General features: G+C 43.7%; 2 protein-coding genes across 6 annotated transcripts; one reads left to right on the plus strand and one right to left on the minus strand.

The window, feature by feature from the left end:
• Positions 1–45,830: 45,830 nt before the first annotated feature.
• WIPF3 (WAS/WASL interacting protein family member 3) lies at positions 45,831–171,477 on the plus strand. Of its 4 annotated transcripts, none has more exons than XM_073630171.1 (8): positions 45,831–46,231; positions 105,273–105,390; positions 143,139–143,268; positions 146,123–146,239; positions 146,842–147,603; positions 151,009–151,149; positions 160,488–160,589; positions 167,663–171,477. In XM_073630171.1, exons 2-8 carry the CDS (start codon positions 105,301–105,303, stop codon positions 167,701–167,703), a joined length of 1,383 nt encoding a protein of 460 aa, XP_073486272.1. In that variant the 5' UTR covers positions 45,831–46,231; positions 105,273–105,300; the 3' UTR covers positions 167,704–171,477. The 4 variants fall into 4 exon arrangements, with proteins under 4 accessions (XP_073486272.1, XP_073486273.1, XP_073486274.1 ...); XM_073630172.1 differs by having other exon boundaries at positions 45,831–46,219; XM_073630173.1 differs by having other exon boundaries at positions 45,831–46,049.
• A 376-nt stretch (positions 171,478–171,853) lies between these two features.
• On the minus strand, positions 171,854–225,564 carry SCRN1 (secernin 1). Of its 2 annotated transcripts, none has more exons than XM_073630177.1 (9): positions 225,413–225,564; positions 200,198–200,357; positions 192,259–192,440; positions 187,674–187,870; positions 184,644–184,835; positions 181,928–182,084; positions 180,287–180,443; positions 177,087–177,246; positions 171,854–172,416 (listed from the first exon to the last, which is right to left on the minus strand). In XM_073630177.1, the coding sequence occupies exons 1-8, from the start codon at positions 225,430–225,432 to the stop codon at positions 177,088–177,090; spliced, it is 1,224 nt and encodes a 407-aa protein (XP_073486278.1). In that variant the 5' UTR covers positions 225,433–225,564; the 3' UTR covers positions 171,854–172,416; position 177,087. The 2 variants fall into 2 exon arrangements, with proteins under 2 accessions (XP_073486278.1, XP_073486277.1); XM_073630176.1 differs by having other exon boundaries at positions 200,192–200,357.
• Positions 225,565–236,868: the final 11,304 nt, after the last annotated feature.

Consider the following 236,868-nt stretch of genomic DNA (forward strand, 5'->3'; position numbering starts at 1 on the left):
AACGCATCAAAAAATGCAGCATGGCTGTGGGAGTGGAATCTGCGGGGCTTTTGCTTTTCTCGACTGCTGTGTTTTCCAAATTGTGCAGGAAGCTTTTTCCTGCATGAAACGCAGGCACAGCAGCCCATTCACATTAATGGACTGCCGTGCCCATGCGGTCACCACACCCACGATAATGTGAACCAGGCCTAAGTCCTGCCAGAACTGTCTTTTTTTGGGGGGGGGCTAGGGGGGGAAAGATAAAAACTTCCCATCTTCCTGTCCTGATAGCAAATTTTTTACTAGACAGGAATCAAGAGGAAATCTCCAATAGCAACAAAGGCAGAATTTATTTTTTTCATAAGGGCAGGGGAAGGCTAGAACCCCTGTCAGCTTTTTATTGTTGTCCATGTCTCTGTTGCACTCCATCCAAAAAAAAAAAAAAAAAAAAAAAAGGAAAAATGAAAGTTTTGCCCATCTTGCACTTTAAACTGTCCAGCTGTTAAGGGAAGCCATGAAAGGGTTTGACCTCTAATGCCGCGTACACACGAGTGGACTTTCCGGAGGACTAGGTCTGACGGGATTAGTCTGGCGGACAATCAGATAGTGTGTGGGCTAGTCTGATAGCTTTTCGGGATAAAAATCCGACGGACCTAGAAATCGAACATGTTTCAAATCTGTCCGACGGACTCAAATTGGGAAAACTGTTCGTCTGTGTGCTAGTCCGACGGACCAAATACGACGCAAGGGAAGCTATTGGCTACTGGCTATTGAACTTCCTTTTTTAGTCCCGTTTACATCATCACGTTCAAACCGAACGGACTTAATCCTATCGTGTGTGGCCAAGTCCGTTGGTTCGGAAAGTCCGTCGGACCTAGTCAGAAGGTCCGTCGGAAAGACCGTCGGACCTAGTCCGCCGGAAAGTCCGCTTGTGTGTACGCGGCATAAGAATATGGGAATCAGTTCTCTAGTCAATCCGTTATTGTCTTACAGATCGGGTACCTAAGTGGCTAGAGCACAAGGCAGTGAATTAAGATCTCAGAATAGGTCACAGGATTTTCCGATATCCCACCTAATCTTTACATCTTCCCTTCCTATTACTGCTCTATAAAATTCCAATATTGAGTCCCGGATCTCAGATTATTTTTGCAGCGACCCAAAGGCACCCATGATTCACTGACATGAAATAAGATACTCTGGGGATGTTTATCAAGAATATGAGTGACAAAATTAGATGTAAATCAAACTGCTTTTAATTTAGCAATGTTCATGCAAATGCTTTATGTGTATTTGAGACCCCTGCTCCTGTAATCCTGGGATGGCAACTGAAACAGATTTGCAACAATTACCATTACAGATGAAACAGATTTGCATCAAAATGAAATCCATTTTCACCTAAAATAAAAGCACAGTTAACATACACTATATTACTAAAAGTATTGGGACGCCTGCCTTTACACGCACATGAACTTTAACCGCAAAGTGGTTGTTTTATCCTGACTGGACGTCGTACGACGTCCAGCAGGATAAGCCACTAGCGTGCGCCCACAGGGGTGCGCAGTGTGGCAACCGGTGGTGTGGTGTGTCAGTCTGACACACAGCATCTTCGACCTAGGTAAAGAGCCTATGATGTAGGCTCTTTACCATGTGATCAGCTGTGTTCAATCACAGCTGGTCACAGTGTAAACAGAAAGAACCATTTATCGGCTTTTCCTTCACTCGCACTGACAGACACGAGTAGAGGAGAACCGATCGGCTGCTCTCTTGACAGGGGGAGTCTGCGCTGATAATCAGCACATTGATTATCAGTGCAGACCCATCGAGGATGCCCACTTCCGACCACCAGGTGAGCCCAACAGTGGTGCCAATCGGTGCCCATTAGGATGGCACTCAGTGCCCATCAGTGATGCCTGTCAGTGCCTCCTGATCAGTGCTACCGATCAGTGCCATTTATCAGTGCCGCATATGAGTGCCACCCATCAGTGACACCTATCAGTGCAACCTATGATTTCCCATCAGTGCCACCTATGAGTGTCCATCAGTTCCGATCAGTGCCCATTAGTGCTGCATATCAGTGCCACCCATCAGAGCCACCTATAAGTGCCCACCAGTGACACCTATCAGTGCCCATTAGTGCTGCATATCAGTGCCACCTATTAGTGCCCGACAGTGCTGCTTATCAGTACCGTCTATCAGTGCTGCATATAAGTGCCTCATCATCAGTGCCACCTCAGTGCCAATCAGTACTGCCTCATCAGTGCTCAACAGTGAAGGAGAAAGCTTCACTTAATTCACTGCCTTGTACTTAGGTACTCCATCTGTAAGACAATAACGGATTGACTAGAAAACTGATTCCCATATTCTTAGAGGTCAAACCCTTTCATGGCTTCCCTTAATAGCTGGACAGTTTAAAGTGCAAGATGGGCAAAACTTTTATTTTTTCTCTTTTTTCTCCTTTCTTTTTTTTGGATGGAGTGCAACAGAGACATGGACAACAAGAAAAGCTAAATAAAAAATAAATAATAAAAAAAAGTCTGCCTTTATTGCTGTTGTAGATTTCCTCTTGATTCCTGTCTAGTAAAAATGTTGCCATCAGGAAAGGAAGGTGGGGAGTTCTTATCCTTCCCCCCACCCCCCCCCCCCCAAAAAAAAAGACAGTTCAGGTAAGGACTTAAGCCTGGTTCACATTATCGTGGGTGTGGTGGCCGCGTGGGCATGGCAACCCATTAACGTGAATGGGCTGCTGTGCCTGCATTTCATACAGGAAAAAGCTTCCTGCACATTTTTAAAAACACAGCAGTCGGGAAAAGCAAAAGCACCATGTGATCTCCCCACAGATCCCACACCCGCAGCCATGCTGCATTTTTTGACGCGTTGGGATGCCATTAAGAGTGAATGGCATTCCTGCGTATTTTTAAATAGCAATGAGTAGTTGCAGGTGCAGGAACAGGTGCAATTCCCACACCTGCAATAGTGTGAAGAAATACGCATAAGGGAGCCCACTTGCCAAAGGATTTGTATTTCTGTCCTGCCAATCCTTCACCGTGGCGTCAGAGGGGGTGGGGTCATCCGTTTATGTCACCGGGTGGCCCCGCCCTCAGCTATATAACAGCTGTCACCCAGAAGAAGTGTCACTCGGCGGGAGCCTCCCATGGAGGAGGAACTGTTGTGGCTTTTTTTTTTCGGTCCATCGGGCGGCGTGGATTTACATCTCAGGACATTTTAATTTTTTTATCTTTTATTAAAGGACTTGTCCCAAGCTGTCTCTTGCCTTTTTTACAATTTTTACACTTTTTTTGTGAAATGGTAAGTTACCAATTCACACGGGGAATTCCCAGTGGCTTTCCCCGTGTTGTCAGAGGGGGGCGGGGTCACCCGGTTATGTAAACCCCATTACCAATTGAAACGGGGGGGCGGGATCTTGGGATCCCCTTGTTAAAGGGGGCTACCAGATTCTGATAAGCCCCCCGCCCGCATACCCCCACAATCATCAGGCAAGAGTTGTGTTATGAGGCCCTTGTCCCCATCAACATGGGGACAAGGTGCATTTGGGGTCAGACCCCAAAGCACCCTCCCCACGTTGAGGGCATGTGGCCTGGTATGGTTCAGGAGGGGGGGACGCTCTCTCATCCCCCCTCTTTTCCTGCGTCCTACCAGGTTGCGTGCTCGGATAAGGGTCTGGTATGGATTTTGGGGAGGACCCCTACGCCATTTTTTTTAAAATTTGGCTCAGGGTTCCCCTTAATTTCCATACCAGACCTGAAGGGCCTGGTATGGGTTTTGGGGGGACCCCCACGCAATTTTAAAAAAAAAATGTTGGTTCAGGGTTCCCCTTAATATTCATACCAGAACTAAAGGGCCTGTTAATGGACTGGGGGGGGGAGGGGAACCCATGCCGTTTTTTTCAATGAGTTTTATCTATATTGCCGAGACACGAAAATTCATTACAGCCGCGATCAGTTTTAAGTGACAATTTTACGCCACTTTACAGGCATACTATAGACACCCCCCAGGCATTCATATTTAAAGGAATATTTCATTTTTGTTGTTTCACTTTAAGCTTTAAAAAAAAATCACTGTTCCCGAAAAAACGGACGTTTTAAAAAACAATGTTTGCATTGATACATGTCCCCTGGGGCAGGACCCAGGTCCCCAAACACTTTTTATGACAATAACTTGCATATAAGCCTATAAAATGAGCAATTTTGATTTTTCATGTTAATGTCCCATAGACTTTAACGGTGTTCTGGCGGCTTCCGAATATGCCCCGAATACCGCATATTCATCGGTGTTCGCCGAACATCCGAACAACCAAAGTTCGGCCCGAACCGCTCACCCATCCCTACTCATGACTTTAATCTCCTGTTTTAACGGGTACAAGTCATCCTCTACTAAACTTATGCTGACCATACACTATACGAAAGATAGGCCGAAATTCGGTCATTTAGACCGCTCATTCTCGGCCAGTTAATGGGCACAAAATCTATAATCTCTGGGACATTTTTGAGCCGAAAAAACGAAGGACAAGTTTGGAAATTTTCTGCCGAACGAACGACAAATTGAAAGGTTAATGTGTTTCCCGTCCGAACTGTCTGCACTAAGTATATGCAAAAAAATGAACAAAAAATGCACTCATTTATGTCCACTGAACGATTTATCGGTCATTACATGATGGCACTATCGTTTGCGCTCACGGCCGAATGTTCGTTTTTTGAAAATGGGTTTGGCCGATTTTTCGTATAGTTTATGGCAGTGGTTCTCAACCTGGGGGTCAGGACCCCCTCAGGGGTCGAATGATGATTTGCCAGGGGTCACCGAATCCTGGGCTGTTTCATTATCCCCCCACCAAGGAGTAAGAGAAGGAATAAAAATAGAGAATACATGGAAGGGAGAGGAAAAGAGGGGGAGGAACAAAGAAAAATGGAGAGAAAGAATAAGAGAACAAGAAACACGGCTAGAGAGAGGGATGGGGAAAAAAAAAAACAAGAAATTAGGATAGAGAGAGCTAAAAGGGAAAGAAAGGAGAACAAAGAGAAAGAGTGGTACATCCTAAAATGTACCATAAGGAGTTTTAATACTGTACGAGTGGAAGGGAGCGCTAAATGTCCATGGGTTAGGGGCGCAAATTACTTGTCTTGCCTTGGGTGACAACCCACGCTACGAAAATAATTTTACTGTTAGGTGTTTTTACTGTTAGTTACTGTCCCCACAACTTAGGAAATTTTATCAAGGGGTCACGGCACTAGCAGGTTGAGAACCACTGGTTTATGGCCAGCATTAGCCTACCCTCTAGAGCTGTTGTCCTTTCAGATGTCTTTTGCAAATCGTGACTCACCAATGATAGTTTTTCCTTGATACCCTTTAATTGATCACATAATTCACCCAATGAAAACTTACATGTGTTGACTGCTTGCAAGACGTCTTTCAATGTCAGTTCTTCCTCTAGTGGTGAGCCAGGATCAGGGGTTGGCACAGACTCAGGTTCAGGGATTTCTCCTTCCAACCTCCTGCTACTTACAGTTTTGTCCCTAATGCTGCTGTCATTTGTCCTTGGCTCTTTTCATCCTAAGGAGCTCTGGCTTGTGTCTGCTGTCCCCCTTTTGTTGGTGTCTGAGCAGGGGTATGAGCAAACCACTCCAGCTTAGCCACTGCTGCCGTCTGGTTCACTTTACCTTTTGCAGTGCGCAGTGATTGTGTCCCCGCATTCTCCTGATGGAGTTGCTCCTCTCCTCTTTTTCTTGTCATGGCCGAACTCCTAATAGTGCCAAGCCTGGCCTGTGCCTTATTCGCTGGGTCTCTCCCTCAGCGGACCGTTCTTCTCTTGTATTTTTGAAAGCCACACCAGCAAGCCGCCACCTGCTGTATAGGTCGTCCTGCACGTGTCTCGCAAACTCTCGCAAGACTTCACACCGATACACTCGGGTTTTTTCGACTAAGGCTTCGTCTCCCCCTGCACTGAGCCAAAAGACCGGTGACTTCACCTGTTAGCAGCGACTGCCTCTGCTCTCATCATAGGACGCAGCAAACAGATGTCTCTGGGATGGAGCAGAGAGTAAGACCACACACGTCCTCTCACTCCAGCATCCGGTCACGCCCCCCGAAGACCTATATTTTTAGTTGAAAATGATGTGGAGTATGGTTAGATACACCTGTTAGGATTTTTTTGTTATACTAAAAGCTAAGTTGTCCTTTAACCACTTGCCTACTGGGCATTTTTACCCCCTTCCTGCCCAGGCCAATATTCAGCTTTTAGCGCTGTCGCACTTTGAATGACAATTGCGCGGTCATGTAACACTGTACCCAAATGACATTTTTTCACACAAATAGAGCTTTCTTTTGGTGGCATTTAATCACCACTGGGTTTTTTGTCCACTGACGAGGCTGTACTGAAGGGCACTGATGAGGCGGCACTGGTGGGCACTGATGGGCTCTGATAGGTGGCACTGATAGGCACTGGTACTGTAGGTGGCACTGATGGGCTCTGATAGGTTGCAATGATGGGCACTGGTAGGCGGCACTGATGGGCAGCACTGGTAGATGACATTGATGAAGAGGCAATTGTCAGCACAGGAAGTGCCCTGATTATCAGTGTCGATGTTTCTTTAACACAAGCTGGTTATCAGCTCTCTTCTTCTCTCCACACGCTGTCAGAATGAGGAAAGAAAGGCTGATAACTGGCTTGTGTTGACATCCATGATTTGCTGTCATTGAGGAGTGAGTTAGTGAGGAGCGAGTGTGTGTGTTCACCTCACTCCCACCCTATGGACATGATTCTCCACGCGTAATAATGCTTGGAACCAGCCGGCGTTACTCCCAGTGCCGTGTACCTGTCTACTGTCTGCCCTCCGCTGTGAGTACCCCTCAGAGCTGAAGCGGTGCATTCTCCTTCCTTTCTCGGTCACCTCCGGGAGCTTCCGGAGGTGCTCGGATTCGATACAGTCCCCGCAAACTACGCCGCGGTACGCTCTCGCGGGAACACGAGGAGGAAGAAGGACAGTCACTACAGGAGCTGACGTCAAGGTGTCAGCAGTGGAGGTTCCCTGAGCGCAGCCTCTGCAGCACAAGAAAGCCGAGCGGAGACCCTCGAGCAACTGAGGATACTCTGAAGTGGTGTCCGAAACATACTCCGGGTGGGTGAGTCAAATAAAGGGGGAAAAGGATAACTGAACTGTATGAGCCGACAGAACGGAGGTACTATCTTTTTCCCTAAATTTTTATACCCCATATTGTAAGAGGAATCATAGCAGGGGATTAGAACTTCTGGAAACCTAATATGGGACTATGCTATACTGTGAGGTCTGCTATGTAATGTCGTTAGCCGGCGGCACTTGTTGAAAATTTAATATCTAAAGTCGCCCCCTCCTTTCCTGATCCTCAGCTTATTTTGCATACTGTTTTTGTACGATAAGTAACCTTTACAGTAGTAAGCAGTAAGAAACATGTCAGCAAGGAGGAAAGGAGACGAGCATGCTAACCAAGAGAATATGGGGACTCAATCACTACGCTCGGCTAAAGATAGGGAAAAAGACAAGGATAAGGGGACGCCGTCTACAGTGGCAGGTGTAACAGCAGCAGCAGTCGCAGCAACCGCTTAACTGGAGAGAATGGTTTATGCAACTGACCACACTCCAACGAAAGGGGGGCAGCAGGCACAAAGTAAGACAGCGACAGACAGAAAGAGCCAGGGACACTCAAGTATGCCTGTAATCGGTACTACAATAAAGAACTTTCCGACTAAAGGAGCAGGAATGGTGGGGAAAGTAATGGAAACAGTTGTCACTCAGATTCATACAACAGAAGGGGAGCCATCCCTTAAAGATATCCTTTCAGCAATTAACGCTTGTAAACAATCCTTGGGTGAAATGTCAGATCAAATGAAAGATATCAAAGAAGAATTATCCCTCGTACACCATGATCTCAAGGGAACAGCAGAAAGAGTGACAGAAATGGAAGGGAGAATAAGCTTGATAGAAGATGACCTGCACCCTATGAAGCAAGAGGCTAAGATCTGGAAAGAACAGATAAATAGACTCACGGAAAAATTTGACGAAATGGAAAATAGGCTTCGTAGAGACAATGTGAGGATAGTGGGGTTACCCGAGAAGAGTGAGGGTTCAGATCCGTTAGGATTTTTGGAAAAATGGCTGATTGAAACCTTTGAAAGAGAGACATTCTCGCAGCAGTTCTCTATTGAAAGAGCACATAGAGTTCCGTTCAGACCCCCCCCCTCAAGGAAGCCCTCCAAGAGTCTTGCTGTTGAAATTTCTAAATTATAAAGATAAAGTAATTCCTCTTCGTAGGGCCAGAGAGAGAGGGAACATATCCTTTAATGGAGCTAGGATATCAATGTATCCGATTTCTCGCCTGAATTGCAGAAACGTAGAGCTGAATTTTTAGGAATTAAGCGTAGCCTCCAAATGTTTGATGTTACATATGCTCTCCTTTATCCTGCCAGGCTCCGAGTAAATGCACTTGGAGGAAGTCAGATTTTTGATTCCCCGGCGAGGGCGCTGGCATGGCTAGAGGATAAGAGAGATCAGTTGTCAACTAAAAAAATGGGGACCTAGTTAGAGATGACACATATAGATGGGGAATAAATGTAAAATAAAACTGATATATTTTGTGTAGAGTGGGGTGGGGAACTCACATGGTTAGGTTGAATTAGGAATGGGTTTGTGTTTGAACTCAGGGAGGGGGGGGGGAATGAAGGTATGGGAGTAGGTGGAATAAGTTTTGTAATGGTAAGGGGGTATGAGACGGTCATTAAAAAAGCCTTCAAGGGTAACCTAGAATGGTTTGGGGGGGGGGGGGGGAGGGTTTTGAGTTGGGAGGGGGTGGGAAAAGGTTATAGAAGTAAGAGGACACAGAATATGGGAACATATGAATCACAGGATCGTAAGGAGATGTTTTGCACACTATATTACACATTACTTTGCAGGGTAACTCATTGGACACAGGAAAATTAAAATAAAGTTATAATAATTATATCAGTAGTGTGAAATATGAGTAAAGTTAAAGAGATTGAAGACACTAATTTAAAATATTTTGTTAAACTGGGAAATTCTTCTTTATTAATAGGGATAAGTATTTTAGTAATTTGGGACACTAAGCGCCGGTTCACATCGCCCCCAAAGTAGTACAGGAACCTTTCTTCTAAGTCGGAGCGACTTGCGTCGCTCCGATTAGAACGGTTCCATTGTACAGAACGGGAGGCGACTTGTCAGGCGGCTAGGTCGCCTGACAAGTCGCCCCCGTGTGAACCGGCTCTTAAGCACAAGGGGTAATGGTGTTTTTAGATTAATGGGTTTAAATAAATCCCTGTTATTTTTTTGTATCTCTCTTCTTGACACTAGTAGATCTTAATACCCCCCTTCCTGTATGGTCCATTGACCATAACTACCAGACTAATCAATGGTTTTGAATATTGGGTCATGGAATGTCCGGGGGCTGGGTTCCCCTGCCAAAAGAGCAGCAGTATTTGATGTTTTGGATACATTTAAAGTTGGAATTGCCTGTCTGCAGGAGACACACCTAACAAAAGACACTAAAATTCATGTGAGGAATAGAAGATATCAGCACCAGTTTCACTCCATGCACACCTCTTATTCTAGGGGGGGTATCGGTGTTAATTGGTAGTGGGGTAGTGTTCTCTTGCAGACAGTGTAAGCTGGATGAAGAAGGTCGATATATTTTCCTGCATTGTACACTAGAGAATCGGGAATATGTGCTAGCTAATATATATCCCCCCTCCCCTTAAACTGGATGCTATGTACAGCCTATTGGAATTTACAATAGCTAAACCTGAGTTACCAGTTATAGTAGTTGGGGACTTTAATGTAATCATAGATAAAAAAGTAGATAGGCTCCCCCCAGGGAAACAAGGTCAAGGGATACAGGAAAACCGGATGAGCCAATTCCTTCAAGAAGCTGGGTTGTCTGACATCTGGAGAATACGGAACCCGAGGGCATTACAGTATTCATGCTATTCGAGCTCCTATACTACATTATCAAGGATAGACCTTGTACTGGGCAACGAGCTGGCATCCCAAGTAATAAAAGATATAGTTTATCAACCTAGAGGGGTCTCGGACCACTCTCTGCTGACAGTCTCAGTAAATCCAGGTAATAAGAAATCATGTAGAGTATGGAAGATGAACCCAGCTTGGTTGGAAATAATAGAAGATCAGAAAGAGGTAGTAACTGAGCTGAATGAATTTATAATATTTAACTCAGATACTACAACGAGGGGGGTGATGTGGGATGCATTGAAGGCATTGAGGGGATTACTCATTCAGAAAGTGTCCAAAATCAAAAAATCATCACGGGATTGGGAGGATAAGACCAGGAAAGAGTTAATTGAGGCAGAAAGGGAGTATGCGAAAGAACCTTCCCTCGATAAACAAAGAGTGTGGGAGAATAAACAACAAAGATATAAAGATATAATATCTAGGAAGGTAGAAAACAAAAGGCTGTTCCAGAAACAAATTATATACGGGGAAGGGGAAAAAGTAGGGAAGATGCTGGCTAATATTGTCAAGACCAGCTCCCCGCCCTCCATGGTCCCAGCTATTAGGACCTCGAGAGGTGAGATTTCATCTCAGATAGAGGTAATCACTGATACATTTAAAGAATATTATAAGGGACTGTATAAATCCCGAGGGACCATGGGAGGAGAGGAAATGGATTACTTTTTTAGTAACATCGACATGCCGTCACTCGAGGGGACAGAGATAGAGGAATTGGAGAGCCCGATTACATTGGAGGAAATTAAAATGGCAGTAACAGAAATGGCCAACCATAAATCCCCTGGTCCTGATGGCCTTCCAGTTGAGATCTATAAATACTATGGGGAAGTGCTACTCCCGGAACTCCTCAAGGTATTTAACTGGGCGAAGGAAAAGGGTAAAAAATTACCTATATCAATGACTGAAGCCACGATTATTGTTTTACATAAAGAGGGGAAAGACCCCTTGGAACCTGGGTCCTATAGACCTATCTCTTTACTCTGCTCAGATGTTAAGATCTTAGCAAAGGTCCTAGCTGCCAGACTAAGGAAAGAAATTCATAAAGTAGTTCACCCGGACCACATAGATCAACCAGTATGAATATCAGGAGAGTTTTTTTGAACTTACAGATTCCAACAGAGAATATGGGCTCCAGGGCAGTTATGCTGTTAGATGTGGTAAAAGCATTTGACAGCGTAGATCAGGAGTACATCTGGCGGGTACTAAAGGAGTTTGGTTTTGGCCCCTCCTTTATTAACTGGGTTAAAATACTTTATAATGACCCAAATGCAAAAGTAAGAATCAACAATGACTATTCGGCCGGGTTTCAATTAGAAAGAGGCTCAAGGCAGGGGTGCCCTTTATCTCCCCTGATTTTTGCTTTAGCAATGGAGCCATTAGCCATAACAGTAAGGCAAAATAGGATAATGGAAGGGTTCCGGAGGAAAGATGGAGAAGAGCGGATCGCATTATATGCGGACGATGTCCTCATATTTTTGGGTGATATGGAGCGATCCCTTAGACAAGTGATGGATATCTTCTCGAGTTTTGGAAAACTTTCGGGTTTGTCCATAAACTGGGAGAAATCAGTCTTACTACCAATAGATCCCATTAGAGAGAGCACTCCTTTAAATAGTATCCAGATGGAAATAGTAGAGATAACAAAATACTTGGGTATAAAAATAACGAAGGATCCAGAGAATTATATAAACAATAACTCAGTCCCCTTGTGAACAAAATTTAAAAGTAAGATTTAAATATGGAGGGGTTTACCATTATCAGTGGCTGGGAGGTACAACCTGATTAAAATGCTGTGGCTCCCCCAACTACTGTATGTGATGCATAATTCACCAATATGGATAAGTAGGAAATGGTTTAAAAAAATTGATATACTACTAAGAGATCTTATATGGAAAGGGGGACCACCCAGGATAAGCCTACAAACCTTACAACTCTCATCACGAGAAGGGGGCCTAGCAGTACCTCACCCACGGAGCTATTTTTTAGCAGCCCAACTACAGCATTTAGGGATGAGAACTGTCCTCGAGGGATATAACAACGGGGGACTGCTGATTATGGGAGCGCCTCATAGGACAGTGGCGGAGGCACTGGAAGCAAACTCTTTTGTTCATAGAACCCCTATGGTCAAATTAATAATAAAAGTTTGGAACGCTATCAAGGCCATAAAGGGAATGGGAGGTATGATTAAGTGCACCCCCCTGTGGAATAATAAGAATTTACAAGAATTAAAAACAATAGGGAAAATAAAAGCGTGGGAAATAAAAGGAAAAGATAGCCTAGCTCAGTTATATATTCAGAAAATCTTAAAAACATTCCTCTCACTGAAGGAGAAATTTGATATTCCGGACCATTCATTCTATAATTTTTTACAAATTAAACATGCTCTAAACATACAGTTTGGGGGTCAGGGACCGACGTGGAATAATTCCCCAATACTTCAAAGACTAGGTGACCCAGGTGGCTACAGTGGGTCTATAGCTGAAATTTAACCACATATATGTAGAAGTAATATAGAGACCCCAGAAAAGCTTAAATGTAGAAGTAAATGGGAAGGGGACCTGGGTACAGTATCGGACGAACAGTGGGGAAGGATACTGGTGGGAGGACATCAGGTCTCGGTCTCACCTGCTCAGAAGGTTTCACACTTAATGTTATTACACAGGACATATTATACCCCTAAAAGGTTGTTTGAATTTGGACGGAGGACAGATGCTAAATGCCCTAGATGTCAGAACACTGGAGATTTGATGCATATGATATGGAAATGCCCAAAATTTTTCCGCTACTGGTCTGAGATACTGGATACTCTAAATAGGATCCTCTTTTTAGAACTTAAAATGGATCCGAAATTATGTAATCTGGGAGTAGGGGAGAATATAGGCAGAGGTAACTTCAAAATTAAAATAGTACGGAGATGTCTCTTCCAAGCAAGGAAGTTAATAGCGCAGAGATGGCAGGCAAGGACTCCCCCCTCGAAGGATGATTGGATTAAAACTGTATCTGAAACAATGTGAAAGGAAAAGGTAGTATATACAAGGAGAAGGAACTTGAGTGAGTTTAAAAAACTTTGGGGACCTGGGTTAGAAGAAATGGGATACCCAATGTAAGGAGATGATAAGGGAAGTGGCCTTACGGTCTTAGAAGTTAACATGTGATGGAGATGTAAGGAGTTTGGATAAGGTAGGGGGGGAGGGTATAAGTAAGGGGGGGTTGGGGTCAATAGGGAAAATGGATGGAGGAAAGAATTTTTTCTTTTTTTTGTTTCTTTTCCTTTTTGTTCCTCTTTGTTATATATGTTTTTTATATAGGTGGTATATTTAAAACTTGGTATTTTGCAAATTTGTATATTGTGATGAATTGAATAAAGATTATTTAAATAAAAAAAAAATGATTAGCTGTCATTGGACACAGCTGATCATATGGTAAAGGCCTGCTGTGATTGACCTTTACCCTGATCTGTGATCGCCGAGTCCGATGGACTCGGCGATCACAGAGTGTGGTGCTGCAGAGGGCACACAGAAAGCGCGATTAAGGGAGGGCATCAATAGACGCCCTCCCCTCCCAGCTTATTGAGCCCACTTTGTAGAGATCATTGGGCTATAGCATGGGCGGGAAGGGGTTAAAGCATGTATACCCAAACAGTTTTTCTAGTTTTGGATAGAGTGATGAGGGGTTACAACCTATATTAGGTTTGTAATGCTGTCTGTGTCCCTGCTAGAAACATCTGCCTTCTCTATAGGGGCCTATTAAAAAAAAGACATTTCTGTACAACTATGACACACACTTGCATAGCTACAATAAAAAGAAATGCTATATTTTTTTCTAATGTTTATTTTCTAAGATCACCAATGCCATCTAGTGGCCATAACCTTGTATTTTTTATGACTGAAGTATTTCAGGTTAAAACTGGGACTCATTATGTGCTGCCCAACCACTGTGGTTGCTGTGTTCTCCAACTCCTCCCAAGAGCTCGGGAACACAAGAAATCACATCATTACGGCAAGCTAGAGGAACCCGGGGAAAATCCATTCTCTGATCTCAACTTCTGTGTGAACCCAGAAGCTCTCTTCCTGGGTTCAGAACTGTCAAAATTCTGGCTGAAAAGCCAGGTGCACAGTGGATCAAGCACAGTCTGTGCTTCATCAGGAGGAGCAGAGGGAAAGGAGACATCAGGGGTTCTAACAGACCCCTGATGTCTCCATAAAGAGTACCTATCACCTGTCCAGTGCTATTAGATAGGAGTGAGAGCAATAAAGTTAAATGCAAAAATATTTAGAGAAATTAAAGTTAAAAAAAAAAAAAAAAAGAATTAAAGGCACCTCAATTTCTCTGCAAGTTAGAAAAAGACTTGCTTGCTAGACTTTCCAGGCTTCACAAGTTTGTTGCACGAATTGCAGCAAGTCCACATTGCATGACTCCAGATCAACTTTCTTAGCAAACATTCTGCAAGCTGCAAGTTCTGGTTCAGTTATGTTGTGCAGTAGTCATCCCACAACAGGGGTCACTGGGGCTGAATTTACATGCCACCACTGCAACTTTGCTCTTGCTAGAGACTTGCCACGCAAACTTATTCCAAGTTGGGAAAATAGAACTTGTGGTTCAAGTGCTCTGCAAGTGTACAACTTGCCAGTGAAAATGTGCAGCAAGTTAACAAGACTTACAATTCAACACTGCCACAAATATGTGGCAAGTTCTCCTTGCCATCTGGGTAACTGTATACTGATGTGCATGGCACGTCAGAAAATAGTAGTTATAGGTCCTTCATTTTCTGTTACCTCTAAACTAATGAGCTGTAAAGGCAGTAAAGCGCCACCTATTGAAACTTTTGAGTATTGTAATTTCCCGTCGCATCATGGCAGCATACATTTGGGTTGTGACTCCGCCCCCACAACCTGATAGGGCTGAATAGCTATAAATTGTAAAAGAGGACCCACCGTAGCATTCTCCTTTTTTTCCTCACCTGGTCAAGACTGATGATCAGCTCAGCACCCCTTACTGCTCTCGCCCCAGCCAGGTTCAGGCTCTCCTGGATGGAAGTCCTACAATCGCTAAACAAGCTAGATGGAAGGAACCCCGCTCTGGTGGTCTCAGGGGTATGTTGCCTGGCACTTTACAAGCCTTAAACTGGCTTAAATTATACGCAGCGGTCTCCATTTTCCCTTCTCTTGCACTCGCAGGGTTTCTCTAGGCTCTATAGTCCCACAAAGCCAGCCTGCCATTCCCCAGATAGCGCCCGAGCGTCTGATCGCTTCTGAGCATGCGCGAGCAGAAGTGATGCCATTGGGAGTCTGTTTTGCCAGTTTCTAATATGGCGATCGGCTCCTCAGCGCGCAAATGCGCATGCGCAAACGTGTCATCACTTCTGCCGCGATGGTGCCGATTTTAAAAAGCCTCCAGCACTTCCCTTTCCTCCTGTCACCGCAGGACACTTGGGATTTCTCCTGGACCTGTTTCCTGCTAACTCTGCTTGCTAACTTCTTTATGCCTGTTCCTCCACCAAGGTAAGAGTAATCTTTTTCTCTACTATGGGTGACTGAACCTGTTTTCTCCTATGTACCCTTAATCTCACTGTATACTCTAGGTGGAAGCTTCTGTTCACTCCTCATGGAGACCACTGCCCAAGCAGACCATCCACGGCCTAATAGGTAAGGGGACGAATTGGTAAGAAGTGAAAATTGAGAAAAAGAGAGCCTTGCCACTATTGCTGTCTTATTGGACAGCCCTATCAGGTCCATAAGAAGTTGCTCAATTCACCGAAGGAGCCGCTCAGGTCACCGAAGAAGTCACTCAAGTCAAATAAGTCGCTCAAAGTCACCCTCACAACAACGTCACTCATAACATAGAGGATCTTACTCACACAGATCATCATCGGCCATACATCGCTCCCACCTGACCGCAAACGCTTGGTGGGTCTGTGGCGCCATAGCTCTTCCAGACAAATTGGCCTGTCGTGCGTGATTCGACTAAGCTACTAGAGAAAAAGAGACGGGTGCCAGGGAAGTGACTAACATCATTAGAGAATTGGTCAGAGAATCGATCCAGCAAATATCAACACCTGAATCAGATAAAACTGCTCAGTGTTCCTCAGCGGAACAACTGTCACATTAAAAACAGGGGATAACTCATCTGACAGTGAAGAATTGGAGGTCTCAACAGGATTCAACAGAGATGTGTTAGATCAGAAAATCGATCTCGATTTAAAAAGTGCCTATTCAGCAGCAGGCGGTGCTTGTAGGAAAGCCATTGCCTTAGTTGGTGTAGGAAGAGTCATCTCCAGCTGGACATCTAACGTTGAGAAGCTGATTTTGGAAGGGGCAGAACATGAGAGAGTGATCACAGCTCTTCAGGAACTTAGTCTCGCAGGAGATTTTGTTTGCAGAGGCTTCGGTGGACACAATCAGATCCTCCTCAAGGGCAATGCTGGCTTCTGTGATCGCCAGAAGAGCCCTATGGCTAAAACCTTGGACAGCAGATGCCGCTTCAATGATTTACTGGTGTAAGATTCCATACAACGGAACAAACCTTTCCGGAGAAAAGCTAGACACAGCCATATCTAAAGTTACCGGGTGGAAAATCGGGTCTTATTTCCTCAGACAGGAGACCAAAACAACAGAAACCACCACAATTCAGATGTAATCTCCCAGAAAGGTATAGAGAGGCCAAATCATACAGACCCGGAAAAGAATATAGGAGAAACTGGAGAAATCCCCAAACCTCCTTTCTAAAATTCCAAAAAACAAAACCCTCCGCCACAGGAGACCAGCAAAAGTCTTTTTGATGGTGTGCCCGTCCAGCCTGCTGTGGTAGGAGCCAGGCTCAGGAAGTTCCTGAAGGCTTGGGCGTAGAACATAAGAGATCCTTGGACAGTGGCCACCGTTCAGTTTGGTCACAGGTGGAAAGTCAAAAATCTAATTCCCAAGGACCAGTTTTATGCAACCAGGCTACCAGCATCATGAGAAAAGAGAATGCTGTTAGTCAAGTACATTCGGGACTTGCTTCAGAAACGGGCGAAAGTGGAAGTACCGTTGCACCAGAGAGGGAAAGGTTTCTACTCTCCACTATTTCAAGTAAAGAAAAAGATGGGAGACCTACGCCCAGTGTTAGACCTAAAGAATCTCAACAAGAAAATCATGGCTGAGTCATTCAAGATGGAACGTCTTCAGTCAATCCTTTGCGTGATAAATCTGGAAGACTGGATGCTATTCATCGATTTATCAGACGCATATCTTCACGTCCCCATACATGTTATATTCCAAAGATTCCTTTGGTTTTTGGTAAAACATAGCACTTTCAGTTCCATAGTCTACCCTTTGGAATTTCCACCGCTCCCAGGACTTTCACAAAGGTCCTGTTACCGGTGATAGCCCTCCTAAGGGAGAGGGGTCTAAGAGTCCATCATTACCTGGACGACATCCACCTCCTATCAGACAGATGGTAATCTCTTATTTTCCATCGGGAAACACCGATTTGCACACTACAATGTTTCGGCTGGTTGATAAATTAGGAAAAGAGCAACCTCCAACCCACACAGAAAATGGTCTTCCTAGGAGCAGAATTAGACACCCGGTTAGACAGAGTACAACTTCCCCAAGAGAAGACAACTCTTCTAATTAAAAAAATGAGAAAATTTCTAGCAGCAGTATCGCTTCTGGATAGAGCATGTCTCAGCGCTCTAGGCTCAATGTCAACAACCATCCCAATGGTTCAGTGGGCCCAATGGCACACAAGGACATTTCAGAACTCATTTCTGAGGTAGTGGGACGGAGTGTCGATGTCTCAACCAATCTTTATTTCCAAACAGGTCAAACAGTCCATATGGTGGTGGACTCGTATACACAAACTCAAGGGGTTCAGGAACTTAGTTTCCCCTCCACAAGAAGTGGTCACATCAGATGCCAGCATGGAGCCCTCTTTCGGGACCAGGCAGTTCAGGGTCTCTGGCCATTCCTATATCAGGATATCGTTTCAAACATACTGGAAATGAGAGCTGCCTTTCAAGCCCTTTTAGCATTCGGCCCCCTCTTGAGAGGAAGGGAGTGTTACTATGTATGGACAACAAAGTGGCAGTAACCTACATCAACAGACAGGGGGGCACCAGGAGTCGTTCTCTTATGGAAGAAGTTTGTCCCATCCTCGAATTGGCACAAACGAATCTGGCAGACCTGGGGGCAATGTACGTCCCCAGAGCCCAGAATCAACAAGCCGCCGATCTAAGCAGAAACTTTCTATCCAACAACGAGTGGTCTCTGAGCCATCAGGCCTTCTCTCTCATAACTCAGACCTGGAGTATTCTGGACATAGATCTGGCAGCAACTCCAGCGAACACAAAATTCCAGAGATATCTTTCAATGGCCGGAAGGGATAGACTGCCTGCAAAATCTCTGGAACTTCCAGTTAGGCTACATATTTCCAACACCTCTGATAGCAAGGTTTTTGCTCCGACTCAAAAGATCAACATCAACGGTGATAGCAGTGATTCCCTTCTGGCCAAGAAGGCCATGGTTCACAACGCTCATACAGCTGAACACGGAGAATCCATTACCCCTCCCAATAACACCAGACTTACTCTCCCAGGGCCAATTTCTTCACCCGTTGCCAGAGAAACTACTGTACATCTGATGGCATGGAGGCTGAAAGGTTTGGGTTCTTAGATCAGGGATGTTCTCAAAGAGTGGTAGAGACTCTACTCCAAGCCAGAAAGGCCACTACCAACAACACCTACAAGAGAATCTGGAAAAACTTCATCTCATTTTCACAACAACAATCTTGGGACACATCATCACTAGATAAAGTCCAAAGTGGAAAATGAATTTGAGATAAAATACATAAAAAGTTTTTGGTGAATAATTGAAAGAAAGTCCCAATTAATAGACAGATGAATAATTGATAGAAAGTCCCAATTATTGGACCGATGATGCAGATAAATATTCGCCAGTAAATGGGTCACGTAGAAATAAAATCACCATGTGAAATGCATGCGTACCAGATTGTAAGCCAAAACGTGCAGTTGGCCGTAACCCCAGCCTGGGTTGCAGATCTTGTGAGATGAACCAAGACGTTTGGAATCCTCTCAAAGCAGGTATGCATAGGTTCCACAGATATCGGTATATATTAAACAATAGAGATTCATCCTAGCGTGATACTGTAAAAATTATGAATTTGTACACAATAGATACAAGAGCCCCAACATTGTGACCAACCCAAGAAAGGACAAACGCCACCTTGTGAAAAGAAAAACTGTAAGTGTCCCGTCACCATGCAGAGGGCCTGCTTACCAGATGCTGGAAAAAAACAGGCAGATGTCTCCTTTAAGAAGGCAAGATGTCGGCTGAACCCAAACAGTCACTTGAATAATGGACGTTATATGGAGCACCCAGCATGGGACCCAAAGGACTTTTAATTTATTGATTTAATAAATTAATAAATAATAAATTAAGAAGTACACTTACAAAAAGTGATAACATTCATGCATAAAATCGTAAGCCGGCCGGCAATATTCCAAAAGCTCCCGTCCTTCTCGACGAGACAAGCGCGGTGACACCAGCACGTACCTCCTCAGACGCGTTTCGTCATAGCTAACATTATTAATGGGGAACGGGCAGCGTGCTGAGTCACCACCTCTTATAGAACCACACATTGGTCTGAGTCACGGATGTGAGTCAATAGCCGCCATCTTAATCATGGGCAGCCCTTACTACTACACCGAATTTAAAAACAGGACCACAAGCCGTTCAAAAAGAACGGAAATTAAACAAAACACGAAATTAAAGGTTAAATCCCCTTTATATATAAATATATTAGGAGAATCTATAAAACCTAAAAAATAACTAGATGAAGTGAGTATAAAAAACGTGAATCTAATATTATCACATATCACCTATAAGCGCAAAAGGTAATGAGTATAATTTATAAAAAACATATAAAAAATTAATTATTTTTACAAATTAAATTATATTATATAGAAAAATCTCCTAAGAATAAATAAATCGAATATATATATATATATATATATATATATATATATACCTAAAACATTTTGAAAAATAATAATGATCCATATGAAAAATAATAATAAAAAATAAAATATAAAAAATATAAAATATATTTGAATTTAATAACCCAATCATGCATGTATGCATAGATACCTAGCATTAACATTATTTGCACATAGACATAGATTGAGGAGCATATGTGCAGAACCCCACATAAGTGTCTCAGGCAAAGTTTACAATAAATCTAACCTAGGAATCTTTCCTCAGATTCTTGATAGATAGGAAAACCATCAAATTAACTAAATTAGACACTGAAATCAAATCTATTAAAGATAAACTTATCCCTATGAAAGATAGTGAAGAGTACAGGGAGAAAACCCAGAATCTTTTGAAAATTTTGGAGAAGGAGGACAAAGACCAAAGAATTAAAAAAAAGAAAGAATATAATCGAGATTTATTAGACTAGTCAGAATAGTATCGTGTTTGAATGGCAAAAGAAATTGATAAATGAACAGTCCACTCAGAACAATGTAGAGATGGACGTAGCATTACCAGGAGGGGTGGGTAATGTGGGGAACATACCATATCCTATTAAGCCCCAGGTGTTCAATCCAAATAAAAAAATGGGGGGAATACCAAACCCCAAAGGGACGGCAGACGGAACTCATATCAGTCTCCTCATAGACCTAATATGAATAGGGTGGGCTCCATCCAACAAGGACCACAACAACCATTGGGCCATATTAAATCGCACTATGCTCAAAATAATGGGCCCCAATATCAGTATCCTCTATTTTGGCAAAAGGGCCCTCATCCATACAGGGGACGTGGCTTTTCTAACCATAATCGAGGACGTGATTATAAAAATGGTGGCTCTGACTGGTGGAGAAATACTACCAATTATGAGTCTAACCAATTCCCCCCCTATAGGGAACATCATGATTCCAATTGGGGATCGAATGTTCCGATTTATAACAGTTTTTCTCCTCTTAGCGATAGAGATACGTTCGAAGATGATCATGGCTAAAATAATATACCATACACCCAAGTGAGAGAAGGTCCTTCATGTTCATCTTATGTGCCCCCTCAGCTTGACACACCTAATCGAGGATGCCCAGCTATGGGGGGTTCAGCTAGTTGGGGTTTTTCCAGACCAAATCAGGGTATAAAAAGACCTGTTGAAAGAAGCGAGGAGTCAGAGGGGGGAGGCGCCTACGAACAGCAGAAAAGGCCAAAAACATAATTGGAAATGGTATCTTTAATTTAAGCACTAAAATTCTTACAAATTCTGAAAAAACGGTTTTGGACAAAGGATAAAAGTTCGTACCGCCAAGAAGCCTGGATAAATTCCAGACTTACATGGATATACATAAATTTGTGAGAAAATTAAATATTAAGAGATATCTGACGGTCAACCCCATTACTGACAATAGTAATCAGCCAAACAGTGATTATCCCCACTCTGGTTTGGCTAACGCCTCGTTATTCAACCCCCAGGAGCTTTGGCTCCATCTCTAAAAGTTTTTAGAGATGTGATGTTAAGGGATCTTGAATCTTTGGAGGTAAAAAAAAGCTAAGAACTCAAAAATTATGCAGGAGGGTCTTGATTCCTTGTGTCATAAAAAGGATCTTGTAATTAGACCAGCAGATAAGGGGGGGGGTATTGTGTTCCTTGACAAAAAGGATTACATGGCGGAAATGCATAGGATACTTGGTGACACCAATACCTATACCCCCCTATCTTCAGATCCTAAATCTAATCGTGATCCTAAGGTATCCTATGCAAAAAGGAAAGTTTATTTTTGATACCCAAAGCACCTAGGACCCCAACAATTTATTATTTCCCAAGATCCACAAGGATCCTATCTGCCCCCCGGGGCGTCCTATTGTAAGTGGAATTGATTCACTGACGTCCCGGGTGGGTAGATACATTGACTTTTATCTACAGCTCCTTGTCTGCCAAATGCCCTCGTTCGTCAAAGATTCTAGGCATGTGATAAATATTCTGTCTGGTATAAATATGAAATCAGGGATACTGCTGGCAACAGCTGATGTTACTTCCCTCTATACTGTAATACCACAAGATTTGGGTTTAGATGCTGTGTCTGGTTTTCTTGTCCGTGACTCCGGTTTACGTTCAGATCAGATCTCCTTCCTGATGGATTTATTAGAATTTGCAGCAACCCATAATTATTTTTGGTTTGATAATCAGTTCTACAAACAGAGTAGGGGGGTTGCTATGGGGGCCAAATATGCCCCCAGCCTGGCCAATTTATTTATGGCCAGGTGGGAGGAGGATATCATCTATGCCCGTGACATACCCCAATTGGTCTTGTGGATTCATTACATAGATGACATCCTCCTACTATGGGATGGGGATGCTTTGTCTCTTCAGTCATTCATGGCCTTCCTTAATAACAACCAGAGAGGCATTGAGTTAAAGTACGAAATGAGCCCAACTAAAATAAACTTTTTGGACTTGAAAATTAGAGTGGAGGGAGACAAACTCAATTCTTCGACCTATTTCAAGCCTATGGACAGGAACTCATTCATCCCCACTAATAGTTTTAACCATAGGCCTTGGCTCGGATCAGTTCCGAAAAGCCAATACACGAGGCTCAAGAGGAACTGTTCTAGGGAGGATGTCTTTTTGGAACAAGCCGAAGTTCTGACCCAGAGATTTTTAGAGAAGGGCTATACCAAGGATAATCTAATGACTGCTCTAGACTCTGTAAAAAAACTAAACAGAGCCGATCTCCTTGTAGAAAAGTCACCGCAGAATTTGGATAGGTCTTCACCAGCAGTTCCCTTCCTGACTACCTATTCACTGCAACATAGAAATATTAAACAAATAGTGTCCAGACATTGGCACATTGTTTGCAACGATCGTGTGCTTGGTAATATTTTACCAGAAAAACCTCAGGTGGTTTTCAGAGGAGCACCCTCGTTGAGGAATAGGGTGGCTCCTAATATTCTTGACCCACCCATCAAAAATGTTAGTTTTTTTGACCAATTAAAAGGTTACTATCAATGTCGTAAGTGCAGAGTATGCTCACTTAATAGTTGCACCCATTGGAGAACTACCAGTTTTTTGTCCACTAGTACTCAAATACGTTTTGATATTAAACCTTTCATTACCCATTCCTCAGCTGGTGTGGTATATCTACTCCAGTGTCTGTGTGGATTACAGTATATAAGGAGGACCAAACGCCCCCTACAGGTCAGATTAAATGAACACATTACGAATATTAAATCAGGCTTTAAGAACCATTCAGTATCCAAACACTACCTGCTAGTACATAAGAAGGACCCTTTAATACCCTTTTCATGGGTATTGATAAATTTAGCCCGAATTGGCGCGGTAGTTCTCTTGTAAGAGAGATTTCTAAACTTGAAATGTCATGGATACATAAAGCTAGAACTTATGCGCCCTATGGGCCTAATATTGATGTGGACGTGAATGCCTTCATTGATAATTCCTAGGTTATACTTATTGTAAACTTGGTCTGAGACACTTATGTGGGGTTCTGCACATATGCGCCTCAATCTATGTCTACGTGCAAATAATGTTAATGCTAGGTGTATATGCATACATGCATGATTGGATTATTAAATTCAAATATATTTTATATTTTTTATATTTTATTTTGTATTATTATTTTTCATATGGACCATTATTATTTTTCATATATATATATATATATATATATATATATATATATATATATATATATATATATATATATATATATATATATATCAATGTGAGTAAGCACAACAGTGAATAAACACGCATAAAAATAATCAAACAAATCCAAATGTGCTGGTGACACACATGATCTTCATAAGTGAAAAGTTCATATTGTTCTCTTCTTAAAAGCAAAATTCCTATATGGCTGTAGCTGGGATCAGGTATGGGGGACAATGAAGGCAGTCTATAAATGGGGGGTCCGGTATATCCGGGCTCTCTAACCTCTCACCTTAAAACAGGGGAATAAAGGCATCAGGTGTCTGCTGCAGTAGGTCCTGTAAAGTGCAGTGCATAAGGTAATCCGGGTGATGTGCCTCTAATGATAGGATAATCTTCCTAGCTGCACCTTTGTAGGTTGTTATACTGTCACCTTTTTATGTGATAGATTTGAAGCGCGAAGTCCTTCCACAGGTTTTAGTTTGCTGAAGTGTAGTGTGAACACTTTTGACTTTGCTGCAGTCCTGAGAGACATCATCACATAATATTCACGCCCACTTACCTTTATCGTTTTATTTCACTTATTTATTATTTTGATTGAGACACATTCCTTTATTCTTTATAGCGCGAGGGACACTACCACACACACATATATATATATATATATATATATCCGATTTATTTATTCTTAGGAGATTTTTCTATATAATATAATTTAATTTGTAAAAATAATTAATTTTTTATATATAATTTTTTATATGTTTTTTTATAAATTATACTCTTCCTTTTTTCTCACAATAATAATTATTAACTAATTATTAATATATAAAATGTTTTTTCACTAATTGTTGTTTACATACATCTTCTGGTAATTAAGATTGTTATGGAGATGTACTATTAATTTCACATATACTAACACATACAGGGGTTCATTACCTTTGCGCTTATAGGTGATATGTGATAATATTAGATTCACGTTTTTTTATACTCACTTCATCTAGTTATTTTTTAGGTTTTATAGATTCTCCTAATATATTTATTTATAAAGGGGATTTAACCTTTAATTCTATGTTTTGTTTAATTTCCATTCTTTTTGAACGGCTTGTGGTCCTGTTTTTAAATTTGGTGTAGTAGTAAGGGCTGCCCATGATTAAGATGGCGGCTATTGACTCACATCCCTGACTCAGACCAAGGTGTGGTTCTATAAGAGGTGGTGACTCAGCACGCTGCCCGTTCCCCATTGATAATGTTAGCTATGACGAAACGCGTCTGAGGAGGTACGTGCTGACATCACCACGCTTTTCTCGTCGAGGAGTACGGGAGCTTTTGGAATATTGCCGGCCGGCTTACGATTTTATGCATGAATTTTATCGCTTTTTGTAAGTGTACTTCCTAATTTATTAAATCAGTGTTGATGATATTACGCTATGGTGTGTTGTATCTTCCCTTGGGTCACTAATCATTGACATCTATGGTCTGACGGTCCTTTGGGTCCCATGCTGGGAGCGCCATATAGCGTCCATCATTCAAGTGATTGTTTGTCACTAGTCTTCTATCCAGACAGAGTGGTCCTAAGACCTTCGGACCGATTCATTCCAAAGGTCGCCTCTTCATTTCATTTTAACCAAGAGATAAGTCTCCCAGCACTTCTTACAGTTCAAGGTGATCCGCATCCACTGAATGTAAAAGGTAACATCTCGGCATACCTTACAGCAACTAGTATATTTAGGAAAACAGATAACATTCTAGTCATTCCTCAGGGCTTCAAAAGGGGACAGGCAACCTCCTCTCAGACCATTGCCTGGTGGTTGGTGAAGATCATCAAAAAAGCCTATGCCTTACAGCAGATTCAAATACCTGAGGGCCTAAAAGCTCACTCCACCAGGGCAGTGGCAACTTCATGAGCAGTGTACTGCAAAGACAATATGTAAAGCTGCAACTTGGTCATCCAAAAACACCTTTATGACCCACTACATAGTAGATTCCGTACAGTTGTTGACTGTGGATTTCGGAAGGTCAATCATTCAAGCCAATGCCTCAATTGCTTGTTAAATAAACTTTTTTTTGTTTTTTTCTTGTACTCATCCATTTGGCGAGTTATTTCCCAAATGTATGCTGCTATGATGCGACAGGATGACATCACATTGTAAACTCCCCTTTCTGTAATTCTCCTTTCATGTGGTATCTTCATGGCAGCATACAGATACCCTGCCTTCTGAAGTGATAGATACAGAGAATACTACGGTGGGTCCTCTCTTACAATGTATAGCTTTTCAGTCCTATCAGGTTGGGGGGGCGGAGTCATAATCCAAATGTATACTGCCATGAAGATGCGACAGGAAAGAAAAATTACGGAAAGGCGAGTATACAATTTTCAGTTTTTTCGCCATGTTACAGACACACGACATTTTGAAAACTAACATACTTGGTATTTATTTACTTAGCACTACCTCATCTTTTATTTTGTACGTAAAAATTGTGTTTATGTGCGCTAAAGTTCACTTTAGTGTATTTTTTTTCCTGAAAATATACATTTGCTAAACAATTGCGCAAATATCATGCAACATAAAAAAATTAACTATTGCTGGTGATTAACTGCTTGCCGACCGTATACTGTATATATACGGTGGCAAAGCGGCTCTTCTGTTCAGGATCTTGTACCTGTATGTAATTCCACACATCTGGGTCTGAGGTGCGCACATGCCGCCGGTGACCTGCTTCCGCTATGATTGGACACAGCGGGAGCCAATCAGCGGGTCCGGCGGACCCGATATCCACGGGGACCCAGCGATCATTACTGAGAGAAGAAGAACGGGGGGGCTGCCTATGTAAACAAGACAGATGGCCGTTCTGTGAGAAGGGGAGGTAGTGATCCTCTAGATCTCTGCCTTCTCACAGTACAAGCACCTCCCCCACAGTTAGTAATCACTCCCTAGGAACACATTAAACTCTTTGATCGCCCCTGATGTTAACCCCTTCCATGCCAGTGTCATTAGTACAGTGACAGTGCATATTTTTAGCACTGATCACTGTATTCATGTCACTAGTCCCTAAAAAAGTGTCACTTAGTGTCCAATTTGTCCGCCACAATGTCACAGTACTGCTATAAGTCGCTGATCACCGCCATTACTAGTAAAAAAAATAAACAAAGATTCCGTAAATCTATTCTGTAGTTTGTAGATGCTATATATCTTTTGCGCAAACCAATCAATATACGCTTATTGGGATTTTTTTTTAACCAAAAATAGGTAGCAGAATACATATTGGCCTAAGTTGATGAAGAAATTGGATTTTTCAAATTTTTTTTATTGGATTTGTTTTATAGCAGAAAGTAAGAAATATTGTTTTTTTTTTTAATTGTTTTTGTTTATAGCGCAAAAAATATAAAAATGCAGAGGTGATCAAATACCACCAAAAGTAAGCTCTATTTGGGTACAGGGTCGCACAACCGTGCAATTGTCTGTTATAGTGGTTGTAAACCCTTACAGACCACTTTTACCTACAGGTAAGCCTAGATTAAGGCTTACCTGTAGGTGCAAGAAATATCTCCTAAACCTACACGTTTAGGAGACATTTGCAAAAGACAGGCACTGATGTCTACGCGTATGCGCCGTAGACAACGGCGCGCAGGCGCACTGAGTGAGCCATTTCTAACGGCGATCGTGCCATTAGTGGCGGCTCCCGCGTGCGTGCGCAGGAGTGACGTCATTGGGGCTCCGGCCAATCACAGCGCCAGAGCCGCGATACCCGGAAGGAAGATGGACGCTTCGTGGAAGAGGGGACAGCGGTGACATCGCAGGCTCCTGTGTCAGGTAAGTGACACATAATGGGCTACAATGCGATGCACAGTAGCCCATTATGCTTTACCTTTGCAGGGAAACAAAGAGGAAGTAAAACCTATCAGGGTTTACTTCCTCTTTAAAGCAATGCAGTGCCGTATCGCAAAATATGGCCTGGTCATTAAGGGGGGTAAACCTTCCAGAGCTCAAGTGGTTAAAAAAGCAGCTGAGGTTGCTTCTTTTGACTGTTTGCTGTACTGTTTGCCTTTTGCCACTAGAGGGTGCTCACACTCTATTTTCTCTAAATAGAAGTATAATTTAGGTGCTATATGAGAATTTAACCATGTTAGAAGAGTATTTCTTAAAAGAGAATTCCAAACAAAGAAAGAAAGAACAAAAAAAAAGTCATGAACCTATACTGCAAAAAGAAAGCATTGCACCTGTAATCAGAATATTAGCTCAGGCTCCAGCAGACTTTTCCTCCTACTCAGGTTTGTACTGAGTTATAAAGTCAATGAACCGCAGCGCTCACTCTGATGCTCAATAATGTTTCTAGTGATGCTGCTCTCCTTGAGCGGGGACTCTCCAAATCATATAAAGACAAATATAAAGACAAAAAGGAGGGGGCAAACATGCATTATCTTCAACACCAATTAGTATTTATTGAAAAAAGCCAAAGACATGCTCTCAAACATGAGATGATTAAAAGCATATCATTCAAAACTCCAGTATCGGGGATAACAAATCTTTGCAATTGGAAACTGACGCGTTTCGGGAGACAATCTCCCTTCCTCAGAGCTGATCCAACTTGTTGGGGCCACCATTTAAAGCGGAGTTCCATTCCTGTGCCACATCTGGCACCTTTCGGGGGCACCCTTTCAGGCACCCTTCCCCACTTCCGGGAGACCTGGCTGCAGTGAGGTCCCCTAGAAGTTCCGCTCCCCTCCTCCTTCCTCCGCTGCCAGGCCAGTTAGAAAGCACAACGTGCTACACGCATGCGCAGTAGGGAACCGGCCGTGAAGGCTTCACAGCCAGTTTCCCTTACCATGAATGGCGGTGGCAGTACCCCAGAGCTGATCGGAAAATTGGCTGGGGTGCCGACATTGCAGGCCAACACATTCAAATGCATCAAAGGCATCAAAAATATAAACAACATCAAAGGACCGTCTACAATTGCCCCTGTGCTACATACAGTGCCCTGGGAGCTTTGACAGGGGGGATAGATATATGCATGGTTGTCTTTTCTTTAATATATTGAGGGGGTGATGATCTTATGCAGTTTACAATATCTGAAAAAAATGCATTACAAATATCTCATATAAGTCCTTCTCTCCTGCTCAGCGCCCACTTTCTGGGGAGACATACTTAGGCTGCATAATACATATGGGCGCATGCAGGGCTTTTTTTCTCAAACAATAGGAGCTGGAACTCAACCACGACCCCCCAAAACCCCTCCCCCTCCAAATCACATCAAATAGTGGGTGTGGTCATATTTCACAAACAGTAGAAGGGTCTTAATGGGGCATTAAATATCAGGATTGCATTACATACAGAGTGCAGAGTTCATGGGGGTTACACACAGAGTGCAGGGCTGTCACTTGTAAACACAGAAACCAGACTTCTGTGTTTACAAGTGATTGTGGTGAGCAGGCACCAAAGGGTCTGAGCCAGAGGTGGTGGAACTGAGTTCCACCAAGTTCCCCCTGAAAAAAAGCCCTGGGTGCATGCAGTCCCTGAAACAAACACCATTTATCTTCTGCCTAACATGCTTCTTGTGCCTGTTTGCTGTATTTCTTGTCTTTTGCCACTAGAGGGTGCTCACACTCTATTTTCTCTGAATAGAAGTATAATTTAGGCGCTATATAAGAATTAACCATGCTAGATGAGTACTGTATTTCTTAAATAAGAATTCCAAAGAAAGGAAGAACAAAAAAAAAAAACATGAACCTATGCTGCAAAAATAATTTTTTGCCGCCTGCAAAGCATTGCAACTGCAATCAAAATATTAACTCAGACTCCAGCAGGCTTTTTTTCCTACTCAGGTTTGTACTGCGCTTGAGTTATGAAGCTAGAGAAAGTATCAATGGACTCCAAGTGCGCATTTGTACTCCACTCAGAGCTAAAAGTCCCTTCACAGATCTTAACTATAAGGCCTCTTTCACACGGGGCAGATCAGTCATGATCCGCCCCGTGAACACACGCTGGCTCCGCCGATCCCCGCTGAGCAGGAAGATGACAGGTGCATCGCTGCACGCTGTGCAGCGACGGACCTGTCAGAGCGCCGCTCTCCCCTATGGGGGGATCGGATGATGACGGTCCGTAGTGTCCGTCGTCATCCGATCCGATCCGAAAACGGAGGGAAAAGTAGGTTTTTCCTCCGTTACACTTTTCGGATCGGAGCGGGGTCGGATGTCAGCGGACATGTCACCGCTGACATCCGACGCTCCATAGGGATGACTGTATGTCCGTTTTTCATCCGAAAACGGATGGATGAAAAACGGACATACGGATCATCCGTGTGAAAGAGGCCTTACAGGAACCAGCAGGGAGAAGAACCTCAGGATTCTGTAAGTGAGGAGAGCAGTTTGAGGGTGGAGGGACATGAACTCTGACCATGGTTCATATTACATCTAAAATGTGGGTGTACATAAAACATGGGTCAGACAAAACTATACAATATAGATAAGGCTAATACACCCACATCCTCTAATGAGGACTGCCAAACTAAAATTGAAAAGTTCCTAGAACAGCACTGCCCCAAAAGGATTTCTCCAGAATCCTCCAACATACTAGAATGCCCGATTACTCAACAGGAACTTAAAGACGCAATTAAAAGCCTGAAGGCCGGCAAAAGTCCAGGCCCTGATAGTCTATCCGCTGTCTACTTCAAAACATTATTTGACACGCTTAGCGCTCCCTTCTTAAAAGCTTTTAACTCTCTATCAGCATACAGACCACTCACTCCAGGAATGCTACAAGCACACATTATAGTCATACCCAAGGACAACAAAGATCCATCACAACCGGCAAACTATAGGCCCATCTCATTACTGAATGTGGATATTAAGATCCTCTCCAAAATTTTAGCCAATAGACTTCTTCCACTATTCCCATTAATCATCTCCCGAGACCAAGTAAGTTTTGTCCCTGGAAGGGAGGCCAGGGACAACACTATAAAAGCGATCAACCTGCACCACCTCATGACATCCTCAAAACAAGCAGGTTTTTTCCTCGCTTTAGATGCGGAGAAGGCATTTGACAGGGTGTCTTGGGACTATATGGCCGCTGTCCTAACGGCCCTGGGAATAGGCCCGCACATGTTCAATCTTATATTTTCCTTATATGCCCAACCTTCAGCCACAATTAGACTAAATAACACCCTGTCGAATGCCTTCCCCATCCGCAACGGAATGAGGCAGGGGTGTCCCCTTTCCCCCATTATATTTGTCCTCACACTTGAACCTCTCCTGTGTTCCATACGGCAAAACCCAGACATAAGAGGGGTATCCACTGGCCAAAGAGAATACAAATTAGCAGCTTACGCAGACGATATACTCCTATCTCTCACACGTCTGGAGATCACACTCCCAGTCCTACTCGAAGAATTTCGAAAATTTGGCCTGATATCCAACCACAAAATTAACTTTACTAAATCCTTTGCCCTTAATGTCTCCTTGCCCTCACCCATAGTTGATCAATGCAAAACAAACTTCCAGTGGCAGCCAGAGGCGATCACCTATCTAGGCATACAACTACCCGCAAAACTATCCAACTTATATATAAAAAATTATTTACCAATACTAAAACTTACAGAAGACCTAAAAAATTGGAATAGGCCGGTGTTCTCGTGGTTCGGGAGAGCTACAACTCTAAAAATGAATGCTCTTCCACGAATCCTATATATAATGCAGACTGTCCCGATCAACTTGCCACCGACCTTCTTCAAATCCTACAAACACATCAGCTCCACCTTCCTTTGGGGGGGCCGCAAACCTAGAATTAAATATGCACAGTTAGCCTTACCCAAACATCTAGGAGGCATAGGTTTGCCAGACCCTACCATACAAAGCTTACATATGACCAGAATACTAGATTGGAATCTTCACGAAACCACAAAAGATTGGGTTAGATTGGAGGATTCTTTCACGAACCTCTCCCTAGCATCATTACCTTGGATTCTAGAACATCACTTTCCCACCGAACTGAGGCTTCATCCTCTAATCAGATCAACAATTCAAAGCTTTCACATGACTTGCAAACGCTCCTCCATCTCAACAATCCAAGGCCAAATGACCCCACTCAAACTGAACCCGGATTTTCCGAACCCGTGGTTCGGGAGAGCTACAACTCTAAAAATGAATGCTCTTCCACGAATCCTATATATAATGCAGACTGTCCCGATCAACGTGCCACCGACCTTCTTCAAATCCTACAAACACATCAGCTCCACCTTCCTTTGGGGGGGCCGCAAACCTAGAATTAAATATGCACAGTTAGCCTTACCCAAACATCTAGGAGGCATAGGTTTGCCAGACCCTACCATACAAAGCTTACATATGACCAGAATACTAGATTGGAATCTTCACGAAACCACAAAAGATTGGGTTAGATTGGAGGATTCTTTCACGAACCTCTCCCTAGCATCATTACCTTGGATTCTAGAACATCACTTTCCCACCGAACTGAGGCTTCATCCTCTAATCAGATCAACAATTCAAAGCTTTCACATGACTTGCAAACGCTCCTCCATCTCAACAATCCAAGGCCAAATGACCCCACTCAAACTGAACCCAGATTTTCCCCCATGCATGCACACTAACTTCTTAACGCAACACTTGACTGATGGAAAGATCCTAGCCCATGACTTTTACAACCAAGAGAAAATCCTTTCAGCATCTCAACTCTCTTCTAGGTTTGACAAACCCCAGATACCAGACTGGACATATCTCATGATAACTCATTTCTTGAGAAACCAAGATAGGAAATGTTCCTGTTCTAGACAACTGACTCCCTTTGAACGCCTATGCTCCCAGAAAACACCTCAAACACACATGATATTAACTGCACACTCCCTTCTCTTCATAGACTGTACGCCTAATAATTCGACAATTTTCACTGCTTGGGAAAGAGACCTGTCTATATCTCTTTCGCCGGAAGAATGGCAAAGAATTTATCTCAACGTCCACAAGGGATCTATCAATGTGATTACTCAAGAGAATGGATTCAAAATCCAAACTCGCTGGTACTGCACACCCGCCTTACTGCATAAAATTAATCCTGCAATCCCAGAGGAATGTTGGAGATGTACTGATCAACCAGGAACTCTACTTCACTTATGGTGGGATTGTCCCTCTATCCAAACGTTCTGGACAGAAGTACACAAGATAATCACACGTGTCACCACCTACACTTTGGCATAATGATTTGGTGCTATCTTGACTACAAGCTTTTAATGTGATTTAACGAAGCATTGTAACAACTATCTCATCATTCAATATTATGTAAGTGTTTTATTTCTACACCCCAAGCATGTATTTCTGTGCCTCTACATTTGATGGTAATTTACTGACTATATATTTTAATTACATCTTAGATGAACCCCTCTCTTTTCTGCACCCCTGAAGAAGGACTAAACTATATCTCGAAATGCGTCGGCTTGAGGAGGTTTTTGTTTTTTTGTGTTTTTTTTTTCTCACGTATTCATTTTGCATGGTGATAGAAACGAACTGTTCAGATATACCAATGTTTCGTTATAATTTTTTAACTCTGTTTATTCATAAATAAAAATTGTTTACTACTACATTATTTTTGTATATTTTGGTACATTTTTATACAAGACATTACTAAGTGCCTTAAAAGTCCATTCAGGGGAACTCCTCTTATCTGTGTCTTGAATATTGGAAATGGCACTGTCTTAAACCTAGGCTTGCCTCTTGCTCTCTCTTTTCCACCACCTACACTTTGGATAGAACCCCCGCTCAATTTCTACTACATCACTCAAGCTTACCACACAGAACATACCATAAATCGCTTGCGATGCACATAATTAATGCAGAAAAACAGTGCATTCCCACACACTGGAAATCCCAAACAATCCCCTCCATCAAAGAATGGCTCAACAAAATTAACAGAATCACTGAAATGGAAGAATTAATACATATAGCGAGAGACACAAATTTAATAACAAATTTAATAACAAATGGGCATTTTGGACACACTTCAGATCAACGTCAGACTACGCCCTCCTCTTCTCTCCAAACTAGTAAAGATTTGACACAAACTGTCCTACCATTCCACAGTGTAAATATACTACCTTTTTTCCCACAATCCCAAACGACTATGTGATTAGGCTCGACAGATACCCATGACATTGATCAGCTGGTATGGATCTAATGCAAACCCCCTTCTGAGGAGGGAGGCAAGAGAAACGCACAGCTACCTTCATGTCACTGAATACTCCCCAAATCTTAATCATTCTGATATCTTTCTCCCCCGCTTACTTCTCACCCCTTTACCATACTCTCCACTTTCATAAACTCATGTCATCAGTTCCCCCATCCTCGGATACACCCAAGTCATACTCACCCCCCACACCTTCTCCACTTCCTACCCACCCACCATTCCCCAGAAGTTAATATATAACTTAAGATTAATGACCTGAACAGGATGCCACCGACAACACAACCCACTTATATCCTATCCTGAGCAAACTTAGACCGAACGTCGCAGCACTATAATATTGAGAGGAGAGACAAATGATGATACCTCCGGGGTAATACATAGATACATAACTCCATCCACTCCTACTAAACCCCCAATTAAGGATTTTCCCATGAGACGAATCTAACACGGGAACCCTTACTGACATTCAGTCTCAATAAGCCTCTAACTGAATATAAACATACTGTCGGTTAAAGTTACACAATATTATTACAGTTACATGTGTGAACAATGTACTACTGTATGCCTGACTGCTTGTTTTCCCTGTTCGTGTTCATACTGTTTATGTGAAATATGTATGTTCACAACCGGTTTGTAACCTTACTTATGTGAAAACAATAAAAGCCTTTTGAGAAAAAAAAACATGTGTCAGAAAGATGGACTAAGCTTTTAAGTGTATTAGGCGTCACGCACAAAAGTGCTGACCCTGCACTCTGCATTACTGACTCTTGACTTTGCTCCCTGCATTACTGACTTCTAAACCCTTCACCCTGCATTACTGACTCTGATCCCTGCATTACTGACTCCTGAAACCTTCACCCTGCATTACTGACTCTGATCCCTGCATTACTGACTCCTGAACCCTTCACCCTGCATTACTGACTCTGCTCCCTACATTACTGACTCCTGAACCCTTCACCCTGCATTACTGACTCTGATCCCTGCATTACTGACTCCTGAAACCTTCACCCTGCATTACTGACTCTGATCCTTGCATTACTGACTCCTGAACCCTTCACCCTGCATTACTGACTCTGCTCCCTACATTACTGACTCCTGAACCCTTCACCCTGCATTACTGACTCTGATCCCTGCATTACTGACTCCTGAACCCTTCACCCTGCATTTCTGACTCCTGAACCCTTCACCCTGCATTACTGACTCTGCTCCCTGCATTACTGACTCCTGAGCCCTTCACCCTGCATTACTGACTCTGCTCCCTGCATTACTGACTCCTGAGCCCTTCACCCTGCATTACTGACTCTACTCCCTGCATTACTGACTCCTGAACCCTTCACCCTGCATTACTGACTCTGCTCCGTGCATTACTGACTCCTGAACCCTTCACCCTGCATTACTGACTCCTGAGCCCTTCACCCTGCATTACTGACTATACTCCCTGCATTACTGACTCCTGAGCCCTTCACCCTGCATTACTGACTCTGCTCCCGGCATTACTGACTCCTGAACCCTTCACCCTGCATTACTGACTCCTGAACCCTCACCCTGCATTACTGATTCACCCTGCTATTACTGACTCTGCTCCCTGCATTACTGACTCCTTAGCCCTGGACACTGCATTACTGAGTCCTGACTCTGCATTACTGACTCTTGACCCTGCTCCCTGCATTACTAGTTCCTAAGCCTTGCATCCTGCATTATGACCCTGCACTGTGCATTATAGACTCCTGACCTTGTATTACTGACTCCTGACCCTGTACCCCACATTCCTGACTCCTGACTCTGCCTCACTAGCTTCAGAGCTCTGCACCCTGCATTGTTGACTTCTAACCCTGCAATGCTAACTCCTGAGCCCTGCACTCTGCATTCTCCTGTACCCTACATTACTGACTTCTGAACTCTGCATTACCAACTCGCAGTTCACGGCAGTTCATCAAGCAAACTGAACATAGGTAAAGGCAGACTGGAACAGTCCATGGTTAATGGCTGGATCGCGTTGGGGCTCAAGTAAGTATTAGGGAGGCTGAGGGGGGAGCTGCACAGAGAAGGTTTTTTACCTTACTGCATAGAACGCATAAAGGTAAAAAAACCTTCTGCCTTTACAGCCACTTTAACCACTTGCCGCCAGCCATATAGCAATATGACGTCAGCAAAGTGGACGTTCTCAGGATATCAAGCCTGGGGGCGCGCATCACGGCGATCGTTGTTGTGGTGTGTCAGTCTGACACACCACAACTCCGATCTAGGTAAAGAGTCTCTGATAAAGACTCTTTACCACGTGATCAGCCGTGTCCAATCACGGCTGATCACGATATAAACAGGAAGAGCCGTTGATCGGCTTTTCCTCACTCGCATCTGACAGACGACAGTAGAGGAGAGCCGATCGGCTGCTCTCCTGACAGGGGGGGTCTGTGCTGTCCAATTATCAGCGCAGCCCCCCCTCGGATGCCCGCCCAGAACCACCAGGATGCCGCCAGGACCACCAGGGATGCCACCCTAGACCACCAGGGAAATGCCAATCAGTGTCCAGGCAGCTGCCAATCAGTGCCAGGGAAGATTGCCTACCAGTGCCAGTGCCACCAATGATGCCTATCAGTGAAATCCAATGCCAGTGCCAGCCATCAGTGCTCATCAACGTCCATTAGTGCCGCCTTTCAGTGCCCGCCACTGCCACCTATGAGTGCCCATCAGTGCCGCCTATCAATGCCCATCAGTGCCATCTCATTGGTCCACCTCATCGGTGCCACCTTATCAGTGCCCATCAATGCAGCTTATCAGTGCCCATCAGTGAAGGAGAAAACTTACTTACAAAATTTTATAACAAAAACAAAGAAAAAGGTTTTTTTTTTTTTAAATTCGGTCTTTTATTATTCATTTATCAAAACATAAAAACCGCAGAGTTGATCAAATACCACCAAAAGAAAGCTCTACTTGTGGGAACAAAATGATAAAAATTTAGTTTGGGTACAGTGATGGATGACCACGAAATTGTCATTTAAAAAGTGACAGCGCTGAAAGCTGAAAATTGGTCTGGGCAGGAAGGTGTGAAACTGCCCTGTACTGAAGTGGTTAAAGGAATTCCTTGGGGACACCCAGGTCACCAGAACGGGTGTCTTCATTAGAAGATTTCCCCTCTATTACTTTTCTGGGGACAACCCAAAATTTGGGATTTTCTTTTGTGTTCACTTTCAATAATAATGGTAAACAGGACAAACAGAGAGGGTAAATCTGCCTAACGGGGACACAGACAGCCATAAAAATTGACAGGGGTTTTAATCCCTCTCCACTTTACCCAAAACAAAAAAAAGTTTTATCTTTAAAGTATAACTAAAGGTAAAACTTTCTTGTTTAGTTTGTACAGAGTGGAGAGGGATTAGAACCCCTGTCAGGTTTGTAGCACTGCCTGTGCCCCGTTTTAACCCCCCCCCCAACTGTTTGTCCTGCTAATCATTAACAGAGAGTGAAAGGGAAAGAAATTCCCAAATTGTGGGTTGTCACCAGAACAGGAAGAGAAATGTGGGGATAGATTTTGTCTCATTTCCTGATTTGTCTATGGGACAGGAAGTGAAGGCAAATCTCCCCAATGGGACACAGATGGCATAAAATCTGACAGGGTTTAAAACCCTCCCTTGCTCTATCCCAAATGACAAAAGCACATTGCTCCTTATTTGTACTGTGATATTAGGAGCGCATGTGCTCCCCCCATGCAGTGTCTCTATGGATGATGTATGTACATCTCAGTGTTCCAGAATAAATGACCTCTGCCGGGTTAGCCCCCCCATATCAAAATTTTTGAAAAAATCTTATGCAGTTTGTTAGATCTTTGTTAGATCAGGTTAGATCAACCGTTGTTTGCGTTAGATCTCACACAGAAGAAGCAATATTAACAGTTATTTGCTGGGGGGGCTAACCCGTCATCAGCCCCCCCTTATCAAAAAATTGACCAAACAGTTAGCTATTTTGGAAGCAATTTGTTAGATCCGGTATGATCAAGTGTTTTTAACGTTAGATCTCACATAATTAGAGACTTATTAAGTGATTAATGAGGGGGGGCTGGCCCCCCCTTATCAAATTTTGGGGCCAAAAATCATTCAGGCTAATAGATATTCGTTAGATCCGGTAAGATCAAATGGTTTTAACGTTAGATCTCACATCATTTCAGAGATATTCCACATCAAAATAGAGATATTAGGTGGTACATATGGACGGGTTAGCCCCCCCTTATCAAATTTTCGGGCCAAAAATCATTCAGGCTAATAGATATTCGATAGAGCCGGTAAGATCAAGTGGTTTTAACGTTAGATCTCACATAATTTCAGAGATATTCCACATCAAAATAGAGATATTAGGTGGTACATATGGACGGGTTAGCCCCCCCCCTTATCAAATTTTCGGGCCAAAAATCATTCAGGCTAATAGATATTCGTTAGATCCGGTAAGATCAAGTGGTTTAACATTAGATCTCACATCATTTCAGAGATATTCCACATTAAATTAGAGGTAATAGGTGGTACATATGGACGGGCTGGCCCCCCCTTATATTCAGCGCAATGAAAATCACACCCAACTTTTGCTGCGGCGCAAAAACTTTTCCTCAGCTGCGGGGGGGCCCAACTTATGATCCTGCACACAGGCCCGCTGCTTTCAGAAAATGCCCCTGACCTGAGCTCATCATTGCACATCCATTCCAGATGCTCGTATGTGACATCACATACATCCCACACATCACATACATCACATACAAGCACGTGGGCTGGATGCGAGAGGTGAATCAGCAGGATGAGTGTGCCAGGACAAGTAGATGTGTCTCATCTCTGCTTCCTTTTACCACTCTGCATATCACACATATCATAGATGAGAAGAGGGTACAGTGGTGGGAAAAATGAGCAGGAGGGGTTTAGATGTGGGACAGAAGAACAGGAAGGTACAGCCGTGGGGCAGATGTGCAGGGGGGGTTCAGTTTTGGTGCAGATGAGAAGGAGGTTCAGTGGTGGGACAGAAAAGCAGGGGGGTAGAACAGTGGGGCAAATGTGAAAGGAGGTGTATTGGTGGGACAGATGTGCAGGAGGTACATTAGTAAGACAGATGAAAAAAGCGGGTTACAGTGGTAGGGCAGATGAGAAGGTGATTCAGTAGTAGACAGAAGAGCATGGGAATATGGCGGTGGAGCAAATGTGCAGAGAGGTACAGTGGTGGGGCAGATGAGAAAAATGGTACATTGATGGGGTAGATGAGCAGGGGGGTTACAGTGGTGGGGCAGAAGAGCAAGGGGGTACAGTGGTGGTGCAGATGTGCAGAAGGTGCAGTGGCAGGAGGGATGTGAAGGGGGTTCAGCAGTGGGACAGAAAAGCAGGGGGGTACAGTGATGGGGCAGATGAGCGGGGGGGTTTAGTGTTGGGCCAGATGAGAAGGGAGTTACAGTGGTGGGAAAATGAGCAGGAGGGGTTCAGTGTTGGGGCAGATGAGAAGGGGGTTTAGCGGTGGGACAGAAGAGCAGGGGGGTACAGCGGTGGGGCAGATGTGAAAGGAGGTGCATTGGTGGACAGATGAGCAGGGGGTTACAGTGGTTGGGCAGAAGAGCAGGGGGAACAGAGGTGGGGCAGATGTACAGGGGGGTACAGTGGCGGGGCAGAGGAGAAAGGAGGTACATTAGTGGTACAGATGAGCAGGGGATTACAGCGGTGGGGCAGAAGAGCAGGGGGAACAGAGGTGAGACAGATGTGCAGGAGGTACAGTGATGGGGCAGAAGAGAAAGGGGGTTACAGTGGTGGGGCAGATGAGAAAGGGGGTTACAGAGGTGGGGCAGATGAGAAAGGGGGTTACAGTGGTGGGGCAGATGAGAAAGGGGGTTACAGAGGTGGGGAAGATGAGCAGGGGGAACAGAGGTGGGACAGATGTGCGGGAGGTACAGTGGTGGGGCAGATGAGAAAGGGGTTTACAGTGGTGGGGCAGATGAGAAAGGGGTTTACAGTGGTGGGGCAGATGAGAAAGGGGGTTAGAGAGGTGGGACAGATGAGCAGATAAGTTCAGTGTTAGGACAGATGAGAAGATGGTTCAGCAGTGAGACAGAAGAGCAAGGGGGTACGGTGGTGGGGCAGATGTGCAGGGGGTTACAGTGGTGGGGCAGATGTGCAGGGGGGTACATTGGTGGGGCAGATTTGCAGGTGATACAGTGATCTGAGTGAAGGTGTATGAATTGGGGTTGATCTGAGGCGTGAGAGTGCAGGATGTTAATTTCTCACTACTAAAGTACTTTACAGCATTTACTTTATAAAAAATCCTTTTCGTGATTGAGATTGTGAAATTGACTTTTTTTGTTATAAAATCGGCACGCTCAATTTCTTTGAAAACATTTTTCGGCACACTGCTCAAAAGGCTGCTTACCTCCTGGCTTATCAGTTTTTATTAAAGATGGAAAATGGGCTGTGGAGCAAGACCCGCTGTCGCCCAAAACTATTTTCTCATTTTCAATAATCAAAGAAGATAAGGAAAAAAGGATGGAAAAGGTAAGAGGAGAGAAGGGGGGGGAGTAAGGCTGGGGGGGTGTGTGAAATGGCATTGGTTCAGGATAACTATGGTGAACGGGCTCCGGAACTTATCTGTGACATTAAGTCCCAAGAAGGGCAGTACCCTCTGCGGAAACGACAAACTGGTTCCATAGTCCCCAAGTTTTAGAGTATTTTTCCTGTTGGTGTTGTGCAGTGAGTACTAGATATTCCATCTCATTTGGAATGGAGTTTTTATAGAGTTTGGCTCAGATGGAGGAGACATGTAGCAGGAAAAAGCTGGATCACCAGGAACCTTGTATTCCGTAAATTTTTGTGTGGTTTATCTGTCTCCCAGAAGTGGATCAATTTAGGGCACGACCAAAATATGTGAAGTAGTGTTCCTCCATCCCCCTGGCATCTCCAACATTGGTCAGTAGTTGCAGGGTGAGGTACCACCTTGTTCACAGTTTATAGTTGGTCTCTTTAATTTTCGTACAAATCGATGATTTCAACGAAAATCTGAGGACATGTTGTATCTGAGCAGATGTAAATGTACGCCCCAGCTTACTTTCCCATTTGTTCAAGAACGGTAAGTGTGGTTGTTCAGCCGGACAGTTCAAGAGGGCGTATGTTTTGGATAGAGCCTGTGGAAGGGAACCCTCTTTGGAACAGTATGCTTCAAAGGACGTCAGGGGACGATTAAATCCCTGTGGATTAGGCAAAGTATTGAGAAAGTGTTGTAATTGTAGCGCTGTCCACAAGGAAAGTTTGAAGGGCTCATTAGCACTACTGTGGAAGGCCATTGGCCTCCCGTTAGGAAGTGGGATGCCTGGACCTTACCTGTTTGGCTTAGGGTCCGAAACATTTGGGGTTCCAGACCAGGGAGGAACCACGGTTTTTCTATGATAGGGAGCAATGGGGAATCAGGGAAGAAAGCCGGTTCTGTGTGCTGACCTGGGAGCATATGCGGAGTGTCGTACCCATTATGGGGTGTGACTTCAGCACAGGCGGTAGTTGGTCATAGCACCACAGAGCCCCTGGCAGCAGAATGTCAGTCTGGGCCTGTTCCAGTTGTGCCCACAATTTAGAGCAGCGATGCCAAAATTTATTCATTTTAAGCTACTGCCACAGGGGCCTAACTTCTCATATAAAATAACGAACTGTTATGTATTTATCATGGATTAACCACTTGACCACTGGGCACTTAAACCCCCTTAATAACCAGACCAATTTTCAGCTTTTGGTGCTCTCACATTTTGAATGACAATTACTCAGTCATGCAACACTGTATCTATATGAAATTTTTGTCCTTTTTTCACACAAATAGAGCTTTCTTTTGGTGGTATTTAATCACCGCTGGGTTCTTTATTTTTTGCGCTATAAAAGAAAAAAGACCGAAAAATTGGTAAAAAAATAAATTTTTCTTAGTTTCTGTTATAAAATTTTGAAAATTAGTATTTTTCTTCATATATTTTGGCCAAAATTTATACCGCTACATATCTTTGGTAAAAATAACCCAAATTAGTGTATATTATTTGGTTTTTGTGAAAGTTATAGCGTCCACAAGCTATGGTGCCAATATCTGAAAATTGATCACACTGAAGTACTGATGGCCTATCTCATTTCTTGAGACCCTAACATGCCAGAAAAGTACAAATACCCCCCAAATGACCCCTTTTTGGAAAGAAGACATTCCAAGGTATTTAGAAAGATGCATGGTGAGTTTTTTGAAGTTGTCATTTTTTCCCACAATTCTTAGCAAAATCAAGTTTTTTTTTTTTCGTTTTTTTTTTTTCACAAAATTGTCATATTAGCAGGTTATTTCTCACACACAGCATATGCATACCACAAATTACACCCCAAAACACATTCTACTATTACTCCTGAGTATGGCGATACCACATGTGTGAGACTTTTACACAGCGTGGCCACATACAGAGGCCCAACATGCAGGGGAGCACCTTCAGGCGTTCTGGAGCACCCAGGCCAATTCAATTTCTCTCCTACATGTAAAAATCATCATTTATTTGCTAGAAAATTACATAGAACCCCAAAACATTATATATGTTTTTTTAGCAAAGACCCTAGAGAATACAATAGCGGTCATTGCAACTTTTTATCTTGCACGATATTTGCGCAGCAATTTTTCGAACGCGTTTTTTTTGGAAAAAAAACTGTTATTTGCTTAAAAAAAACCCAAAACAGTAAGGTTAGCCCAATGTTTTTGCATAATATGAAAGATGAAGTAACACCAAGTAAATAGATACCTAACATGTCACCTTTCAAAATTGCACACGCTTGTGGAATGGCGCCAAACTTCGCTATTTAAAAATCCCCATAGGTGACGCTTTAAAATTTTTTGCTGGTTTCAAATTTTGAGTTACAGAGGAGGTCTAGAGCCAAAATTATTGCTCTCGCTCTACCGATCGCAGCGATACCTCACATGTGTGGTTTGAACACCGTTTTCATATGTGGGCGGGACTTACGTATGCGTTCGCTTGTGCATGCGAGCACACGGACAGGGGCATTTTAAAATCTTTTTTTTTTTTTTTATTGTTCATTTTACTTTATTTATTTTAGTTTGACACTTTTTTCCCCCAAAAAATTTTTTTGATCACTTTTATTCCTATTACAAGGAATGTAAACATCCCTTGTAATAGGAATATGGCATGACAGGTCCTCTTTACAGTGAGATATGGGGTCAATAAGACCCCACATCTCACCTCTAGGCTGTGCCTGAAATAAAAGAAAAAAAAAAAAAAAGATCCTGGCTTCGATCGTAGCGGTGAGTCGGTAGAAGCACCGGAGGGCGGCGGGAGGGGGGGACGTCCCCTCTCGCCTCCCGTAAGATTGATCAAGCAGTGTAACAGCCGCTATGATCATTCTTATGGTGTAGGGAATCGCCGGCTGAAAAAGCTGATATCTGAATGATGCCTGTAGCTGCACCCATCATTCAGATATCCCCGCACAAAGTCAAGGACGTCGTATGACGGAAGGCGGGAAGTGGTTAAAACAAAGTTGTCCATTTATACAATATTTCTAACACATAGCATGTACATACCAAAAATGACACCCCAAAATAGATTCTCCTACTCTTCTTGAGTACGGCGATACCCCATGTGTGAGACTTCCACAGCCTGGCCACATACAGAGGCTGGGTATGGCTGAGCATGGCAGGGTATGGCTGAGCATGGCTGGGTATGGCTGAGCATGGCCGAGTATGGCTGAGCATGGCCGAGTATGGCTGAGCATGGCCGAGTATGGCTGAGCATGGCTGGGTATTGCAGAGTATTGCCAAGTATGACTGGGTATGGCTGGGTATCACCGAGTATTGCAGAGTATGGCTGGGTATTGCGGGGTATTGCAGAGTATGGCTGGGTATGGCAGAGTATTGCGGGTTATGGCAGAGTATTGCAGATTTTTGCGGGGTATTGCAGAGCATGGCTGGGTATTACTGAGTATTGCAGAGTATGGCTGGGTATTGCGGGGTATAGCAGAGTATTGCGGGATATTTCGGGGTATTGCAGGGTATGGCAGAGTATTGCGGGGTATTTGGGGGTATTGCAGAGTATTGCGGGGGATATTGCAGGGTATGGCAGAGTATTGCGGGGTATTTCGGGGTATTGCAGAGTATTGTGGGGTATTGCAGAGTATTGAGGGGTATTGCAGGGTATGGCAGAGTATTGGGGGGTATTTCGGGGCATTGCAGGGTATGGCAGAGTATTGCGGGGTATTTCGGGGTATTGCAGGGTATGGCAGAGTATTGCGGGGTATTTCGGGGCATTGCGGGGTATGGCAGAGTATTGCGGGGTATTTCGGGGTATGGCAGAGTATTGCAGGGTATTTTAGGGTATTGCAGGGTATGGCAGAGTATTTTGGGGTATTGCAGGGTATGGCAGAGTATTGCGGGGTATTTCGGGGCATTGCAGGGTATGGCAGAGTATTGCGGGGTATTTCGGGGCATTGCAGGGTATGGCAGAGTATTACGGGGTATTTCGGGGCATTGCGGGGTATGGCGGAGTATTGTGGGGTATTTCGGGGTATTGCAGGGTATGGCAGAGTATTGCGGGGTATTTCAGGGTATGGCAGAGTATTGCAGTGTATTTCGGGGTATTGCAGGGTATGGCAGAGTATTTCAGGGTGTTGCAGGGTATGGCAGAGTATTGCGGGGTATTTCGGGGCATTGCAGGGTATGGCAGAGTATTGCGGGGTATTTCGGGGCATTGCAGGGTATGGCAGAGTATTGCGGGGTATTTCGGGGCATTGCAGGGTATGGCAGAGTATTGCGGGGTATTTCGGGGCATTGCAGGGTATGGCAGAGTATTGTGGAGTATTTCGGGGCATTGCAGGGTATGGCAGAGTATTGTGGGGCATTGCAGAGCAGTGAGGGATGGCTGAGCATGGATGGATGGATAGCTGGATGTCTCTGTGCAGCGCTGTGGGCACTACAGATGCAGTCCACAACGCTGCAGCCATCCATCCATCCCCCTCTCCGCTCACAGTGTACCGATCGGTACACAGGAGGGGAGGAGAGGAACCGTCGTCATTAGATGACGCCGGTTTGTTTACATGTGATCGCGCCGTCATTGGACGGCGCGATCACATGGTAAACGGCCACGATCAGCGGCCATTTACCGGGATCCGTGATGCGCCGGGTCCTCTGGACCCGGCGGTCACGGATGCTCTCGAGTGCGCGCCCCAGGGGGCGCGCGAGAGCCAAATTCTGGGAGGACGTCCCTGGACGCCCTCCCAGAGTTAAACAACCGCCCTGTAGCCGTCATTTGGCTATGGGCCGGTTGTTAAGTGGTTAAATAAAACATCTCACTGATCAAACTGCAACAAGCTTTTATCCCTACTTACATTGCGATTATTACTGATTTCTGCCATGTGCATGCTAGGTTTAATGCAATAATAACTTCATCTAACAATTATCTACTAACTTGGATGTTGTTATTGGCAAAGAATATGAAATCTCTGAAATGATGTGAGATCTAACGTTAAAACCACTTGATCTTACCGGATCTAACGAATATCTATTAGCCTGAATGATTTTTGGGCCGAAAATTTGATAAGGTATTAATCACTTAATAAGTCTCTAATTATGTGAGATCTAACGTTAAAAACACTTGATCATACCGGATCTAACAAATTGCTTCCAAAATAGCTAACTGTTTGGTCAATTTTTTGATAAGGGGGGCTGATGACGGGTTAGCCCCCCCAGCAAATAACTGTTAATATTGCTTCTTCTGTGTGAGATCTAACGCAAACAACGGTTGATCTAACCTGATCTAACAAAGATCTAACAAACTGCATAAGATTTTTTCAAAAATTTTGATATGGGGGGGCTAACCCGGCAGAGGTGAATAAATGATGAATTATGATTGGATGTTCTCCCACACTCCCGTCCAATCACTACACCGCCGGCCACTTTACTGAGCAGCTCATGGTTAATGTTGTTATGTCATCAGGAAAGTGCTGAATGATTACAGTGAGAGCGGACATTCCGGTTAGGGAGGAGGCTGGGAGTGATCGCCGTACACTGCCATACAACAGGTGTCACTGACACCCAGCCATGGAGATCCGCCCTCCCTCCCACTACTCTCCGCCCACTTCTCACTGCCAGCCCCGCCCACAGACCACACAACTCTACTGACCGGAGGGGACACGGAGATCAGAGATCAGCGCTGTATGTACAGGTCTGTGTGTGTGTGCTGTGTACATAGTGCAGTGCAGGGGGAGACCACAGGGGGCACACTACTACAAGAGACACTACCGGGGAGAGAATACCGGGGACTGTCACCTGCCCCGGACACAGGCCACCGACTTCTGTACACGGACTGCACCCGCCCGCCTGCTGCCTGCCAAGGTCTGTCCTCCGGTATGTTCCCTGAGAATGGCCCCGATCTCCTACAATGTACAATCTGTTCTGTGTGTGTCACCGTCTGTCACCTGTCACTTCTATGTGTGTCTATAGAGGAGCTCCAAAGTGTATCTACACTCTATAGAAGGCATAGAACTCTCTGCATTACTATGGAGACTCCTACACATCACACATTTATTATTACATTGTTATTATTATATTATTGCTATGGCTGCTTCATAATCAGCAGAACTGAGGTCCTGGAATTATTATTCATATTATTATGATGATTAATATTATTAATATTTTATTGTTACGGCTACTTCAGATACAGCAGAACTAAGATTCTAGAATATATATATATAGATATATATATTTATATATATATATATCTATATATATACACACACACACACAACGTGGAATTATTTTTAATGTGTATTATTATTTATTTTATATTTATTTTCTAAAGCTACTTCAAGTATAGAATTGTGATTCTAGAATTAATATTATTATTGTATTGCTATGGCTATTGTATTATTCATCCTTCTCTTTTTTTATTGCAATGACTATTTCAGACACAGCAGAACTGATATCCTAGAGATCTATCATTGTAGCTCCTTTTATTTTTTGTTACTGCTATGGCTGCTTCATAAGCAGCAGAACTGGGATCCTGGAATTATTATTTATATTATTTTCAGACACAGCGGAACTAAGATCCTAGAATATATATATATATATATATATATATATATATATATATATATATATATATATATATATATATATATATATATCCTGGAATTATTATTTATTATTATTATTATTATTATTATTAATTATTTTTTTTATATTTTTTTTATAAGGCTATTGTAGGTATAGAACCGTGATTCTAAAATTATTATTTAATAATTATTTAATATTTATTTTCTAAAGCTACTTTAAGTATAGAACTGTGATTCTAGAATCAATATTATTATTGTATTGCTATGGCTTTTATATTATTCATTATTCGTCTTTTTTTTTTTTTTTTTATTGTAATGACTATTTCAGACACAGCAGAGCTGAGATCCCAGATTGTTGCTCTTTTTATTTCTTATTGCTATGGCTGCTTCATAAATATCATGGAATTATTATTCATATTATTATGATGATTAATATTATTAATATCTTATTGCTAGGGCTACTTCAGACACAGCATAACTAAGATCCTAGTTTAAAAAAATAAAAATACATATATATATTATAAAACATTCTGAAATTATTATTATTATTATTTATTATTATTTCTTTTATATATTTTATCTAAAGCTACTTTATGTATAGAACTGTGATTCTAGAATTATTACTATTATTATTTTATTGCTGTGGTTATTATATTAGTCATCTCTTTTTTTGTTTTTTGTTTTTTTTGTTTATTGCAATAACAACTTCAGACACAGCAGAACTAAGATCCTAGATTTATCATTGTTGCTCTTTTTATTTTTGTTATTGCTATGGCTGCTTCGGGTACAACATAACTATGATCCTAGAATTATTATTATATTGTTATTAATAGCATATTGTTTTTATTGTGCATGCAGCATTCACATCCAATCTAGAAACATGTGCATTCCCAGAAACATGTGTTGCGGTGCCATTGATACCACCTCAAATGTGGCAAGCAAACGCACATGTTCGCTCATGGCAAAACACATGTTAAAAAATGCATTGGGGACTACACCCCCAAAAAAGGTGCAGGAGCTTTTGAGGCATTTGTTACATGTAGGGCAACCCATTCAGGTGAATAAGCTGCCCTACGCATTTTGCATAAAAACACATATCACTTATCGCATGAAAACACACACAGAAAACACATTCATGCGACGCAACAGCATGAATGGGGATAGTGTGGCAGAACCGTGATCCTGGCATTATTATGACAATAATAGGGGACAATTATGACAATATGACAATACTTACTTCCTATAGTTGATCTGTTAGAGATGTGACATACACGGTATATATGAGAAGTGCAGAGAAGCCCTGAGATCTGTCCCGCACTTTTCTAAGCTGTCTCTGGGAGGGTGGCTGTAACCCTCTGCTTGTGCTCCTGTATATGTCCCTATCCCAGATTTTTACTTGTCTCTGTCATCTGGTTTTTATAAGTGACATCACTTTGGGGAAGAGATATGAGGTCAGGCATTACATAACATTTGAACTCTTTCCAAGCTGTGCTATATTTAAAACATTTGTTTTCATGCTTTATAATTAAAGAAATCTAGGGTCAGCATTGGGAGGTCATGTGTCCCATTTTCACCATGTGTGTGTGTAAAATATATTTTCTTTATCCTCATTTTTTGTATATACATAAAATACATTGAGTGATTTTAGAATTGAACTGACTACATAATATTACTCAGCTTCATGTTTAATGAAACAACAATCCCTTATATGAAAGGATAGACGTTCCTACTAACCGGCGGAATATGTTGTAGGGAAGAGAAGCATGTCAAGTATTGTGTGTTGCAGCAAAACTTTGCAGACCTGTATGTAGGGCAGTGCCAGGACAAGGTCGACTAGAGCCCAGGACAAACATGACAAATTTTGCCGCCCCCAGCACAAATCCTCTACCCATCAAATCTCCCCTCCAAGCACAAATCCTCTCCCCTCCACTCCGAATCCCCCCCCTTCCAGCACAAATCCCTCCTCCCCAATCCCCCATCCTAGCACAGACCCCTCCCCTACAAATTTCCCCTCCTAGCACAAATATCCCCCCAATCATTCCTACTAGCACAAATCCCCCCCCCCCCAGAAAAAATCTTCCCCCTCCTAGCACAAATCCTTTACCCCTCAAGTATCCCCTCCAAGCACAAATCCCCTCCACTTCAAATCCCCCCTTCCAGCACAAATCCCCTTCCCCAATCCCCCATCCTAGCACAGACCCCTCCACTACACATTTCCCCTCCTAGCACAAATACCCCCCAATCATTCCTACTAGCACAAATTACACCCCCCCACCAGAAAAATATCTTCCCCCCTCCTAGCACAAATCCTCTACCCCTCAAATCTCTCCTCCCAAGCACAAATCCTCTCCCCTCCACTCCAAATCACCCCCCCTTTCAGCACAAATCCCCCTCCACCAATCGCCCATCCTAGCACAGACCCCTCCCCTACAAATTTCCCCTCCTAGCACAAATACCCCTCCCCCAATCATTCCTACTAGCACAAATCTCCCCCCCCCCCACCAGAAAATAATCTTCCCCCTCCTAGCACAAATCCTCTACCCCTCAAATCTCCCCTCCAAGCACAAATCCTCTCCCCTCCACTCCAAATCCCCCCCTTCCAGCACAAATCCCCTTCCCCAATCCCCCATCCTAGCACAGACCCCTCCACTACACATTTCTCCTCCTAGCACAAATACCCCCCAATCATTCCTACTAGCACAAATTACACCCCCCACCAGAAAAATATCTTCCCCCCTCCTAGCACAAATCCTCTACCCCTCAAATCTCTCCTCCCAAGCACAAATCCTCTCCCCTCCACTCCAAATCACCCCCCCTTTCAGCACAAATCCCCCTCCACCAATCGCCCATCCTAGCACAGACCCCTCCCCTACAAATTTCCCCTCCTAGCACAAATACCCCTCCCCCAATCATTCCTACTAGCACAAATCCTCCCCCCCCACCAGAAAATAATCTTCCCCCTCCTAGCACAAATCCTCTACCCCTCAAATCTCCCCTCCAAGCACAAATCCTCTCCCCTCCACTCCAAATCCCCCCCTTCCAGCACAAATCCCCCTCCCCCCCAATAGCCCATCCTAGCACAGACCGCTCTCCTACAAATTTCCCCTCCTACCACAAATACCCCCCAATCATTCCTACTAGCACAAATACCCCCCCCCCCCCCGAAAAATAATATTTCCCCTCTACCATATTACTTTATAGCACAAACCCCCCAAATCCTCCATCCTAGTACAAATCCTCTTCCCCCGTCCCCCCTCCCAACACAAATCCCCCAAATCACCACTACTAGCATACCTCCCCTAAATTTGTCCTCCTAGAACATTTCTTACCCCCAGCCGCTTCCTGAATTCCCCTTTTCAACACAAATCCTCCCCCCCAATCTACTTGTGGTGCCCCCACCACCTCACATGATACCACAATGCCCAGGGCAGCCGCCCCTCTTGACCACCCCTTGCCCCGGCCCTGATGGGAAGTCATCAAGGTTTTCAACATATCTCTATGGGAAGATAAAGGACAAGGCGGAATCTATATTGTATATGTATTTATGTATCTTTATTGCACCAGAGATAAATAAAGTGTGTGTGTGGAAGGTGCTCTTCCCATGCAGGTAACTTCACAAAAAAGGAAAAGAAAGGACTAAAAGTAAAACAAATTTCTCCCATGAGGTTAGTGTGGGGGGCGTCCGCATTCCCCATGGCCAGTGGTGGTCATCTTTTTTTGGTATCGGGGCCATAAGGTGTCCTTTTATGAAAGTGCGGTAAAATACCGCTTTTCAGTTCTCAGGCATTCTCAGAGATCGCTCTCCTCTGAGTGCCTGTTTATGAAAGTGTGTAGATCGCTTCTCATGTTGAGTTGAGGAGCGATCTACAAACGCCGGGAACTCCTGAGAACGGCTCCTCTCACTATAATCTCGCGTGATGTAGCGGGATTATAGTATGAGGAACCATAAAATACAAAAGTTTAACACAAATCAGCACACATTATTCCCCAACATATTAATAAAATAATAAAGTTAAATTCCCCCTACACAATATACATTAACCTAATTATAAAAAAAACATTGTTTTTATCAATATTTAAAGATCATACATGTCCCTATTTAAATGTGAATGGTGTATAGTAAATGAATGTAATGCACATATGTAATGCAGCTATACACCATTCATATAAATGCAAAATACATTTATAATCATTAAAAAAATAATTTTAATAAAGTATACAAGTATAAATATTTATTAATAAATTAAAATAAAATATATTTCATAATTGATAAACATAAAAATTGATAAACTGGTGCAATGCGAGAACACTGCGAATCCACTGCGGGTTCCCGCATCGCACCGACTCGCATGTCAGTTCACACTGCCATATGCGAATTGCTGGGGAGTGTCAATACATTGTTAACGACACCCCCAGTTCAGCTTGCATATCGCACTGCGAACTGACAGTTCAGACATGAATCGGATCACATATGTGTGAACACACATGCGATCCGATTCTGGTCCGAACAGAAAAAAGGGTCCTGTGCGTGTTTGCACCGAATGAGGTGCGATATCAGCCATACTATCTGTACAGCTGATATCGCACCGCACAGACATCGCATGTAATGTGAATGGCAGTGTGCTGCGAATAACATGCAATGCCTGTGCGATGTCCTGCATCGCACAAGTGCGAACTGGGCCTAAAAGTTAACAACACCCCCAAATCAGTTCGCATATCGCAGTGCGATCTGCAAACTCGGACAGTAATCGTATCGCATGGGTGTGAACACCCATGCGATCCAATTCTGCTGTGGACCAAAAAAAGGGTCCTGTAAGAGTTTGGTCTGAGGGCAATGCAAATTTAGCAATACTATCTGTATGGCTGAAATTGCATCGCACAGAGATCGGATGTGATTTTGCACTGCAGTGCGGTGCGAATCACATCCGATCTCAGACACCGCAGCAGTGGGAACTGGCCCTAAATCATATTGCATTTGCACCAAAATGGTACAGGACCCTTTATTTGGTCCGCACTGGAATCGGATCGCATGGGTGTGAACACCCATGCGATCCGATTCCTGCACCATTACATAGTTCGCACTGCGATCTGTGAAATGATCTGGGGGTGTCATTAACTTTACATTGACACCCGCAGTGGTGTGCAGATGTCAATGTAGGTGCGATGTGAAAACCCACACAGGAATCACGCTGGTTCACGCATCGCACAAGTGTGAACCCAGCCAGAGACGTGAACATCTAAAAAAAAATATATATATATAGCTATATATAGATATATATATCTATATATAGCTATATATATATAGCTATATATAGATAAATATATCTATATCTATATCTATATATAGCTATATATATATATATATATATAGCTATATATAGATATAGATATAGATCTATATCTATATATATAGATATAGATATATATCTATATCTATATATATAGATATAGATATATATCTATATCTATATATATAGATATAGATATATATATATACACTATAAATTCCTATCCTGCTGGTTTTGGGGTGCGTAATGGTGGGGAAGGTGTGCTCTGACTGTTTGGTGAAAGAAAGAAGTCAAAAGACTTCTTGCTTTCTCCAGAATATCAGCCAGTTTCAGGCTTCTCACTCTGATTCTCCACTTCTGAAATGGTGAATCAGAAAGTGAGAATTCTGTCACAGATCGCCAGTGAGGTGCTGAGATCGCACCTTCATAAACTGGCCGTTTCTGTGAAGTCAGTTACAAATTCTCACTGTGCTGAGATAATCAGCGGAGAACATGTTCTCCGCTGATTATCTCAGTTTCATAAACTGGTAATGAGCTGAGATCAGCGGTGAGACTCGGGATCGCCGCTGATCTCAGTTTCATAAAAGGACACCTAAGTGCGGCCCCTGACATCACCAAATAACAAGACAGGATTTAGTGAGTGGATTGCAACAGAGAGCTGTCAGAAACTAGAAACACGCAACAGGAACTGATGAGATGAGATGAGAGGGATACAGGCGTGTTACAAGAGACGGCCAGAGACTGGAAACACTACAGGAGAGGATTAGAGACTGTGAGGAGTGCTGCAGGATTCCCTGGAGACTGAGGACATACTTCAGGAGATAGTCATAGACTGGAAGGGTTATAAAGGATCAGTGGGGAAAACATGTACAAAGAGCAAAGGTTTAGGCCGCAGTGGAGGAAATAAACCATTTTATTTAACTACTAGAAGTCAATCTGAAGATTTTATTTATTTGTATTTGTTGTTCTTTCTCTGGCCTGGGTAAGCATCTGAGTAAGCACCTTGGTGAGAAATACACAGAATGGGTGCACAGAGGGCTCCTTTCACATGGGGGGGGGGGGGGGGGGTGGCAGGAGGTGGTAAAAATAGGTGGTTGATCTGCATTCTTATCACCCCCCAGCTGCCCACCTACAAGCTGTTAGGTTGGGTTCACATTGATGCGAAATGGATACAGGTTCTCTGCATCCAATTCGCATGACAGGAGAGTGTGACCGGCTCTCAATGGAGCCGGTTCACAGATCTCCGGGGTGGCCGTGGAGCGCACAGCAGAAGGGTCCTGTGCGTCTTTGGCTCCGTTTCAGGTCTGAATACAGGCAAAAATTTGGGCCTAATTCGGACCTGAAACGGTGAATAGGGACCCCCCTGACCCCTGCTGTGCCCCGCGGCCACACACAGTGTGAACCCAGCCTCAGTGCCAGGTAATGGAACAGAGAGAGAGAGTTCCAGCACCCTGTACCCTGCTGACACTCTGCTGCTGATCTGGTGCCCAGCAGCTCACAGGCCATATGTAGAGGACCAGTGGGCTGCGTGTTGGGCACCAGGGCCCTAAACCCTGCCGGCTGATACTTACATGTCGGCCCTGAGCAGACTGCCAATAGAGTGCGTTTGCACTGAATACATGTACACATTAGCACAAATGTTTAAATGCATACAGCCTTAGGCCACATTCACGTGGGGCTATTACATCCATGGCCATGGTAATATTAGAATATTACGTACATCCAGGGTGCGTTTGGGGCCATTCACTCTCACTTGCACGGATGTTACATTGGGAGCAGTGGCTGTGTCCATGCGGCCCCATGCATCCCAATGAACAACAGTGGGACTGACAACATGAGGATGCATGTAGCACCTTTGCATCCCCATGTAGGAAAAACATAACCCTGCACAGGGCATGGATGTAATCGCCCCATGTGAACAAGGCATAAATGATGCCAGTACACTCCCCTGTGAACATGGGTTTTGAGCATTTTTTTATATCCCTGAATGCCACTAAAAAATCTGGATTTAAATACAAGAATGTGTATGGGCACATTGGCTGTTGAAAGTAGCACACAGAAACATAAGCCTGTTACTAAACCCAGGCCACTGCAATCATTATATCTGGTCTCCCACAGTACACAGAACATGGAAATTCAATTATTTTATTAAATATAAACCTTTTCTCATCAGCAATATATAGCAGTCTTTTGATTTCTATCAGTTCCTAGTAAAGCTTGTAGGAGGAGTTTTAATTCTGGACTGAGCTGTCCTGTGAGGCTACAGGGCTCTGTCTGAACAGTGCTGATTGGTTCTGTGCTGATCACATGCACTCTCCCAAGAAAAAAAACTCTCTAGCCATACACATCAAACTGAGCATGTGCAGCTTGACTCCAAAGGCTCTGTCTTACCTGGCCTTGTCCAGGGTGACAGTGCAGGGAGGGGAGGATCTGTGCATACAAGACCAAGCAGCCCTTTTACAAAATGCAGAGGAATAACCCCTTAGGTTCCACCGTGAGTATAACAAGCATGCTTTGCTGCATATACAGACTGATTTTACTGCTGTGGGTTTAGTAACACTTTAAGCAATATCAAATGAGAGGGGCCTAATTTACTCATAGGATGAAAACCTGAATGGTACAGGGACTGATAAATTGGCTTTATCTGTAAGTAAAATTAAAGACCTCTGTTGGCTGTGCAATCTAATGCTCTAATCTAATTCTACCTCTGTATTGTTTTTTTCCATAGTAACTACCTGCTGAAGTTGCTAAAAGCAGGAGGAAGTATACTGTGACATAAATAACATGTTCCTCTTGGGGTCATGGCCTATGAATAGTGACTGATAGAGGTAGCATGAAACAAGACCTGTATATTGTCAGTTGATAATGCAGGAGGACGTACAAGAGTTTTTCCACACTGTGTTTCCTCATTCAGTCTATTTTAGACCATTGACTATTTATTACATCATTTTTATTATATTATATTTATGTTTTTTATATTTATAGTATTATTATGTTATTTATTATATAATATTTTAGTCCATTGACTAGTGGAAGGAACACTCTGCAATTCTATTTCATACAGGTGATAAATGCCTCTTCACATTCATTATTACCTGATCAGGATATGTACACATGTATGAAAACAGGACAAAACAATTTATATATATATATATATATATTTATGGTCGGAGCCCTATGTCCGATATGGACATAGATAACACTTAATAATAAAGATAAGACTTACCATCGGAAATAGACCTGGAAGTGTGGACTTACCATATGAAATGGACCTGAAAGTGTGCCTTGGTCTAATGGCCGGTATGCCAAAATAAGGGGGCATACCCTGGTTTTAAGAAATGATTATTCTGTAGAGAGAAATGAGATGAAATGAATGAAATGAAATGAATGCCTTGAAATGGGGATGGGAGGGTGGGTATCGCGCACAGGAAACCGACAAGCACCACAGGTGAGCGGGCTGCTTAAATACCCACCGGGCTCCTCCCATAAATTCAGGCCACCATACTGGCCTTCCTACTTATGGTCGGAGCCCTATGTCCGATATGGACATAGATAACACTTAATAATAAAGATAAGACTTACCATCGGAAATAGACCTGGAAGTGTGGACTTACCATATGAAATGGACCTGAAAGTGTGCCTTGGTCTAATGGCCGGTATGCCAAAATAAGGGGGCAAAAACATTCAGGTAGGGATATAATATATAATTGGTTTTCAGGTATTCATTGAGCCAATTTGGAGAATGCCTGTGCCATCTCTACTTGAGGATTGGGTATATACCGGGCGACGCAGGCTGATTTCCATCTGCCTAGTCTTTTGATGATGTGGTCTGGAACCCCCTGGCGGGTTGCTGCGGAGGCTGCTCCGATGCGGAAGGAGTGTCCGGAGTACTGACTGGGTTTAAGGTGAAGATTGCAGAGAAGTATCCTTATGTGTTTTACAAAGTGACATGCGTTTAAGGGTTTAACTGGGAATGGTAGAAGAGGACTGGTGTCCGATTGTTCAGGCAGGAGTGAGAGGAGACGGTTAAGTACGGTGACTGGACACCAGCTGTTATTGGTTCTGTAGAGGTGAAATGTCCACTCCAGAGCCTGTTTCCTGGGTTTAAGAAACCTCGAGGTGAAGGATGAAATGGTCTTGGTGGCGAAGCAAGTGCCGTCTGCGTAATACTTGGTCTGTGGGGTGGTTATAGGTGAACCCGTAGTAAGCCAACTATATGGCTGCTTGTAGGACCGTGCTGGGCAGGAGACCGAATGGCGAAGTAGCCAGAATAGTCGACATATCCCTGAAGATGGGCCCCGTAATGGGTAAGCGCTTAGTACTAATCACTGGTTGTTGTTTCTGGATGCCCCTTAGGATGGCTCGTATAGCGTGTGATGAGAACAGTGAAGATTTTGTGGGGTCTTCCAGGGTCACGAAATGTTGTATGCCGGCTAGGTATAGCCGAATGGTATTGTAAGATAAGGTCAGCTGAGTGTGGCAGTATGAAATGCAGGCCAGTACCTGTTTGACATCTATTGGTCCTTTACGGCAGGATGTGAGAAATTTATTGAACGCCTTTCAAGCTGTCTGGTAGGCTTTGAGTGTGTTATGAGAGAGTGAGTGATTGATGAGCTGCGTTGCTCCTTGTAAATGTTAAACTAGTCCAGGGTCAGTTGTGACCAGGCAGGGATAGGGGCCGACACTGGATCGGCTCCGGGAACCTGTTTGGAAAGGAGGTGTAGTTAGAACGTGACAGTGCGTCAGCAGCTAATTGTGTCTGCCTGGAATAAATGCACAGTGTATGTTAAACTGATGCTGTAAGAACAGTTGTACCAATCTGCGCAGGAAGGACATGACTGCTGGGGAATTGGACCTGCCTTTGTTGATGTCTGCCGTGGCCTGATTGTCGGTGGTGAAGATTACGGTTTGCCCTGTCCAATGGTGACCCCAGAGTTGTGCAGCTGCCACCATGGGGTAGAGTTCGAGGAGGGAAGATGTTTTGAATAAGCCGGGTATCAACAGTATCTGTTGAGGCCAGGGTCCTGAAAACCAATGATGGCCAAAAATTGCAGCGAAACCTGTGGTGGCTGCAGCGTCTGTCACCACCTGGGGTGACAGGGCTGAAACCATGGGTATAATTAGGGATATGCCATTCCGGGAGGACGGAATTCGTCCCACATAGATAGGTCCGCTATTGCTGCGGAGTCTAGATTTAAGATCTGACCGGGGTCTTGTGTTTCTGGCAGGAATCTCAGCAGGCGTGACACGAAGGTGCGGCCTTGTGGAATAATTCGTATGGCGAAATTCAGCATTGCCAGGAGAGATTGCAACTGCTTCTTGGTACACCCCTTGGTGTGGGTGAATTTGTGAAGGACCGCCTTAATGCGGGTTAGTTTGTCGAGGGGGAGACTGGCTTGCATAGCGCAGGTGTCTAAGTTGGCCCCCGAGAAAGGTGATGTTATGTGCTGGCCTTCTACTTTGTGCTTGGTGATGGGAAGCCTTGTGTAACAGTATCCAAGCAAGAGACTGAGCGAATGTGTCGAAGAGCCAAGGGCTGCTCTTCGAACCGAACGTCAGTTTTGTGGCCAAATAATATGCCTCCTTCCACTTGATGCCATGCCAGCACCAAAGGGATGGATGGATAGGCAGGAGCTTAAAGGCATCCAAGATGTCGGTTTTGGAAAGCCAGGCACCTGTACCTGCTTTGATGACTGCTTGTATCGGCATGTCTACGGAGGAATATTTTAGGGAGAATTCTTCGGAGGGAATCAGGGAATTGAGACTGGGGATGTGGGAAGAATGAGGCGCAGACAGGCGGTACCCCAAACGTAATTTATTTGTGAATTTGCCCTTGACGAGCCCCAAATAGGGCTGACTCTCCAAGTGCTGAAAGGGGGCTGAGTGAAAGGCCTATAACGTACTCTCGGTCTAGTTCTGTTTGTAAGAGCCGATCTATGGTTTGTTCGTCGATGGCTGCTGAACGAATATTCCCACATTCGTACGTACTGTGAGGTAGTGAAATGAGGCCTGTGTGAAAGCCGACAGAGGGGCCGTGAAGTCTTCGCTGCCGGCCTGTGACCTGATTTGACCTGATGAGAATATCCTGTTTTTGAGCTCGTATATTTTTTTTTTTTTTTTTTGTGAGAACGAAATGATTCGAAATGTTTGCCTTGATGTTTGAAATGACTGAACTGCATGACAAAGGTCCGGCCTGGCCGTGTCGTGACTGATGCGACCGTGAACCGGGCCCTGGAGCATGCACTGAAACGAGGCAACAGAAGAAACATTGGTGCACACCGGGACGGATCGGTGCTTGTTTGATGCATCTGGATTCGAATCGGAGCGCAGCATGAAATGAAATGAGAGAAATGTTTACCTTGACCGAGGCTTGAATTGGTTGTGCCGTGTTTTGCGACTGGCAACCGACCGAGCTCTGGTATAGGTATGGATTTTTTTTTTTTTTTGAGGAAAATGAAAAGGTGACAATTCGTGAAGGGATTGCTAAGTAACTTGAAGCAATGATTTGTATGATGCTTGCAATCTTGTGACAATGAAATGATTCGAAATGTTTGCTTTGATTGTGAAATGAATGAACTGCATGACAGAGGTGCGGCCTGGACGTGTCACGATTTGTTCGACCGTGAACCGGGCTCTGGAGCATGTATTGAAATGGGGCAACTGAAAATATTGGTGCTCCTGGGACGAATCGGTGCTTGTTTGATGCATCTGGATTCGAATAGGAGTGCAGTATTAAATGACATGAGAGAAATTATTGTTTTGACCGCGGCTCGAATTGGTTGTGCCGTGTTAGCGACTGGCAACTAACCGAGCTCTGGTATAGGTATGAAATGCGATCGGAACCAGTGATGCATGCCGTGACGAATCGGTGCACCTCAGATGCGACTGGTTTCGAAACGGTGATGCGTTGTGGGAGTGAAATGGTAGAAATTGCATGACAGAGATGTGGATCAATCCCCCGATGTCTGCGATTAGCTATGATCTGGACTCTGGAGCATGTGTCAGAAATGTGGCCAATCCTGGGCACGCCGAGACGAATCGGTGCATTTTCATGCGACTGATTTCATGTCGGAATGTGACACGTGGAAATGAAATGATAACCATGACAGAGGTACAAATGACTGATAACGTAACTCTGGAGCATGTATAGAAATGAGGCCAATCCTGGGGCACGCCGAGACGAATCGGTGCATTTCATGCGACTGAATTCATGTCGGAACGTGATACGTGGAAATGAAATGATAACCATGACAGAGGTACGAATGACTGATAAAACGTAACTCTGGAGCATGTATAGAAATGAGGCCAGTCCTGGGGCACGCCGAGACGAATCGGTGCATTTCATGCGACTGAATTCATGTCGGAACGTGATACATGGAAATGAAATGATAACCATGACAGAGGTACGAATGACTGAGAAAACGTAACTCTGGAGCATGTATAGAAATGAGGCCAATCCTGGGGCACGCCAAGACGAATCGGTGCATTTTTCATGCGACTGAATTCATGTCGGGACGTGATACATGGAAATGAAATGATAACCATGACAGAGGTACGAATGACTGATAAAACGTAACTCTGGAGCATGTATAGAAATGAGGCCAATCCTGGGGCACGCCGAGATGGATCGGTGCATTTCATGCGACTGAATTCATGTCGGAACGTGATAGATGGAAATGAAATGATAACCATGACAGAGGTACGAATGACTGATAAAACGTAACTCTGGAGCATGTATAGAAATGAGGCCAATCCTGGGGCACGCCGAGACGAATCGGTGCATTTTTCATGCGACTGAATTCATGTCGGGACGTGATACATGGAAATGAAATGATAACCATGACAGAGGTACAATTGACTGACAATAACATAACTCTGGAGCATGTATAGAAATGAGGCCGTAATAACTGGGGCACACCGGAACGAATCGGCGCATCTTTGGTGCGACTGGATTCGAATCGGAGCGCGGTAGGTGACTGAAATGAGAAATGATTTGAAAATGTCAGAAATGAGTTCAGAAATGTTTTCAGAAATGAGAAATGATTTGAAATGTCCGAAATGAGTTTAGAAATGTCTCAGAAATGAGAAATGATTGGTATCGAACTAACTTGATTTGATCTTTTACAAAATTGCGACTGGCTATGGCTGTCTACTGATACCGACATGCTAGAAATGAAGCGACGTCAGCGTCGCTGTGCTATCGAATTTGTAACATATCGAAAGTACGAGCGATATACATTGCAGTTTGTGAAATGCGGGTGAAACGAAATTTGAACTCACGGTTTAGTGACATGATATGAAAAACGAAAAGTCCGACGGGACCCTACCTGCGACAGCCAAGCCAGACGCGTGGTACGAACGATACGGATCGGTAAACACTGACACTCTCGAGCACGAAATAGCAAATGCGGGAACTTCGCGAGACAACGATTTACGGACGTTTGGTATTCGGATAGTCGGCCTAGTGACGTAACGTATCGCGCACAGGAAACCGACAAGCACCACAGGTGAGCGGGCTGCTTAAATACCCACCGGGCTCCTCCCATAAATTCAGGCCACCATACTGGCCTTCCTACATATATATATATATATACACACACACACACACACACACACACACACACACACACACACATATTAGGACTGGGGAAAAAATCGATTTAAATCTTGAATCGAGTTGAGAGGTCAAATCGATTCAAAATTTAAACAAATCGATTTTTTTTTTTCACCACGCCGGTCCTGAGGAGCTGCGGGCAAGGAGTTTTTAGGTGAGGCCGCGGGCTCGGCCTAGTCTGCGAGGCCGGACGCCGTGGACTAGGCCGAAGCCGCGGCCTCCCTAAAAGCTCATGCCCGCAGCGCCTTTGGACCGGCGCGGTTTCCGAAGAAGAAAAAAAAACTCGATTCGAATCGTGAATCGAGTTTTTTTTAAGAGAATCGAAGATTTTTTTTTTTTAAAGAAAATCTCCCAGCCCTAATACATATACATATATATATATCAGGGGCGGATCCAGAGCCTAGTCTTGGGAGGGGCACTGCCAGAAAATACTTTTCAAATTTATTGGGGAAATGGCTGGTGTTAGCGCTTCAATCATCACGGCACCATAGTTGTTATGATGTCAGGATGATTGAAGCGCATTATTACTATTATTACATTGTTATAAAAAATTAAATGGTTTAACTCACCATAATGCAGAATCAGTGGGAGCCCCGAGCGTGTCACTTGCCACTGTCACCTGCCACATGTTGCGGATTGTCACTTGCCACGTCACCTGTCACCAGATGCAGATTGTCACTTGCCACGTCGCCTGTCACCAGATGCAGATTGTTACTTGCCACGTCACCTGTCACCAGATGCAGATTGTCACTTGCCACGTCCCATGCCACACGTTGCAGATTGTCACTTGCCACATCACTTGCCACGTCCCATACCACACGTTGCAGATTGTCACTTGCCACGTCCCATGCCACACGTTGCAGATTGTCACTTGCCACGTCCCATGCCACACGTTGCAGATTGTCACTTGCCACATCCTATGCCACACGTTGCAGATTGTCACTTGCCATGTCCCATGCCACACATTGCGGATTGTCACTTGCCTGCTATAATTGTCTCTTGCTGTGTCCCAGAGTCAGGCAGCAGAGAGATGATGTAATCTCTCTGCTGCCGCGGCTGCCTATACACTGCACAGTGAGGGCAGAACTGCAGGGATGCAGGGCGAACGACGGGCAGTGAGAGATGATGTCATCTCTCTGCTCCCTGATTAGCCAGCAGCCCGCTCACACACTATCATCGAGCCGCATGGCTGCTCACTAACCGAGCCGCCCAGCACGCCCGCAGAGCCGCCCACTGTCTCTCACCAACGGAGCTGCCCGTGCTCTCAGCTGCGGAGCTGCCCGCCGTCTCTCTCACCCACGGCGACGCCTGCCGACCCACTCACTCACCCGCATTCTCGGAGGGGCCAATTGCCCTGTTGCCCCCCCCCGATCTGCCCCTATATATATATATACACATATATAAAAAGAGTCATAGACACTATTTAAAATCGTGTCACATTTCCGCTCATAAATTTTGGCCAAAATGTATTCTGCTACATGTCTTTGGTAAACAAAAAAGTGTAAGTGTATATTGATTGGTTTGCGTGAAAGTTATAGCATCTACAAACTATGGTATAGATACTGGAATTTAATTTTTTTTATACTACTAATGGCGGCGATCAGCAACTTATAATGGGACTGCGATAGTGTGGCAAGCAATCTGACACTAACTGACACTGGGGGGAACTGACTAACTGCCACTGACATTTCCAGTGACACTAATACAGTGATCATTCCTAACACTAATATACACTGCCACTGCCATCTAGGGGGATCAATGGGTTAAATGTGTGCCTATCAATGTTTACCATGTGTGTTTTACTAAGCAATGTCCTGATTTTTACCAGGGAGAAAAAACTGGCACACCGCTGCTGTACAAAGAGAGCCCTGTGTTGTTTATCAACACAAGGCTCTCTTCTGTCATTCTCTGAGTCAGTCAGCGGGTGGCGGCCATAAATCCTTAGCCGGGACTTGTTGATCGGCTTGTGCTGCAGCAAATGGCAGCACAGTCTTCCGGGCTTACGCGTACCCGGAAGAAAGCTGTGACGTACAGGTAAGTGATTGTGCCTGTACAAGCCGACCTATACAATTAAATTTAAGTCAAAGAATGCTCTTACGATTTTCCGAATATTAGTGGAATTAAATTGACATTTGTTTTTGATCACAAGTAAAAGATTTTTAAAAGAGCAGGGTGGGAGTTTTTTTTTCAAACAAATTCCTAACAGTGTGGATTTTTTTTACTTTATAGAGTCCATTAATTCCAAAGTTGAATGTTAAAAGCAAATACAATTTTGAAGTACTTTCAAACAACATTTGAATGTACTGCTTTAGAGATCTTAAAGCGGATTTCAACCCAAAAGTAGAACTTCCGATTATATGATTCCTCCCCCCTTCTGGTGCCACATTTGGCACCTTTCAGGGGAGGGGGGGGGGTACCTGTTTTTGACAGGTACCTTGTCCCCACTTCCCTCGGACCTCGCCGGGGCGGGGTAAGTCAGAGGTTTGGCCCCCCTCCTCCTTCCCCTGCTGCCGGGCCAGTAAGAGAGCGCAGCGCCCTTCACACATGCGCAGTAGGGACCCGGCTGTGGAGCCACTAAGCTTTACTGCCGGGCTCCCTTACCGGCAATGGCGGCGGCAGCACTCGACAGCCGAAGGAAACATCGGATGGGATGCCGACATCGCTGGATTCCAAAACTCCTCTTTAAACCCATTGATATAACTGTTACAAAGAACAACCAGGAATATAACTGTCACATTAGTTGTGCTCTCAAGCAAACTGTCAAACCCTCAAATGGTTGGTGTCATAACTGATCACATGTGCAGCACCATGGAAGTTTTTTTTTTCCATTTAGATGCATGAAGGTTGCAATTTGATCTTTTCTAGTTAGACCACTATAAGAGCTCTTTTACCTACCCTGTTTCCCCGAAAATAAGACCTAGTGTGATTGTCGGTGATGGCTGCAATATAAGCCCTACCCCCCAAATAAGCCCTAGTTAAAGTCCTTGTAGGTCTTATTTTCAGGGTAGGGCTTATTTTTGGGGAAACAGGGTAGGGCTTATTTGGGGGGTAGGGCTTATATTGCAGCCATCACTGACAATCACGCTAGGTCTTATTTTCGGGGAAACAGGGTAGGTAGGCAGGCAGTTTTACCAATTGCCAAGCCCCCAACCAAGCCGGTGGCCCATGTTAGTACACATGGATGTGGTTGAGGCACAGTGAAAATGTTACAGTTTATCATATTTGGCAGGCAGATCCCCTGCAAACGCGATCCATTCAAGTGGAGGAGTCTGCACTGCAACCACAAGCCAAACGCATTGCTCATGGCTGCAGTGTGGTTTAGAAAAGCCTATAATAAAGCTTACCTATAGGTAGTGTAAATATCTCCTAAATGTGCACCGTATAGGAGATATTTACTGTAGATGCAGCCAGTGACATCACTGATGCATGCGCTCTGAAGGAATGGCCACCCGTACTGTTCCTTCAGAGCTCTGTGCCGTGACCAGCGGTTCCTGCGCGCATGCGCAGGAGTGACATTATCGCGGGTCCGGCCAGTCACAGAGTCGGAGTCCCTGAACCCGAAAGCAAGACAGGTGAAGATGGAAGCTGTCTCCAGCGTTGACATCGCATTCCCTGGAAGGCTCATTTTTCAGGTAAGTTTCACATAATGTGCTAGTGTGTGATGCATACTAGCACATTATGCCTTTGACTTGCAGGTAAGTAAATAAAAAAAAAAATAAAAAATCAAGCGGTTTACAAACGCTTTAAAAAAACAGGTCTTCAGGCAATATTGCCTCCTGAATGCCTGGCAGCCACTGCTCTACCACCCTCTGAAAAGGCATTCCACAGAGGATCACTTTTCATAAGGGCAGCATAGTATGCCCATGTAAAACAAGGCCCTACAGTAGCTAGATAGTAGTAGCTCATTAGCTGAGGAGCTACAAGTTTTAAAGTAGTTAAATACAATGTTACAGACACGTTCTAATACAGTTATAACTATGCAGGCACCATAACTACCTTTTCTTATTTTGAGAAATGATGTATCTTATCTTACAAGGTTAAAAGGTCCTTATACATGACTTTGCATCAGTGGGGGTGGGGTGGGGTTACAGGATACTGTGCAGACACACTGTGTACCTGTATTCCATACACTGTTCAGTCTGAGGCAAGATGCAGGCTGTGCTTAAACAGGGGGCGTGTTCAAGATGCAGGCGGTGATTGGTAGGGGGTCAGTCTCTGACTTTGACTTGATTACATTTTTGACCACTCCTCTATTCAAAATTCTTTCAGTTGCAAGTTGTTTGGTTCCAGTTCAACTTTCAGACAGGTGGCCTCACATTCTCATCAAGCATACTTTGATATGATGCAGAATTCATAGTCGACGCAATGACTGCAAGCTGGCCAGGCCTTGACACAGCAAAGAATCCTCAAACCATAACATTTCCATCACCATGCTTTACAGTTGGTATGAGGTTGTCCTCCTCCTGAAATGCTGTCTTGAGCTTGCGCCAACAACTATTTTACTTTCAATACATTTTATTGAAAATTTTTCAATGGTAAAAAAAAAAATTTACAATATATCTCACCAATGGTAAGTATCTGGTGCCACTTGCCCTCACTTTTCTAGTGGGGGCAAGTTTGGTTAGGCCTATCATAAGCATAGGTGACTTTGCATAATCAGTAGTGTAGTACAGTATCAATTTGTAGCTTATGCTTTCGGTGAGGTTTAAAAAAAGAATGTTCATCTAGTTCTGGCAATATAAGGACATTTTTAATATTTCCTTTAATAAGTGCTCTTGCTCTTGGAATAAAATACATCAGAGAACGTTTTGTACCAGTTAGCAGCTGTGGAATGCCTTAAAGATGCTGGCTAATTATTCATATGTATGAGCTGCACAAGCTGCTGATAGACATAATTCAATAGAATGGTATCAATATGCTTTGCTGGTGGTCCCGGTAATTACCTTGTATGTAATCACTGCTGATTCAGCATCTCTGTTGGGAATCATTGTGTACTTTATGTGGCTTTATAACTGCGCAGCACTTTTCAGAGAGGCAAGTGCTGTCTAATATGGAAGCATTATACCTTTCTGAAATTATTACGGTGAATGTATCCAGGGGCTCTAAACTAACATCCCTGAGTACAAGCTAATATCAGCAAATGTATAATTAATGGAGCTTTATGCATAAACTAGAAGGCATAACGCTTTGTAGTCAAATAGTATGAGAGAGTGGCATTTCAGTATGGGAGAGTGGCATTTCATACCTTTATGTAAACCCAATCACAATAATAAGCTTGAACATATCAATGCAATTTCAACATTTATTTTAATATGTTTTCATATGCAGCTTTGAATAAAATAATAATAAAATAAAAGGAATAAAATCATACCTGGTGATCCTGCCGTGAATGTCTTTGTTCAGGCACTTCCTGTTATCGGGTGACTCACCTATGTCACCATCATCCAACCTGTGCTCCTGTGTTGTCATCCGGTCAAATGGGCTTTTAGTAGAGAGTACAAGTGGTCGCTTTACCATGCATTAAGGCTTAAAGTGGTTGTAAAGGCAGAAGGTTTTTTATCTTAATGCATTCTATGCATTAAGATAAAAAGCCTTCTATGTGAGCAGCCCCGCTAATACTTACCTGAGCCCATCTCTGTCCAGTGATGTCCACGAGTGTCTCAGCTGTCTGAGATTCTCCTTCCTGATTGGCTGAGACACAGCAGTGGCGCCATTGGAGAGAAGGGGGCGAGGTCGGGTCGGGGCTCCATGTCTGAATGGACGCAGGGAGCTGTGATTCGGCTTGGGTGCCCCCATAGCTACTTGCTGTGGGGGCACTGAACAGGAGGAAGGGGCCAGGAGCACAGAAAAGGGACCCGGGAAGAGGAGGATCTGGGCTGCACTGTGTAAATCCACTGCAACAGAGCAGCTAAGCAGTGGCGTAGCTAGCACATCTGGCATCCGGGGCTGGACCGCCCCCAAGAAAAATGCTATGTGACAATATAGTGGCACCAAAACTGTGGGTGAGGTCAGATTGCAACAGTGGGAGGGGCTTAAAGGGCCATATGCTTTAATGCAGGGGTCTCAAACTGGCAGCCCTCCAGCTGTTGCGAAACTCCAAGTCCCATCATGCCTCTGCCTGTGGGAGTCATGCTTGTAACTGTCAGCCTTTCAATGTCTCATGGGACTTGTTGTTTTACAACAGCTGGGGGGCTGTTTGAGACCCCTGCTTTAATGACTGTGACACAAGCGAGTATGTATCAGACAGTACAAAGCTCAGTATACTCATTTTAATAAAATAAAAGTGTTCTATTGCATATCATTTAGTAGACACGGCTAACCTTAAAGTGATATTAAAGTCTTGTTTTGTTTTTTGGTTTTTTTTTTCTAAAAAATAAATATGTTATACTTACCTGCTCTGTGTAGTGGTTTTGCACAGAGCAACTTAGATCCTCCTCATCTTGGGTCGTTGAAACCCCTGGCCCCTCCCCCTTTCTGGGTGCCCCCACAGCAAGCAGCTTGCTATGCGGGCACCCAGACAGGCATGCTCCTGATCTGCGGCTCTGTGTGTCCATTCACACACGGAGCCATGGCTCGACTCCGCTCCCTCCATCTTCTGATTGGCTCATTGGCTGTAATTGACAGCAGTGTGAGCCAATTGCTCCCGCTGCTGCTAAAAGCCAATCAGGAGTGCGAGTCCCCAGACAGCCAAGGCTCTCGTGGACATTGCTGAATTGAGAGGGGGCTCGGGTAAGTATTAGGTGGGGCTGGGGGGCTGCTGCACACAGAAAGTTTTTTACCTTCATGCATAGAATGCATGCCTTTACAACTACTTTAACAAAGAATGTGCTGTACTTGGAATACAGTGGTCAAGAATAGGAAATGTAAAACATAGTGAGGGGAATTTATCAAAACTGGTGCAGTCAGAATTTGGAACAGCTGCGCATGGCAATCGGCTTCTATCTTCAGCTTGTTCAGCTTTAGGCTGGGTTCACACTGGTGCGACACGACAGCCGTCCTACTTTGGATCCGACTTTGCCCTGCGACATGAAGCCGGCATGTGTCCGACTTTCAATGAACGGGGATCCGACTTGGATCCCCGCCAATGCCGGCACTGTGTTTGGTATGAATCTTTAGGGGGGAACTCCGCGCCAAATTTTAAATAAAAAACCGGCATGGGTTCCCCCTCCAGAGGCATACCAGGCCCTTGGGTCTGGTATGGACCTTGAGGGGAACCCCCTACGCCGAAAAAACGGCGTGGGGGGTCGCCCCCAATCCATACCAGACCCTTATCCGAGCACGCAGCCCGGCCGGACAGGAATGGGGGTGGGGACGAGCGAGCGCCCCCCCCCTCCTGAACCGTACCAGGCCGCATGCCCTCAACATGGGGGGTGGTGCCTTGGGGGAGGGGGGCGCGCTGCGGCCCCCCCACCCCAAAGCACCTTGTCCCCATGTCGATGAGGACAAGGGCCTCTTCCCGACAACCCTGGCCGTTGGTTGTCAGGGTCTGCGGGCGGGGGGCTTATCGGAATCCGGGAGCCCCCTTTAATAAGGGAGCCCCCAGATCCCGGCCCCCCACCCTATGTGAATGAGTATGGGGTACAGCGTACCCCTACCCATTCACCTAGGAAAAAAGTGTCAATTTAAAAAAAAACACTACACAGATTTTTAAAGCATTTTATTAGACAGCTCCGGGGGTCTTCTTCCGACTTCGGGGGTCTCTCCGGTTCTTCTCCACGCTCTCCGGATCTTCTGCCGGGCTCCTCCGCTCTCTTCTGCTCTTTTGCCGCTCTTTTGCTAAAGCGGAGGAGCCCGGTCTTCAATCTTCTGCCTTCTGCCTTCTGCCTTCTGCCTTCTGCCCTCTTCTCCTGATGTTGACACGACGCTCTCTGGGGCTAGAATGCTCTCTGTGCGCTCTGCTCTGACTTATATAGGCGGTGACCCCGCCCCCTTATGCCGTCACAGTCCCTGGGCATGCTGGGACTGTGACGTTTTAGGGGGCGTGGTCATCACCCGATGACCACGCCCCCTAAAACGTCACAGTCCCAGCATGCCCAGGGACTGTGACGGCATAAGGGGGCGGGGTCCCTGCCTATATAAGTCAGAGCAGAGCGCACAGAGAGCATTCTAGCCCCAGAGAGCGTCGTGTCAACATCAGGAGAAGAGGGCAGAAGGCAGAAGGCAGAAGGCAGAAGGCAGAAGGCAGAAGGCAGAAGGCAGAAGGCAGAAGATTGAAGACCGGGCTCCTCCGCTTTAGCAAAAGAGCGGCAAAAGAGCAGAAGAGAGCGGAGGAGCCCGGCAGAAGATCCGGAGAGCGTGGAGAAGAACCGGAGAGACCCCCGAAGTCGGGAGAAGACCCCCCGGAGCTGTCTAATAAAATGCTTTAAAAATCTGTGTAGTGTTTTTTTTTTAAATTGACACTTTTTTCCTAGGTGAATGGGTAGGGGTACGCTGTACCCCATACTCATTCACATAGGGTGGGGGGCCGGGATCTGGGGGCTCACTTATTAAAGGGGGCTCCCGGATTCCGATAAGCCCCCCGCCCGCAGACCCCGACAACCAACGGCCAGGGTTGTCGGGAAGAGGCCCTTGTCCTCATCAACATGGGGACAAGGTGCTTTGGGGTGGGGGGCCGCAGCGCGCCCCCTCCCCCAAAGCACCAACCCCCCATGTTGAGGGCATGCGGCCTGGTACGGCTCAGGAGGGGGGGGGCGCTCGCTCGTCCCCACCCCCATTCCTGTCCGGCCGGGCTGCGTGCTCGGATAAGGGTCTGGTATGGATTGGGGGGGACCCCCACGCCGTTTTTATCGGCGTAGGGGGTTCCCCTCAAGGTCCATACCAGACCCAAGGGCCTGGTATGCTCTTGGAGGGGGAACCCATGCCGGTTTTTTATTTAAAATTTGGCGCGGAGTTCCCCCTCAAGAACATCTGAGCACAAGTCGCGTGCCAAAGTCGGATCATGCAAGACGGCAATCCGACTTTGATCCGACTTCAATGATAGTCAATAGACTGAAGTAGGATCAAAGTCGGACCAAAGTAGTACAGGGAGCATTTCTAAAGTCGGAACGACTTGTGTCGGACCAGTTAGGACGGCTCCCATAGGGAAACATTAAATTTCACACGTCATGCGACATGAGCTCCCAATGTCGGAGCGTTTGTCGGACCAGTGTGAACCCAGCCTTAAAAATGAAAGTTATGAGCTGATTGGTTGCCATGCACAGCTGTTCCAAATATGTCTGCTCTAGTTTTGATGAATTCCCCTAAGGGCTCATTCAGACAGGTGCTGAGACAGGTCCTGTATGCTGAGCCACTTTTTGCTGCATCTGCATCCACCAGAGAGCTTCACCTATAGAAGTGGGTGCACAGATCTGAATGCAGACACTGTGCATTTGGATACATGCATCCCTTCCTGTCTGCATGTAAAATTTTGACATTCGACTATGTCCATGCAGCTGCTGCGTCCCAATTGACTTTGACTGGACTGCTTGCACAGGGATGCACAGAACAGCATGCATCCCCACGTGGTACATGGCCATCACACTGGGCATGGATGCATATGCTCCATGTGAATGAGGCCTAATTGTCATGTGGGCCAGATAGCAGGAAAGAGGAGATGGGTAATTAAAAGAGAAGTATGGGAATTTTATTTATGAATCATACTTACCTAGGTAGATACTGCATCTGTCCCCCGCCGGCTCTAAGGCTGAGAACCGAGTAATCAAACAGCCGGTCACTCAGCTCTCAGTGCTCTCTAAGCAGAGAGCTGGTGGCTGTCAGTCTCTGGCTCTGCTTAAGCCCGCTGTCAGCTGAAAATGGGTCACAGGAGTGCAAAACAATCTACCCTGATGTGATTAACAGGACAAGTACAACCAAACAGGCTTTTTTCTTTCTTTTTCATCCGTAGGAATGATTGTCGGCCCATTCATAATGAATTAGACACGTCATACCATGTGACAAAGGAAAACATTTAAGTGTGAACGGGCCCTCAGGGCTTACATGTTCTTTTAACCACTTAAAGTGGAGTTCCACCCAAAAATGGAACTTCCACTTTTTGGGATCCCCCCCCCCCCTCCAGTATCACATTTGGCACCTTTCGGGGGGGGGGGGGAAGGGAGCATATACCTTTCTAATACAGGTATTTGCTCCCACTTCGTGGCATAGATCACCGCGGTGATCGCGGTGACCTACGCCACTTCTGGTGCCTCCTCTGTCCTCCCTCGCTGTCTTCTGGGAGACACACAGGTCCCAGAACACAGCAAGGATGCGCAACACGACTCACGCATGCGCAGTAGGGAACCAGGAATTGAAGCCGCACAACTTCACTTCCTGATTCCCTTACTAAGGATGGCAGCGGCAGCAGCCAAGAGCCGACGGACAGATCGGCTACAGCTGCCGACTTCGCAAGCTCCCTGGACAGGTAAGTGTCCATATATTAACAGTCAGCAGCTGCAGTATTTGTACTAAAGTTCCTAGATGTTAGGTGTAAGCCTTGCAGCACATAGAATTTGAACCAGATATGTAACTTGTACAAGTTGTGAAGGTATGTCTTTCAGCATCCACAGAAAAATCACCAATTAGTGTTTCATGATCCATCTATATGCTGTATGCTCAGCTGTGTGCTCAGCAGACCTTTGAAGACAAATAAATGTACAGGGATCCTGAGAATGAGCTTAAAGAGGTTGTAAACCTCTGGAAAAAAAAACTGCAAGACAAATGCCCCGTACACACGGTCGGACTTTGTTCGGACATTCCGACAACAAAATCCTAGGATTTTTTCCGACGGATGCTGGCTCAAACTTGTCTTGCATACACACGGTCACACAAAGTTGTCGGAAAATCCGATCGTTCTAAACGCGGTGACGTAAAACACGTACGTCGGGACTATAAACGGGGCAGTGGCCAATAGCTTTCATCTCTTTATTTATTCTGAGCATGCGTGGCACTTTGTCCGTCGGATTTGTGTACACACGATCGGAATTTCCGACAACGGATTTTGTTGTCGGAAAATTTTATAGCAAGCTCTCAAACTTTGTGTGTCGGAAAATCCGATGGAAATGTGTGATGGAGCCCACACACGGTCGGAATTTCCGACAACAAGGTCCTATCACACATTTTCCATCGGTAAATCCGACCGTGTGTATGGCGCAAAAGGCATAATGAGCTAGTAGGCATCTCCTACTAGCTCATTATGAAATACTTACCTTAGAACGATGCCCTGCAGTGCCACCCGCACTCCGCTCCCACGGCCGTAATCTTTCCCGGAGTCACTTCTGGGTTCGCGAGCTTCGGCGCTGTGATTGGCTGGAGCCGCGATGACGTCACTCCTACGCATGTGCGCGTGTGCTGCCGGTCACGGCACGGGTCTTCAAGAAACGGCACGTGCGGGTCGTTCCTTCAGTGCGCATGCGCTGAAGACGTCGGCGGCAGCATATATAGTAAATATCTCCTAAACGGTGCAAGTTTAGGAGATATTTACAGTACCTACAGGTAAGCCTTTCTATAGGCTTACCTGTAGGTACAATTAAAGAGGAAGACTTCCCCTTTAAAGGAAATGTGTACTTGTCCCATAATAGGCAAGATGACAAGATCGCCAGACAGAAATCCTATAAAGGTGCAAGTATTTAGTGTCCTTTGCTCCTCTGTTTCCCTGATCCGTCACCACAACCCTTTAAGATTCCTTTGCAAGTTCCTTCTGAAAGTCTTAACCTGCATAGGGCTCAGTAATCCCATCCTTGTCCCCATGTGATGGTGCTTGGGCCTTGTGATTGGCTGCTGAGGCACTGAATTGCGGGGAGGCCATTTCCTGATGTATTATAGTCTATTTAGTTAGCCAATAAATGTTTTCACAATAAATTTACACTTCTACTTTTGTCATTATAAAAATAATAGAAAAGCCTATGCACTGCTATTTTTACTTGGTACCTAAAAATCCTTGATATAAGAGCTGCTCTTACTAACTGCGTTTCCCACAATACAATATTAAAGTGATTCTAAACCAATTTTTTCCCCCCTTTAATATAACAAGCATGTGATACTTACCTGCTATGCGCAATGTTTTTACACAAAGCAGCCCTGACCCCCCTCTTCTTGAGTCCCCTGCCAGAACTCTGGGTTCTTCCCCCCCTGCTGAGTGCCTCCATAGCAAGCCGCTTGCTATGAGGGCACTCACACATGCTCACTCCCGAGCTGGCTCTGTGTGCACTCTCTCTACATTGGCTATGAGTCACAGCAGCAGGAGCCAATGGCTCCCACAGCTGCCTCTCTGTCCAATGAGGCAAGGGAGAGCTGCTGCTCTCACGTGTATCTCTGGATCGAGATCAGGTTCAGATAAGTATGGGGGCGAGGCACTGCATGCAGAAGGTTTTATACCTTAAAGCAGGGGTCCTCAAACTACGGCCCGCGGGCCGAATCCGGCCCTCCAGTGTTTTTTATCCGGCCCGCGGACTGCCCCTTTAACATCGCAGCACTCCCCCTGCCCTCTGCTACCTCCATCACACAGGACGGGAAACATGACAGGCCCGGACAAAGGACCTTCTGTGCTAAGAAGCAGGTGATTGGTTACTAGGCATCGGGGCGGTCCCAGGAACCAATCACCTGCCCCTCACTTCCAAAGTCCCGCCCTCCGTCCGGACCTACCATGCCTCGTGTCCTGCGTGATACAGGTAAGTGCTGAGTGGCAGTGCTGTGACATTATACAAGGGGCGGCAGTGTAATATTGATGAGGGGAGTCTGTGATATGGGGGATCTGTGATGGGGGATCTGTGATATGGGGGGATCTGTGGTGGGGGATCTGTGATATGGGGAGTCTGTGATATGGGGGGTCTGTGGTGGGGGATCTGTGATGGGGGATCTGTGATATGGGGGATCTGTGATATGGGGGGATCTGTGATGGGGGATCTGTGATATGGGGGGATCTGTGATATAGGGGGGATATGTGATAGGGGGGGTCTGTGATATGGGGGGATCTGTGATATGGGGAGTCTGTGATGGGGGATCTGTGATATGGGGGGATCTGTGATATGGGGGGATATGTGATATGGGGGGGATATGTGATGGGGGATCTGTGATATGGGGGAGTCTGTGATATGGGGGGGATCTGTGATGGGGGATATGTGATGGGGGAGTCTGTGATATGGGGGGATCTGTGATGGGGGATCTGAGATATGGGGGAGTCTGTGATATGGGGGGGATCTGTGATGGGGGATCTGTGATATGGGGGGATCTGTGATATGGGGGGGATCTGTGATGGGGAGTCTGTTATGGGGGATCTGTGATGGGGGAGTCTGTTATAGGGGAGTCTGTGATAGGGGGAGTCTGTGATAGGGGGAGTCTGTGATATGGGGGATCTGTGATGGGGAGATCTGTGCTGGGGAGTCTGTTATGGGGGGATCTGTGATGGCGGAGTCTGTTATGGGGGATCTGTGATGGGGGAGTCTGTTATGGGGGAATCTGTGATGGCGGAGTCTGTTATGGGGGATCTGTGATATGGGGGGATCTGTGATGGGGGAGTCTGTGCTATGGGGGGGGACTGATATGGGGGGATCTGTGATGGGGGAGTCTGTTATGGGGGAGTCTGTTATGGGGGGATCTGTGATGGCGGAGTCTGTTATGGGGAAAGTCTGTGATGGGGAAGTATGTGATATGGGGGAGTCTGTTATGGGGGGAATCTGTTATGTGGGGCTTTGTGATGGAGAGGAGTTTGTGTTGGGGGGCTTTGTGATGGGGGGATCTGTCATGGGGGGCTTTGTTATGGGGTGAGTCTGTGATGGGGAGGGGGGGTCTGTGATTGGGAGTGGTTCTGTAATGAGGGGAGTCTGTGAAATACTGATAAGTTCATATTGATTACAATTGTTCTTTATTTTAAATATTGTACTGTTTTTTTCCTGTTTTTTTTTTTTTCTGTGATATGGGGGGATCTGTGATGGGGGATCTGTGATATGGGGGGATCTGTGATATAGGGGGGATATGTGATAGGGGGGATCTGTGATATGGGGGGATCTGTGATATGCGGAGTCTGTGATGGGGGATCTGTGATATGGGGGGATCTGTGATATGGGGGGATATGTGATATGGGGGGGATATGTGATGGGGGATCTGTGATATGGGGGAGTCTGTGATATGGGGGGGATCTGTGATGGGGGATATGTGATGGGGGAGTCTGTGATATGGGGGGATCTGTGATGGGGGATCTGAGATATGGGGGAGTCTGTGATATGGGGGGGATCTGTGATGGGGGATCTGTGATATGGGGGGATCTGTGATATGGGGGGGATCTGTGATGGGGAGTCTGTTATGGGGGATCTGTGATGGGGGAGTCTGTTATAGGGGAGTCTGTGATAGGGGGAGTCTGTGATAGGGGGAGTCTGTGATATGGGGGATCTGTGCTGGGGAGTCTGTTATGGGGGGATCTGTGATGGCGGAGTCTGTTATGGGGGATCTGTGATGGGGGAGTCTGTTATGGGGGAATCTGTGATGGCGGAGTCTGTTATGGGGGATCTGTGATATGGGGGGATCTGTGATGGGGGAGTCTGTGCTATGGGGGGGGACTGATATGGGGGGATCTGTGATGGGGGAGTCTGTTATGGGGGAGTCTGTTATGGGGGGATCTGTGATGGCGGAGTCTGTTATGGGGAAAGTCTGTGATGGGGAAGTATGTGATATGGGGGAGTCTGTTATGGGGGGAATCTGTTATGTGGGGCTTTGTGATGGAGAGGAGTTTGTGTTGGGGGGCTTTGTGATGGGGGGATCTGTCATGGGGGGCTTTGTTATGGGGTGAGTCTGTGATGGGGAGGGGGGGTCTGTGATTGGGAGTGGTTCTGTAATGAGGGGAGTCTGTGAAATACTGATAAGTTCATATTGATTACAATTGTTCTTTATTTTAAATATTGTACTGTTTTTTTCCTGTTTTTTTTTTTTTTGCACTACAAATAAGATGTGTGCATAGGAATTAGTTCATATTTTTTTAAACTATAGTGCGGCCCCCCAACAGTCTGAGGGACCGTGAACTGGCCCCCTGTATAAAAAGTTTGAGGACCCCTGCCTTAAAGCAACATTAAAGCTTACTTTTTGTTTTTTAATTAAAATAACAAACATGGTATACTTACCTGCTCTGTGCAATGGATTTGCATAGAGCAGCCCCGATCCTCTTCCTCTGGGCTCCTCAGGTCCCTCCTTTTCATGACGTGCCTTCATGGAAAGGCTTTAAAACCACTGTAATATATAGAATGCATTAAGGTAAAAAAAACCTTCTGCTTTTTAGAACCACTCTAAGTGAACATTAAAAGTGTAGCACTCCCTTCCTTTCATAAAACCTAACATATACGTTGTATGTCCAAAGCCAGTGAAACCAAAGGTGTGACCAAACACACGTATACTTCCACTCTTGACAATTTTCTCCAAATAGCAAGCGCATATAAACAGAACATTTACACTATACAATTTAATTAAAAAGTGCATAGATAATATGATATTTCAGAACAGTTCATGTATAAATATAGTCCAATGTGCACCCAAATCTCAATCCACACAGTTCCAAAATACTTTTCACCGGCTTGTGCAAAATGCAAAAGAGCAGCTTTTTTTCTTCCCCAGGTGCCCCTTTCTCCATACCACGTGCTTATGGTAATGCTCTCACCTCAGGTTATGGACCTCTAAATAGCAGGAGGTCAATCAAGCATGAGACAGCCTTCACATCCACTCATTTTCTTACCTCCTCTCCAAGGCTCCAAATGCTCCACAGCGAGTGTAAAACTGTATCGTTCACGCAAAACAAATACACCTTTTTTTTGCGCTGTGGTATTGGGTGATTATACTTATGTGGTAGGTGCTTTTTCCCAATGAGTTGCGCCAGTTCAAACTGTATTTTTTAAGGCGTAGCAGCCCACTTTTAATAAACATCAGTTGCCCACACAGGGGTTTTTCGACTGAAAATGCTGAGCCACCTGGCTCCCTTGTCAGCAGCCCCGTTGCTCTTCTTACCAGTCCCCCTGACTATGTTGCCCTGCTCTCCTGGTTCACTTGGCTCACTTAGCCTTTAGCCTTACTACATGGCCTAATCCTGGCCTCTGGATAGGGATTCTCCTGGCAACCTGTCTCCTGGCTGCTGTTTGGGGCACCTCTGACCCCAGGTTGAGACCTTCCATCCTCTGACTCCTGGCAGGGGCTGCTCTGACCCAGAGGCATAACTAGAACCTTCAGGGCCCTGGTTCAAGAAACCATGAAGGGGCCTCCTGACCCCCAGTTTGGGGCCCTACCCACTGATCTCAGGGCCCTTTACTCCCGTTCTGGTGCCCTGTATTACGGTCCCGCAGCAGGACCCTTTTACATGTCCTTCCTACTGTCTTGAGGCTACCCCCATGGTGGTGCAATGCCAGGACCTAGTCGCAAGTATGACCTTTGTGAACCCGGTAGTTCCCTCGCTGATGTCAGTAGCTTTTTTGTTATTTTACTTTTTACTTTTTTTTTAATTTAATTATTAATTTTTTTTTTTTTTTTACAATTTTTTTTTTAATTTTATTTTTTTACAATTATTTTAGGAGCTCAGTTGGGGGGCTTTGCTGAAATATAGGTCTAAACAGACCTCTGATCTTTCTTTTCAGGCAGAGAAAGGAGATTGAGGACAGAGCACTCAGTCTCCATCTGTGCAGCCTCAGCTGAATGAACAGGAATAACTCTGTACAGATCTTCCTATTCATTCACAAACCAAAGCACAGTTTACTATGCTTATGTTTTGAATGAACAGTCCATTCAGAAAAGGAAGGGGCCAGCAAATTACATATTTACCGTCCCCTTCTCCGCTCTCCATCCCGACAGATCCGCCACAGCAGCCGGTGGGAGAGGGGAAGGGGGAAGCCGGCAGCGCCGTGGGGGGAGGGGACCAGGGGAGCACACAGAGGCCTGGGGGCAATAGGAGACAAGTAACCTGGATAGGAGGGGCAGTGAGGGTGGCATATAGAGGAACATATCCCCTACATTTTCTCCCTGCAGATGTTAAATGCCTGTGGGAGGGAGAGGAGGAGAAGCAAGCTTTCAGCGACTGCAGAAGGAAAATGGAGTGCATCAGTTCCGCTATATGCCACCCCTGATGCCCCTAATATCCAAGTGTACAGGGGAGCTACATGGGCCCCCTGGAGCATGGGGCCGGGTCGCAATTGTGACCCCTATAGTTACACCCTGTCCTGACCCTTGGCTGTGAACTTTTGTCTCCAATATGGGAACTGTCTCTAAACTGGGAGCCCTGAGCTATCCTCAGACTTCAGTATATAACGACCCTGCATACCTGTGTACTCACACAGGCTGCAAGCATCTAGTAAAATCCAGACACAGGGTTGAAGGTTCAATCCCACCCAAGACACTTTGGAAACTTCAAGCTCCAGGTCCCTATCCTGGTCTATAGAATTCAGAGAAAGCCAAATACACAGCTTTCTCTGCTCAGAAATAATAGTCTGGAACCTCGCATTAAATTTTAATGTGAATCCTGTGTCATTTTCTCCTACATTTTCACAGTGGCAGGGCCTCGTACTGTCACAGTATCCAATAACAAAATTAAAACACTCACAAATGCAGCCAGCAGAATAATTAGGCCTTCACGATATTGCTCAGCTCCATCATTACACAGCATGGTCTATAGTGACAGGATATTTCTGGATGAACTGTTCTGAAATATCACATTATCGATGTACCTTTGAATTACTTGCTGAGGGGAGAGAATTGTCAAGAGTGGAAGTATGTGTTTGGTTGCACTGGATTTGGACATATCACAGGTTTTTTGTAAGTAAGGGAGAGCTACACTTTTATTCTTCACTTAATATTGTATTGTGGGAAACGCAGTTAGTGGGAGCAGCTCTCCTACCAGGAATTTTTACGAACCAAGTAAAAATAGCAGCGCAGAGGCGTTTCTATTATTATAATGACAAAAGTAGAAGTGTGGCTTTATGGTGAGAAGGATTTTTGAAAGGGAGTGCTAAGCTTTTATTGTTAACTACTTTTGTCGTTGGCTAAAACGGTACAATACTCGACTGCTGTTCCTGAAATCCAGCATCATGAAAAGACCAGGGAATACAATTAGCCATATTAAGTTATATTTAGTAATAATAGATAAGGTTTTATGAGTGCCAGTACAAAGGCACACAGTGGCTTATTGCGGTTAGCTGGTCTTGATGGGCAAGCCATGAATTAGCACTTAAGTGGACATCGTTCCTCTCCAGAGGAGCCATCTGTAAATAAACTCAGGATTCAGTAATGGCTCTGCAAGTCAATCTGACTCCAGATAGCATTTATGGAATCCTAGGGAATGGCTCCCTATAGCAACCTATGTTTTCTGCCAGTCACCGCAGAAGACATTGTGATGGGTCATTGTTTTATTAAAGCATAGTGGAAGATGAAGAGCCTTTGTTATTACAAGGATGGCTGCCAGGTAAACATCCATTTTTATTGTACGACCTTGTTAACAGAATACTGTAGATGGTTGATGTTTTTGGCTACGTTATTTGGTCTAGTGACATGTCACATTAAAGACTAATACTGAATAATTTTGTAAGCTTCCTAATGGCTCCCTCTATTATTACAGTTCAACACAGGCTTTTCTTTGTAGGAGACCTTTTCTGGGTCTGACATCTTTTATCAAGTTGTTTTGTGTTTTTTAATTTCAGGCGAGACTCTTATCGGCTGTCTAGTGAATACAATGTGGGTTTCATGGCCAAATGAACCGTAATATGAGGCATGCAATCCCGTGAAATAAACTGTGCTTGTAATGTGAGATTACGTGGAAGTGACTGTTTTGGGATGTTTTTTGCCTATGTCCTTGACTTGATGTGGTTTAAAGTTTCATGTTGTTCGGCATGTCACATAGCTTTCTATATGTAAAGGAGGAAAAAGGAAAGGTCCTTGCATAAAGGTGGGATTTTTGAGGTACGACTAACACAAATGATAAATAAAATACAATACATTTTATTATCAAAATTGAATAAAAAGTATTTTGCACACCAAAAGAACTAAAATCACAATAGAGTATATAACCAACTTCCCCTATTTACCTGTTTCCAGAATAAATGTATTTTTTACATTCTGAAATAATGTGGTGGAAAATTCCACCTTTCTTTTTTTTTTTTTTTTTAACAAAGAACATGTTTATTGTTGTCAAAAACATCATACAAATGAAATACATGTCATAGAATAATCATGAAAGCGGCGAACATTATCTATGTCCAGACATACAGTTCTGACATTATATTTTTAGATTTAGGAAGGTGTAAGCATCTATACAGTTAAAATACTGTATCTAGATTAACCATTTGCATTGTGTTATTATGTCAGGCTAGACCTTTCCCCAGGTTGAGTTCTTATAACTATGAATGCGTCATCCACCTCTGGCTTACAGCTATCAACTGTTAATCATGTAGAACAAGTATTTGTATTATCTAGCCATTTACCCCATATCTTATAGTATTTTTTTGGACATCCTCTATGTCTGTACAATACTTTTTTATATGGCAAGGACATATTCACATCCCTCAGCCAATCCTGGACAGTGGGAAAGGTGGTTCTCATCCAGTGTTTGGCGATTAACTTTCTAGCACTAAATAGTGTTTCACTAAGAAGTGTAGCCATGTGCCTAGCCATGGTGTCTGGGAGTAGGCCCAGAAGGCACGGCCTGGGGTCTATTTGTATTGGTGAACCCATGTGATCATGGAGGAACTTTACAATCTGTGTCCAGTAGTCTTGTATCACTGGGCATGACCAGATCAGGTGAAAGAAGGAGCAAGGGGTACTTAAGCATCTTGGACAGTTTAAATTTTGGTTTGGGGAGAATTTGGCTATTCTGGCAGGCGTGAGATAAGACTTATGGATTATGTATAATTGGGTCAGGCGTTCAGATATTTTAGGTGAGGTTTTCCGTACATTCTCCAGTATATCTTCCCAATCAGTACCGTCTATTTGGCCCAAGTCTGTCTCCCATCTGAATCTTGCTGTGTCTATTATTCTGGCAGTTGCTCTATTGCGTAACGTGGTGTATAGAGTAGATATGAGTTTTTCTGGAGTGGACCCTGTAATTACATCTACTAATGGGATCATTTGGGAGTTAGGAAAACCATTTGTGAATTGCGTCTGGAGCGCGTGTTTCAGTTGCAAGTAGCTGAATTGCATGTGGTGGGGGAGGTCAAATTCTTCACAAAGTGTTTGGAAGTGTCTTACACCAAATAAAGTGACAACCTGAAAAAGGAACACTATCCCCTTAGCTGCCCATCTAGTGGCCCCGGGTAAGGACATCAGTTCCCCTAACAGGGGATTATGCCAGAGGGGTGTGTGTGAGTGAAAGAAATCAACGCCCGTCATTTTAATCGCTTTCTCCCATATGTGGCGATGTTGAAGCAGCAATGAGTGTTGGTCTGTTCTTGTCTGTTTCCTGCTCCCTTTTCTAAATAGAACTTGTAATGGAGAGTACATGACGTTATTTGGCCTTTTACATACCAGTGCTTGGTATCTGATTTCGTCAGTCTTATGAATATGATAAAAATGTGATAGCTGTGCAGCTATGTAATAGGTGTATAAGTCTGGTATGGCTGCTCCTCCCGACGACGTAGGGTTTTTAATCATGTTCCAAGCCAGTTTGTGCCTACTGGATCCCCATATGAAGGAATTGATAATTTGGTCCATCTTTTTAAAGAACTTTAGCGGGATTAGTACTGGGGAGTTCCAAAACAGATAAAGAAATTTTGGCAGAAGTATCATTTTAAATAAATTAATTCTCCCCATTACCCCTAAAGGAAGTTTTGTCCAGGATTGTGTGCGGGATTTCAAGTAGGGGAAAAGTGGTTCAATGTTATTGGCTATGTATTCAAGGGGGTCTCTTGTGATTGTTACACCCAGATATTTAATAGAGGCGACTCTTTGTAGCGGGAGGGACGCCGCACCCGAGGATGGGGGCGAGAGGTCAAGAGGGAGACTCTGTGATTTGGACCAATTCATGCTTAGTCCCGAGTGTTTCCCAAAGTCACCAATGATATCGAGGACCTTTTGGAGGGAAGGACCAGTGTCTTCAAGATATAGCAGCATATCATCTGCGTATAAGCTTAGTTTTTCGGACACAGAACCCTTGTTTAGCCCTCGTACGTTGGGGTTTAGCCTAAGGGAGATGGCAAGGGGTTCCACCGCCAGGGCATACAGCAGGGGAGACAGTGGGCATCCCTGCCGAGTTCCCCGACCTAAAGGAAAGGAGTCAGAAGTGTATCCATTCACTACTACTCTGGCTGAGGGGGAGAAATATAACAATTTTACCCATTTAATAAAGTTGGGTCCAAAACCGAATCCCCTAAGGCATTCCCACAGGTACCCCCACTCCACCGAATCAAAAGCTTTTGCGGCGTCTAACGCCACCACCGCCCTCTCTCCCGCATTCTCGTGCTCCGCCTCAATGTTCATGTATAAGCGCCGTAGGTTCATGGCTGTATTCTTGCCAGGCATGAACCCCGTCTGATCCGGGTGGATTAAGGAGAGAATGCTGTGATTGAGGCGCGTGGCTAATATTTTGGCTAGTATTTTAATGTCTGCTTGGAGGAGCGAGATTGGGCGATAGGATTCTATGTGGTGGGGGTCCTTACCTGGTTTGGGAATCACTATAATAACTGCCTGGCGCAGGGTTTCAGGAAGGGACCCACACTCAAATATATAATTGTAAAGAGCCAATAATTCAGGGATAAGTATTTCTGAGTAGGCTGCGTAAAAGTCAAGTGGTAAACCGTCCCCGCCTGGTGCTTTAGCTGGTGCGAGGGATGCTATGGCGAGTGCTATTTCATCGGTAGTAAGAGGGGCCTCTAGGTCTGTGAGTTGGGATTCTGATAATTGGGGAAAAGGGATGTCTTGGAGAAAGACCTGGGTTTCTTGTGCGGTGGTCTGCACCTTAGAGGAGTATAGGTCAGCAAAGTATGTTTGAAAAGCTTTCGCAACCGCTGGGGGGTCTGAGTATGTGACGTTGTTAGGGTCCAAAAGTGTGACCACTACCGGTGGGCACGTATCTTGACGGGCGAGATATGCCAGCAATTTACCCGCGCGTTCCCCCTGCTCAAAAACCCGCTGTCGCACAAAGAAAAGTTTTTGCTTAGCTTTCTCAAACTGCAACTGGTCCACAAGACGGGTCTGCAGCTTGAGTGCAGATGCCTTTTCCTGTGTAGGGTCATTTTGGAACTCCCTAGCAATCAATTCTAGTTTGTCAGAGGCCTGAAGTATAAGAGCTTTGGAAGAGGTTTTGACTCTGTTTATTCGAGAAGATAGAATGGCGCGTGCGTGAAGTTTGAATGTCTCCCATACCTTGCCCGTCGGGGCCGTGTTCCTATTAGTGTTAAAGTAAAATTGCCACTCCCTGTGAATGTCCTCTTCGTCTTTTAGTGTTGCTAGCCAAAAAGGGTGTAGGCGCCAGGTTCGAGGTCCTATGTTTGGGGCTAGTTGTAGTGTGGCCCAACATGGGGCGTGATCTGAAAGAGATCTCGTGTGGTACCCTGAGTCAGTTAGTGCTGGAATTAGGGTGTCTGATATTAAGATGAGATCAATTCGGGACATGGTGGAGTGTGTCGCCGAAAAGCAAGAGTAAGCCATGGTGTCTGGGTGCTTGTATCTCCATGTGTCGGTTAACGAAAATTCTGCTAGTGTACGCCCAAATCTAGTGGTGTTGGGGTGATGGGTGTTTTGCTGTAGTTGTAATCTATCCTTAAGGGGGTTAAGAACCATATTAAAATCCCCTAGCCAAATACATTGGATGTTGGAGTGTTGTGCCATATATAGCAGTCCCTCAGTAATTAAAGTGGACTTATATGGAGGAGGAATGTAAAATTCCATTATTAAGTATTGTATAGCATTTAGTGTGCAATGCAAGAAAATATACCTCCCCTGTGGGTCGGTGCGTACTGAAATAATTGCGAATGGGGTTGTTTTAGCTATTAGGATCGAAATTCCACGTGAATACGGAGTGTGGGTGGCATGAAATGCCCAGCCAATCCAGGGGCGCTTCAATGCAAGTTGGAGTTGGCCTGTAGCATGGGTCTCCACAAGAACTATGATATCCGCTCTATATGATTTAAGATTATTGAATATCGCTGTGCGTTTAATTTTATCCCGGATCCCCCGGATATTCCAGGAGAGAAATTTTATGTTAGCCATACTGATTCAGTAACAGGTAATGGAAAGATAAACGTGGACCATTGCGTGGACACACATACCACCACACTCCGCATGGACACAAAAAATAGTTCCGCCACTTTTCCCGAAGGACAACGATTTTGCAATAACGTATTAAAACATAGTGTATCAGTAGACATGTTGCTAAATTTAGCATTTCCCTCTGCCCCCCTCCCTGCCCTCAGTCTCCCAAACTTGACTGGGGCATGTAACCCGAAACTAGTGCAGCAACAATGCATTAACAGCAATCAGCAATCAAGCATAGAGCACTGCACTTTTGAACATATCGCCACCGGCGGGAGCCTATTTGGCAGCGCCGGTGGCGGAGTAACCAATACCCTTTGGGTGCGAGCAAGTTCTGGAGGTAAAATCAGCAACGGAGAACGTGTGACCTCTGCAACTCACAAACGTAGGTATATCGCATAAGCCTGGGCCTATGCTCCTCTGTGGCATCAAGTCTTAGAATGTTAGCACCAAGAAGGTTGGAGTCCAAAGTGCTGTAATAGCAATAGAATGGTGCGTCTGGCTCTGAAATTTGGGGGGTGAAGTGGGAAACGGATAGTTCCTTGTACTTAGTAGTGTAGTGTCCCCGGTAGTGAGAGGGCCTCTGTGAGACCCATCTGCTAACAGCACCATGAAAAACAGGTGTGCGGGTTTCCAAGCACTCTGTGCTTTGAAGGATCATAATGATGGGCTCCAAGTTCTGGCAAAGTTGGGCAAAAAGGGGGGGAGGACAAAAGGTATGTGGGCCTGGGGCCAAAGACGTTGCAGACACAGAGCATGGTTGTCCAAGAATGGATGATAGGCTGTGTATAGTAGAAGAGGAATAAAGATAGTGGGCTCAGGTAGAAAATTAACTTAAAGGGTTATGATTAGGCACTTACAATGTTAGTAGGGTGAGGAGACGGTCAGGCTGGACGATTTCTTGCAGCATCATGTTGGTCCAGCCACTCCGAAGCCAGGGTAAGGTCCTCGAAAAAGTGCACCCTGTCCTCACCGACCACGCGAAGGCGAGCTGGAAAAAGCATTGCATATTTGATGTGATGGGCTCTTAAGCGGCGTTTGATTTCTGTGAAGCGTGCTCGTTGCCTCTGCACCTCAGCAGAGAAATCTGGAAATGCTGAAATAAATCCGGCCTGGAAAGGGATGTTACCTTTAATCCTCGCCATTCGAAGCACCGCGTCGCGGTCCTTAAAATTTAGCAGTTTCGCTATAAAGGTGCAGGGCGGTGCTCCTTCAGGCGGGCGGCGTGCAGACATACGGTGGGCCCGCTCCACCACAAAAGTGGTAGAGAAGGCGTCTCTGCCATACGTAGTGATCAGAAGCTGCTCAAGGAAGGTGGCAGGGTCTGTGCCCTCCGAGCCCTCAGGTAGCCCAGTAAAGCGCAGATTGGACCTGCGGGACCGGTTCTCGAGGTCATCATGCTTCTGTGCAAGTTGCTGCAGCTGTCTCTGCAAATCCTCATAGGAATGTTGTAGAGGGTATAGTGTGTCCTCCGCACGCCCTATCCTGGTTTCAGCTTCAGTAACCCGCTCCCTCAGTTTAGTCATGTCATGCCTGATTAAAGAGATGTCCACCTTTACTTCCTCTATTTTGGTCGTCAGGGTGGATTGGCAGAGTGAGATAGCCTCAAGTACTTTAGCTGTTCCGTCCGCTGCTGGGTCTGTGTGAGGGGCCACGTGTGCTGTTGGCGCGGCGCCATCTTGCTCCTCTGTGTCCCGCTCCGTCCTCCGATATCTTTCTAAGGAAGAGGAGGCAGCGGTGTTTCTTTTTGGAGGGGACATGATTCGGCTTGTCTAAGCTGCTGGTGCCCGCAGTTTGGATAGAAATCTAGCCCGTATTTGGTGCAGGATGGGGGAATAAGGATTACCACAAGAGGAGCTCCGGTCTTTCACGTCCTCTCACATCGCTGTCCAGGCCACGCCCCATTGAAAATTCCACCTTTCTACATATTTTGCATATATTTTCTTGTGTTATTAGGCTTGACATGTTTCCCAGATATAATCCACTTCCTCAGAAAGCAATAGGGGGGTATTGCATTTTCTAAACCCAAAACAGAACCATGAGAAAAATAATAGCAATTTCCATACATAATATAGCCATTTTTTTATGTATACTGTTGTTGTATTTATGAATCAACGCCTTTAGGTTTACGTGGAGACCCCAATCGGGAGACAACTTCACACCAACACAATCCAAAGGGGGGCCAACAGAGGGGCACCACCAATCCCCCCGAAACAGAGAGCGTAGTCAAACATCATGGCCAACTTAGTTGGTATGATAATACCTAACAAGGAGAAGTGATCGTTGTGGTATGTTATTCTGTTCCAGTGTAGATAGCTGGCTATTACATCATCTTTGTTACTCATTTCTTAACTTTTATTTCCCCCATAACTGAAAATAGCCCAGTGTTATACTGAACACTGTTGTGCCTGTTCATCACAAAGCTGGCCAGTGACACAGGGTCGTCTTTGCTGGCAGCGATCCTGCTGCTGATGAACGTCCTAATGACCAGTGGCAGGATCACTAAGAGGCTCCCTGTTTGTCCCTATGGAATCATTCTGAGGCAGTAATTTATCACTCCCACCATTAGCAATCAGGATGCAGAATTGTTCGGACCAGTGGTGGAACAACAAATCGCTGTTTCAAAGGGAATCCTTAGGGTAAACGAGCAGCCTTTTAGGTCAGCCATACACGGAGCAAATTTCTTTCCTGCAACCACGGGTACGGCTTGATTCCCCCATCAACACATACAGTGTTGTAGCAGGAATCCCTCTTGCCAAGCCATTTTCTTCTCGGGGGGGGGGCAGGCGGGGCAATCTCTGTCGGGCGAAGACAATGATTATCGCTAGCGGCTATAGCAGTCGCTGGCAATAATCACAAGAGAATCCTGCAGGGTGGTTGTACCCAAGTTGATTGATCGATTGATCAACTTGTTACTTTCAGCCTGCCCATTAACGGTTCGACTCCCAGCCGGTTCAGCAGGAAGATTCGAACCGTGTATGGCCGGCCTTAGTCACACTGATGATTTTGTAGCTTTTGGTATAGTCTCTGATGTGTCATCAGCCTTAAGCCTCGTACACACCAGGAGTTTTTCTTTTCGTTCAACACGCTGACAGCTCCTGTCAAATTCGCTGTACTAACAATCTGATGTTAGTACAGTGATCTCCCCCTGCTGAGCTGTTGTGTTCTGACAGGGGGATGCCCCCCCCCCACCAGAACACTCCAGTCAGCCATTGGCGGAGAGTGCTGATCGGGGGCCAGCCAGCTGCTGGTTTTCCAGCATGCACATCCGACAGAAGCAGCTGAATGGTCGGCTTCTGTCGGACCTGCTGATATACACACACAGGGGTTGATTTACTAAAGGCAAATAGGCTGTGCACTTTGCAAAGTGCAGTTGCCCTTTGTGAGTGCAGTTGCTCCAGAGCTTAGTAAATGAGGTAAGGCTTCACTGTTAAAAGAGTACCCAATCATGACCAAGGAAAATAAAAAAAATGCATTAATGCTTGCACATGATTGGATGATGGCAGTCAGCAGAGTTTTTGCTCATTTACTAAGCTCTGGAGCAACTGCACTTGCAGAGGGTAATTGCATTTTGCAAAGTGCACAGTCTTTTTCCCTTTAGTAAATAAACCCCACAGGCTGAATGTTGACCAGGGTTTTATTACACCGGCTGATGTCAGCAAACATACGGCCCCGTGTGTATTAGGCTTAACCGCTTGCCGACCGGCTCACGCCGATATACGTCGGCAGAAGGGCAAGTACAGGCAGATTAACGTACCTGTACATTGCCCTTTGAGAAGCACTTTGCGGGCGCACGCCCACCGCAACCTCCGTGAGTGTAATCGCGGGTCCCGCGGACTCGATGTCCGCGGGGATACCTGCAATCGTCTCACGTAGAGGAAGATCGGGAAAATGCTGATGTAAACAAGCATTTCCCCATTCTGCTTAGTGACACTGCTCACAGCTCCCTGTGATTGGGAGCTGTGATCAGTGTCGTGTCACACGTAGCCCAGCCCCCCATAGTTAGAATCACTCCCTAGGACACACTTAACCCCTACAGTGCCACCTAGTGGTTAACCACTTCACTGCCAGTCACATTTACACAGTAATCAATGCATTTTTAATTGCACTGATCGCTGTATTAATGTGAATGGTCCCAAAATCACGCCAAAAGTGTCCGATCTGTCCGCCATAATGTCGCAGCCACGATAAAAATCGCCGATCGCCACCATTACTCGTAAAAAAATAATTATTAAAAAAAATGCCATAAAACTATCCCCCATTTTGTAGATGCTATAACTTTTGCGCAAACCAATCAATAAAAGGCTTATTGTATACTGAGGAAAAAAAAAATGTATATATTTTTTGGGGCTATTTATTATAGCAAAAAGTAAAAATGCGTTTTTTCAAAATTGATGCTATTTTTTTTTGTTTATAGCGCAAAAAATAAAAACTGCAGAGGTGAACAAATACCACCAAAAGAAAGCTCTATTTGTGGGGAAAAAAGGATGTCAATTTTGTTTGGCAGCCACGTCGCACGACCGCGCAATTGTCAGTTAAAGCGACGCAGTGCCGAATTGCAAAAAGTGCTCTGGTCTTTGGGCAGCCAAATGTGGTTTAGATTTGTCTGATTAAGCCCCGCAGACTGAACAAGAGAAATCTGTTGATTCTCCCATTCACACGAAAATATCATGGATGGACAAATATTACGCTGCCAGCTATTGTATGCCTGCCCTGTGAAAATGCCTGAACAGTCACTGTTCAACTGACAATTTTCCTCCTGGCTCTTTTGATTTCCAGATTGAAGGATGTCAGGTTGAGTGGTGCTGCCAGGGCCAACCATGGCTTGAATTTCGGCCAGTTTATCAGGAACAGGCCCTAGGAAGCCCAAAGATGATTCTTTTTCCTTTGCTCAACCAGTGGGTTGAACTCAATTTCTCCATCAACACACTCAATGTGGATGAGGGAATCCTCCCAGCTGAGCCTTTGTATTATGACAGCAGGAAGAGTTCCCCTCCATCAGAATACACGGATCAGTACTGCCAGCTATAGCGGAGATTTTCAAACAGAGCAGTACAAGCACCCTGCCCATACATAGATCGAATTCCAATCCTTGTATGGCCGGCTAAATGGCGTAGATACTGATAGCCTCTACCAGTTGTCAGATATCAAAAACAGTATTGTAATATATTTTTTTATTTTGTAGACATATACAATTCCCAAGTATTTCCCAAGTTTTTTTGTCAGTGAATAAATAAGTAATTTACAGTACTTCTAACATACTTTAGCTTATGAAATACAGTAAAACCTTGGTTTGAGAGTAACTTGGTTTGAGAGCGTTTTGCAAGAGAAGCAAAATTTTTAAATACATTTTGACTTGATATACAAGCGATGTCTTGATATACAAGTAGCATCATGTCACAAGTGAGTATAAAATAGAAGAGAGGCGCCTCTAAGTGTAGCAATATGGTTACATTTAATAAAGGTACAACATTTAGCAACTCACATGGTTGATGATTAAAACAGGCACATCTAAGTACGCAGGCATCCGGGGTAAAGCTGTCCACATAGACCATCCCCCACACCACCATCGACGTCATCCCTTCCACGCTGCGCTCCATGAGCGCTTCAAACCTCACTTTCAGATCGCTCTACTGCAGGGTAGTCTTCCCGGTCACCATTGCAGACTGACAGCGGTGAGAGCCGGCGGTGAGGAGGACGGTCTATATGGACAGCTTTACCCCGGATGCCTGCATACTTAGATGTGCCTCTTTTAATCCTCAACCATGTGAGTTGCTAAATGTTGTACCTTTATTAAATGTAACCATATTGCTACACTTAGGCCCCTTTCACACTGGGGTGGTGGGGGCATCGGCGGTACAACAGCGCTATTTTTAGCACTGCTGTACCGTCGTTCTTGCAGCGGTATTCGGCCACTAGTGGTGCGGTTTTAACCCCCGCTGGCGGATGAAAAAGGATTAAAATCCCTCGTACAGAGCGGCTATAGCCGCGGTATTGCCGCGGTATAGCCGCGCTGTCCCATTGAGGCAGGAGCGGTGAAGGAGCGGTGAATACACCGCTCCAAAAAAGCGGTTTGCAGGACTTTTTTCACCGTCCTGCCTGCGCACCGCTTCAGTGTGAAAGCCCTCGGGCTTTCACACTGAACAAACAGCGGAGGCTGTTTAGGGGCGGTTTGCAGGCGGTATTTTTAGCGCAATACCGCCTGCAAACCGCCCCAGTGTGAAAGGGGTCTTAGAGGCACCTCTCTTCTCTTTTATACTCTGTAGCTCCTGCTGGATTTTGCTTCTAATCCCCTTGTGGAGGCTTCCATTTGTGGATGGACATTTTATGGTTACACAACCCATCACATTGCTATAATCTTTTTATATGGACTATAAACTGAAGGACTTCTGAATAAATGGTTGTAGAATGAATCATCTGAGTTTCCTTTATTTCTTATGGGGAATTTTGCTTTGATATGCAAGTGCTTTGGATTACAAGCATGTTTCTGGAACGAATTATGCTCGCAATCCAAAGTTTTACTGTATATCCAAATCAAGCAAGTACACAAATAACCTTTCACCATTTTTCTTTGGAAAAACTACATCAAAGGAAGCATTTTGGCATCATGCTAGGCTGTTGCAGAGGATACCATTATCCAGGATGTAACTTATGGGTAGACTTTCAGGTTATCATGGAGGATGCCGCCATGCATGGAGTAACCTACGGCTAGGTTTACCAAAACATTTATTTATATACAGTATATTATAAAAGGTTTCATTCTCCTGTCATATTTTACATAATTCTATTTTTAGATTGTGCCATTGAATCTGCTTCATTTTTCTTTTTTAAATCCTTTCAGCTATGTAAATCCACCTCACCTACCTTCTGAGCTTTTTTTGTAAATACTTTCTACTCTCCAGGAATTTAAGCATTACTCACAAAATATAGAGTTCCACATGCTGCCAGCACCTGACTGGCAGTTCACAATGGAAAATCAGTAGATGCCAGGGTGCAGTGCGAATCATGTGACTCGGATGGTAGTCATACTAACATTTTGCACATATGAAGAATAGCTGACCTTGAACACAAGCAGTGATTTCATGTGTCGGTTTTGCTTTTGCTTTCATGTCTGTCAACAAACCTTCTGGCTCACCAAGTGTGGATGGCCTGCTGTTTGGTGTACTCAGCTGTTGTATGGGAAGGGCAGGGAACGTAAAACACAATGAATTGTTCAGCTGATACTTTGGAGCAAAAGTAGAGTTCATTTGTTGCCAGCTTAGATTACTTAAAGTGATACTAAACACACACTGTTTAATTTACAATATCCCTTCTCTTTCTGTATGTGGATGATGACACTGTAATTATTTTAACCCCTTCACGCCTAAGCCTTTTTCTGACACTTGTTGCTTACAAGTTAAAATCAGTATTTTTTGCTAGAAAATTACTTAGAACCCCCAAACATTTTATATATATATATATATATATATATATATATATATATATATATATATATATATATATATATATATATTTTTTTTTTTTTTTTAACAGAGATCCTAAAGAATAAAATGGCAATCGTTGCAATATTTTATGTCACACTGTATTTGCGCAACAGTCTTTCAAATGCAATTTTTTTTGGAAGAAATACAGTTTCATGTATTAAAAAAAACAAAACAGTAAGGTTAGCCCAATTTCTTTTTTGTATGATGTGAAAGATGTGAAAGATGATGTTACGCTGAGTAAATAGATACCTAACATGTCATTCTTTAAATATGCGCACACTCGTGGAATGGCGTCAAACTACGGTACTTAAAAATCTCCATAGGCGGTGCTTTAAAAGTTTCTACAGATTACCAGTTTAGAGTTACAGAGGAGGTCTAGTGCTAGAATTATTGCTCTCGCTCTAACGGTCGTGGTGATACTTCACATGTGTGTTTTGAACACTGTTTACATTTGCGGGCGCGACTTATGTATGCGTTCTTATTTTCTCTTCTTTTTTTTCTTTTTACACGTCCCTTTAATCAAAAAAAATTCTCATCACTTTTATTGCTGTCACAGGGAATGTAAACATCCCTGTGACAGTAATAGGCAGTGGCAGGTACTCTTTATGGAGGGATGGGGGGGTCTATAGGACCCCCAAATCCCACCTTTGCACTTAAAAGCATTCAAAACACCAAATTGGGCAGTCTTAAATACTGGCATTTTTTAAATTTGACGCCTTTGAGGTTCCAGTAAACAGAAAGTGATGTCATGTCATAGCTTCCGGAGTACTAGATCTGAGATCCAATCAAAGCAGATTCCCGCTTCGTTTGGGTCCCTCGCCAGCCGGTGGACATGCCGGCTGGTCGCTCGGGCTTCACGGTGGGACAGGAGAGCCCGGGCGAGCCACAGCAGGCGGCGGGAGGGGGTAGATGTCCCCTCCTGCTGCTTGTAATAACAGCCCAGAGGTTGCTTAGCCGCATTGGTTGTTATTACAAAAAAGCCAACTGTCGGCTCTAAAAAAATGGTACTGGGGTAATGCGTGCAGCTGCAGAAGGCCACATATATGCGTTACGTCAGCGTGAAGGGGTTAATTAACAAAAAATCGAAATACCTTTTTCCCAATCGATATACAGCTGTCACATGACCCAGCTCTTTCCCAGCCTGTCTGTAGGGAAACCGTGGCAGGAGGAGCTTCTAAAGTTAGCCCAATTTTTTGCTGCCAGTTACATGTTCAAAAAAAAAAAAAGAACAGCCTTTGGAATACAATGTAAAAATAAATAATTAATATAAATAAACTGTTTAAATTGTCATACAAATCTATATTTGATTTGAAATATTTATTATTTTGTGGCAATAACGTGATGTGGGCGGATTTCTGCTAGTCACAGGCTGTCACGTACCTCCTGCCTGTGTCTTAGAATAACAGGGAGGTGAAGCCTCTATTAATCAAGATGTAATATCCCACCCCCTATTGTGTTTAGTTTGTTAGTGGGCATGGAGGAGGAGGGAGGGAGCGGGCTGTCATTTACCACTGTGTATATGCCCACATGTGTGACTCTATAGTCACATGGCCGGCTCAGATGTGACAGGGAAGAAATGCTTAGCGTACAAATACACTGAAAACTGAGGATGTGCACTAGCTGCCAACACCACTCTGCAAAATCCCCAACTGTAGTGGGGTCATAGACAAGAGCAGGAGACAGAACAGCAGGATAACCAGGTTTTTGCAGAATACAGAAAACGAATCCCATAGTGACTGAGTGAGTATGAACAGCATGTAATACACCATTTAATTATGTTGGTTTTTAAAGTAGAAATCTAGTCAAAGCTTTTTTCCCTGAATAAAGAAGTTGGAAATTGCATTGATTTTGTTGTCTCTTCTGGGGAGACTTCCCCTCACTTCCTGTCCTGCTAACCAGGGGTCAAGTCCTGGGGGGAAAAGTGTGGGAACTCACCCAAGATTCCCTCCCCCCCACCTCAAAAAATATATATAATATATATATATACACACACACACACACACATATATACACACACACACACACACACACACACACAAAATGTCCTCAGGCCGCCTGTGTTGATTGTGCAAAGTAGGGCCCAAGCCTAGGGCTGCTCACTTCTCAGTGCCCATCAAATGCAGCCTGATCAGTGCCCATCAAATGCAGCCTTACCAGTGCCCATTAATGCGGCCTCACCAGTGCCCAGCAATGCAGCCTGATCAGTGTCCCTAGCAGTGCAGCCTGATCAGTGTCCCCTTTAATGCAGTCTGATTAGTGTCCCACATCAGTGCAGCCTGATTAGTGTCCCACATCAGTGCAGCCTGATTAGTGTCCCACATCAGTGCAGCCTGATCAGTGTCCCCATTAGTGCAGCCTGATCAGTGTCCCCATTAGTGCAGCCTGATCAGTGTCCCCAGCAGTGCAGCCTGATCAGTGTCCCCAACAATGCAGTCTGATCAGTGTCCCCAGCAGTGCAGCCTGATCAGTGTCCCCTTCAATGCAGCCTGATCAGTGTCCCACATCAGTGCAGCCTGATCAGTGTCCCACATCAGTGCAGCCTGATCAGTGTCCCACATCAGTGCAGCCTGATCAGTGTCCCCATCAGTGCAGCCTGATCAGTGTCCCCATCATTGCAGCCTGATCAGTGTCCCCATCAGTGCAGCCTGATCAGTGTCCCCATCAGTGCAGCCTGATCAGTGTCCCCAGCAGTGCAGCCTGATCAGTGTCCCCATCAGTGCAGCCTGATCAGTGTCCCCAACAGTGCAGCCTGATCAGTGTCCCCAGCAGTGCAGCCTGATCAGTGTCCCCAGCAATGCAGTCTGATTAGAGTCCCCAGCAATGCAGCCTGATAAGTGTTCCCATCAGTACAGCCTGATCAGTGTCCCCAGCAATGCAACCTTACCAGTGTGCCCATCAGTGTAGCCTGATCAGTGTCCCCATCAGTGCAGCCTGATCAGTGTCCCCATCAGTGCAGCCTGATCAGTGTCCCTATCAGTGCAGCCTGATCAGTGTCCCCAGCAGTGCAGCCTGATCAGTGTCCCCAGCAGTGCAGCCTGATCAGTGTCCCCATCAGTGCAGCCTGATCAGTGTCCCCATCAGTGCAGCCTGATCAGTGTCCCCAGCAGTGCAGTCTGATCAGTGTCCCCAGCAATGCAGTCTGATTAGAGTCCCCAGCAATGCAGCCTGATTAGTGTTCCCATCAGTACAGCCTGATCAGTGTCCCCAGCAATGCAACCTTACCAGTGTGCCCATCAGTGTAGCCTGATCAGTGTCCCTATCAGTGCAGCCTGATCACTGTCCCTATCAATGCATTCTGATCATTGTCCCCAGCAATGTAGCCTGATCCGTGTCTCCAGTAGTGCAGCCTGATCAGTGTCCCCATCAGTGCAGCCTGATCAGTGTCTCCGTCAGTGCAGCCTGATCAGTGCAGCCTGATCAGTGTCCCCAGCAGTGCAGCCTGATCAGTGGCCCCAGCAGTGCAGCCTGATCAGTGGCCCCAGCAGTGCAGCCTGGTCAGTGGCCCCAGCTGTGCAGCCTGAAAAGTGTTCCCATCAATGCAGCCTTACCAGTGCGAGCGGGGGCTCAGTCCGCCCCGGTGCCACACATTGGGGAGGAGGGGGGGTGTCATCCCAGTGCACCCGTCCTCCCCTCCCTTTGCTCCTCCAGCGTCTGCTGTAACAAGGTCCCGCCTCCTATAATACATGCCGGCATTGTTCTGCCTATGACTGAACTCTAGGAGGTGGGACCTTGCTACAGGGGCCACTGGAGGAGGAGGACCGAGGGAGGAGAGGACGGGTGCACTCGGAAGACACCTTCCCCCTCCCCAATGTGTGGCACCCGGGGAGGACTGACCCCTGTTGACTTGGACGCCCTCCCTTCCCGCACACCCACACTGCCTGCCACAGCTTGCAGTCCTGCAGGATTCGACTGCTAATGGGAACGACACTCCTGCTGTGAAAAAAGTGCAGGAAGGTCATTCCCACGCGTTACCGCAGGACTCGAGCCCTGCTGCTAACACCCGAACAAAATATTTTGCACTCCAGTTTTATTAAATCAACCCAGTGTGTATATCCAAAGTATGACAACTTGCTAAGGGCATACTAGCTACTGCATTACAAGATTAGACTTAATGTCTTATGATGCAAAACTTGTATGTGGAAAATAATGTGAAGGAAAATCAGAGTGGAGCAGAGGAAAAGGGGGAAGATCAACTAGGACATAGACCCTTCCAAAGGCTGCATATCACATACAACAGTAGAGAGCAATTTACTTCCCATAGGTAATATCTAAGCTGTAGTCAGGGGGAACCTACCCCCTACATGAAGGTAGAAATGTTATCCACTAAAGAGAGAGGGGTCATGGTGAGAAATGTATTCGGTATGGTTTCAGCAGATGAACTACAGTGAGGGAAAAAAGTATTTGATCCCCCTGCTGATTTTGTACGGTTGCCCACTGACAAAGAAATGATTAGTCTATAATTTTAATGGTAGGTTTATTTTACCAGTAAAGGACAGAATAACAACAAAAAATCAAGTTCTTTGGCATCAACTCAACTCGCCGTGTTTGGAGGAGGAATTCTGCATATGACCCCAAGAACACCATCCCCTCTGTCAGACATGGAGATGGAAACATTATGCTTTGGGGGGGTTCTGCTAAGGGGACAGGACAACTTCAGTGCATCAAAGGGACGATGGACGGGGCCATGTACCGTCAAATTCTCCTTGAGTCGATGGGTCGTGGATGGGTATTCCAGCATGGCAATGACCCAAAACACACAGCCAAGGCAACATAGGAGTGGTTTAAGAAGAAGCACATTAAGGTCCTGGATTGGCCTAGCCAATCTCCAGACAGTAATCCCATAGAAAATATGTGGAGGGAGCTGAAGGTTTAAGTTACCAAATGTCAGCCTTGAAACCTTAATGATTTGGAGAGGATCTGCAAAGAGGAGTGGGACAAAATCCCTCCTGAGATGTGTGCAAACCCGATGGCCAACTATAAGAAACGTCTGACCTCTGTGATTCATGTTTTGTGAAGGGGTCAAATACTTATTTCACTTATTAAAATGCAAATCAATTTATAACTTTTTTTGAAATGCATTTTTTCTGGATATTTTTGTTGTTATTCTGTCTCTCACTGTTAAAATAAACCTACCATTAAAATTATAGACTGATCATTTCTTTGTCAGTGGGCAAACGTACATTAATGATAATGGATATCTCTGGAATTTTTTTTTATTCTCATAGGAAAACTGGCCCAAAATAGTAAAAAAAAAATAATACATTTTTTTAATTCAGCTGTATATTTCTTGTTACTACCATAAATCTACCACAAAAAAAAAGACCCAAAACAAGTTCTCCTGCTCTGAACGATCACAGAGATACACATATGTGTATGTTAGTTGTATGTTCCCGCAGTACAGCGCAAAAACAATAGTGCGCGTTTTGTTTTTATTATTATTATTATTATTGTTTTATACACAGTTGTTTTTTTTTTCTCTGCAAGGAGAGAGAGAGATACTATATATCTCTCCCGCTCAATCACAGAGAGAGAAACACAGGGGCAGGCTTCACAGTGACTGATCATTGTGATAACCGATCAGAGGCTATCATAGAGATCAGATGACCCGGAACCGGGAGTTCGAGACCCGGGGCTCCCACTGTGACTCCGGCTTCTGTGCTGGCGCCCTCCCAGCACAAAGACAGATATGCGGCCCGACGGAAAAAATCCCAGTCCATTGGGGCCGCATATATGCATACTGTCGGCGAGAAGGGGGTTAATATCACTTTAAGTAAGGTAGGGGAGAAGAAGAGGTATCTGTGAAAAGCTGCAATTTTTATCATAAAAAGACTCCCCCCCCCCCCTTTCTTTCCTTTCTGCCTACTCCAGTTCAGTTAATTAAGTCCTGGGGAACACCCCCCCCCTCCCCTTTTTTTTCCTTCCTGGCTCACCATCACCCCCAGCCTCTGCTCTTATAACTTTTCATCTGTCTTTTTGAACCAGGTACCCAGGTTGGGCACCAAGGCCCTATAGACTTGTTGCAGAGAGTCAAAGAATGACTGCTAACAATGGAGATGTGCATTGCAACCACAGGTTCCCCTTTATTTATATTAAAGTATGTCAAGCCAAACTTTTTCTGTTGAGCAGGAAAGGATTAGAACCACTGTTTGTTTTCTTACTGTTTTCTTACTGCTATTTAATAATACACCCTGTCTTTTGCTTTCTATACCAGCTGGAATATCCCTAATCCTTTCCAAGGCTCTGCAGAAGCTCTGACTCCATTAACCTCCTGATGGTCACTACCTTCATCTTATCTATATGAACTGCATCTAATTTATGGCTGTTTATGGACATTCATCATAGATTGTTTTATTGATTTTAAACTTCTATAGGCATTTGTCATGAGTTTGTAGGTTATACTAGAAGCGCCACTATTGTTATTTTATGTTAGGGCTCCTGTAGGGCCTGTGTTGAAGGGGCTTGCTTTTGACATCAGAATGAAATGCTTTTGAGATCATTGACCAGTGTTTTTGATCATGAGCTGACCTACTTCAGGGTGGTAGTAAAGGCAAAATCTAATTATTCTTAAAAAACATTCCTTTCCCCCTCTCCTAACTTTTCTTCATACTCTGTGTAAAAAAAAAATGTATACTTGCCTTTCTTTAATCCAGTCCGATCACAGGATTCAGCAACTCCGGCTCCCCTGTATAAGGGAGCACTCAACCATGGCTTTGAATCCCTGGAGTCGTGATGTCACCCATAGGCTCCCATGGCCCAGCCACTGTTGGTACTTTCTCTTCTTCCCTGTAGCAGCTGCTCACTGACACAGGGGAGTGACTGCTGCGGGATCAGTTACTGGACCTGAGCAGATTAAAAATATTAAATAATAATAAGTACTGTGATAGTTGGGGTTGTTACCTCAGTGATAAAAGCAATTTTAGTGTGTCCATGTCAGTTTCAACCATGGTTTAGGGCTTGATGGCCCACTTTTATTAAACAAATGCAAAGTTCAACAGGGAAAGTAGTTGCCCATGCAAGGGTGTCCACCAAACACGAAACAAAAAATAATGCCAATGCACCTGGCTCTCTCTTCAGCAGCGCCACTGTTTAAACACAGAAATAATGTGTGAGATGGTCTGAGGGACCAACCCTTGGTTCTGGGTTGGTCCCTCAGACCATCTCACACATTATTTCTGTGTTTCTCCATCCCTTTTTCAGCTCTCTTGGCTCTCTGAGCCATTTCATTTTCAACACCCTGCTGCATGGGCCACTCCATGGCCTCTCAATAGGAGTTCTCCTGACACCCTGGGCTCTCTCACTCCTCTGAGACTTCCAGAGTCCTTGAGTCTCCTGTACTCGCCTAGTCATCTTGGCTCGCTTAGCTGTCTCGACTCTCTCAGTCCTATGGACAAGGAATCTCTCCTGTAACATGGAGTGCTATCACTTGAGTGGAGCACACCCGTCTACTAACAGGAGTTCTGCACTATGGCCAGGTCCTTAATTATAAGGGCTGACAGTCTCCTGCAAGACCTGGATTCTGGGTTGGAGATTTCTTCCCTTGCAAAACTCTTCAAAGTCTCCAAACTCCAAAACCCAATCCAGGAACAACAAAACCTGGTGAACAGTAATACCAAAAAGAAGTAAGGGGAAATCTCCAACAGAGACAGGAATACAAATCTGGCAGGGGTTATAGCCTTCCCCCTACTCCACTAAACTGTTTTTATTGAAGGCTGATTTCGAAGAAACCCGCACTGCGAGGATTACCTTCTTGTCTATGTCTGGGGGACTTGGTAAAGCACTTTTACTTATCTTATCCTTCACTCCTGCAGGATCCTGTACTCTGCTATGCTGGTCTCCACAGCCTCTTCTCCCCCATGGTTCAGTGGTCTCAGGTCCTCTTACACCACCAAGACTGATGCAGGGACCATAGCCCTACATTGGACGTGAGGACGCTGACAGACAGTCAACCGCAGGAGCATGGGGGAGTGCCATCTGCTGGGGAGTGAAGGATCAGGTAAGTAAAAGTGCTTTTACTGTCCCCTAGACCTAAACAAGCAGTTAACTCATACAGTGTGGGAGCAGCCCCACTTGCAGAGGGGAATTTTAGATTTTGTGGAGTTAGGTTTGAGGTTTGTGTTGCTGTTGCAAGTTCTCACTCCTGTCTGTTAAAATTTTATCAACAGTACAGGAAGTGAGAGGCATCTCCCTTACAGAGCTCTGGGTGGAAATAAACACCTGACAGGGGTTCTTTCCCTCTCTAGCTAAAGCTAAGAATTAAAGTTTTGGCTTGCCCTACACTTTAATATACTTTATCTATTTAGTTATCTGTGAGAATATCACTGGGGCCCTGGCTAGGGAACGTGTCTTATACACCTAAAAGCACATCCCTGTTCTTTCTGTATTTACATTTATAGATGTCTTACTAAAGATCCTATTATCTTGGCAGAATTGGGGGCCTCTCGGGCTGTGTTGTGAGAAAATGGCTGCTGTTTCCCTTATTTACTAAAAAGTTTTTTTCTCTTGCCAATTTTAAAGTGCTTTAACTTATAACATCTAATCAATTTACTCTGTCAAAGCCAGACTAGGATTTTAATTAGTTGCAACGAATCACTGTTGTCTTTACGAAAACGTGCGTTTATTGTAAGATGTCTGGTTAAGTGATTGAGCTACAGAGCATCTCATGTGGCATATACAGTAGACTTTGCTTGCGGTGGGCCCCAGCACATCTGGTTGCTTCGTGCATTCATTTGATATTGTTGGCAGTGGCTGCCCTGTGTTGGCAATTGCTGCCCCTCAGAAAATTAAATGTAGTGTAGTTGCTAATCAATTAAGATGGTCTTCACAACCAGTTGTTGCTCTTAAAAACTCTTCATATTTATTAGAAAAGCCACAGTGTACAAACGCAAATAAAATCCACTGACGCATTTCAGTCTACAAGGCCTTGTAGTTTAGTTATGACTAAGGCCTTGTAGGCTGAAACGCGTCAGCAGATTTTATTTGCTTTTGTACACTGTGACTTTTCTAATAAATATGAAGATTTTTAGGAGCAACAACTGGTTGTGCGGATCATCTTAATGGACTACTTCTCTCAGACAAACGGCTGTGGATCAAGCACCCGTGAGGTCTACTAATATCATGTTGTATGGGTAGAAGCACTGAATTTCTTTGTTTATGAGTAGTTGCTAATGCAACAGCTTCTGAGAACCTTTCTTGGACACTACAGCAGTGTCAGTGTTTTGGTTGGCTGTGAACTGTCACATCCAGTTTAGTGTAATTGCTCTTGCCATGGTATTACATATACAGGGGAAGTGAGGTATTACACCTGATTATTTTTTATGAGAAGCATGGGAAACCCTAATTATTATAACAATTCAGCTATTTTCTCTGGACGAAATAAGAAAGAGATTAAATCTTTCTGTGGTAAATGAAAGATTCAGTAAGACTATTATTCTATTACCTTGTAATTTTTGTCTTCTGTTTTAGTAGAACACAGTGATGTATATAGTATGTGAACCAGTTCCCTTTGCAGGCAAAGTTATCATTTCCTATCATTGATAGGTAATTATGGAAAGGTATAATTTATATAATTACACAGAACTTGATAAATTACATTAAACTTGCCCTAACAATACATCTAGGCTCGTTGTGGATTCATATGCTAAACCACTCATTATACATTTTGTTGAGCAAATGAACATAAATAGTTTGATTCATTATATAACACTACATATGGATTACTCATTTATCAGCAGTAATTTTTCTTTTAGTTCTCTAAAGCCTTGTACACATGTTGAGAATATCTGACGACTGATCATCCATTTTTTTTGCATGCTAGTCTCATATCAAAAATGAAGAGATTACTAAAGTTCCAAAAATTCTCATACAACAGAATACAACTTCGGAAGTGATGTAATGTAATGTAATGTAATGTAATGTAATGTATTGTATTGTATTGTATTGTTTTGCAATGTATTATTTTTATTTCCGAGCATGCGTAGTCTGCGTAGATTTTTTTTTTCAGACGAATACTGTGCCTACTGGACACTTTCACCCCTATCCTGCCTAGGCCAATTTTTAGCTTTCAGTGCTGTCACACGTTGAGTGCCGGTTCACACTAGAGCAAATTGTGATCCGACTTGTCAGACCTCAAGTTGCCCCAAGTTGCTGGACATAAGAAATTCCATTGAAGTGAATGAGAGCCGTCTTAATGTACTGAAGTTGCTCCGACTTCAGAAAAGGTTCCTGTACTACTTCAAGGTGACTTCTAGGCAACTTGTACCCATAGATTTCAATGGAAGTTGCCTCCAAGTCGGATCTCCATCTATATTCAAGCGACTTTACAGGAAAAAGAAAATCATTTACACAGGTACTTCCAACGTTTACCCAGGCAACCCCCTCCCTCCCACAGAGCTGATTATTCTGTGACTGGCCACAGCCAAAGTCGCCTGTCCTGGAGGCAACTTTAAGTGGCGTTGTAAGTTGCACAAAGACGTGCTGAAATCGCGACTGTGATTGGACATAGCCGATCACATGGGTAAAGAGCCCCATCATCGGCTCTTTACCGAGATCGGGGTCACATCGTGTCCTAGGAACACGGCGTGGCTCCGATCGCCACGCTGTCTGCCCCGCAGGCGCACGAGAGCAGCGGTTTTGAGGCGCCATCATATGGCGTCGTCCCAGAACGACGCCATGTGTCACCTGCCCCCGTCATTTTACTATACGGTGCGCGGTAAGTGATTATAACGAAAATCGTACATTCTGGTATCGTACGAGAAACATTTTTGTGTTTGTCAATTTGGATAATTTTGGGTGAAGTGTCGTAATCGGATTATTGTATGGTCTCTTCAAAAGCGGTATTTTTCAGATTGTGTGCACTAGGCTTAAAAGTACTTGTAGACATGAGCTGATTATCATCTTAGGGCTCTTGCACACAGCTGTATGATTCTGTATAGGATCTTGCTGGCAGTAGGATCCTTGGTAAAACCTGGTCCATGTACTGTACACATATTTGTGCTAACGTGTACAGAGTACAGTGCAAATAAAGACATAGGCTTCTCCTACCACCTGTCATCCATGGTTGCTTGGTCTCAGGCCTCCCCTAACTCTATCCTATGTTGCTGGAACGTAAGTGGCTTCTGCCACCTAGTATCCTAGGTTTCTAGGATGCAGGCAGCTCCTTGGTATTCAGGGCTAATAGCATACATTCACGCTAAATGCTATAGGCAGGTAAATGTTACAATAAATGTGTATAGCATTAGGTACAGTCCATATGCAGGACAGTGGATGCCAATTTCTCTTTTTTACAAGCAGCTGAACACAGCTCCAGATTATGGAGCCATGTACAGCTATGTGCATGGGCTCATAGCATAGCACAGAGCTGCATTCAGAACCATAAAGATTATATGGCTCTGAACACAGCATTTGTGCTAAAATTTACATGCGTACAGTGCAAATGATGACCTCCTGCCATCTGGCGTGCTTGGTTGCTAGGATGCAGGCCTTCCCTGTCTTGTAGCTTTCTAGGTTGCTGGGACCCAGGCAGCTCCTATTGCCAAGTGTCCTTATGATTCAGGGCGATTAATGTACATTTACACTTAATGCTGTACACATGAAAATTTTAGCACAAATGCTACATGCGTGTAGTATTAAGTATGGTCCATATGTGGGACCCTGGGGGCAGATTTTTCCATTTTTTTTTTTAACCAGCTGAACACAGCTCCAGATTATGAAGCTGTGTGAATGGACCCATAGAATAACATACAGCTGTGTTCAGATCCATAAAGTACGCATTCCAGTTCTGATTACAGCAGATTTTTGTTTTAATGTGCATGAAACCCTTACCCTAGAAATTTCAGCAGGATTAAAGAACAATTTCAAACATCGAGTGAAACCCATCAGTGAGCTACTATTGCCATCCAATTAAACAGTCATAATATTAGAACCTTAAAGTGGAGCTCCATCCAAAAGAGGAAGCTCCACTTGTCTGCTCCCCCCCCCCTTCCCACTCCCACTTCCTACTGAGTTTGCTGTGGCAAACTCAGCCCGAAGTTCGGCCCTCGCCACAGCCGGCCCATTGAGAATGCGCAGCAAGGCTTCACTGCTGGTTTCCCTTACCCAGGATGGCGGCTCCAGCACCCGAGAGCCGATTCAAGAAACGGCTTGGGTGAGGACACAGCGGGATCCCTGGACAGATAAATGCCCTAATAGTAAAAGTGAGCAGCTACAGTATTTGTAACTACTGACTTTTAATATTTTTGGTGGGGGCTACAGCTTCGCTTTAACTTAATTTACCTTAAAGGGTTAGTTTACCCTTATCAAAATCTGGCAATGTAGGTAAGGAGTGCCTGTTGATAAACTGTGCAGCTTTGACTAAAGTTGAATAATGCCCTTGCTATAGATGTAGGCCATTTATGTACTTTCCAAAGACTAAGAAACTCCCAGAGATGGCATCATCCCATCCTCCCCTATTGGTAAGACATTGCGAAGACATTCCCAATGCATTCATACCCCCATGCCTGCACAATCCCCCCCCACCCCCATTGAGGTAGCTCTGAACTCAGCAATGGAGGAGATAGTGGAGTACACATATGCAAGGGTTTAAGAGCTTGCTGCTGGAATGATTGTAGAGGAGTTCCAGTCTGTAAAAAAATTAAATTAAACATTTAATACAAGGACACTTACCTGTCGAGGAATCCAGCGATGTCGGCACCCTTAGCCGATTAGTCAAACGGCTTTGGGCACAGGTGCCTGCATCTGTAGTAAGGGAAACAGGAAGTCTTGCAGATTCACAGCCTGTTTCCTACTGTGCATGCGCAAGTCGCTCTGCAATTTCTGAATGGTCCCATCATCTTTTGGGACCTCTGTGTGTCCCAGAAGGCAGCGATGGGCGAAGAGGAGGGGCCGGAAATGTTGTAGATCACCATGTGACGATCTTACCTTGAACTGGGGGTTTTTACAGGTACCCACTCCCCCCCAAAAAAGTGCCAAATGTGGCAGTGGAGAGGGGTAGGGTGCGAAGAAGCGGAGCGGAGCTGTGGAGGGTTTTCAGCCAGGGTTTGGGAGGTACATAAATGGCCTACATCTATAGCAAGGGCATTACCTAACTTTAGTCAAAGCTAAATGGTTTGTTTTTAATATACAGTTGCTGTGCTGATGCATATTGTACAGACATACTGTAGTCCACCATTGTCACCATTAAGAAGCCAGTCCAAAACAAATATGTGTAACTGCTGCTTGAGAACTTGTACTTAGACATGGAATTCCTGCAAAGAGAGCATTAGGATGCAATACTGGGTTAAAAAATTAGAAAGCAATATTGTACTAAAAAATAGCATTATTTTTTTATACCCAGTGCTTTAGCAAAAAAAAAAAACATTCAGTTAGGGTTAGGACTACTTTAAGGTGGAAAGATGTTTTCTTAGTAGTCTTTAATCTTCAGTGTATATTGTGTTACTTGCCCTTTGATTCAGCAGACTAGTAGGCGGTAGATTGGGACTTATCTCTAGCATACATTACACAGTCCAGTTGAAAGAAGGAAAAAAGAGTTCATGTGACAGACAGGTGTGTGTTTTATCAGGTGGAAGGTGACACCAGTGACTAAGGCGTTGCATTCAGGAATGCAGCTGAAATGCGCATATTAGATTAATGACATCACTGGAGGACATTTCTGAAAATTTGTATAAAGGAAAGTGTGGTTACATAGATTGTACAATATTCTTATTACTGCAGCTTGAAAATTCAAAATATGATTGGATGACAATAAGGAAATAAAAGTATTGTATTTTTGTTATATTACAGGGCTGAAGATTAGCCAGAAACCCAAGCCATGCCCGTGCCTCCTCCTCCACCTCCTCCGGCACCACCTCCACCTCCACCAGGTGGGCCACCAGCACCTCCACCTCCAGCATTCTCACAGGTATGCTCTTATCAGATTGCTGGGAAGACATGACAGTTGTCTGGCTCCTCTGCCCCTGCATACACTCTAATGCCCCGTACACACGATCGGATTTTCCAACAACAAAACCGTGGATTTTTTTCCTGAAGGATGTTGACTCAAACTTGTCTTGCATACATACGGTCACACAAATGTTGGCCCAAAATTCCGAACATGAGACAAGCTGAGATAAAGAAGGTTCAATAGCCAGTGCGGCTCCTTCTGCTTAATTCAGAGCACGCGTGGACTTTTGTTTTGACGGACTTGTGTACACACGATCAGAAAGTTGTCGGAAAATTTGAGAACCTGCTCTCAAACATTTGTTGGCAGAAATTCCGACAGCAAATGTTCGATGGAGCATACACATGGTCGGATTTCCCGACAACAAGCTCACATCGAACATTTCCCGGCATAAGAATCCTTTCCCACTGATCCGTTTTTCAGGCGCTTTTGGGCTAAAAATAGCGCCTGTAAAGCACCTGAAATATGGCTCCCCTGCAGTGTCAGTGTGAAAACCAGAGGGCTTTCACACTGAGGCAATACGCTGGCAGGACGTTAAAAAACTCCTGCAAGCAGCATCTTTGGAGCAGTGAAGGTAAACCGCTCCTGCCCATTGAAATGAATGGCACTTTGCGTGTCGTTTCAACCCTTTGTCGGGTGCTAGCGGGGGTTAAAAGCGCCCCACTAGCGGCCGAAAACCCCTGCAAAAACTACAAACTAAAAATAGCGGCACTTTACCACCGACGCCCCAGTGTGAAAGGGGCCTAAGGCTCCATGCACACTGGACTTTAAAATAATGATATAAAAACGCCAGTAGCTTTGCAGTCAGTCTTTCAACGTTTTTTAACGTTTTTGCAATAGCGTTTATTAGCATTTTTCCCGCATTTGTGTTTTTAGTGTTTTCTTTTTTTTTTAATTTTTATTTTCAATGGATCAAAAACGTTAAACGCTGGTGAGCCACGTTTTTGAGCGTTTATCGATGTTTATCAGCGTTTATGAGCATTTGGCGTTTTTTTGTGGTCAGAAAAACGACTCCTGAGCGTGATTTTATGGCGATTTTATGGCGTTCAGAAAACAGCCCATAAACTCCACTGCTGATAAACATCCAAAAACGTCCATGTGTGCATGGACACACATAGAGGGGAGTTTATGGGCTGTTTATGAGCTTCAGTGTGCATGGAGCCTAACTTGTTTTATGACACTGCACAGATGAACCGAGTCTAGCAGGAGACCTAAATGTACCCAGCTATGGTGACACCAAATATGCACTGTATAGCTTACCTCAATATGTAGTGAGCTATACTTATCAATTCACCGGTTAATCATTGTCTGTCCTACGTATAACAATCCTGACGTGTTATAGATATTAATTGTTCATCATGCTGTGCCAGGAAGCTTGCCCAACACAGTGCCAACGCATAGACAACACAATTTGCCTTATGTCCTATTGTTTTTAGTCTTTCTGCTTTTTTTTCTTCTTTTGTACACTTGCTATTTTAAATGTTTGTTTAGATTGTGTTAATTCTAAGGCAGGCCATAGATGGTGCAATTCTGTGGGTGGAAGAAAAGAAAATTGCTCAATCCCCCAATCAGCACAGTCAGTGGTGATGGGGGAATCACTCCTGCAGGGCTATTGTGCTCTGCCAGCAGGGAGCGTGGGGAACCTTCCCTGCCGGCAAAACACAGTGGTTGCTGCTGGTGGCCATAGCCACCAGTATTGATCGCATGAAATCTAACATGTTGGTTGTACTGACGTCAGTCGATGGATCGACATCAGTACAACCAGGCTGGCAATAGCTGGATCGAGTCCCGGCCGGCCCCTACTGAACCGGCCTAGATTCAATCCATCTATGGTTGGCTTAAAGTGGTAGTAAATCGTGGCTGGTTAACAAAAAAAAAAACACCTGTAAGACAGTTGCATAATGTGCTATTATGCATTGCATATTTACCTTGGAACAAAGCCTTACAGAGGCACGTTGTCACCCCTGAGAGGGCTGACATCTTCCCCCAGTCTTTCTTCCAGGTTCATGTGCTCCGGCTATGTGATTGGCCGGAGCCGCGATGACGTCACCTTTGTGCATGTGCACAGGAGCCCTCGGTATGCCGGACCTTCAGAGCTTCAGCGAAAAAAAAGTGTAAAAAAGTTGCGTTACTGGTGAATCTAAAGAAAAAAGAAAAAAATACCAATCAGCAGCTAGCATCAACAACGTGATATGTAAGATGCAGCGCTTATAAGAAAATTCCCCAGGATAACCCTTGAGGGTGAATATTCAACTGGTGAGTCATAAATGGTGAAAAACAAATAGTATGCTGATGCACACTGAAACTAATGGTGTGTGAATGATAACACAACAAAAATTCATGTACAGTATAACATAACAAATGTTGAAAAATGCTTGTATAAGTAAAACATAAGCTAAAATAGTGAAAAGTCCCTGATGAGCAAAGAGTGTATCTAAAAAGTGGTGCTATGTAGTCTATTAAAAGAAGCATTGGAGGATGTTTCTTCTGATGGTGGTAAAAGTGAGAAAGTTAAACTTCTCCATGCAGCAATCACAGGTGTGCATATAGAACAACAGAGAGAGTAAATACTCTTACCCCAACACGTGGACACATTCGCCGTACGATGGTGGGTCAAACAGGCATCAGGCAGTTGTTTCCAGCAGGCTCTCCGACCGGGACCTTTTATGGTATGATGGTGTATACCCGCATCCACATCTGAGAGGGTGGATGGTGAATTTTTCACACCAGGAACTCAAGATGACAGGCGTGCCCAGTCCTCAGATCGAGAACCAGCTAGCAGGTGTATGCAATCCTCCACACGGCCTCCAATTGGTAGTACAAATCATAAGGGGAGAGAAGGGAAAAAAAAGGGCCTCCACATAGTGCAGTGCATACCATAAAAGGTCCCGGTCGGAGAGCCTCCTGGAAACAACTGCCTGATGCCTGTTTGACCCACTATCGTACGGCGAGTGTGTCCACGTGTTGGGGTAAAAGTATTTACTCTCTCTTATGTTCTATATGCACACCTGTGATTGCTGCATGGAGAAGTTTTATTTTCTCACTTTTACCACCATCAGAAGAAACATCCTCCAATGCTTCTTTTAATAGACTATACAGCACCACTTAGAGGAGTTTTTAGATACGCTCTTTGTTCATCAGGGACTTTTCACTATTTTAGCTTACGTTTTATTTATACAAGCATTTTTCAACATTTGTTATGTTATACATAATTTTTGTTGTGTTATCATTCACGCACCATTCTTTTCAGTGTGCATCGGCATACTATTTGTTTTTCACCATTTATGACTCACCAGTTGAATATTCACCCTTAAGGGTTATCCTGGGGAATTTTCTTATAAGCGCTGCATCTTATATATTTTTATCTTCAGACCTTCACTGCGTGCGTTCCCAGAATGCGCTGGTGTGAATGGGGCCTTAGGCTGGATTCACACCTATGCAGTTTGCTTTTGATCCGTATCTGCAGTGCTTTTTGCTGTGCATTTTTGCATGCGCAATTTAACAGCGATTTTACCAAGATTTTGCTGCGATTTGCATTTTGCATTTTTTATGCTTTTTGGGAGTTTTTTTGGCCAATTTGTTGGTTGAGCAGATTAAAAAATGCAAATCGTGGCAAAATCTCTGCAAAAACGCACTACATGCTTTTCTGCAGCTTCTCCATTGAAGTCTATTAAACCAAAAAAGCAAAAAAAACAAGCAGTTTTGCATAGCCCTAGCTCACATTGACTGCGGCTTTGAAATTGTGCGACTTCATCTAAAATAGCACAATTTCAAAGCCACATGTCAGTGTGACTTGGAAGACATTAGTGCGGTTTTATGCAGATTTCTATGCAAGTCACACCCAAAATCGCTGCAAAGTCGGAGTTGCACTGATTTGAACAGTGCGATTGCTGGCAGTAGAATTCGACTTGTCATGGGATTTGACCTGTCAATCCCATGACAAGTTGATCCAATGTGAATGAGGACTAAAAAAAAAAAGTTCCTGACCCTTTCCAAAAAATGCAGCGGTTGAAAGAAGCATAGATGTGAATGTGCCCCATAGGAAACCATGTTAAATTGACTGTAGTGTGTTTCTGTAAAAAGCACCAAAAAACACAAACCAGGCCTTAAAGTGTATTTTCACTTTGGCAACCAAATTTGGGGGAATGCCTATTTTATATTTGTTATATGTCCCTATTCACATAGCATAACTTTGAAAGAAATATTTAAAGTTTGCAGCTTCTCTTTCTTAAAGTGGTGTTCCGGACAAAATTATACTTTTTAAATAAAAATACCCCTATAATACACAGCTTAATATATTCTAGTAAAGTTAGTCTGTAAACTAAGGTCTGTTTTGTTAGTTTATAGCAGTAGTTTGTTATTTTATAAACTTACAGCAGGCCGTGGCCATCTTAAGTGTGGGCATCTGAAGTCAGACTGTATTTCTTCCTGGATCTCATCCTTGCAGATCTCGCACATGCTCAGTGCAGCACAAGCAGTGTAATAGGTTTCAGGTCAGGTTTCCATAGCAACGGCGGTGTCAGAGGAAGTTGCCGCCCCTTCCCAGAAGGCATTGCAAACATTGCAAACAGGAAAAGATGTGATGGGCCACAGCCAGGGAGGAGGAAGTGAAAAATGAATACAACAAATATACAGTAGGTGCTGAGAAAAAAAAATTAAAAATTTCCAATTCGTTTACAGTGCACAGTTTAGTGAGGGATGCTGAAGAGTTTTAAAAGTGGGTGGAACGCCACTTTAACATGCTCTTTTATGAAAAATCTAACAAGGAATAATCCTACTAGCTTTTTTTTTTATAAGGCGGCTGGAAAGCTATGTTTGCCATAGTTAACCCATTGGCAAAGTATGACATCATCATTTGATTTTGTAAAGGCAGCAGAAGTGGGGTAGATTGGGAAATTTTGGTGGGAATATCATACTTTTGTATCTATCTATATATATATATATATATATATATATATATATATAATCCAAACATTTCAGTTGGCCTTTAAATTGACATAAAAAAAAACATGGGCTGTTTAACAGCTGTGATGCAATATATTTGGAAAGTTACTGTGAAATAGTTGACTTGAAGTGGCAGGTGACGGTTCCCCTTGTGAGTGCTGGTTTTGTAAACATTTTTCAGTTTCCTCTCCATTACTGGCAGTTGTTGCAGTTAGCTGTAAAAACAGCGACTTTAGCACTTTAGTTTCTTGAATAGCATCCCGGTTTGAACTCACCTCTCGTATAACAGAGGAATGTGACAGATGGTTCTGCCTGTTGTTGCTGCAGTTGTCTGGTGGCACAGTAATGGATATTCATTTGCAGCTTTTTTTTTTCCATCTTCTTGTAGTTTTACATACAAAAATTTGTCTTTTCTTGAGAGTCCCTCGGACACAATAGACGTTTGTTCCACTATGTGCAAAACAGATTTACCAGCCAAATGATATGTTGGCTGTTGGACGCAGGATGCTGCCTACTATTTCTTTATTTTACTCATTATTTCCATGTTTATATAGCCAAAGGAAGTAACTCTTAGAACAGAAACCATGCAAATGATGTGGGACTCAGCAATACCAAGAGCCAAAAATATCTGACTGTATAATGAGCTTTTTCTGGCAGTTATATTATTTTGTAAATTGTTGTGGATATTAGTAATTAAAGTGGTAATAAACTCCACTAAATTTTTTTTAACAAATAGGCCCCCTGGAGGTTTATGCCATAATGTGCTATTATACACAGCATACTAGCACATTACGACATACTTACCTTCCAAAGGATGCCCTCCAGCGCTGCTCTGTCAGTGCTCAGGTGCTCCTATCTTCTCGCAGTCTTCCTTCCGGGTTCGCTCTGATCGCTGCTTGAATGGCTGGGCCATGATGATGTCACTTCAACGCATGTGCATGGGAGTCACATCATCAAGGCACAGAGCGAGCAGGTTCCTCAAACATAGATGACAGACCAATAGAAAAAACTCTGGCTGCTAAAAAATGTACCACATCCATATACTCGCTAGAACCAACATTTTGTGATTGGACTGGTATGAATGGGACAGACACTTAGATAGGTAAAAAAAAGTTTATACAAAATTTATTAAGATTAAAAACACATATTTAAAAGAAAAGCTTTAAGTTCTAGGTCCTATATACAATGAAGGACCAGCATATTACGTATAAACTACTAATTTGATATTTAAACTCCAAGAGGATAACCAAGAAATCAGAGGTCAACGTGTTTCGTTTTGACTGCTTTCTCAGGACCCAGTGCTCTTGGATGTAGAGGCATACATCATCAATACAAAAATCTTTTAATTTCATCAGTCATTGACAACAGTCAAATATCATTGTCGCAAGATTATTATATGTATGTGTAGAAAGATAATGTATAACTTACATAATGCCTTACATAATGCCTTCAGAATATGGAGAGTGGCAAAGGACCAACGATCAGTGGCAGCAAATCCCAAGGAGGGCCAGATGGAAACAGCTCAGTCAATACAGGACCACAGTAATAGTGTCTTTCCAAAAGAAATATGAAAAATAAAAACTGAGGACCATTTAGTAACTTCCACAATAGTAGAAATCAAGAAGCTACTTACAACCTCCACTACCTTAGTCCAATGGAGAGATATATGGACCAAATAATTGTAAGGGTTCTCTGGCTAGGATAGAACTCCTTCTCATAGGGCCATCTAGAAACAGGATAAAGACAACCAATTCCAGGTCATGCCACTAAATATCCAAAAATTCTGTACCTTCCAAAATGAATAATATATATGTTTATATCATATATTAACCCGAGATTTAATATTAATCACATTCCTTTAGCCAGGGAATGTAAGGCTATAAGACCCAGGCCCGCCAAACACTTCTAGGGTGGGATCCTTTTCCATTAATCGCACGGGCACAATAGGTCAGATGACAAAGTACTCTGAGCTGACTATAGGAGCCTATGGGTGGCGTCACCACTTTCAGGCATAACCAGCTGTTGTCAGGCGCTCTCACCTCAGCAGCTGACGCTGGCTGAAACAGGGTAGATTATTTAAGCAGACCGGAGCAGGCTGAAAATAGGTAAGTATACAGATTTACTTTCTTACACAAGTTAGTCACAACACTGTACGCAAATTACATTTTTTTATCTATTTTTTTTACACAAATAGAGCTTGTTTTTGGTGGTATTTGAACGCCACTCGGTTTTTTATTTTTTTTATTATATAAATGAAAAAAGCCTGAAAATTTTGAAATATATATATATATATATATATATATATATATATATATATATATATATATATATATATTCTACATAGTCAGGTTGAAAAAAGACACAAGTCCATCCAGTTCAACCAAAAAAAAATAATTAATACACTCCCATATACACAATCCCTCACCCACAGTTGATCCAGAGGAAGACATAAAAACCCCAGCAAAGCATGCTCCAATTTGCTACAGCAGGGGAAAAAAAATAATTCCTGATCCCCCGAGAGGATTTTCCTTGGATCAACTTTACCTATAAATGTTAGTACCCAGTTATATTATGTATATTTAGGAAAGAATCCAGGCCTTTTTTTTAAGCAATCTAATATATTCAGTTACTCTAATCTTTCCTCATAGCTGAGCTCCTCCATGCTTCTTATCAGTTTGGTTGCCCTTCTCTGCAATTTCTCCAGTTCCCCCATATCCTTTTTGAGAACTGGTGCCCAAAACTGAACTGCATATTTCAGATGAGGTCTTACTAATGATTTGTACAGGGGCAAAATGATATCTCTCTCTCTGGAGTCCATACCTCTCTTAATACAAGAAAGTACTTTGCTCGCTTTGGAACCCGTAGCTTGGCATTGCATGTTTCCTCCCTGCTCCGCAGGAAGAAGAAACAGCCAGATCGCTGTTCCCTATACACAGAGTTCCGTGTTTTTGTAAACACAGAACTCTGTGTGTGATTGGACACAGCAGATCAAAATCATTGGCTGAAATCAGCTGTCAAACTCATGCTGTGTCCGATCACAGCGGGGTCGACAGGGGCGCGTGTAGGCGCACGACTGAACCCGGGAGAAAGAGCCAGTGCACAGGTACGTGATTGTGCCTGCACCTGTCGTCTGCTCGCAGTATATTTACTTTGAGTGGTCAGCAGCTGGTTAAAGTATATCCAAACCTGAGAACAAACTGAATACAGTATATTGCAGCTTATCAGTCTTTGCATACAAGGTTTGACAATTTAATTCCCAGAATGGCGTAGCACACAGCCATTCGCACTCGATTGTGTTCTGACATGTTCTAATTTGCACTCGCCTGGGTCGCAGACCAGTTGACTCAGTCTTAGTAGAAGAAGGGCATGTGGCCTGGTACGGTTCAGGAGGGGGGGCACTCTCTCGTCCCCCCCTCTTTTCCTGCAGCCTGCCAGTTGCTCGGATAAGGGTCTGGTATTGATTTTGGGGGAGATCCATTTTTTTATTTTGGCGCAGGGTTCCCCTTAAAATCCATACCAGACCTGAAGGGTCTGGTATGGATTTTGGGGGGGGGCCCCTACGCCATTTTTTTTTACATTTGGTGCAGGGTTCCCCTTAATTTCCATATCAGACCCGAAGGGCCTGGTATGGATTTTAGGGGGACCCCCACGCAATTGTTTCTTTAAATATTGGTTCGGGTTTCCCCTTAATATTCATACCAGACCCAAAGGGCCTGGTAATGGACTGGGGGGATCCCATGCTCTTTTTTTCAATTAGTTTTATCTATAGTGCCAAGACCCGACAATTCATTACAGCCGCGATCAGTTTTAGATGACAATTTTTCCTTTAGAAATATCATTTTGCTGTGGTACTGTTCTAAACATGGGGAAAATGCTCCACTTTAGAGGCATACTATAGATACCCCCCAGGCACAATATTTAAAGGAATATTTCATTTTTATTGTTTCACTTTAAGCATTAAAAAATCACTGCTACCGAAAAAACGGACGTTTTTTAATTTTTTTTTTCATTGATACATGTCCCCTGGGGCAGGACACGGGTCCCCAAACACTTTTTATGACAATAACTTGCACATAAACCTTTAAAATGAACACTTTTGATTTTTCATGTTAGTGTCCCATAGACGGTGTCACGGCGGCTTTCGAATTTGCCTCGAACACCGCATATTGTTCGGTGTTTGCAGAACATCTGAACAACCAAAGTTCGGCCCGAACTTATGCTGGGGCCGAACCGTTCGCCCATCCCTAATGTCCATAATGACACAAGAAGTGGGCAGCCAAAAATGCAAAGAACGAATGCAAATGTGGGCAGAGTGTGAACCCTCATATGCTCATGCTGGTGTGTTTTTGTGGGGTTTTTTTTATCACAAGGGGTACGTTTACTAATAGCAAATTGAACATGGTACAACGGTCAGACATCGTTGTTACTTGGAAATTTGGAAAAGGTCACAGGAATCTATTTAGAGGAAAAGATCGGTACCTGGCCTGACTGGAACTCTCCACCTCGACAATGCTCCTGAAAATGTTTTTTTAATTTTTTTTCATTCTGGGAATTAAATTGTCGCACCTCGTAGGGTGGCTGAAATCGTTTTCTTTTTTTCAGACTTTTTCTCTTCTTTTCACCTTGTGATCCTGCCAGTAACACAATTCCTAGGGTGACCCCCTCATTTACTGTGCTACAGTGCCTTGAAAACGTATTTACAGTATCTCACAAAAATGAGTACACCCCTAACATTTTTGTAAATATTTTATTATATCTTTTCATGTGACAAAAGAAATTACACTTTGCAACAATGTAAAGTAGTGAGTGTACAGCTTGTATAACAGTGTAAATTTGCTGTTCCCTCTAAATAACTCAACACACAGCCATTAATGTCTAAACCCCTGGCAACAAAAGTGAGTACACCCCTAAGTGAAACATGGTCTTGGCAGCATCATGTTGTAGGGATGCTTTTCTTCAGCAGGGACAAGGAAGCTGGTCAGATTTGATGGGAAGATGGATGGAGCCAAATACAGGCCAATCTTAGAAGACTTGTTATGCCCCGTACACACGGTCGGACTTTGTTCGGACATTCCGACAACAAAATCCTAGGATTTTTTCCGACGGATGTTGGCTCAAACTTGTCTTGCATACACACGGTCACACAAAGTTGTCGGAAAATCTGATCGTTTTAAACGCGGTGACGTAAAACATGTACGTCGGGACTATAAACGGGGCAGTGGCCAATAGCTTTCATCTCTTTATTTATTCTGAGCATGCGTGGCACTTTGTCCGTCGGATTTGTGTACACACGATCCGAATTTCCGACAACGGATTTTGTTGTCGGAAAATTTTATCTCCTGCTCTCCAACTTTGTGTGTCAGAAAATCCGATGGAAAATGCCTGATGGAGCCCACACACGGTCGGAACTTCCGACAACACGCTCCGATCGGACATTTTCCATCGGAAAATCCGACCGTGTGTACGGGGCATTAGTCTGCAAAAGACTTGAGACTGGGGCAGACGTTCACCTTCCAGCAGGACAACAGCCCTAAACATACAGCCAGAGCTACAATGGAATGGTTTAGATCAAAGCATATTCATGTGTTAGAATGGCCCAGTCAAGGTCCAGACCTAAATCCAATTGAGAATCTGTGGCTAGACTTGAAAATTACTGTTCACAGACGCTCTCCATCCAATCTGACAGAACTTGAACTATTTTACAAAGAAGAATGGGCAAAAATTTCACTCTCTAGATGTCCAAAGCTGGTAGATACATACCCAAAAAACTTGCAGCTGTAATTGCAGCAAAAGTTGGTTTACAAAGTATTGACTCAAATTATTGAATGCACGCCACACTCTTCAGATATTTATTTGTAAAAAAAAAATTGAAAACCATTTATCATTTTCCTTCCACTTCACAATTATGTGCCACTTTGTGTTGGTCTATCACATAAAATCTCAATAAAATGCATTTACTTTTTTGGTTGTAACATGACAAAATAGGGAAAATTTCAAGGGGTTTGAATACTTTTTCAAGGAACTGTATATCTATGGAGGAGCAGTGTTGTCACTATGGGACAGGAAGTGTATTCTTACTACAAAACACCCTAATTCCTCGCTCATCTTCATAACCTGAAGTAGATTTGAAGACAAAACTTTTTTTTTTATTAATTTGATGTAGAGAGAGATTGGAATACCTGTCAGTTTTTTTTATGCGATCTGTGTCTCCCTAAGAGCCCTTTCACACTGGGGCGGGGGCGTTGTCGGCGGTATAGCTGCGCCGTCCCATTGATTTCAATGGGCAGGAGCGGTGAAGGAGCGGTATACACTCCGCTCCTTCACCGCTCCGAAGATGCTGCTGGCAGGACTTTTTTTACCGTCCTGCCAGCGCATGGCTCCAGTGTGAAAGCACTCGGGGCTTTCACACTGGAATGAAAGCAGCGGCACTTTCGGGTCGGTTTGCAGGCGCTATTATTAGCACAATAGCGCCTGCAAACCGTGTGAAAGGGCCCTTAAGAATATTCACCCTCACTATTTGTCCTGGTGACTATTATCAGGGAGTGGTGCAAGTGTAGGTGAATCACAGTTTTTGAGTTGTCACCAGAACAGGAATAGAGGGGACATTATCCAAAGGGGACACTAGATCTGATGACCCTGGCAAAAAACAGGGATTTCAGTCACTTTGGAGGAATTTCCTCCCACTTCTTGTTGTGGATATGGGACAGGAAGTGAGGGGAAATTTCTCCAATGGGACACAGATCGAAAAGAAAACTGACGTGGCTGATTACCTTAAGCTGGCCATACATATACAGTATATGGATTTCTTTTGTTTAGCCTGTAGGCTGAATGAAATAGATCTAACAGATTCTTCCATCCAAGCCAAACAATGGGAGGGCTGGCAACAATCAGTCTGCCTCTCCTCCCCGACTCCTTTTGTGTCTCATTTGGGACAGTTACAAGAATATGAATTGTAAATTGGTGACTTCCTCATTTTAGGTTTTAATAATTAACATGTATTACTAATTATCAAGCATTGTGAGAATTTATATGAACCTAGAAGATAATAAAATTTACTTTGATAGGAGTCACTATTAATCAAGAGGAAAAAGTTTTTGTTTTTATTTATTTATTTTTTTTTTTTTTGGTGTATACTTTTACTAAAAATTAATTCTTATATGAGGCATGCATTTAGGCTGTTGACCTACTGGGGCAGATTGTTACTATACTACACTTATATGCATCCTTGAATGTGTTTAAGGGTTCATTTCAGGATTGGGCATTGCTGTGCCCAAATAAAATAGTATCAAACCCTCTTTCTAAAAATTTGCTGACCGGCAGGGTTTTTGTGACAGAAGAGACCCTATCGGTCTCCTCTGTCATAATGCTTCCCCTGCCTGTCAGCTGTAATGTACACTGAGCCATACATGCACAGCTTAGCGTACATTTACAGCATCCGCTGTGTGCCATAGTGATTGGACTCCAATGAACATGCACAGGAGTGACGCAATCACAGCCGGCCATTCAAACAGTTGAACAGCCGGAACCCAGAAGGAAGATGGAAGTGTCAGGGATCCACGGGATCGGTAATAGTGCAGCACTGGACATCACATTATGACAGCTAAGTCTGTCATAATGTGCTAATATGCATTGTAACAGACCTAGCCGGGAGAGAGACTTTTGGAGGTGACTGGATTCCAGCCTCCTGCAAACCAATGTTCTATTATGTTTGTCTGCCAGAGCCGTGTCTCATTTTTGGGGTGGATTATTTGTATGGGTTCCCTGTTCGGCTGATTGAAGTGTTCGGTAGCTGCCTTTGTGTTTGGGTATGAAATGTCCTAAACGACTTTAACCCCTTTCATACTCGGGGTGTCGTTACATGCATACTAGCACATTATGGCATAACCCACCCAACGGCAATAGTAGCTGAAATAAAATAATAATTTAACATTGCTTTAAGCACTCTGAGAGTAAACTTTTCCCCCTTCGATAGCCACTCTCCCCATGATTATGTTCTGCTGTGGGTGAAACATGTTGTAGGTGTAGCTTCGGGTGGGAGTGTGCTGTCATTGCAATAAACCTTGGCTGGAATTGAAAATCTTCTGTGTATAGCCAGCTACCCGGATAGCGGAATGTACTAGAGAAAAAGCAAACTCTAAGGCCCTGGCACCTGTCTTATTGCCAGGAATTGAGGAGGACACAGGCTGGCTTATGAACAGTGAGTAAGGGTTAGGTGTAACTAATAGATTTGAACACCGCCCATCCTAACAAACCATTAAAGGTTTAGAGGACAGACTTATGCTGGCCATACATGGTTCTAAATTCAGCAGGGACCAGCCAAATTTCAATCCATGTATGGGTGGACTGGTTGTGCAGAAGTCGATTTACCGTTCTACTTCAATACAACCAGCCTGTCAGGTTTGTCCAAATTAATCAGTACCACCGCCTGACATTGTTCAAAAAAACCTTGCAGTCAGTCATAACACTTCCACCTTTAAAAAAAAAAGGTATCCTGTGTGAATGGGAACACATAACAAACATATAGCAGGGGGTTCTCAACGGTGAGGGAAAAAGTGTAAAGCTTACTGTAGAATTTTGCCAATGCCGAAGCTGACTGCGCGGAATGACGTCACCCTGCTCGGCTAGTAAAAGCGTCTGGCGATTGAGACCTGGAAGCCGGCGGGGAGCTCTGGAACGCAGCATCACTGGATCCAAGGTGAGTGTAGTTCCGCTTTAAATACGCTTCAAGTTCTACTTTAAGGGAGTGAACTGAGCAGGGTTAATAAAACTGCTTAGGTTTCAGTGCAGCAAAGGAAGTATTGCAGAGGAGGTTACAAGCTCACTGGACTTCTGGCAGCATCAACAAGTCATTTTTTGTACTTTCAGTATTAAAGAGACAAAAGATGGTAAATGGGCATGTATTGCAGAGTTATACTGATTTCTTTATTTTTTTTTTGTCTTGGGCTACACTTAACATAAAATTTCTGTAACCAGTGGTTTTGATTTTCATTGTAAAAGTTTTGGGTTTTCTAAGACCTATGTTCTTTCTGACTGTCAGAAACCATGTTCAATCTTTGGATTGATTATAATGGCCACCTTTAGCATTATATTCCATAGGTCGTAATCAGTAATGCTGCCCAGAGAGCAGTGATAATGTGCAGAGGTTCCATAATCCATGACAGCCAGTTTGATTTTTATTGAAGTTAGATTAGATAAAACCTATATTTATTCTTATCATCTACAACCATGTTCCTATAATCAATGCATTTAGCCGGTCTGGATTGCTCTGTTTTGTGTATTTTGTTTGATGAAAAGAAAAGGTTCTATTTTTGGTACACTGATGGAGAACTGGAATTCTGGCAAATGACATTTTGTTCTCCCTCGACAGCAGTGCAGAGCTTATCTCTCCGGGAACAGCAAGGGAAGAGGAAGAGAGATGGCTCTTGACTACAATAATGTAATCTATGACTGAGCACACAAAGGGACAGAGCGCAGAGAAGTCCAAAGTGTGAAAAGGTCGAAATTCAGTCAATATTTCCTGCACAGAGTTTCAGCTCACTGTTATTTGTCCAGGGCAGGAGTAGAATTTTCCAAGCCGTCAAGTGCATTTCCACCTGTTCAACTCAGATTCAAATCATAGAGGCTTTTGGCATGCTAAATGTGTTTGGTTTTATTTTAAGTTTTCCTTTTTTTGTTGATCGTTTTCTATATGTATTGCCGCGCACACGCAACCGGTTTTGCCGTCGTAATAAACTCTGACGGTTTCTCAGACGGAATTCAATTCAAGCGGTCTTGCCTACACACGGTCAACCCAAAATCCGACCAAAGTCCAACCGTCCAGAAGGCGGTGACATACAGCACCATAGGTGTGCACAGCCTATTGCATTAGGGTGTGCACCTCAAGGCTCAAAACACATTTGTGTGTGCATTTGTATATATACACACTGACAATATCAGTAGAGTAGTGGCTGGTGTCAGTAGGGCAGTGAATGGTGTCTATAGTTTGTATTATATTATTTTTGACATTTTTCTTTCCAAATTTTTTTGGACCCCCATTAGGGGGCTTTGGTGAAATATCAAGGGTTTTAACAGGGGGAATCTGCACCACACAGGGTGATTAGGGTGTGCCCAGGCACACCTGGCACACCCTGTGCGCACGCCTATGTACAGCACGTACGACGGGACTAGAAAAAGGAAGTTCAATAGCCAGTAGCCAATAGCTTCCGTCTCGTACTTGCTTCAGAACATGCGTAGTTTTTGGTCTGTCGGACCAGCATACGGACGAGTGGTTTTCCCGATAGGAATTGGGTCCGTCAGAAATATTTATAACACGTTCCATTTCTAGGTCCGTCAGAATTTTCGAAAAAAAAAGTCAGATGAGGCACACACACGATCGGAATATACGATGAAAAGCTTCCGTCAAACTTTTTATGTCGGACATTCCGCTCGTGTGTACGCAGCTTTACAGTTAAAGCTAAAGTTTACTAAAAATTTATTTTTTATATATTTTTTTTAAAACAGCACCAGGGACAGTACTTACCATGAATGAAGAGTGCCCCGTCTGCTGGTGGCTGCTGTGTTTTGGTTGAAACCTGAAGTCCCCTGCTTCCGGAAGGTCATTGCTTCCGGGGTTAATATATGCATCTAAAGCTGTGGCAGGCATTCATCAAGAGCTGACTGTGCCCACCGTTTCTGCCCCTGTGCTTTATTCATAGAAGCTGTACTATCGGTTCCCACAATGAAAAGCACTCTACGAATAGAGGAGATGGACCTTTCATTAATCTGCCCAGCTTCCATTCATAGATCACTTTTCATTGTGGGGTCAATAGTAAGGTTTCTATGAATGGATAACTGGGGCAGAAAGGGTTGGCATAGTCAGCTCTTGACAAATGCCTGTCGCAGTTGCAGATACTTATATTAACTACCGCAGCGGTGATCTTCTGATCTAACCGGGAGTAGAGGGGTTCAGATTTTTACTTTTCACAGCAGCCACAAGCATACAGGACACTATGCATTCATAAGTACTCACACTGGTGCTGTGTAACCACTTGAGATGCGGAAGATTTTACCCCCCTTATGACAGACCATTTTTTGCTATTCGACACTTCGCTACTTTAACCACTTACTGCCCACCATATAGCAATATGACAGCTGCAAAGCTGTTTCATTATTCTGACTGGACATTATATAACGTCCAGTAGGATAAGCCACTTGCGTGCTCCTGCAGGGCTGCGCAGCATGGCGATCGGTGGTGTGTCAGTCTGACACAACACATCTCCGACACATCTCCAATCATAGTAAAGAGCCTATGACGTAGGCTCTTTACCATGTGATCAGCTGTGTCCAATCACAGCTGGTCACATCGTAAACAGGAAGTTTTGTTTATCGGCTTTTCCTCTATTCACACTGACAAGGTGCGGGTAGAGGAGAGACGTTCGGCTGCTCTCCTGACAGGGGGGTCTGCGCTGAGAATCAGCACATTGATTATCAGTGCAGACCCACCAAGGATGCCCACTAGAGCCCATCAGGGATGCCCACCCATGACTACCATGGGTGCCCACCAAGGATGCCAATCAGTGCCCATTAGAGATGCCAATCAGTGCCCATCAGTAGTGCCTATCAGTAATGCCTGTCAGTGCCTGCTCATCAGTGCTGCTTATCAGTGCCCATCAGTGTTCATCAGTGCCCATCAGTGCCGCCTATCAGTGCCACCTATAAGTGCCCTTCAGTGCAGCCCATCAGTGCCGCCTATCAATGCCCACAGTGCTGCATATCAGTGCCGCCTTTCAGTGCCCATCTGTGCTGCATATTAGTGCCTCCTCATCAGTGCCCATCAGTGCAGCCTCATTAGTGCCCATCAGTGAAGGAGAAAACCTATTTATTTACAAAATTTTATAACAGAAACAAAGAAAAACTTTTCTTTTTAACATTTTCGGTCTTTTTTTACTTGCGCGGTCATGCAACGCTGTAGGCAAATGAAATTTATATCATTTTTTTCACACAAATAGAACTTCCTTCTGATCACCACTGTGTTTTTTTATTTTTTGAGATATAAACTAAAAACTAAAGAAAATCAAGAAAATCACATTTCTTCACAAATCAGCAACTTATAATGGGACTGCGATAGTGCGGCGGGCAATCTGACACTAACTGATGCTGGGGGGAGCTGACTAACTGTCATTAATACAGCGATTAATGATAATGGGAGGAGTGGACGTGCTGACGTCACTGCGTACCAGAGTCTCTATTGGACAGGTGATTTCTGTAGAGCTGGCCGGCTTTCTTTGCTTAATGCTTTTAAACTTTTGTAAGTGCAACATTTATATTTACTTTTATTAAACTATCTTGATGTTATAACACCATGGCGAGCCTTTCCTTTCTGGATTCTATGTGACGGTATGTCGGAGGTCTCCGGTTTGAGAGAGATAGCTCATTGTTGTCATCCGATGAATGCTGAATTTCCCTGAGACATCCGCTCTGTCCTTAAAACCAGCTTGGCACTCAAAGTTACCTGTCCATCTTAGGATAAAGGCCCAGACCGGGTTAAGGTCACAAGCTTCCTTTGCTTGCTGTTTGGCAAGCCTTCATTTCTCATGGTGGTCACTTTTTGGATGCGGTGGTGGATTTGTCACGGAATTTAATTTATTTGAACTTTATACTTTTGCACCTCCTTGAACATTTTTGTGATTATATATATATCAATACCTATTCATTTTCTTGATTTTTATTTTATCTATTCCCTCAGGGGAAAAGTTTTTTTTTCACGGTATAGATATTGTCTTTATAAATGTTTTATCTACTCACATTGATGCTTCACCAACCAATATTATATATATATATTTTTTCACTTTGTATCAAATTTAGCGCTGCTAGTGTTTCTTTTTTCTTTTCAAATTGAGTGTGGTTCACTTATATCAGCAGCTGCACATGGTTTGTTGTTAGGATTTAGCGCGGTATTCCATTTTCTGATTAATGATAATACTATACACTGTTACTGTACTAATGACACTGGCTGGGAAGGGGTTAACATTGAGGGCGATAAAGGGGTTAAAAGTGTGCATAAATATGTGTTATGTGTGCAGCTTTTTACTAAAGATCTCTGATCATCCCTGCTTTGCAATAAAGAGAAACTGACAGTTCTTTCCCTCTGTACAGAGCACTGGGCTGTGATTGCACACAGTGGATCAGTAGGTCCCAGCCATGTATTATTGGCCGGGACTTGCTGACAGGCTCCCGCTGTGCACAATCACAGTGAAAACCTGGCAGGGGGTGTGCATGTGCATGCCCTAAACCCGGAAGTAGGCAGCTGCTTTGCCTACAGCCGCCGCTGCGCGCGCGGGGGGGAGGGGGTCTGCAAGTGGTTAAAAAAAAATCACTAAACCTCAGCTTTAAAGTGGTTCTACTAAAGGCAAAGTACCTTTTTTTTATAGAGTAAGGGAGGATTATACTCGCTGTCAGTTTTTTTTTTTTGCCATCTGTGTCCTATTGGGGAGACTTACCTTCACTTCCTGTCCCCGAAAGTGAGAGGAAGTAGGAAGTGAGAGGAATTTACTGCAAATTGAGGGAATCTCTTGGGACCCCCAGATCATCATAACTAGTGTCCCCATTGGAAGAATTCTCTTTCTTTTACTTTTCTGGGGACAGCCCAAAATGTGGGATTTTCTTTTAATTTCACTTTCACTTTCGCTTTCAATAATGATAGTAAACGGGACAAATAGAGAGGGTGAATCTCCCTAATATGGGTAGAGATTGCAATAAAAACCTCACAGGTGTTCTAATCCATCTCAAATCTATTCAAAACTAAATAAAAGTTTTGAGTTTTGCCTTTAGTTATGCATTGTCTGCGTTATAGAGGTTCTTCACCCTGATAACAAGGAATTAAAAGTCAGCAGCTACAAATACTGCAGATGCTGGCTTTTAATAGTAGGACACTTACCTGTCCAGGGATCCAGCAATGTCCTCACCCAAGCTGGCCCTTTCGCATCCAGGTGTCGAGATGTTTACCTTGCGAAACTGGCTGTGACTGCTTGCGTCTTCACAGCCGGCTTTCCACTGTGAATGCGCAAGCCGCATTGCACTTTCTGCATGATCCCACAGCTTTCTGGGATCTGTAACGTGTCATAGGCTGTGGTGGAAGGTGGGGGGCAACTTTCACTCGTGTCATGTCTGTGCTTCCCTTTCACCCCCCAAACAATTACCTGACACAGCCCACGATCCAGTGCTGTCCCTGCCGGCAGCACCGCTCTTCTCCATTTCTGCATTCATAGGCTTTACTGAGAGCAACAGGAGCCATTGGCTGGCACTTGAAACTTCTCACTGGCTTCTTCTGGGCTTGACATCTTCTCAGTGATGTCTGGGCTTGACTTATTCTCACTGGCTTCTTCTGGGATTTGCATCTTTGGCCATCTTGATTGACCTGGCTGGGATGATATAATTCCTACGCATATACATGGAGTACATTCACCCAGCATACATATGAAAGTTCATTCACCTGGTATATGCCGGCATTGTACACAGTTTACAGTTTAAGCAGTTTGTGAGGCGGAAGATAAGATATTTTATTTTTATTACTGAAGAGATAGTATGTCTCCCTTGGCAGAGGGGAGAAGGAAAAAAAAAAGGGGGGGTGCAATAGGGAGGGACAAGGTGGCGGAGGTTGGAGTGGGAAGAGACAAAGTGAGCAACAAGTAGGAAAAAACGGGAAATAAAGGAGATGTAGAACTTGGCCAGGAAAGGGGAGGAGAAACAGTCAGGACAAGAGAGGAAAAAAAGGAGGTGTAGACAAGAAAAGAGCGCGGGGATTGCGGGTTAGAATGGTCCGGAATACCCAAGCTGGTTGGGGTCAGGGTGGGAGAGCATTGGACCACCATGGGTTCCACACTTTGAGGAACTTGGCATGAGAGTCATGAAGTACACTAGTCATCTTCTCATGCAGCATGAGGGTAGTCAAAATGCTTTTCACCTCTGCACAACCAGCCGAGGGCTTCCGCCAAGCTCTAGCAATACCGTGTTTTGCGACAATGAAGAGGTAGGTGGCCAGCTTTTGTTGGTATGAGAAGAGGCCTGGGAGGGGGCAGTGGAGAAGTGCATGCCGGGCGTCTTGTGGAAGGGTACATGAAAAAGGGTTGAAAGGAGGCCATAGACTCTAGACTAGAATCCCACCTATCTTGGGCAAGACCACCAAATGTGAATCTCGTCTCCGCTTTGGCCACATTCTCTGAAGCATCTATCTTTTACGATGGGTTTCAATGAGCTATGCGGGCCGGGACCCAATACCAGCGGAGGAGAACCTGGATGACCAGGCCTTGCTCCAGTCATCTAAATTTATAGAGACTGCCAAGTCTCGCTCCCATTTGGAGACGTACAGGTGGGAGCGAGACGACGAGACTCAGATAGGTCAGGGATAAAGTTGTGGAGAAGTTTACAGCAGGGATAGGTTATAAAAAATATCCCAAGCTTTGAACACCTCACAGAGCACTGTTCAACCCATCATCCGAAAATGGAAAGAGTATGGCACAACTGCAAACCTACCAAGACATAGCCGTCCACCAGTGTTTCTCAAACTTTTTTGTCTTGCGGCGCACCAAAAAGATCTCAACATTTTCACGGCACACCTGAAAAGATTTAACAGTTTTTATAGTGAATAACTCATTTATTTTTACATATATATTTTGTTTCAAATTTATTGTGAAGGATGTGCCTGCTTTTGAGAGCAAATCAGATTGAAGCGAGGCTCCAAAGTCGACAGACTTCACGCATTTCATCGTCGATTTTAAAAAGTTTCTCTCTCTTTTTCGATTTGATTTCAGTCAATGCTGAAAATCCAAACTCACAAAACCACGTAGACACAAATGGCAGAATTACAACTACTAAGTTGTTGGAATGGAACGGTCTCTCTTATTATAATATAATTACAGCGATCGAGTTCTCCTGAGATCTCGCACAAGTCACACGTTATGAAAGGAACCAATGAATGACAGACTGACAGATTGCGTTTTTATATATATTACTTTTTTAACTTTTGCGATATTGATTTACCATTAAATTTTTCAATATGTTCAAGGTTTAAAAGCGATAGCAGTTTTAAATATTTTTCAAAACTTCCCCTGCACACCTGCAAATCTCACGTGGCACACAGTTTGAGAATCACTGACCTAAACTGACAGGCCAGGCAAGGAGAGGATTAATTCAGAGAAGCAGCCAAGAGGCCCATAGTAATTCTGGAGGATCTGCAGAGATCCACACCTCAGATAGGAGAATCTGTCTACAGGACAACTATTAGTCGTGCACTCCACAAATCTGGCCTTTATGCAAGAGAGACAAGATGAAAGCCATTGTTTAAAGAAAGCCATAAGAAGTCCCGTTTGCAGTTTGCTAGAAGTAATGTGGGGGAAGCAGCAAACATGTGGAAGAAGGTGACTGGTCCGATGAGACCAAAAGGCAACTTTTTGGCCTAAAAGCAAAATGCTATGTGTGGCAGAAAAATAACACTGCACGTTACCCTGGACATACCATTCCCAACATGGTGGTGGCAGCATCATGTTGTGGGGATGCTTTTCTCCAGTAGGGACAGGGAATCTGGGCAGAGTTGATGGGAAGATGGATGGAGCAAAACTCAGGGCAATCTTAGAAGAAAACCTGTTAGGAGTCTGCAAAAGACTTGACACTGGGGCCGAGGTTCACCTTCCAGCAAGATAACAGCCTTAAACATACAGCCAGAGCTACAATGGAATGGTTTAGATCAAAGCATATTCATGTGTTAGAATGGCCCAGTCAAAGTCCAGACCTAAATCCAATTGGGAATCTGTGGCAAGACAAAATTACTGTTTACAGACATTCTCCATCCATTACAGAGCTTAAGCTATTTTGCAAAGAAGAATGGGCAAAAATGTCACTCTCTAGATGTGCAAAGCTGTTAGAGACAGACACAAAAAGACTTGCAGCTGTAATTGCAGCGAAACCCGGTTCTACAAAGTATTGACTCAGGGGGACTGAATACAAATGCACGCCACACTTTTCAGATATTAATTTGTAAAAAAATGTGAAAACCATTTATCATCTTCCTTCTACTTCACAATTATGTGCCAGTTTTTGTTGGTCTATCACATAAAATCTCAAGAAAATACATCTACGTTTTTGGTTGTAATGTGACGAAATGTGGGAAATTTCAAGGGGTATGAATACTTTTTCAAGGCACTGTAGATTAGTGTGCACTCTTGCCCAAAACCTTGGGGCAAGTGCACCAGGTATGGAACATCATTCCCTCCTGACCACAGCATTGAAAGCACATGGAGGACACCTCAGAGTACATTTTGGATAGCCTGGCTGGAACAAGGTACCAAAGCGATAGGACCTTATAATTAGCTTCTATTAAGTGGACATCCAGTCTTCATCCATAATCTCAATCTCCACATCCCTTTAACAATGGCAATCTATACAAGAGTCTCTGAGGAGAACCAATTATCTGTCTATACAAAAGTGATATACCGCCTCTTTGGGGTGCACCTTGTAGACATCTATTTTCCAAGGCCGTATACACCGTAATGGCTTCAACCTGCAAAGACGTGAGGAAATGTTGAATTTGACATAGGTGAAAGTATTCAGACTGCGGCATCTGAAGTTATTGAAGGTAATTCTGCCTTTCAGATACCCTTTTTTTCTAGGAAATGCCCTATGCGGTATAATCCCTTGTCTATCCACCATTGAAATTGTTGAGGCCGTGAGTCGGGGGAACTCTGGGCTATTAAATATAGTTGCTATTGGTGTGGGCAGGTGAGCAGGGATCTCAGGGGCATTAATTTTCAGAGGAATCCAAAAGTTTCATGGAGTATGACAAAGGACAAAAAATCGCTTATCAGTTTTTGAAGGGAGTCCACATTAAGAGATATATGGGCAGGGGTGTGGAGGCTTGTGAAATCCAATCTAGGTTTGTAAGAACTGGTATAAATTTGGTATATCTGTGTCAGCTTCATTCCCATACAGCCTAAGTGGCTCACATACATTTTGGTTTGCTGTGTCAGCTGTGCTGCCCTGTAATATTTACAGAAACCCTAGCCCACCCATATCTTTAGAGGCATATAATGTCCGTTGAGTGAATCTGCATCCTTTGGAACATCAGATGAGTTGTAAAATACGTGATTGAAATTTGTGGAGATCTTGTCAGGTGACTTTGGAACCTGTATGAATGACTCCCATTTTTATCTAATTCTCTAAGCCAGGGGTCTCAAACTGGTGGCCCTCCAGCTGTTGCGAAACTACAAGTCCCATCATACCTCTGCCTGTGGGAGTCAACTATCAGCCTAGCAAAGCTTCTGTCATGGTTATGCAATAGACTTTCCTCTGTCAGCTTACCTGTCTCCATGTGTTCATCTCTAAAGACCAGCTGCCTCTCACCTGACTGGTTTTATAACCTCTCCTCTAAGCATGGCCCCACCCCAGGCCCTATCAGGGAACCCTATATTAACCTGTGCACTGAAAGCCAGCAGTGCTGATCAACCATTGTTTGTTAGCCTCCGTGTGTACTTGCTGTGTTTCCTATGTCTGATTCCTGTTACCGACTTTGGCCTGTTCTCGACTCTCCCTGTCTGCTTGTTACCCTGACCTTTGTCGTGTTATGTTTATCCTTGTCTGCTAGTCGCCCTGACCTTTGGCTTACCCCTTACTTCCCTGTCGTTCCAGCCTGCTGCCTCCTTCCTCTTCTCCTGTAGTATACGGTGAGCGTGAGCTGTGAGACCCTGGGGGCTGCGACCTGGAGCCAGACTGCAGCGCAGTCCATCCTCACCACTAGAGGCTCTGGTGAACACCCACTGGCTCTTAGACTCCGCGCCCTGGGGAATCTATGCTCTAGCTCCCACTGGGATCCATGTTAGTTATCCTGTAGACCTGCTTCCTGAACCTTCCAGGGTTCAATCCGCAGCAGCAGTCAGTCCTATGGTCCACTACCTTAGCGGTGCACTTCTGACTCCTACAGAGTGCATCTGTCACCTAGTCCCAGGTGACCTGACAGCTTCATGGGACTTGTAGTTTCACAACAGCTGGAGGGCTGCCTGTTTGAGACCCCTGCTCTAAGCCAACCCATAGAGGACAGAAGTCAGGCTAGGGTAGTTGCAACTTATACGGCCAACAAGTTAGACCATTTGCCTTGAATAGGCACCACCCTTTTCACTAATGTCACATAATGCTGTTACTCATACTAAAACTGTGTAAGGTTTTTTTTTCTCTGTCCCGGAGTGTCGGGGGGGTGGCAGCAAAGAGTGAAATGCAATCCCCTGTGAAAACCTGGTCAATTGTACCTGGTGGTGTATATTGATTGTGGGATTCCAGTAGCCGTTTCTAGAAGGGGGGGGGGGGGGGGGAATGGCAGCAGGGAGTGAAATGCAATCCCTCGTTAAAACCTGGTCAATTGTACCTGGTGGTGTATATTTATTGTGGGATTCCAGTAGCCATTTCTAGAGGTGGCACAAGCCGTAATGCATTTGTCAGTTTAACAGCCTTTAGTAAGAAGAATAATGGTGCAGAGTTCATCATAATGGGCAGACTCAGTGCCGTCCCTGTCATCGTTAAGGGCAGCCAGGCAGACAGAACAATTTACTAAAATTCACTGGTGGATGCCCATGCCTGGAACTAGAAATGCAGGTGCAACAAGTGCAAGTTTCAGTAGATAAACACAAGTATATTACCCTAAAACATATTAATTTTAATTCCTTTATAGCAGATGCTTAATTCTGTTCTTAAAGCATGTATCATATCCTTACACTGAGACATTGTATAATAGGTGTTATGGGAACATCAGTGTGCAAACTGCTTAGTTTAGATTTGTATCTGAGTGTGATTATTATCTCAAATGTGGGAAAGTTCATAAAAGTTCCTAGCTAAGCTGTTCCTTTATTTTGGTTAGATCAGCTATACAGTCTGTTCTTTTACCCATTTTGTATATAAATGTGTTATATTTTGTACATGGATAATATTTAAAAAAATTCCTTTAAAGTAATATTTTTTCTGAAGAGGAAACATGGGAGTAAGATTGCTATTACTTTTTTTAGCTAGAAAATACTCCTCTTTGTGCCTTTCTGAAACTAGTTTCACTTTGTTACTAGATACCAGACTTCACCATTATGCACCTCCAACTGCTAACCCCCCTGTCCAACAAGAGTGCCTTAGTGGCAAATTAGGGCACTCTTACTGAATAGGGGGTAGCAGTTGGTGGGATACGTTCTAAATAAACAGAAGTCAAGCTCCCATTAGCAAAGTCAAAATAGCTTTGTGAGGCAAAAAGAGAATATGTGGCCCACAAAGACACATATTGGCATTGGTGCTTAAAGCAGACCTCCTTCACCTTCCACCCTCCCAATAGATAAAAACAGTGTTGCATGTAGCTCTGCATCCTGATATTTCTATGACAAAAAAAGGCTTGTAACTACATTGCACTTTCTGGTCTCTAGAGGCACTGATGATGTAGCCAGGGCCTCACAGATGCATCCTGGGAAGACTACGTCACACATTGCCTTCCTGGGAAATCTCATGTATACACTGAGAGATTTTGCAAAATATCTGGCAAAGACTAATTTTCTTAAAACCCTTTTCACACTGAGCCGCCCCGGGCGTCAGCGGTAAAGCAGCGATATTTTTAGCGTCGCTATACGGTCGTTTTAGCGGCACTGTTCGGCTGCTAGCGGGGTGGCCGAAATGGGGTTAAATCCGCCCGCAAAACGCTGCTGCCAGCGGTATAGCAGCACTGCCCCATTGTTTTCATGTGAGTTCACCGCTCCTAATGTGCTCCAAAGAAGCTGCTGGCAGGACTTTTTCTGATGCCCTGCCAGCGCACCGCTCCAGTGCGAAAGCCCTCAAGCTTTACACTGGGGTGAATGGAGCCGCTGTTTCAGGACGCTTTGCAGGCGCTATTTTTAATGCTATAGCGCCTGCAAAGCACCTCAGTGTGAAAGGGGTATTAGACTGATGTCACATGAAAGGGGGAAGGCTTAAAACTTCAGGAACTAAAGGGAGGTTGAATCCTCTGCACTTTCTTAAACTTGCCACTGGGAGTAGAGTGCTGGAGAGAAGAAAAATAAGAAAATTCTTAGAAAAAGCCTACAAGGAAGAGTACATACTGTATGTTCTATCTTTTATACTATTAGATTTTTATTAGTATTTAACATGTCCATTAAAACAAACTTTATATCATATTCATATTTATCACAAAAAAATAAGAACATCATTATCAGTTTCCACTATTCTCCCCTCCCCCAGAGAAAAAGGAAAAAAAAAAAGGAAAATTTTAATTAAACATTCCCTTCCTCCCTAACCCTCCTCCTTCCTCCAAATGCATCGTGTTAAATGTGCTTACCCCCACCCCCCACTTCTACCCACCAACCCAGTTCACAAAATGTTTTTTTTTTAATTATATAATTAGGCGGCTTCTATGAGCCATATACACAACACTATAAACACCCAAAAAGAAAAAAAAATGTACGAGGCTTCTATGAGCCATACTCCCCTCTCACCTTTCTAAAGTGATTATACACCTCATCTTATGTATGTTCTATCTTTTCATTAACTTTTGAATAGAGGCTATACTTTTTTTTGATGGCAAAAGGCCTGCTTTAAAGAGGATCTTCAGGCTGCATGAAAAACAATTAAAAGTCAGCAGCTACAAATACTGTTCTTACTAATACTTACCTGTCCAAGAATCCAGTACCCTCCTTCGCTTTGTCTGCGAGTCCCTGGCACCGGCATGTTTACTAAGGGAAGTCGGCTATGACTCCTTGAGGCTTCACAGCTGGATTCCCACTGCCCATGCATGAGCCACGCTGAGATTTCTGAATGGTCCCACAGCCTTCTGAGACCTGTGACATGTCCCAGAATTCTGCAGGTACCAGTCAAAACCATGTATCTGCCCCCTCCCCAAAAAAATAAATAGTTAAAAGTGGGAAAGGGGGAAGAGGAAAAGCAGAACTTCTTTACTTCTTTTGGCTAAAGTCCCACTTTAAGGGCTGGTTCACACCAGATGCATGCAGCCCACTACGTTTTTAATCTGTCTCAAAATGCATGCACAAGGTTTTCTATGTGTTCCAATGACCCTAGTCCACACTAATACAGCCCACAAAAGTAGAACATGCTGCATTTTTTCTGCATGGAACGCATCTGAAATGTGGCAAAATATGTCAAAAATACACAAGAAACACATGTCCTGAAAAGGCACCCGAATGCATAAAAACGCGCAGGCAAAAACACATCCAGAGCACAGAAATTGTGGTGTGAACCAGCCCTAAGAAGGTATTTTGAACATTCAGAATATGAACAATAGATGTTGCAGTACTTCATACATCACACATATGAATTAAAGGTCCACAAATGTGGGGACCGAGGGCCACTTCTTACGCCAGTGAGAAGTAACATGTGTTACCCACCTCTAGTATAATATAACAGCTCTGAAATGTTTTATTCTTGTTTTTACCACCTTTTGGTCACTAATGGTATTGTAACAGCTGCTTTCTTTTTATATACAGTACATCTGCCAAGTCTCCACTAGCATGTGTATTGTACTAATAGACATTTGGCTAATGATTATTGTTGTGAGCTATATACAGACCCATTCTTGTATAAAAGAAAAAAATATATAAATATATCAAAACAAAAATATAATATACAGTATTGCAGCTTATCAATTCTTAGATGTGGTAGCTGCATTTGTTTTCTTTTTTTAGACTTTTTTATTTTGACCTGTTGATTCTGCCAGTACGTTTGTTATTTTCCCAACTTCAAACTATTTAACACTGACCAGGGTGTTTACAGTGGTCAGGTTTTCTTATTTTATGTAATATCTTTATCTCAAAAGGAAAAAAAGACTGTTGCTGTCACTGTCTAAAAAGTGTTAATTGGTGTTAAAAAAAAGTGTTGATTGGAGTTCAGATTTAATTTGTTAGTCAGGTTCATCTAAGGCCACCTTCACATGGGTTATTACCTGTATACACTGTATTTCAAGAAAAAAAATCAGTGGGTGGATGAGAACTGTGGTGAACGCTCAGTCTGTACAAACTAATACAAAAAATAAACAGCGCTATAAAAATAATAGAACCTCCATCTGCTTGCAATAAGGATCAATACATGAATAATGGACGAACAAGCTGCTCCAGGTGAAATTAACAAGCTTAATGGATTCCACACATGGGTGCCCATCCGTGGAAATGAGCTTTGGCTGTACTTCTCCTTTAAATAATCCCACCCACACCTGTCACAAGTGTCAGGTGATCCAATTGGTTACTCCCTGATATCCTGACAGCTTTAAAAGCAATAAAAAAACACCACATGAATCAACAAAAAAATGCCTACAAACCAAGGTGAAAAAGAAGGTAAAAAAAAGAAAAATAAATGCAATTGAACTGAATATATAAAGACAATATAAACATATTTAAAAAAAAAAAAACAAAATAAAGTGAATAACACTGACACTTATTTTTTGCATATATTCAAAACCCACATGTATAGTACCGGTAAGATCCTTCTATAACTGCAATACCAGGTATGTAATTTACATGGTTACTTATAGCCTATGCCACATTCGATATGTGGGTAGGACTACAAGGCACCTTCGGGATCGGTTTTACTGTATAAGTACATTTATAGTGTGGACAATAACCAGTCGACAAATGAAGAAAAGCACTTTATTACATGCCATAGTGAAGATAAGTCGGCCATGCAGGATGTGATGGACGAGATAGGAGTCCCTAAGATGGGTGGTCTTCCAGTTGTTATGCAGGAGGGAGGTGTTCTGGAATTTCATCTCCAGACCTGCGTTTTGCAACTTTTATGAATAGCCAGCTGAGACACCTCCCTTCTGCATTGAGCGGGATGTTGGGTGGATCCATAAAATTCTTCAGATCTTACCAGTACTATACATGGGTTTTTAATCATGTTTTCACTTATTTTTTTGTTTTTTCATATGTTTATGTTGTCGTTACATATTCAGTTCAATTGAATTTATTGTTCTTTTTTTAACCTTCTTTTTTACCTTGGTGTGGCATTTTTTTGTTGATTTGTGTGGGTTTTTGTGTTGCTTTTATGGAGCTGTCAGGATATCAGGGAGTAACCAATTGAATCACCTGACACATGTGATAGGTGTGGGTGGGGCTGTTAGTGGGGTCTCCCTGTGTTGTGATTAAGCACAAAGTTTTTGTGAAACGCGTCAACTAGCAGCAGCTTTGTTATGTTTTGGTTGTTTTATTTTGTTTATGTAGATATCACAATAAATGGTGTAAGGACTTGCCATAGGGTACAGCTGTTTCTTTTTGGATAGGAACAATACACCTTTACCCACATAAATTTCAACATAAATTGCAGTGCTAACAAAGTAAAAACTGAGTAAGAGGAGCCATCGCTGTTCCCTTGTAGCCACACACTCTGTAGTTACATGCAGTTAGAGATGAATGACCCTGGATGAAGAAAGATGTGTCCAGGCTCGGACAGCCATCCCTAACCAAATGTAACAGCTGCTTTCATAGATGTATGCAGACACTGACGACTCCTGTCATTACTTTGTACAGCGTCCATTGTTCATTTACACCTGTCATCTCATGTGCAAGAATGAGACCTAAGGCAAGTCATAGATGATTCAGTTTTATTTCCTGAAACCATGGGTGACAACTGACTTTGTTGATGGGGGAATCTCTCCCAGTGCTATTGTGCTCCGCCGGTGGGGAAGGGGACAGTGGGGAGCCTTCCCAGCCAGCAGAACACAATGATTACTGCTAAGGACTATAACCGCCGGCAGTAATCACAAGCAAAAAAATTGACAGGCTTGTTGTACTGAAGTCGATCGATGGATCGACTTCAGTACAACCAGCCTGTCCATACATGGATCAAATCTCGGCTAGTCCCTGCTGAACTGGCTGAAATTCGATCCATCTATGGTTGGCTTAAAGTGGATGTAAACCCTCACATATACTTCTGCTGGTGCATCTAATGCCGCGTACACACGGTCGGACTTTTCGACCGGACTTGTCCGACGGACGCCGACGGACCAAATCCGGCGGACAATCCGATCGTGTGTGGGCTTCACCGGACCTTCAGCGGACTTTTCCAGTCGCAAATCTGACGGACTTTAGATTTGGAACAGGCTTCAAATCTTTACGTCGTAACTCCGCCGGAGCCAGAAATCCGCTCGTCTGTATGCGAGTCCGACGGACAAAAGCCCACGCTAGGGCAGCTATTGGCTACTGGCTACCAACTTCCTTATTTTATTCCGGTGTACGTCATCACGTATGAATCCGTTGGACTTTGGTGTGATCGCGTGTAGGCAAGTCCGTTCATTAGAAAGTCTGTTGAAAGTCCGCCAAAAGTCCGTCGAAAGTCTGTTGAAAGTCTGTCGGACGGGCTGTCGGACTTTTGTAGCTGAAAAGTCCGACCGTGTGTACGCGGCATAAGGCTTAATGTACACGGGAGGTTTTAGAACCTTTCCTGAATGATTTAACTTAACAGATAGTAACTGACGTTTAAAAATGTCCGTTTTGCCGCGTTTAGCTATATTTGCGTTGTATGTCCTGTACACACAACCGGACATTGATCGGACATTCCGACAACAAAATCCATGGATTTTTTCTGACAGATGTTGGCTCAAACTTGTCTTGCATACACACGGTCGCACAAAGTTGTTGGAAAATCTGATCGTTCTGAACGCGGTGACGTAAAACACGTACGTCGGGACTATAAACGGGGCAGTAGCCAATAGCTTTCGTCTTTTAATTTATTCTGAGCATGCGTGGCACTTTGTGCGTCGGATTTGTGTACACACGATCGGAATTTAACCGATCAGATTTTGTTGTCGGAAAATTTTATATCCTGCTCTCAAACTTTGTGTGTCAGAAATTCTGATGGAAAAAGTCAGATGGACCCCACACAGGGTTGAAATTTCCGACAACAAGCTCCGATCGCACATTTTCCGTCGGAAAATCCGACCATGTGTACAGGGCAGTAGAGGCGTTTATTTATTTTTAACTAGTCAAAAATGTATCTCCATTAAAAACGCCTATAAATGAAAAGCGGCTAAATGCGACTTACTGCCTTTACAGGCTGTTACAGGCATTTGGCGTTTGCCTCTGAACATCCGTCCTGAACGCATTTTTTTTTTGCTTTCCAAAAAGTGCTTCTAACCTCAACTGCCTAGAAACGACTATAAACGACCCTGTGTACTGATAAGATAACATAGAGGAGAGTTCAGGGGCAGCTGAAAAAATGCCCAGCTGCTCCTAAATTTACCAGCAGCAATGTACATGAGGTCTAACACTACTCTCTCCCTAAACAAAGTGCTGCTGTCCAGGGGAGGCTACATCACTCCTCCATCCAGATTGGAGCCACCCTTAGACAGGAAGTTTGTTAGTGGCCAGGTCACCAGGTGACAATAAACTAAAAAAGCCTAAAAACAAATTAAATACAGCCACCACATTTAACTACTTCCGGACCGCCCACCGCGCATATACTGTGGCAGGGCGGCGTGAAACAACCTCCATGTATGTTGTTCACGCTTCCTGGGGACGCGTACTGCTGAAGACCCGCTCCTACTGTGATTGGACACAGTGGGAGCCAATCAGCGGGTCCGGCGGCCGCCGCCACCCGCGATCCTTTGGGGGAATGACAGAACAGCGGTCTGCCTATGTAAACAAAGCAAATCGTCGTTCTGTCACAGAGCAAGAGATTGGTCTATGATTCCTGATCAGGAACACAGATCTCTCTCTCTTTGCAGGAAACCAATCAATATACGCTAATTGGGATTTATTTTTTCCAAAAATATGTAGCAGAATACAAATTGGCCAAAATTGATGAAGAAATTAGATTTTTTACATAATTTTATAGCAGAAAGTAAAAAATATTGTTTTTTTTCTCAAAATTGTTGCTCTTTTTTTGTTTACAGTGCAAACAATAAAACCCGCAGAGGTAATCAAATACCACCAAAAGAAAGCTCTATTTGTGGGAAAAAAAGGACGTCAATTTTGTTTGGGTACAACGTTGCATGACCGTGCAATTGTCAGTTAAAGTAACGCAGTGCTGTATTGCAAAAAAATGGCCTGGTCATTAAGGGGGTAAATCCTTCCGGGGCTGAAGTGGTTAAAGTTATATTAAAGGTTCATTATTTTTTTTTTAATAACAAACATGTTATACTTACCTGCTCTGTGCAGTGGTTTTGCACAGAGCAGCACTGATCCTTTTCTTCTCAGGTCTCATGCCGACACTCATAGCTTCTCCCCCTTGACCAGTGCCCCCTATAGCTATGGAGGCACCGGTGCGTGCTCACTCCCAAGCCCAGCTCTAAGCGTCCATAAGACACAGCTTGGCCCTGCCCTCTGCTCTCTCCTTATTGGCTCACTGGCTGTGATGGACAGCAGTGGGAGCCAATGGCTCCCGCTGCTGTGTCTCAGCCAATGAGGAGAGAGAGATGTGGGACAGCTGAGGCTCCCGTGCATATCGCAGGATCGAGAGGGAGCTCAGGTGAGGGGGGGCTGTGGGCAGGGGGAGAATTCATGAAGGTAAAAAAAAAACTTCAGCCTTTAAAAACACTTTAAGGATTGAAAAGCGGCAAAATGTTACATTTTTGTTTTTGATTTCAATATCATTTTAATGTGTACTTGAAGGGCCATATTTCTATTGCCTGCATGGCACAGTAGTAGTAGTAGCCTTAGTACTGCATGTATCTATTGTCAGGATGAAGTGATGCATTATTTATTTCTAGATCTGTTTCCTTATCAGAACTTGAGCCGTGTAATCATAGTGTATAGTACTGTGTCCTCCTACCTTTCTCGGTGGCATTCCATGTCCTGCTCCCACATTGTCTCAGCAGAATGTGCTGGTACAGCCGGTTCCTTCTGGACAAAAACTGACACACATGCAGGCGTGAATTCCTCATTATGCCCTTTTTTTTTTTTTTTTTAACTCTACCTCTTAGATGATCCTTTTACATTCTGCAATATCATGATAGGTTGGACAAATACAAGGAGCCTCATAGCCAGGGTACTCAATTGCTTTATGTGCTGTGAACCTTTTCTTACTGTTAGTGGATGCACCGTGCTATAAAATGCCTTCATTCTGTTTGACTGAATGGAGTGGCTTCTGAATTCTTTATTCATTTATCCATCCTTAATCTTGTGCTACCACAGACTAAGACCTGACCAGCCAGAGCTAGTGGGTGCAATATGCCATCCACCTTTCATACCAACACACAGGGGGTTATTTACTAAAGGCAAATCCACGTTGCACTACTAGTACAAACTACAAGTGCAAAGTGCACTTGAAATTGCACTGAAAGTGCACTTGGAAGTGCAGTCGCTGTAGATCCGAGGGGGACATGCAAGGAAAGTAAAAAACAGCATTTTAGCTTGCACATGATTGGATGATAAAATCAGCAGAGCTTCCACTCATTTCAGATCCACCCCTCAGATTTACAATGACTGCACTTCCAAGGGCACTTTGCACTTGTAGTTTGCACTTGTAGTGCAAAGTGGATTTGCCTTTCGTTAATAACCCCCAAAGTGTTGCAAAGAGCACCTGAGCTCCATGAAGCACTCCTCCTTAGCTGATGGATTACTACACTATGCTGTTTGACCAAGAATTTTCTGCCTGATGGGAAGATGCCAAGCAGGAGGGTGCTGACAGGACCACTGACAAAGTGAAGTTACCACAGTGTATGGCCAACTTAAAAGTTACTAAACCCACAACAGTAAAATCAGTCTATATATGCAGAAAAGCATGCTGTACTCACTGTGGAACATAAGGAGTTAATCCTCTGCATTGTGTAAAAAGGCTGTCTGATCCTGTCTTCTCTGATCCTCTTTTTCTTCCACTGTCCCCAATCCATCTCCTGATAATATAGAGCAGTGGTTGCCCGCCCATAAGGGGCGCAGGGGTGCCCCCCCCATTCATGCGTCCTGCCCCCTAATCTACATGCGGGGCGCCGGCCACTTGGATTCCAATGTTTTTTGTTTTTTTTTAAGCATGTGATTAGAGCCAGAGGCTCTAATAGGCTTCAAAAAAAGGGTGGGCTCAGGGCGCAGAGCACTGCTCCATGAGCACACCCCACTTGTGTGACAATAGCGAATGAATATTCGCTATTGTCATACTCATTCTCCTCCCTGCCAATTATGAAGCGGGTCCTGTAAACCATCACCCGTTTGGCTGAAAGGACAGGCGATCCTATTGGATGCCTAGGATGAGGAGGGAGGAGACACGCAATGGAAGCCGCTGTGATGCAGAGGAGGAGGCGCGATGGAAGCCACCGCCCATAGGAGCGCTGCCCGCCCATGACCTAGATGGGGTAAGTGCGGGGCTGGATGACTGACCGTCCACAGAGGGGGGGGGGGGAGCCGACTGGGGGGGTGGTCATTTGAAGCCCCCCCCCCCAAACAAAAACACCAGCCGCCACTGATACAGAGCCTTGGGGGCACTCTGACCATGCTCAGTTTGGTGGGTATTGATAGAGAGTTTTTGTTTTTTTTCTTGGAAGGGTGCATATGATCAGCACAGGGCCAATCAGCACTGTCCAGACAGGGGATCAGGGGTCATGCAACCAGCCTCATAGGACAGTCAGGGTAGAGTGGAAACTCCTCCTACAAGCTTTAAGCGGACACTGATAGAAGTCACAAGACTGCTATATACTGCTGATGAGAAAACGTATTTAGCAGTTTATATTTACTAAAATAATTACATTCCCATGTTCTGTGTACTGTGGGAGATCAGATATAGTGAATGCAGGGTCCTGGGTTTAGTAACATTTTAAAAGAGAGGGATGGGGGATCATTAGAAGAGCAGGAGGAGGAGGAGGAGGCAGATAAGAGACTTGGTTTTTATTTGGTGAAATATATTGGAACGTGTTACTTATGTTGCTAGTATGGCTACAAAGTAAATACAAAGGGATTTATTTAAGACAAACCATAAGCATATACCTAATATAAATGGATTTTAAATGTTTATGTGAATATTTTGCTTCATTGTTTCAGCATAAAAAAACATAAGTCTTCAGTGTATATCAGGTACATTCTGAAGGAACCCATAGGATCAAGATTGCATAAGACATATGTTTTGTACCTTGCAGTAGAACATTAACACTGCCATCTTGTGGAGGAAGCTTGTCATTGCACCAAATAATTTTCTTCCTCATCCACTGAGGGACACAGCAAATCTTTTAGCTTCGGGTTATGCTGTCATCTAAAAGAGGATTGGACACATACAAAAAAAACTGTAGTCCAGTTTAGGATAACCCCTACTACGTCCAGCATGCCTAAGTTTTTTGCAAGTATCCTAGGAGGATGGACTTTTCTTTAGTTCTGCTGTGTTAAAAGACTGAAGTTGTATTTTTTATTCTTTGATTATTTTTTTTCATTGAGATTCTTCTTACATCACCGCTAGAACTTGTCCCTTCATTTGTAGCTATCTGGGGTGGTCATTATCAATCTGGCATTTAGGGTACCATGCCAGACTCCACTGAGCTGGACTTGGCAGAGATAGCCAGGAAGGGACTTGCAGGCATTGAGTTTTCTATGGAGCACTTTCCAGACTCTCTTCTGTTAAAGGTTAGCCTCAGAGTACTTAACAGGTCCAGAGACACTGGCATTGCCTCTGTGATTGTCCTGTCTGTGAAGACTCACCTAGTAAATAGACCTGTCAGGCCAAGCACTAGGAGCTACCTCAATTAAATTGGTTGTTGGATGCCATTATTCCCCATTTCTGCTCCACACTTTTTTCCACCATGAAACATTGAGGAAGCATTTTCCCACTGATGCTCCTGAAGGCAAAGAGCCACATGGAACTTTTCCCTTTGATCTGTTCCTGCTGCCTACCTACAGTGACTTTGGTCACTTTTTGCCACCCAACCCTGACTTGCTTGAAGCTGTCTGGGTTTCATAAGTACCTGAGGCCATGCCTGATATCCTGAGCTTATATATTGCCTTGCCTTGCCTATATCAGCAACAGGGTGGATTTGGTTTAAATCAAGTCGATTTAAATCACTAGTAAAAAAGCTTGATTTAAATTAACTCGATTTAAATCATAATTTTTAAAGAGCAACTGTCATCTCTGTCCCGCAGCGGCTCCTCCTCCAAACCGCTGTTGACTCACCAACAGTCCCATTCACTTTAATGGTACGGCTGGTGATGCGGCAGTGACACAACAAGGTGAGGGACGTGGCGGCAGCAGGTGAGTGGATGCCCGCTAACAGGCACTGCCATGATGGATCTGAAATGACAGGTGCTCTTTAAATGTAAGGCCTTATTCTTGCTGGTAGTTAGAATCTTTAATATTTGCAAACAAAATGAAGGTTTCCTATTTAGAATAATAAGCTGTCAGGTTAGTAAAACAACAAAAGAACCGATTAAATCATACAGTTTGTAGTGTACATAGATATGAAAACAATGGGATAAAGGAATATTCCTGAACTTTGTTTTATCTCATGGATACTGTGAAGTTGTGTGAATGCATCAATGTAGTGCATGTTATCTCAGCTTGCAGAGCTTGAATTCATTGAGTGAGTTTACCAAAAATGTAAATATTGCAGAATATACAGCCTCATGCTACATAACTAAGCTCAATTTCATGCTGAGTAAACTAAATTATTAATATATCCTAAATAGAAAACTATCTTTAGATAGATTTTTACTCCAAACGCTTTTTATTAAAATGATAAAAATCAAACAAATCTGATTTAAATTAAAAAAAAAAAACAGATTTAATTACAAATAAAATGATTTCTTTTTTTATTTTTTTTTTTTTAACCATTGATTTGTATCCACCCTGATCAGCAACATGTCTGATTCTAGATATAGGAGGGATAGTCTCACTGTACCGGGTGCCCCGGCTCACCGTCTACTGATGGATTTGGGGATGCTTGCAGCGCACCTGCTGATGATGACGATGTCTGCATTCTGCAGTCATGTTGCCTTCAGCCACTAAAGTGGATCCTGTCATTAGATTCCTCTTTTGCTGTGTCTCTTGCTTCATGGCCTAAATCAGCCAGTTTTTGTTGACTGATCACAGAGGCCACAAGTGTGCTCCCCCTGCAGATTTTATATATGATCCAGTCCTTGGCTTATGAGCTTACCCCTGAGGAGTCTAAGGCTACTGGTATTACTAAGGCCTCATGTACACTGCTGCTGGTAAACAGACGTTCGGAGGCAGTTGGATGCTTTTTTCAACTGCCCCTGAACTCATCCAATGTTATCTTATGTATACATGTACACAGGTTCCTTTAATGTTGTTTTTAGGCAGTTGCGTTTAGAGACTTTTCTTTGAAGGCAAAAAAATGAGTTCAGACGCCGAAGTTTCCGACGTTTCGGACACTAAACGCGGCTAAACGTGGTAACTCGCATTTAGCCGCGTTTCGTTTACAAGCGTTTTTCATTTTTGGCTATTTTGAAAAACGCTTCTAAACGCAAACGTGGCTAAACGCGGCATGTAAACGCGGCAAAACGGACATTTTAAACGTGGATTACTATCTGTCAAGTTAAATCATTCAGGAGAGGTTGTAAAAACGTCCCGTAATATAAAGCATTAGTGTTCTAGTTATGTTGTTTATTTTTTACCAATTGTTATCTGTGCAAAGAACAATAGACAGCACATGTGTTAAAAAATAAGCATATATACTGTACTGTATATATGAGTGATTTTTCTTATTTATTTATTTATTTATTTATTTTTGTTTACACTCCAAAATTTCAAATATGTTCTCCAACCTTATCATTTTACCTGCAATCCATTATAAAGCTGGGACTATTTCTTTAGATTAAATGTATGTGTTTTGTTTTATTTAAAAGGGTCGTTCAGCAGCACCAAACCTGAAACCAGAGGCAGGAGGCAGATCTGCGTTACTGTCTGACATTCACAAAGGGGCACGGTTAAGAAAAGTTGCAGAAGTCAAGGATCGAAGTGCTCCAATAATTGATGGTAAGAGCGGCTCCATTTTACTAAATGTGTATTTTTTTTAATTTCTTTTTCAGCCTCTAATGTTTACTGGTATCTTTTATATCAATGCTCCCAATTTATTAATTGGCCACAATACACTGGTTTACTTTTAGGACATATGTTACAGAACAGCTAGGCAGATGGCCTACTTCGATATCAAATTTTATTGTGTTTTTTTATGAAGACTTAAATGTAACCCCTAGCGCTGATGTAAGATTTAATGGAAGAAGGAAACGCTATAAATTTGTGGGCAACGTAAGAGCAGTAAGGAAGTGGTGTGGATGCCCCTCTAATGAGAGATTGTTACATTATTTTGAATATTTTATAGTGTTATGTTTCTGTGGCACATTTGGTAGACTTGGCCATATGACATCAAATAATTGCTGCTTTTAAATCCTAAGAACTGTTACTACCAGACATGACCACAATGTCACGTAGATGTCTGTAACTATAGTTTTTAAAATGAACCTTTCAGTAATTTTACAAGTCTGGATTAATAAACTCCTGGCCTCACAATATACAATAAAAGTATTCTTTTAAAAACTCTACCTCTTATCATTAAAAAGCTGTTTTTGAGTTCCAGACAAGTGACTTTGCCTATGTCATTGGCCTTCTGCGGGCAGTGGAAAACATTCCCTCAGTCTCTTTTCTTGCAGTGATTGGACTGCAACATTGTAACTTTCTGATGCAGTTTTTTACCTTGTGACTTGCTTTGGACACGGCCAAGATATTCACAGGCACCAGGATTTACAGGATTGTGCCATCCCCGAGTCAACATCCAAGTCCATGAAGTTGATATTGACCCTGGGTATTGCCTAAACAAATATGGTGCCATCATTCTGGAAAGAAAAGCAAATTAAGGCATTATCAGAAGGAGTAAACCCATACCTTCCAACAGGCCCAGATTGTCTTCTTGGACTGACTTCCATTTCGACCCTGCTCCTGCTGTACCGTTTACAGGGGCAAAATCCTACTAAGGCTTTCCCTTATACACTGTGCACACAGGCCACGGCATTTATAGGGGCGGCCCATCCATTGTGGGCACACGGCGCTGCCTCCCCTATCCACCTCCGCCGCCCTATCTATTCATGCGCCCGGCCTCTTTCAGGACGCCAGGCGCATGAAATCCTATGGCGGGGGGTGTTTTTTTTTAAGCACCTGATTCGAGCCAGAGGCTTTAATAGGACAGCCGATCCTATTGGATGCCTAGGAGGAGACGCATGGCAGGAGCGAGGAGGAGAAGACACAGGAGCCTGATGACTGCTGATACCCCGATCCTCGCAGCTGCTCGATGTGCCCACCGATGCCCGATTCCCGCTTCTGTCTGATGTGCCCACCGCCTAGATGGGGTAAGTGCCGGTGGACAGCGAGGGTGGCGGGGAGGAGGTTGAGGTGCCGTTGGGGGGGGGGGTTGTTTGTTTCCCCAAACAAAAAACAGCCACCACTGCATATATATGCAAATTGCTGCGGGATTTGCATATAAATAACCCAGTGTATGAATGGGGTAATTGTGGGATTTGTATATGGATGAGCTTTACTGGCTCATTCATATGTAAATTACCCTGCTGCCCATTCATAGTTACATAGGTAATTTGGTTGAGAAAAGACACAAGTCCACCCAGTTCAACCCCAAAAAGAATCCAGGCCTTTTTTAAACAATCTACTGAGCTAGCTAAAACCAGCTCTAGTCCACATTTTCACAGCTCTTACTGCGAAGAAGCCCTACTGTGAAGGGACGCTCCTCCTTAGCTCCACATTTGTACTTTGAGGAGAGGGGAGATTCTGTACTGGAGGGGGGTTCTGTACTGACCCATTTAAAAATTGGCCCCCTTTATCAAGTTCAAATGTTGGGAGGTATGTAAACCTGTAAATATACATAGTACTTAGCATGCATGCACTTAACATGAAAATATATAGTGATGCTAAGTGCACTTTAACTTGCTGATAACATGTTGATTTGGTCTTGAGTTTGCTAAATAAAAGACACCAAGACAGAGCTTGCTGTATGGTTTTTAATGTTAAAGCGGAGCTCCACCCAAAAGGGAAGCTCCACTTGTTTGCTTCCTCCCCCCCCCCCCATCCACTGCCACATTTGGCACCTTTCGGGAGGGAGGGGGAGCAGATACCTGTCAAAACCAGGTACCTGCTCTCATTTCTAGGTAAAATCGCCGCAATCGTTGTGTGGTGATCTACGCAATTTTTTTCCCCCAGGCTGGAACTCCTCTTTAAAATTGAAATCTATAAAAGAAGATGCTGGTTTTTAATTTAGTTTTTAAATGTTTTGCATATGAAAAAAATATGCTTGGTGAATGTAGCATAGTCATTAAAGCGGACCTTTAGTCATTTTTTCATCTTTCCATCTATTAAATCTTCTGCCCTTGTTGTTTTAACTTTGAATAGTAAAACATTTTTTGTGCCAGTAAATACCTTTTACAGCCCTCTTCTTGTTTCTTGTCTGGTAAAAAGCCTAGGCTTATGACATCATGCACAGCTCTCTTTCACACTCTCCTGAGAGTTTACCAGGAAGGGTAAACCAGAAAGAGGGCCAATGAGAGCTGCAGAGCTGGAGATGTACCTCTGTGTGTCTGTGTAAATCCCCGAAGTGAACAGACAGCAGCTTCAGCTGCCCACAGTTAAAATAGATGCAGCCAGACTCAGTGGAGGGAGATTTCTGCAGCATATTTGGCAAGTACAGGATCACAGTATATATAAAATAATATGCAAAGTGGTTGGAGGGAAGCTTCAGAATGGCAAAGATGTTTTTTTTTTTTTTTTAACAAATTATGTGAGTAGACTGCAGTTCCTCTTTAAACTCATCCCTTGTGTTTTTGTGTAGGAGCAAAAAAAAATGCTGGTACAGGAAATGGTAGGAGTGCAATGGCACCCCCTAGCGGTGGCCTTTTTGCTGGAGGATTCCCAGTGCTTAAACCTCCTGGTCAGAGAGATGCGCCAGGTAAGAAATGGTGAATGTGGCCATTTTTTTAATACTTTCTTATTCCTGTTTTCTAGACATAGCATCTAAAAATGTATGTAAACGTTAATCGCATACTTAAAGTGCAACTCCACATTTATTTATAAATTTATAAATTGTGAAGGATATGCATTGTTTTTAGGGCGCTCTTAGTCTAATTTCACACCAGCTTAACAGAAGCTTTAAAAAGCTTGTGAATGTCCATATCTTGTTTACATATTGTTTGTATTATGAACTGTGCAATCCATTTCATGAATGCTTTGTAATTAGTTTATTAATACACCCATTGTCATTAAATATATGTTCCCTGTAAAAATGAACCACTGAAGACATTTAGAGATGTCATGAACAGAACTTAAATTGCTTGATTTTGTATTTATAGTGTTGTGTCTACTTCCTGTTCTCTATTTGTTTACGCTTTAAAACCTGTACTGTTGTATATTTTTGTATCGTTTGAAACCTCACCCTCACTTTCATGGTACATTCTGTTTATTCAGTTCACTCTAGATTGTCAGCGTAGTTTGTGATTTGGAATTTATATGGAAATAATTAGAATTGTATCTATCTATCTATTCTAAATACAGGAAACAAAAATGCTCCACAGCTTCCAGGAGTAAAAGCAAATGTTCAAAAGCAGCAGGATCAACCTCCAAGTAATGCAAGACATGATTTACCCAAGCCTCCACCTGCTTCTGTTCCAGCTACTATAGCAGCTAGACCTCCACCACCACGACCAACAATCCTTGGTCATTCTCCTCCAGCGCCACCTCCAGTTCCACCTTCAGTCAACAAACCTCAACTGGTGTTGCCAATTTCCCAAGCACCACCACATTCTAGTTCCCCATTCAAAGAAAAACCTGCAAAATCCACAACTGAGTTTAGTGCCCCACCACCTCTACCTCCATATACACATGACAAGTCAAGAACTCACAGATCTAACTCCCATGCCTTCCCACCTCCTCCGCCTCCCCCTCCTCATCATCCTCCTCCTGCTCCACCAACGGGATATGCTGGCAGGAGAAGCCCATCCCCTTCACCACCTGATATCAGAGATATTCCGCCACCTCTACCACCAGCACGTCCACTTTCCTCACACATAAGGATAGAAGAGGATTCTTTTCCTAAGCCACCCGATCCTAGTGATCTCCCACCGCCTCCACCTCCTCCACCTCCTCCTTTTCATCAAATGTCAAATTCAGCCAAGCGAAGGTTATCTGAGCCATTGCCACCACCACCAACCTTTATTGCTGACCAAAATAATGCTCCTGCTCGACCACCAAAAGGTCCTCTAGGTAGACCTTCTGGCCCTCCTGTGCCTGGACATGGAAGACCTCTTAAAACTGCAGGTAATATACATGGTTTGTAAAACTTTGGTGATTCTTTCCCTTGCTTTTTTTTAAAGGGCAAGCTTTTATTACATCATGGGAGCAGATATTTTCTATTCTCTGGTCCACGCAGCTGTCATGCTGATAAGGAGGGGTGGCCACATATGGACTGAGGAAGGAAAACTGAAGCAAGGAAATCTAGAGAAACACACAGTTGGCAATCAGTCTTTGTTGAAAGCTGAGCTCCTTCCTCCCCTATAATAGAACCAGCATAAAGTTTAATAATCTATCATCTTTTATATCTTTTGCCTGGCAAGTAAATCTTGTAGCCATCAAGCTCCAAATGTCTGTGTTCCTTTTAGTAAATATAGCTGCATGGGAGGATAGTCATAGCTACCAACGTGTCTGTCTCTAAACTACAGTACATCTCCAAGCATCCCAAGTGTTGTCTCTATTTTCCAGGGATAGTCAGGATGTGTACAGTACACCTTGCAGCTCTACCTATTCAGATCTGTTGAAAGCTCTGTTAGTCATAATTATATGGTGTTTACAGGAAGCAGGGTACAGCTTCTGCATACCCGCGTGTTATGTCGCTTAGATACACTGAGGCACTTTGAGTCCAAAGAATCAAGAAAGCATGTCAGTGACTGGTGCAAAAGTAGTGTGCAATCCAGTATCAGAGAGTGGTCACCTGCCCAGGCTATATCAAGTAAGTGGTCAACTTACTTGATATTGGGGACCTTAAGTGTGGTCGCTGACTTTGCCAAAGGGCTACATGCAATATTAAAATAGAACTATAGGCAAAACTTTTTTTCTTCACTTTGGATAGAGAAAGGGAGGGTTATAACCCCTGTAAGGTTTATTTTTGCCCTCTTTATCCCACTGGGGAGATTTATCTTCACTTCTTGTCCCATAGCCAAAACAGATAGTGAGAGGAAATCTCTTCAAATTAACCCTTTTATGCCAACCGCCTTCTGGCCCTTTAAGAGTTTTAAAAGCCGGGAGGCGAGCATTCGGGTCATGTGACTGCTGGGATTGGCTGTCACAGCGATCACATGATCAGAAAGCTCCCGATCGCAAGTGTGCATCGGGAGCCTACCGATCCCTGCTGGCTACCGTGCTGAGAGCGTGCTAAGTGGTTTACAGAAGGCCACATATATGAGACGTGAGGACGGCAGTAACAGTCCACTGTTGGACTTTGGGAGTGCGGTTTTCCGGAGGATCGAAGGATCGGGTAAGTATAGCTTTTGGATGCACTCCTAGACAAAACGAGCAGTTAACCCATGCAGCGGTGCTGTGAGAAAAATAATTTCAAGGAGTTGTGCTTTAAAAATAATGTTTGCCACATTTGATATTTCTCTCAGCAAGATCCATTATAAAACATAACAATATAAAAGAGATGGTCAGCCTAAAAAAAAGGCTTTATTGGAGGCCAATTTAAAAAAGTATTTTCCTTCACTAACTTAAAGCAGAGTTCCACCCAAAAATGGAACTTCCACTTTAAGTACTCGTGACCCCCTGACATGCCACATTTGGCATGTCATTTTTTTGGGGGGGGAGCGGGTAACTAGTTTTCACAAGTACCCAGCTCCCACTTCCTGCCTTGGCACCGCGGTGCCGGAAGCAAGTTCACTCCCTCCCTCCATGCAACCTGTGACGTGTCGCAGAAGATTGCCTGGACATTCATAATGTGCAGCGCGGCTTGCGAATGCGCAGTGCGTTCCGGCTGTGAAGCCACAGCCGGGCGTCCACACTTGCAATGCCGGCGCCGCAGAGAGGAGGGGGTGAGGAGCGAGGCTTCAGGCTGCCGCATCGCTGGACCGTGGGACAGGCAAGTGTCTGTTTATTAAAAGTCAGCATCTACACCTTTTGTAGCCGCTGACCTTTAAATGGGTGGTACGCCGCTTTAAGCAAGCACCTAAAACACATACTATCTGCAGAGGCCATGAGGGGCCACACAATAAGCACCAAGGGGCCTCAGATTGGGCACCAGGGAACTATACCGTTACTGGCTCTAATAGTTACATAGTTAGTCAGGTTGAAAAAAAGACACAAGTCCATCTAGTTTAACTAATTTAAAAAAAAAAAAAATCATACAACCCCATATACACAAACCCTCACCCACGGTTTATCCAGAGGAAGGCGAAAAACCCCAGCAAAGCATGATCCAATTTTCTACAGCAAAATTCCTTCATGATCCCCCGAGAGGCAATCAGATTTTCCCTGGATCAACTTTACCTATAAATGTTAGTACCCAGGAGCCGCCAGTCACGGCATGACCCCTATTAGAAACGGCATGGTCTGCCCTTTCTAAAGTGCGCATGCGCAGTAGTCATTGGCGCATGCGCCGTAGCCAACGGCTCACGGCTTTTTTGTAAATATTTACTAAACCGTGGAGGTTTAGGAGATATTTCCAGCACCTACAGGTAAGCCTTAATATAGGCTTACCTGTAGATAAAAGTGGTTGTACAGGACGGTGTACAACCACTTAAAGGTTATGATCTACCAAAACCCCCAGATCCTTCTCCACTATGGATCCCCCCAGTTATACTCCCCCTAGTATGTATGATGCATGCATATTCTTAGCCCCCAAGTGCATAACTTTACATTTATTAACATTAAACCTCATTTGCCACATAGTTGTCCGATTAAACAGTGCATTGAGGTTGGCTTGTAAGTTGGAGATGTCCTGTAAGGATGCTATTCCGCTGCATAGCTTGGTGTCATCTGCAAAGACTGAAATTATACTTTTAATCCCAGACCCTATATCATTTATAAAATAATATAACTATAATAGGTAAGAAGATTTCTCAGTGCTGGGAGAAACACAATCATTTCCTGTAACAATGTAGCTCTAACAATGCAAACATTGTTTTTTCTTGAGCCTGGAGTTCTGCTTTTATTTTGTCACTTAATGAAAAATTAGACCTAACTATTCCACTTTTCTCTCATATTTCTTCCTCCAGTTAGCCCCAAAGATCCTACTTGTAAAATATATTGTTTCATATGTCTGACCCTTTGAGGCACAAGGATCCAATCAAAGGCTGTGGGGTTGATTTGCTAAAGGCAAATATACTGTGCTCCAGAGCTTAGTAAATGAGGTAACGCTTCACTTTGCAAAGAATACTCAGTCACATGCAAGGAAAATAAAAAACAGCATTTTTGCTTGTACATGATTGGATGATAGAAATCAGCAGAGCTTCTCCTCATTTCAGATCTTCCCCTCAAATCTAGAGTGTTTTAACTTGCAATGCACAGTATAGTTCCCTTTGTAAATCAACCTCTTAAGTGTTTTTTTTTTACAAATATTTTTTTTTTTGTATGTTTCTAGTCTTTGTCCAGGGAAAAAAAACAATTTGCATAGAAACTTTGCTTTACTAAGAAACATTTTGTATGGTAGACTTAACCCTTTAATTCTTTCCTCAGCAAACAGTGGTGGGAGGCAAGCTCCTCCTCCACCACCCCCAATGAGGGCACCAACCACAGAGTTGTCCAGTAAGACGCAGGCTAATCAGCTGTCCGCAGGCTGGAAGTCATCTCCACAGATTTATCGTCCTCCTAGCCCAGGTAATGTTACTTCTACAACTTTTCATATAAGTAGCTGTACTCATGGAATGTCTTTCCAAAATGAAAACCATTGCTGGTATACCCTAGACCAGGGGTCTCCAAACTTTCTAAGCAAAGGGCCAATTTACTTTCTTTCAAGCTTTAGGGGGGCCGGACTGTGGCTAGTGGACATACAAAATGCCCCTGCATACATGCTTCATCATTGGTTTTAATGGGAGAAATAGTGCCACATTAATGGCGTCAGTAGGGGGAATAGTGTCCCATCATTGGTGTCAGTTGGTGGAATAGTGCCCCAAGGGCCAGATAAGGGTAAGCAAAGGGCCACATCCGACCCCTGGGCCCCAGTTTGGAGACCACTACCTTAGACCATTGGTGTGCTCAGCGGTGGCACGTCCATACGGAGCACAGGGGCGCCGCCCCCCTAATCCATGCACCTGCCCCCTAATATACATGCAGGGCACCGGATGCATGGATTCCAATAGGTTGTTTTTTTTTTAGAAGCCGGGCACCTAATTGGCTTCAAAAAGGGGTGGGCTTGGGGCGCAAATCCCACCCAGTTGTGTGACAATAGCGAATTGATATTCGCTTTCGTCTTCCTGATTCTCCTCCCGGCCATTCCCTACTCAAGAATTGGGTCCTGAGACCCGATTCTCTGAGAGAAAAAGTGATCCTATTGGCCACTGAGAAGGAGGAGGGAGGAGACGCAAGGGGTGCAGTGAAGCCGAGGAAGGAGGAGACTCAGGGTGAAGCCGCCGCCCGGAGGAAGCCCGCATCATAGATGGGGTAAGTGCGGGGCTGGAGACCGGTGATTGCCGCCGCCCCCCCCCCCCAAAAAATACCACCAGCCACCACTGGGTATACTGCCAGTGAATTGGGTACCCCAAACATTTTCAGGGTTCCTAAATTATTCATGTAAGTATTTGGGGTCTACCAAGAGCATATATTGACACTGGTGCTACCAAAAAATTGCAATATTCGAACTTATGCAAACTTCAAATGTATAATAAGTACCTATTACATATTGGCTACATATGGCTGACACCTCCAGGTTTTTGCACCCCAAGTCCATAGTTTAGTGACAAGTCTGTCATTCAGTTTATTACTGTCACAGGGGAGCTAATATGCCCCATATGTGACTATAAAAAGTAGAGATAGGTGTTCCTTATGGAGGCATCTGACAACTGTTATACCTGATACCTTCTCTGCTTGTAGTTCATGCAAATAGGGGACACAGAGCCCCTAACCTACATTTTACTGGGCCACTGATAGCTCTGAACCAGAAAATACTCAGGGTTGAGCACTTATGGGATCAGTGTAATCAGAAGAGATCAGGAATTGTTAAAAAGGTAAGAGAAAATGATAACTGTAACAGATTAAGATAATATGATTTGGGTGTTGTAAATCCCCAGAAACTGTAATATGCACAAAATGATGCGCAACCTCACAAGAATATGAGGCATGGTCAGGCACTTGATACAAGAAGCTGGAGTGATATGTGCATTTTATATTTCCCTCAGATTCAGAGCACCGAGGACACTTTTTGGGTAACAGACCTGACTTGATGTGCACTTTAAAATATTAATACACAGTCGCAAATTGTAACATGATCGCCTGCACTTCACCAGAGGCAGCTGTTATATCCTCATTGCAACCTCTGCATAACTCCGTTTACCGACAAACTACAGGGAATATCCAGGGCACCTCTCTTAATAAAAAACATCGCTTAAGCCTCGTACACACGTCGAGAAAAACGGACCAAAAAATTCCACTTTCAACGCGAACGTACGATAATCTGTTCATTGGTACACAGCTGTCGCCCAAAATTTTCTGAAGACACAAACACGAAGATTTTTCTCATACAATACCAGATCATACGATTTTCGTTTAATCAGTACAGTTTTCTTTCGAAACTACAATACAAATACACTACAACACATTACAGGACTTCCGAAATGTATTCCTGTCGTGGGAGAATTTTCGTACTTTAGTAACCTATTCACATTCGATATGGAGACTAGCATGCAATAAGGCTTTAGGAACCTCCGCTATGGTAACTCCTTTATCTATCATACTGATTGGGCCTCCTCTATTAACAATGCAATTTGGGGTCATCCTTTACTGCCTGAGTTCCTCACATGGCCCAGTGCAGGCAAAGCACTTTATCTTTTATTTTCAACTGAGGCATGCAATTCAATCCTAATTTATATCTCTTCAGGTCGCACTCCAACAGCCCCCTTTGGAAAAACTTTTACTATCCTTGGATGAGACCAGGCTGATTTCCAGGTACTACTCGGAACTTCTTGGAGCCAAATTACTATCCCCATCCCGAATTCGATACATGTGAGATGATCCCTCAAATATCTGAAGAAGATTGGGAGGAGATTGAGGAGTCTTCTATGACCTTAGTAATATTGTCTAAAGACAAACTCTTACAACTTAAGTTGAACCATTAAATGTATTATAGTCCCCAGCGCCTATATATTTTAAAGATTACTCTACCTCCCCAATGTTTTCACCTCTGTGGAAGAAGCGGACTTCTTCCATGCCTCGTGGCTGTGTCCTCCCAAATGTGCAACTTCCTTGAGTTAGCATTAGGTCGATTACTATGCTAAAAATATAATTTTAATTACATGGAAACGATCTCTTCTGATCTGCCTTTTGGAATGGACGCAACCTTTACACTGCAAAAACACATATGTGCGGGATTCCTGCGCACTCCAAGCACGAAGACCTAGCTCCCGAAAACAACTCCTTGTCCCAAGAAGACATCAGTAGCTGGTGGGTCCAGCTTCTGATCATGTGACCACTTTGGCAGCCACAGTGGTCACATGATCGCCCTTCTTTCCCGCCCCCTGGTGATAAAAGCTTTTAAAGGGGGCACCAGGGTGGGCAGGAAGGGGTTAATGATGACCTTTCATTGTATCAACTCACCTATACTACTAGGGGGACACTGAAACGTTTTGATAAAATATGAGGTCGTTGGATCAATTCTTTTCTTACTGCCTGACCTTGCTGGGTTTCCTGTAGACAACGATTTCCTTCTGTCCAATATATTCCGATAACTCAGACTGTTTAACAAGGTATATTATGTAATGATTGCATGACCTACATGTGGGACATGGACACTGTTAATGGTTAAGGCCCGGTTCACACTGGTGGAACATATGCTCCGACTTTGGGAGCACATCAGTACTGCCTCATCAGTGCCTCTCAGTGCAGCCTCTTCAGTGAAGGAGAAAACTTACTTATTTGCAAAGTTTTGTAACAAAAAAACGAAGAAAAACTTTTATTTTTTTCCAGAAATTTTCAGTCTTTTTTTATTTGTAGCGCAAAAAATAAAAACCCCATTGGTGATCAAATACCACCAAAAGAAAGTTCTGTTTGTGGGAAAAAAATGATTAAAATTTTGTTTGGGTACAGCGCCGCATGACCGCGCAATTGTCATTCAAAATGCAACAGCAAAGAAAGCTGAAAATTGGACTGGGCGGGATGTACCCCATACTCATTCATATGGTGGGGCCGGGATCTGGGGGCCCCCTTGTAAAAAGGGCTTCCAGATTATGATAAGCCCCCTGCCAGCAGACCCCAAAAAAACACCAGGGTGGTCACTTGTCGAGAAGAGGCCCCTGTCCCCATCAACATGAGGACAAGCCCCCCCCCCTTTCCTGACGTGCGTGCTCGGATAAGGGTCTGGTATGGATCTGGGGGGGGGCAAGCTTTTTTTTTTTTTATTTTGGCGTGAGGTTCCCCCCTCAAGATTCATACCAGACTCAAAGAGCCTGGTATAGGCGGATCAAAGTTGGATCCCATTCATTGAAGTCGGACATGAAGTCGTAGGGCAAAGTCGGATGGATCGGAAGTCATCTGACCTCCATGTCGGAGCAGTGTGAGCCCGGCCTAAAAGGTATTTCATTTATTAAGGCAAGGTGTGGTGCTATTTGTCCTTTTGAGTTTATTCATTCTGTTGGTCAAAATCATATGAGCATGCTTTTTATATGCTTCCCACACCAGCTGTACCGGGGCAGAACCCTCGTTAATTAGAAAATAATTTCCCCATTCCGTCGAGAGGTCATCATCTTCTGGTAACAAAGTCAACCAAAAGGGGTTCAACCGCCACGCAGCCGGCGGGCGGTTGTGCGGAACAGTAAGTGTGGCCCAATAGGGACAGTGATCCGAAAGGGATCTAGGAGAGAAACCTACATCCGTCAATCTAGGGAGAAGTATCTTGGAGACTAAGATAAGATCTATACGGGACATGGTGCGATGCGATGAGGAAAAGCAGGAGTATTGCCTAGTTGTGGGATTCCTAGTTCTCCAAGTATCTACCAGATTAAAATCTGTTAAGAGTCTAGCGAACCTTGTAGGATGTGATGACACTGTTTCAGCTGATGAGCTACTGAATCTATCTAAGGCAGGATCTAGAACGCTATTAAAATCACCTAGCCATATAGCCGGAGTGTTAGAATGTAGAGTCATAAAATCAAACCCAGCAGTAATGACAGCAGAATTAAATGGAGGCGGGACGTAAAATGCCATAAGGAGAATCAAATCCCCATGCAGCTTAGCCTTTAAGAAAATATATTTACCCTGAGGGTCAATCACCGAGTCCTGGAGTTCAAACTGAGTATTTTTGGCTATTAAGATCGAGACCCCCCTTGAGAGCGTGGTGTGCGTTGAATGGAATGCCCACCCAATCCACGGCCGCTTAAGCACTTTGTGTGTAAGGCACTCAGCGTGCGTTTCCACCAGAGCCACCACATCTGCTCTCTGTTTCTTAAGTAGTGAAAACACAGCTGATCTCTTTATGGGGTCCCTAATGCCGCGGATATTCCACGTAATAAATTTCAAGTTGGACATCTGGGGATGTGAAGATAGTAATGAACTCCAGGACTCAGGCCCCCCCATAGTTATCAGCACCCTAGCACAAATTTTACATCGAGGAGCCGTTACCAAAAACACCATGGGACTATTATAATAACGAAAGCATGCAATTGACATAGGGCAATACAGTATATCTTGTAAGATTCTTAAACCCCCAACCCCCCACCCTGCCCTACACCTTCCAGAACTGGTGTGAGCATTTATCCCGAACTGCCAACATGGCATGAACAATGTCCAACCTTTGGAAAAAAGGTTATACCGTACCAATATTTTTGAGGCAGTCACTGTCAACAGAGTAATAATAAGTGCAGGAACCTTAAAGAGTATATACAGCGTAGCCATAATCTGTGTGTTCCATGTCAGGTGGTGAACTTTGATAAGTAGGGCGAAGATACGCTGTGTACCGTTGCACATTACAGGACTCGACTCACGTCACATGGTGAGTGCTCCAGATCAGATACTTACTCCGCCAGCTAGATATGGGGACCGCATATTTCTAAATTAGGGGCATATATCTATAAAATGTTCCACCAAGACAGAGGTCGGGAAGGAGACTATCGTGCAAAATTATATTGGTAATACTTGAATGGAAATCTCTCGAACCTCAGCCTGCCAGAACCACCTATGAGGGTGTGTGACTGTACTGTCCATCAGAGCATGCCCGCGCAGAGGGGACAGTTCGAATCAAACCAGGTCGGTGCAAATCAATCGCTCAACCCCTCAGAATCGTGAGTTACACAAAGCTGTCCGCACAGCCCTTGGGCTTGTGTATAGTTTCCATCTTTAAATAGTTCTGTGGGACTGTCCGGGGTATAATCATGAGGGGGACCCCGAGGGGCCATGAGGTGACGCAGAGCCGAAAAGAGGTAGTATAACTACTTATCTGTGGGCTTCTCTTTGCTCCAACCATGCGATAGCAGCTTCAGGATCCTCAGAGAAGTGAGCCCTGTCCTCTCCCTCCACGCGGAGCCGAGCTGGAAAAAGCATTGCGTACTTGATATTCTTAATGCAGAGGCGCCTCTTGACTTCCATAAATGTGCGCCTTCTTCGCTGCACTTCCGCTGAAAAGTCCGGGAAGACGGCAACTATTTTGTTTCCTAGGGGAATATTACCCTTCACTCTACTGAGACGGAGTATGGCATCTCTATCTCTGTAATTCAAAAAAGCTTGCTATAAACGTGCGTGGGGGCGCTCCTGGTGGTGGTAATCTGCCCGACAGGCGATGTGCGCGTTCGACCACGAACGTTGGCGAGAACGATTCTCTCCCATGGGTATCACTGAGTAAAGTTTCCAGAAACGTGGGGGGATCTTACCCTTCTACCCCCTCAGGGAGTCCAACAAATCTGAGGTTGCAACATCTGAGCCGGTTCTCAATATCATCTTGCTTCTGTAATAACTGACTAACTTGGTGCTGCAGCTCCGTCGTTGAGTTCTGCAATGGGGGAAGGGAGTCCTCCACATTGCTCAGCCTGGTCTCAGCCTCAGTGACCCTGCCCTTGAGTCTCTGAAAATCTTGCCTGACTAGTGAGATGTCCACCTTAACCTCCTCGATCCGCGTTGTAAGGGTGGTCTGGCAGGCTGTGATGGCTTCTTGGCATTAAGTGATTGCCTCCAGCACCCTCGCTGTGTCCGTCCAGACAGAAGGCTCCTCTCCCTGCGCGGCGGCGCCATCTTGGCTCGGGGAGTCTGTGTCTTGTCGGCGGAATTGTCCTAGTTTTACAGCCGCAGAGGTTGCCTTCTTCGGCGGCGACATATTCCTGACAGGTTCGCGGTTCAGCGGCGCTGATTTGTGGGTTTATGGTTGCTTTTTTGCGGTCTCAGGATGCTCTGAAAGGATTGATGGCCAGCGGAGCTCGGTCGTTCAGCGTCCTATTCCATGCCGCTTCAGGCCACGGCGCTATTAGTCCTTAATGAATTTTCAGTGAACACATATGAGAGTGTTTGTAGTTGGGGGCTTCTTAGAGGTTTTAAAACAAGAATAAATCGGCATAGCAGCTCACAAGACTCACGTTTTCAGACTAATGGTTAAAAAGTGTTTATTATAATTGCATTGTACATGTTTTTTTTAATGAAAACAAGGAATATCATCTTCAAAAAAAATTACCATGATCAACATGTTTCCAATACATGGGACATTCTGGTTATACACAGACAGTTATTATAGCAGTAGATAGCAGATAAGCTATTCTATTCACTTGCATCACCCAACTGTCTGCAAAACCTGTGCATGTGGTTAGCATGGTCCTGGGCTCACACAATAAAACCCATAGAAGCACCAATTCGGTTTTGCAGATTCATTTTAGGCACTGTATAACGAGTATGATATCTTCTGCAGAGGCAAACTTACAGATTCGGGACACCAGAATTTACGTGACCTAACAATCAAAACACATTTTTCATTTACACTGCAGTATTCCAGAAGGAATTTGTTCCTGTTATATTCCAGAAGGAATTTGTTCCCTTTATATTCCATGTGGAATTTGTTTTCTTTATATAGCTCTTCTTTCCCTGGAGTGTTCCATGTTACAGAACTATAAAAAGTGTTTGCTTTCCATTGTCTATATTTTACAATAAGGTAGCTTATTGAAAGGGAACATATGTCTTTACAGTTTTTTTAGATAAACATACATATGTAAGAGATTCTTTTAAATTTAAATAATCTGATCAAAACAGGTTACTGTTATATATAGTTTGCATTTAAATAGGTTCTGCTTCCTCTACTGCAGAGCTACACAATGGTTCTAACTTTATACTAAGCTCTCTTACAATAAAAGACTATTAGTCAGCTTGTATATGCTCGATGGGTTGCCACCGCTCCACAGCCCGCCACAGTGCTGCCTGGGGAACTTGAATGTAGGCGGTAAGAGGCTGCATCTAGACCACTAGTATATGAAGAAGTGGTCATACTCTGATGATGTATAGAACGGTAGTCAATCAATAATGTAAAAAAAAAAAAATCAAGCATGACAGGTGAATGTTTGGGTGATATTAAATTAATTAAAGCTTTTAAACTAGAGGTGCACTGAATGGAAATTTTGGTGCCGAAACCAAAAATTCAGGATGCACTTGGCCAAAACCGAAAATGACAGTTTAAAAAAAAAAAAAAAATTATATATATATATATATATATATATATATATATATATATATATATATATATATATATATATATATATATATATATATATACACTTGTTTTATACTTAACTTTTTAATTTAATATCATGAATTTAAATTAATATGAATTTATTGTCGACCATTATCGGCACCTTTAGCACAAGAAAAGCTCAAGACAAATGCATCTCTTTAAATTCTATGTATGTCTTCACACTGGTCTGTTGCACTTCTGTTGTGGTGTTAAAAATCCTGCTTGCTACATTTTTGGTCAAAAAAAAAAAAAACGCACCAAAAACACAGCTTCCCATGGAAATGCATTGAAAACGCAGGAAGAACGCATCAATAACACACCCGTGTTATGTATTTGATGCAGTTTTTGAGTCACAAAAAAACACACCATAAGCACAGTAAAATCGCTGTAACATCGCATGCGTTTTTGGTGCCATTATCCGCACCTTTTTCTGTATTGGAAAATGGTTGAAAACACCATTTTCAGCCACCGAAATTTTGGTGCATCTCTAATTTACACTATAGTGAAATACATTTTAGTCTTTCTTTAAGCTGCTGTACCATACTAGGGAAGGCATTGGAGACTAATGTAAGCCATACATGGACCAAATTGCGAAGAAATTTTCTTTCGTAAATCAGAAATTTAGTGCGTTTTGTGATCCGATGGTGCCACCATTGATTTTGAAATTCGACCAACCAAGCCTTCAATTTCACCTCATGTTGCTACAGAAAGGAATTTTTGTGGCCGGGAGTCTTCTTTTCTTTCCGTGAATTTTCTTTTCTTCTGCTCATGTACATTTCTTTTTCGATTATATTTCTCACACGATTCTGCCATCATTGATTATAAAATCATAAATTTTTCAAAAAAGTTCAAATTCAATGGCCGAGCGAAAAATTGCCCTTTGCTGCGGCCCACTAATGGTATGAAATTCGAAGGAAAATTCTTAGTAAAAAATTTTAGAAAGAAAATTCTTTCAGAATTTGACCCATGTATTCACTCTTGCATTTCAGCTGTGTGCCCTAGGTTCTGCAAGGGTGCTATATGCATTGTTTGTATGTTATTTCTATTTGTGCCAGGTTCCTCCCAAAAGACATTCTAATATGTTAATTACCATTCTCTCAAATTGGCTCTGGTCGGTGTCTGAATGTGGTGGGGACATTTGACTGCAAGCTGTCTTGCAGGAACTCTGCAGAGTGTAGCCTATTATTTTACTACTTAAATAACACTGTACGTGATCATGAGAAATAAATTGTGTTATTAGGAAAGGCAATCAGAACCAATACACTATGCAGAGATCCTAATGAACCCCGACTTCTTCTCTATTCTTCAGATGACTTTGAATCCAAGTTCCCCTTTCACCCAGTGGAAGACTTGCCACCTCCAGAACTATTTGAACCAGGTGAACGGATTTACCCCAGCAAGTGCCCCACAGGTGAGTTTCTGCTTGTATAGTCAAAATGACAAGGAGGCACTAGCAACTATACCGCTGTTCATAGCAAACATATAGACATGTATCTTCTGCTTCTAAGCTCTTTTACAAAACTTTAACTTTTCTATGGTCGTGCCACATTCTTTTGTCAAAGCAGATAAACAAATTAATGAATTTATTTCTATGCCTAGAGAAACTCAAGACCAGGGGTAGGCAACCTTTGAGAGGTGGAGATCTACCTGTAGAACATGGGAGAAATCAAAGATCACTGGGCACAGGGTCCTGTTGTTAGCGAGGTAACCTAGCAAGGCGTTTCAGAAAGCACACCAAACCCACGGGATATAATAGTCTATTGCTAAAGCGCAGCTAATCCACTGTTATAGGTGCTGTTTTGCCCATATAGATGCTTTTATGCCCATATAGCTGCTATTGTGCAACTATATGGGCACAAGAGCATCTATATGGGCACACTAGTATCTATATGGGCACAATAGCATCTTTATGCTGTTGTGCCTATATAGCTGCTATTGTGCATCTATATGGGCACAATAGTATCTTTATGCTATTGTGCCCATATTGCTGCTATTGTGCCAATCTAGCTGCTGTTGTGCCCATATAGCTGCTATTTTGTATCTATATGGGCACAATAGCAGCTAGATGGGCATAATAGCATCTTTATGCTATTGTGCCCATCTAGCTGCTATTGTGCATCTCTATGGGCACAGTAGCATCTACAGTGGGGACGGAAAGTATTCGACCCCCTTAAATTTTTCATCTTTGTTATTTTGCAGCCATTTGCTAAAATCATTTAAGTTCATTTTTTTCCTCATTAATGTACACACAGCACCCCATATTGACAGAAAAACACAGAATTGTTGACATTTTTGCAGATTTATTTAAAAAGAAAAACTGAAATATCACATGGTCCTAAGTATTCAGACCCTTTGCTGTGACACTCATATATTTAACTCAGATGCTGTCCATTTCTTCTGATCATCCTTGAGATGGCTCTACACCTTCATTTGAGTCCAGCTGTGTTTGATTATACTGATTGGACTTGATTAGGAAAGCCACACACCTGTCTATATAAGACCTTATAGCTCACAGTGCATGTCAGAGCAAATGAGAATCATGAGGTCAAAGGAACTGCCTGAAGAGCTCAGAGACAGAATTCTGCTGCACTTAAGGTTCCTAAGAACACAGTGGCCTCCATAATCCTTAAATGGAAGACGTTTGGGACGACCAGAACCCTTCCTAGAGCTGGCCGTCCGGCCAAACTGAGCTATCGGGGGAGAAGAGCCTTGGTGAGAGAGGTAAAGAAGAACCCAAAGATCACTGTGGCTGAGCTCCAGAGATGCTGTCGGGAGATGGGAGAAAGTTGTAGAAAGTCAACCATCACTGCAGCCCTCCACCAGTCGGGGCTTTATGGCAGAGTGGCCCGACGGAAGCCTCTCCTCAGTGCAAGACACATGAAAGCCTGCATGGAGTTTGCTAAAAAAAACACCTGAAGGACTCCACGATGGTGAGAAATAAGATTCTCTCTGGTCTGGTGAGACCAAGATAGAACTTTTTGGCCTTAATTCTAAGCGGTATGTGTGGAGAAAACCAGGCACTGTTCATCACCTGTCCAATAAAGTCCCAACAGTGAAGCATGGTGGTGGCAGCATCATGCTGTGGGGTGTTTTTCAGCTGCAGGGACAGGGCGACTGGTTGCAATCAAGGGAAAGATGAATGCGGCCAAGTACAGGGATATCCTGGACGAACACCTTCTCCAGAGTGCTCAGGACCTCAGACTGGGCCGAAGGTTTACTTTCCAATAAGACAATGACCCTAAGCACATAGCTAAAATAACGAAGGAGTGGCTTCACAACAACTCCGTGACTGTTCTTGAATGGCCCAGCCAGAGCCCTGACTTAAACCCAATTAAGCTTTTAGGAGAGACCTAAAAATGGCTGTTCACCAACGTTTACCATCCAACCTGACAGAACTGGAGAGGATCTGCAAGGAGGAATGGCAGAGGATCCCCAAATCCAGGTGTGAAAAGACTCATGGCTGTATTAGATCAAAAGGGTGCTTCTACTAAATACTGAGCAAAGGGTCTGAATACTTAGGACCATGTGATATTTCAGTTTTTCTTTTTTAATAAATCTGCAAAAATGTCAACAATTCTGTGTTTTTCTGTCAATATGGGGTGCTGTGTGTACATTAATGAGGAAAATTATGAACCTAAATGATTTTAGCAAATGGCTGAAATATAACATAGAGTGAAAAATTTAAGGGGGTCTGAATACTTTCCGTCCCCACTGTATATGGGCACAATAGCATATTTATGCTGTTTTGCCCACATAGTTGCTATTGGGCCCGTATAGCTGCTGTTGTGCATCTATATGGGCACAATAACACCTTTATGCTAGTGTGCCCCTATAGGTGCAGTTGTGCCCATATAGCTGCTATTGTGCATCTATATGGGCACAATAGCATAAAGCTACTATTGTGCCCATAAAATGCTATTGTATCCAGTATCCTTAAGCCCAGTGACACTGACCTTGCATGCAGTAGTACTGCTTCATTCTGTGAATCCCGCGGCTACCAGGAATAAGAGGCGGAGTGCTGTTGGTATCACTCCACCTGATATTCCTGCCAGAACTTTAGAAGAGGCATCGGCTTATGCGGTTGGCCAATGCCCCTGCAGAACAACTGCAGCCACGGCTCTGCTCCCTCTGCAGCTGGCGATACGTGCCTGCAATTAGTTCCTATGCTTCCCGGTTCACTTCATCCATGGCATGTGACCACAGGTCGGCAAGCCCAGGCGATCTACCAGTCATCCAGCTGCGATCGACTGGTAGATCGCGGTCCACAGGTTGCTGACTTGGGCTCAAGACAAAAATTTGAATGCATAGCTGAAAAACATACAAGGTGCTATAAAGGATGATGCACATGGACATTTGGGTGTACACTGCCAGAATTAAGCATATTTCCGCGTCCAGGTGTGACAGGCATCTCTGTACAGCTACGGCTAGCACCCTATATAAGTCAACGGCAGGCTGTAGTTGTATGCTGGTATCCACACATCTGAGTTGTTACACGTAAACCGGGACATGAACTGTCTGCGTGCAGAAGTGTACCAGCGTACAACCCAGCTTATTGATTGGTTGGTACACAGGTGGCTGTACACAAACACCTATGACTCTGGGGCACAGAAATATGCATATTTCTAGCAGTGTAAGCCTGAATGCGTCCATGTGCAAGAGCCCTTTCTTCCACTCCATAAACCTCTGCCACTCTGCATTACCAGGAAGTTCTTTTTAGTGATTCTCGTTTCAGTGATAAGCAATCTGGGTTAGCTCTTTGCTTATTGGTCAGAGGTGATGCTGACTCACTGTCGCATTAGCAGTCAAGAGATGGGGAGGTCACATAGGATGATGCATTTCTGAACAAGGGAATAGATGTGTCACGTCCTTGGCTGTGCATTGTAGTGGCAGTGCATTCATCTCAGGACTGGCAAAGCAGAATGGCAAATCTTTTGGTAGGTAGAATATGCAGTTCTCAGATAAGTATTTAGCTGTTTGCCAGTATTTAGAGAAATATGACAACCTTAAACCTTAAAATATTAGTTTCCTAGCTGTCTGCAGCTTTTACATTTTCCCAATCATTGAAAAAGGACAAGCATGCAACCAGAAAAGTCAAAACTCCTTACAGGAGTCAACGACCGAAATTATTAAAGCCATTGGATTAAAATGATTACTAGGAAATTAGCCAATGGCAGACTGTGTACATTTCTAATCATAAATTACCTTTAAATGCAGCTTTCTTCATTTTTATCAAAGTAATGAAGAAAAGTGCCCATATACATATAAAAAAAAACAAAAACCTTAGGGTCCTTGCACACTAAGCATAAAAAAATTCTACTTATACACAGTGGCGGCTGGTGAGTTTTTCTTTGGGGGGGGGGCGGCAAACAACCACCTCCCCCAGTGTGCTGGTCGGTCCGGCACTTACCCCATCTAGTTGGCGGGCGGTGGATTGCAGGCAGCGGCTCCAGTGTCCTCCACGCGGCGGGTGGCTGGCAGCAGCGGCTCTGGTGTCCTCAGCGTGGTGGGTGGCTGGCAGAAGCGGCTCCGGTGTCCTCAGTGCGGCAGGTGGCTGCTGGCGGGCTGGGTGCAGCGGCTCTGGTGTCCTCAGCGTGGTGGGTGGCTGGCAGCAGCGGCTCTGGTGTCCTCAGCGCGGTGGGTGGCTGGCAGAAGCGGCTCCGGTGTCCTCAGTGCGGCAGGTGGCTGTTGGCGGGCTGGGTGCAGCGGCTCTGGTGTCCCCAGCGTGGCGGGTGGCTGGCAGCAGCGGCTCCTGTGTCCTCAGCGCGGCTGGTGGCGGGCTGGGAGCAGCGGCTCCGGTGTCCTCAACGTGGCGGGTGGCGGGCTGGGAGCAGCGGCTCCGGTGTCCTTTCTTCCGTGGCTTCAGCCATGCGTGTCCTCTCTCCTCGTCCTTGGTGTCCAATAGGATCGCCTGACATTTTTGGCCAATCGGGAAATGGGTCTCAGACCCGCTTCCTGATTGGCGGGGAGGAGATTTAGTGTGAAAATAACAAATATTAATTCGCTATCGTCACACAACTGGGTGGGTTCAGAGCACAGTGCTCTGCGCCCTGAGCCCACACACTTGTGAAGCCTATTAGAGCCTCTGGCTCTAATCACGTGCTTCAAAAAACACTCCCACCCCTCCCGTTGGAATCAATGCGTCCTGTATGTAGATCAGGGTGCGTCCTCTATGGACGGGCCGCCACTGCTTATACAGGTGTGTTGTGTCCTTAAAGCAGCTCTATGTTAGCCCATGTGTCCATGCCCATTATGGAATTTGCAGGTATATTTTCAGAGGATCATTTAGAGGCAAAAAAAACACTTTGAGAGGGGCTTTTGGACAGGAAAAACGCTTAACGCTCATAAACATGCCTAATTGTGGCATTTAGGAGCATTCAGCATTTTCAAGTGTACATTTAAAAATGAGCAGAGGGGAATGTTTCGGAAAAAATGCTTACAAATGCAAATGCCAATAAATTCTCCTAAACTCTTGTGCAATATGAACCACTATGAGCATTTTTTTATGCTGCTTTTTTTCTGCCACAGGTTCTGCCATTTTTTCTGCACTTAGTGTGCGTGAACCTTCAATATTTACAACATAGTCTATGAATAAAATGACAAGCTGCTCTGCCTTTGATAGATCTTGCACAAGGGTCCAGCAGTTCTTGTGCACTATGAGGGTTTTTCCACTTGAAGTCCAGGAACTGAATCTAAACCGCGTTTTCTATCTCAACATGTTAGCGTGAACCAATAACTTGCCGGTCAGCTTTTGATGGGTGAAAATTTGTACAAACAAAAGGAGGGAATACAAAACACATACTAAGAGGTGCTGAGGTGCAACAGTCGTATCCAGATTAAGTCCTGGAAGTATTTTTAGAGCTGGTTACACATGCCAAACAAAAAATTATTTTTAAAACTTATAAATCTAATATCAAGTAATGTACACTTGGTATTTCTTTTACTGAAAGTGTGCTGTAGCAGTAACTGATCAGATCTGAACTTACTCTGCTGAAGTCAGACAAGCACAACATGGATTGTGATTTGTTGCTGAAGGATTCTGCACTTAAAGTGGTTTTAAACCCTTACATATACCCACTGAAATGACTGGCCTCAGGTGATAGACAGAGATGAAACAACTCCTCCTACATAAGTTGTACCTGTTTATCTGCAGCACTTTCTTCTCTACAGCCCTCTAAAGCAGTGGTTTTTAACCCTTTTCTCAAGTACCCCCAACAGGGCACGTTTGCAGGTTTTCCTTTATCTTGCACTGATGCTTTAAATCAGAGTCAATGGCTTGGTGTTTTGGACAGCTATTTTATCTAAGAGGAATTCCCAAAACATGGCCTGTTGGAGTTCTTGACAGAGTTGAGAACCACTGCTCTAAAGCACACATTTTACACAGCATTTCTCAGCTCTAGAAGGCAATGGGTGGGGATACCACACTACAAAGCATAAAGCACGGAGCTAAATGTAATCCAAGACCTGAGTGGACACGCCTCACTATACACAGTCTCATAGGGAAACGTGCACAGCTGAGGCAGTCAATCATCTTCTTTGTGCTTGGGGGGCCTCCCCCCCATATTCTGTGGTGTTGGCATAGACTATCAGAAGTGACTCATGCAAAAAGCAGAGGGAGAAGCGGGCAGATAGGAACCACAACTGTGCTTTGGATTGAAGCTAGTACACACTATAGAGGGATATGCTTTTTTCACTCTTTATTTCAGAGGCTTACAGGCACAATAAGAGCCCTTTCACACTGGGGCGGTTTGCAGGCGATATTGCGCTAATAATAGCGCCTGCAAACCGACCCAAAACAGCCGCTGCTTTCATTCCAGTGTGAAAGCCCCGAGGGCTTTCACACTGGAGCGATGCGCTGGCAGGACGGTAAAAAAAAGTCCTGCCAGCAGCATCTTCGGAGCGGTGAAGGAGCGGAGTGTATACCGCTCCTTTACTGCTCCTGCCCATTGAAATCAATGGGACGGCGCGGCTATACCGCCGGCAAAGCGCCTCTGCAGAGGTGCTTTGCGGTGGTTTTAACCCTTTCTCGGTCGCTAACAGGGGGGTAAAACCGCCCCCGCTAGCGGCCGCATACCGACAGTAAAGCGCCGCTTACAATAGCGGCGCTTTACCGCCGACAACGCCCCCGCCCCAGTGTGAAAGGACCCTAGAGCTGAACTTCAGGGAAAAAAACCTCGCTGACTTAGATGGAGAGTGTAGATCAAGAAAACCAGAAAATAGTCGAAGTCATTATGAGTATATTGTTCCAGGCTAGTTACTCAAGATATTGAATAATGACAATTGGCACACCGGTCAGCAACTAACATTCTCAGAAAAAGAGTTCAGCAATAGCAGCCTTCATGTCTTCTTGACAAGTTTACCCCAAGTGATGGACTACATCAAAGGAATGCATTGTTTTAATCTTGTATCTTCCAAACATATCTTCCCTAATCCTTTATCTTCCATAATATTGTATCATTTATCATCTTGTTTCTTTCATGTTGCCAGGGCCCTCCGTCCCACCACCCCAAAGACCTCAGGTAAGATGAGGCCATCCTCGCTTCAATGACTGAAGAACAAAAAGGGAAAATGTCTGGAGAAAGAAGAGTCTTCAGCGCCAGGGACTTGTTTGGATACACCGAATTGTGTACTTGTGATCAGTGTGTAATTATGAATTGATGTCTAAAAAGATATGTACATGAACTATGAATAAATTTACATTAGCCATGTAGAAAGGACTGTAATTAGAATTTTAGCAGAGCTTGTGTAAATGCTGGAGTAAAATTGTATGTACCAATAACGGGAAATGAAGCACTAATTTAAATATGACACTGTATGTGATACATCAATGCAATGTGGTGCTGCCTATAGAACTGTATGATTGTTACAGTTAATGAGTGAAGAACCACTGATCATAATCTCTAATATTTAACTAAAAGTGGTAACCTGGACACGCACTTTTCAATCTGATTTTAAAATCTCCTTCAGATTTACCAACAAATGCAGTGTGAGGGCCTGCCTAAAATATCCAAATTATATCCATCCTGGTAGGCCTTTGTACTAGATGTTGGCGAATATAAAGGAGGTTGTACAATCATATTGTAAAGAGTATGAATAGTTGTAAAGGAGGTATATCACTGACAACAACCTTCCCATGTTTTTTTATTAACACTTCTGTGGAACTTGCTGCAACTTTTATCCCAGCTGATGAGTGTTAATGACTGTAATGAGGGGTTGCTGGCTCACTTCCTTTTCAGTGTAGAAAAAAAATCTGAAATACTAAACAGTCACAGAGATTTTCTGACATTTGACCAGTTATCATAGGCAGTGATGCACACAATGCTTTAAAGCAGAGGTGTCCAACCCACGGCCCCACAGAGTTTTACATGCCAAGGCCCATCTGGAGGGACACGGGATGCTGTGCAAGCACAGCAGCTACTGAGGCCGACATTGATAATGCACGTCTGTAGGGAAGCTGGGAATGTCATGCAAACATAGTAGCTGCGGCAAACATTGACAAGCCAGGCAAATGCACTCCTGGAGGGGTGCCATGGGCTGCCATGTTTGCAACAGCACTGACAGCAGGGAATGCAGGGGCGCCAGTTAAGTAAATGCTGCATGGACAGATATAGCAGGGTGCTGGGGTGAGCTGTGCCCCCCTAGATTTTAATTGCACTCCCACTTCCCCACACAGCACATACATAGGCTACATTCACACTGGCAATTAGGGCCGGTGTGAATTGTAGTGGCAGTTCCTCCTGCGGCTCTCAGCAGGTAGGTGCGGTTGCTGGCTCTGTTCACTATAATAAGAATTTGTCCACTTTGTCTGCATCCAGTAGGGATCACCACAGGTGATTGCTGGCTGTGTGGAGAGCCGCGAATAGGTGCAGCTTCTAGGCCGTTCACTATGACAGGTCGGCGGCAGACGCACCTGATCGCAGCTCTCTACGCAGCCAGCAATTACCTGCGATGATCGTTACTGGATACAGTGAGCCGCAGGAGGAACTGCTCATGAGCCATCCTTATTCTTAGTGTATTTTATGTGCAGCCCAAGGTAATTTCTCTTTGCAATGTGGCCCAGGAAGGTCAACAGGTTGGACACCCCTTCTTTAAAAAGACAATGTGATAATGTCTGGAAAGGGCATCACCCGACCTCTTATACATACCTTACCAGTGATCCCTTGCTTCTGTTCTGCAGCCAGAAAGAATACCAGATACTTCCAGGTATGGCAGAGCATGACATGCTTACCTGTGACAGTGCTCAGGCCCAGCAATTAGCTGCTAGGCCCAAACTCTGTCACATGACATCGCCTCTTTCCCACGTTATAGACATGCCTATTTTAGCATTGGCTGCGGAAGAGCAAGAGATACTGTCACTTTGTCCTAGATGGGTCTATTTAAAAGCAGCCATGCTCAACCCAATATTTTCAAGCAAACTTGTCACACCATTAAATGTATAGAACACAAACCAGAAGATGCCAACCCACACATTTAATTCTTTGCAAAATTTCTACTATGTGCATATAGAGATCCCTAACCGGGGAGGAATTGTCTGCATTTATTAAATATACTTCAAAGTCAATGCTCCAAACTTGTGAGGACACAAAATAGTTCTGTCAGCATTGATCTTTTTTAGTCAAACATCGGATGTTCTGTCCTTGAAAGATCTAGTTTGGTTTTGGACTGGCAGTGGTGTCATAATCACCTTGTTGTATTCGCTTAAACAAGACAAATAGGAACATTTTGTAAAATGACATGCTGAAATGGTCATGGATGGAAGAGACTAACTCGCTGAGATCCATGAATATCATTTTAAAAAAAAAAAAAAAAATCTCAGTACTAGAACCCACAGTTATCCCTAAACTGTGCAGTTTATTAACGAGCATCCACCCTAAACTGTCTAGCATATTACCCTTTAAGGATGGTCTTGTGCCACTGACTTTGACGAGGCTTTAGGATGCAGATTTTTACGATATACTGTAACACAATTACAGAGCTGTGAGTTTCCCTGGACAACTATTCTGAATATTCCGGACACTTTAGCTCACAGAAAGTCAGTCTGGACTGCAAAATGTAATTTATTTATTCTGGATGGCACACCAAGGCACTTTGCCAACCTGCATGCATGTGAAAAGTGCTACTAAACCTTTTTTTAGCATTAGGCAGCTCATTCAAATTTGGGCTCTCTTAACATTGAAGTCAAGCAAGGGAGAAATACAGAGAGTGACTCAGAATTCAGCTTATCACTGTGTGTCTTTTCTTTTAACTGTCTAGTCACAGGCTAGGGGCTGGTCCATGACAGCTTGGGCTCAGAGGAAGTAGGTTGAAAGGCTCCTTTCTTCCATGTTTCATGTTTCACCCATATTTGTGTAACATGAAACATGGTCACAGTTTGCAGGTCCCCTTCTTACTGAATCAGAGGGTTCTTCTTACCACAGGCGCCTGTCATTTTTTGGGATTTGGCATAATTCACAGAGATCTGTGAATGGAGGGAATACAAATCACATCTGCCACCATGTAGTGATGTCACTACATTTGTCATCTATTGATATTTTCTCAAGCCCCATAACCGAAGGTCTGTACTGATATACAGAACTGTAGCTGGTGGAGATGTCTATGCATTGCAACCCTTAATCCTCTGATCATAGTAGTAATGCTTTGCAGGCTCCAATGCAAAAAAAAAAAAAAAAAAATGAATAAAAGCACACTTTTTTTTCTATCAATGTAGGTGCATTTAGTAATCTTAGAGAAGGTGGACTATCCCTTGAATGATGCTGGCTGTCATTCAATTTGGTAAACTAGTGAAAAGGAAGTACTGTGGAGGGAGGTTCCAAATTGAAGTTATGCCCCAAAAGCGGCTTTTTATTGCATTTTATTTTTCAATGGACTATTCATTTTTTTCATAATTTTTTGACCGGAATTCTGCTATATATAACCTTTTCTTTATATTGTAGGCAGCAGTTCCCTTAGCAGATATTTTCAGTCTTTGTGAAATTATTTTTTTTAGATATCCATGGTCAATATAAAATAGTAAAAGTGCTGCTTTGTGAATTTTAAAACCATGAAATGTTTCTCCTATGTTCATAACTACAGATGTACGTAATATAAATAGCATGAAAGAATTGGTTGAAGGACAACATTTGAATGAATCATCTTGGATAATGCATTTAATGAATTTGCATTGCAAGTATCCAGTTATCCTGTGCCTTATCTGTGCTTCTTGTAAAGTGTTATGAGCTATTTAAATGGCCGTTGTTAAATATGATCTACAAATAATATATGTCTTATTTACACTCTACAGTAAATAACTCTCTTTGACTGTTTGATTCGTTTATTTGTCATTGTGATACTACTGGTCCTTTACAATAATGGGAATGATGGCCAACATTTATTTCCACGATAGAGAGCTCCAGGTTTTGGCATTCCAGACCAGGTATCTGCTATGCAGCTTGCTAGTTTAAAAACTATATACACTACAATTACATACATTATATATACACATTAGCAGGCTGTGTGTTATGTAGTGATGACCTGACTGCAGCATTTTTTTTTTGTTTTTTATTTTGCATGCCAAGTCAGAAAGCCCAAGAGTTCCGTTTGCCATTTTCCCCCAGACTGCTGACCAAGGAAGAGTGGTATGATTTCCTAGTATCCATAGAAATTAGGATTACCCAAGAGACAAATGAAGGATCAGCAGCCTTTGGTTCAATGGAATGTGTTTATTTTAAACATGGCATTTACAAATTTTAGAAAACAATCTAATGTGAAATGCCTTTAGTTGCAAACATATTGGTTCACAGATCTCAAATCTGAATTCATGTTCTTATAATTAATTTCCTCATGTCAAATGTATGAGCAAAAAGATTTTCAAATCACTGATTTATATTCTAATAATGCCTCTAATTGATTTCAACATTCTGCAAGCTTCTACTGAAATAACCTCTGATTCTTTTACCTCTATTGATTCTTTCATCTCTACATGGTTTGGACTAGCCTTCAATGAAATTACTTTTAATAGAATATCTATGTCAGGTTTGACCTTTTTAGATGACCCGTTGTTGGTTAGACACATAGTGAGCTCTGTTAATCTACATGCACTGAGCATTGGAGGCTGATTCTGTTCCCTGTACAAACACACAATACCACAGTGACACAGCTACACAGGGGACAGCAGAGTCATCCACATGGCCATGTAGAAGAAGATTCCTTAACACGTCATGTGCTCTTCTGTCTGCCTTGAAGCGGGATTCTGTCAGTGATATCTAATAGAAATAAATAAGAAGAGAATATAAGTTCATCTTTCCAATGGTTAACAAAGAAAAGATTGATGTATCACTGTGCTAATACAGTTCACTGTATACTAGTGTTTCTCAACCTTTTTTTTTGGTCAAGGCACCCTTTAAAATGATGGACAGTCTCGAGGCACGCCATTCGAAAATGTAAAAAATGATTCTAAATCGATTTACACAATGCAGAAACACCCACACACTGGTAGTGACTCTTCTCCCTAAGTTTTATTCCATCACTGAGCTAATGAAACCCTAGTGCTGAAGGAGGGGGGCAGGGGAGGATCAACAAGGATGCTATGCAGGTGCCCAACGTTCTCCTTATCCACTGGTAATGTCATTGGTTGTAATCATGCAGGCGGCTAGAATGTAATCGTAATCTGGAAAAAACATCCACCTGCTGACTTGTATTTAATTTTTTTGACAATTTTTAGGCATTTTGCCAAGGCACCCCTGAAGGAACCTCAAGGCACCCGGTTTGAAAAAGGCTGCTGTATACTATAAAGATATAGGTTTCATTTCCACTATAGATTCCATATTATAAATGCCGTACATGCTTATAAACATACCAGTTTCTAACTCAGTTTGAAAAAGTGAATAAGGTAAAAAGGTCATGGAAGATAGAAAGGTAAGTAAATATAACTCAGTAACCAAGTGCCCATAAAATATAAGTAAAAAATGTTATAAACTTTGTACAGTCTAACAGATATATTTGCATATCACTTTGCTCATCTTTAGGAGTTATTTTATGGGATAAATGAACAGGAGGTCAGTTGAACAGAAACATTTTCCCACAGAATACTACAATGTCAACTGGGATGAGGTCCTCAAGCTTTTACATATGTCCTTTAGCAGTAATAGACTATTTACAGTGTTAGCATTAAATCAATGCAGAAAGTTTAGAGAGTTTAAGTGATACCCTTTATTGGCTAACCTAAGGTAATAAAGATGCAAGCTTTTGGATGTCTTATAAAGCCTGAAGAAGGGATCTAGGACATCCCAAGAGCCTGGCACCTTTAACCCCTTCAGGCCGACCGTACGCATATATGTAGCCCCATTGGACTGGGATTTTTTTCGTGGGGCTGCATATTTGCATATCTCTCTTTGTGCGGTATACTCCCAGCATAAAGACCAGGGTCTCACTGAAAGCCCCGGGTCCCGTTAACACAATTGGGACCCAGATAGCCTCTGATTGGCTATAACAGTGATCAGTCACTGTGAAACCTGCCCCATGTCTTCTGTCTCTGTGAATGGATGAGACAGATACATTGTATCTTTCTCTGTTCTTGAAGAGATAGAAAAAAAGTGTGTAGGAAAAAAAATTATAATGCTAATTAAAAAAATTAAACAAAAAAACTAGATCAAGGTTTGATCTAGGTCAGCCACAGGGTTAGTGTTTAGGTCAAGGTCAGGGTCAGTATTTTTCGGACAGGATTTTTTTTTTTCTTAAATTAGTATTAATGTCAGTTAGTGTCAGTGTCGCTGTGTTTTAGGTAGGATAAAAAAAAGCAAAATGTGCACTATTGTTTCTGGGCTGTACTACGGGTACAAACAACAACCAACATACACATATGTGGTATTGCTGCAATTGTCAGGAGCAGAAGAATTTATTTTGGGTTGTACTTTGGTGGTAGGTTATGGCAGTAACAATAAATATACCATTACATTTAAAACATATATATATATTTTTTTTTCTTACTGTTTTGGGCCAGTTTTTCTTAGATAATTAAAAAAATTAAGGGCATATCTATTATCATTTACCACCAAATGAAAGCCCAATTTTTGCTTAAAAAAAACAAAGTATAATCCACCTGGATGCACAAAGTAATTGTGATGATCTGTACGGTTTTACTAACACATGTCAAAGTTGCAAAATTGGGCTTAGACATTAAGATTTGTTTTACCCTTAGGTACAAAAGGGTTAATAAATTAGGTAAGTCAATAAAGGACAACACCTAAAGCTTTAGCAAATTTTGCTTTTTATCTTGTACCTACAGGCAAGCTTAAAATAAGGCTCACCTGTAGGTACAGTAAATATCTATTAAATGTCTACCGTTCAGAAGATATTTACATGTGTAATAGCAGGTGACATCATCAGCGCATGCGCATTGCGCTCCTAATGAATGGCACGCCATCCATTGTGAGAGCTGTGCCGTAGTAGTGACGTCATCTCCATTCAAACGCCCAGAGCCCACAAATCCGGAAGGAAGACTGGGTGATGATGGATTCCCTGTTAGCGGTGACAGTGCACCGCTGCAGGTATCTGTTTTTTTTTTTGTTTGGCTGGGTGCAAGTCTGTGATAATGTGCTAGTATGCGGTACATTCTTGCACTATATGACATGAGTCTGCGGGGGGGGGGGGGGGGCAGTTTTTGTTTTTTGTTAATGCCGTTTACTACTGATTTTGAGGAGAACTTTCATCTCTTCCGTTGAAAAATGTTTGTTTCCCTTCACCATTATTGAGGATTGCCGGAGTAATCCTTATTCAACATTCTTACATGCCCAGCAAATCCCACATTGTTCTATTGCAATCTGCTGATCTGTTGCTGCACACCCAGTCCTGCGCCGCCATCTTTGTTTCATCATCGGGAACCAGCTGGCTTTTCTTGTTCTTGCAGCTGGCAGGGCCGGTGCTACCACTAGAAAAACTAGGCAGCTGCCTAGGGCGCCCGGCCACTGGTGTTCTTACTCTCTTCTCTCTGCAGCAAGCAACTAAGTCTCAGCATCAGCAGGCAGCCGCCGCTCAGTTTGCACATAGTGTCATAGAGGCGAATAAATAGAAGCAAGCAAACATTCATGGATGGGCACTGGTAGGCTGTATTTGATGGGCACTGGTAGGCTGCAATTGATGGGCGCTGGTGAGGCTGCATTGATGGGCGCTGGTGAGGCTGCATTGATGGGCGCTGGTGAGGCTGCATTGATGGGCGCTGGTGAGGCTGCATTGATGGGCACTTCATTAAAAAGGTGGGGTATACATGGGCAGGGAAAAGAGGGTGGAGCCGGGGGGGGTGGCAAAATTAGGTTTTGCCTAGGATGTCAAATCCTTGCACCAGCCCTGGCAGCTGGCCCCCTAATCATGCAACGTAGGATCCATCTTTCATGCTGCATAGAAGCTGATGCCTTCTGGGATATGTGATATGGTTATCCCAGGAAGCTGGCGGAGGTTTCAGGACCATCAAGCTCACCTAGGTGGGAACTGAAGAAGAGGGGAGGTGGAATGTAAATAAAGAAAAGGGAGTAAAATAAATGCAAAAAAATGAATAAAAAGGTCGCCTGGGGAGGGGTGGAGGGGAAGGATTAGAACAGGGCATAATGTATTTTTTGCTGAAAGGTCCACTTTAAAAGCCAAACTTTCTATAACTTTCTATATTTTCAAATACTATTTAAGAGAATATAAAGTGGAATAAAAGAACTGCACCCTCGCCCACCTTGCTTAGAATATTGGTTCCACTCGTATGCCAGTAATGGTCAGATTTCCTTGTGAAGAGCCAAGCTCCGTCCTTTCCCACCTCAAACACCTTGTTATTGGCAACTGAAGATGCCCATGACAGGTAAAAATGTGTTCAGTGATAATAGAGGTCTTATTCTATGTCAACTAAAATCTTGTCACATAGCCTACTCTGAGTGTGACCTATATACAGAATATTACAAAGGTTATATGTGGTAAGATTTTAATGCTTGATTGCTGCAAACAAAACTGAGTTGGTAAAATACATGAAAACCAAGTAGAACACATTTGTAGTTTGTACTTTCACTACATAGGGCACCTGATGTACGTAGAGAGCAGGTCTTTAGTCTACTCTACTGGGAGTAATAGTTGGCCTGAACAAAGAATCTGAAGAGACTGAGCAGGTCCTTTTTCTTTTATGCAGGGTAACCTCCTAACTCAGCCTGTCACTTAGTCCCACTCAATTTAAACCAGAACTAAAGTCTGCAATAATTACCTCTGTTTTAATGGTCCAACACCCACAAGGGTCCCTTGCCGTCATCAGCATCCTCTCCCCAGCTTCTTCCAGGAGCTGGTCTTCGGCTTCAGCGCATGCACAGAAATGCAGTCATCTTGACACACAGACACTGTGCCAGAGTGTAAGCTGAACTGCATATATGCAGCTAAGCGTATATTCTACAGATGATAACAAACGGGTGGGTAGGTGTATTTTATTGCAGAAGAGACATTGCATGTTCAACCTGTTCCACCAAGTTCAACCTGAGCAATCACCATGTACAGTATATGAATTAACTGTCACACAGAATCTGCTTGCTTTGTGTTTTAGGGGACAAGTAGCAACTAGTGACTCTTAGGAAAAATGCTGCCTGCAACAGGTTCTAGTCAATTTTAAGCCCCGTACACATGGGCAGAACACTCCGATCAGCGCTCTCTGCCACTGGCTCAGAGCGCTGATCGGGAGTCTGACGGCTGATGGTTTTTCAGTATGCGCGGCTTTTGTTGGACAGACCGACATACACATGGGCAGAATGTCGGCCGGTATTTTTTGTACCGGCAAATGTCTCCCGACATTCTGTGTGTACAGGGCTTAAGTCTCCATAAAATATCTACATTGCTGTTAACAGCCTTAGTAAAACAGACTGGCAAGGAGTAAATAATGAAACAGTGTGTCATCAACACCCCATGAAATGTAGTTTACCTCATTTGTAGAATTTGATCTCTGTGTCAACGCAGTCATAGAAAAGATCTACTACTTCTGCAGGGTCTATTGGATTTGAACTATTGAGCATGTCTTCCATGGCATCTATACCTTGTTTCTCCAGATCTAGCATGGTGCACAGAAGTTTATCTCCTGCTTCCTACACAAACACAATGAAAACGGCAACATTTGATTTTAATGATTATATCAAATTGCCCCTCATGCCCAACAGCAGGTCCAGCAAGATGCCTCCAAATACATTTTTTTTCCTGTCAAAATCATCCTCATAGAGTCATAGTGGCCAAACATGAATCAATATGATCATTTTTTATCAATTATTCAATAAAACTAAACTGATAAAATTGAATCAAAAAACAGAAACCCTCAATTTGTTAAAATTAGAGAGCTCTGGATTGATTTTGATGCCAAGTCAATTAGTCCTGGCAGGACTATTCTATTTGATGTATTTATTTATTATTTATTGATCACTTCTGGCTGATTGAACAAATATATGCATGTCTCATTAAGCCAATTATATGGATTTGATTGTTTTAATAGATTGTTAAAGTTTATGACTAATAGATTATATTTCCCATCAATATTTTCAGTGTGAAACAATACTTTGTGTTGCATTATTTGATATTTTAATCAATGATAAATTTCTTGTTTGTGATCACCTGTACCTAAATTGATCACAAATGTTTGGCCACCATTAGAGGTTGGATCTTCTTGCACATCTGTGTATCAGACACTCTGACTCATTCATGGCAAAGAAAAACTCTATATGAGGATATAAAGATTTCTATATGAAGGTTAGATTAGTGTAATAATGTGCATACTATATGTATAACAAACCCTTTATTACACTGCAGGGGCAATAAAGTAGCAGAATTCACAGATGACAATTAGAGCCCATTCACACCATATGCAATCGGCTGAACTGGGCAGTTTTGCCAAACGTATTACCAATGCATAGACAGGGCAATTTGCCCCGAGTCCTATGAGTACATTTCACACCACTAGAAGGGTAGGACATGCTGCATTTTTGGCCAGCTTGTTGCAACACACTGCACTGCATTGCAAAGTGTTGTATCTCATAAAATAAATTACATGTCATTTTGGGACATTCCAAAAAAGAAAAAAAAAAAAAAAAGGGAAACATGTGAAGAGTTCTTACAGCGCACTGCACAGGTCTCTTCATGGCAGATGCCAGCGACTGTGGTATAGCGTGGCAACTGCTATGACCAGGCCCTTAAACTTCTAGTCTTTGAAGAATCTGACAAGTACCATGTATAGCTATGACTGATTTCCCTGAGTTCTGTGAGATGCAAAACATACAGTTATCCTGAAAGAACATCACATCACAGAAAACTGGCTTATGCCCGCTCCCGATGACATCCGGGGAGACGAAATGTGCTGGGAGGGAGGGAGGGAAGGTACTCTGACATCAGCATGTACTTGAGGGGCGGTCAAACGCACTCACGCAGCTCAGGAAGTATAATGGTGAAGTGCCAAATACATTCAAATATTGAAATTTTTCTAGTGCTGGTATAAACATTTTTCTTGTGAGCACAAATGGATTGGTTTTATGTATGATGGTTTTAATAAAGATATGTTTTTACACTATAAGTCTTTCTTTCTATGTGCTTTCCTTGATGGGCATGTGGAAACATTTAGAAAGCCAGGAGGTGAAAAAAAGGCAGTGATGTACCTAGTGGTCCGGCCTGCACTGGGTACCGCTGTTCAGGGAGTGCTCACATGACCCAAGTTTTTAGAACTTTTTCTATTACTATAAATAAAGAGTTTCCTGGTTACCACGTGAAACTGGACAGCAGCAGCACAGGCCTCGGTGGCCAGGAGGAACTCAGTGACCTGTCATCCTCCTGCTCAAGTTCTGCTCACCGACAACAGACAGAGCATGCTGCCACGCATTCTGTAGGTGCCTACTCTTAATCTGTGATAGAGTGGCCCGTCCAAATGCCAGGGGCCACATTGTGCACTGCAGCCCTCTACACAAAAGTAGCCCAACACCCTGCAGGATTAAAGGAGCCGGGGACAGGGGCCTCACAGTGACTAAGTGCCCCCTGCCTCCATTGACACACACCTGTTTGACCACTGTACTGCCACATCATGTTGCCCAATGCATGCCAGATGCCAAATGGCCCTCCAAAAAGATTCCTGCCAGCAGCCTAACGCATCTAGGCCTAGGGGAGAGCCAGGAGGCTGGAGAGGAGCCAAGACAGACATAGTATTCCTACGGAAGTCATATTGCCTGTAAATCTGTGATTCAAGGCAGTAAATTACTGCCTGATTAAATCATTTTGAAGTGAGGGGAATTTAGACGGTTCTCACCCAATGTTCCCACTGAAAGATTTCCCCTCACTTCTTGTTCTAATGACAACTGTAAAATGTTTGATTCCCAAACACTTTGGGGGGGGGGGGGGTTAATAAAACTGGAGAACACAGAATCTGGTGCAGCTGTACGTAGTAACCAATCAGCTTCTAACCTCAGCTTGTTCAATTAGGCTCTGACAATAAGCCCTCATTCACACGAGGCGGACTCCGCTTCCACGGAGTCTGCCTCAGTCCGCCCGCTCAGCGGGAGATCTCTCCGTTGCTCTCCGCTGAGCCGGCGGATGACAGGTCCCTCTCTGCTCACTGAGCGGGGAGGGGCTTGTCAGGCACCGCTGCTGCCTATGGAGGGATCGGATGAAAACGGACAGCATGTCCGTTTTCATCAGATCTTACCCGATCCGATAGCGACGGATCTGGACGTAGGGCCATCCGTCTGCTTTTTGCGGATCGGATGTCAGCGGACATGTCTCCGCTGACATCTGTCGCTCCGTAGGCTAACATGGAGCGCCCGTTCAGGTCCGCTGTCAATACTGATAGGCGGACCTGAACGGTCTGATCTTGTGAAAGGGGCATAAGACCTAAAAGCCGACTAATTAATATGCACCAGAGTCTGTGTACTTCAATTTTAGTAAATCCCCCCTTTTTGGTGAAAATGGTCACAGGACAGATAGAGCGCAACTACCCAGCGGTGACACAGACAACAATAAAAATTGCGGCAATTCCAAACCTTCCCTACTCCATACAAAGCTAAAAAAAATGGTTATACTTCATTAAATGGCATTACGATCAGACAATATTTTAGTATGAATTAAATGATAATAACTTCTGATTACAAAATCGCTTACTTTGTCATTGTCCATTAAAGATATAGCGCACTGATGAGCTTCATATAGTTCATGTTTATATTCTGAATGTTCATGATGACAGTCTTCAGCACAAGATGACTGGACCTTTGGGACTGCTTTTACATCTTCCACAAATATAAAGGGTTTAAATACAGACCTGGAAATCAATGAAACCAACAGAAATGACAGACTACACAAATACTGGCCATACACTAGCCGAAAAATCGTTTGAAAATCTGTCATTTGGACAATTTGTCCGTTTTTCTTCCAGTTAGTGGGCACAAATAGAGAATCGATTTTGACTTTCCAGAGCCATAAAAAAGAAAGGAATAGGTTGGAATTTGAGATTTGTATTTCTCGCCTGTTAAAAATTGAACTGTTTGCACTGTGCATATGTGACATAACAGACAAAAAAAGGATTAATTCAGGTCTATTGAATGATTTATTGATCGAAATTACTCATTACTTGATGGTACTATCGTTTGCTCTCACGGCCGAGTGTTTCTTTTTCCAAAATGAGTTTGAACAATTTTTTGTATAGTGCATGGCCAGCATAAGTCAAGTCAGTTAAAGTGTATGTGAACCCCAAGAGTGGCTTCACACAGGCTCTCTGATCAGGTCTAAACAAGGCCAAGGATAAATCCAAGGAAAAAAACAAGCTTAACTTCTCTGCTCAGGTCTACTTGCAAATTTTTCAGATGGATGTGATCAGATCTGTGGTTGTGACCTTCTCCATAGAGGTATATAGGAAGGTGATATGAAGGACTTTGTCCTTTAACATCTGCCTACCAACATGTCTGTTCAACTGCATCCTTATCTGTTTTTCTGGACCTAAATGTGACAGATCGGAGGTATCCTGATGTAAACAGACACAATTTGTTTACATCCGGCAGCCCATAGATACAAAACAGGGCCACCACAATCCACTGTTGAGGTGTGAAAAAAAAATGAATGGACATAGATGTCACAAAACTGATATCCATCCCGTTCAGCTCTAATTTGGCATGGAATCTGCTCACAAATCCCCTGCAGAACAGAGCAAAGTGTGCCTGTGTGTAAGGACCCTAATGATAAACTTATCTTTTTTGATCCCTTTTGGTTTGGAAAATAGACCACTGGTAGGGTTTTGCTATATGTTTGGTAAGTTAAAAAAAATATCTGTTGATCTTGCTGGAAATCTTGTGAGCTGATAACTTTCTCTGCTCTCCATCTGTGCTGTTGTCAATTACATTGTTCTCCGAAGACTGCCGAACCACGTCACCTGCATGTTATAAACAACAGGAGAGGGGCAGGATGCCACAATCCGATCTTGTTTTTGTTGTCCTGATACGGAAGGGTGAGAGAACTTTGGGTCGCCGGTTTGCATCCCAACCATGGCACTACCTGCCTGCAATTTGCATGGTCCCCCTTTACCTGCATGGGTTTTCTCCAGGTACTCCGGTTTCCTCCCACACTCCAAAGTCCTGTCCTGTCTCCTGTCTAAATTGGCCCTAGTATGTGTATGTGTGAATGTGAGTTAGGGACCTTAGATTGTAAGCTCCTTGAGGGCAGGGACAGATGTGAATGTACAATGTATATGTAAAGCGCTGTGTAAATTGTCAATGGTATAGGAATACCTGTAATAAATAAATAAAAATATACCTAGAGGGGTCTGGTGTGCCAGTAAGGAAGTGAATACAATGCCGTTTCTCATCCTGAGTTAGAACAGATACAGAACTAGCTGTAGTCAGGAAGGTGTCCACACAATTTACACTACTTTTATTACGAAGGACGTTTATCACCGATTCCACTGTCAATTCTAGAGGAAAAAGATAGACAAAAAAAAACTTGGTTGTTTATATGATCTAATAGCTTAAGGATCCTCCACAGCAATGTGACATGGATAATAGATCTTGTCCATCAAGCACCTAAATCCTGTGTCTATTTAAAATATAATAATCTTTGAAGATTAATAAGAGTTAATATTATTGACAGGAATATATGTTTTATTTAAAACTTGTGGCACCATTCACATAGCTCTCCATATCTATTGGCGTGAGTCAAGCAACATGAAGCCTCAGCTGGGAAAAATAAAAAACTTTATTCACGCTGGCCTTTACAGTGTGCCCCCTAGGTTCTTGCTTTTGGATTTTTGCATACTTTGGGGTGAAGAGGAGCCCCTGCTTGGCTTTGGCACCCGGCTAGCTAAGAGGGTGACCAGCATACATGGCTTGGGAGCAGCGGACAGCCTTTTCTGCTTGTAGGCTTTCACTGTGCCCCACAAAGATGTCCTCACACTTCCTATCCTGGTAAGAGGACAAAGGTATGGAAAGTTGTGGGAAATTTCTCAAATCGTGAAAAAAAAAAAAAAATCTTTAAAACTTTTATTATTACAGCAGGGTAAGGTTAGAACTTCTGAGATTTTTTTTTTTTTTTTTTGCTTTCTATGCTTTCCTGTGCTGGTGACCCTATTCCCTCATTTCTTATCCTGATGTCCTATGGATGACAAGTGAAAGAAAACCACCCCAATGCATAGCTCCCAACTGTCCATGATTTCGAGGGACTGTCCCTGATTTGGAGCTATGTCCCTCTGTCCCTTATTTGTCCCTCATTTTGGTCTGATCTATATAGATGTTTTTAAAATGCACTTTTTATCTATCAAAAAGTGTTTTCCAGCACTAAACCTTTCATAGGATTTCTAAATTGCTGCATTTGTAAATTCCAAAAGCCAATATAAAGGAATAGTAGTGGTAAAAAAGCACTTGTGGGTTTAACCAATCTTGTTTTTTTTTTTGGTACAATTCTCCTTTAAGGGGTCATGGCAGGGGGTGTGTCCTATGCCTGCATGCTTTTGCTGATAGGTGTCCCTCATTCCCATCTCAAAAAGTTGGAAGATATGCCAATGGAGTCACAGACAGAGATAAAAAAAACTGCACACAATTTATAACATTTCCCCACTAGATGCGGTTTAAAAGACCTTGATGGCCTTGGATCTGGAAGGTTCTTCACCCATGGCATGCAAGCAAGAAACACATTCTAACACATGTGCAGTAAGGCACGTTTTAGATGCATGTGACTGTAGAGACCCCTCATGTGGCACACATCCTGCTACACTTGCAGAATTCCCCACCTTGCAACGTAACAAGGGGGGCAGGGATGCTAATGACATCATCGCCTAATATGGCCATTTTTGGATAATGATATCGGTCAGCATCCCCGCCCCTTTATTATATGAGGCTACAGAGCACAGAGCAACGTGATTGTAGGCCACTGGCCGCAGTGGGTTGTGCCAGTGGCCTACAATCACGTGACTGCTTTCTGAAGATTCAGCCTGATCCTTAGCTCATTACTTAAGGAGAGAGAAAAAAGATGCTAGTGAGAGACACAGCGGGCTATGGAGAGAAGAGTATCGCATTATATAGTCTAAGTGGGATCACACTACACCATAGCTCCCAACTGTCCCTGATTTCGAGGGACTATCCCTGATTTGGAACAATGTCCCTCTGTCCCTCATTCCTCCTCATTTGTCCCTCATTTTGATCTGATCTATATAGATGTATATAAAATGCACTTTTTATCTATCAAAAAGTTTGCATAACCCTGCATATGTGCAAATATAATGCATTTTTTAATTAACTGTGATCTGCCTCAAGAGAAAAATGTAACAAATCAGATGCGGCAAGTAATGACAGCAATTTGAGGAGTTAAAAGAAAACAGAGTTGGGCTTTACAATGGCGTAGTGGTTAGCACTTCTGCCTTGCACCACTATGTTTTCCATTTTAAATCCCAGTCGAGATACTTGTTTGTTCTCCTTGTGCTTGCATAGCTTTCCTCCCACACTCCCAGAACATACTGGTAGGTTAATTGGTTTCTGTCTAAACTGGCTCTAGTGTGCATGTAAGATAAGGACTTTTGATAGTAAGCTCTTTGAGGGCAGGGATGTATGTGAGTGAAAAGTATGTAAAGTGATGCATAAATTGTCAGTCCTATAAAAATACCTGTAAAAATAAAATAAATATGAGAATTCCAGCAGGACATCATTTCTTTATCTTATTATTGCTGTACATTGTATATTGTCTATGTGTACAGCACCATCTAGTGGCAAATGATTCAGGTCTGCATGGATATCAGGCTTCATGTTTTTATTCTTTTGCATCCCAGGGACTGTTCGAGGAATGTGAACCCCAATATGCAAGCTGCAGTAATCCAGAACAACCAATCAGTGGTGATGTGATCATTAAGCTGAAATTGAATTAGCTTCTATGTGCAAGTTCACTTTGCATTACCATTGCTATTCAAAGTGTGTTTACTAAGTCCTTATGAACTAATAGAATATGTATGAAGATTAGAATCCATTCCAGAAAAGAAAATGTTTACCATCCTTGTTCTCTAAGGTCTCCTTCCCTGAACAATGGTCTCCAATGTCACCTTCTGAAAAGGCTTCAGAGAAGTTAAATTCTTTATCTTCACTCCACCATCCCTGGCTTTGAGCATAATTCCGAAGCTCTGGGTGTTCCAGATCTAGCTGCGTCTTTAGTGATAAACGGTTGCAGATACATCTCACACCATCTATATGACAAGGAGAAATTCAAAAGGGCGAATAAAAAGTTGCATAATCGGGGGCATATTTACAAAGCAGTGAATGTGACTTTCACCAGACATTCGCTGGTGGTGAATCACTCATTTCAAACGCGTACACCTGGACTGAACGACGGTGATTGTCAGAATCACTGCTTAATAAATATGCCCCATACTGTTTTACATCAAAATATTTCTGAGGTTGTCTTGTTAAGTCTCAGTGTTGTAGCTTTCAGTGCTAAAAATATTTAGATACTGATCGCTAACCCAATCTGACCCAACATTTAACATTAACTTTTAACCTTAAAGTGGTGTTGCACCCAAAAAAAAAAAAACAAACATTTGGAAAAAATTTTTTCTTTGCTCACCTCTAAATGCCTGTTGCTAGGGGGTCCCTCGTAGTCTACCTCCTTCAGTGCCTGGGCTGGTGACATCACTTCCCCTCGGCGCAGGAAGGGCTCAGCTCTGCCCCCTCCCTTTTGTCAATCATATGGGACACGTGACAGGTCCCATATGATTGCTCAGACAATCACGGCGCGCAGAGGGGGAGACGAGCAGGGCTTCCGATCCCCCGCATCACTGGACCCTGGGACAGGTAAGTGTCCGATTATTAAAAGTCAGCAGCTGCAGTATTTGTAGCTGCTGACTTTTATTTTTTTTTTTTTTGTAGGAACTCCTCCTTAACTATTAAAGTGCAGCTAAATCCATACACAATAATATAATATATTGCAGCTTATCAAACTTCAGATGTGGTGGCTGCATTAGTTTTTTTTTATGGCTTTTTTCCCTTAAGGCCTTATGCACACAGGGCGTTCAATTTTCTCCTCTAAACGTCTTTTACTCCTGCATGTGCGTTTGGACGCATTTAGGCGTTTAAGCGTTAATGGATTCCATTGGCGAGAATATTCATTTATTTTAGCCACTGTAATAAACACTCAAGCGCCAAGCGTGTCATGCTTTTAAGCATATGCATTTACTCGTGTCAATCGTTTTCTCTGTTCAAAAGCTCCTCTCCTGAACACACAGGAATGGGGTCTTTTTCAGCCTGTAAACGTTCGTCTTCTAATTCACCTGTAAAAGCCTATGTGTGCATGGACACATAGGCTAACATTGAGGTGCATTTACAGGCTGGAAAAAAAAACATGCAAAATGCTTATAAAGGAGGCCCTGTGTACATAAGGCCTTATTACTACTTGTTAATTCTGCGAATAACGCACTTCGTGTCTTATGGTGGCTACACTCATTCTTCCACTGTATCTATGGAAGTAGGAGTGGCGGCTAAAGGGGTAGTATTTGGTGCTAGGGATTGCTTTGCCTTGCCTTTATATGGGCAATCCATAGGTGTACATTAAGGGTTAAAGTGAACCTATCACTGCAAGACAAATTTCAGTTTTTGGCTGATATGTTACAGCTCACTCAAAACAGAATCACTTCAGATGCTTTGTAAAACTCACTTCAAGTGAACTGCAAGTACTTCAAGTGAACACACACGGTTTAATTTACATTGTCCCTTCTATTTCTGTATGTGGATAATGCCACTGTAATTATTTTAATAAAAAAAAAAAAAAACACCTAAGTACGTTTTTCCTAATCGTTATACAGCTGTCACATTGCCCAGCTCTTCCCCAGCCTGTCTGCAGGGAAACATAAGCAGAAGGAATTTCTAGTCCTCTGCTGCTGGTCACATGTTCAAAATAAAGAAAAAGCCTTTGGAATACAGAGTATAAATAAATAATGAATATCAATAAACTGTTTTAAATTGTCATACAAATATATATTTGAAATCAAATCTTTATTTATTTTTTGGCAATAACATGATGTGGGCGGATTTCTGTGAGTCACAGACTGTGTGACGCCCCTCCAGCCTGTGTTTTATAATAAGAGGGAGGTAAAGCCTCCATTAACCTACATGTAATTTCCCACCTCCATTGTGTTTAGCTGCTTAGTGGGCGTGGAGGAGGAGGGAGGGAGTGAGCAGTCATTTAGCATTGTTTATACCATACCTCCCAACTGTCCCTGATTTGGAGCAATGTCCTTCTGTCCCTAGTGGTTGATATGGATAGGTGACAATGTCAAAGAGGAGGCACCAACATCCCTGAAGTTGTATATAAGGGGGAAGTTTGGTGGGACTTTAAGGGTGCCTGGTATGTAAAATGAACTGGTAATACGCCAACAGTATAAAAATTATCAAAATTTATTACACAAAAAACAAACAATTATTTAAAAACATCATAAATGTTGGCTTATACAAACATTACGCAGATAGGTATACATCTAGTGGACAGATGAAGAGAGGTCTTTCAGCAATAGTATTCTAGTCCTTCTGTCCCTCATTTTAGTCTGATTTATATAGTTGTAGATAAAATGCACTTTTTACCTTTCAAACAATGTTTCCCAGTGCTACGCCTTTCATCCAAATTCTAAATTGCTGCATTTGTAAATTTATAAAGGAATATTAGTGGTAAAAAAAAATCCCTTGTGGATTTAATGAACCTTTTTTGTGTTAATTCTCCTTTAAGGGGGTGTGACAGGGGGCGTGTCCTATGCCTACATACATTTGCTAGTAGGTGTCCCTCATTCCCATCTCAAAATGTTGGGAGGCATGTTAATACACCCACATATGTGACTCTAGTCACATGGGATGCTCAGATGTAATAGGGAGGAAATTCTCAGCATAGAAACTCACTGAAAACTGAGCAGAGCTTCCAACACTGCTCTGCAAAATCCATGGCTGAATTTATTTAACAGGTTTTAAACCAGAAATGAAATGACTATGTCTAATACATGAACAAAAGACATTAACATATTAGTAGATCAAGGCACACTAACCTGTCATTTTTTCAGCAGCCCAAAATTTCCCCACCGTCTCCAGTAACCAAGCCTCTGACCTATCCACAATGAGAAAGGCACTTTGGAACCCCTGATCACCAGCCTGGAAGTAGCTTCCCCCTTGACCATGCTCCTCTAGTAAAGACACTATTACTTGAAGAGCCTCTTTGGCATTTGTTCCACGTTCAAGGCCAAGTCTGAAAAAAAATAAATAAATGGCACTATAAGAAACTAGCTAAATTAAAGCATCTCTAAAACCCAAACTTTTTCGATAGAGTAGGGAATGGATAGAACCCCTGTTTTTTTGGGGGTTTTTTTGCCATTGTGTCCCATTGGACACTAGCACTGTGTTTTTTTTTTCTTAAAGTGGCTGTAAACATCAGACATGAAATATGAACAAAGCATATCTCTCCAGAGTGTGTCCAGTACTTGTCTCAATCCAGAGCACTACAGTAAGTAATTTCTGTCTGCTGCCTCCTTCTACTGCTATCTACATGAATCACTTCTGACAAGTTTTCCTGAGAAAAAAGTTGACAGGGGAGGGAGTTCCAGCACACAGCATGTGACTGGCAGCCTCAGCTCTGTTCCTGTGTGCCTTGTGAAGGGGGGTCTGCCCCGCATTCTGAAAGCTCAGACAAGCTGTATAAATTCTGCACTTTGAATGGCTGCAGAAAAAAGAAGACAGCAGATAAACAGGTACCACTTATGTAGAAGGATTTGTTTAATCTCTGTGTATCAATAGGAAAAAGTTCCCCATGGGGCTTTGAGTTGCAGCAACGAGATACAAAAAATTGGAAAAAGATATAATTTTATTTCGAAAAAATAGTTACCATCCAACCTGACAGAACTGGAGAGGATCTGCAAGGAGGAATGGCAGAGGATCCCCAAATCCAGGTGTGAAAAACTTGTTGCATCTTTCCCAAAAAGACTCATGGCTGTATTAGATCAAAAGGGTGCTTCTACTAAATACTGAGCAAAGGGTCTGAATACTTAGGACCATGTGATATTTCAGTTTTTCTTTTTTAATAAATCTGCAAAAATGTCAACAGTTCTGTGTTTTTCTGTCAATATGGGGTGCTGTGTGTACATTAATGAGGAAAAAAATGAACTTAACAGATTTTAGCAAATAGCTGCAATATAACAAAGAGTAAAAAATGTAAGGGGGTCTGAATACTTTCCATCCCCACTGTTTATAATATGTACTCTCTTTCTGGCAGCTCTTGGGTACAGCAATCAGGAGGTTTCTTTCAGCCGTGATTGGTAAATACCATTCATAACACATGTCAAAATCAATAGATATTTTTTGCTTGTTGACATTTTGGTTTCTAAATGACTCTATTCTTATATATGTACTCTCTTTCTCTAGGGTTTTTTGCACACTTCCCCAGAAGAAGACCTCTACTGTTAAAGGTCAAAATGCATCGGGTTCCTCAGTATGATTTGCATACTTATATCATGCTATGTTTTTCTCTTTTGTACTCAATGGCTGTAATTTTTATGTATTAGCCTTACCCACAGAGCTCATGTTTTAACCCAAACAAATGTCTCTTTGATGTAACAATTTTTTCTAAATAAAATTATATCTCTTACAATTTTTGTATTTCATTGCTGCAACTCAAAACCCCATGGGGAACTTTTTCCTATCAATGCCTTACTAGGGGCGTGCAGCATCCTCTCTCTCACCAACAGTATCATTTTTCAATTTTTCTAATCTCTGTGTATCACCTGAGGTTAGTCACTTCACTGGGTATATGTAAGGGTTTACAACCACTTTAAAAGGGGTTGTAAAGGAAGAAGGTTTTTTATCTTACTGCATTCTATGCAGTAAGATAAAAAGCCTTCCGTGTGCAGCAGCCCCCCCTAACACTTACCCGAGGTCCCTCTCTGTCCAGCGATGTCCACGAGCATCTCAGCTGTGCGAGATTCTCCTTCCTGCTTGGCTGAGACACAGCAGCGGCGCCACTGGCACCCGCTGCTGTCAAAGTCAGCTAGCCAATCAGGGGAGAGAGGGGACGGGCCGGGTCGGGGCTCCGTGTCTGAATGGACACAGAGAGCTGTGACTCAGCTCGGGTGCCCCCAGGATCACAGAAGAGTGACCTGAGAAGAGGAGGAACTGGGCACCTCTATGCAAATCCACTGCAACAGAGCAGGCAAGTATAACATGCTTAATATTTTTATAGCGACAAAAATTAGATTTTACAATCACTTTAAGTTTTTTGATTTAGTTACCTTTCTTGTTTCCTCTTCCTTGTTTCCCTGAAGGCCCTGATGACGTAGCCCCGGCCACACTGATGCCCCCTGAGGAGGCATCATCAGTGCCTTCAGGGAGATTTTCTACCTAAATCTGCAAGATCTCACAGCATTGTCCTACAACTGCTCATGCACTAGATGGACAGTATGACGTCATAAAATCTAGGGGGATTATGACTAACATTATATGGTACATGCATGAGATGAGCCTCATGACATCATGTGCTCCATCACACCCATGCACACTAGAACTATACTGCGAGCTGATCAAACAAATAACACTTATTCGCTGCATTCGCACCTAAGTGGTTTGTAGCTTAAAGCAAGAAAAAAAAAAAATCAATCGTTTTCAATGGTGCCTATTCACACCTGAGCACTTAAACATCTGAGTCAAATTCCTGCCACTCAAAAAAAGTACAGGAGATTCTTTAGGGGTCAGTTTATAAATGTTTTCACTCAAGATTCACACAACTATTTTCATACAATTGGAAAAATGTGTGATTACTTGGTGATGTGAGTGAAGACAATTATAAATAGATTCCTTATTGTTTGATCCTCCCTGACCTGATTTTTTTGACTGGCTCATATTTTGGGAAGCTACAATTAGGCTTTAATGTCAGCTGAGAAAATCATACACCTAATAGTATACACTGTACAAGTAGCATTCAGGGAAGATATAAAACCAAGATGGTGCATATATTAGAGCTGCATGATTCTGGCTAAAATGAGAATCGTGATTTTTTTGTGCTTAGAATAGAGATCACGATTCTCTCATGATTCTCATGGCGTAACATCATCTTTCACATTAAACAAAAAAATTGGGCTAACTTTACGGTTTCATTTTTTAATTTTTTTTATTCATTGAAGTGTATTTTTCCCCAAAAATTGCGTTTGAAAGATCACTGTGCAAAGACAGTGTGACATAAAATATTGCAACAATCTCCATTTTATTCCCTAGGGTCTCTGCTAAAAATATATATATATATATATATATATAATGTTTGGGGGTTCCAAGTAATTTTCTAGCAAAAAAATCTGATTTTAACTGTAAGAAACAAGTGTCAGAAAAAGGTTTAGACTTTAAGTGGTTAAACTTCCTGCATGTTAACACAGAAGTGTTATCCCTTTGATCTAAGACAAGTTACAATGTTGTTAAAAACTTGGCAGAGAACTCTATACTTGTTACATGAAAGAATCGGGAAACACTGCAATACAGATCGTCACAGGGGGTGAATCGAGATTGCGATCTTTTAACGATTAATTGTGCAGCTCTAGCATATATCATAAATATATGACACAAAAATGGCCCAGTAGAAATTCACTGGGACCACAGCGCTCCACAAAGTAGCCTCTGAATGGCTGGGTGAAAACAAAATGGTAAAACCAAATGGTTAATGTGTGATGCCAAAGCAGCAATATATAACCTCAAAAAGGAAATGTATAGTTAATACAATATATAGTTAATACACAAATGTAACACATCATAAACCTAGGTAAAGATGCTGATGCTATAAATAAAATGTGGAAAAAATGCTAGTGCACATAAAATAAAGCAGGAGTAGGCCCCCTTTTGAGTCTAGCGTGCCCAAAAAAAAAAAAAAAAAAAACACTGTAAAAAAAAAAATCAGAGTGCCAGATATATAATATATGTTTACTTCAAGAAAATGAATATTTGTGCAATAATAACCATCTACATTGGTGTCAGTGACTCCATATTATTGGAGTTAATGACCGCAATAAAACTCCCAACATTGGAGTCCGTGACTGCAATATCAACCCCCAACATTGGAGTCCGTGACCACAATAAAAACCCCCAACATTGGTGTCAGTTAATGCAATAATAACTTCCAATATCGGTGTCCGTGACTGCAATAAAAATCATAAGTTTGGTGGCAGTGACTGCAAAAACAACCCCAAACACTAGTGTCAGCAGATGCAATATTAACTACAACATTGGTGTCAGTGACCACAATAATAACCTCCAACATTGGTGTCAGTGACTGCAATATTAACTTCCAACATTGGTGTCAGTGACTGCAATAACCTGAACACTAATGTCTGTGTAATCACAATATTAGCTGCAACATTTGTGTCAGTGACTGCAAGAAAAAACAACATGGGGGGAGGGTGGATTGGACCCCTTTATCCACCCCTCCCTATCTACATGCCAAGTCCTGGTGCTGTCATGTTAAAAATGTAGGATCTTCATGGGCCCTCCATGCAGTCAGAGAGTCCCAAAATAAAGTCTAGCCATTTATTTATTTCAATGACATTCTAAAGTCATGCTACATACCAACATCTGCTCCACAGTCCTAAAAAGCATAAAACCACTTACCTGACAAGATCCATTGGCAGTAATAACTTTGAGGCCTCAGCAGCCTGTCTTGTGGTAATGGCTACATTTCCAATGCAGACTCCATGTTCATTGGCTCCCATCTCAGCACCCCACATCCAAGCTGGTTTACTCAGTATTACAGAATGAGTTTGGGCAACCTGGTCAATTTCCAGGTATGTGCACTGGAAAACAACAATAAAATAGACTTTACAGATTTAGTTAACAAATGACAACATGGTCTGTGGCCTATATTTTTATAGGGAGGGAAAGACACAATTGTAATCTCTGTGCCCAGTGCATAATGCCTTGTCTATACCACTGAATGAAACCACAGTTAATACAGGTTACGGCAAAGTCCTAATGCATTGTGAGTCTTGTCTCTTTTTTGGCTTTTGCAGACCTGATCATCTATGACATGCTAAGCTGGATGGGTTTAAATCCCCGGGAAAAAATGTCACCATTTATAGATGGTAGAAAGAGGCAAAGGGCAGTACAAATGTAAATTATGGTTACAACAAAGAAATATTACGCAGTTATTTCAGATGCAAATAGAATCTAATAGTGGCTTACGTAAAATAAGCATGCATAATATTTTATTTAGTATACTAGGAGTTTGATAAAATTATATGAATAGAATACATTTTAGATGAAGGTATATTGAAGTATATCTAAAGGTTTCTATATGGCAGTCTACTCTAAGGGCTCTTTCACACGGGGGATCCGTATGTCCGTTTTTCATCCTTTCGTTTTCGGATGAAAAACGGACATACATGTATCCCTATGAGGCGTCGGATGTCAGCGGTGACATGTCCGCTGACATCCGACCCGCTCCGATCCGAAAAGTGTAACAGAGGAAAACCCAACTTTTCCATCTGTTTACGGATTGTATCGGGTGACGACGGACTCTACGGTCCATCATCATCCAATCCCCCATAGGGGAGAGCGGCGCTCTGACAGGTCCATCGCTGCACAGTGTGCAGTGACGGACCTGTCATTTTCCTGCTCAGCGGGGATCGTCTGAGCGATCCCCGCTGAGCAAGCGAGTGTTCACGGGGCGGATCATCACTGATCCGCCCCATGTGAAAGAGCCCTAAACAGTTCCCAAATCCAGTTACAATGTAATGAGTGTTTCAGTAAACAAAGGCAGTGCTGTCAATCCAGAAAGCAGTAGTCAGACACATCTTACATGGTGACAATGCTGCTCTGAATTCAGGAGCAGTGCAGAAGTGTTGCCACCCCAATACAGGGAGCTGTGTGGCACTGGCAGAATGCAGTGGAGATGTGCTTATAATTAAGTGTCGTACAACAGGCCATAATCACGCTTTTATTGTGGGAATAAAATTTTGCAAACACAAGAGACCTTAAGCTGACTCAATCCACTAAATGTCATTATAGCTTACCCCAGTCTCAGTCTTATTTCCAGCCAAAAGGTCTTATAACATAGAACAGCAGATTGTACCTTGCTGTATGGAAGTTATAGTATATTATGAACATGAATATTTCAACAGTTATATATAAGTATACAGTACCTCACAAAAGTGAGTACACCCCTCACTTTTTTTGTAAATATTTTATTATATCTTTTAATGTGATAACACTGAAGAAATGACACTTTGCTACAATGTAAAGTAGTGAGTGTATAGCTTGTATAACATTGTAAATTTGCTGTCCCCTCAAAATAAGGCTACTTTCATACTGAGGTGCTTTACAGGTGCTACAGCGCTAAAATAGCGCCTCTCCTGTGTCTCCAGTGTGAAAGCCCAAGGGCTTTCACACTGGAGCGGTGCACTTGCAGGACGGTCAAAAAAGTCCTGCAAGCCGCATCTTTGCAGCGCTATAGGAGCGGTGTATTCACTGCTCTTAAAGCGCCCCTTCCCATTGAAAACAATGGGGCAGTGCAGCAAACCCGCCGGCAAAGCGCCGCTGCAGCGGCGCTTTGGGGGCGGATTTAACCATTTTCCGGCCGCTAGCGGGGGTTAAATCCGCCCCGCTATCGGCTGAATAGCGCTGCTAAAACGACTGTAAAGCTAAATATAGCGCCGCTTTACTGGCCACACCCACAACGCCCCAGTCTGAAAGTAGCCTTACGCAACACACAGCCTTTAACGTCTAAACCGCTGGAAACAAAAGTGAGTACACCCCTAAGTGAAAATGTCCAAATTGGGTCCAATTAGCCATTTTCCCTCTCCCCGGTGTCATCTGACTCGTTAGTGTTACAATGTCTCAGGTGTGAATGGGGAGCAGGTGTATTAAATGTGGTGTTATCGCTCTTACTCTCTCATACTGGTCACTGGAAGTTCAACATGGCACCTCTTGACAAAGAATTCTCTGAAGATCCGAAAAAAAGAATTGTTGGTCTACAGAAAGATGGCCTAGGCTATAAGAAGTTTGCCAAGACCCTGAAACTGAGTTGCAGCACAGTGGCTAGGACCATACAGCGGTTTAACAGGACAAGTTCATCTCAGAGCAGGCCTCGACATGGTCAACCAAATAAGTTGGGTGCACATGCTCAGTGTCATATCCAGAGGTTGTCTTTGGGAAATAGACGCATGAGTGCTGCCAGCATTGCTGCAGAGGTTGAAGGGGTGGGGGTCAGCCTGTCAGTGCTCAGACCATACGTCCCACACTGCATCAAATTGGTCTGCATGGCTGTCGTCCCAGAAGGAAGCCTCTTCTAAAGATGATGCACAAGAAAGCCCGCAAACAGTTTGCTGAAGACAAGCAGACTAAGGACATGGATTACTGCAAACCATGTCCTGTGGTCTGATGAGACCAAGATAAACTTATTTGATTTAGATAATGTCAAGCATGTGTGACGGCAACCAGGGGAGGAGTACAAAGACAAGTGTGTCTTTCCTACAGTCAAGCATAGTGGTGGGAGTGTCATGGTCTGGGGCTGCATGAGTGCTGCCGACACTGGGGAGCTACAGTTCATTGAGGGAACCATGAATGCCAACATGTACTGTGACATACCGAAGCAGAGCATGATCACCTCCCTTCAGAGACTGGACATTTTCACTTAGGGGTGTACTCACTTTTGTTGCCAGCGGTTTAGCCAATGGCTGTGTGTTGAACTATTTTGAGGGGACAGCAAATTTACACTGTTATACAAGCTGTACACTCACTACTTTACATTGTAGCAAAGTGTCATTTCTTCAATGTTGTCATATGAAAAGCTATAGTAAAAGATTTACAAAAATGTAAGGGGTGCACTCACTTTTGTGAAATATGTATATAGATATATGCAGTATATTTCAAAATCAATATACAAGCTAGTCATACAACACATAAAAATGTAATCTTTTAAAACTTACAATTTATTCTCCCAAGGTTCCCACAAATGAGTACAATAAATGAGAATTGCAATATGAGGACGGGTAAACCTGGCTGATCACATGACCAGTTAGCAATTCAGGTCAGGCTCACAGTGTGACAAGCTACAGCATGAGTCCATTCATCAAGTAGAGCACAATGTTCTCTTCCTTCTCCTACACATGCTTGGTTGTTCTTTGTGTAGGCAATGGAAAGTCAGAAATGTTCAAGTAATCACTGGGCAGGCATAAGCCAAACTGGTACACGTCAGTACATCCTGGAAAAGAAACGTCTTAAAGGGAAGCTAAAGCAAGCAACATTTATCATTTTAGCTTTCCCTTTGTCTCCGAATAAAAATTGCGATGTGCAAAATGTTTTCAAAAAGAGAAGAAACCAGACACGAAGATAACACATAAGACTCAAATATTCAAGTCTCATGCACCTTGTTTCATTCCCCCACCACCATCTGGCATCATATTCCGAAGCACAAAATCTCCCACTGAAGCAGAGGAAAGATCTGTCCGTGACCACTTTTAAATATCTTTCCACCCAGTGACCCAGAACTGGTATTTAATTTCTTTTATCAAGTTAAAACACCAACTATCTTTTTTAAATGGGCCAGGGCCTCTGACAAAGCGATTTCTGCACCTAGGTTTTCAAGTGGTAATGAGACCCCTTTGGCCATTGCCAAAGGAATCTCATTGCCTCTGCTGAGATTTTCATTATTGTTAATTTATGGGGAACAAAGTTCAAGGACTGAGATTTCCTCCCTCCAACAGTTGGATAAGACTCCATGTACAGATGAATCAAGGCCTTGAGATAAGGACAATGAGTGGTTCTACAGCACTGGCTGCACTACACGTTAGGCATCTTGGCCTTGACATCAATGTACCAACATAGAGTAGATTGACTTCTGTACAACCAGGGTGCCCACACATTGATCAAAATTTGGCTGGTCCTTTCTGAACTGGTCGAACTTCGACCCGTGTATGGCCAACTTAAACCAGTACATGACCACCCAAGTAGCATTTACCTGTAATTGAAGTATCAGTTTTGGGTCAGCTGTAGTCTTTACATAAGACAAGAACAGAAAGATGATAGTATTCATATCACACAAAGCCTCTTTTGCCGGCACTCAACTCCCTCCCCATCAGGAGAGCAGCGCAGGGAAGTGTCAGTGAGACACTAATGCATTCCAATTTCAGAATTCCCGCACACATTGTAAAAGATGGGAAACATTGTTTGGTTCTCTAACTGCTGTAGCTCCGATCGTCAGCTTTTGTGATGGGGAAGAGATTGGGTGCAGTTCTGCTGGGGGGGGCGGTCCCTGTTTCCAAGAGGAGGACGGTCATTGGCCACTGCTAAAGCCAATCACAGTCCTGCTAGCCCCACCCCCCATCTGGAGGAAGATGACTTGCTTGGTTGCCACTACCAATCTCAGAAAGAAGGGATTTCACTGTGATTGAGATCCACAATCAGGTGGCAGATTGTGGAATTACTGTTGAGCTTCTGGGAACTTTGTTGAAATTATTCCTGAACCTTTGCGTGACTTAATACTGAACCCCTGCACTCTGCGTCCCTTTAAGTCAGAGTCAGTATTCAGCGCAATGAAAATCGCACCCAACTTTTCCTGTGGCGCAGAGTGCCGCACTCTCTCGGCTGCGGGGGCCCCAACTTATGATCCTGCACACAGGCCCACTGCTTTCAGAAAATGCCCCTGACCTGAGCTCATCATTGCCTATCCATTCCAGATGCTTGTATGTGACATCACACACATCACATACAAGCACGTGGGCTGGATGCGAGAGTTGGATCAGAAGGATGAGTGTGCTAGGACAGGTAGATGTGTCTCACCTCTGCTTCCTTTCACCACTCTGCATATCACGCATATCATAGATGAGAAGAGGGTACAGCGGTGGAGCAGATGAGCAGGACGGTACAGGGGTAGGTAAAATTAGCAGGAGGGTACAGCGGTGGGGCAGATATGCAGGGGGGTTCCGTGTTGGGCCAGATGTGCAGGGGGGTTCCGTGTTGGGCCAGATGAGCAGGGGGGTTCTGTTTTGGGCCAGATGAGCAGGTGGGGGGTTCTGTGTTGGGCCAGATGAGCAGGGGGGGTTCTGTGTTGGGCCAGATGAGTGGGGGAGGGTTCAGTGTTGGGCCAGATGAGCAGGGGGGGGGTTCAGTGTTGGGCCAGATGAGCAGGGGGGGGTTCAGTGTTGTGCCAGATGAGCGGGGGGGGGTTCAGTGTTGGGCCAGATGAGCAGGGGGGGTTCAGTGTTGGGCCAGATGAGCAGGGGGGGTTCAGTGTTGGGCCAGATGAGCAGGGGGGGTTCAGTGTTGGGCCAGATGAGCAGGGGGGTTCAGTGTTGGGCCAGGTGAGCACGGGGGGGGGGGGGGGTTCAGTGTTGGGCCAGATGAGCAGGGCGGGTTCAGTGTTGGGCCAGATGAGCAGGGGGTTCAGTGGTGGGACAGAAAAGCAGGGGGTAGAGCAGTGGGGCAGATGTGAAAGGAGGTGTATTGGTGGGACAGATGAGCAGGGGGTTACAGTGGTGTGGCAGGAGAGCAGGGGGAACAGAGGTGGGACAGAAGAGCAAGGGGTGCAGAGGTAAGACAGATGTGCAGGAGGTATATTGGTGTGGCAGATGAGAAAACGCGTTACAGTGGTGGGGCAGATGAGCAGATGGGTTCAGTGTTAGGACAGATGAGAAGGTGATTCAGTAGTGAGACAGAGGAGCGTGGGGATACGGTGGTGAAGCAGATGTGCAGGGAGGTCCAGTGATGGGGCAGATGAGAAAAGGGGGTACATTGATGGAGCATATGAACAGGGGTGATATGGTGGTGGGACAGATGTGCAGAAGGTAGAGTGGTGGGGCAGATGTGCAGGAGGTACAGTGGTGGGAGGGATGAGAAGGGGGTTCAGCAGTGGGACAGAAAAGCAGGGGGGTACATTGGTGGGACAGATGAGCAGTAAGTTACAGAGGTGGGGCAGAGGAGCAGGCGGGTACAGAGGTGAGGCAGAGGAGCAGGGGGGTGCAGAGGAGAGAGGATGTACATCTGTGGAACACATGAGCAGGGGGTTACAGTGGTGGGGCAAAAGAGCAGGGGGTACAGTGGTGGGACAGATGTGCAGGAGGTACAGTGGTGGGGCAGATGAGAAAGGGGGTTACAGTGGTGGGGCAGATGAGCAGATAAGTTCAGTGTTAGGACAAATGAGAAGATGGTTCAGCGGTGGGGCAGATGAGCAGATAAGTTCAGTGTTAGGACAGATGAGAAGATGGTTCAGCGGTGAAGCAGATGTGCAGGGAGGTACAGTGGTGGGGCAGAAGAGCAGGGTGGTACAGTGGTGGGACAGATGTGCAGGGGGGTACAGTGGTGCGCCAGATGTGCAGGGGGGGTACAGTGGTGCGCCAGATGTGCAGGGGGGGTACAGTGGTGCGCCAGATGTGCAGGGGGGGTACAGTGGTGCGCCAGATGTGCAGGGGGGGTACAGTGGTGCGCCAGATGTGCAGGGGGGGTACAGTGGTGCGCCAGATGTGCAGGGGGTTACAGTGGTGTGCCAGATGTGCAGGGGGGTTACAGTGGTGGGCCAGATGTGCAGGGGGGGTTACAGTGGTGGGCCAGATGTGCAGGGGGGGTTACAGTGGTGGGCCAGATGTGCAGGGGGTTACAGTGGTGGGCCAGATGTGCAGGGGGTTACAGTGGTGGGCCAGATGAGTTGAGAAAGGGGTACATTGCTGGGACAGATGAGAAAGGGGGTACATTGGTGGGACAGATGTACAGGGGTTACAGTGGCGGGGCACATGTGCAGGGTAGTACAATGGTGGGGCACATGTGCAGAGTAGTACACTGGTGGGGCACATGTGCAGGGTAGTACACTGGTGGGGCACATGTGCAGGGTAGTACAGTGGTGGGGCACATGTGCAGGGTAGTACAGTGGTGGGGCACATGTGCAGGGTAGTACAGTGGTGGGGCACATGTGCAGGGTAGTACAGTGGTGGGGCACATGTGCAGGGTAGTATAGTGGTGGGGCACATGTGCAGGGTAGTACAGTGGTGGGGCACATGTGCAGGGTAGTACAGTGGGACAGATGAGCAGGGGGGCACACTGGTGAAACAGGTTTGCAAGAGGGACAGTGATCTGAGGTTTAGAGTTGCAGGAATTGGGGCTGATCTGAGGCGTGAGAGTGCAGGATGTTAATTTCTCACTACTAAAGTAGTTTACAGCATTTACTTTATAAAAAATCATTTTACGTGATTGAGAGTGTGAAGTTGACATTTTTTGTTATAAAATCGGCACGCTCAATTTCTTTGAAAACATTTTTCGGCACACTGTGCTCAAAAGGTTGCCTACCCCTGATGTACAGAATGTAAAGCGCTACATACAATGTTGGCCCTATATAAATGCCTGTAATAACTAACAAAAATGTACACAAAATCTCAAATACTCTCAAATCATATACTAAAAACATCATGAAAAGGAAGTTGGTCTGGTAGAAAACCAATACTGGTATATGTATGGGATATGTATACACACAGTATATACCTCACAGCCTGTGTGCGTGTGACTTGTTCCCAGCTAATCGCAGAGCATAAGGACACATAATATGTTAATCCAGCCTTACCCTTACCCGAACTTTGCTTCCAGGATCATGGCCTTTGGATGGCACATACAGCACTTCTTGGACTTCATCTCTGGGCCGGGCTGAATTCTTCCCAAACAAAATGCAGCTGTTTTTTGTATGGGGTGGAAAGGCCACAAAACAAAAGCTTGGAGGTGCTTCAGTCATACTAAAGAAAAACAACATTACAGATTTTATAATTATTTGTGACAGGAGAAAAATATACATATATAAACTTTTTTACTGATTAGATTAAAACTGCAAGCTTTCCAGACAGCTCTCAACTAAAATGTAAACCTATCATTGTGGAAGTGCAACCAAGTCACCTCCACAATATACCTGTGTTGCAACGCACGATAACACACTACCATGATTTATGGTGTGCTGCATCACAAAAAAGGGTGCATATCTTCGTTGAATGCTTTAGTGCATTGGCAGTGCATTCAAATTAATATGCTACCTTAAAGTGGTTGTAAAGGCATGACATTTTTGACCTTAATGCATTCATTGCATTAAAGTGATATTAAAGCTTCAGATTTTTTTTACATTAAAAATAGGATTTTTATAACAGTTAACCTGTAAAATCCTTTTCTTGGAGAACATCACGGGACACAGAGCCATAGTAATTACTATGTGGGTTATATAGGCCACCTTTAGGTGATGGACACTGGCACAACCTAAGACAGGAAGTCCACTCCCTATATAACCCCTCCCACTACTGGGGAGTACCTCAGTTTTTGTAGCAAAGCAAAATACATGTATTAAAAGAGGGGAGGGACCTCTGTGTCCCATGATGTACTTCAAGAAAAGGATTTTACAGGTAAGCCGTTATAAAAATCCTATTTTTTTATCGTACATCACGGGATACAGAGCCATAGTAATTACTATGTGGGATGTCCCAGAGCAATGCCAACTGAGGGGAGGGAGACACAACAAAAGTAGGGCACCATGAGACCAGAGGACTTATACTGTTGCCTGCAGCACACTGCGCCCAAAGGCGATATCCTCATGCCTTTTTACATCAACCTGATAGAATCTGGTAAATGTATGGACTGAAGACCAAGTTGTGGCCTTGCAGATTTGAGCCATGGAGGCTTGGTGATGCCCTCCCACGAAGCACTAACAGCCCTGGTGGAGTGCGCTTTTATTTGAGAGGGTGGGATTTACCTCTTCAAACCATAAGCTTGAACAATTATTTGCCAAATCCATTTAGAAATAGTAGATTTTGATGCTGCCTGTCCTTTTTTAAAACCTTCCGGGCAACACAAACAAAACATCCATTTTTTGAATCTGAGCAGTCGCCTTCAAGTAGACTTTGACTGCTCTCACCATATCAAGAGAATGTAGTGACTATTCTTCTATAGAACAGGGTTCTGGAAAAAATGAAGAAAGAACAATATCCTGGTTTAGATGAAAACCTGACACTACCTTCGGTAGAAAGTTAGGATGAGGACGCAATACTACCCTATCCTTGTGAATAATTAAATATGGCTCTTTACAAGAAAGAGCAGCCAATTCTGATACCCTTCTTGCAGAAGATATGGCTGCCAGAAAAATTAGTTTCTTTGGCAAAAGGGCCAAGGGAATATGTCGTATCGGCTCAAAAGGTTGTTTCTGTAATGCCGACAGAACTAAATACGGGTCCCAAGGGTTCAGGGGTAACCTAACCGGTGGATTAAGCCTCCTTACCCCCTGTATAAAGCTACGGACCAAAAAATGCGAAGCAAGTTGTCGTTGAAACAATACCGATAAGGCTGAGACCTGGCCTTTGATAGTACTCAAGGCCAGCCTCATTTCTAACCCCATCTGCAGAAAGTCAAGGATTCTACCTATGAAATACTTTCTGGGATGCCAACCCTTGGATTCCCACCAGGAAATATATGCCTTCCAGACTCTATAATATATGATTCTAGAGGCTGGCTTCCTTTCATTAATCAAGGTAGATACCACTGAACCTGACAGCCCACGCTCCTTCAGAATGTGAGTCTCAATAGCCAAACCATTACATTTAGCTTTTGTAAGGTAGGATGGAATACCGGACCTTGCAAGAGTAAGTCTGGACGTGGTGGTAGGGTCCATGAGTCCCCTACCACCATCCTTATGATCTCTGCATACCAAGATCTTCCGGGCCACAAGAATCACCGACTTCCCTTCCTGCTTGATCCTGCGAAGAAGTCGTGGAAGCAGCAGAATAGGAGGAAATGCATAAATTAGTGAGAACTGATTCCACGGGACCACCAAGGCATCTGTTCCGCATGCTAGTGGATCCCTTGTTCTTGACACAAAGTTGTCGATCTTCTTGTTGAACCTGGACTCAAGCAGATCTACGTCCGGGATCCCCCATCTTTGGCTTATTGCCAGGAAAATCTCGGGGTGAAGGGACCATTCTCCCGGGAACAACTGCTGGCGACTCAAATAGTCCGCCTGCCAATTTGCTATCCCTGGAATGAAGACTGCCGATAGGCAAGGTACATTGTTTTCTGCACAAGTTAGAATATGATTCACCTCTCTCTGGGCCGCACGACTTCTTGTGCCCCCTTGGTGATTGATATAAGCCACGGCTGAGGCATTGTCAGATTGGATTCTGACAGGACAATTCCGTAACCTAAACGTCCAGGCCCTCAGGGCCAAGCGTGCTGCCCGAAACTCTAGAATGTTGATGGGCAAGGCCATTTTTGACTTGGACCATTTCCCTTGGACGGTTGCCTCCTCCAGGACTGCTCCCCAACCTGAAAGGCTGGCATCTGTTGTTACCACCTTCCAGGTAACTGTAAGGAAGGACTTTCCCTTTTGCAGATTCTTGGTTATCAACCACCAACTGAGACTCTGGCGCACATTTGGAGACACATACATTGGGAAATCTAGAGCTTGGACTTTCTTGTTCCAAGCTAATAGGATACTGTTTTGCAGCAGCCCCAAATGAAACTGAGCATAAGGAACGGCCTCAAATGAAGCCACCATCTTTCCCAACAACCTCATCCTGTAAGGGCTTACCTAGGTTGCAGTCCATGGCGCAGAGATGTACGCTCACCCTTGCAAATACACACAGCCCACGGTAACAAAGATAAGCTACATGGGCTGTGAATGTGTGCACTGGGGCTTGACAGGAATAGCCAAGGGATAGTCGAGGTAAAGCCACAGTCAGGGATTCCAGAAGTAGGATAACGATAAACAAAGCAAGGATCTGAACCCGGGGTCAGACTTGAACACTGCAACAGAAACCAGGAGCACAGGAACACGAAAATGAGACAATGAACTGACAAGGCCCTCAGAGTGAGGCAGTCTGTTATACCCAGCAGATTAGGTAACCTGTCTCAGCTGATCCAAGAGTGACAAGTGCAATCAGAGTATCGCCCTCAGTACTTCATGCTGAACTAGGCATGGCTGGAAAGCAGGCTGAATAGACTTGAGGTGTGGCTCAGAGGTAAAGAAACAGGCGCAAGAACAGACAGTCATGAGTTCAATACCACCCAGAGCCACTTGGGGTGTGACCACGCCTGGCCGTCTGCAAGGCACGGTAGGGACTGTGACAGTTCCCTCCCCTTAGGAATGCCCTCAGAGCATGGAACAGCCTTATTTCCTGTGGGCTTTCTTTGTTTTAGAAGTTCCAGCTGGGGAGACTTTCATCGCTCGCAAGGATCTTTCAAAAATCTTCAGGTCCTGCTTACGGACTATGGTGCCATTTGAGGCATACGTACAGTCAGGAGGTAGTGGAGACACAAGCACAGGAACTTCAAGTGGGAATACCGGCACAGGAACTTCAAGCGGGAACTTCGGCACAGGAACTTCAGCTGGGGACACAGGAACTTCAAGCTGGATAGCTGGCAGAGATTCAGGGGTAGCAGGAAGGATCCTAAAAGTACCCACTTGGAGAACCTTTGGCCGAGGTGGGTAATTTGGGCAGAGAGAGATAAGGTGCCCTCTCCCACCACGGTAAAAACAAAGACCACAGTCTCTCCTCCGCTCTCTTTCACCTTGAGATAGCTTGGGCCGGATGGCCCCAATCTCCATGGGTTCCACGTCTCCCAGGGAAGGTGTGCTTGTGACCTTAGGAGCGTGTAGGCTTTGTGGGGTAAGGGCTTCAGCTTCGTGGCTTGGAACATACTGTGATGGCATGGAGTCATATCTGTACCGGGTATTCCTGTCCCTGGATACCCGTAGGCCACATGTACAGAGAGCAGAATTGGGAACACTGGTTTTCTTTAAAGCAGGAATGTAAGAGTCCAGAGCAAAACATGAAAGTTTCCCAGCAGTCCAAGACTGGATTTCCCTCCTGTAAATGCTGATGAGCCCAAGTTTTGCATTGTCCAGTGAGCAGGTTGATGGAAGCACAAATCTTAATATAGTCGGTGGCATAGGTCCTAGGCTTAAGGGCAAACAACAGCTCGCAATCCATCCTAATGTTCAAGAATGATTCACGATTCCCATCAAACTTCTCAGGCATCACAACAAACGGTTCTGGACATGCAGGTTCCAGGGTTGGGTGTACTGTGCCTTTAAACAAGCAGACTTCTTGCTGCAACTCAGCAATGGTCTGGCCCAGGCTGGAGACTTGCAGAGCAAGGGAGGTGAGCATCCTGTACATCTCTGCAGACTCCATGTTGGTCAGTTCATTATGTAAGGGCTTACCTAGGTTGGAGTCCATGGCGCAGAGATGTACGCTCACACACAACCCACGGTAACAAAGATATAAGCTACCTGGGCTGTGAATCTGTGCACGGGGGCTTGACAGGAATAGCCAAGGGATAGACGAGGTAAAGCTGCAGTCAGGGATTCCAGAAGTAGGATAACGATAAACAAAGCAAGGATCTGAACCCGGGGTCAGACTTGAACACTGCAACAGAAACCAGGAGCACAGGAACACGAAAATGAGACAATGAACTGACAAGGCCCTCAGAGTGAGGCAGTCTTTTATACCCAGCAGATTAGGTAACCTGTCTTAGCTGATCCAAGAGTGACAGGTGCAATCAGAGTATCGCCCTCAGTACTTCATGCTGAACTAGGCATGGTGGAAAGCAGGCTGAATAGAACTGAGGTGTTGCTCGGAGGTAAAGAAACAGGTGCAAGAACAGACAGTCATGAGTTCAATACCACCCAGAGCCACTTGGGGTGTGACCACGCCTGGCTGTCTGCAAGGCACGGTAGGGACCGTGACACATGCAAAGCCGAATAGAAGGCTTCTTTTTTCCTTTGACCACCTGAATCAGTTCCTTTATGGCACTGATCTTTGCCTGGGGCAAGAATACCCTTTTCTGGGCTGTATCTATGATCAGACCCAAGTATTCTAATCTCCTTGATGATTTTAACCCTTTCATGACTAAGCCTATTTTTGAAATTTGGTGTTTACAAGTTAAAATCCGTATTTTTTGCTAGAAAATTACTTAGAACCCCCAAACATTATATATATTTTTTTAGAAGAGAGTCTAAAGAATAAAATGGCGATTGTTGCAATATTTTTTATCACACGGTATTTGTGCAGCGGTGTTTTAAACACAAATTTTTGGAAAAGTGACACGAATTTTAAAAAATCCAAACAGTAAAGTTAACCCAATTTTTTTGTATAATGTGAAAGATGATGTTACGCCGAGTAAATAGATACCAAACATGACACCCTTTATAATTGCACGCACTCGTGGAATGACGACGAACTATGGTACCTATGAATTTCCATAGGTGACGTTTTAAAAATTTTTTACGGTTACCAGGTTTGAGCTACAGAGGAGGTCTAGGGCTAGAATTATTGCTCTCGCTCTGACGATCGCGGCGATACCTCACATGTGTGGTTTGAACACAGTTTACATATGCGGACGCGACTTCCATATGCGTTTTCTTCGCTGCGCGAGCTCGCGGGGACGGGGGCGCTTTAAAAATTTATTTATTTATTTTTTTTATTTATTTTATTTATTTTTGTACTTTTATAAATTGTGTTTAAAATTTTTTTTTTTTTTTTTACTTTTATTGCTGTCACAAGCAATGTAAACATCCCTTGTGACAGTAATATGTGGTGACAGGTACTCTTTATGGAGGGATGGGGGGTCTAAAAGACCCCCCATCCCTCCTTTACACTTCAAAGTATTCAGATCGCCGAAAACGGCGATTCTGAATACTGTGTACTTTTTTAAATTCGGCGCCATTGGCAGCCGAGTAAACGGGAAGTGACGTCATGACGTCGCTTCCGCGTTTACAATTAGAAGGCTGGAACGAAGCCGCTCACAGCTTCGTTCCAGCCCGCCCCCAGCCGCCGGAGATTCCCGAATGGACACCGGGCCTCCCGATCGCACGGGAGGCCCGGTAACAGCGGCGGGAGGCGGCAGGAGGGGGGGATGTCCCCTCCCGCTCCTCCGGTATAACAGCCGAGCGGCTTTTAGCCGCATCGGTTGTTATATTCGGGTAGCCGATCGCCCGCTGAAAACAACGGTACCGGGATGATGCCTGCAGCTGCGGGCATCATCCCGGTATAACCCCGGAAAGCCGAGGACGCATATGTGCGTTCGGTCGGCGGGAAGGGGTTAAGGAAGATTTCTCTAGGTTGAGACTCCAACCTAGGTATTTCAGGTAGTTGACTGTGGTGACCATACTTTGGTCTAAGCGGGCTGCCGATTGGTCTATCAAGAGCAGATCGTCTAGGTAAGCTATAATCATTATACCTTGGGCCCTTAATCTGGCTATAGGAGGGGCCAGGACCTTTGACCTCGAGGTGCAGTAGCTAGACCGAAAGGCAGAGCTACAAACTGAAAATGAAGATTTTATACCTCGAAACGTAGATATTTCTGGTGAGCAGGGAAAACAGGCACATGGAGGTATGCATCCTTGATGTCGATTGACGCCAGAAGTTCTCCTCCTTGTAGGATGGAGACTACTGATTGGATTGACTCCATGCGAAAAGAGCAGATATTCAGGAACCGATTTAGATCTTTGAGATCTAGATGGGTCTGACATCTTCATTTGGTTTTGGCACTGTGAAAAGTTTTGAATAAAACCCCAACCCCTGCACTTGCATGGGGACCACTGAGATCACTTTTTGAGACAAAAGACGGTCCAATGCTTGAAAGAGAGACTTGTTTTTCTCTGGATCCTTGGGAACGTTTGATCTGAGAAAATGAGGAGATGGGGACTCTCGGAACTCTAGCTTGTACCCTAGAGTTATTGAGGAAGTCACCCATTTGTCTCGACACTCTTCCTGCCAGACCCCTGAGAACTGCAGAAGTCTTCCCCCCACTCGAGCGAGCGGAGGCGCCCCTTCATAAGGAGGCTTTAGTATTTTGTTTTGTAGGTTTCCTCCCCCAGGACTTCTTTTGTCCCTGGGGTTGACCCTGAGGTGTACCTCTTGAACTTGACGCGGAGGCCGTCGTGGCTGCCTGGAGGCTGATTCCCCCGGCACTGGAGAAGGAGCTCGTTTAAATTAAATACATTTACTCCTTTTCCTAACTGGCAAAAGGATACTCTTTCCACTAGAAATCTTTTGGATGTACCGTATATACTCGAGTATAAGTCGATTCGAGTATAAGTCGAGGCCCCTAATTTACCACAAAAAACTGGGAAAAAACTTATTGACCCGAGTATAAGACGAGGGTGAGAAATGCAGCAGCTACTGTAAGTGGAAAAAGAGGGTCAACAATGCCCATCTGCAGCTGCATGCCTCCCTGTGTCCTGTGCAGCCTACCTGTATCCTGTGCATGTGTCCTGTGCATGTGTCCCGTACATGTGTCCCTGTGTCCTGTACATGTGTATGTGTCCTATACATGTGTCCTGTGTCCCTGTGTCCTGTGTCCTGTACATGTGTCCTGTGTGCATGTGTCCTGTGTCCCTGTGCAGCCTACCTGTGTCCTGTGCAACCTCCCTGTGGCGATCTCCATCCTCCCTGTGGCGATCTCCATCCTCCGATCAGCGTGTGATAATACACTTCGGCGGCCATTCCACTGTTCAAAAGCCACGCCTCCTCCTCGTCTGTGATAGGCAGAACACTCAGCAGTCAGCCTATCACGGACACTCATGAGAGAATGTCCATGATAGGCTGTACACTGACAGCTGGGAAATGGAGTGTTCAGCCTTTCACAGACGAGCAGGAGTCGTAGCTTTTGAAAGCTGGTATAGCCTCCGAACGGTATTATCACACGCCGGCCGTCTGCCTGCACGACGCACTGATCATGCAAAAAGACGGCGGTGACTCGAGTATAAATCAAGGGGGGCACTTTCAGCCCAAAAAAAAGGGCTGAAAAATTTGACTTATACTCGAGTATATACGGTATTTATCCAAATCATCCCCAAACAGCCGTTCACCGCGGAAAGGAAAACTAGTCGGGAGCATTTTGCAAAGTGCTTCGGCTGACCAATTTTTCAACCATAGTATTCTACGCATATGTACCAGCCCAAGCGTAAGGCGCGGGGCCTGAAGAATAGAATCTCTCATAGCGTCAAAACATAAGGCACAGCTAAATCCTGGGCTTACTGATCAGGGATAACTTTGAGCACCTGTTTAAACTGGTCTTTCAAGGATTGACATACACCAATTGCTGCCACCGCAGGTTGAGTCACTGAACCTGCCAGAGGAAAGGCGTTTTTTAACAGGAATTCCAATTTTGTATCCATTGGATCCCTAAGCATTTGAGCATTGTCTACCGGACAAGTCTAACTTTTACTCACAGAGGATATAGCAGCGTCAATTGCTGGTATCTCCCACTTTTTATTGAATTTTTTCTCCATAGGATAAAGTGTTGAAAACATTTTGGGAGGAAAAAAATGCTTATCTGGGTGATGCCACTCAGAATACATAAGCTGTTCCAGCAATGAATGGACAGGAAAGGCATGCACAGCTTGAGGAGGCTTTAGCGAACCCAAACAAGAAGTGGGCTTATCAACCGACTCAGTTAAGGGTAGCATAAAAGTGGAGCGGGCCAACTCAGTAAAAGATTGCACCACCAATCTTTCAGATCTGTAAAGCTGAAGAAGGTCCTTCCGCATTTGACCCCTCAGAAGCGGAGTCATCAGCTTCTTCATGGTCCCCTGAGGGAAATTTGTCTTCTCCCGGCCCCAGTTCCGCTGTTTGAGGGTCCCGGGTAGTGGAAGGGGACCTGTCGCGTTTTGCCCCACTCGGGGAAGATGCAATTAAAGCTGCTAACCTTTCCTCCAATCCTATCATAGCTGAGGAAAAAACCTCTTCAGTAATATAGACAGGGGCGGAAACAGTTGCAACATTTGACGGCCCCGATGGCTCACTCTGACCAACCACCTCAAATCTCTCAGGGGAGGATGCCATTGTAGAGATGAGACTAAGCTTCTTAGAGCTTGAGGGAGACACTTTTGAGCCTTTTTTTGGGGTGTTTCTACCTCTCTTTCTGACCATACCCCGATGCACAAATGCAGGAGGTACTACCAGAAAAAATTGCACCAACTGCTTGAGCAAATAGTCCAGCAACTGCCACTGCTATCAATGCTCAGCCTGATGCTTCAGTAAATGTGCCAAGGGAATGCTTGTGTCACCACTTACATGCCCCCTTCTACCCTTGTTTCCCTCTGTCAGCTGCTGTCAGCAAAATGGAGATTTTTTAATGTACTCCTGCGCTGGGCGTTGCCTCACGCTAATGCCGTGCCAAGCCACGCCCCCTTCATATTTCCACTGCGCCACTACCTTCCTCTTTTCAAAAAGATCGTTTTCCAGCGCGGGCTTCCGATCCGACAGGATCGGCGTGTGTGTGGGGGAGGGAGCGCGCAAGGAGGAGAGCTGTGACAAACCACCATGCCGTGGCGGTGGAGAGCGGAGCGGCATCCGCTGATAGTTCTGGCTTCCCCCTACCTATCCAGGGAGAGGGGAGTGCTTCTGCCCAGGTGGGGGGGTGTCTTTTTCAAAGAAATCCCCAGAAGAAATCAACAGCTTACCGGAGGCCTGGGACTGCTAGCCGGAGGAAAGTTTGCAGCTTTTGCTGGCACAGAGCGATCTAAGGAAAGCATGACAATTTACATGCTCTATACAGCCCCCAGTGGTGACTTTAAGCATGACAACATTTACTTTTTAAAAGGAGACAATCCATAAGAAAATGTAAAATTCCTTAGGAATCTCCACTTACCTTATCCTGCCGCAGGGATTCTGTGGTAAAATCGACAGACCCAATCTTCACACCTCACGGTGGACTCCGTTAACAAACCTTCAGGGACCAGGGCCCCTTTTTATCGAGGGATCCATACCCCTGGACCCGTAAAGCACCCTGCAAGGAAAACTTTATGGCTGAAAAAACCAAAGCACTGTATCCCGGGGTCCAGCTCTCTAAAAAGGGAAGCGTTACAAGCTAAACCTCGTTTCTTCTGCCACGAGGACCAGGTACCATTCAATTCGGCCTGAAAAGACACTTTGAATGGATCCGGTTGCATAGCCTGCCCCAGCAAGGAATATTCCAGTGGAGCTCAGCACAGCACATCTTTACTCGTGACCAACACCTAAGACACTGGCGAAAAAACTGAGGTACTCCCAGTAGTGGGAGGGGTTATATAGGGAGTGGACTTCCTGTCTTAAGGTGTGCCAGTGTCCATCACCTAAAGGTGGCCTATATAACCCACATAGTAATTACTATGGCTCTGTGTCCCATGATGTACGATAAAGGAATAATAAACATGTTATACTTACCTGCTCTGTCCAGTATTTTTGCACACAGCAGCCCTGATCCTCCTCTTCTCAAGTCCCCTGCCAGTGCTCCTCACCCTTCCCTCCTGCCGAGTGCCCCCAGAACAAACAGCTTGCTCTGGAGGCACCCGAGCAGGCTCGCTCCCGAGCCACTACTCTGCATGTCCATTCACACAGAGCCATGGCTTGGCCCCACTCCTCTTTCTCCTCATTGGCTCACTGGCTGAGATTGACAGCAGTGGAAGCCAATGCTGTCTCAGCCATTGAGAAAAGAGAGTCCACTGAGAGCCGAGGCTCTCGTGCACAGCGCTGGAGGAAGATTGGGCTCATGCAAGTATAAGGGGGGGCCTCTGAACAGAGAAGGTTTTTTACCTTCATGCATAGAATGCATGAAGGTAAAAAAACCTGGAGCCTTTAGAACCACTTTAAGGTAATTAGGGTAAAAAATGTCTCAGTATTTCTAACGCCACAACCCCACCAAATACTTACCCTTGCATCCTCACCCGATCCAGCACTGTTCCCGACTGTAGAGGTTCCCTCCTCTCTCCCTGCTTCACAGGACAGAGAGGCAGCAGCATTGGTTCCTGCTGTTGTCAATAAAATCCTGTGAGCAAAGAGCAGGGGGTGGCGTGGGCAGCCACACTGTGTGTGTCTATGGTCACATGTGCCCCCACAGCACAAAGCTTGCTATGGGGTCGCACACACAGAAGAGAAGGTTCAGGGTCGCTCTGTGCAATACAAATTCACAGAGCAGGTAAGCATACCATGTTTATTATTTAAGGAAAAAAATAAGTCTTTACAACTGGCCTCCCATTAAATAAAAAGGAATAATATAAAATAGGAATTTTTACAAAAAAAAGAAATCCTTAACTCGGAGTACAGTAAAGGACACTGGACTTGTATTCTTAGACAATGGGTTATTTGCAGCTACTCAGGTGATTGGTCACTGAAAATTCCAAGAAACAAAAAAACAGCCATAGTGTAATGGACTCTGATATGGGAAAGAAGGAACTCTGTCCCTAAGGGCATATGAAATGAATTGCCTGATCCACCTAGCAACGTTTGAATAGGAAGCAAGATTCCCCCATATTGGGGCCCACATCCAGGACAAAGAAGGCCTTGTGAATAGAGGCTGTGACTTCAGATGAACCATGACAGACCACATCTAGGGAATATAGGGTGATTTTCTTGTCATGTTTTGGGGGAGGACTAAGGGAAGGCAATGTCTTTAATGGGGTGAAAGGGAGAGACAACCTCGGGAAGCAAGAAGGGTTTTGATCTTAAAATCACTTTATCCTTGTCTAAAACAGGAAAGGGCCCTTTACCAGAAAGAGCTGCCTATTCAGAAACATGGTTAACAGATGTAATGGCTACCAGGAAGGCAACCCGACCCAAGGTCTTCCAAATGAATATCCTTAATTGGTTCAGAGGGAGGTCACTGAAGTACCAGATTGAGATCTCAAGGTTACACAAAAGGTTGAATTTGGGGATTCACAGTGCCTTGAAAAAGTATTCATGCCCATTGAAATTTTCCACATTTTTGTCATGTTACAACCAAAAACAGAAATTTATTTTATTGGGATTTTATGTGATAGACCAACACAAAGTGGCACATGATTGTGAAGTGGAAGGAAAATTATAAATGGTTTTCAATTTTTTTTTACAAATGAATATGTGAAAAGTGTGGGGGGCATTTGTATTCAGCCCCAGTCAGTACTTTGTAGAACCACCTTTCGCTGCAATTACAGCTGCAAGTCATTTTGGGTATGTCTCTACCAGCTTTGCACATCTAGAGAGTGACATTTTTGTCCATTCTTCTTTCCAAATAGCTCAAGCTCTGTCAGGTTGGATGAAGAGCGTCTGTGAACAACAATTTTCAAGTCTTGCCACAGATTCTCAATTGGATTTAGGTCTGGACTTTGACTGGGCCATTCTAACACATGAATATGCTTTGATCTAAACCAATCTTCTAATGCCCTGTACACACGAGTGGAAATTCCACCAGCAAAAGTCCGATGAGAGCTTTTGGTCCGAAAATGCGACCGTGTGTATGCTCCATCAGACTTTTGCTGGCGGAACTCCAGCCAGCAAAAGATTGGGAGCATGTTCTCAATTTTTCGGTCGGAAAAAGTTCCGATCTGAAATTCCGATGGTCTGTACCAATTCCGATGCACAAAATTCTTGCGCATGCTCGGAAACAATTCGACGCATGCTCGGAAGCATTGAACTTCATTTTCTCGGCTCGTCGTAGTGTTGTACATCACCGCTTCTTGATGGTCAAAGGTTCAGCGTACTTTTGTGTGACCGTGTGTATGCAAGCCAAGCTTGAACGGAATTCAGTTGGAAAAACCATCCAAGATTTTTCCGATGGAAATTCCGCTCGTGTGTATGTGGCATTAGATTACCCTGTATTTGGCTCCATTCAACTTCCCATTACCTATGACAAGCTTCCCTGTCCCTGTTGAAGAAAAGCATCCCCGCATGATGCTGCCACCACCATGTTTCACGGTAGGGGATGGTGTGTTTAGGGTGATGTGCAGTGTTAGTTTTTTGCCACAAATAGCTTTTTGCTTTTATGCCAAAAAGTTAAATTTTGGTCTCATCTGACCAAAGCCATTTCTTCCACGTTTGCTGTGTCCCCCACATGGCTTCTCACAAACTGCAAATGGGTTTTCTTATGGTTTTCTTTCAACAATGGCTTTCTTCTTGCCACTCTTACATAAAGGCCAGATTTGTGAACTGCAGGATTAATAGTTGTCATGTGGACAGATTCTTCCTACTGAGCTGTGGATCTCTGCAGCTCCTCCAGTGTTACCATGGGCCTCTTGGCTGCTTCTCTGGTTATTTCTCTCCTTGCCCGGCCTGTCGGTTTAGGTGGACGGCCATGTCTTGGTAGGTTTGCATTTGTGCCATACTCTTTCCATTTTCAGATGATGGATTTTTGTAACCTAACCCTGCTTTACACTTCTCCAAAACTTTATCCCTTCCTGTCTGGTGTGTTCCTTGACCTTCATAATGCTGTTTGTTCACAAAGGTTCTCTAACAAACCTTTGAGGGCTTCACAGAACAGCTGAATTTATACTGAGGTAACACACAGGTGGACTCTACTAATTTACTATTTACTAATTAGGTAACTTCTGAAGGCAATTCGTCCCACTTGATTTTAGTTAGGGGTATCAGAGCAAAGGGGGCTGAATACAAATGCATACCACACTTTTCAGATATTTATTTGTAAAAAAAAGTTGAAAACCGTTTATTATTTTCCTTCAGCTTCACAATTATGTGCCACTTTGTGTTGGTCTATCACATAAAATCCCAATAAAATACATTTATGTTTTTGGTTGTAACGTGCCAAAATGTGGAAATTTTCAAGGGGTATGAATACTTTTTCAAGGCCCAACTCCCTAAAAAAGTCTTCATGAGGGATTGTGAGGCAAGAAGTTTCTAGACTGAAATGAAGAAAGGCCAAAATACAAGTAATATCATATTCCCCAGCATCTCCTTCCTAGACTGAAATGCTTGCGCAGGGATGCCACAGTCATGTAAAGGATTATGTGTCTCGCTTTATCTTGCTACAAAGTTACAATGTTGCAGTCTGATCATTGGGGAAGATGAGTCCAAAATGCTTCCTTATGTCTGCAACACATTGATGGCATTGTCCCAGACCTGACTGGAGCTTCACAACTGCTTGTAGATTAAAGCGGTATTCCACCCGCAAATTTTTTTTTTTTAAAAGTCAGCAGCTACAAACACTGTAAGGACACTTAGCTGTCCATGGAGCCCGCGATGTCAGCCCCCTGAGGCCGATCCGTCCATCGGATCGGGTGTAGGCACTGCCATTCTAATTAAGGGAAACAGGCAGTGGAGCGCCTTGGGGCTTCACTGCCTGTTTCCTACTGTGCATGCGCGAGTCGCGCGACGATGTGTGAATGGCCGGCTGTCTTCTGGGACACACACATGTTCCAGAAGACATCGGGGGGGCTCGCCGAAGAAGAGGATATAACATCCTGCGCCAGGGACCGGATGGATCAGAAGTACAGGCTGTACTTCATAGAAAGGTAAGTTAGAAGAAAAAAAATTTTTTAACTAGCCAAAAACGAGTGGTGGAGAGGTGGTCTTTCATTTAAGACCACCTCTCAAAAGTGGGTGGAACTCCGCTTTAACCACTTAAGGAAAGAGCCACTTTCTGAGATTTGTTGTTTACAAGTTAAAAACAGTTTTTTTTTGCTAGAAAACTACTTAGAACCCCCAAACATTATACTTTTTTTTTCTAACACCCTAGAGAATAAAATGACGGTCGTTGCAATACTTTCTGTCACACCGTATTTGCGCAGCGGTCTTACAAGTGCACTTTTTTTTGGAAAAAATACACTTTTTTTAATTAAAAAATAAGACAACAGTAAAGTTAGCCCAATTTTTTTTATATGGTGAAAGATAATGTTACGCCGAGTAAATTGATACCCAACATGCTTCAAAACTGCGCCCGCTCATGGAATGGCGACAAACCTTTACCCTTAAAAATCTCCATAGGCGACGTTTAAAAAATTCCACAGGTTACATGTTTTGAGTTACAGAGAAGGTCTAGGGCTAGAATTATTGCTCTTGCTCTACTGATCGTGGCAATACCTCACATGTGTGGTTTGAACACCGTATGCGGGCGCTACTCACGTATGCATTCACTTCTGCACGCGAGTTCGTCGGGACGGGGCGCGTTTAAATTATTTTTATTTTCTTATTTATTTTACCTTTTATTTTTACAATGTTTACACTGTAAACATCCCTTGTAATAGAAAAAAGCATGACAGAACCTCTTAAATATGAGATCTGGGGTCAGAAAGACCACAGATCTCATATTTACACTAAAATGCAATAAAAAAAAAAATTGTCATTTAAATTTTTTTTTTTTAAATGGCCCTTTAAGAGCTGTGGGCGGAAGTGACATTTTGACGTCGCTTCCGCCCAGCAATTGTATGGAGACGAGTGGGGGCCATCGGGGTTATAGCCCTCCTTCACTCTATCCAAAATAAAAAAAAAGTTTTGCCTATAGTTCTAGTACAACTTTAAAAGAGATTATGTATACAACGTAGATTATAAATACAATGTAGACTACAGGTCCAATAAGTATTGGATGTGTATGAATTATTTTTGGAGAATACAGATATTGTTTAGTGTCACTTTCATTATAAAAAAGTTACAGCTTTTTTTTCTCCCTGTATATAGTCACATATCAGGAATTTATTCACAGAAAAGTTAAAGAGGAATTTCACTCAAACATTAAACAGTTCACTAATCTAATCCTCCCCACTCTTTGTCATGTTACAACCAAAAAACGTAAATGTATTTTATTGAGATTTTAGGTGATAGACCAACACAAAGTGGCACATAATTGTGAAGTGGAAGGAAAATGATGAATGGCTTTCAATTTTTTTTACAAATATGTTAAAAGTTTGGTGTGCATTTGTTTTCAGACCCCCTTAGTCAATAATTTGTAGAACCCCCTTTCGCTGCAATTACATCTGCAAGTCTTTTTGGGTATGTCTCTACCAGCTTTGCACATCTAGAGAGTGACATTTTTGCCCATTCTTCATTGCAAAATAGCTCAAGCTCTGTCAGATTGGATGAAGAGCGTCTGTGAACAGCAATTTCCAAGTCTTGCCACAGATTCTCAATTGGATTTAGGTCTGGACTTTGACTGGGCCATTCACACGAATAGGCTTTGCTCTAAACCATTCCATTGTAGCTCTGGCTGTATGTTTAGGGTTGTTGTCCTGCTGGAAGGTGAACCTCCACCCCAGTCTCAAGTCTTTTGTAGACTCTAATGGGTTTTCTTCTAAGATTGTCCTGTATTTGGCTCCATCCATTTCCCCATGTGTCTGTGACTAGCTTCCCTTCCCTGCTGAAGAAAAGAATTCCCACAACATGTTGCTGCCACCACCATGTTTCATGGTGGGGATGGTGTGTTCAGGGTGATGTGCAGTGTTAGGCTGGATTCACACCTATGCATTTTTTGTGCTTTTTGCATTTTGCAGATTTTGCAATACAGATCGTGTTCCATAGGAAACCATGTTAAATGGACTCTAGTGCAAATCTGCAAAATGCAAAAAGCACTAAAGCTGCATAGGTGTGAATCCAGCCTTAGTTTTCCGCCACAAATAGGGTTTTGCATTTGTGCCAAATAGTTCAATTTTGGTCTCATCTGACCAGGGCACCTTCTTCCACATGTTTCCTGCGTCCCCTACATGGCTTTTTACAAACTGCAAACGGGACTTCTTATGGCTTTCTTTCAACAATGGCTTTCTTCTTGCCACTCTTCCATAAATGCCAGATTTGTGGAGTGCACGACTAATAGTTGTCCTGTGGACAGATTCTCCCACCTGAGCTGTGGATCTCTGCAGCTCCTCCAGAATTACCATGGGCCTCTTGGCTGCTCCTCTGATGAATGCTCTCCTTGCCCGGCCTGTCAGCTTAGGTGGACGGCCGTGTCTTGGTAGGTTTGCAGTTGTGCCATATTTTTTCCATGAATGATGGAATGAACAGTGCTTCGTGAGATGTTCAAAGCTTGAGATATTGTTTTTATAACCTAACCCTGCTTTAAACTTCACAACCTTATCCCTGACCTGTCTTATGTGTTCCCTGGCCTTCATGATGCTGTTTGTTCAATAAGGTTCTCTAACAATCCTCTGAGGGCTTCACAGAACAGCTGTATTTATACTGAGATTACATTACACACAGGTGGACTCTATTTACCAAATAGGTGGCTTCTGAAGGTAATTGGTTCCACTAGATTTTAGTTAGGAGTATCAGAGTAAAAGGGGCTGAATACAAATGCATGCCACACTTTTCAGATATTTATTTGTAACAAAATTTGAAAACCATTTATCATTTTCCTTCCACTTCACAATTATGTGCCACTTTGTGTTGGTCTATCACCTAAAATCTCAATAAAATACATTTACGTTTTTTGGTTGTAACATGACAAAATGTGGAAAATTTCAAGGGGTATGAATACTTTTTAAAGGCACTGTATGTGGCGTTGGTATTCCAGGAGACATTACTATCCTCCATTCATAGAACAATATGTTGGTCTATATATGGTACTTATGTTACAGAGGACTCAGAAAAACAAAAGCTTATGTCAATGCTAGTGACAGACGTATTATAAATGACGTTTTTAAAATGTTGCCCCTAGTAACACTTTAAAGCCCTTTGCAACTGATGGCATCCAGGTAAAAAGCAAAACCTGGAAAAACAAACTACTCAAACTTCACCACTTAATTAGATATGTTGTTTATGTGTAATTAGATGCGGAATGGGATTTTTCTCCCCATGAGTTTCTTATGGGAATTAGAATTAGTAAAGGTCACTGTGGAGTGTTCTAGGAAAGATCCATGAATAGAATATAGAAGACAGATTCGTATTTGTCAGTCCAACAATAAGTCTGTGTAAGGCAGGCGGCATGGACTGAATCCAAACAAGATGATGCTCCAGTGTGGTATGAGCTAGTAATACAATGAGGCAAGATTTCATATCCACACAGGGACTGTCCCAGGGACTAGCTTGGTGTTATTGAGATCTACTTCCACATTGTGAATGCTGTGTGTTTATTGGGTGATATTTCTATTAAGATTTTATGGGTTAAAGTTGTTTTATTCTACAAATAAAGTTATTCATGCATTGTTTGGGTTTCATTTATTCAGGGGTGGTGCTAGTCTTGGGCACCCAGGGCATTTGCATTTCCTACCAGGTGCTCTGGGTTCTGTAGCTGCAGCAGCCAGCATGTCTCCCTGCCTCACTGCCTGTCAGGGCAATAGAATTGAAAGCCATGGGAATTTTCCCAAAGGCTTCTTCTCAGCTTTGACTGTGGGATATCTCAAATATGTCCTACATTAACGTGCCACATAATACAAGTCAAGGGGAAATCTGGAAGGAATCTTCTTGCTTGCTGTGCTGCATCTGGGTTCTGGTAAGTTCAAAAGGGGAGGGGGGATTGTGCTGCAGGCAAAAAAAGCCCTGAATGGGGGAATGAAGATTTGTGCTGGGAGAAGAGATTTGGGGGGGTGAAAATTTCCGTTGGGAGGAGAGATGGGGGGGGGGGGTGTGTGAAGATTTCCGTTGGGAGGAGAGATTGGGGGGGGGTGAAGATTTCCGCTGGGAGGAGAGATTGGGGGGGGTTGTGAAGATTTCCGCTGGGAGGAGAGATTGGGGGGGGTTGTGAAGATTTCCGCTGGGAGGAGAGATTGGGGGGGTGTGAAGATTTACGCTGGGAGGAGGGATTTGGAAAGACAGGGGAAGATTTGTACTGAGAGGGGGGAGTTTTTGTATTTTTGTTTAGAGGGAAATTTGGCTTGCAGAAGGGATATGTGCTTGGAGGGGTAAGCATGCAGATTAGTGGCTTTTATTTTATTTATTTTTTTATTTTGGGGGGGTCCAAAAAGGAAAAAGCGGGGAAGAATATTGCTTGAGGGGAAATTTTGTACTCTTCAGACCTACACTGTACATTACCCACCCCTGACCACTGCAATCTCTGCATTGCGTACTCATGACCCCTGCACTTTGTGTGCTATACACTCTTGACCCCTGCATATGGTGCATTACACACACCTGACAACTTTACTCTGTGTATTACATACTGCTGACTCCAATATTATACTTACCCCTGACCACAGCACTCTGTGAGTTACACACCCCACACCCCTGACTCCTGCACTCTCTGTGTTATGTTATCCTGACCTCTGCACTTTGTGTGTCCTACACTGCATTCTGTTTCTTATACACTCCTGACCCTGCATATGGTGCATTACACACCCATGACACCTACATTCTGTGCATTATGTATTCCTGACCCCTGACCCCTGCTTACACACCTCTGTTATGTACTCTGACCCCTGCACTTTGTGCATTATATACTCCTTACTCCTCCAAAGATAGATAAAGGACTATGGATTACGGAATTTGTAGTGTGCATAGAACAGTGCACATGACTGTAATTAACATGCACTGCTCATTCCAAACAAATGGAAGTGAGGGGGAAAAGAAACAATTTCATTAAGAATTGATTACAGGGCTATTAAATAGTGGATGTGTATTGATTATTTTTGGAGGATAAGGATATTTAGTGTCACTTTAAAGTGTAGCAGACATGGCCCACATATTGTCACAATCGCCTGTTTGCGTCCTGCATATTTCAAGGTTGACCATTTGCCACGTACTGAGAAAAACTGACTATTTTTTGAGGCAATGATTACCTTTTCCTTTTTTAACTTTATTAAAATGTCATAAAATTATATTTCACTAGCTTTCTTTGCAACGCAGCGTAATAAATGACGGTGACTTCCGGTGAGCTGCTTTTCGTTGCAGCAAAATGCAGCATGTCTGCATTTTTATGCAGTCACTGCTTTGAGGTGGGTTGTTCTCTACAATCCACCTCAAGGCAGTGCTGTCGTCTGAAAAAAGGAATTTAGCAAATATGGTAATTGTTTTGCAGACTAATGCAGCTCAACTGAATTGCTGTCTCAAATGGATCCCCTGCAGACCTGTCACTCTCAAACCCCACCACTATTATCCCTATGTATATTCTACATTCTTTACCTGCACATCATAGAATATATATATATATATATATATATATATTCCTGCTAATGGTGTGCCGCTAATAAACCACCGCATCTTAATGTTCCATTTTTATTTTTTTTTACTGGCAAGACTATATATACACAGTACATTGTTCATATAACCCTTACATTTTTTCCTGTCCATTATGAGTACTTTTTTCATTTCAAAATTATTATTGAAAATAATTTCAATCAATAGGAGGTAGGGGATGTGAAAATTATTCCCCCTCCCCAGGTGTCAAGTGACCACCATTATATGACAGTGCTCAAGCCTAAAGCTAGGTACACACAGGCTGAAAATCGACTAAAAATGGTCAGTTCAGCAGTTATTGCCCGACTTTCGGCCCGTGTATACAGCTCCTCGACCAGCTTCAGAATACAATCAGTGCTGCTGATCATTGTGTTCTGGCGGGGGGGGGGGGGGGGGGCAGTCTCCCTGTCAGAATACAATAGCCTAGCGGGGAGATCGCCGCACATCAGATGTGTTAGTGTGAAGATCTGTAAGTTTCTTTTTGGGCTGAATGAAAAAAGACTTCCCGTGTGTACCCATTATTAGTGGCAGCTAGTCAATGGATAACATAAACATTAAAATAGACTTTTCCTTTCTTTGCTAAAAATCACATAATTATGCAGCTCTGCATGCTAATATGAACTCATCTTACATTCATTGGTTAAATTGGAAGAAAAGCCTAAGATTAACAAACTTTTACAAATTTCCCCCTCCCTCCTCCGACCTATCCTGGCTAGCCTGTATAAAAAAGATCTCTATATAGTTATCTTTTTTTTAATTCCCTCTGCTCCAGAGAGGCGATTCCACAGCTCAAGCTACTCTGCATCACCTACAGGTGACATCACGGCTCCCGGAATTCACAGCTGTTGTTGAGAGCTCCCTGAGTCAGAGCTGTAGAATCACATGTCCGAAGCATAAAAAAAATAGGTACACAGATCTTTTTTTATACAGGTTAGGCAGGATAGGTTATGTTAATAACAATAGTTAGACTTATGCTTTTTTTTATACTTTATACATTTTTTACTTTTATTTACAATGACAGCCTCCTGGTTGAGTTAGGCATTGGTGATGTAACCAGGGCCTCACAGATGCATCCTGGAAGGCTATATCACTAGTTCCTTCTCCCTCAGATGACGTGCACTGTCACTTGTTCCAGGTGACAGACCCAGAGTTGTAGGCAACGTTCCAGGAAGTAAAGAGAGATTAAAGTGATCGTATAGTCTCATTTTTTTTCTCTAAAAAATAACAAACATGTCATACTTACCTGCCCTGTGCAGTGGATTTGCACAGAGCAGCCCAGATCATCTTCTTCTCGGGTCCCTCCCTCTGTCAAGTGCCCACACAGCAAGCATCTTGCTATAGGGGCACCTGAGTCGGGCCACTGCTCCCTGGGTCCATTCAGACATGGAGCCCCCGGATTGGCCCCGTCTCCTCTCTCTCCTGATTGGCTAACTGACTTTGATTGACAGCAGTGCTTTGTGATGACGTTGCAAAACGTACGTCGAAGCACATTGCGGTCACGTCACTTCCGGGTCCTGGTTTTGTCTCCCAGAGTGCGGCTCCCATCAGCATCTTACGCGGGCTATCCTTAGTGCCAGGACAAGGCACTATAACATGTAAGCAGGCAATTTGTTTTCTATAATCTTTTTAATAAAGCAGTATTACACTATTTGGTTCCCTTACTTTCTTTCATTCCCAATGGGACACCATGGTGGAGAGGGAGGCTGCATCTAAACAAGTCTCCTGATCTATCCCTATGATTATCCAAGCAAGCCACAGGATTTTTCCTAATCACTAATTAACTAACGAATTAACTAATCACTAACTAATCAGTATCAGACCTTCTTTTTAAATAAAGAGGTCATGACTATCTGGTGAGTAGGTTATCCTTTTTTGAGCACATTGGGTGTGTGGTTTGAATTTATTGCCAAGTGGTAGAGGAATTCTATCATAAGTTATTGGTTTATTGAAGATACCTCACGGAAGATTTTATGGACAGTCCAAAGGACAATTAAACTTTCATTGTTTTTATTGTTTCTAGCGCATTGATTTCCATGTGGTATTTATATGTGGTGATAATTGGTTTATTTAATTCTCCCATTATCACTGTCACATTCACACAGTTGGTTTAAAATTCACAGTTAGCACCCCCTATCACTTTTCCTTTACAATTTAGTAGATCTTCTACAGTCTACACTATCTGGGGAGCAGCTATTTAGTCATTTATTACACACTAATTTTTTTTGGCGCAAGGTTTTTGTGTTTTAATTTTTATCTATATAGCGTACCTGGCTGATGTCCCTGGAAATCACTAAAGTACACACCACTAATCCAATGAGCTCTTGGGTCCTGTGCTGAGTGGCTGGCCATTCACTTCCCAACTCTCCACCTCTTCTAATCAGCGTTTGCTTTGCATTCATTCAGAAAATGCAAAGCATTCCCTGAATGGCGCTGGTGCTGAGCAGTTGATGTCCTGTATTAAGAATGCATCAGGCCAGCCGCTCAGCACGGCACTTGGAAGCAAGTGGAGATTGCTAGAGAAGAGCTGTCTATTTTAGTGATTTCCAGATTCTGGGGGCATCAGCCATTTATTGTATATTAAAAAAAAAAAAAAAAAAAAGGATTACTGCGCTAATGTTATGACAAAGCTGCTAACACCACAATTGACATATATTGTGTAAAATATGAAAGGGTAAAAGTGCTGGGCTAAGTGATCAATGCATATTCATCAATAATTGCAAATATCGCACACAAAAAAGGGGGTTGTATGTGAATCAAAAAAATAAAAATAGAACAAAAAATGGCCAAATACTAAATCCTAAAAACACTGAATTATGAAAACAAATGTTCATAACACAATAGTCCACATTGTGGACTATAAATTGGTTTATGATGGTTTTACACTATGTGCGATTGCTTGGTATGTGTCCACTCAGAGAGACAGCAGGTTTATGTTGGCATTCATCTAAACCAGAGCTGTGGGGATATGAGAGATCCATCCCATCCATGGCACCTGAGTGATCTGGCCTTTCCGATGTGATGTCTATTTACCCCTGTTTATGTGACTCACTACCGTAAGGTATTTGGGTCCACATTTTCTGGTTAGCATACCCTCATTAATTACGGTAGTGCGATTATCACATTGGTGGCTATTATTTTCCATGGATCACCATTTCAAGCTTCTCGTGAACTGTAATGCTACAGGGGCACACCATATACAGACTAGACTATTGTGTTATAAACATTTGTTTTCATAATTCAGTTTTTTGGGGATTCAGTATTTGGTCATTTTTTGTTCTATTTTTATTTTTTTAAATCACATACAACCCCCTTTTTTGTGTGATATTTGCAACTATTGATGATTATCCATTGATCACTTAGCGCAGCACTTTTACCCTTTCATTTATCATATATACAGAGTTACATTGGTCCAGGCTGTATAAAATATCTATACCTGGAACTTCTCTTTAAAGAGCATCTTCAGGCTGCATGAAAAAAAATGAAGTCAGAAGCTACAAATACTGTAGCTGCTGACTTTTAAAAAAGGAATACTTACCTGTTCAAGGATCCAGCACTGTCCTCACCCGAGCCAGTTCTTCACCAGTCTTCAGGGTCTTCGGCGCTGGCATGTTTACCAAAGGGAGCCCACTGTGACTCCTTGCTGCCTCAAAACCGGCTTCCCACTACACATGCGACAGCCGCAGTGTATTTTGTGAATAGTCCCACGGTCTTCTGGGACAGGTGAGATGTCAAAATCAGGCTCGCCGCCAAAAAAAAATATGCAAAATTGATAGAGAAGGGAGTTTGCAGTGGAAAAGTAGAACTTCTCCTTTTGGTTGAAGTTCTTCTTTAGGCTTGGTCATGTTCTCCATCAATGAGGTGCAGGGATACGCCTTAGTTCCCACTAGAGTGGTTTTGACATTGTGCTACTTCAGCGCAATTTCAAAGCCGCAGATTAGTGCAATTTGGATCTCTGATTTCATTGCGGTTTGCAACTTCATTTAACAGAAGTCAATGCAAGTCGCAATGAAATTGCAGAAAATTAGTGCAGGAACCTTTTTCAAAGTGGTAATAATTTGAAGGGTTCCATTGCCAAAAATAGGGTGTGCCTTGTCATGCGATTTTGAACTATCAAATTGCATGACAAATCGCATTGGTGTGAACAAGGGCTCATCGAAGATCATTTTGCCCTCCACTTACGATGATTGGGAAAATAGTAACATGAAAAATCAGACATATGTATAATAAGCAAATTCACATCTGACCCCGGATCTGAGATGGAAGTGTGTGCTCCAAGAATATACAGAAGTAAATCTTTGCACACTCCATTGCTCTGTGATTGGTGCTGAGTATGTATGACAGCTGTGGATGGAGCCTGGACTGAGGATGTCATACATACCCCAATGTAAGCAAAGTCCCTCCAATATACTGTACTGACATTGTTCTCCGACTTTCCCAATGAGGCCTAATACTGGACAGATGACCATTCTCATCCATGCTGCACTGTCCTAAATCCATGAATGAATGATATGTGAGAGCTGTGATCACCCCGAGCATTGTATTCCATAATCTCTGCCCTGTGTGATAGACTGACAGACACACTGGGGATACAGAGGACAAGGCACAGCCCTGTACTGCATGACACCCATCTCTGCATGGTGTCCCCGATCTGATATGGAATGTATAGAAGTAATGATCAGACATGGATAACCCAGCCTGAAGGACACAGGTAGGACATGATGGTCCTCTATATCAGGAGGCACACCTCTGCTCAGCCTCTCACTATCAGAGATCATACAGAGGAGCCCCATCACTATGTGATCGGATGGAGCAATCCGTCCTCATCACATCGACATCGGGGGAAGGAAGGAAGGAGAGCATCGCCCGTGCTATGGACACCCTCCATGGTGCATCCATCCTTCCATCCTTCCATCCTGCACACTCCATGCAGACGTGTCATTCTATCCCCCCATCACCGATATACTCACTTGGTGCAGGGCCCGGACATCGACTGTCAGCCGCTCAGCGTCCTCTCCCCTCTGACCGATCACTGCAAGCCCCGCCCACTGCATGACAGCCAGGGAGCCTCCGATCACTGCAAGCCCCGCCCCCTGCATGACAGCCAGGGAGACTCCGATCACTGCAAGCCCCGCCCCCGCATGACAGCCAGGGAGACTCCGATCACTGCAAGTCCCGCCCCCTACATGACAGCCAGGGAGACTCCGATCACTGCAAGCCCCGCCCCCGCATGACAGCCAGGGAGACTGCGATCACTGCAAGCCCCGCCCCTTGCATGACAGCCAGGGAGACGCCGATCACTGCAAGCTCCGCCCCCGCATGACAGCCAGGGAGACGCCAATCACGGCAAGCCCCGCCCCTTGCATGACAGCCAGGGAGCCTCCGATCAATGCAAGCCCTTCCCCCGCATGACAGCCAGGGAGCCTCCGATCACTGCAAGCCCCGCCCCCGCATGACAGCCAGGGAGACGCCGATCACTGCAAGCCCCGCCCCCTACATGGCAGCCAGGGAGACGCCAATCACGGCAAGCCCCGCCCCTTGCATGACAGCCAGGGAGCCTCCGATCAATGCAAGCCCTTCCCCCGCATGACAGCCAGGGAGCCTCCGATCACTGCAAGCCCCGCCCCCGCATGACAGCCAGGGAGTCTCCGATCACTGCAAGCCCCGCCCCTTGCATAACAGCCAGGGAGACGCCGATCACTGCAAGCCCCGCCCCCTGCATGGTAGCTAGAGCCAGGGAGACTCCGATTACCGCAAGCCCCTCCCCCTGCATGACAGCCAGGGATACACCGCACACAGGACACCACTCTGCATGTTAGGGCCACAGCCAACCAGGGGCCCCAGTGTCTCTATAACCCCCATCTCACAGATATACCCAACTAGTCATACAACAGGATATGGATTACTGTCGTAGCAGTTTTATAAGGGGGGGGCAGGACTGTGTATACCTTACAGTGCATGTACAGTATAGCCTAATTCTATTTTTTTTTAGTTTGGATAGAGTAGGGAAGGGATAGAAAAGCTGTCACTGTATTTGTTCCTTTCTGTGCACCACTGAAGGCGGGGCTAATCACTATGTCCAGCTGTGGGTGTGGCTAATTTGCAGTAACAGGGAGAGGGGCATAAAGGGTGTGGGTAAATATAACTCAAGCCTACTCTGCTGTGGGTCAAGAGTGCATAACACAGAGGATAGTACAGAGGTCAGGAGTACAAGGATAAGAGTAAATAACGCACAGAATGCAGGGATCAGAAGTAAGTAACGCACAGAGTGCAGGGATTAGGAGTAAATAATGCAGGGATCAGTAGTAATTAACACACACATTGCAGGGATCAGTAGTAATTAACACATACATTGCAGGGATCAGGAGTAAGCAACACACCAAATGCAGAAATCAGGAGTAAGAAACACGCAGAGTGCAGGGATCAGACGTAAGTAGAGTGCAGGGATTAGACGTACAGTAAGTAGAGTGCAGGGATCAGACGTAAGTAGAGTGCAGGGATTAGGAGTAACACACAGAGTGCAGGGATCAGGAGCAACGCACAGACTGCAGGGACCAGGAGTAAGAAACACGCAGAGTGCAGGGATCAGGTGTAAGTAAAGTGCAGAGTGCAGGGATCAGGAGCAACGCACAGAGTGCAGGGATCAGGAACAACGCACAGAGTGCAGGGATCAGGAATAAATAACGCACAGGATGCAGAGATCAGGAGTAAATAATGCAGGGAATGCAGGTGTGACGAACCCTTGTTCTCAACAGGACTATGTCTGCCGTAAATGCTTCCTCTGTCCAGAACCAGCACTATCCAAGACCCCTTAGCTCACCCAGTCACTAGTCATAACACAGTGTAGGGTGAAAAACATCAAAAAACTCTTATTATTCAAGCACATGTTACCACAGATATATAACTCAGAGTCACTCCCCCCACCCTTGGATTCAGGGCGGGGTAAACTGTCCAATAACGATAGACACACAGGTCAGGTGTATTCAAAATTCTCATCAGTAAACAGTCTTATCAGCAGGGAGAGCTGTTGGAGGACCCCCATCACTTCCACAGAGATACACATCCCATAATATACTTTTCTTCTGAGGTCGACAGACACAATAAAACAATGGAATACAACCACACCCCAAACGATCCCAGTAAAGAGTCCATCAACAGCATGAGACAACACACAATATATACATATATATATATATACAATATTCCAGTGTGGCTGTACAGCGAGTCAGACTAGTACAGATCATAGTGGGGTTCTCGGTCACCATGTGCCCCTAATGGACACAGGGTGATTTACACATAAGAGGAGGAAGTTTCCAGAGCTCCCCAAGGTAAGCTGAGTTGCACAAACCCATCCACCCAAAGTGACTCCCGTCACAGCAGGGATGAGGAGTAACACACCGAATGCATGGATCAGGAGTAAGAAACGCATAGAGTGCAGGGATCAGGAGTAAAAAACACACAGAGTACAGGGATCAGGAGTAAGTAACGCACAAAGTGCAGGGATCAGGAGTAAGTATTGCACAGCGTACAGGGCACAGGTGTAAGCTATTACAGGTGTCAGATACACATAAAACATTAGCAGCCAGGTAAGCAACACACAGATTGCAGAAGTCAGGAGTAGGTAATGCACAGAGTGCAGGGGTCAGAAGTAAGTATTGCACACGGGTCACAGGTAACACAAAGAAAGGGTTAGAAGTAATAAATGCACAGAGTGCAATAGTCAGGGTTAAGAGTAAGTAATGCAGGGGTCAAAAGTCATTACAGGTGTCAAGGGCAAATTAACAAAAGATGATCAGGCAAATTGCCAGCTTAGGCCAAATATCTATGTTTACATGTGATCACTTGCAGTAGGTAAAAGCCTAAGGCCTCTTTCACATGAACGATCCGTTCAGGTCCGCCTGTCAGTTTTTTAGGGGGACCTGAGCGGACCCTCCATAGACCTCTATGGAGCGTCCAATGTCAGCGGTGACATGTCCGCTGACATCCGACCCGCTCCAATCCGAAAAAGTGTAACGGAGGAAAAACCTACTTTTCCATCCGTTTCCGGATCAGATCGGGTGACGACGGACACTACGGTCCGTCGTCATCCGATCCCCAATAGGGGAGAGCGGCGTTCTGACATCTGCCTACTCAGCGGGGATCGGTGAAGCGATCCCCGCTGAGCTGAGCAAGCGGATGTTCACGGGGCGGATTATCACGGATCCATCCCGTGTGAAAGGACCCTAACTCTACTATTTAAGCTTTATATCTCACTCAGCATTTCCCCTAAATTAAGAAAGTCATGAAACACACCAATATGTAAAAATATATATACTGTATGTGAATCAAGTACCCCTGTGTTACAAAATCCCTTAAATGAAACAAATCGAATGCCAGAAAGTGAATAAATTGCCAGTACAGCGTTTAAAACTAATAACAGCTTTCATATAAAAAAAAAAAAATCTTTGGTGTATAAAGAAACAAAATATTACAACATAAACACAAACATAAATCCATAATCTTCCCGAACAAGCAACAAAGTATCATCCTTCCACACATGAGTTGGCATCCACCCAATAAAAGACCTCTATCCCAAACTAGAAATCCAACCCTCTTGATTTGCGTCTCTCTCTCAGGACAGGTAATACTGCTTGTGAAAGTGATGATCATTCCTTGATAAAAATTGTTGCTAAGCTTCTAGCTGCAAACTTGTGACAGGTAATTCCTCATCTTCCACAGGATCAATGAATGGCAGGTCCAGAAATAAAACAGTACAGGTTTAAACATATTTCAAAAAGTGTAAAAATCAATGCACTTACTGGAATTCAGATACTAAAAGCCTCAATTACAATCAGCATTAGCGCTGGTCCCAGAAAGGTAGATGCACTTCTTGGCTGATGATCACAGGTTAGCAAGCTGCTCCATAGTGCAATCCGGCTAGCCAACTGCCAAAACCCATCTCCAACGCGTTTCGTCACAGAGCAAATTTTTCAACGGGATAGTTTGGCAGTAGTATGTTCAACTATATATCAAGCTTTAATGCTAAATATATCTAAATGACTGGACTTCTAACCCCACCTCATAAAATCAAATGACAGAGTGTCAACAATATTTTGTTTCTTTACTTAGATGGTACCAATCTGTGTGCATCTCTGATTATTTCTGGACCTGCCAATCATTGATCCTGTGGAGGGTGAGAGACTACCGCCAGAAGCCTAGTAATGATTTTATCAAGGAATGATCATCTAATTCACAAGAACTGTTAAAGTGTATGTTACCCCAACATTTCAAATTCCTGATATGTGTTTGTGTTATGTACATGTATAAAAAAAAGTGTCCCGTTCTTTTTGAATTGCCTCCTTTGTGTACAATTCCTGGTGATCCTGCCAGCCCTCCTGCTGTTCTTTTTCAAACTGATCACACTAGACATGGAAGTACATCCATCCCAGTGTGGTCAGATTTCTTCTTTGCATTCTACTTGGGAGCACAGCCTGCCTTCAATAAACAGACTTAAGCTGAAATGTTCCCCTGCACAGCTAGGGAAGATCGGTGTACAGCTGTTTCTCTGCTTCTTGCAGACATGCCCCCCTGCAGTTTTCCACCCCCTACATCCCTAAGCCACTTATCTGCAGCTGAGAAAAGAGATTATGGATTATGTGATCACTTATAAAAAAGAAAAAACTTATTTACAATATATTAAGATTACACACCTACACACACACACACAAATGTTTTGCCTTGCATTTCTATTTGAAACTGAATAGGTAGAAGGTAAGGGTTCACAAATACTTTAAAGCAGGGTTCCCCAACAGTGCGTGGCCTATTAATGACCAGGCCACACAGCAGGAGGTGAACGGCGACCATGGTCGCCTCTCACCCCCTGCTGTGCGGCCATGCCCGTGTGTCCTCTCCCGGCTCCTCTGCCCGCCCAGCTGACAATGTCATCCTATCAGAAGGGCGGGCGAGGGGGGGGGAGGAGTTGCAGATCAGAATGGAGAGCTCCTCCCGCCCCATGCCATGCTGATAGGATGACATGGTCGGCTGGGCGGGCGAAGTAGCTGGGAGAGGACACATGGACTGAAAACAGGTAGGAGTAGGAGTCCTGTGCAGGAGATGGTAAATATCCCCCGACCCATTAACAACACCACCCCCACCGGTCCCTTTGAAAACTGTCTGCCATGAAACCGGTCCCTGGTGCCAAAAAGGTGGGCTGCTGCTTTGAACTGTCTTTAGAGAGGCTGAATGCATTTCCAATTTGAGATAGAGGTCTTTTATTGGATGGCTACCAACTCACGTGTGGAAGAATGATACTTTGTTGCTTGTTGAAGAAGATTTTATGGACTTATGTTTGCATTTAAGTTGTCAGATTTAATTCTTTATTAGCAATTTGTAATTGTAAGGGTCCGTTCACACTGAGGCAGCACGACTTGCAGCGCGACTGCCTCAGGCGACCCAGGACGACTCAGCGGTGACTTGCAAAACGACTTCTGTATAGAAGTCAATGCAAGTTGCCCCCAAAGTTGTACAGGAACCTTTTTCTAAGTCGGAGCGACGCAGAACGGTTCCATTGTACAGAACGGGACGCTACTTGTCAGGCGGCTAGGTCGCCTGACAAGTTGTCCCAGTGTGAACCGAGGCTAACTGTGGGTTCTGTTTGCTACAAAGATGATTTTTTCTTTATATGAATTAGCTGTGCTTAGTATTGAGCGCTGTATTGGCAGTATATAATTACTTAATTCTGATATATGGAAAGCAGTACATTTGATGCACTTCAACAGCAACATATGCATCTTGACAATATACGCTGATGTATGTATAGGTGATAATCACCAGTGACACATAAAGATGAGGCAGGAAACACTCCATACACAGGTATGGTTTATGGGGAATGCAATTCAATGAATGAATTGATGGAGGTGGACTATTCTTATTTTTTATTGGCAGATAACTGCTAGCCCTGTGAGCCAATGTCTGAAGTACCTGATTAGCATTATTAACCCAACCCCTTGCCAATTAGAGATGGAGCTAAGGGACATAGCTCTAATATATGATGGTATATATTGTAAGAACACATGGTGTGCAGCAGACATTCAGCTCTGAAGAAGCGGTTCCCTTGAAACGTATCAGCATCTGTAGGCCCTTGTTGCGTCTTCCCAGTCCATCTGGAGGCATGTACAGAGGTCCTGGTTGTATCTTCCTTTTACATTTGTGATGAGCCTTTTACTATGTCCATTTGTGAGTATAATGATTGATTTTTACCTTTTGAATAAATGGTGTCGTGGTTAATGCGCTAGGCTGGTGCACCCTCTTGTCTTTCAAACAATACATTGTACTTGCACACCTACAGACCTTCATATCAGTCACCACCACCCACCTGCTATGACTGTCTGTGTGCTCTGTATGGGGGAATTTATACCCACAGGATTACATCCAAAATCTGTGACCACAGGTACCCAGCTCACTAGATAGGAACGAGCAGCCTCTATGAGCAACACAGGAAAGGCAAAAATAAAAAAACAACATGCACCAGCACAACCAATAGCAGGGCAGAGTATGGCCTTTTATATATGGGGCAAACTATGTTCCATATTGAACCACAACATTATGGAGAATTTTACTTTGACATCCAAGATGAGTCCATATTATAGGGTACAGGTGGCAACCCCCTCCCTTGTAGATAATTGTATATACCCACATTCACTATGATCTTATTTTCTTTTAGCCTTCAAGTTATTCAGCACTCCATTTCCAGAAGGGCAGCTGTAGAACTGACAGACTCTGCATGGTCCTATACAACAGATCATGTCCTAATAGCTTATATAACCAGGGTTGTACAACAGGCTGACTTCCCCAAAGTTGGGAGCTCAGCTTAGATTGGCAGCCTCTGCTGCTCATCGTATATGGACGCTGGCTTTGGCCATAACGTTATGGGCAGGTATGGTGCCCAACACTCAGCAAGCTGCATATGTCTTATGGGCCACATGTTGGGCAACAGGATCTTAAAATATTAGATTTCCTTTCACCTCTTGTTAAGGGGTTAAAGCAGAGTTCCACTGGTTTTTGAGTTTATTAAAAGTCAGCAGCTACAAAAAGTGTAGCTGCTGACTTTTAATAAACAGCCATTCACCTGTCCCACGGTCCAGCGATGCGACCACCCAAAGCCCCCGTTCTCTCCCCCTCCTCTTCGCAGTGCCGACATTGTGAGTGTGGGAGCCCGGCTGTGACAGTTTAGGGCTGCACAGTCAGGCGCGAGCTGCGTTGCACTCAGTCAATGGCCAGGCAATGTTCTGGGACCTGTCATGTGTCCCAGAACATTGCCGGGAGGGAGGGGGTCGCTTAGGCAGTCGGTAGTGGGATAGGAAGTCCCACTCCAAACCAGGTACCCCCCCCCAAAAAAAAAGACGACGTGCCAACTGTGGCATGTCAGGGGGCAAGGAGTACTTAAAGCGGAAGTTCTACTTTTGGGTGGAACTCCACTTTAAAATTTTCTCAGTTACAATGGTTATTAGTACAAACAAAGGGGTGAAGAATCTCACCAACTGTGACATAATCAGCAACAAAAACTTCAGGGTCCAACCCTTCCTTGCTCTACCCATAAGTAAATGGTTTCAACTAGAAATACTGTACACTTTAATTTCATCTAAAGGGATTAACCAAATGCTATTTCTGCCTGTACTGATCAAAGTGTAGTCAGATAGCTCTGGGGCTCCTGTGCTTCTGGCACCATGGCTTTATGGTCAGCTATAGCTATATCCTTGACTCAGATCATGCACAAGGCAACCTAGACAGGAGCCTATAGCAGACAAGAAGTTCGGGGGGGTGTCCAGCTGTTAAAGGACTATGTATGCATCTATCATCATAGGTAATTGCTGGCTGTGTGGACAGCCACAGGTCGCTGCTCACAGATAACAAAACCAGCTGCAGGAATCAGCAATTTCCTGCTGCTGTAATTGGCACCAGGGCTAGCTGCCATATAAATGTAGCCTAATTATGGGCATATACAAAACAATAAAATTGCTGCCCTCCCAGCTGAGGAGTGAAACCAGAGTACCCCACGATCTCTCTTTGTACTGATTGTAATGACCGATTCCCTGTAGCCACACAGACCTGAACTTTAATGTCAACCCAGTCTTAGTAAGTAGGGTTCAATATTGAGTTGGCCAATCCTTTGAAGCTACAACTCTTCTGGGAAGGCTGTCCACAAGGTTTAGGAGTGTCTATGGGAATGTTTGACCATTGTTCCAGAAGTTCACTTGTATGGTCAGGTACTAATGTGGACAAGAAGGCCTGGCTTGCTATAATTCAGCCCAGAGGTGTTCTATTGGGTTGAGGTCAGGATTCTGTGCAGGACAATCAAGCTCCTCCACCCCAAACTGGCTCATCCATTTCTTTCTTTATGGACCTGGTATGTTGGAACAGGAAGGAGCCATCCCCAAACCATTTCCACAAAGTTGGGAGCATGAAATTGTCTTGGTAGGCTGATGCCTTAAAGTAATTGTTATTAAAAAAAAAAAAAAAAAAAAAAAAATAAACCCTTACAAACATATCATACTTAGCTCCACTGTGCAGCTCATTTTGCACAGCGTGACCCCAAACCTTGTTTTCTGGAGTCCGGCGGCAGCTCTTCCCAAATCAGATAACCCCCCCCTAGGAGAAGCGCTCTCCTGAGGGGGTTACCTTGCGGACACGCTCCCGAGTCCAGCATTCAGCGTCCATAGCCACCCAATGGATGACTCGGCCCCGCATCATTGTATTTGATTGACAGCAGCGGGAGCCAATTGCTGCACTGCTATCCATCTATCCAAGCAAGAGTCAAGAACCCCAGCGCATCCCCACCAGGTCAAATTCCAGGGCGCAGGCAAGTGAAATGGTGGGCATCAGTCACTGCCAGGTGTTTTTTCACCTTAATGCCTAGAAAGCATTAAGGTGAAAAAACATGACGGTTTACAACCCCTTTAAGAGTTCCCTTCACTGGAACGAAGAGGTCAAGCCCAGCCCCCCCAAAAAAACAACCCCATACCATAATTCCCCCTCCATCAATTGATTTGGAGCAATGCACAAAGCAAGGTCCATAAAGACATGGATAAGCACAATTAGGGTGGAGGAACTTTACTGGCCTGCACAGAGTCCTGACTTCAACCCCATAGAAGACCTTTAGGATGAATTAGAGCAGAGAATGCAAGCCAGGCCTGCTCTTCCACATGGTATTTTCTCTTTAACTGCAGACGGGAAACTTTATTATACAGAGAAAAGACAGTTTACCATAGAGCAGCTACAAACTTATAAACACTGCCATCTACTGGCTGAAGAATACAGGAGCAATGTGTTCCAGCATTACTGTTTAGGGCAATGGAGGAGGGCGTGGGAGCTACAGTATATGCAGACAGTCCTGAGGCCAGGGAAAATAATAGCAAATGGTTGAAGCGTTAACTTTACTTCCCGAGAACGCTCAGTCAGAGCTGCTGTAAATTCCATCATGGATAGTCAAGCAATCCAAAAAAAAAAAAAAAAAGGCTGGGTTGTGAGAAAACAAATTAGCATTGTATCTATCATTTTTGGGAAACACCTCGTCCTCTTTAATGCCTGTTATATCCCTTATTAACACTTAATGGTAAATTCTGAAAACAAGCCAAACCTGGAACAAATCAGTCCTTTTTGACACTTAACCTGCTACCTGTAGATTTAGCATCTACTGTGACACAAATCTCAATAACAACTCCCAAATATTTAAGGAAAAGACCATCATCTCACAAATGCGCTTCTGGAAGAATACTCAAACGTTCCCATAGACACACTCCTAAACCTTGTGGACAGCCTTCCCAGAAGAGTTGAAGCTGTTATAGCTGCAAAGGGTGGGCCAACTCAATATTGAACCCTACAGACTTAGACTGGGATGCCATTCAAGTTCATATTCATCTAACAGCAGGTGTCCCAATACTTTTGGTAATATAGTAGACCGATCACCATCTCTCTAAACATCATCACATACAATGGGGGACCAGTGATGCCGTAGATGTGTCCTATCACATTTCAGAGCAGAGGACCAGACTGCTGGCTGGCACAAGACCCCCGACTTAAGGTAAGCAATACTTCAGTGGTTCTCAACTCCTGTCCTCAGGACCCACTAACGGGCCAGGTTTGCAAGATAACTGAAATACATCAGCAGTGATATAATTTGCTGCTCAGTGATTGCAGTATTCTAGTCTGCATCTCTCCAAAAGGTAATACTTAAAATCTGGCCTGTTACTGGGTCGAAAGGAGTCAAGAACCACTGCAATACTTAGACATTATCTTAAAAACAGGCAATTTTAGAATGAGCTTTAAATTGGCATGATTTAGTGTGAGAACTAGCAGCAGTTTAATTCATCACAGGTGAAAAATTGTATTCTGTAAATGTATCCTTTTTATAAAATGGACTAACGTTTTTCTAGTACAAAAATATTATATATATATTTATTTATTATTTAATTTTTGATGGTTCTATGAACACATTTTAAAGTTTATAAATGAAAAGTGAAATATAAAAAAAAAAAAAAAAACAGAACAGCAAAGTAGTTAATCACGCAAATACAAATAAAAAGGACCTCAGAGTGAACTACAAAAAAAAAAAAAAAAAAAAAAAAAATAAAAAAAAAAAAAAAATTTATATAAGAGTAAAAATGCTGCAAAATCCAACAGTGATCACTAATCACCTAGTGTAAATAAAGTGTATAAAAATTATATGTGATCTTGCGCATAAACCTCAATAACAATCAATGGGTAACCTCCCTGGCCGTATGATTATTTGAGGTTTTTGCGTCTCAAAGCAGTACAATTATTTTGAGTTTTATATTGTAGGCCAGTAATTCTTAGTGATAAAAACACACTTAGATCTGTCCACCAAGATTCTAGTAGATATCCTGGGTATGATGAAGTTTGAAACACAAAATCATAATAAATAATTTTAAAAAATAAATAAAAATAGTAAAATAAATTTCCCCACGATTCACTATTGCTCAATTCTACAAGTGTTCTAATTTACTATCGTTATTTTCTAGCAGGTCTAAAGCCACTTTTGATGTAAAGGGACAGGGGTTTTTGGTTGCCATGGACAATCTCCAGGCAGAAAGAACAGTATATATAAAAAAAAAAATAAAAAAAAATAATAATATTAAACTGCATGCAGGGCATAGGCCAAAACATTGGGGATAAGAGAGATGTGAAATGATTTCACACAGTACTGTAATATGTAAGATTACAGTACTGTGTTATGATTTTTAACTTTTTTTTAGTTTGCCGCCAGGCTCCCTTCCCATGCGTTATATTTTTTACATTGTACATTTTATTGAAAAGGTGAACTAATGCTTCAAAAAAAATCATGTTTCTTGGTAGTCCCTCTGTTATCAATCCTAGAAATACTTGAACTGTTTACCAAAACTACCATGAGCAGCAAACACAAATTAAATAA

Source organism: Aquarana catesbeiana, linkage group LG05 (genome assembly GCF_042186555.1).
Source record: "Aquarana catesbeiana isolate 2022-GZ linkage group LG05, ASM4218655v1, whole genome shotgun sequence".
NCBI lineage: Eukaryota > Metazoa > Chordata > Amphibia > Anura > Ranidae > Aquarana > Aquarana catesbeiana.

Bases quoted from the DNA above. Each gene is read 5' to 3' on its own strand.
- WIPF3 (XM_073630171.1), top strand. From the start codon at position 105,301: ATGCCCGTGCCTCCTCCTCCACCTCCTCCGGCACCACCTCCACCTCCA. The intron at 146,240-146,841 runs GTAAGAAATGGT...TTCTAAATACAG, and splicing joins TGGTCAGAGAGATGCGCCAG to GAAACAAAAATGCTCCACAG. The intron at 160,590-167,662 runs GTGAGTTTCTGC...TCATGTTGCCAG, and splicing joins CCCCAGCAAGTGCCCCACAG to GGCCCTCCGTCCCACCACCC.
- SCRN1 (XM_073630176.1), bottom strand. From the start codon at position 225,432: ATGTCCGGGCCCTGCACCAA. The intron at 192,441-200,191 runs GTAAGGCTGGAT...GTTGTTTTCCAG, and splicing joins GAAGCAAAGTTCGGGTAAGG to TGCACATACCTGGAAATTGA. The intron at 187,871-192,258 runs GTAAGTGGTTTT...ATTTTTTTTCAG, and splicing joins CTGCCAATGGATCTTGTCAG to ACTTGGCCTTGAACGTGGAA.